Genomic DNA, 204,605 nt, shown 5'->3' on the forward strand with positions numbered 1-204,605 from the left:
CTAAACTTTAACACAAATATAGAAATATATACTCAAACTAAAACATATAACACAGCGAACCTAAATAAATCCAAAGTTTCCATCCTCAGTTTCTGTCTGCCCTAAAGCTAGTGGGGAATTTTCATTTATTTCTCCACTGCACATTTGTGAAGAGATAAACTCTGAGATGATTGCGAGAAGGTGCAAATTCACTCTCTGCCACATTGTTTTTTCAAAAAATCTCTACATATCTAGTGCACATATTCCAACTTTTAAAAACTTATATTTAGAAAGGATAAGGAGGACAGATTAAAATGCAGCCTATAATCTCAATTTAGCAAAATATCTAACAGTGCTTTACAATGGTACACACACAGAGAGGGAGACACACACGCATCTGTTTTAACTCCTCCAGGGGCTGGAATCAGCCTATCCGACAGCTGAGGCAGGGTCCCAGTAGGGGTACAAGCAATATAAATGGTGCTCCCAGCTCCCCATTAGTCTGTCTGAGAGGAAGATGTAGGGGGTGGACACACAGGGTGGGGTGAGGCTCAGGTGCTGAGCAGGCAGGTCTCCTCTCGTCTTATCTAAGTTGTTGTACCTTTTGGGCAAACTGCCTCCATCCATCTTAAGCCAAACTAAACCCGAGAGTTACCTGGAGGCTAACTATCCAGTTCTGTTTTAGCCTTTGGACAGGAAGCACAAGTGTATTATCAAGTGTATTATAATGTGGTTCACAATGGTTTGTGTATTCCTTTGAAATCAATTAGCTTAGTTTTGTAAGTTCTTGAAATACAATAGTCTTTGCGTTGGACTCCTCTCTCTGAGATTTCAGCTTCATTAGGGATCTTGGTGAATCAAGTGAACCAGGTCAAAGGAATATTTTTAGAAACTCAGAAATAGCATTGCAGTATTGAGCTTATTGAAACTCTTGAATAACTATCAAAAGATGGTACGTTTGCAGAGGTTTTTCAGACCAGCCTTTTTGTATGGTATTCAGTTTAGCTACTTTAACAATCCCCAGAGCCAATAGATCCCATCCCTGTTGTCACAATATGAGGTAGTCTGGATTTCTAACTGAGAAGTGGTTTTGTGTACATTAAGGCCAGAAGTGAGCTGGTTTATTTGCTTGTCCTGGTGGGAACAGGTGTGTAAATAACATCCCAATATCAAATACGGATAAGTCAAAGAGCTGAAGGACTGGAACACACATTGCCTTCCCCTTCTCCTCATCAGCACATTGCTCCCTCTCTCACTCATGTGCTGGGCCACTTGTTATAATTCTGGGTCTGTAGGCCGCATGTGTTGCAGCATAATTTTGCAAAGTGTCCTGCTTACATGCAGGCTGACAGCTGCCCACATCCACTGCTTCACTGAGCCGAATTACAAGCCAGCAGGCCTGGTTTGCCTGACATTATTGTTTCCTGTTAGGAAAATCAGCGCATTGCATGGTGGGAAGAGTACAGCAGAATGGACCCAAAGAAAAGGTAATTAGGAAATCATTTTAAAGCAAGTTGTCAGTCTTGCAGTGGGTTGCAAAAAGTTATTATACTGTAACCTTTAAGGTTTTAGTACATTGCCGTGTTAGAATGTATATCACTTTCCTAAAATAATGGCCTAAGTCTTTTGCCAAAAATGAAAAAAAAAAAAAAAAAATCCACCTCTTTCTTTTCAAAAGATATTAAAGGTAACAATTTGGGCAAAAACATTCTTAAGCCATTATTTTTAGAAAGGTGATATGTAATGGTGTATTTTTCTGGGATGTTTTGTTATAGACCATCATAAATAATACCTATGAATTGTGAGCTTATACTAGATCTAACATTTTTACATACATAAATCTGTAAAGTGTGCAATGTTGTTCAGTCCACAGAACAGAACACCTCTGTACACTTTGTAAAAATAATTTGTTCAATTCTTCCCACAAATCCTCAGTTGGATTTAGGTCTGGACTTTGACTAGTCCATTACTTGGTCCATTCTACAAATGATTTTGTGCTCATATTTAGCTTGACCCAACCTCCCATCACCTATCACCTTCTTCTCTACATCTAATGAAGAAAAGCATCCCAACAGCATGATGCTGCCACTATGCATAGTGTTTTGCATGAAAAAAAGTTCTGTTTTGGTCTCATCTCACCAGAAAACATTTTTTTTCCAAATGCTTACTATGATTTCCCAATCTTCAAAACATCTCCTAGAGCACTACCCAATTCATCATCCAAAAATGAAAAGCCAGTATACCATCAATGGTGTCTAGCTAAACTTATGGGTGAGCAAGTATGGCATTAGAGAAGCACCTATGAAACATCATTGCTTTGTAGGAGCTGCAGAGATCGACAATTCAGGATGGGAGAATCTGCCAATAGGACCATTATTAGTCATGCAGGGGAAACAGAAAATATTTGGAAACACTGTTCTGGTCAGATGTGACTAAAATTTAATTTACTGGTTTACAACTAACAGTTAATATTACCCTGAACACATCATTCCCATCATAAAAATAGTGGTGGTAGGATTATTATGTGGGAATGCTTTCCTTCAGCTGGGACAGAGGAAATGGTTAGTTGATGGGGAGACGGGTGATGCTGCTAAATCATGTAAATATCTTGGAATAAGCCTTGATAGAAGCTGCAAAACACTTTGCAGACAAGAGAGACTGGGGTGGAGGACAACAACCCTAAACATAAATCCAGAGCTAGAGGAATGAATAATGAAGTTTTTAAGATAACAAATTAACATTCATGACCTGCAGATCAGTAAAAGGATTGATTTTATCCAGAGGTTTGATGGTGGGCCATCCTTTATTTTCGTCAGGTTTGAAAACTGTAATTGAATTTTAGCATTTCATGTAGAAAAACTGGTGTGTTTGTGTTTGTAACTCCCTGAGGGGCAGTTTATTTAAATATGCACGTGTGCACGCCTGCGTGCGTGTGTGCGTGTGTGAGTGTGTCTTACCTTGTTAATGAAGCATTCCCTCCCTCTCTCCCTCCTCCTCTGTCCTCATACATCGGAGGCTGTGCGCTGCAGCGGCCGCAGAAAGCGCCGCGGATCCTGGTGTGTGCCGATCTCCGGAGGGTCCCGGATAATCCAGCTGGACCCTCAGTGGACTGGATCTCCCTGCTTACCCATACTAAGCAGAAGTGGGGCTTTCACATTCCGTGCGGGGATTTTTAATTCACTCAGCGCAGGTAAGCCGTTTTAGTACCATAAGTTTTCTTCACTCCGCAGACACTCACGTTTCCACCGAGGCTGCTCCTCTAGGGGTTTGCCGTCTGAGAGTCACCGCAGATGGGGTTCAAATGATAGAGAATTATGGTGGAACAAGTGTTAGCGTTCTGAGATAAAGTAAATAAGTCGGAGACTGTGCCCTGGTCCGCTCCTGTCTCTGCGCACATGGTCTCAGTTTAGGATGCGCAAGCAACCGAAGTTTTTGTGTAGTCACCTGCTCATATGGAGACTGAGTCTAATTGTTAGACTAAATATGACATACTTTCTGCTCTTATTCTACATCAGGCATGCCACATTTAAATGCTCTGAATGCATTAATTTGCGAGCGAACCTGTTTCCAGTGTGAATTGTTGCGTCCTTTCAGAGTTAATTGAAAGATTATCGGAAAACATTTGTGAACTGTAGTGATTCAGATAGAATATATATTAAAAGTATTTTGTACTGCAATGAGGTTGGATCCCCAGGCTCCCACCTTCCCCAAGTGCGTCTTTATGCGCTGTCAGTTCAGTCGCCAAGGAGAAGATCGGACACCCAAGCGAGTGTTGAAGGAAAACAAATAGAAGAGTCATTTTTGTCCTGTTTGTTTCTTTTGAAATCTTTATACTCTACTGGAACTTCTGGGAAATTAGTTTGTAAAGCAGATCAGATTTTCTGAATACACAAACTGATGGTTCTCTGCGCGTAATACTCAACCTTGTTTAAAGTTGACTCAAACCCCTTTATATCTCTAAATGTTTGAACTTACAAATGTTAAACGGTGGAAATGTTAATTGTTACAAGAAATATTAAGTAAATGTTTAAAATACGCAGTCTAGTCAAAGAATAAACAGACGCATCAGAGTAAAAGTCCTCAGTAGTACGCTCTCGCTTTTGTTTAACTTAAGTCTTAAATTATGTTCATAGCCGAACTACACTGATTTAAAATACATTTACCCAAAAAGTTTGGTGTAATAAAGCAAAAGTGTTGTCAATTTTAAACAAAACATCTAAATATTAATTCAACATAAATTAAATTCTAACAAACTATTTTTTTTCATTTTGTTATCTGGTTGGCATTCTGTGTTAAGAGAAACAAAAAGCTGAGAAAAACATAAAAAAAAACTGAAAGAAATGAACTATTGTCATCTTTATTGCCAAGGAGACTTGTAAATCTTTTCCCTGACAAGATGCGCTGTTCATTCGTATTGACTGGCTCAAGATTAAGGAGCTCAGCCAGGTGCCAAATTTCACTTTTGAAACCAACTAAAGTGGATTCAAGCTTACATTCTTGTTCCACCACAAAAACAGTCTCAATCAAAAGCCTGCTGGCAGTTCTTAGGTTTAGTAAATTATTACATACCTTCATACTAGAGCCCATAAACACTATCAGTCTTATCCTACTGTTCTCTGCTTGTTACCACAGTTGGCAACATGTTCATTTAAGGTTTAGGCGAGATTTGTTATCAAAATGAACAAGCTGATGTTTTGAAAATTGAACCATTATCAAATATTACATTTAAAAACTGATATGATTGATTGCATTTTAATTTGAATGGCTAATATTTCATGCTGTCCAAAATTCATTCATTCATTTTTACAGTGTATCAGTTGAGATTGGAAGCAGGTCGTGTATTTTCCCAGAAAATAAAGGACAGATCAATATAAAGGGATTTGCATCAGTGTGGATTCAGAAGTGGCTACATTGTAAATAAAAGAATAGACTCTACTTCATTAACATTTTTAGATGTTAACATACCGTTACTGTCAATCCTGATACGTCAATAATATTTTTCATGTAAGAAATTATCTTCATCCAAGATATTATCACTTTGTCTCTTCTAATAAAGTATCACAATCTGATACTTGTCATTTTTAACTATTGTTATGTTATAATAAAAAAAAGAGAACAATTGAACTATTAGAAATGCTTTAAATCATCTTGTGTGCAAGATTCAATACATGCGTGCTTAAACAGCTCCGCAGAGGAAGTTCTGCTTGAGTACAACTCTAAGTAGAATGTTAGTGCTCATGAGCAGTGTGTCCAAATGGGTAGCCCATACAAATGCAGCGCAGCGGTCTGCTGCAGCCTCTGGCGACTGGTGATAAGACTCAAGGGGTCTGACTTTCACTCTGAACCCTCCGAGTGTCGTAGCTATACTGCTCACGGGGAAAAGCTCGGTGACCATTTTGATTAAGGGATAATAAACCCATTTATAGAGGGCTTGCAGGTGATGCAACTTGGCGGAGAGAAGATAAAAGAAGAGGGTTGCTTCTAAGCCCTTATTTCTGGGTACCACAAAATATCATTACAAACTGCAGCAAAGAAAGAGCAACTTTTTTTTTTCTTCACAGAAAACTTGCAGTTTCTGCTTGGAGTAAAACATGAGCATGATGTGTTCTGACCAGTAATTAGATGATGAGTGGCAGAGTTATTATTAATGTATTAATATCATGTAATGTGTGACTCTGCTGTGAAGAGTTAACAGACAGTTTTAACCTCAACTGACTTTCATCATCAGAATGAAATCTACGAGACCACAGGGAGCAGTTCGGATCTCATAAAGTCTCAGCTTCCCATGACTCTAAAGCGAAACCATAATCAGCTTCCATTTGCCGAGAACAAGTGATATTCTCATTTTAGGTATCTGAATTATGTGACAGGTAACCTTTATGATCTGAAAATCGTCATCCATCAAAAGTCTGTGTGACAGTGATGTGAACCTGGTGCTGCACAGATGCTTCTAAATTAAGTACAAATGAATACAATGTGATTCAGAACTTCAACCACTGTTACTCTTAAAATAACTTTTAACATTTCCATCCATATTTGACACATTTATACTCTGACTTAAAGTTTGTTCTGTTTCTTGTTGAAGTTAAAGAAAACATTTCGTTTTGTCCCCAGTCACCACTAGTTCTTGAAATATTTTGTCTGATCTTTGAGAAATTCATGAATTTGTTGCTCTTGGCTTTGCAACAATAATTTACTATTTTTTGTAGCATCAAATGACGGTCATACTGTTTGGCTGTCATTAACAAATACACAAAAGCAATTTGTGTATTTGTTAAAAATTAAATAATGAATGGCATTAAAGAGTTTGGATACACAACATGAAACTTTCACAATTCTTTTCATAAAGTTAAGATGACCTTTTTTTGTTGCTTTTGCAAATAAAGTTATTTTTTTAAATAAACACCAGCTTTTAATCTGCAGCCATTGTACAATAAAAATAACAGAATCAAAATATTTTCTAATTATAAAATGGTTCTAATGTCAAAAATACATTCAAAAAATGCTTGTGCAGGTTTCAGTCAAACTATTTAGATTTTGAACAGAGCTGATCAGATTTGTTCCAGACTCATTAAAGAAATGTGATACAGCCCCTTTATTAAATGTCAACACTTCAAAGTATAACCCAAATTAACAGTTTTTATTGACTAAAACTTGTGGTATTACCACAGTGTTTACAAAGTATTTTAATCTTGTCATTTTGTCAGTATTTCCATTTTCCAGTTAGTACCAAACCGAGGTGAGAGCAACGACAGCTGTGAGCGCTGGCATGTTGCTACTGCAAGTGACTCTGTTGCAAATTGGTCACAGGTCCATACCTGCAATGCTCTGAAAGGTTTTCTGCTGCATTTTATCTGATTTATGGTGACTACGAGAAATGCGTTGTTGTAACTCCTAAAAGCTAGTTCAGGTTCTGTTCGTTTTATCTTTTCTGTCCACAGCTGTAAACTGTCACACAGAAGAGATCATGTTGAGCAGAAATTATTTTGTTCTCCAAATCAAACTGATGTTACAGCTGGGTGAGTTGGGTCCAATCAACTCAGTGTGTGGAACTAAAATATAGATGTTTTTTTTAAGAGGGTGTCATGAGAATTAACAGAGATTGTGTATTTATTTTTATTTTTGTCAGATTTGCAGGAAGTGCAGACTTGTTTGTTTGAGTCAAAAAGATTGAGCTACAACTTTTAAAATGTTCAAGCTGTTGCTGCACTTGCTCCATTGTTTAGTCAAGTGTATTTATGCAAATTAAATGATAGAGAAAAAAAACAGTTCTTACCTACAAATGATAAAAGCAGTATATTAGCTGTTGTTACTGTTTTTTTCCCTACTCCTTCTTTTAATTAGTATAAATGCTCAACAAGGAGTTGGAATCAGGAGTCTATTTTATTTATTTTTTGGGTCAAACACTGAAAAGTTTGCAAATCATTGTGCTAATGGACTACTAATGGGTATACATACATGGAGGAGGGTCAATGTAGTGTTAATGGGATCTCTGTTCCCCCTGAATATTCCCTAAGCCACACTTTATATCAATAAATAACTGATGTATGGCGACTTTTTGACAACTGCTAAGGAGCGGACCATCAGCTGTGCTGTATCAGTGCAACATTTAAAGGTGCATGTGACAAGCATGAGGGAGAAAGAGGGCGTGCATGTGTGAGTGTGCAGCTGCATTAGTATAACTCTGATATTAGGCTCTGTCATGTTTGGTAAATAGCCATTTATCACGCGAACCTCTCACTGCGATGGTACCCACAAGATCCAATCCATTAGCTATACATTAAATGTCCACCCAGCATGCGATCGTCTGTTGTGTGTGCATGTGTGTCTCATAATTTATTATCACACTTAAGGAGTTGTGACACAGAGATGGTGTTTGCAGCGGAGGGAAGTTGCATGGAGAGTCGGGATACTTCATATTTTGAATTGCAATCCAATTTCCTTCACATTATAGTGAACAGAGGGCAGGAGTCTGTGTGAGTGGCTCTGCTTTCCTGGACCCAGAATGATTCTCATGGGGTGTGTGCATCTGTGTAACAATGCAGAAGATTGATGGATGATAGGGTGGAGTGATAATGACTCTCCACAGACACGGTATCCTTGAATCTCACTGAGTTTTCTTTCCTATTCTTCTCACTTTGATATACTCAGTTTGTCCTGCTCTAGACTTTTCACCTGCAAGTCGGGAGCAGCATTAAAATGATGTAAAGAGCAAGAGGTCACCATAGTTCCACAGGCTATGTATAGAAGATTAACGAAGCCTGAGTGTAAGAAGGGAAGCCTTGTGTGTCTGAAATCTTAGGCAGAAAGGGAGATTCCTCTGTGGTAATGAGAAATGTGTCGCTTTTATTACCTAGTAAGCATTTTCTGATGTTTTATCATTGCTCTTAAAAGTCATTCTCTGTAAACTAAAATAATCATTTATTTGATTATGATAATCAGAAAAGGTCATTTTAGATACCAAAAAGCCATAAACATATTTTAAAGTCACATGTATATGATTCTAAACTGAAAGCTAAAGGTATTTGCAAAAGCAAAAACAGGAAAGCAAATCCTTGTTGGTAGTAAGAAAACGCTACATTTACACTTTGTGTAAAACATGGTAAAATTGGAGATCTATTTTCAAATTAAAAATGACAAGTGGAGTTTCTTTCATTTTATTTGCCTTTGATTTAATTCATATATATATATATATATATATATATATATATATATATATATATATATATATAGTAATGCACTTTAGTTAATGCAAGGCATTATAGACTTTATTTAGGTGCTAAATAAAGTCTGTTATGAGTTTATTATTGGAGTAAAAGTACATATCCTTATTTCCTGTATTTAGCTATTAAACCAATCATCCACTAATCTTACAGAGTTCATTATTATCCCTCATAGAATAAAAAATGTGGGTTCCACTTTTCCTTGGTTGTATTTTCCTTATCTTTGTACAACACTTAAAAAAGTCAACCAACAGCTTGTAAAACAAATCAGAGCTGAACCTGCATTCTCAGTGGCGATAACAGGGATCAATTTTTACAAACTGCTTTCAGCAAGTGGGTTTCCACACACTAAGACACACTCACACACACTTTCTTTAACACTTGATTAACATAATGCATCATCCAGCACTTTCCACTAACATCAGCCATCCCAAAAAGTCTGTCCCTAATGAAGATATTGAAAGCTATTTTTCCATTTTTTTTAATCCCCTGTTTCAAAATTTTAAACTCCTTAAGTCTTAATTAGCTTAGGTGCCAAAGAAAGAAAACATTTCCGACTGTTTGTTTGTGATTATTAATTTAATCTAATAGGTCATTCTTTGAACACTGTCTTCTGTGGGACAGAATCAATTCCTTTTGTTTTAGAATTTGGGTCTTGCACAAGTAAGCTTAATAATACATCAAAAGAGAGAAGAAAAGCTGAAAAGAGAAACGTATGAATTACATAAAGAACTTAAATTCTGCATTTACTGTTTGCAAATATTTGTGTAGTGTAGCTCATACCTAATAAATTTTACTCTTTTGCATTATTCCTGGCCTCTTTTACACACTGTATGAGCTCTTTAAATAAGAAATTTGAACTGATGAAGGCTGGGTTATGAGTAAGGGAAACATGTATTTGCAATTGCAAGAATTATCTACTACTTTTGTGTAAGTAGGAAAACGCGTTACCAGATTTGCAGAACTATATGCCCAAAGTCAGGATCTCTCTTTTTGCACAATTCTACACAAGAGATATTGCAGAGCAACCTGTGAATAATGTGATACAAATATTCTATTTTTAGTGTGTAAGTTTTGCAAATATATTTCATTTTGCAAACAATCTGCAAAGCTATGCTAATTGTTGGAAGTTCCTGACAATATTTTCGGTTTACTTGTAATTCTAAGCAATCCTAAGAAAAACTGTAAACTTTTTTACTTTGACTGAATCAGCATGAGAAATAAAATAAATCACTGATTTAAAACATCTTACAAGCAAATGTATTAGAAAATAATTGTTGTAGACTAATTTACACTGAGATTATTGAAATATGATGGCATAAAATTCAATTAAGACTTAGGATGGAGTAGTTAAGAGTAAACCAAAAATCATCTCCCTACCAAGGATATTCAGTGTCTTACAGTGAAAATCTGGTTTTGTTCATTTAGAGATTAAGTTAAAGGAGATGGTTGTTGGTTGGGCTGGTTTTCTAGAGGTGGCCCTAGAAAACGACACTGAATCAAAGAAAAGGTTTCTGCTGCGCCTTTTGCAAGATCTGGTCAACAGAAGAAAATTACAATGCTTGCTTTTTACTTAACTGACATAAATTTAAGCCATATAGGTCACAAAGTATTGAAAAATAATTAGTTCCTTAACTGAAGTATGATCAATAAACACATTAGAGATATTTTGAATTAAATCTTTATCTCCAATTGGCTAAAGGTAGAGCACAAATTCACACAAGAAAAACAACCATGCAGACACATGACTAACATTGATTAACTTAAATGAACAGTATGTATTTCCAAGACACATAGTGCCATTCCATAGCACAGCAAGGTAACCCTGCTATTTTTGGTTTTAAAAATGTTGCATACATATCAAATATGATTTAAAAGAAATTTGACTTGGGAATTTGACCCCTGAAATTAGGTCTCTGTCTCTTTAAGAAGCTTGTGCTCTTTGCGATTCTCCAACTTCAACACGTCATCGCAACATTTTTCCATTAATAGTTTAGCAGTACTCTTAGGAGTGTTTCACTGAGAAGTAGTCTATATGACCAGCTCAGCAGATACGCAGTTGAACCAGGTGTTTGCTTTCTGCTGCTGCCACTAGTCTAAAGGAGCTGAGCAAACTAAATGAAGGCGAATAAAAATGTCCATCCTTCATCCATTTAAACCAGGTCCTCGATGCATCCTGTTGTGAAAATGGCCTATTTTTTGTTTAATACCCCAAATAAGCAACTTTGCTGGTCTGATAAATGGTGGACAGGGTGAGAACATCTGTCTGTGCCTGTTGATGTGACAGAGGCAATAAAGTCTGGGTCCCCCTCCAGTAATATTAGTTTACATCAATTTGGACTGACACAAGTCAAGTTATGGTTATTGTAACACCTCTCCATGGTCCAGCTGATGCCCAGCTCTTTGCTCACCGTCTCCAGTGATATGCAGGCAATTTTAAGTCACCCGAGGGATACTCTCTGTCCCCTGAGGGATGACTAGCACTAATCAATTGAGCAGCTTGAGCTGACAAACAGAGGCAGACAAAGAAGGGAAAGAGGCGGCAAAACGGATGCTATTCTGTCATTCTCTGTTGTTGTGATGTTGGATTCAATTTCCTATTTCTCTTGTGAGTTACAGCCCTCCTCTGTCTCATTTCTATTTTTATTGACAGGTGACCTGAAATTGATTGCAAAGGAGGAGGACGGGAGAACAAATGGAAGGAGAGCAGAGAGAAAGTGGATAAGAAAGAGACCAGAAACAAGACCAGAAGGTTTCCTCCTGCAGCAGGGAAGTCTCTTTCAATACAGGGCTTTGACTTAAAAAGCAGACAGTTGGCATTACCAGAATAAAAAAGGTAGGCTTTAGACACATTTTAGTCATGAGGTCCTTATTCTAAAGACAGAAAAAGTTAATATTCCAACTTTTTTTTTCCCGAAAACTTTCAGTTACTACCAGATCTGTTATAATGGAGAAGACATACTCCCTAACTGCCCACTACGATGAGTTCCAGGAAATCAAATATGGCGGTCGCTACAGCAGTGACATCCTCAGCAATGGCATGACCCTTCACCTGGGGGGCAGCCTGGACCGCCATGTGGTCCGAGGAAGGGGCAACACCTGGTCAAACAGCCGAAACAAAGACCTGAGCGGCAACAGCAGTAGCGGGGGCCTTCCTCGCTGGAGCAGGAGGGAGAATTGTCTCCTGTCTGCATTGGTCTTTGCTGCAGGCATGTGTCTCATCCTGGGGAGCATGCTGGCTCTCAAATACATTTCACTTGATGACGCGGACTGCAGGCAGGACTGCCAACACAAACGCTCCCTTATGCGGGCAACTCGCTTCGTTCAGGCTAATATTGACATAACCATACAGCCTTGCCAGGACTTCTATTCCTTTGCTTGTGGAGGCTGGCTGAGGCGCCACGGTATCCCCGAAGACAAGCTCAGCTATGGCATCATCACAGCTATTGGAGAGCAAAATGAAGAGAAGCTACAGCAACTCCTTCTGGAGCCGGTTCAGAGACATGGGCCAGACTCCGCAGAGCGGAAGGTCAAGGAGTTTTATCGGTCCTGCATCAACATCAAGGACATTGACAAACTGGGGTCAAAACCCATGACAGAGGTGTTAGACAGCTGTGGAGGATGGGACCTGGACGGAGCACCTTCAGAGAAGGAGGACGCCCCCCAGAGGCCGGATTTTAATGAGCTGCTCTACAGGACGCAGGGGGTTTTTAGCACTGCTGTCTTCTTCTCCCTCACCGTCAATGTGGACGATAAAAACTCCTCCAGGAACGCTATCAGGGTGAGCTCAGAAAACTAATTAGGGCTTATAAATGGCTTATCTGTATTTGCGTGCTGTTGGCTTTTTATTGGCTCTTTAGCAACTTTAATGGCATAATCATCTACCTTAACAAGTTCTACTGTCTTGAGAAAGCTCTGTTTTAAATGCATAATATAATTTTTTGGTGAGGAAGGGAAAAGTTTGCAAGTTTTATGAATCTCAGGATGTGTTTTAGCAATCTTTGTTCAGTGTAAAATTATCCAGTTCAGTCAGCTTAATTAGATTTTGATCCAGGGGTTGTAGGTCAAGTCCAGATTTCTTTTATAAAAATTGTGAAATCACCAATTAGCTTAGTATCAACAGGTAATTCTGATACAAATGTTAACATGACATGAAATTGTGAGTTTAATTGTAAATTCCCACACCACACGTTCATCAGGTTGTATGTGTATAGAGAGCATGTCTGGATAATGTTAGTCTAGTGGAACAGCACTTTGAGCCAGTAAGACTAGAAATGTGTCATGTAAGGTCAGCATATTTACCAGTTATTAAATTAGTCAGTTAAAGAAGATAAATGTTTCAAACATAAAAAAAGGCTGGCGTAGCCATATCTGGGCTCATTGTCATAGCTTATGCTAATATTCGCCTTACTAAATCCTGCTGACAGCAGCTTGACACCACTTCAACTTTGACATACATCACTATGTAGAAAAACGATGTTTTATTAACATGAAACCTCATGCAATGAGACTTACACCTCTGGTGCTGTGTAATTTTGATCCAGTCACAGTCGCATTTTGAATATGTTATGATGAACAATTATTAAATCTCAGAGTTCATAGACAAATGGATTCCTTGGCCTGTGGGAAAACTCAAGGGTTCAATTAACCTGAAAATAACACAAATCACACCAAAATCCACAAATCATGTTTTCCACAATTAACTGCAAAGTCTTTATCTTGGTTGATGTGTGGAAATAAGAGTTGCTTAACTGTGTTAATTATTAATTAAGTGTTATGAATAATTCTGACATTAGGCATTCAGTGTGTTGAATGAAATGTTGATGTTACAGCAAAGCTTTTAATCATTGACTAGCTCTGAATGTGCACCTATGGTGTGCTTACAGAGAAACATAGAAGAGAACATACTTAAATTTACATCAAATTGAATTCTTAACTTTTTATTTTTCTGTGTTTTTGCAGATTGATCAAGAGGGACTCACTCTGCCAGAGAGAAGCCTCTACCTCGGTCAGGATGAGGACAGTGTGAAGGTGAACAAAATTCAGTGGTTTTGCTTCTGTTTTATGTTATCTCTTATCATCTTTTCACCTTATTTTAATCCCTTCATTTCACCTATTTTAGTCCCCTAGTCTCCTCAAATTACTTATTCACAGTGCCTTTCAAAAGTATTCATTTGAAACATGAACATTTTCACGTTTTGTCACTTCACATACACATACTTCAATGCATTTGCCTGCTTTTAAGTGACGGACTAACATAATTGCATAATTACAACATGGAAGAAAAAATTGTTTAAAAATCTGAAAAGCTTGACATACATATGTTTTATCCTCCTTTATTCTGATACATTTTTAGAAAATGAGACGCAACCGACACAAACATTTTTTCTGGTTTGTGTCACTTCACATCTAAGGGTGTTTTCACATCTTATAGTCCAGTTGACTTTGTTCGATTGGGAACCAAAATTGCAACATTTATTAAATTTTCAGCTGGCAAGGTTTGCTTTCACACTGCACTGTCAAATGAAGACATGAGTGCAACTTTCTTTTTTATGAAATGTAAATAAAACTGGAGTGGTATTAGATTTTAGCATTTGTAGGATTTGTCTTTTATTCTTGGTAAAAGACAACATGCCATTTCTCATGCCAGCACTACACTAGACACCTGCATTTGTTTTGGTTGTTTTTACCCAGAATTTCCTGCACTATAATCCGATTTGCTTGCCATTCACATTATGCATTTCAACTGTACCAGAGTTCCCTTCAACCAAACCAAGACCGAGGTTTCTAAGAGGACCAGAGTTTGCTTTTTTGGTCCACATCAGTTTTATTTTACTTTCACACTTCCCCAACCGAATCAGACTTTCTAGGCAAACAAACCAGAGTTTGATTTAAGCAGACTAAACAGGGCTGGAGTGAACTAATGACAGATAAAGCTTGGGATGTTCAAGAAAGACGTGCAGGGAGACTCTGTCCATTTCCTGACATCGCTGGAACAGGTTCAGGTTCAGGGACAGTGAGATGTTTGTTGACTTTAAGCTCATTGTAAAAATCCTAAATTGTTGTGATAGGCTCAGTGTTGGATAGCAGCTAATCTTCATTCAGAACCAATTTCTTATCACAGATGTCAGGAGCTTCTCAAAGGGAGTCATACAGCACTATAAATTGGTAAATGCTGGGCATCTCCAAGCAGGGAGTGAAAAAGAGTCAAATAAAAATAATCACACTGCGTTCAGCTTCTGTCTGCTTTATTCAAATCAACATGGAGGGCTCTTCCACTGCATCTGCCTTGTGCACAACTTGCATACTCACAAATCTCCCAGAACCCCCGGGGTTCATACCGAGTGAGTCGTATTTATGCTAGAGCCTGTCTGCTTTTTGTGAGTGTAGAATTTTCTCCCAGTCCTGTCCTTTCTTTGGCTGACAGAGATCTGTTGGCTTGCTTCAAGGAATCCTTAACTACTGTGGCTGCTTAAAACACAACAGCTCAGTTCATCTCTCTACATCTCGTCAAGTCCTGAATTCCTTCCTAACTCTCCTAACACCTGGTATCCTGCACACTCATTTCCTTCTGGTAAAAACCACTGCCTTAATTCAAAGCAACCACAAAGTGTTGAGTTGGGCAGCTGATTATAAATACATACATAAATACATAAGAGGCTTATTATATCTAGGAGAAGTTTTATAAATAAAAATAAACAGTGAGGAATTTTTTTCTTCACTTCAAAATTTAGCTGGTTTTAAACAACATTCTAAATAAATACCGAGAGGCTGGTCATCCCATTATAACAAATTGTGAAAAAGATGAGAGCTGTAGGAAAACTAAGAGTTCGTTCTCCACTCTCCTCTTAACCTCACCTGTAATATTTATTGTTGTTTTTGTAACTGGCCTTGATTGTTTTCCCTGCTGCCCCTCATTCAACCATTTTCCCCTAAATCCTCTCTGCCTTTTCTTGCCCCTCCATCTGGCCCAATTGACTCTCCCCTCATTCTTCTTCATCAACCCACCTGTTTTCTTCAGCCACCCACTGTGTTTTTGTTATCCCTTCCACTTTGCCACATGTCACCATCGCCACCAGTCATTACTGGTGCCGTCGCCGTGGCACCTCCTGTCCTTCAGCGCTGATGTCACTGTATTTCCCAGATCCTGGCAGCGTACAAAGCCCTGATGGAGCGCCTGCTGAGCATGCTGGGCGCTCACAATGCCACACAGAAGTCCAAGGAGATTATAGAGCTGGAGACCCAACTGGCCAATGTGAGCTGAAAGAGCACAGCCTTGTGCACATGTGCAATCATGCATGCTGATGCGTGTACATATGCATTGTTTAACCATGTGTTTCTTTCAACAGATCACTGTGTCAGAGTACGATGACCAAAGGAAAGACATCAGCACAATGTACAACCGAATCACCCTTAGGCAGCTGCAGCGCATCGCACCTAGCGTGAGTGTAGCACGCACAAACACACACACAGACAAGGCATTTATATAATATTTAGGTATACTGCAGGAAAAACGTATTTGTCTCCTGTTTTTCTTTTTTCCTTTTTTGTCATGAAACTTTTTCAGATCAACTTTGTTTTTAATCAGACACAGATAACGTGAGTAAATATGAAATGCAGTCCTCAAATGAGGATTTTATTCATTTTGAGAAAGAAACTACTCAAACCATCCATCCATCCATCCATCTTCTTCCGCTTATCCGAGGTCAGGTCGCGGGGGTAGCAGCTTCAGAAGGGAGGCCCAGACTTCCCTCTCCCCAGCCACTTCTTCTAGCTCCTCCGGGGGAATCCCGAGGCGTTCCCAGGCCAGCCGAGAGACATAGTCCCTCCAGCGTGTCCTGGGTCTTCCCCGGGGCCTCCTCCCGGTGGGACGTGCCCGGAACACCTCACCAGGGAGGCGTCCAGGAGGCATCCTGACCAGATGCCCAAGCCACCTCAACTGGCTCCTCTCGATGTGAAGGAGCAGCGGCTCTACTCTGAGTCCCTCCCGGATGACTGAGCTTCTCACCCTATCTCTAAGGGAGAGCCCAGCCACCCTACGGAGAAAACCCATTTCGGCCGCTTGTATCCGCGATCTCGTTCTTTCGGTCATGACCCAAAGCTCATGACCATAGATGAGGGTGGGAACGTAGATCGACCGGTAAATCGAGAGCTTCGCTTTTTGGCTCAGCTCTCTCTTCACCACGACGGACCGGTACAGCGCCCGCTTGACAGCAGACGCTGCGCCAATCCGCCTGTCGATCTCCCGCTCCCTTCTTCCCCCATTCGTGAACAAGATCCCGAGATACTTAAACTCCTCCACTTGGGGCAGGACACCCCCCCTGACCCGGAGAAGGCACTCTACCCTTTTCCGGCTCAAGACCATGGCCTCGGATTTGGAGGCACTGATCCCCATCCCGGACGCTTCACACTCGGCTGCGAACCGATCCAGCGAGAGCTGCAGATCACGATCTGATGAAGCCAAAAGGACCACATCGTCTGCGAAAAGCAGAGATGAGATCCCAAGGCCACCAAATCGGATCCCCTCAACACCTTGGCTGCACCTAGAAATTCTGTCCATGAAAGTGATGAACAGAATCGGTGACAAAGGGCAGCCCTGGCGGAGTCCAACTCTCACCGGAAACGAGCCCGACTTACTGCCGGCAATGCGGACCAGACTCTGACACCGGTCATACAGGGACCTGACAGCCCGTATCAAAGGGCCCGGTACCCCATACTCCCGGAGAACCCCCCACAGGGCTCCCCGAGGGACACGGTCGAACACCTTCTCCAAGTCCACAAAACACATGTAGACTGGTTGGGCGAACTCCCATGCACCCTCCAGGACCCTGCTGAGGGTGTAGAGCTGGTCCAGTGTTCCACGACCAGGACGAAAACCACACTGCTCTTCCTGAATCCGAGGTTCGACTATCCGACGGACCCTCCTCTCCAGGACCCCTGAATAGACCTTGCCAGGGAGGCTTAAGAGTGTGACCCCTCTATAATTGGAGCACACCCTCCGGTCCCCCTTTTTGAACAGGGGGACCACCACCCCAGTCTGCCAATCCAGGGGAACTGCCCCCGATGTCCATGCGATATTGCAGAGTCGCGTCAACCAACACAACCCTACAACATCCAGAGCCTTAAGGAACTCCGGGCGGATCTCATCCACCCCCGGGGCCTTGCCACCGAGGAGCTTTTTAACCACCTCGGCGACCTCGCCCCCAGAGATTGGAGAGCCCAACCCAGAGTCCCCAGGCTCCGCTTCCTCAGTGGAAGGCATGTTGGTGGGATTGAGGAGGTCTTCGAAGTACTCTGCCCACCGGCCCACAACGTCCCGAGTAGAGGTCAGCAGCACACCATCCCCACTATAAACAGTGTTGGTGCTGCACCGCTTCCCCCCCCTGAGACGCCGGATGGTGGACCAGAATCGCCTCGAAGCCGTGCGGAAGTCTTTCTCCATGGCCTCTCCAAACTCCTCCCACGCCCGAGTTTTTGCCTCAGCAACCGCCCGAGCCGCATGCCGCTTCGCCCGCCGGTACCCATCAGCTGCTTCCGGAGTCCCACAGGCCAAAAAGGCCCGATAGGACTCCTTCTTCAGCCTGACGGCATCCGACAACCTTGCGGCCACAGCTCCGATCGGCCGCCTCGACAATGGAGGCACGTATCAGTGTGCTGCAGACTTGCTACTGAGAAGACCAACCAAGCCTTATAGTTTAAGGCACAATAGCCCTATTGGGTTATCTTGGTCTGATATTTAAATTATATTGTATATCTGAATAAAAAATTAAACAAAAATGTTTTTTAGATGGGGAATCATTTTTCACAGCACTGTACATTCAGTTGTTTTTGATAAAAACTGGTTTAAAATTTGAGTTCCAGCAGAGCATTTTGTGTAGTGATGTTAGTGTGTATGGCTAAGAAACAGTGAACACACACAGAAAGAGAGAGGCCTAAGTGGCTCTCAAAAGCTGAGGTAGGGAAGCAGACTGAGATGCAGATTGAAAGAAAATGTTCAAGAAACAGAGAAAATGTGGACACATTGGGGGGTATTCACAAAAATGGAGAGAAGTAGGAGGAAAGGAACAGGAGGTAAAGGTTAGAAGGAAAACAACGGGAAAGGAAGGAGAAGGAGTCTCTTGAGGTGTTTCTCCTTGCTTGGAAAGGATGGATGAAAGTTGACTTGGAAGAAATGGAAACTCGGCAAAAGACACAGAGCTGATTTTAAGGAGATAAGCAAACAACAGCTGCAATAAAAACTTTGCAAAGGCTTAACACAAGTGTCAATAAAGGGGTGTGAGAGAGCGTGACTGTTGTGTAGCAGATTGGATGATGCTTCTTAAAAGCAATTTGTCGCAGCAATTTATTCGGAATGAATTACTAGTTCCTCGCTGCTACCTCATTAACTGGCCAGGTTGGTCTTCTCAGTAGCAAGTCTGCAGCACACTGATACGCTAACTCTTGTGGATTTATACAAACATATATTGTAAAACAAAGTTACATTAAGAGGAGTGTTGGGGGACACTTCAAAGGTGGCGAGTAATGGCTGTGAATGCTTTGAAAAAAGGGGGAAGAGTTCAGGGTTTTTTTCCCCCATCTTACAAAAGCTGACTGACAGCTCCAGGTAGCAAGTAGAACAAGAAGGGATAGTATTTTACGCTATTTTTAAAAAATTACATTGCTTTCTCTGGCATCTTGTAAAGAACAAAAATAATCTGTGAGAACACAATGATGCAAAAATATCCTGGAACTAGAAACTGGTCATGCCTGTTATTTAGTAGGAAATAACAGGATAGAAAAATGTTAAAACCAAAGCTCTAATCAGTGGAAAAATGCCTGGTTATCAGTAAAAAGGGCATTGTTACACACATAGTTGACATTTTTACCTCACTTTGGATGCACCATGTTGAGGTTTTCTGAAGCAGACCAGATTAGGAGCAGCTGTGGATAATCAGTCAGAATGTGGACGATTTCTGTTTTTTGGAAAGCTTTGTTTTAAAATACCAATTTTGTCTGATTCTGATTTATCAGCAACTTTCTTCTAACCACTTCAACCTCAGAAGCTGTGAGCTTTCAAAGCTGCCATGTGCCATTATTAATTATGCATATTAGGAGCAGGGTGGATGTAATGTTGCATATGTGGGAGAGCACTGGTTCCAAAATAGGGTTCAACCTTCTTAAAACAAAAGCACAACAATTAACTGTCATTAGTGTCTCAGATTAGCAATTACCAAAATGAGTAAGGATATTATGAAAACCCCAGACTCCATATGCATGTGAAGAACCAGAAACTGCTTTATTGTGTGCAAAATATTTGAAGTTTGGAAGTGCTGACATCACACAGACATAAAGTGTAAATATAGTTTAGAGGAAATAAAATGAACAGCCACCACTTAATGATCTGTTTGATAACAAAAACAATCATGTTATGTGTTTTATATGATTCTAAATAAATACAGGCAGTAAGGTCTTTACTGAAAGTTGCTTTTGAGAGGGAGTAAGACTTTTGTGTTTTCTTCCACAGCTTCACTGGAAGCGATTGTTGGACCGAATTTTCCACGACAACTTCTCTGAAGACGAAGAGATCGTGGTGCTTGCCACTGATTACATACAGAAAGTCTCTGACATAATCAAGAACACTTCAAAGAGGTGAGGAAAGTAAAAGCAGTCCTAAGTGTGGAGAAAGGGTGGGGGAGAGTACAATGATGGTGGGGAAGTGTATGGAAAATTGATTTCATTAGACTCATGCAATTTAGAGTCGGGTTGTTTTGTGTGTGGGCGTGTGTGTGTGTGTGTGTGTGTGCATGCATGCAGGAGTGCACGTGCGCGTGTGTGTGTGTGTGGGCTGCCTGTGGTTGAGGCCTGTCACTGGCATTTGGAGCACAACACCAGTCACCAGATGTATAGATTAGCTTTTTAGTGCTGCTGTGCATGTATTTGTGTATATATTCATGTTTGTGCGTGTTTGGAGAGAGTCACTGTTGAGTGAACTTCCAGTTCTACTGCAGCTGATTATTATTGATCTACACCCACACCCTCCACACCTCCTGCAGTCCCAGATAGAGGCACATGAACAGACCCCAGTGCATGTACACACTTTCACCTCCTTCTTCTTCTTGACAGACTTCAGGGGAGGCCTTAGAGGGCTGCTGCACGTCAGGGTGTGTGTTTCAGCCAGTGACAGCTCGCCAATAGTCACTCTGCTCCACACATATACACAATGGCTCTCAGCCCCCATGCATGGCTGACTGGTTGCATGACTGGCGGGTGCATTTCTTGCTTGTCATTTCTGTCTGAGGCAGGATGCATGTCCGTGTAACAACATAACCGCTTTAGACATTTTGGTAATTTCATGAATGGCCGGTTCATGACGCTACCGTCTCATTTAGTCCTGCCATTCCTTCACCTCCTCTCAATGATTCGACCATGCCTCCAAATGTTTTATCCTGAAACTTCTGATTGATTTTGTGCAAATCTGGGTCTGGATAACATATTGATTGCTTATACACAAGATATAAAATCAATTTACCAGAAACATTTCCACTTAATATCATGGTATGAAATTGCAAATTGACAAACGTCAGACTACGGTTGGAGATGACTGATGGCTTTTGTTGGTGGAAGCTAAACTAATCAGCTAATGCAGTAATAGATTACCTTATCAGAGTGATCAATGGAAAAAGTTCTTTGTTGACCTGTGTGTTCTTAGTGGTTTTCTAAGGATGAAGTACCCCAAACTGGTTCTTCGTTTCTTTTAGTCACGGATTGCTTGTTTGGTTTCTGTTCTTGCCCACTAATCGGTCGCATTTTTACACTCAACACTGCTTTCAAATTTAACATAAAATTTTGAAAAATCACCCAGCAAGTCAAGGTTGTGAAATGTCTTAGTGTCCTGTTCATCCTAATGTGATTGTTGCTTAAAAAAAAAGTTTATTTTGGAACCTTTTTTGTAATTAAAGACAAAGGATTGTAAGAGCAGTCTGAGTTTTAAAAATTAAAAAGGATAATAGGCTAACTGTACCAAATATTTGTGCTTTGTGAGTTAAGAATTGGACAATGAATAATGAAGTAAATAATATTAATTTTGAAGATTACTGACACCAAATGCAGAAATGGGCCTCTTACCTGACATGGGTTTTAAAAAGCAAGACTGTCCACTAAATCTTACTGCTGAGGTAGTGCAGACACAGGTCACTGGACATTTAGCGGTTCTTCACCTGCACAAGGAACCATAACTCAGATTTCTGCAGTGATCATTCATCTGCACTTTGATACCTGGAATGAGCAGATCTATTTCAAAAAGGTCATTGTGGTTATCATTGCGTTTTCAAATGTCAGCTGACTAATTTGCCTAATCTTTGCAGATAACAAAGACCAGCAGAGACCTTTTGTCTCTGAAAAGATTTCCAAACGCTTTTGTCACAAGCAGCTTGAGTCTTTTGCTCACGATCAACTTCATTCTTCTTCAACATATGAACTTGTAGGGATATTAATAAATGTAGATTGTAATTCACTGTTAATAAAATGTATTGTTAGGCCAGGTTGAGTTCAGGATGTTCACCAATACTTTTGCTTTGCTGTGTGTTTTGGTTCTCCTTATGCTCTTTGAAGAAAGAATCTGATTGGTTCTTGAATATGTAACCTCTGAGCTCATTTGATCTGGTCCCTCTCTGGCCTCGTTAACACTGAGCTAAAGCTTAGATCAGGTCTAACCCGTCCGAACCCAATCAGATCTGACTAATTAACTTTAATTATAGATTAATTAAAGCTCAAAGTAAACCAGACATATTATATTAATTAAAATTGTACTGCTTTTGTTTAGAGCATAACTTGAGTAAACAGTTTAACTTCTGGTGTTTTTATCTTTTGTTTCACACCTTCCAACTCCATCTTCTCACTTGATCTAACTTCAGGGTGAGTTAAGTGCAAATCATCTGGGATGTGTGATTGATAGGAGCGGAGCAGGGCGGAGCTGTATGCGCATTAATGTGCAATGCACAGCACTCGCTACAGTCTAATGAATGTCTGTATCGTACTTACTTCTAATCACCTACTTAGACTGAAGTAGATTTGCACAACTTTAAATGGTGCGTTTATGTTTGGTCTTCTCTTTGCTGGATGTATTGTAGTTTTTTTTAAAGTCACTACAGAAACCATCAAGCAAATAATTTTTACCCATCCCGGCCCAAATTTTGGGTAGAGTTCAAAAACTGTAACGTTTTTATTGTGATTCAGTCGCTTGTTTACACGTCTCCAGTGATCAGGGTCTCTGACATTGGCACTTTTTGCAACAAGGACTTTTGGGGAATGCTCCCCATGGAGGGATGAAGTTCTCTACAGGTGTGAAAGGCCATACAGGTAATGAAGATACTGTGAGGCAAAGCAGAATTGTCGCCAGATGCTAAAATAACAGCACCAGATAGTGGGCTGGCATGACATTGGATTTAAAGATTCTTAGTCTCATCTACAGTGATGTAGAGCCATGTAATTCTGGAACATCTCCCCAATCGACATCAGAAAATACCAGCAGTTTCCAGACAGCGTTCTTGTGTAAACAAAGCCTCTGTCTTCCAAATTCCCTTCTAGCTGGAGTTGTCTGTGAAACAGCAGTGCTACCACTGGAAAGCATTGCTGTCTGAGCCCTTTTTAGGAAACTGAATGCTTTCTTGGAAAGCAGAGGTTGTCCTCACCCCTGGGGCAGCTGGAGTAAAGCTGCATCAAAAGGTTCACCCTGGAGAGCAGGAGTGTCTCCATTTAAGTAAAAAATAACTGGGGAAAACAATTGTGGTTTTACAGTAAAAATAAAAGAATTTGGGCTAAAAGCTCCATTTGCTTTGCACAAATAATTTTGATGCAGGCAATACACAATAGTCTGCAATAATCAAAATAAAGACAAAGCCTTTTACTGTATAATAACAGCACTCTCATAAAAAGGCTGAGTAATTTCATCTGTGGATGACTGGAACATTGAATCCAAGTTTTGTGGAAGATGACTGTCCTAATGACATCATGTGGACTTGACATACTGTACATAGCTGCTCTTTTTCATCCTAATATGAGAATTTTTATTTTGTGAGGCATCTAGTTGCTTCTTTAAATGCATCCTGTATTTAAAGAAGTGAATTTAAAAAGCAGCAGAGTATTTTTCAGAAGCTTGTTTTTTAGTCTTGTTTTCAGATATTTGATTTTTTATTTTTGTTAAATATGGCTACACCAGCTTCTCCAGACACATTTTCATTAAAGCACAGGCGTTGCACGTAAAAGAAATAAAAAAATTCAGTTAAGGGAGAAACTTATTTCCAAATGTAATAAAGTTAGTCTGTTTGCACAGATTCTCCGTCAATCTTTCGTACATGCTGTTTGCTTTAATTATGACTGCTTTACTGCAGGCCAGGTGACAGCCTGGTCTGTTCACAGAACAAGATAATCTTAAATGGATCCCATCCACAGTATTCTGCAATTTGTAGAAAATTAACTAATATTTACGATTTTAAGACGTGATTGACACTGCATTCTGTCTCCCTGTTATTTGCACCAAGATACGTGCAAATACTGTCATGCATAGAGATGTTACATGGAAATGACTCATTAATATTGTATAGAGAAAGAGTAGCGAATGCTGCAAGTCAATGACTGGTTGCAGTCTACTGGGTTTCCTTAGAAACGTTTTAAGCTATTTTGAAGAATTAATTTAGCGTATTGTATTGTTTGATAACTAGAATCAATTTGAATGTATGACTGAATCAAATTTTTTTAATTTTTTTTGTAAAATGCTTTGAGAAAGCATTTGTTATGAATGGGTTTCATATAAATAAACTGAATTGATGAAGAAACATCACATTTTTTTCACGTTTTCACAAAAACCTTTTTTTTTTTCCTAGGGCAAATTTGTTGTTATCTTGTGATGTGATTTCAACTTAATTTTAGTTTTTTTCTTTATTTTGCTCTCCTTTTTGTCAATTATGTGCATGTTATCTTAAAATTTTGTTGGGTTTTTTTTGTTGTTGTTTTGCCCAGATATTAAAGGATAATCCACTTTGCTAAGTGCAGTACCATCCCTGCTTTCACATCCATTAGGCTTGTTTAACTCCTCTTGTAATGCTAGATCTGGTACCATGTTGTTCACCAATGCTGCCTCTCAGCTGTCCAACCATCCATCCCTCTTGATGGCTTTCGTAATGAGTTCTTCTCTCTATTTCAATCATCCCTCTCTACCTGTCATTTGTTTTCTCCAGGAGTGTCTATCTGACAGTATGCTTTTTCCATTTTATCACTCAGTCACCGTTTGGCAGAAATGGGTTCCGGTTTAGAGGTACAAACACTTCGTGCTCAAAAGATGCATTCATCACCTTGGAAAACTTGACTCTCCCCAACCTTACTTCCATAAAATGATCACTGGTAAACTGCAGTGTGTTTGGTAGTTTTTTCCTCTCTTTCTGTGTCTGTCTGGTTGGTAAAACTCTTGTGAAGCTTCAGTAAATTCCTGGTTGAGACTTGTTTTCTAGAGCAGAGGGCCAGTTTTGATTAAACTTGGCCATTTGGGAACATCAAGGTTTCTCATGCAGCTACAGTGGTGAAAGAAAGATTGGCTGAACCAGAACTCTGTCAGAGTACACATCGTTCAATAGCAGTAAGGTATGTAGCTCGCTTTGCCAAAACTTCTCATATCTATAAAATATAAGTTGGAGGTACAGGCAATTGTTAAAATATCAAAACCACATCAAATTAATATTTAAAAATTTCCAAACTTCAACACTCACCATTATCAAGTAGAAGTATTGTATAATAACACAGACATAGGCTATGCCTGCTTATGCTACCTTATATATTTCAATAAACCTGACCAAATCTCCAGTCATTTCTACTCTTTAAAAGTTTTGAATTTGAGAGTACAATTGAGTCAAATTAATTTCAGAATTTGTAAAAACATGCAATGAATATGTACTAAACCATGCTTGTTGTTTACTTTTACACTCATATTAGTTAATGTTGCTGTCCTGTAATGTTGCTTGCTGTTTTAAGTGCTGCTGTATTCCTCCATATCAGGGGTCTCAAACTCCAGTCCTTGAGGGCCACAGTCCTGCAACTTTTAGATGTGCCTCTGCTGCACCACACCTGAATAGAATAATTAGGTCATTAGCAAGGCTCTGGAGAACTGATCTACACAAGGAGGAGGTAATTAAGCCATTTCATTCCAGGGTTTTGTACCTGTGACACATCTAAAAACTGCAGGACTGCGGCCCTCGAGGACTGGAGTTTGAGACCCCTGTTCCATATCTTTTGTCAGTGTTACTATGATGTTGCACTTTTACTTTCCCAGTATTAATAATTTACTCTAGTAGGACCTTGCTCTCTTTCCGACTCCTCCTCAGTCCTCCTGACTCAAAGTTTTCTCCCCCTCTCTCTTATCCTCTTCAAACTTTTTATCCAATCATCTGATCCTCCCATTGTGCCCATCTGTTTTTCTTCTTTCCAAACCTCTCTCTGCATCTGCCACAACTCTGTCTGATAAAATCTCTTTCCTTTCAGTTCTTTTTCATTTCCCAAGCAAACTCTCCTTTCACTCTATCTAGAGTTCATCTCTGCCACGTCTTTCTTATGTGCAAATCTTCCTTTTCTCTCTCAGCTTCCTGTAACAATTAATATTTTCTTACACATCATTCTCTGTGAACTACAGACCTGCTTTTTTTTTACCTGGTTCTGATTCCTAAAAGATAAATTGTTGGAATTTTAGACAGACTGGGATCATAGAATTGATATCTCTTGTGTCTTATTTGTGTTATTTAGGACTTTAAGTAACGACTTAATTAAACTCAATGTCCTCATAACAAAAGTTCTGTTTTCATTTTGTCTGCTCTTTTTTCTTTTTATAAAATGTAAGAAAACTTTGTAAGAGATGCATCCACGGTTGCCTTCTTATTGCAACTATATGAGAAGTTTGTGCTTGAAAGTTTTGATTCCTTTAATCAATGTAGAGCAATGTTGAACATATGAAATTTCACAAAGATGGTTAGCATTGATCTTTTTTTAATTTAAGGACAAGTCTGACATTTTGCTGCTGAGGGGAACCAGTCATAAAATGCGGCTTGTGCAAGTCAAACAAAAATACTCTAGAATAGATACTTCACTCACCTCTTAAATTAAATATACAAAATACTTTTCAATCAGGAGTTCAAGTTAATTGTTGCACTACATTACTAAAATACATTCATTTTTCTACTATGACTAGAGATTCCAGAGTCGCCCACAGAACAGAGCCAATGTTTTATCAGATTGTTCCATTTATTTCTCCCATTTGTTTTACTGATCCTGGAAAAATACAACTCTTTGAGGAAGCTTTACGCAACAACTTGGTGCCAACACTAAACCTCAAATGTAGAGTCTTTCTTGCTCTTTCTTTAAAACATTTGTAACACTTCCCACTGAGCAGTACGGCATGGGTCGGTGTGGTCCAGTACGCTGCCATTGTGAAAGTGACCCATACAACCAATCCGTACCTCATCATTCCTGTGCCCCTTTCTGTTGTAGGACAATGGTACAGTACGATTAATGCAGCGCTACTTGGGTCACACAAAGTCTTTTGACTGGGGGACAGAAAAACTTCAGTGCTTGACTCCACAGCTCCAGGGTCATCAGTGCATCACGTCACACTCTGCTTTAACCTCACCGCCCCAGTGAGAGTCTAACTGGTGGTGGAAATGCTTTTTTGAGTATACAGACCATAAAATACTATACCGAACCGCACTGACCCATGCTGTACCGGTCGGTGGAAACGAGGCATCTCAGTATTGCATTTTCTCTCTAAGCTGTCCAGGTGAACAGCTGCACCTTTCCTCTTAACGGAGGATATTATGTATTTTCCAGGCACATAGTGCACAATGAAGGAACTATATTACCATCAGTTGTTGGAGCTCTCTGTTCTTGAGAGCTCAATGTGCAGTTTCACTAGGTGATCCCTAATTATTGCTGCCACTAGTCTGGAGGAGCCGAGTGTGGGAATCATGTGACAGGAGTGCTGTGTGGGGTGAAAGTTCAACTGGAGACTGAAGCTCCAAGGAGTAGCTTTGTGGAAACAGGCAGCTTTTTTCCACAAAGTGCTGCCAAGGATTTATGCACCCCTGAATGGTTGCTAGGGGAGATTAAAGGATTTCTCAAACATGCATGGAGGAATCAAAACAACACTTAAGCATGTTTTTTTAAAAATAACACTACAGCATGACGTAAAGCTTAAAAAAAATGGATTTTACATCATACCTGCCCTTTAAGATGAAAACGGGGTTATGATCCTTCTTCTGATAAGACAAGCTTGCTTTTTTTCCACCTTCCAAGATGAGGTGATTGTATTCTCATCATGACACAAATCACACCACTAGTTCGGTACTCAGCAATGACAAAGCCCACAGCTCCAGGGTCATCAGCATGTTCAGTAAATGACCAGACTGTATGAGCTTTAATGATCCTCTAGAGCGAGGGATCGCTCTCTATGATGCACAACCTGTCCGTTTTAAACACAGAACCCTTTCTGTCAAGTAGTGAATAAGGTGTAGAGGCATCCACCTGTATTTTCTGACTAAATTGTGTCATAAGCACCGGGGAAATCAAAGAACATGATCCCCACAGTGCTCCCTGAAGAAGGTGGATGATAGCATCTTGAAGAACTGCCCCATGGCAAAAAGCAAACTGCGGTGCGTCCTGAGAGCAGCCGACTTGCTTTCCAAGGTGCAGAATTTGAATTGGGCCAGGATTCTTCATGGCTCGGCCGTGACACACGCTTTACGCTGTGTCCTCATGGAACAATTGTCTCTCTTTGTCTCTGCCAGTGCCTGAGTTTGAGTTCTTGAAGTTAGCTGCTGTGAAGTTATCAGAATTAGGTCCCTTATGCTTGGATGTCGGATGTCTTTTGAGCTGTTTTTAATTGATTCAATCAGTCCCAGGATTCATTGATATTTTCAACAAACTCAGTGATATGACATCTTTCTACTACAGGTGAGAAAAGGCATTTTTGACAATAACCTCACAGAGATTCACTTCAGAAAATCCTAACCAACCAGCATTTTCTGGTCTGCAATTTGTGATGAACTAAAGCAGAAAATGACTAAAATAAGGGCAACACAACATCTCTGATTTTAGTTGTAGAAAACACCATAATTTTCTATTTGAAGCTCTTGGTTAAATGAAAATTATTTTAAATCTGAGTCTGTGGGGGAAATGAATAATTTTAAACTGTAAATCCCGATGGATGGGGTTACTAAAAAAGTATGTGACTATATTCTTAATCTGTTACTTGTTGCTTGTTCGCGTTTTGTTTCAGATCACTTCCTGTCTTTTTATCATCCTCTCCATAGTTACAACACAAATTCTTAATTTTTCTCCCCCACCCCATCATCCTCATACTTTCAGATTGATAAAATTCCCGTCATATAATTCTACTGACAATAACCGTCACCCCTTGATGTCTCCCCTTCATCCATCCATCACTTTTCTCCTCTTCTTTCTCCCTCTTGTGTGTGTGAATGTGTGTGCTGTTCCTCTCATGGCTGTGAATGCAGCCAATCCCATTAGTCAGATGAGCGGACCTCCAATGAGGGGGAAAGCGTAATGACAACACCAGCGTCTCCTCCACTTCCAGCTCCCTCCCTTGCCACTACCGTCTGTTCTCTCCGTCACTCATGAGGGGGTGTGTATGCGAGTGTGAGAATCCAGTGTGTGTGTGTCTGTCTGTTTGGGCCTTGCAATCCGAAGCCTAGCAGGGGTAGTCTGTTCGCTGTGTGTTTACTTAGGTGAGTTGGCGTGCACTGTGTGAGTGTTCATGACTAATCCAGAGATGTAAAACAGCAGCAATTGAGAGTTCACTCCCTGCTGGGCCCATCAAGTACTTTCTGAGAAAGCTTTTCCCCAAACAGTACATTTTATTTTGCTGTGGCTGTCAGCTGTCAAGGTTGGAATCCCAGCAGGGCCTCCTGAGCTGGAAACACATGCCGTTCAGCTACCGTAAGGTATTATGTATAAAAGTCTTACTAAAAGCCTTTGTCTGTCTGCGTAGAGTTTGGGTGGACAGCCTGGGAATTAGCATATATCTCTAATTACTCTAATTTAACATTCATAAAAATCAAACTCAGAGAGTTGCCCCCTAAGTGTCCATCTAAAATTAAAACGTAGCTGGAGTGAAGTTTGGAATAGAGGAGACCCTCCCTCCTCCATTACCTGCATGGTCATTACCTGCAGTAATGTGTTAATGTAGTGCAAAGGGACAGTGTCTTTTCATCTCCTTAACTAGCTCCATTAAAACCCATTCAGTTAATGAGCCTTCAGTCAGTCCTGTGGTAATTAAAGCCTATGCTGCTTAAACTGTGCAGCTCTCTGACAGACACTTTCATTCCGTTCTGTTGTGGCTCCTTATTCTCTGAACAAAATCTACTCTAATACAGTTTCTTCTTGTTTTAGTTTGTGCACCATGCAGGATTTCTAGAAGCAAAAGAAGATGCAAATGATAGAAAAATCTATCATTTTTCTAATAAATCTATCATTAGAAAAATGATAGAAATTTCTAATGTAAAAATGTAGGCCAATCAATAATTTCACAATTTTTTTATACATGTGAACTATTTTGAAAGAAATTATATTTACATATTAAAAAGCTCTAACAACCTTGCTGCATAAATGTGCAAACTCCTAAATTGTTGGTGTCCAAAGATTTTGCACTGTAGGCCATAATTTGAGAGCGTAGAGATTTGAGAGAGGATTCAGGGTCATTTTTTTCCCAATTAAGAGCAAAATAATTTTGTTGTTCTTTCTGTTTTACCTGCTCAACTATAAATAAAACATGAAATATTTAACAAAGCAAAATAAAAAAAATTACATCTAAAAACGAGTCTTAAATAATGGTGAACCCTTTAAAAACATTGTCTAATGTTTTCTCTTTATTTGGTCTAAAATATGTTTCGTCTATTGCCAGTGAGTCATGCAATCACCTAGTAGTGACTCAATGAGCTTATAAATTTTGACATGGTAAAAATAAATAGCTGAAGGTCAAATTTCACATCAGAATGAGGGAGAGGAAGATTTCGAACATGTCATGGTTTTTGGTAGCAGGCCAGATGTTTTGCTTACTTCAGAAACTGTTTATCTACTGGGATTTTCTAACATAACCACCTCTCATATTTACAGAGAATCACAATGTTGCTTGTGTGTCAGATTTAGAGGTGTACCATGAACACATAAATGCAAAGGTTCCACTTTGTACTTTTGTATGTACAAAAATAGTGACTAATTGTGTTAAAATCTTTGACATGCTAAAATCTATCTAATTAATTAATCAAAATGGATACTTTAAGGTCCCGAACCTAAACCAAATATGAATAATTTACACAGACCATGCTTACTCTGTTATTGTGCATGCATCTTGAATTGTACTTGAGTATTAAATAACATGCCACAGAATTATTCATATACACCTGCAACAATGATAGGCAACAGAAAGTTGCTAAATCTGTAGGCAAGCGTCTAAGAAGGAGCACAACAAATTTCAGATTTTTAAAAAGCTGTTTTCAACTCTGTGGCTTTAATGGGGTGTATAGGTTACAAAATGGTCTGGAAAGTTACATCATCCAGCAACAAAAACACTCTGTGTACTTTAACCAATCTTGACCTTGGAGGGAGAAACTGCATTAAGCTACAAAACAACTGAGTCTTTTATTCTAATAAAAGACTCAGTCTTTACCTCTTTTACCTCAGTAAAAGAGGTCTTTACCTCAGTTTTACCTCTTTATGATGAGCAACTGTACTCATTAGCCCAGTCTGCATTGCTAACTCAAACATCACCCCCATATTTATATTCTAGATATTAACATCTTGTGTCAGTCTTCCAACAGACTGCCAAGTTTTTCAGATTCTACACGCTTCATGGTAAATCCACAGGAGAGAAATATTCTGCATTAGTTACCCTCATGCTTCCTCTGAAGTTGTGTGTTGCTGCTGCAGAGCTCCAGTTGTCTGTAACAGTCCCACACAACTTCCACTGCTCTAAATGTCTGCAACCGGTACACGCTGTAAGTGACGCCTGCCTGGCATTTTCTCCCTTTTAACACCAAAATATCTCTCTCTAATAGCACATCATTTACTGTTTCCAAAACAGACTCTGTCCATAACAAGAACCTTTTAATTGTTTTGTAGAATCAATCAAATCCATCTACTCATGTTTGAAACATCTATTGACATGCAACATATAAAAGTTATCCATATATTTTATTGTTTTAGTGTGTAGAAGAACATAACTCAAAATATGCCCTGCATCAACAACACAATCATGGTGTTGGAATTTGTGAATTGGTCGATGGCCTCAACCCACATTCAATCTAAGACTGATGTCAGCATGGGGTCTGATAACAATATTGAATCTGACTGGCCACGCTCCACAAGAAGCAGGATACAAGTTGAATATGAGCCACACAGAATACTTTTCCTTGTTTATGTCACATTTGCAATAAGTATTTCTTCTTTTCAATTTGGCGAGCCATGCAGATGTCTAAAAAAGCGAACCTGAGAGCAGACTCTACTCCAGTAATTCTTGTTTTGCCACCTGCTGCATCATATGCCGCTATCTTACAACGATCCCAATGTGGCAGTCGCAAAGAACAGTAAACAGCCAAGAACACCCAACCACTGCTTTCCTGTTTTACAGTCTTGAATAACAAACATCTATAAATTAAATGGTTTTGTGGGGTTGGTTTTAATCATAATTACCTCATTGTAGAATGTCCCCAGACTGTCATCACTTTTCTTCAGAGATGCATCAAATAAAGCTGCTCAACCACCGCCCCCAGATACGCATCGGAGACATGTCTTAGTTTCACCATTATCATATAGATGACTTCCACATAAGTATGATAGCTTTACTTTACACACACACACTCCCAAACCTACACCTAAACCTAGCTGCAGTAAAAAGAGCAAGTCAAACCTGTAACTGCGCTAACAAATATATTGTTATCAGCACATTGTCCTCAGCTGTTACCAGAAGTCCAGTCATTTACTAAACCACCCACCTGTCTTCCTCCTCCCTCCTCTTTCTTTGCCCGTTAATTAAATTGTCCTCACAATTCTGCTGTTGGACCTCAGGGTGGTGTTGCCAAGGCACTTTTGACTTAACATCTGTCATGCATAAGCAATATTATTCATAAAAACAGCAACAACAAAAAACAGCAACAACAACAACATGCCTGAAGTTTAGCATGCAGCTTCACAGTAGGAGCAGGGGGCATTTGTCTCTGCAAGGCATATTGGATGCACGGACCCAGTGGGAGCACGAGGACACACCAGCGCTGCATCGTCTGGGGGGCAGAAGACGCAGCTTGAATACATACATGAATGATCCATTTTCTCTTCCTCTGCTTGACATTTTCCTCAGCCCTCTGCTGCCTCGCTCCTGTTAGTCAGTCTGGATCGGAGGGAGCTCTTAACTGCTGGATCCCGCTGATTTCTCACTGTTCAGCAGTGTTTCTCTGACTCTGCACATGAGAGAAGTAGTAGGAGGTGTGCTCAAGATACAGAATCCTGACTCAAAAACTCAGGAATTAAATAAATAATTAAATAATACACCTTGTTTTAATTCCCATATTTTCACAATTTATATGAAAAATAAGACAGGTATTGTAGTTGGATAATGCTGTGAATTTAGCTGCAGATTTGTCAGTTTGGGCTTAAAGCAAACTAAAAAAAAATGCATCCTCAGGCAACACTCTGAAGTTTTTCACATTTATAAGAGGATTTATCAAAATTATTTGCATTTAATCTGCCACCAAATAGGATTACTAAGGTAATGACATTGCATCAGTTGAATAAAGCTAACCTGTCTCACAACAGTCTAATTGCAACTCAAGGACTCTAGCTCTAGCTCTAATTGAACTCTAGCTTCAAGGAAAAAGTTAATGTGTAGTTTTTCTATATATGAAGCTTTAGGTTTGATTAACAGGAATGAAGTTAAATCCCTCAGCTCTTGATCTGTGATGGAGTGGTGGAGCAGCAGTACTGTGAAAGAGAGACGCATTCAGGATCTTCTGTAGGATAACATCGCTAAAATTAAAAATAAAATGAGTGATAGATGAATAACAAAGTCTGGATTTCAGAGGTCAGTTCAGAAAAATCATCACAACATTCCCTTGAAATATAAATTTTGGCTTTTGAAGATCCCATTTTCAATCGCTGTGCATATACACCTAAATAAAGTGACACGGACAATTCCAACTTGTCCGTGTTTGTAGAAATATACAAACTTTCTACATTTCAAAGTTTGTATATTTCATACTTTAAACTTATTTTAATTTTGTAACAACCATAAAGTATTTTTCCAGCCTCTAGCAATTTTTTTTTTTTTTTTGCAGGATTTTCCTTCATTTCACTCCTTCCATATTCCTATCATTGTCCAGCTTCCCTGTCGTGTCGAAGAAAATCATATCAACAGCATTATGCTGCCATCACCATTTTTCACAGTGGGCACGTGAGCTAAAAAGTCTGGTTTAGGAGGAATTTCGTCAACATACACGACTTGCTGCAACATTTAATTGGGACTTATGTCTTTCTTTCAACAATGCTTTTCTTCTTGCCACTCTTGCCTAATGTAATTTGTGAAGTGCACAACTAGATGGTGGTCTGACATGTCTTGCTAGGTTTGCTGTTTTGTTTTTATTTTTGAATGAACCAAGGCCTTCCAGATTTTCACAACTAGGGATACCAAACTCTGCTTTGAGCTTCTCCACAACTTCGTCCCTGACCTATCAGGTGTGTTTCTTGGTCTTCATGATGCTATTTACTCGATAATGTTCTCTAACAAAGTGCACTGAAGCTTTTTTTTAAATCATTTGTGCATTTACAATCAATAGAATAGAAGAGAAATGTAATTTATTGTCTCACAATTTCTGTGCAACAGTGGCAATTAAAGCAAATACTTAAATGCAAAATGAACATAAAATGTAAAAAAAAAAAACAGAATATAAAATAAAAATACTCTAGAGTACAGTCAAAATTACATCAATACTGTGTAGTTTTAGAAAAAATAGTGTACTTACTCCAGTCGAAAAGAACATGCAACTGAGTTGGTTAATTTAAAAATGTGCAAAACATGCATGTCTGTAAAATATAAATAACTGCAACAGCAGAGATGTGCAGAGATCAGCAGAAATGTTATTCATATTGAGTAAAGTTGTACACATACCAGCATGGATGTAAACACTTATTGAGTTTGTTGGGAGCAGCGATGCATCAAATAGAGCACAGCAGTGTCAAATAAAACAAACCTGGACTTTGAAGCATGATGTTGGCAAAATGTCCATTCAGCCATTTTCTTCTCCCAGATAATCTGGTTCAAGGGTTATAAGAGATGGAGATATTCCCAGAAGTCAATGGGTAAGAAATGATCGACATGTGTCGATCATGTCCACATGATGTATGTCATGGGAAGTGGAAGTAGTGTGTTAAAATAATGTACATGTTTTTGGGTATTATTATTTAATGTAAAATGGTTTATTTCGAAAAACTCTTGCCAGAAAATTGTTGTGGCAAAAGACAAATAATGTACCTATTTTCTTCTCTTCAGGGTTCTGCATAACTACATGCTGTGGCGCATTGTGGCCGCGCTAAGTGAGCACCTGTCCACCGCCTTCCGAAGCACCATCCACGAGTTTTCTCGAGAGATTGACGGCACCGAGCAGCAGCTGGAGCTGGGCCGGCTCTGCCTCACTCAAGCCAACAAGCACTTCGGCATGGCTCTGGGGGCGCTGTTTGTCAAGAAGCACTTCTCTTTAGAGAGCAAAGTCAAGGTTGGAATATATGCAGACACGCCTCTCCGTCTGATGGCTTTAATTTAATCCTTTATTTTTTTTTTAAATCACTTGTTTTCATGTGTCATAAAATATTCCACATTTAGGCTCACATTTCTGTCTAGAAATACTATACACTTACTGGCCGCTTTATTAGGTACAACGTGCTAGTAGGAGATTATTCCATTTCACCAGCTGATGGTGGTTATGGCGACCACTGGAGTGCAGTGAACTCACTGTCATTTTCAATGTAACAGTTTGAGATTTTTTGCCCTTTGGTGCATCATCCTGATGTAAGTAGTTATCAGAGGACTGTGGTCGATAAGGGATGAACATGATCAACATCACAACTAGTAGTTGTGAAGTGTAAACTCTGCTCAGTTGGTTCTAAAAGGCCCAAAGTATATTTGTCAATATTCCCTAATTCTAGGGAGTCTTACCATCAAAATGATAGAGGTCAAACCTTTTTGTCTTTTTTTTTGTGATCTTTAATGAATTGTAGCTTCAGCTTCTTATTTTCATCTGGAAAGTCTGCCCTGATCTCTGATCCCAACCAGACATTTCATCCATTGAATATATTTATCTCTTTTGGACCACTATTTGTAAACCAGAGAGAAGGTAGTGTGTTTAAATCCAAGTAGATCAATAGGTTCTGAATTACTCAGAGCATCTCCATGAACAACCATATCACATTCAAAATTACCAAAATCCTCTTTTTTCAATTCAGCTTTCAACTTTTTACACTTCTAGAACAAAGTGGGTTTTTTTTCTTAAAAACAATTATTTCATAACAAACAGTATCATCAAAAGACAGTACCGTAGACCAGCTGTTCTCAAACTTTTCCATGCCATGGGAAAATTTGGGCAACCAATGCAGCTTGACCACCCAAACTGCTCTGGCTTCTTGCCATGGACTCCTCTGCAAACTAATAATGTTATAAAGTATGAAAAGAAACATGGACTTTTAGAACGCTTTTCTCACTATAATCCGCTATTCAATAATTATTCTAACTTATATTTGCAGGATGATTGAAAAACAGATTTGATTTCATCTGACGTAAATGTAATTTCAAATTAATGGTTAAAAAAATTGTTGGATAATTTATTTATTTATTTATTTATTTATTTATTTATTTATTTTGCTTTGTTTTCCTCATCTTCCCTCCAACTTTTTGAGGCCTCACTAGCGTCTCCTGGTTACTCACTCTTTGAAAAACACCATAGATCATAAACCACTAAAGGCAGTATGAATAAAAATGGTAATAGTCCTTTGTCAGTTACACATATTAAAGTTTTGAACAATTATTGTTCTAGAACCACTAAAATATTCTTACTCTGCTGGCATCTTGCCTGGCTAATTTAAATTAATCTCTAAAAACACCTAAACCAACATATTAAAAGGACTTTGAAAGGTTCTAAGTTTGCTACAATCACTCTAACGTTGTCAGAAGGACCCAGTTCGTTTTCTGTGAAAAATGATATTTCCAAAATGCGGTAAATATCATTTTTCACAATTTAACAGTGAACAAAAACACAATCAGCTTTGACAGCAGAAAATAACAAAGACTTACAGAAACAAAGCTTTTGTCAAAACACATTCTAGCCTGCAGTTACGGCAGCTCACACTGTGAAGTCTGAATCCAAACATAAGCATATGCTCGCTTTCTGGTGAATAATAACTCTCTGTTTTACTTAGCAGTATTTTCCTGAATTCAAAATGTTATGTAATAAAATGTCCACTCTGACCAGACAAAGCTGAATGTATTTCTGCAATGGAAACATTCAAATGCATTTCAGCAGCCCACATCATACCTTCAATTAGATGTTTAAACTAAATCTCTTTTGGCTAATGTATCTTCATAGAATAACAGAAACATATTTTTGATTCAGCGAAACTGTTATGAACATCTATTTTCATTTTCCTTCTTTTGGAGGTCATCATTGTATTATCTTTATTTGAGTCTATAGAGATGATGTCCAGCAGAGTATTTTGTCATGGCTCAATGGCTCTGATGGCTGAACTGGGATGTTGAAATCCCACCAGCACTAATCTCAGGCATCTACCGTCTAGTTTTGTTTGCTGCTTTTTTTCACTTTGCTCTCTGCCTTGGTCAGTCCAAAACATTTGGCATTTACTGCTGTTTCACCTGAGTACTCCTCCATGATTTCCTTTGTCTGTTGTCTGTTCTAGGTCATGGAGATATGGATCCTAACGGGATTTCTAATCTCTGTAACTCCGTGTTCATTATTTAAACCCCACCTTGTGTTTCCTTCATCTCCTCCAATACAGCTACTCAAGTCATCACACATATAGTCTCATATACAGCATTTCTGTTCTTTAACCTTTTAAACTTCTGCCAAACTGAATTTTAAAGCATGAAGCATTTTGACTAAATAAGCCGTAGATGCTAATTAATTTTTCTGGATGGTATCTTAATTGAAAGTTAAATTCCTGAGCTCCTTACGTTCCAGTTAAGATTCTAATAAGATAACAAAACTAACTTTCAGAAGTGCTTCAAACTAATGAAGCCTTTTTGATCATGATCAAGCATTTAGCAGCGGCTGCTTAACATCTCAAAACAACAATGGTTTTGAAGCTTCGTGCGTGTAAATCTTGTACTGTGTGGACGGGATGGAAAGGTTTGAGTGAACGTGCTGCATTTTTGTCATTGGCCATGCCAGCAGTGATTGATTCTTTGTTTAGCTTGCCTGTTGTTGTCATGACCACACAGGTAGCACACCTCATTAAACATCACTCAGGTACCCTACCTTAGGCCAGTGACATTGTGTGCAGCTTTCACTCATTTACAGATGCTGCTTACCTCAGCATGAACAAGAATTAATGAGCCTTCAGGAGCTGCAGCTGAACAACAGAAGGCTACGCAAAGAATGACTGGCTTTCTTGCTAAGCTTGTTGTGGTGATTGGCACATGTAGAGACATGAGCATCTCGTAAAAGTGGCATTTTAAAAAACACACCTATAATATCTAAATAGGTAGCAAAAGTTAAACACAAAGCACTTCTTCAGGAGCAGAGATGCTAACAAAATGTTGTTTGTGCAGATGCTCTGATTTTCTGGCAAAATTCAGATCAGGCTTCATAAAGTTTTGACCTGCTGATACTGATGTTATCTAATTTCTCTTTAGGAGCTGTTAAGCAGATATGTTGAGCGGTCAATCATATTTAAAGCTCAAGCAATCTTACACTGTAGAACAAAGAAGTCAATTTACTCTTACATCAAATACAAAATCATTATATTTTTGGAATACAAATATTTTTTTATTGTTAACATGATTAGCACTATGAAAAATGCAGTCAGTGTGCATACTATGAAAGTAAATACAGCTCTGGAAAAAAAACTGGAGACTATTGCACTGACCCCCATTAAAAACCTCATGGTTTTTCCACCAAACATTGATTTCTGAACTCTTCCTGAGTTAAAACATTAGTGTTGTTATTTCTATATGAATATGATCATTTCTTATTCTCTGCAAATAAATACTCTATTTTTGCTTGGAATTTCAGAGACATGCATGTCAGTAGTTCTAAGAAGTACTGACATTCATGACATGAAAGAAAATTATTCTTTTATTCTAGTTCTTAGAATAAAGGAATAATGTTAATTTTACTCAACTATCCATCCATCCATCCATCCATTTTCGAACACCTTTGTCCCTTAGAGGGATTGGGAGGGATGCTGGTGCTGGTGCCTATCTCCAGCTGACGTTCCGGGCGAGAGGTGGAGTACACCCTGGACAGGTCACCAGTCTGTCGCAGGGCAACACAGAAACAGACAGGACAAACAACCATGCACACACACTCACACACTCACACTTAGGGAGAATTTAGAGAGACCAATTAACCTAACAGTCATGTTTTTGGACTGTGGGAGGTAGCCGGAGTGCCCGGAGAGAACACACGCACTAACAGGGAGAACATGCAAACTCCATGCAGAAAGACCCTGGGCTGGGAATCGAACCAAGGACCGTCTTGCTGCAAGGCAACAGCTCAACTGCGCCACTGTGCAGCCCTTTACTCAACTATATACTTATGATCATTTTAAGTGGTCTCTTAATTTTTTCCAGAGCTGTATGTGTCACCAGAAATTGAATAAGAAATGCCACTGAAATTTTAATGTTGTATATTTGTACTTATTCAAATACTGGTGACACATATTCCATAAAAATGCTTATTAATAAGCCCAAATATTCCAACCAACTTTCAGAAAGAAACAAAAGTATTATTTACCAAATCTAAAATCCACCATCAACTCTAAATGCTTTCTGAACCTTTTTACAAATTTGTTGTGAATAATTAACAATTTTTGGCTGGATAAGCAGAGTTCAGAGGGAGAGCATTGCTGAAAGGCTCAAACAGGGTGAATGGGCAAATGAGCTACTATTACAAACCTCCACTGTTACCCAGTTTGGACACTTATAACTTTGATGAAAGTACTTCCAGTTAAACAGGCTCTTGATATTATCTGCCCATTACAAGTAATCCTTTTACCACCTTTTGCAGGAATCCTCTATAACTGCTTCTCATAGTTTTACATCAGCGGGTCACTTATTCGGGCAGATCAAGATAATAGTTGGTTGAGTCCACTCACTCTCCAATAAGCCTCATCATTGAAGAAAATAAAAACAAAAAATAACCTGAAACACAGTTTAATTATAAATATATTAATACATCCCCAGGTGATTTAAAAAATCCGAAGAGTGTTTATGAGCAAATGTTGTTGATAAATTCAGATGAAAGTAGTGGCTGGGAGTGAAACTGGGAGGTCCAATTACCCAACATCTTTACGTGATGTTTGGTAATAAAACAAATAGCAGGAAAATTAGAGACTGTGAGCTTGTGTTAATCCAGTGCTAATCTGTGCCTTTTATAAATATGGAGCTCTATATTTTAATTTGGGAGTTTTAAACATGTCACAGAAAATTTGAACTGTGTTTGGTCTCCAGGAGCCCACCTTCAATTCTTGATGAAACTCTATTTTTCTCTTCCTCAGGAAACATGGTGTCTGATAGTTTTATTTTGTTTCGGACTCAGTGCTTCTGGTGCGTGTAATACAAACTAACTGGCCATAACCAAAACAAGCTTTTGCTTGACATTTTCCAATTGTCTCTCGCCCAAAACGTTCACTGATAGGCACCAGCACCCCTCCAGACCCCACTAGGGACAAGGGTGTACAGAAAATGGATGGATGGATGGATGAATTTTCCCATTGTATTATATTTACCGAAGTTTGGTTTGTTTTAGTCGACTCATTTCATAGCAACAAGTTTTCTGAAAGCAGTCCATCTGACAGAAGGTTCTGTAGCAAACAAAGCTCTGTATCAAATACATGTTTCAAGGGAAAGTGGTTGGCCGGTGGACTGTTGCACTGACTTTTTTTTTTCTGTAGAGAATGCATTATGCAGACAGGACCAAAAGGAAAATGCTTGGTATTTATCAATGTGATTGGGTCAGCCTGGTGTTAGTGGGCTAGTGATCTACTGGTTTTGTGGGTTGGTCAGACCATGTGCACTTTAATAGCATTTCAGCTCACCGGGAAAATGCTCTGTACGCCAGATGGCCAGTCTGCCATGAGTATAGTTGTCTTTAGTAGAACAGTAATGGGGGGAAGGAAACTGGACCAGGTATAAGGACTTCAATGCTTTTCAACTAGTGAAAGATGAGTTAATGAAGCAAACTTGTATCCACGAATGTTGATTTATATAACTTTCTTCAGCCTATATTTCAATCCTACCGATGTCCCTGCTTCCCACTCTCCTACAAAGGATTACTTTTGTAGTTTTGCAATTATAAACTTACTGCTACTAGATCTATTTTCCCTCCAGGTACAGAAGCTGGTGGAGGACATAAAACATGCCCTGGATCTTCGGCTGCAGGAACTGGACTGGATGGATGAGGCCACCAAGGAGGCTGCCAGAGCAAAGGTTTGAATCCTAAACTGAACCCTGAAATCACAAACACGACTTCCTGTGAGATCCGATTAGTACTTGAAAAGGTTTTAATAACTTCTTTGTGATTCTTTTCTTTTGAACGAGACTAACTGATTGCTTGGTAAGATAGAAATGTGATAGCATACATCAAGGGCTTGACATTGAGAAGTGAGGATTGCCTAATCCGGATCTCTCTGTGGTGCTGATTTAGGGTCTGCACTGCAAGATATCCTTCTAATACTTTTACAATCTAAAGTTATAATCCTTTTACAGGGGCATGCTGAATATAAAAAGCTTCTCTGTAATCCTATTAGACTGGGTTTGCTTGATTAGTTGATGCGCACAAGAGAGCGGGTCAGAAACCAGGCACATATGTGTGGTATTCAGTTGCTGTAAAGCGGATGTGGAATTTTGTTCGACCGATTTGTTTCTTTCTTTTTTCCATCATACCTCACTAATTTCATCTCCTCTTCTCGCAGCTGAAGCACATGATGGTGATGACGGGATACCCAGACTTCTTGCTCAAAGATGAACTCATTGATCAGGAATATGGGGTGAGTCATGGACCTCCTATTTCACTTTGGCCCCGTGCAGTCATCCAGTACCCACACATCATCCCCTCCAGTCATTCTTCCCAGCATCCAGCTCTTTCTCTTGAGCACTGGAAGGATTTATCTTCAGGTGGAAACATCATGCATCACCGTGATTGAACTCAGTTAGAGAAAAATCCACCATCATTTACAGAATGGTGATGGGACTATTTATAATAAAGAAGCAGTTACAAGGGTTGTTGATTTAGGTCCAAATAAAACTCTTGTCAAACAATATGTTTATAAAAGACGGCTGACAAATAACTCAAAAGAAATAAAGGATTTTCATTAAAATTCTGCATCAAAGTGGTAAACATGAAAACCAGAATTAACAATGTCCTTAGGAGAGGCAAACTCAGAGTGGTTGGACACAACAGCTACTTAAATATTTACACAACTGGATATTTTCAGATTTTTCACATTGCATTTTAAGGTTTGTAGTTGTGAAAATCTGGACATTGGCCCCCAGACATAACAATTTGAAATGGGAAGACAATCTAGCTTTCCACTCAAAATATTAGCTAGAAACAACACTAGTGACCAATTACAGCACAGGGTACACTCACACCGCATAAGTAGTATTAATTGTTGCTGTGAAAGTGTAGTTTCAAGACAACAAATGTTGATTTGAATGTGTAGATGTAAATCAAGTACATAGAGATTGCAGAACTTTTCTGAAAGCTAATTATGCTGTAGGAATTGGTCCTGATGATGGAGTATAATAGCTAAAAGCATGGAAGCTTGTGGGAACATTAGCTACAGAACAATTGCATAAAATCTCATCTGGAAGACAAACTAAGCATTTGTTTTAGTTTACTTATTTTCATATTTTACCTTTAACTGATTATGAATAACTGCAACCTGCAGTGTCACGTCCAGCTAACTCAGTTCAAGATGCTTTGATTTTCTAATTAATATCATGAATCTAGCTTTACCAATAAACACTGTACCACGTCTTCTTGAGAATTAGCTCTACTAGCGACACATCAACACAAAATCACTGCATAATATGGAAGTTAAAGTTTCCATCTTTAGCTAGAAGATATTATTAGGGGAGAGAAAGTTAAGTTTATTCTGTTACTTTTCTGAGTAGTTTCCTCTCCAAAAATCCCACAGCATGTTTTTAGTAAGTTTATGCAAATATAGTTCCCTATAGTTTCCTATCATAGCCCTTCAATCCGACATCTACATTTCAATTTCTGAGTTGGTGTGCACTGCCTACAACATCTGCAAAAAAAAAATCTGCTTCACCTTATCAGTCCTCTGCAATTTAAGTAGGTAAACCAAGCTTGGAGAGATGCCTGTCCAGGGTGAAGAGGCAGATTCACAGTGAGATAGTGTCTAGCCTTACTGTTTTTTCCTTTTTTTAAAACCTTCCTGCTGTGAGTTGTAACAAGTATTTGTATTAGAATCAGTAAAGGAATCCAACTGCTATATTAAACAGTGTTTTACTAAATTTCCAATCAAAAAAAGGCAGGGGTGGGGTAGAGTTTGACATCATATATTACGATTATCAGGGCTACCATTACTAGAAATTTGTAATAGAAATTCTTTTTAGGTCAGTAACTACTTGTGAATAGTTTCTGATGAAGCAACGTTATTAGTGTCTTATATCACAATTATTTGTTTTATTTACCTAGCAAATACGTGAAAACACTGTTTCAGGGGTCAATGAAGTTGGCCAAAGTGATTTTTTAAAATGTTTTTTGTAGCCTTGCTGATATTTGCTCTCTGTAATGTTCCCTCTCATTCTGAATAAACTACAGACAACTTGACAAAAAACAAGTTTTCATTATGTTGTCTACATGTGTGTGCTTCTTCTGACTTCACCTTACAATAGCACCCTTTACTGCTACTTTAAATGTTTACATTGTGTCACTCGGTAACAGCATCGACACTGAAAGAGTGTTGTCAGCTGGATCTGGAAGGGCTTGTACATGGTGCATTCAAAGACAGGAAAAAGATCATATTTTTATGTTTCCTACCGGATATTCACTGGTTAGAGCCGATGAAGTTAAAAATGGAAAGATTCTGGTTTATAGGTCGAGCTCAAAGTAATGTTTAGAGCAGGAGTCTGCAAACTTTACAATCCAAAGAGCCATCTTTGTCTTTAGTTCAGTTAAATGAAATTTGTTTAGCGCTGCAAATGTTACGGGATGTTTTTAAGAGAGAAATTATAAATATTATGAAAATCTACTGCAGGAAATGTGTTGCCATTCTTAAAAAAATTATAATTTATTTAAATGTTTGGGGTTTATAATAATTAACAGCATAAATTCTTTGCAAAACAGAGGATGAATATGTTTTCTTCTGTGGGATATTATTTTTTGGAAAACTATATTAAAAACACAGTTTCTAACCTAATGCAAAAACATTTAAATAGATCTAAGATGTCGTTCTTTTAGTGTCATTCTCTTGAAATTGCTACATTCTGCATTTTTTTTAATTTTTCTATATAAACTCATTCTTTATTATTTTCACCCATGTTATTACCTTGTAAAAGGTCCAAAGAACCACTTGTAGCTTCAGACCTGCTCGTTGCAGACCCCTGTTCTAGAATATCCAACATGATATGAATCACATTTCTGAAATTTCTTTGTTTTTAACCCTTTATTCACACTCAAATCTACACTGTTCCCTTGCTTTGCAGTTTGATGTGAACAAGAAGACGTACTTCAAGAATATCCTCAACAGCATTAAGTTCAACATCAAACTGTCTGTCAGGAAAATACATGAAGAAGTGGACAAGACAGCGTGAGTGTCACCTTTTAGTTCTGTAATTCCCAACATTATCCTGCATGTTTCAGATGCATCCCTTTCCCTGCTACGTGACTCTCATGTGTCTAACATGCCTAACATATGTTCCCAGAAATCTCTCTATTGCCACGTTTGCTGATGTACCTCTAAATTAAACAAACAGATCCTAAATCAGCATAAACAGCTGCAGAAAATCCATTTGACATACTTATCTGTAGCAGCCAGGCAGCAGAAGAGTGCTGTGGGACATACGGTTCATTTTTCTAAAATACAGCCCTGCTCGGCTTGGATTGAGTGCATTTCTGTTATGACAACACATTACTGGCGCATTAGTATTCCAGCATGCTTGACACAACAGTATCGTTAGCCCACACTCACATACGCCCTCTTTATCACCAAAAAGTGGACGTTCTATCACTCACTAGGTTTTGTCGGTGTTAAATAAAGACAGAAACCGTCTGTCTTGTCGCTCCACCGTCTCTCCTCAGTCCATGCAGAGCCATCACTCCTTTAGCTGGAACAAGGGCATCTTAGACTGTCGGAGTAAGTCATTTGGGGGATCTATGCCAATCGATTTTACTGGCTTTAAGTGGATTACCATAAAGGAACCATCCATGTTTTTGTATGCACAGAGGCACTTCAGCTGTGGAATGTTACAGAGTGGCTATCTCAACAGGGGGTTTGGAGGGATAAAGGCAGCGGTGTTTGTGATTCTGTTCAGTGTGTTTGGAGTGGATAGAGTGTGAGGGGATCTTGTCTCTAAAACCTTTTTTTGTCCAATTCCTTTCCTCAGGTGGCTTCTCCCCCCGCAGGCTCTTAATGCCTACTACCTCCCTAACAAGAATCAAATGGGTTAGTGCATAACTTTTCATCGGTCACAGCCATACAAGTGGCGGATTCTGCCACAAACAAGCGCACACACAAGGGAACCCTTCCTGTGTTTAGTCACAGACAATTACTCCATGTTGCTGTCTGTTTACAGCAAGTCAAAGACAATAACTTCTGGAGGAACAAAACAAAAAACATGTAAATCTCGCCATACCATAATCCCCCTCATTCCTCCCTTTCTACAGCAGTAGGATGTTTAATGCACCCCTGAAGGAAAAACAAGCAGTATCACCTTCCTGAGCTTTAACAAATCTAGTCTAGCGCTATCACCCCTTCCTTCGCTCTTCATCGTCTCCCAGGATCGCCCGCCGTCTGTGTCTGCCTGAAGGATTCAATCTCTTCCAGAAAAATCAATGGCCTGCTCACAGATTGATGCTGGGGGACAGAAGGAGTTTGACAAACGCAGTCATCAGAGCCACTGGAATATTTTTTCTTAGCAGATAAGCTCTTACTCCTCTCAAGTTATCCACATTTTTTCATTTTCCTTCCTTGTGTTCATTGTTTTTTCAAGTGTAGTCAAGTTTGATTTTAAGACCAAGGATTTCTGCTTTCTCAAAAGTTGTTGCTGTATCAGATTTCTGTCTCTCAATGTGAACCTTTGCAGGGCGTTTCTGAAAAAACAACTTCCAGTTGTAGTACCAGAGTGGTTTTGATAGCTCTACTATAAGCTGCTGTAGCATCTTTTCTTATCTTCCCATGTATTCTGGCAGATTAAAACCTAAAAATGAAACAAATTTTGTGAAACACCAAGTTTTCACCTTTGAAGTAGTTAGGTTGTTTTTAATGTACTCCTAGTTGGAATAGTGTGTGTATGTCTGGATCAGTGGTGTGGAGTGCATTTTGTTCAACTGAGTCAGAAAGGCATATTTTACTTTTCCATGACTTAACTTTGCTGTTTTTCATTTTTCAAAAATGTGCATACTAAGCTGACCTTCTAAAAGTAAAATTCCAATGATTAATAAAAGTTACAACGTAGTCAGATAATTACTCACTGAAATAAAATGAATGTAGCACCAACAGTCACGTTCACTTTTCAAAGGTATCAATAGGCATCCAAATGTGAAAAAATCTTTGGATTTCCATTATATTACATGAAATATGAAATGTAAATATTGTGTGTGAGGACGGCGGCACACGTGTAAATGTAAGGCGGCTGTGCAATAGTATGACAATGTATTAGAATTGTAAGCAAAACACATAGGCTTAAAGGCAACACAGAACTGCATTCCATTAAATATAAACTTTCTTTAATCCAAAACATATTCATGGATGGATGGATTTCTTTATATATTTTTGCTTTTTGAGAACATTAAAATAAACATCTCTTGTTAATTTTTGTATTCTTACCACCTCATTCATGTTCTGACCTGAGCAAATTATTCCCCGTCTTCTTTTCATTAATGACTGAGTGGTTATATTCGGGTAGGATTTTGGCCTAATAAATTTCTAAACACTTGTAACTCTCTCATGTCACCTTTTTTAATCTGTCTCACAGTTTTTCCTGCTGGCATCCTGCAGCCCACCCTCTACAATCCTGAGTTTCCACAGTGAGTATCCCCGCTGCCTCTCCACAGAGAGTCCACAGTCGCTCCACAGCTACAGCAACGGTCGTTAAAGACCACATTAGTCTGGAAACCCTCTGCTTCTCCTGATGTCCCAGCACACCTGATTAAACCAATTTAACTACCCACCAAGAGCTCAATTACTGAACAAGCCACTGCTAATGGAACAGGTGTCATTGAAAGGTCGTCTCCCTAAATTTAAGTCCGTCGAGTAATTTGATGGTGCATGAAAGAAGATCACTTCCCTGTCTGTCGTTGCCTGATCTAACTCTCTCACTTGAGTATCGGATGAGATTTTTCTAATAAAGTACTAAGGAATTACAGTAACAGAAATATTGGCTACAAAAATTTGTAATATTCAGTTGCTGTCATATCATCATTATAAGCAAATAGCATAGAATAGAATAAAATTATCTTCTATTTGTCACTCAGAGAGAAAATTCAGGTGTGCTAGCAGCAAAGTGAGGCAGATTAAAGAACATATATACATTTAAAATGAAGAAATCCTATAAAGACTTTACAGTAAGATCACATATACAGTGTATGAAAGACTGTACAGAATAAAATAGTTGATGCAGAATCTAAGAAATGTGCAGAAGCACTAAGATGATCACCGATGCTAAAATAAATGAGAAACTAGAACGCCAGAATTAAAGTCCGTAGTGATTCTACTTTTACTGCACCATAAACTGAGTGTGCTGATCAAGAAAGAAAACCCTGCTTCAAATATAATACCTTTAAAGTTGCATTAGGTAACTTTTATTAAAGAAAATCATGTTTTTTTAAATTAATTAATTAATACCGTCACTATGTCATGACAATATAATATAAGACATAATATCTGTGAAAATATCGGGCCCCTCTGCCTTCTCCATGTGATCCTACTGCCATCTCCAGAAATACACCGCTCCCGGTCAGAAACAGCCAATCAGAGTCAGGAGGAGGATCTTAGCACTGTCAATCATTGTCTTCATTATTGGCCATGCTAATTAGCCCCATTAACGGCAGGCTCCGCTGAGAGAAAGGAGCAGTAGTGCAGCAGAGAGCAAGGGGCAGGTGTGAGCAGTGCATACTCAAGGATGATTGATGTGAGGTTTCACAATGTAGTGACAGTTTTAACAAATATGTAAAACAAAAACAAAGAAAAAAACATAGTTTCCTAAAGTTAATTACTTTAATTTTGACTGAAATTTACCCACATAAACGTTTTATGGACAGATGAGTTAAAGACTCAGTTGTTGACCTCAATGACAAGAACATATGACTAGTCTAGATAATTCTTTCAAACAAAAATATAATTTTTCAACTCTCACATACTGTGAGACTACACTACACTATATCACCTGTAGTTTTATAACTCTCCTGAACAACAGAATACTCACAAGCATAAAACAATTAGACCTAGTGGCTGGCGCATTCAGCTTTTTCTTATATTTTTATGTCTTCATTAGAGGTTATCACCACTGCTTTTGCTAGTGGTAGCTATGCATGCGAATCGATTTTAATTAATGGCTGTAAAAACATACACACCCCACACACACAGACACATGTCACCATAAAGTTATTACTGCAGTAGCCTCAACCTCCCATATAGACTCTCACACACACACACACCTCTGCACTGATGTTGAGTATAATGAAGCTTCAAACAGCCTGTTAGTTTAGCAAGGAAGTCGGTCCAGTGTGAGGGAGCTTATCGACTAGCTGTCAGAAAGTCATTTTCAGATGTAGCCATGTGAATAGCCTTAAGTCTACCCTCTCATCGCTCTCTGGATCTGCATGTACAACACACACACCTCTCCCGCTCACCACAGGGTTCAGGGAGAGGGAGGAGCAACGTGAGGCTTTTTGGGGAGGACATAGGAAACTTTTGGGAACTTACATGATTTGTGCCATTTATTTTTTCTTAATCAACAACTAGGGAAATTAAGATTTATGTTCCAAGTCCCTCTATGGATTTGTGCATTGCTTGTGAAACATATATTTGATCCTTTCTAATTAATACAAGCATAAAAAGGTGGCATTGCTTTGATTTGTATTCAATACAAATCCAAAACACATGGATTCAAGCAAGGTCTCATTTGCTCAGTTTTTTAATCCTGCTTGGCTAAGCAGAATTTCCAATGAGGACAAAGGGACACAAGTAAAGAAAGCCAAGTAACTGACAGCAATGAGACACCGTAAATCGGTCAAATTGCTTTTTTTGCCAGATGCTATAAAGAGGTCAAGTGTATAGCATTAAATTTGAAAAATCTGTAGGATATTAATTGTGGGTTGTTGGGGAAATGCCTCTTAGAGGGCAACTTTATGAAAAAGTATACGGACAAAGTGTGGCTATTAGTAAATATTGATAAATGTCTTACGACATTATTTACCACCAGTCAGCTACATTAGTCTTAATTTGTCAGTCTGTCACAATATGACACTTAAAGTGCTAACTACCAAGGTTATAACATCACAGGGTTTTGAACTAGCAAATTTTACAAAATACAAACCACTTCTTTTCAAAAACATTGGATTTTATTAAAGTAACAATTGAAATCATTGAAACACTTTATCTCTAAGTGCCGGTCTATTTACTAGATTTATAATTTGAAATATAATAAATATAATAATGTCTATGTATGATGGTGTGATACAAGGACAACAAAACATTAAAAGATTTCCCAAATTGCTGTCATCACCAGGTGGTCACTCCGTTCTTGAAACAAGATGGCTGCTGCTGCTGTGGCATAGGAACGTTTAAATAAGACCAGGTCAAACTGAACTCATATTGTCTGATTCAAAATGTAAAAAGTTCTAATCTAACTCTCTGTAAAGTTCATCAACAGTTACCAACGTGAGCACAGCAGCTCATAATTTTGACTTTCCATTTTTTTAAAAAACGATTATTTCTTCCTCTTTGTTGTTCAGGTATGTGTAGACGTCGATTAAGTTTGAATTTCAGTAATTTTCCATTTTCCCATTCTGCTTACAGATCTCTGAACTATGGCGGAATAGGAGCTATCATTGGCCATGAGCTGACACACGGTTATGATGACTGGGGTAAGAATGAAAACCTCTCTGTCCGTGTTTTATTACATAAACAAATGTTATTTTTTGCCATTTTTTACTTTGCCTCTTCACTGTGCTTCTTTATTATTTACTTATAACTTTTGATCCCAGTCAAAAACTACCATGATGCTCATTTGATATCTGCTATCCACCTAGCAATCAATTGGATAACATAAGCTTCTTGAGATGGTGCATTTTGTGCTTATTTGTGAGATAAAGGGGTTTAATCTACAAACAAAGTAAGGGGAACTTACAGTATAATCTGTTCTCCAAAATCTGGAGCGACAGCATGTGTGGCTGTTCTTTGACTGTGAAGAAAAGTTATAATTATGCTGACTTCATGCTAATATTCAACATCCACCCTGCACTTTTGCCCTTCATCTTAGTGATGCAATGGTTCATGTCCCTAGGGGGCCAGTACGATCGCTACGGCAACCTCAAACAGTGGTGGACTCAGGAGTCCTACAGAAAGTTCCAGAAAAAGGCTGAATGCATTGTCAAGCTCTACGATAACTTCACTGTATATAACCAGAAGGTGGGCTTTAATCCTTACAACACAAGTAACACTGACTGAAAACGCATTTATTTTTATTTTATAATACAGTTGATATTTTTACATACCTCTCATTGAAATATAGTGATTCTATTTGTTGAAATAACTTCTAAGCTCTTAATTTTTGTCCTGTTTAATGGAGGCAGGTGATTGAAACTTACGATACGACTTGGGACAATTGATCTGAGTGTCCCGGTTCTGCCTGTTCTGCTTTCACTTCATTCATTTGTAAGAGATAAAGAGTTAATAGCATTCTAGTGGACAAACGGCTTGGTAGTGGCAAAATCTTATTCTGCGGCTTCAGTATTTTTAGGTGCTTTTCAATATTTTGGGTAATAAAGACGTCCATTTCAGAAGTTTTAAGTGTTTTATCAGCAACAAAATTATGTACACAGTCAAATTACAGTGTTGATGCTTCTCCCTGACTGACGTTGATATAATCTTTTTTTTTATTATACTAGTTTCATGAAAAATAATTAGAGATTCTCAATGGAGTACAGATCTGGAAACTTTTCCAGTAGAGGTGGGCAGATCGATTCAAAATATTCATAATATTGATACCGAGTCTATATCAGTATCCAATCAGTACTGCCATAAGATGGATACTGTAGTTTCAGATCCCCTCTTTAAATTTTACTTTATTTTTGTATTGTATTTTCTCAACTCTAAAGTAAAAATAATTTTGCTTCAATTTGCTCTCATGACAATTTTTTGTACTTTTTTTAATTAGAAAACAAAGCACAGTTAGTTTTGTCTTTCTATTGGTTTTCTTTATTGTGTTAATGTTATTGAAGTATTGTTTTAGACACCAATAGTCTTTATCTGAATTCTGTCCTAGGTTTTACCAAAATATTTAAAAGGAAAAACTACAGTTTGTTTGAACATATATCATATTTGAATAACAAGTATCGGTAACGGTATGGGCAATGCTGGCTCTGAGTTCGCTTGGTTTCAGATCGGCATCAAAATATACAGTACCATAACCTCAATTTTCCAGGCAACTGGTCCCAAATATCAGTTTTATTTGAGCTTCTTAGTGATCACTTTTTTCTTGTGACACCATGTTCTGTCATGGAAAATATTCAGACATCACTACATTATATTGATTCTCAGGATTTGAGTCAGTCTGCAGGTTCCCATGGACAATTTTTTACTAATTACATTTTTTAATTAACTGAATTCAGTTGTATTTCATTACAGTTTAACTAAACTGAATCAGACTGATCTGACCTACTTCACATTGAATTGTATTCAACATAATGAAGAGTTTTGGTCAGAGGACTCAATGCCGGTTGCATGACAGCCTCACTTCTGTCAGTCTGCCCTCTTACTTGATAAAGTACTATACAAATGCAGATAATTTCCCACTATAAAATACATAAGTATTCAAAAATGCCATTTAGAAAGGATTTGTCCACTTTAGTACGTCTCACAGGGTTTCAGTCCGTTCTTGATGTTTTTATTGGACACGACATGGTTTATGATGCCTTGTAAACAAGATGTCTATCTGAAGGCCTTCATTTCCATTTCTATTCAGACTATGCTGAGCAAGCTCTGCACTGGTGGGAACACACTGTCGTAGTGGGGTCGTCTGGAAGAAATGGTTCTGAACTTTTTTTTGTTGTTGCTCCACTTTTTGATCATCTTGAAAAAGTTGTATCCCATGTTAAATTCTTAGCACCATTTTCTTTATATGCAAGATCTTTTTTGTGAAGTGGTGAAGGCTTAACATTTTTCTCTAAAGGTTACTATTGTAAGCAACTATCATTATCATCAGCTGCTCATTCCTACTTAGGAATGTCTCCAGCTGTCAACATGTGAGAGAAAGTGTAGCCCATGAGCAGATCTGCGACGTGAACCCATGATCTTGCTGCTAGGCAACAGTGCTGCCCCATTCCTACCTGAAGATGCTGATGATGCTTTAAGGATATCTGTTCTTTTTATAGCAATCTATCAGTGATTAGTTTGATAAACTGAATTCAGCTGGACTGTCTTACAGCTACATTTCTGCTTTTGATTAAATTCAAGTTTATCGTTAGCTCACTATTTTTCACCTGGGTAATGTGGGGTTTTTGTTGTAAAATGAATGTTTTTAAATAAATCTCTGACTTAGAATAATTTGAAATGCAAACATCTTATAAATCTAAGCATCTAAAACACTATTAAGCATTTTAGCCACGACTGCATGAAGTTAAAGCTAGGAAATAAAACAGGAAGTGGTTCCAAGAAATCACAATATTTGTCCAAGAACTAATATGATGACACATAACAAAAGAGCAATGTCCAATTTATGGCATCGTTTTAAAATTACAAAATCAAAACAAAAATAACTGCTAGCTGTTTCATCCTGCTTCCAGATGTAGCTACATGAACTTGACTCCATTGTACACAACATGAAGGTTTGACATGCAGAGTCAAAGTGACCTTTGACGTGAGTCATGCAAAATTTCAAGCCCCAGTGGAGCATTTACCGGTGTTTTGTACCATAGATCTCCTGGCCGGAGTGAACTTGATATTACAGCCCTTTAAAAAGCATTTTACTCTTTATTAATCTTTCGTCCTTCCTGTGTGTGCAGGTGAATGGCCGCCTGACTTTAGGAGAGAACATAGCTGACATGGGAGGACTAAAATTGTCGTACTATGTAAGTAAAAAAACTTTGCATTTATAATTCAATTTTTCCCCCGTAGCTTTCTGAACACTTCTTAAATCCTGTATTTGGTTTGAATTATTCTTTATAAACCACCCTAGTTTGTTTTATTAAATGAGTAAAAGCTGAACTGCACTAAACTCAAGATAAAAGATCTGATTTATTTCAATTTCATTCCTTCAATATTTGAGTTTCCTTAGAAAGACAAATGTGGATCTTGTATAATTCTATATCAAGTCTAGAATATCAAGTCTCCACTGAACTGAGGAGTATTTAATACTGGTAAATACAAAAGTTAATCTCCCTACAGTTACATAATTCACCTATAGTGCCGTGCAAAAATATTCATACCTCTTTTTCCATTAATATCATAAACTCTTATGCCGCTCTTTGGGATTTTATGTGGCAGATAAACACAGAGTGGCACACAGCGACGGGCGGTGTGTACAAAGGGCAGAGACTTAATCAACGCAAGCTTGTGACCCGCGCTTACTGGGAATTCCTCGTGAAGGAAGTACAGATTTTTCTGAAGAATAGGGTGCATTTTTATTCATTCTTAATTACTTTTACACCTCTAAATAAAATCCAGCAACACCAATTGTCTGCAGAAGTTACCTAATTACTAAATCAATTCCACTTTTGAAAGATTTATTCTCAGCTTAAATGCTGTAAATAGAGAAAATGCACCTCCAACTTTAAAAAATTGTGGTAAATGATCACAAGTAGTGTTTTGTCAAAACTACTTTATTTATGTTTGCTTAACTTGACAACTTAATAATTAGAATAAATTAAGTTGGATAAGCTAAATGTGATTCCTTGTGACTAATTAATGGGCCTGACAGGTTTGTTAGAGTACATTGGTGAATAAACGGCATTATGAAGATTTTTGAACACAATAAACAGGTCAGGAAAAAGGTTGCAGAGAAGGAAGAGTGGTAAGAAAAAAGCAATAGTTAGGAAAAAAATGGCCATAACAAACCTTCTTTGCGGTTTTCTAAAAGCTGTGTGGATGAGACAGCAAACGGGATACAAATACATCTCACACTTTTCTATTCACAATTCTGCACTACTTTGTACAGGTTCATCATATAAAATCCCAATAAAATAAAGTAGTATGTATTTTGTAGCATGCTTGAATATTTTCTGTTTTCTTACTTTCCTTTGAAAAGTGAGGAACATTCTAACATCTAACCTGAAGGTTATTTGTTTTTCTATTTCCTGTCAATCATTATCCCTTCACTTCTCCTTGCAGGCATATCAAAAATGGGTGAGGGATAATGGTCCAGAGAGGCCCCTCCCTAAGCTAAAATACACCCACGAACAGCTGCTCTTCATAGCCTTTGCACAGGTGAGGAAGTTTGTCTGCGGCTCTGTTTTTCTTTACATTTACATATCAAATCATATCAGGTGCCACTCTCAGCTGGAGCTGGAAGGTAGAGGACAGGTTGTAGGTGTCACATACCAGCATTAGCTGATAGATACATTAAGTATTAGAGGGATTAAATCAGCAGAGCCTTGATGACAGCATGGTGTCTCCGAGCGCTAGACCACCCCTGATCCTTTTAAGTATTAGAAGTCATCATTGAAATTCAATGGTTTCATTGAAATTCATAGCTTAATGTAACCGGGGCGGAATCTGAAAACACTTAAGAATGCAACGTGGTGTGTTTAGGCTCATTTTTTAAAACTCCTGCCCTGGGGGAAGTGTTATGAAAATCAGGAATATGTGCTTACATTCATTTGAAATGTCATATGCAAGTGTGAATAAAACGCTTGAGGCGATGCAATCACCTCGAACAAAATGAATCCGACCCTCCAACCTGCACAGCAGGCTGACACACGTGTCTTTTAAACATAAGACTTATTAGGTGTAACTGTAAAACCCAGAATAAGTTAAGAGAAATGTGATCATTACAGCATGAGGACTTTAAAAGTATTAATCACAAACAAATAGCAGGGTTTTATTCCATTTAATTTGTCGTCACCTAAGAAACAGAGTCAGACCACACAGTTACTCAGTGTTCCACCACATCAACAATAGAAAAACGTGAACCAGAAAAAGCTGTATTAGATATTATTTTTCTGTCAACATTTCTGGTTGCTGTACACAGAGGAAGATTAGAAAGTATTAGAAAAAGAAAAGAAACTTTTAAACTAATTATTTTTTCTGTCACAGTACCATGATCCTACTCTGAAATTTCTAAACATGAAAGCTTTACCTTTATAGCTAACCCTTGAGTACTTATTTGTTTTTAATAAAGTGGCACAATTATTGGTATCCCTAAAATCCTTTTTAATATATATTTAAATATTAGATGAGCATTGTTTTCAAATTATCACTATTTTATGTTGATCAGAATTCTGAGATCGAAGTAGGATTTACTGTTTCCTAACTTCTTGTTTCTCTGGGGTATAATTATGACATGACACAAAGACCAATTTCTCTCAGCTACTGGCTGCTTCGCTGAACGATGACACTTATTTATCTTGCCACCATTCACAACATGTAATAAAGGTATAAAGTTGGCAAAACTCTAACAGGTGAGTTTAGATGAGATTAAAGTTTAGTTTATAAGCATCAAACACCTCAGGTGGACGAGGCATGCATATTCTTTCAAGAAACAATGCTATTTTTGTTGATCCAACTCTATAAATAACTAGAGAGTATTTCAAAAACACATTTACAGTTTCGCCTCAAATTGTGTTTTTTGGGGGCAGGGGGTTGACATGTAAAAGAACCCTAAAGATGCACTTTATAGTTGATCACAATTTGTTGACTTTGGCTTGTCTTCCAGCTTCAAGTACTGACCATAGATTCTCAGAGGGGTTAGGATCTCAGGCCTTTCTTGGCTATGGTTCTGGAGTTTGTTTCTCATCATGGTGCTTCATTTTGCTGGAAGATGTTCAAGATAATCACCTAATTGTTTCTGGATCGTTTCTGGTCTGCCCTGCTGGGCGTCTTTATCCCACTCTTCATTCAGCATTGTGTCAGGCTACCTCACAACCATAGTGGCTCTGCTGTTCTTGTTGTTCCTGCAGAGTTTCAATCTTTAATTGATGTCTTTCTTAGTTGTCCTAAGCTGAGAAATCAATGTTCAGTGTGTTAATATACAACTAGCCACTCTGTGACTGCCTTAACATTTGAATGAACACTTCTCTCGTCAACTTTTTACTTGTGTGCTGTCTCGCTTCGTTGCACATTTGCTCAGCAAAACTGATGTTTAAAAGGCATAAGAATTTATCACGAATGCAGAAAAGCTGATTAAAACACCATAAAAAGTGGTTAACTAAAAGCACAGCAGAAAATATCAAGAAAAGCATAAAATGACCAGAAATACAGCTGCAGAAGCTCTGGTATTTTTTCTAATTTATTGTGATACAGGGATGCTTATAAGGTCAATGCAATAAAATTAACTGGAATTATATGCTGTATTCTTTTTATAGCTTTTCCATTTCAATTCTGTTCCAGCCTGTAGCTCTTGATATGTATATTTATTTTACATGATCACAAATAAAAAGAAACAAAGCTCGCACAATACAACCGACACAAAAGCTGTTGAAAGAGTGATGACATGGTGTTTGGAGCACTGACCTTTGACACCAAGGCATCACACTATGGCCACACAAGGCTAAAGAAAAATCTCTGGGGCGTTTTTATTTTTTTTTTTCTTTTAATTGCAAGATTCCAGTTTTTTTAATATTCTGAGCAAAAGGTCTACACCTTAGAGTTCTCAGTCCATCCTTTTTCTGAATTGCCAGTAAGTCGCCACATATTTTTTTTGAGAAGGTCTTTTTTAAAAATTAAGAAAACAGCTTGTTCTCTGTTGACAGCCAGTATGGTTGTTAAAGTTACTATTTAGAAAAAATCATTCTTAAGTCAGACTGTGATTTAAAAGTCTCTCATCCTTTACTATGTTTTCTAGCTCCAAAATGATATAAACCTTTCAAGCCACTGTTGTGTTTATTTTGTTTTGGGTTGTTTTCTGTCAGAACTGGTGTATGAAGAGAAGATCTCAGTCCATCTATCTGCAGCTGCTCACTGACAAGCATGCACCAGAGCACTGCAGGTGACATTTTTATTTAATTTTGGTTTTGAAAAATAATTCTACTACAAAACATTCATGAACAATGTGATGTTTTACACATTCCACATCACTTTTAACTTTATTTTATTCCTGTTTGCTTCCCCTGCAGGGTGCTTGGCAGCGTTTCCCAGTTTGATGAGTTTGCCCGTGTTTTCAACTGTCCCAAGGGTTCTCCGATGAACCCTGTGGAAAAGTGCTCTGTTTGGTGACCCAGTGACCCTCAATTTTCAAGATCCACACAAAACTCACCGTTTCTTCAGACACATCACATATTCCCGTAGTTCATCAGGGAGGAAACAGTGTTCAGACCACTGCCTATGGGTCCACATCATCATCACCGTCAGTGACTGAGTACCACTGGTCAAACCAAGCATGAGTCATGTGACTGTAGCTTGTGTACAAATATCATGTGATTATAAATATTTTTCTATGTTTACATTTATTTTGAAATCATCTATTTTTCTATTTAGCAAATATCTCATACATTATGTTTAGGATTCATAGAGTTTTGTTTCAGGTTAGGCATTATGTTTTCTTGTTTGTTTTTTGTATGAAAAAGGCTTATTTCATATGTAATGAAAAAACAGTCAACTTAGAGTAAATATGGATTTGTAGCATCTTAGTGCCAGCCAAACATTCAGGAAGTATCCATCTGCAGATGCCACTCTCAGGCTCACTACCATTTCCAGTTCATAAATTGTTTGCTCTCATGCCAGGAAATTAAACCTCATAGTAACCTTGCTGTGGCTAAATTCCTATTTTTATTATCCTCCAGAGAAAACACGTTTGCGGTACATACACTTTGAAAAGATGCGTATGCGTTTTGTTCGTTTTTTTCTCACTGTATGGTATTAAAGCTAACTGAACTTTTTCTGTTTTAAATCAGTTGGGATTAACAAACCTAAATCCAGATGATGTCATCTGAGTTAAATGGAGGCATACGTATAAACATACTGTTCAGGAAGGAGACAGGTTCTGTGTCCAAAAGATGAGCGTAGTTTGGTGTAAAATATTTTTAAAAACCAGAAAAAAAGCAAACCTTGTAAAGATGCTGACTGAAGCTTGTAGGAGAGTCATTATCTGCTGTGAAATGAGTCCTGTACCAGCATGAGGAGAAAGGCCCTTTAGAGAGGAAGAATCCTCTCCAGAAGCAACTCAAAAAAAAAGATTACAGTTTGCAAATGCATAGAGGGACAAAGATCTTAGTGTTTGGAGACATGTCCTGTGACCAGTGAAACCATCCCAACTGTGTACCACAGAGGTGGCAGCATCATGTTGTGTGTATTATGAGACAAAGGCACTTCACACAATAGATGGCATTTTGTAGAAAGAACATCATGAGTAAAAATCAAAGCAACATCTCAAAACCTCAGTCTGAAAGTTAAAATTTGGTAGCAAGTGAGTCTTTCAAATTTACACTATACTATACTGACAATTAGTTACAAAGTAAGTTAAGAACATTAAAGTTAAAGTTTTGAAGTGGCTAGTAGAAATCCCTGATTTCAGTGGATTTGCAGACAGAGTTAAAAAAAAAAGTGTGTGGGTAAATAATAAGTAATAATAATATAATATAGTATAATTGGCTAAAATTCCCACAGTCCAAAAACATGACTGTTAGGTCAATTGGTCTCTCTAAAATTCTCCCTAGGTGTGAGTGTGTGTGTGTCTGCATGGTTGTTTGTCCTGTCTGTCTCTGCGTTGCCCTGCGACAGACTGGCCACCTGTCCAGGGTGTACCCCGCCTCTCCATTAGCTGGAGATAGGCACCAGCACCCCTCCTCACCCAACTAGGGACAAGGGCGTACAGAAAATGTATGGATGGATGGATGGATAAAATTCCACCAACCTATTTTGAGTCTCATGGAAAGAAACCCTAAAACAGTTTTAAGGCAATTCCACCAGATACTAAACAAATTCATGCTAACCTCTTATTTTAAAGTTTTTATAAAAAGTATTATAGTATTTAGCAAATAGAAATAATAATAATTCTGGTAACCGTAACTGATCTAAACAGAAAAGGGTTAGTCTAATTTAATAACGGTAAGAAAAAAAAGATGTTCTTTTTCACATTTGTATGTGAATGTGTTTTTAATCATGAACTAAAGAACTTTAATCGGATTTATCCTTTCCAACACAACAACAGAAAATGACATAATGCGGATTGTAAGGCCCTGGAGTCGGGAACCTACAGTTATTAGAAAACATTGGTGTTTTCTCGCTCCGGGATTGGAATTTAATATGTGTTGCAGCGCTGCCCTCTTGTGGCCACGGAGAGCAATGGTCAGGGTTCAGCTCGTCTCGACTGTTGTAATTAATGTTTGCCTGCATTGGTCTTTCGTTACTGTGGGTGTTTGTAAGATTTTTTTTTTTTTTTTTTGAAAAAACAAACAAAAACCTGTTGACTCATGCTGAGTACTTTTCTCAGGATTTGTAGCAACACGCAGCACCAAAGAGAGAAATCGTCTCTTCAGTCCATGCTGCCAAAACAGAAGAATTATTGGAGGTCACATGTTACATGTAACTCATCACAAAACCCAACTCCCTGTACAATAAAGTCCAACTGTAATTATAAAGAATCATACATTTGTAAACAGTGTTACTTTTCTATGAAGAATTTGTTAATTTCAAAACAGAAGAATGATTAGATTCTTTGTACAGTGAAGAAGTATATCAGATGTAATGGTTGTTGAAGTGAGTGCATGTTTCCATCCAGAGCAGCATTAAATCCTGATCGATTAACATGGAGGATCACACATGTGCTTCAGTGTACAGCTGCTAACAAACATGTGGCTGCTCTCTTTTCCTCTCTGTTGGTCGCTGTTTAATGTTCTAATAAAAAAAACAAACGCTCACTCACCGTGTCCAGGTGGTTAAATAACTGCATTTTCATCCAGGTTCTCAAGCTCTGAGTGATGTGAAATAAAACACTTGGCTTAACATTGTCAGGCATTGAAAGTTCACCTCTCTCACTCTGCCTCTGGGTTGTTTACGACATGCAAAACCTGCCAGAAATCAATACAACACAATCTGTACACGCTAGGACTGTATGTTTTATACAACATACAGAGTCTTGCATAAGTTGTTACACCATAAACCTTTTTTATATTTTGCAACATTACAAAAACAAATTGCAATGTATTTGAGCTGGAGTGACTCTTTATTATTTTAACCCATGTTGCTAAGAATAATTGTGAAAAGTCCAAAAATCTAGCTAATATTTTAAACATAGATAACATAATAAATGCAAGTTTGAGCAGTTTTATTCATTGAACAAATACAAACATTTTTTGGATTTATTTTTCTTGTCATTAGGTTGGAGTCTTTTTAATATCATTTCTTCAAAAATAACGTCCCATAAAAGAAAATTTATTCATCCTCTTCTCGCAAAGGTTTTATGCTTTGCCTTGTTATAAAACTCAAAAAAATTAAATAAAGTGTTTGTTCTTTAAGAATGACAACATATTTCATGCTCTTCTGGATTAAAAATTACTCTGTTTCAGCAAAGTTATCGAGAGTATTCAATAAAGACAATAAAATAGCAGTAACTTCATAAACATGTTCTCACTGTCGCTGTGTAACATCCCTCCTTTAAACACAGGCTTCCCACTGGCAGCACAGAAGCAGTATTTAAAACAAATGCATTCATCGATAGATTTTCAAATTTGCCATTCTGTAACATTTAGGTGTGTGAGCACAAAGATAACACGGCACAATTTGCAATTGCATTACCTAATTTTAAACATTTAGTTATTTTTTACTTGTCACACATTGCTATATAAATTTGCATGTTTGTTTATTCACCATGTATTGTAAACAAAGCAAAAGTTGGTAGAAAAAAGTTTTGTCTTCCAGCCTCCACTGATCTGTGTGCTGCATCAGAAAGAAGCAGCTCAGTCAGCACTATGGATTTTTAATAGATTGTGTGGAGGCATGAATATTTACACTGATGTGTAAATCACTCAGCAAATGATTCCCTACAAATAAGAGACCCTGTATGGAAGATTATGTTTGCAGAACAGTGTTTGGTGGCATAATTTCAATCTAAAATCACTGTCATTTTCTTAACCAGGATAAAACACCTGCGTTGTTTCTATGCTTGTGTTAAAATAGAAATATGACTGGTTTCTGTTTATGCTCCAACTAAAAACTTTTACCTTTGGGAATATGCATCTCAGATCTTCTGGAAAATAGTCGAGAAATTGAGATTTAGGAAGCTGGTAGATCTAGAAAAGAATTGCTGTTTTTTTTCTCATTTTGATTGTAAAATTTCTCACATATCCTTAAAAAAAGTGTGCAGAATTAGAAATAATCTGATGCTCCCAGAAGCAGGAAAAATATGCCATCCTTTTGAAGTGGCATTTCATACAAAGAGGGAACCTGATGACTTTAACCGGGACTATTGCTACCTTGTCATTTTTCTTCAGTACTGAACACCAATCTAAAATCCTCCTCTTGTTTATCATTTTGTAATTCATAGGTTGGAGCCCATAACCAAATAAATGCAGATGTAGCAGCTCCCCAGCACTTGAATTACTCAGCCAGTCTCGACGGGTGAATTTAGCGTTTTATTTTTTTCTTTGATGAAGATCCACCATGATTATCACAGTCACCACAGTTACCTCAGTCACCGTGAAAACTAAAACATATACAAATATTAGAATACAAAACATAAACTTGCAATACAAACAACAAAACAAAACGTACCTCGCTGCTTTCACTGGGGAACACTAAGTGTTGATTTCTTTGTACCAAACATCTTGACAGTTCAAATCATTCATTGGTACAATGATTCTACCAGCTTTTATAGGGCCTGCCCTCATTAGCTACGGCAGCCTGTGAGGTACATACAAAAAAAACCCCAAAACATTACAAAGTTTTGGGGGGGTACCAAATATCATTAAACAAAACAAAATATAAACCACCAACAATGCTAATCAAAACAGACAAACATCCATAAACAATCTGCAACATTCTTAATTTAGAAAATTCACTTTGAATAATTTACTTTAAATAGTCTACAAATTTAAATTATTTAGGCAATTTATTTTAAAAAGCTCACTGTCCATTACAGCAGATATAAAGTATGCTTTGTTGTTGCGTTCTTGTATGAATTTCTCCACATCACTATAACCACCAATGAACTGATGGTGACCTTTGAGACCAGCTCTTCTTTCATAATCAGCTCCATTTGATTGCATTGTACTGTAAGGAGATGGATTGACATGAGAAGAATTTGGAACTGAATATCATTATAATTATAAATTCAGAAACATTTATGACAACTTATGGAATAGTGCTCTCTAATCAAGCTGAACTGAACTGAATTGTGGATTATTATGCACCGTTATAACTCAATAACACATTTTAGGACAGACGATATCTGGACTTGAGAATGTCTTCTCAGCAGCTGGTTTTGCAGCAAAGTCAGATGACATTAATTGTTTTCTAAATCACAGGAATTTAATTTTATACAAGAAAGAAATAAAAAAAATAAAAAATTAACTACAACCCATCTTATCTGAGAAACCTGCTGCTTTGAAATGTAAATTCAGTCTTCTTTCACACTATTTCATGAGGTTTTATTTTGATCAAAAAAGAAAAGCCAAAAGGAATGTGCAACAGCTAACCCAAACTCTTTCAACTCAGCTCACAAAACCTAAGACCGAGATAAAAAGAAAGAAATAGTAGAGCTAAAAAGAAAGCTCTACTTTCTTTTTAGATGTATTTTTACTTTGGACAAAAACAAAACTGATCACAGAAACAGTTTCAGTTTTGCTTCAAGAATTTTAAGAGGTGCTGTTCTAATAAGCAGCCATAATTTCCTTATAATTGATTTCCAAGAATTGGTTCTTTTGAAGTTATTATTGGTCATAAAGGGCTTCTGCTAGAAACTCTGTGCTTGTGTTTCTTTCGTGAGACCTGATTTTTGAAACACTGATATTGTATATAAACAGAAGAAAAGAAAAGAAAAAAATACATATAAGTAAAATAAAATATGCTGGGGGTGGGGGGATTTTATGCATACTGTGACAAGAAAATCATCTAGAGAGAATTACAAGATTTTTTTTTTTAATTAACGGAAGCAGCAACTGTATTTGACTTTTTTGGTATTTGAAACGTTAATATGTGAGTAAATATACAGCAGTCAATACAAATCACCACTAAAGTGCCTTCAGCGCCTCCCGGTGGTGAATCGGAGTGCGTGCAGCCTGACGGAGCAGATGATTTCACTTTCTGTTTCGGAGAAACGTGATTGAACTTTGCGTTGACGTTTCAAGACAATTTATCCCACTCTGAACAACATCTGTCGATGGAAAACACAGAACCAACCCGAACCTGTGAAACATGGTAAGAACTGACACAGAACTGCTTTGAACGATGAGTGATTTAAGTTTTGTTTTATTAGCAACATAAATAGCCTGAATAATAATATGGATCTTTGAGGTACAGATGGTAAAGACGCTTTCATTTTAGAACCAATTGTTTACATTTTTATCTCAGCCCAACATGAAGTTAAATGTTTGTTAAAAGCTCTTTAAGGTGTTTGACTTAAAGGAGCGCAGGTGCAAAAAGAAAGGTTTCACTTCAGTGTGGCCTAAGTTTGAAATTACATATTTGGAGTCGCTGGGTAACTTTTCTGTAGCTCAGTGAAAACAGCTGGTCAGAATAAACAATAAGTTTACTTTCAAGTTTTAAATGATTTCTGCCCCTCTGATCAGAGGGAGTCATGTTGTTATAACATTGTTAAAAGGAATAATTTCTGAATCCACTTTTAGGCTTACACGATATAACCCTGTGGAGTTTTCGATCCTTGATTAGCGAACTTCCTGGTTCAAAGACTCAATCTTTACCAGGTCAGAAAAGTATTTAAAGTTACCCTGAAGTATTTTTCTCGTGAACTTGTGTTTTTTTAAAAAAAAAAATTAGCCACAAGGAGGTGGCAGAGGCCAACTTCCCTCTGCATGAGAGCCACTGCAAACGATTTTTGAGTGTCTGTCCTGACTGTGATGAAGCTGTCCCCAAAGACCAGCTGAGCCAGCACTTTGAGGAGCAGCACACCAAGGTGAACATCCGTGTATAAACTACACCACTTTGTTTTTTTCCAACATTTTCCCTGCATAATGAACCTTATGTAGTTATTTCCTATCAAACCATTTCTCTTCGTCTGAAGGTGAATTGCTCCAAGTGCAACAAGAAGATTGAACGGTGTCACCTCGAGGATCATGAGGTGAGTTTCTTTGAACTAATAAGAAGGTTCAGAACAATGTTGTGTGGAGGAACATCTCAAATCTCAACCTTGATGTCTTTCTATGTCTGTTTCTTTTGTTCAAATACATTCAGTCTTGCTGCTTTGGACTGAAACATTTATAAGAAGTTAAGATTAAGGAAGTTTAGGGCCGCTTATGATGTATATATTAACTAGAGCATACGCTCATGCCTTTAAATCTTCTGACATTACTAAAAAAAACTTTCTAGTAGCCTGGAAAACCTGGAAATCAAATTTTGTAATGTATTTGCAATAGTGGCATAGAGACATCAGCTTCCCTATTGTTTAAACTCCTGACATTCAAAGGAAAGTGTGAATTTATCCTGACAGAAAAAACACTATTTGGTTTCATAATATATTTTTTGTGAATGTGAAATTACAAATAAAATCATCCATTATAGTGAATTTTGTGTACTTTCATTATGTCATTTCATAAAATATTGTCTTTTAAAAAGTCAATTACTTTGGTCATTTAGTTTGTACTGATATGTTACATATCTGATATGAGCATGAACTACAGTAGTTTACATTCCATACCCTACTTTCATATTTCCACACTCAATTTTATCTATAATCTAATTCTGCTCAATGTATTAAAAATTTGTATAAGTCCTGTGATAGGTATTTTGTTTACCTAAATACAAAGAAAGAACCACAGTATGAGTTATGAGTTTTCAACCAAGCTTCTGCAGAAGGAGAAAACATAGCAAACCACTTCTTCAAGGTGTTTACCATGCGTTCTGACTCCCTGCAGCAAAGCCTGTGTTTTTTATTAAGCAGGAGAAAGAAGGGAGTCAAGAGTGAAATGTGGGAGAGTGATAAATCAAAGAATGGCTATTCTGAAACAAGGAAGAACACATAAACTAACACACAGGCCCTTTAAGGAGTATCCCTAGATTAGAAAGCAGCTGCAGCTTCAAGGTTTAGGGAAAAAGCAAAGTTTGTCTTTCACATGGTTTAACAGATTCTTCCTCCCTGGGGTGTGAATACTAAACCTTTAAATGAAAAACAAACTGGTAACTACTTATGTAAGAATGATAACAAAACATAATTATTCTAACATCCTGTCTCATTAGATTTACAGTGTCCTCCAAAACGCCAGTGTTTTTTATTAAAGAGTCCAAATCAAAGTAGTGTACCGTTGTGAATCAGAAAGGAAATTATGCATGTTTATAACATTTGTAAAAACATTTTTTTAAATTAAAATCTGAAAATTGGGTTCACCTGTGTGTAATTTGATACAGTTTAAGCCATATGTTTTGTGACATTTATAAATGAGATAAAAAATATATGATATCGCTACAAAAGCAAAATCTATAATAAAAAAAAAAAAGTTGTATCTTTGGGATCTCTAATTCTGCATGAACCTTTTGGTTCACCCTGACTTTAGTTGACTGAAAACCGATGGACCTTTCTTCAAAGCCCACTTAATGACTAGAATTTAACAATTTAAGTAAAACTCTCTTTATGCTTTTCAGTATAAGCCAAGTATACTTCACTATGCCATTCCTAAATACAGATTATAAACACTAAATTTCAAGTACACCACCTTTAATTTAGTAGTGCAATATCAGTGCATGCATTCTTACAGTCAGAAAGGACTGCTTGGATATTATCAAGGGTTAGCTTTGTCTGTATGGCTTTTTCTCATTATGATCTCACTGGATGCAGGTCTTAGCCACCAGTATCAGAAAGTTCATGCAGACTGTTGGGGTTTATTTGATAAGGCAATTTCCTGTCAGATCATAATACAGAGTAAACGTATCGATCTGTGCGACAGAACAAATGGATCTTTCCAACTCTGCTCTGCTCTGCTTCCAGGCGGAGGAGTGTCCAGAGCGTCTGCAGAAGTGTACGTTCTGTGAACTGGAGGTGCCGTGGAAGCAGCTGGAGGGGCACACTGTGGTCTGTGGGAGTCGCACGGAGCTTTGCAAGGACTGCGGTCGCTACGTCAAACTGAGTGACCAGTCAGAGCACAGTTCAACCTGTTCAGCTGCCGAAGGAGAGGACTCGACTCAAACTCTCAGCAGTGCACTAGATAAAAGTACTGAAATGGACTAATTCAGCCCTGAAGTCACTTAATGTCCAGAATATATTTCCCTCCTGTATAACCTGAGCTTTTCTTTGTCTCAGCGGAGAACAGAGTGAACTGTAGAAACTGTGGGAGATCATTTCTGGAAAAAGAGATAGACCATCATAAGGTATGTTAAACATGTTCCATTACATTTCCTTTTGAAATTGTGAATTGGACCAAACTGTGTCCAATTCACAGTTTGATCCAATATGAATTATGCAGTTCATAATCCATATTTTGTCATAGTATTGCCATAAACCTCAATATGGCAATACTATCAAGGTAATGTGTAATTGTGAAGTGGAAGGAAAAGGATGCAATATTTAACTTTATTTATAATGGGTAAATATCTGAAAAGTGTGGCATGTATCTGTATTAAGCCCCTCTGAGGCAGTGATTTGTAGAACCACACTTTGCTCCAACTGCAGCTGCAAGTCTTTTGGGTTATGTCTCCACCAGCTTAGCCCAGCTTCAATATCCCTTGTCACCAGAGCATGCTACTGCCACTACCATGTTTCACACATCTAAATAATTCTTATCTGACCAGATTTTTTTCCATTGAGGCTAATTTACCTTTGGGCAGGTATTAAACAGACCTTTTATTAATCCCACACTGTAAAAATAATCAATAAAATTTATGGTAAAATTTTAAAATATCAACAGTTACATACTATAAAATTCAAAGCATCATATTACCGTAGAAAATACATGGAATTAATGTAACTCAGTAAACATAAATTTCACTTAATTTATGCAGTCATGAAATTCAGAAGACACAGAAATTTATTGTGGACTGATATAAGACTTTAGTCTTAAATGTTGTGTTTTGTCATCTGCTGATCCTGAACTGCATCACCACAGTAATATTAGAATTTATAGCTTCAGGAATTCACTTTGACACGTACCTGTGTCTGTCTTCCTTTCTCACATGCAGCTGGAGTGTTATCAAGAATCACAGCTGTTCTATGAAGAGGTTGACACCAAAGAAGAAAAGTGGGAGGATAAAGATGACTTATTCAAGCAGCAGAGTCAAGACCAGCTGAGAAGTGCTTATAAAGCCACTTCCCAGTCACATGCAGGGAGACGGGGTTTGTGGGTCAATGATGACCAGGACCAGATCAGCACCTGCCCACATTGTCATCTGGCTCTGCCGGTCCCAACACTGAAATGGCATGAGGTAAAATTCCTGAATCACACAGGTTTTTTATTTTTTGCTAAATATTTCCTTTGATAACAATGTTTTTTCTTCTTTTTCATGTTATAGGCAAAATGCAGAGTCCATGTTGTCTTGAAAGACAGAGAGTGCTAAGGACAGAGAAAAGTCCTTTGAATGGGTCTCCTGAGAGTAATGATCAACACAAAAGCCATCAGCTGCCATCTTAGAATGTGTTTACATTTTTTTGTTTTGTCATTTTTAATTTTAGCTAAATCATCTCTTAAAAGTGGGGTATTTTGTATTTTTAAGTCCTGTTTAAGTGCTGTTGTGTCCAAATTTTGAATAGTACGTCTGTACTGGGATGACGGGTGTGAAATTCACAGTGTTCTGCTGCGTCAGTACTGGTGACTTCATTGCCTTGTTTTAGTTATTAGTAATGAATAGAATTTTATAATGCTATTTATTCCCCAATCAAATCCCCCTAGTGACTAAATAGTAATTAGTTGAATTATTCACAAAGAAGGCAACGCTATCAGCTTTAGCATCTCCAAAATGCCTTTCATCAGCTAAGTTTTATCTTCATCACTGCAGACAGAGCTCCGCATGGCATAGCATGAGATCAAGTAATGTTATCTTGTCATTGCCACAACATTCGAGTAATACTTGTGTCAGTTTTGTGGCACGCTTAAGATGTATATATTAACTAGAGCATACGCTCATGCCTTTAAATCTTCTGACCTTACTAAAAAAAACTTTCTAGTAGCCTGGAAAACCTGGAAATCAAATTTTGTAATGTATTTGCAATAGTGTCATAGAGACATCAGCTTCCCTCTTGTTTAAACTCCTGACATTCAAAGGAAAGTGTGAATTCATCCTGACAGAAAAAACACTTTTGGTTTCATAATATATTTTTTATGAATGTGAAATTACAAATAAAATCACCCAATAAAGTGAATTTTGTGTACTTTCATTATGTCATTTCATAAAATATTGTCTTTTAAAAAGTCAACAATTACTTTGGTCATTTAGTTTGTACTAATATGTTTGGAGCATGAACTACACTAGTTTACATTCCATACCCTACTTTCATATTTCCAAACTCAATTTTATCTATAATCTAATTCTGCTCAATGTATTAAAAATTTGTATAAGTCCTGTCTCATTAGATTTACAGTGTCCTCCAAAACGCCAGTGTTTTTTATTAAAGAGTCCAAATCAAAGTAGTGTACCGTTGTGAAACGGAAAGGAAAGTATGCATGTTTATAACATTTGTAAAAACATTTTTTAAAATTAAAATCTAAAAATTGGGTCCACCTGTGTGTAATTTGACACAGTTTAAGCCATATGTTTTGTGACATTTATAAATCTACTTCACAGGCTTTGAACACCTCACATTGCTTTGTTCAATCCGTCATCTGAAAATAGAAAGAGTATGGCACAACCAAGATATGGTCATCCAAATGAACTAAGTCATTCACAAAGAGGATTAATCTGAGAAAGCAGCCACGAGACCCATGGTAATTGGAGGAGATGCAAAGATACCACAGCTCAGGTATCTGTTGCCATAACACCTTTTAGTTGTCCTGGCAACTGAAAGTCCATAAAAATGAGTTAGAATGTCAAACCATGCATCACCTTCCTTCCTCTTCACAACAATCTCCTACTTTGTGCTGGTGTCTCACACAAAAGTCTCAATAAGCTACAGAGAAGTTGAAGTTCAAGAGGTATAATTATTTTTATGTGTGCTGACATAAAAGCAGCACACAGTACGTACGTACGTAAAGCAGCAGTACGTGATTTTAAACAAGGAAAGTTTTAGTCACAGAGTAAAGAAAATTGGTATGTTATATAACTGTATTTATTTTCTGACATATGGTACATGCCTGTATGTATCAGTAACGTATACACATGAAGCTTTGCTGCTGATTGGTCAGACGTGGCAAATGACGATGGGCTCCCTAAGCTGCATGCAGACGACCTCATCAATGTAGAGAGAGTTGGTTTTGATGTCAATGTTTTCCTGCAGCTCCAGCTGGCAGCGAGCCAGCGCCCTCTGCTCCTCCTCAGACTGAGCCAATTCCTCACGCAGTCTGACAGAACAAAATAAAAAACAAAGAGCCATGTCATGACGGGCTTTGAAGTGCAATTTTTATGAACAGGAATTCTGAAAACATCTATGAAAGTAGAAAAGGGACAGTGGGTCTCCAGTAATATTCCAGTAAATGTGCTCGGTATTTCTTTGAATCCTGTAGTACTCACTTTAAAGCTCTAGAAATGTTAGCCATTCAGACATTACTTAGCAATATTTAGCGGATGGTAGAAACTGGGTCGAACCGGAGATTTGACATGATTTTCAGATATAAAACATGAGTCCAAGACTATCCTAAACTTTCTAACTGAGGATTTTGCCAAATAACCAAGAGGCTGGAGGATAAGCTTTATCTTTACAGTTACTATTTCTGGAGCCAAGAATAATATTACTTAAGTTTTTTCTTCATTCAACTATAGAAAAATTCTTGCAGACAAGCAGCTTTTAATTTACCATAGTAAAATGTACCGTTTTAAAACTTAATTTGGAAGATAAAAGAACTGGATATCACCAGCATAGCAATAATAGGAAATATCCTTAAAAGATGACAATATCGGGTCAAGAAGAAAAAGGTAAAGCAGACACAACAATGGTCCCAAAACAGAACTGAACGCCAAATCGAACAGCACAGGAAAGGGATCTGTAAATACATTGATCTATGACAAAAGTGTGAGCATAGACATTTTAAAGATGATCTGTTATACTTCCTTGAAGTGGTTAGGGTAGATCAATACATGTTCATTACATGTTTTGCACAGAATCTTTCTTAGATAATGATATTTCAGTCTGGTCACTTCTGCCTATTTTGAGTTTCTTCCAGAATGAGCTGTTTTAGGGAATCTTCTTACTTTAAATTCAAATAAGCTGTTGCTGGCCACACACCCAACTCAATGTTTACACTCTCTTGTGAAAATGTCTGTAATCAAATACACAATTATGCAACGGTACAAATTTGAAAAGCAGAAGTAGAGCCTTCTGCACATCCAAGCATAAAAGGAATGCAGCAAGTGGCTTCTGGATAGCAGGTCAACAACAAAACACATTTCTTTTCTAGTAGTCATTATAGGGCGTATGCAGCAGTAAAACCAGCTGACCAAACATGCTGGCACTTGGGTTGCTAGGTAATGGGCTGGGTTCTGGGCTAGTTGAACGGCAATGCCTGCTGATTTGTGATGCTACGTTCGAAAGATTTTTGAAATGGCTCACTTTCCAGACACCAAAAAATATTAACTTATTGGTGAAAAATGGCAATAAGTGTTTTTTTAAACACTTGGGTTGTTTTCAGAAGCAAATGGAAGCACACTAACAACATCAATCAACATGTATCATATTGTAGGACTCACTTGGTGATGTGAAGGTTGAGCTGCTCAACCTCGGCGAGGAGCTGGACCTGGGGTGCGTCGAGACACTGCTCTTTGCCAGGCCTCTCTTTGCGCAGAAGGAGCCGGGCCTGGGCCAAACTCAGGAACTGTTCACTCTCTGCGACAGCTGCTAGCAGATCCTCTCTGATCCTCTGAATGTTGCTGATCTCACATATGACCTAGAGAGAAGCACCCATAATTTTAACCATAAATCCCTGCTGTCTCAAAAATACCAAATTAGACAATAAATCTAAAGCAAGATGCAAAGACAGTATCAGACCAAGTAAATGTGCTGTGTATTTCTTTGAATACACAGTACATTTACTTACTATAAGTTACTATTACTTCTTGATTTCGTTTCATTGTTGATATGTTTTTATTGATTTTGTTGATACTTCTCTTTTGTCTCTGGTGGTAAACAACAATCCATAACTGTCCTACAGCTCTGCTAACTGTTGGGCAGTTATGGATTATTCTAAAACAAAACAAAAGTATGCATTTCCTTTGTCTGATTACAGACAAAGAACGGAAATGTTTCTGCCCCCTCCATGCTCTTGAGTCCACACCTTATCCATTTACTGTCTTTACAGCTGCATATGTTTGGTGGTATGTCTCCGCCAGATTTGCGCACCTAAAGACTAAAGGTTTTGGATGAGGAGTAGTTTTCAAGTGAAGCCATATATTCTAGTTTAGGTTTTGGCATGGACTTTGACTGAGCCATTCTAACATCCCCCTAACCAGATCACCTTGCGGCACATATTTGCTTTGATCCCTTTCAACAGTGGCCTTCAATTTGATAAATTTGGGGATTGCACAACTAATAGTTGTCCTATTAGATGCTATACATCCACAGAGTGCATCTATGCAGCTGCTCCAGAGTTACCACGGTTCTCTTGGCTGCTATTCTGACTAATACGCCTTGTCAGTTTTGGTGAAGAGCAACGTCTCTGTAGATTACTCACCTCTCCCCATACTCTCCTTCTGATCTTGGAATATTGTTTGTGACTAAACTTTTCTGTTCTAACTTCTCCACAACTTTCTCTCTCTGACCTGTATGTTGTGTACCTTAAATGTCATGAAGCTGTTTTATTACTAACTTCTGAAGTAGACATCAGATTGTATTTAGAAAATAGTGATACACTATTTTGAGTTGATTAACCACACAACTTTACTAGAAAATACATGAAATACTTTAAGTTATTCTCTTCTTAAAATATACATATTAAAACACAGTAACAGTGGCTTTCCTCAGGGGACAAACGAGGAACATAAATCTCTCTTTACTATAACATCTGAAGAAATTTCTCTTTGCATCTCCCTTAAATAAACCGCACATTGAGCCCTACCTTGGGAAGCTTATCTTCCAGTTGGGTCTTGGCAGCCTTGAGCAGCTGAATGTTGAGCTGCAAGGCTTCATTAGTAGACCTGAACTGCTTCTGCATGTCGTCAGCCGATTGCGCCAGCAGAGACTCCACCAGAGCACGCAGAGACAAAGAGTTATTCTTCTGCTGCTCTGCCCTGGCTATGTTGAGGTCTGAGATGTTCTCCCACTGCTTTGGGCTAACTGTTGCGCTGGAAGAGGAAAAGAAAACCATAAAAACAGCTTGGACTGAAAATACTTCACGATCTTCACCTAAAATCTTGACCAGTTTTGAAGACTTATAAGTCAAGTCTATAAACACAAATGTATTAAGCAATTCTCAAAAGACTTTGAAAGATGATGATATAAAGTAGTACCTTTTAAGTCTACCTAACAATTCTTCAAATCGATCAGACTGTGAGGTCTTTTCCTGTAAACAGACCCCCAGTAAAGTGACCCCCAGATTTTATGTCAGATTTAGTTCTGGAGTCTTATCTAAAAAAAAAATTATTCCACAGTAAAATACTATCTCCACCATGTTTCCCTGCAGGTGTGGTGCTCATTTAGTGTCCACACACAGCTCTTGCAACCGTTGTCAAAAAGGTCGAGTTTTCTTTTATTAGACCATAACATATTCTTCCTTAATGTTGTGGGATATTTTAGCCAGATATATTTTTTGCAACTCTACTCCTTAGCCAAGACATTTGGAGAACACAGGAGATTGTTGAACCTCCCTGACCACTATATAACTTGCCTTTACAATAAGTTCGGCAAAATGTTCAGTTTTTGTAAAGTCTTTATACCATTCTATTTAAAATATGTTAAACGTTTTGTACCCTTCTCCTATCTGACACCTCCGAACAATTAGTTTCTTTTCATCTCTTGTCAATCTGGAAAACTTCAGCTGCTTGTTTGATTTGATCCAATTGTGCTGCAGCAGTGAAGCATCTATAAGTCTCAGCTCTCAAAGACACCCCTGGTGTAAATAAACTTAATAGGTGTGCACTATTATACAACTGGGTTATTGCTTTTTTTTGCTTTTACACTTTTTATATTTCCTGCACAAACACACACATCCTACCCCTAGCGGATGTATTTTTCCGTTGAATTTTACAGAACAAATGTCAGATTAAATGTGGAATAGATGGTTTTGTTGTTCATTGTCTAATTCTTTACATCACAATGTTATTTTAGAAAGAGTGTGCACAGTTTTGAGACATCACAGTTCCTGCAGTTTGCATGTTCTCCCCATTGATAATCTCTGGCTCTCTCCAGATACTCCAGCTTCCTCCCACAATAGAACAACGAAATGGCTACATTTTTATTAGCTTAACCTGTCTCCTTGTGTGCTGTTCTGTTGCATTTTGATCAAATGTCCAGTCCTGTCCAAACCCTCACAGCTCACCACCACAACAGGCAGGTATAAGAATTTAAGTGTACAATCATGGATGGATAAATGCTTGTAACATTTTGTCTGCAAATTCCGATTTTTACCTCAAGCCTGTTAGGGGCTTACTATTTTGTGTAATAGGTGCATTTAAAGTAATCAATAAAGAGGGCTTCAAATAACAGGCTTTAGAGTAGCTATACTATAATATTTCTTGTTTTCTGGGAACAACAAGAAGCTGATGGTTTACCTTGACAGCATAGTGATGTTTTTCTTGGAGAGTTGCATATTAGGGATTGTCTGCATGGTCATCAAAGCACAAGAGTTGTCAATGTTTTGAGCTTGAAATTTCTCCTTCAGATCCTGTTCTAAATAGAACTTAGCAGACCTGTTCAGACTGGAGTAATAAAAGAAAATCAGAGTCATTTCATGTTCTTGTTTATGAAATGTATACTCACTCAGTAGTATCATTATATAGATCAACACAATACACAGATATTAGTCAGAGTTCTCACCGTATCTGCTCAGCAATCTGCTCTAGCACAATCTGAAGTAGACCTGTCACTTCCTGAAACATTGAACATTCTTTCAGCAGCTCGGCATCCACCGCATCATGCACCCTGTCAGAAGGGGCCCGTTTCCTTCTGCAAGCCATATAACAGAACATTTTCACTCAGCTGGGAGTTTAAGCTTAAAGTTACTGAAATTTCAGGACAGCTGCCTGATGCTTAAGACAGAAAAGAGAAAGGTAGGCCGTTTGCTTCTGATTTGGTGGTTTCACCTCGCCTCCAGACAGAGAAGAGTGACTTTCATTGCGTCTTGGTTCATCGCCAGGGCCTTCACCACTCTGCTCTGTAAGGCTTCAAGGGCATCAATCTCTGGAATAAGCTCTTCGAGCTTCAGCTCCACTTCCTTCTTTAAAAACTGAATGTCTCTGACCCGCTGATCTGAACATCAGGGAGAGAAAAGAAAACGTTCACAGCTTAATTACAAGCAAGCAATTTCCTTTAACTCTAAACACAACCCCATCCTTCCCTACTTACCAAGGCGCTTACTGTCACCATCTTGCATGCGGATACATGCGCTCTCAGACTCCGATATGAGCCTCTTGCACTCTGCTCGAAAGAGCTCAGAGCGGTTCAGGACAACCTCAGCATTGAGGAGATCAGGTCCATCAAATTTCGGAATACTCACGTCTAGGACAGACATGGTTCTGAAGAGAGATAGATGGAAAGGAGGATGTCAAAGGAGCGGATAGCAGAAAATCCAACTATTAATGGTTAAATATAAATAATTTACCTCTTTTATATCTGGGTTTTTAGATGTCTGGGAAAATTAAAAAATTCGTTGGTCTTTACCTGGTCTTAAAATTATTTTAAGAAATTTTTAAGTACACAAAAACACAATGAATTTCACTATGCCATTATTTATTAAACAAAACATAAATATTATGTCAGTACACTTAGAAAAGGACTAAGCAGGTAGTGCTTTCAGGGCTGAAACAATTAATCAGATTAATCATGATGAATCCATTATTGAAATAACCTTCAACTAACTTAGTATTCCATTAATTTGAGCGTGCAGACTGAGAAAAGGCTGTTTGCTGAAAGAACAATACGCAAAAAATATTTAAATTTTTCATTTAAGATTAAAAAAGCCTTTGTAAATTTGTTCTTCTCAGAATTCCTCAAGTGGCACAATTTTAGCTTCTGCATGTTCAGATTATATTAAAAGATGTCCTTTTAAGCACCTTTAATCAGTTAATACAAACAATAGACAACAAATGATTCTTATCCTGTATTGACAAAGGCAAAAGGGGAATTTAATTATGTATTTCTATCTTTTAATGTATACTGGATAAAGAGGCTTGAATTAAAAATCTGCAGAATGTGATCATTCTTTTATCCAATTAACAGTCAGAATATTTGACTTATTAATCAGTTAATAAAATAATCACTTGTTGCAGCCCAAATTACTTTTTAGGAATGGCTAGGAATGAGACTTACTAAGCTATGTTCTTTGGACAAATGTGGTCTAAAGTGAAAATGATAGGTCATAATGTCCTGACCCAACCTAACCCAGCACATAGGCACAAATACTTCATACAAACTGTTCAGCAGTTTGAATCAATGTCTGCAGACACCGTTTGAGGTTAAAGGTGACGTAGTCTGCCAGACAGCTAAAGCCTGGCTGGAATTTCGCTATAAAACCACTGAAGCAGTCCTGCACAAACTGTGGGGAAACAACAATACGAGAGACAGAGAGTAAAAGTTACAGAATGAAATGCACAGTTTAAAACCTTATCCTGACTGCGGGGATTATGTTGTGTGTTTTCGAAAGGACTAAATAAAATATTATTTCCGAATACTTAAAACCATAAAATCCATTGAACTTTCTTTTTACGCCGGAGTTTTTGTTCTTACACAATTAAAAAAACCGTTGATATTAGCAACAGGTCACCCAAACCTGAACCTGTTAGCTAACCAGTGCGTTTCAATAAGAAAGTAACATTTTTATCTCGACATTAATATAAGTTTATGAATAAATAAGTTGCTGTGTGAAACGCACCTTCTTTCGCGCAGCTGAAACAAACAAAATGTAGCGGATATCCCGCCGACCGCAGGCACAAATTAACAAAACAAACGGTTACTATGGCAACCGGTCGGACAATCTTAAAGCGAGATTCCTCCGCGGAGAGGCGTTTCCTTACCAGCTGCACTTCAACGCAGCATTTGACAGCCGCGTTTTAACTCCATGGTGCGTTCAGGTCAAGTCGTACACTAGCATATCAACATTGAGATAACTCTAAAACGATTAAATCTTTAATTTTTCTCGTCAAAAGGTCATTAAGCTGTTTTACTACAAGTTTCACATAACATTATTTTTTAAGTTCGGTTCTGTTAAATGATCGAAATCTGAGGTGCTGCTGTCCATGGCACTGGACAGTCCGTTTCTTTGATTGGGAAAAAAAATATTCAAAGCTGCAGCAGAATCACAATGAAACCATGTGTGATGTAATAGCTGTTAATCTAACAGTTGAAAGCAAAGTCATTCAATTTTAGAACATTGTAAAAACCAGGTAGTATAGAACTTACTGTTCATTCAGATGAATATTAATGAAATGTATTATCTATTTTTTATCAATTGATCACTGTTTAATTGGTTTATATTATAGACGATTCCTTAAGTTTTTTTCTGAATACATCAGTTCTCTGACATTTACCAAGCCATGTCTCCAGATCATTTCCATCCTGAATGCTGTTATTTACCGTCTGTGTTAGTAGAATATAAGTTTTTGTAAAGTATTTAAAGTGTAAACTCTTGAATGGTTGTTAACATTCCTAGATCATCTAAAAATTTTGCAAAAATTACAGTAAGTTAGTTCAAAACTGATTTAAAATGCCAGTTACCAGTACACGCTGTACATTTTCCAGCATAAATACCAACAAATGAATAAAACCAAGACTAAGTATGGAATTATATAAGTTTTATTTTTGAAAAGTTTTTTTTTGTTTTTTTTTTACAGAACATTCGCAAAGAAGCAGCTGACAAAATAAGTCAACAGCAAAAAAAGTTCCAGAGAGCCGAGATGTGGCTCTAAGTTTAACAGAAAGATCAAACTGAGATCTGAAAAAATAAGCAGTAAAGTTGTCAAAAGATTAAACATAAGGAACTGGTGATGAAGAGGTCAAAGTTACGGCAAGCAGCATACAGTTCAGTTTAGACAATAGCTTTAAAGGCACTTGATGAATTTGCCACAAAACATATACTGAATAATAATAATAATGACAAATTTTAAATACATATATAAATGTTTAACAACATTAAAAGGGCAAAAATGTTCATTAAGTTTACAGTGATGCCACAATCTACATTAAAAGGGAATGATTTCATTATTTTCTTTAAAACTCCTGTGGGCTGAAGTTGCAAAGCTGACTTGTAGTCATTGGAAACGGATCCAACTAATAAAACAGCAGTTCAGTTCTCAGTGTACAACTGGAGAGCTTTAAAATCCAAACTGTCAAATTGTCATTTGTCTTTGTACAGCAGCTTGTCTCTACAACAATATCCATAATCACAAATAATTTAAAATCACAATCACATCTAGCTTTTACACAACAGCAGTGATTTTTTTCATGACAGTACACAGATAGAGAAGCATTCCAGAACAAAAACTTCTCATTTTTCTAAACGTTTCACACTTTTTGCACACTTTATAATTTAACAAAATAATCTCTTTTTTTAAGGTTATTTTCAATGAGAGAAGATGCTGTAAAATGAGGAATCAGTGCTTTGCACAAGCACAGACTGGCTCTCAGAAAAAGCATATACATAGTTACCTAAAATGTGAAAAGTGTTTACATAAAGAATGGTGTCATTAAGATGGCATGGAAAGAGAACAGTTTGCTTCCCAATTCCCTTTTCCAAGCGGACAGTTTACTGGAGGGTTGCTGTCTTCTAACAGAGCTATATTTTAAGCAGAAAAAGTGCCATGGTTCCTTCATCCCTGAGCTGGTCTTAAGGAAATTCTCCAATATCCTTCGTCTTTACATCTATAAGCTATTGGACATTAGCCAGGTAATACTACAGCAGTTGCTCTGTCTACCAGAAGACCACTCATTCCAGAAAAATGTACCAGCCACAGAGGTGTTGGGGTCAGTCGGGGTGAGATTCCTAATTTGAACTCTGAGCTGGAGGTCAAGAAACTGGATCAGTTACAGTCAGATCAGTTGTTCCACATTTGGGAGCGATTTGCTTCAAAACTCTTCACTTCTTGCTATTCTGTCCAGTTCATTGATCCTCTCAGGAAACAAGCCTTCTGCCACAGCTACCTTGGACTCTTGGACCTAAAAATACAAAGATTTTTTAAATAAGAAAGTACATTGAGTTTTAGGCAATTTCTCGTAAAAATGGTGAAAATCTGAGTAATAAAATGTTCCTTTATGGAGGGTTTTTGTAGATTTCACCAACCCAAATTTAAGACTATTATGAATGAAATTTAAGAGCTGTCTCCCAACAGAAATGTACAAAAGGAAATACTATATTTTATATAATAGTGCCATGCGTTTTTTCCACAGAATGCATGTTGTATTGTACTGGTTGGCAACAGAAGTGAACCAGAGGCACAGACAAAAGTCATGCAGCCAACTGGCGATAATTTACACTTACCAATGAAGATGAAGAAAAGCCAGCGAGCTGGGAAGGGTTTATTAGCAACTTAATCAGTGGTATCCTCAATAGCCTCAAGTCAGAACACTGAAGATATCTCAACTTTTGACTAACAGAAAAGTTCCATGAAAATAATTAACTACATAAAATATAGGAGATTAAACAGACTAGTGAGTATATAAGATCAACTTACGCATTTTCTAATGAATTTAAGACATTTTAAGGTCTTAATTTTAGATACATGACTTTAAGACTTTTTGAGGATGTGTGGATACCCTGTATGAGTGCTAAGCAGACAGTAATCCAGTAGAAATATTAATAACTAACATATTGAAGAATTATGCCCCCAAATCAAAACACTCCATAAGCAAAATCATATCATCATTCCTAGTTTAATGCACACTTTTTTTCATATTAATGCATGCTTTTGTTGATCACTCACCTTAAATGGTTCACTAATTCCAACGATACACTGCAGGTTGCTGCTATAGTAGCACAGGACACACTCTCCCCCCCTAACCGGGATTTCCTCTTTACTCATGAACACCTAAAAACAACAAAAGAGTAAAACGCCTCTGCAAACATTTATACTCAGACTCAGCAACACTCCAGGCTCCTTTAGCTGCTACCTGCATCACTTTGTCGTTAAAGGCCACTTCATCGTCTTTGACCCACGTGTAGGTGATGTAGTCTGACACGCTGCTGAATCCAACCTGAAATCCAGACATGGAGTGAGTGAGGTAGAAACAGAAACCTTAATGAGCTGCTGCTGGATGGATAACCTTGTAGAGTCCGATCCAGTCCCAAGTACTGGATTGGAAGGGCTGCAGAGGGTTGTAGAGAACAATGGAGTCAATGTCCGCACTCCAGTCGCCTTCTGCATGTAGACTCACCAGAGGAGTCTGGTGCATCTTTGTCAGCTTTAAGGACAGAGATACCAACTTTAATGGGTGTTTAACTGTTAAATACAATCATTATAAAGTCTCTAACACTGCAGGATGATACAAACAAAGTGTATTTATTCATACGTCTAATCTATTGTCAAGATGACAAAGACAAAGTCCATCTTCATTTTCATCTCGTCTTAAAATGACTCAAAAGTCGTCGTTTGAAAAATTCTGACTTAATAACTGCGAAGTCTGAATCTGGGGAACCTTACAGTTAATTTTTCCAACTCAGAAGTCAGAATTTCTTAGGTTCTGAATACAAATGGACAGCAGCTCATCTGCAGGTTAAATCTCATATTTTCAATAGCAATTCTTAGCATTGCTATGAATGCAATAAGAGGTTTCAGTTTACGTATGTAGCCCTCACTTTGGTTCCAAAAACAAAGGCCTTGAGCTCAAACTGTACTAATGCAGAATGAAGGAACAAAGCAAGAGAACTGCGCTCTGATTCATCACATTTCTTCCCACTGGATGGAGTTTCTCACCTCCAGGGTGAAGATGCTGATCACAGGTTTGTGGTCACTGATGCTGTACTCCATTTTGCTGGTGTACAAGTCCTGCCGGACCTTCAGAGGATACTCCTCTTCCTCTTTCAGTTGATTCCTCTCCTTTACATCATTTTCATCTTGCTCGTCACTGGATTGGGATTTGGGTCGGACCCGCCACAGAATCCGGTCGGTCCAGGCAGGTTTTCGTTTCTTACCGCTAGACAGGTGATCACAGACAAAATAAGGATGGAAAATGTCAGTTTGGCAAATAAAACGAAGTGTTTGACAGAGAAATACCTTGCAAAGGTATTTATACCTGTTGAACTTGTTTACATTTGATGAAATAACAACCACAAACTTTATGCTTTCGTAAAGATTTTAGGTGATCAGCCAGCACATGGTGGTGCAACATTATAGAGGGGAAAGAATAAAACTTTGTCTATATTGACATTTTGCTCCATCAAATATTTGAATATTTTACTTCTGTTAAGGCTGCAGATGTTTAAAACATGTAAAACATATTTATTTCCCATCTTTTAGCATGGTTTGTGTAGCCAACTGGTTGTTTCTACTGTTAGATATAAAAGCAAAGTATTCAAGCCTGAATGATGCAGAGAGCAGCGTCAATGTTTTTATCCACTTAAGGATCAGACTTGTAAGGGTTCAGAACCCTAATGGTCTAATCTTACAATCACTCCTGTTAAAATTATGAAACTCATACAGTCACTGGTCAAGAATTGGCGCAACCTCTATTTCTGTCCACACGTTAGATAATAAGCCAGCCATATTAGAAAACATGTTCCTTTTTACATAAACAATCCTGAAAAGTAGCAGTATGGTGGTAAACAGTGAGGGTTAACAGAAGTTAATGCAGGTAACAGATACCAATGATGCTTCACAATCGTATTTCTTTTTCATATAGCATTTAATATATAATCCTCACAAAAAGTTAGGAAAATTTGGCTTTGGGGTGAAATATGTAGAATATGGATCTGTGCTGCAACCTGCTGATGATGACCTAAACTCAGTGAATTCAATTCAAGAACATCCGGTTTGAAGCCTTGCAAACTGAATAACCTTGGTCTCATGATTTCAAAAAGGGTACCAAGAAATTCATTGATTGAATCATGGATCAAACACCTGTTGTGAATTTTGTTGTTAGCTCTTTGTTAAAGAACAAGAAGTTGAGCAAAATGTACCGAAACATTATGCAGTTGGACGTGTGCAAAAGTTTAGAGAAGGTCACATTAAGTTAATTTATAAAGGTCAAAATGATTTGTAAGGGAATTTCATCCTAAAGTAAAATATCTCTAACTCTTCATGAGTAGTGTAATTTCACTACTCATGTATATGTGACATACTTTTATGATTTAAATATATTACATAATCTAATGACAGCTCTTTTTGTGTCATAGTGCTTCAAAAGCCCAAAGGGTCCTTTCCCTAACATCAGAAATTAAGTGGAAGAAAAATATCTTAGACTTTGTGTGCAAAGACACTCTGAGTTTAAAACTCATTACCATCTCTGCTTGTTTCAGTCATCTGCTTCTATCTCTTAGCAGCACAACTAAGGTTTCAATATGACGCTTACAATGTCACTTTTAATAGAAGGTAAAAGTGGTACATATGCACATTAAAGCATGGTTAGGTGAATTAGGTACAGCTAAATACAGAGTCTAGCTAAAGTATTCATATCTCTCAAACTTTTTTGAAAGCTGCAGTATGCAACTTTTATAAAAATATATTTTTTATATATTTCTTAAAACTTTCACTATGTCCTGATGGCATACCAAGAAATAGAATATCTGTGAGAAAAATTGAGCTCCTATACGTCCTCCCAGTGCTGCTATTGCTGGCCTCAGAAATACAATGCTCAGTCAGAAACAACCAATCAGAGCCAGGAAGAAGGTCTTAGCGCTGTGCTAAATGTGATCATGGTGGAGAAAACAACTTCCTGTTACAGGAAAACTGTTTATCCTCCATCATCAGTGTCCATGCTAACTAGCCTGAGTATTCAGGCTCTGGTGTAGGAAAGGAGTGTAGCCCAGCAGACAGCTACAGCGCTGAGATCCTCCTCCTGGCTCTAATTGGTTGTTTCTGACAGAGAGTTGTATTTCTGCAGATTGTAGTAGGACCATAGAGCGGGAGCAGAGGAGCCCAATTTTTCAGATTATCTGTTTTGCACTGTCAGGACATAGTAACAGTTTTAACCAACATGTAAAAATAAACATTTTTCATAAAAGTTAAAAATCAGATTTTGTCATGTTACAGCAACAAACTTCAATGTAAATTTGAACCCAAAATTATTCATAGCCCTGGCAGATTTAGCTCTTAAGAGCATGTTGGAAAAACAATAAAACTGCGTGAAAAGAGTATAGATATTTAATCAAATCAAAATAATTTACCTGGTTTTATTTACAGTTTATTAAAAATGTCATGTCAATAATAACCTATAGCCTTATAAATAATATATGGCAAGATATTTATTGGCAATATAACAATGAAGTCCTTCTTATAATTCCTGATCAGGAGTCTGAATGGGTCACTCCAAAACTATTACCATTGCTTCCAGTCAGAAGAAACATGTTGGTAAAATTAAATGACAACTAAAACTAAATCTGCAACGGATATGAATAATTTTGGTCTTATCTGTATCTGCAGCGAAAATTGTGTTTATAACATGGCGAAATGTGGAAGAGTTCAGGAGTATGAGTGACTTTAGAAGGTCCTGTATTGTAGGGAAATGTGCATATGATTAGACTTTAGGAACGCTTACTTAAAGCCAAACCATGTTGTGTAGAATCTGTAAAGTTAAAAAGAGGTGAAGATAAAATAAACACAAATTGGAAATAAAATTATGATTTTAATCATCATGATGATTTCAATCTGAGTACCTGCTGTCATAGGTATCTGAGTTCAAATCAAATTTGTATGTGGGCTGAAAGTCCAGTGGTCCTTCTTCAAACTCCTGCAGCAGCTGCTCCTTTTTCTTCAGCATGATCAGCTGAAAACACAACACGTTTTTCACACAACCTCATCATAGTCAGCTAAGTACTGATGGATTCTCCCCTGGATTCTCTCACAAATACCAGCTGAAAGACCATGAAAGAGTCCAACCTGGTCATGACTCCACAGCAGGTTGTAGGTTTGGTTGTTGATACACGAGCGGACAAAGTGCATGCCATGGTCCTGGATCCTGAAGTTGAGATCTCCGAACCAGAATACTAGCCTAATCAGAACGACAGCAGAAATTAATAAAACATGCTACCTATGCTGTTTGAGCCACGTGCGTTTTCTGACCTGTGGTCAAATATTCTTGGAGCTTTCTTGCAATCGAAGGTTTGTGTGTCCATGATGTGCTCAAACTCATCCACCCTTTCATTTGCATACTTCATATGAGCAGCCAGGTGACAGTTGAGGAAGCAGAGCATGTGTCCATAAAAAGACAGACGAACCGACACACCGCCTTTGTTACCCTGACAGACAAACAGGAAGAGCGAGAAATAAAATAGTCAAACATGCAGGAGTAAGAGTAAAAACACATGAAGCACTGAAACGTACAAAAATTTCCTTCTGCATTTTTGGTTCGCTTCATGAATCAAACAGAATAATAAGGATAAAGTGTGGCTTTAGGAACTATTGTACTAAAAATATAAATGTGGAACTTCAAGTTTCTGAGTGCACATTTGAAAATGTGCTCCTCCCATTTTTCACATTACAGTTTTTATAACAACAAATAGCGACACATTACTGTTTTCAAACACTCCTAGTGAGAACATAGCTGGATTCAGAAACAGCTTAGGCCCTCTTTTCACCCGATTACAAAGTCCTAATAAGAGTAAAAGTACAAACGTGTGTTTGTGTGTGCGGGTGGGCGTGTGTGTGGGGTAGGGGTGTGTGAGAGCGGGGGTGGGCATGTGTGTGTATGTGCTTCAATTCAAAACTCAATTTGAATTAAATTTAAATTTTCTATGTGTGTATTTACTGCTCACCCAGTAACCAAATATGCCGGTGCGGGTGTAGGTGGCCTGGATGTCTCTGATGAAGGGGACGTGCTCCAGTTTGGAGAAGAAGAGCAGCAGCAGACCCTGCATTCTTATTGATGACAGCTGAAACATGTCGTTTCACAACATATGCAACCCTTAGTTTGAAAGTATTCATTGTTTAGTAAGACAAATAATAAGAGATAGTAAGCAGTATAGTAAGAATACCATGCTGCGCAGTAGTATTCTTACTAAGCAGAATATGTCCATTGCATGGCTGTGTATAAAGAAAATGTACCTTGACGTAATTCAATGGAGCTAGTGCGGAAATAAACAGCTGACTCCATGGGTCGTCAAATATCATGTCCGACACAAACCTCACTGGTCCTGAGTACACTTCCTGCAACCTGCGCACATACAGGTATGACTATCAATCTGCCATATAAATACACACAAAATTGTTGGCACTCCTCTAGTAATGATGGAAAAATCTACAATGGCCACAGAAATAACTTGAAAGCAATAAGAGTAATAACATAAAAATGTACTGAAAATAGCCTATGAAAATCTGACATTGCATCTGAATTGTCTTTCAACAGAATAATTTAAAAAACAAACGGGCCTGGACAAAAATGCTGGTAACTGTAACTTTATTGTAGCTCAATCTTTTGAGGCAATCGCTGAAAAAAAACATTTCTGTAACTCTTAATGAGACGACAGTGTATGACTTTCATTGCTTCATTTTCACTACTTTGGTCAGTTTCAAGTTATTTCAGTGACCATTGTGGGGCTTTTTATTCATTAACATAGGCCTACCAACAGTTTTGCCATTTGTACATATATGAAAAAGAAAACTTCAGCCGTACCCTATGACATAGAGGTCAGGAGTCTTTGGTGAGTTCAAATGGAGAAGTGAGGCCACATCATCAGGAGGATCAGCCGTCGCCACGTTCCACGTCACCATGTGAAGTCTGGAAGATGGGAAAAAAAGATTAATCATTCTGCTATGACTTATTCTGAAAACTATTTTTGTCAGTGCTTCTCTTTAACCACCAACCAAAGAAAAGCTCATCAAGCTTGAGCGTGAAAGCTGTTACAACGGCAGCAGTCAGATACCGCCGCAAGAAGCAAATCAGGCTGCTACAGTTTGTTCAGACTCAACTCAGAGCACGGACTGTCCTGATCTTAACCAGAAAGACGAAAGGAAATAGTTAAACTGGAAAGCTACAATTAGAAGAAAAGTGAAGGAAGTTATTAAGGAGAAATAAAGAAGTTTGTTGAGAACACAGGGGGTATAGATATAAAAAAATAACAAACAGAGCAAAATTATTTCTCTAAAAAACTGATCTCTGGGTTCAGCTCCTTATTGTTCCACCTGAAGTTGTCCTTTTTTGGCTTGTTAGCTCTCTTGGCACAGGAGAGGAAGGCACTATCCAGGGTCTTGATCATTTTCTGGTGCAGCTCGGTTTTGGGGTCCAGGTCATCCACACAGGTCATCAGCTGGTTTAGCCGATGGCGCAGAGCCAGTTTGCTCGCCGTTGACTGTGTGGCATCAGAAGAGAGGGTGTCACTGCGGACGCGCCCCATGGTTCCCAGCAGACCGCTGATTTCGTCCATTCTGGCTCGAGATGCAAAGTCCAGTAAGAACTCCCTGAATCCCCCACTGAGAAGGTTCTAAAGTTATCTGAAGCACTCGGTGAAAAATATTAAAAACGAGTTGATTAAAGAGTGAATCAGGGGAGCCAAGAGCGCTTTTGGTGTAGAATCAAACCACTAAAAGGGAAGCGGAGAAAGCCCAGGCTGGGTAGCTGGACAGGGAGATTAGGGAATTGGCTCATTTGTCTACAAGTCGTCTTTGTGCTCTGAACTCTACCTCTAATCTCACTGAAAAATGTCCCAACAATAGGCCTATTAAAATAATTGAGAAACCACATTGCAAATGAGAACAGAACTGCTCCTGCCTCAGCTGGACTGCAGCACGCTGGCCGGTTGTTTCACTCCAAATCCGCATTAGGTGTATGTTGTTGAGCAACCTAATCCGCCCATCAGAATGCAGCAGAGTGGTAAATAGTGCTCTGGGTTTAGTGTTACAGCACATTCAATCCTACATGACTCTCGCAATCGGGCTTTTTAAAGAGATCCCTGCAGTACCAGGCACAGCACAAAGAGCAGATTCACTATTTACACCGAAACCTTTGATTGAGAGAAGAAGGAGAACAACTTCATGTTGACACTTGATGAAGATACTTTTTAACTTGGTGCTACAATGTAAAGTAGGATGTCATGATGAAGAGTTTTACCCTCACTTCACCTATAATTATGATATCTACTGTATATCACAACAGAAATAACAAGACCATGAAATGAGCTTCACCAGTAGAACGGCAGCATTAAAAAGAGTCAGCTGAGTTGGTTCAGACATCTGATCAGGATTCCTCTGACAATCCAGACTCATCCCAAAGGAAGAAGATCCTATGGGAGGTCCAGAACTCAGTGCAGGGAAAACATTTTTGTGACCTTCTGTGGAGCCCCTTATGCTGATGAGTATGTGGCTATAAGTGATTTCTGTCCAATCACAACACTGTAAACAGGGTGATCCTTGGTGAACATCCCAAATTAAGCAAAGAACAACGGATGAATGAGTAGATGGATCCATGGAGACCCTTCTTGCAACTTCCAGGTCTTAAGAGATCTAATGCTGACAGCTTACTACTAAATATAGCAGCAAATACATGCCTATAAGTAATGCTATGGCTAAAAATTCTTAATTTTGTGCAACTTTTTAAATAAATTATTATTTTTGTGTGAGCCTACATGCTTCGATCCTGGTGTTACACCTGAATTTTCCCACCGTGGGACAATAAAGGATATTTCTATTCTAAAAGTGCAGATCATAGGAAGTATTTCAATTTTGTTTAAAAGATTCTAAAACATCACAGAAGTGCTGCAAGCAATATAAAAGCAATGAACAACAAAAAAGAAAAGCAAGATTAACTTTCTGTTACTGAGGATGTGCACCAAGCATCATCTCATTTCACCCAACACTGTTTACCAGGTAACACTTATTACCTGGTTTCTAACTTGTGCCAGATCCACCTTCATTATTACAGAGCAGGACATCAATATGACTTTATTTACTTGTTTATTAACCGAAAGAAGATCCTACCTGAATCTTTCACTTTCCTTCTGCAGTGGCTGATGATCCTCTGGTTGCTCCTCGTTCTCCATCCTCTCCACACCTAGCAGCACCAGATGTAACAGTTCAACTCCAGATTCGTGTCATTGTAAACAGCTAATCAGCCAATATCAGACCTAATATATTTTATTATTTTTTTCTTTGCTTCTTTTTTCTTTGCTTATTTATTACAAACCGTTGGTCCCAAATACTCTGGTGATGTGCTATTGTAACACAACGCTAGCTGCATTGCGCAGCAAGCTAAAGAGGGTCCTGTTTTAAATTAAGTACAAAATACCCGAAGCAACAAGATGCACTAAAAGTTATATTATCACGTACAACCTGAAAGGCTTTGGTCATATTTATTTTGGCTTTAAAATCAACTTACGAGAAGGAGTGTACCAGTCAGAAGCCGCAGAAGTGCAGTGTTGTTGTTGTTCCCGCCCCTTACCGAAAAGCAGGTAGTTTACTTTCAAAATAAAAGACTTACTCTAAGAGCTGCTTCCTCTATACGTCAGCGTGTTGGTCATATTATGAGTGGCAAGGTTGTTTAGCTATCTCTGAACAGACGTGTGTAGCGTCTGGGTTTTATAAATAAAGAGGTAACTAACATCCGGATTTAATTATTTCCATTTATAGGTTTATTTAGTTCTTATAACATTAATGATGGTGAGACAAAAAATTACTTAAACTAAATCAAAATATGAAAAAAAAACAGCATTTCCTGTTTATATTCTAAATACTTTGGAATATCCGTCCCAGTAGGGTTATTTTCTCAGATTTAAAGTGCATTTTGAAAATAACCTTTAGGCAGATAAACAAGCTTTTCATTTAGCCCGCATTGCAGAATTAAACTTTTTTTTTTATTGGTCTATATTGCAATATTCTAATAGTAAATGTCGTGTTGCTTAAGCTCAAATCAGAAAGTTATTTAAAACATAAAGTGTAGTTATATATATGTCCGGTTCCAATAAGAAGGAGCATGAGAAATTTGATAAATACCAAGTTTTCAAGGAGGAAATAGAAGTCGGAGAGTCAAGTTCTCAGTGATCTTCGACTTTGAGCTGCAACCCAAACTGAGGGAGTGGTTACAGGAACAACCTCTATCTCTAGCCAGAAGAGGGCAGTCCTACGAACATGTAAGATAATGATAAGATTCAGATGCTCAACAGATGTATTTTCTGTATGTTCAAAGTTGCAATACTGAAGCAACTCATCTATTATGTAGAATATAGAAGCAACAGCTTATCAACTGCTGAGAGAAATTAATAAGCCTCAACCTCCCTCTCTAGCTCTGCCCCTGCCAACACCACCAAAAGTTGTCACCAGGCAGAGCAACCAAATCTTACCAGTTTGCCCCACCATGCATGCGCCAACAATATACCCTACTATTACCATCGTTCCAGTTAACTGGAATCTGTTAACTGGAACAAGTATGAGTTCAGACATCATGAATACTGGCAAATCACACAACTATTAAGTGAAACAGGTCTAAGAGCATTTTTATCATTTTCTGAGTGGAGAAAAGGTTAAAGAGATAAAATATATATATGTGGGTCTAGAAACAAATTTATAACAAAGCTCTGCAGACTGTCACTGCCATAGTTTGCTTCAGCTTTGCTATTGAAGGCAGCCTCTATCTTGGTTTAGGGTAACAAAAATAAGGTTGGCAAATGGCTTCAGAACCAATGCCACAAATCTGCAAAAAGTTGTGCGTCTACCATATTGTGTACAAATGTCAGCAGATCAGCTGCCTTTTGTGATTTATATCAACTCAAATGTGTATAGTTTTGTTCTCCAGTGTGCTTTTGAAAAAAAAAAAAGAAACAACTTTTTTGTGCAATCATGCAATGGAGATCTACATTTTATTATCCAACTGTGCTTTTATTGTCAATGTACATTTGCAGCTGCAAAAAAATTATGTTGTATCCTTAAGTGTTCCATTGTGGAAATTGTGCAAAAGCCTGTTTTTACATTCATAGAAAAAATAAGCTAAATCAAAGTCATCTTTATTTTGACCATTACAGTAACTATGCTTCAATGTTGAATCAACTTTTTTTCATGCAAGCAGGGAATGATTGTCTGCTCCTCTTAATGTGCTTCTTCCAGAACTCAATGTCAAACTACATGTTGCCAATGAAAAATGTCTTTAATACAATGCACAAATCCCATAAAACTCTAGAATATTTGCAATTGACATGTGACAAGACTCATAATGACAAAATATTTTTAAAATCTTTAACCATTTCAGCTCCTTGGAGACATAACACTCAAACCCTAATCTTAATTATTAAGTATCTAGTGCTGGTAGCTCATGAAAGTCAGACCATCACATAAAAGGGTCATCATTATTAAACACCCTTATGTGTATAAAAAAACATCTATCCTCAAGTTTTTATTGTCTCAGTCAACCATGGCATGATTGAAGGCACAAAAAGTGGAGCAAATGATAATTTGGACAAAATTAGGAAATATCAGTGCCATAGAAAACATCACAGGAAGAATATTCCTGATTCCTCTAGTTACTTACAGTACAAAAAAAGCAACACTTACAAATATTGACAGAAAAGTTTTCCTTACTGTGGAAAGTAAACAATAAATCAGAGAAATAATACAAAATCAAGAGGATTAACAAATCCTTTATGCCCAGAGAACCCACACCAGTATATTTTAAAAGTTGTTAGGAATAGGCATACCCAAGAACATTTCATCCAAAAAGCAGACCTTTTAACTTGCATCTTAAATAAAAAACTAAACTAAAAGCAGCCGTAGTCAAATTTAATAGTACATAAATATGCACGAGTGCTTTGCAATAATGAGCTCTTATTAAGAGCAAATCTTTATTAAGATGTAAGGGGGAGGTATTCTTGATTATGCCTAGGAAGTCACTGTAGTTCCAGTCAGCCTGGTGAGTGCAGAGCAAGCTTGCTGGACAAGGTCAGCTCCTCCAGTATCACATGGGTCTGGGTAGAAACACAGCAGACACAATAAGACTAATTCTGTTTAGAGAAACATTAATTTAATAATGAAATGATTTCTGACTTACGGCTTTGACATCACTCATCAGAGGCACCCATTCCTTTGACCTCCTCATTTTCCCTCATCTATTGACAGCGAAACATGGTAGTGAGAAGTGTGCACAGTTACAACTTACTTTTCTTATTTATACATGTTGAAGACTTTTTATTTCTAGTGTTAAAAATGTAATCACTGTAGAACAAATGATTCCCACTGAGTAAATGCTGTAGAATCATAGGAACATAAGAACTATGTTGTGTTTTAATCACATTATTACTAATTTGCTACAATAAAGGAAAAGTTCAATATTCTTTGTCATAGACTTCAATATGTGAAAATTATCTAATGTCCAGATTCATTACAGAAAGCAATATTTCAAGCCTTTATTTCTAGTTATTTTAATGATTACAACTTACAGATCATGAAACCTCAAAACTTAGTATCTTGGGAAATTATAATAAAGTATAAGATCAATATAAAAAAGGATGTTTTAGGCACAAATGTGGATAGCATGTCAATGCACTCAATACTTGGTTGGGGCCCCTTCTGCATGAATTACTGCATCTATACAGCTTGGCATGAAGGCAATCAGCCTGTGGAACTTTATGGATTGAATGGATTTTGCTCGACTATTCTCTCAAGGTGACACCTGCTTACAGGTGAAAACAGTTAAAAGTATAAAATACAGCTAATCTCTCCTTCACACCAACTTCAGATCCCTGATGTTGATACAGCCTTTCTATCCATTGAATTTACTGTGGATATGCTCAGATCCAGTAATCTGAACAACCAGCTTCTTCAGCCATCACATTTTGGAGCTTACCCTCCTTGCGGACATTTGTCAAATACATGATTGTGTGACCATTACATAACCTTTATACATTAAAACTGTTTTTCTTTAATTGGGGTAAAATCTAATATTCTTTTTTTTTTTTGCCATAATCAAAATGACAATAAATGAAGACTTAAAATATTTAATTTCACATGTATTGGATTTAAATGAGTTTCACTTTCCTGAAATTGGGTGAAAATTATGAAGTCATGCTAATAAGTCAAGTTAGTATCTTAAGTTTTGAGCTGTACCTGTATGGAGGAGGAAGTGGAGATTGCAGTTTGATACTCATCACTAGATGTCACCATAACCTCAAAATTAGACTTAAAAAAGGCATATCTCAAGGTGGACTGATTTTGTTTGATCCATTCAATACATGCAGTCAAGGGTGCAGTCAAATTTAGACAGATTAAATCTGCCACATGATACTTTAATTTACTCTTACAGCACACAGTCCAAAGAAGCTGCTTTTAAAATATTTGTATCAGGTCATTTCCTTTGTATGAAGGGATGTACTAAGTCTTGTCTACATTAACTGGAACTAGAGCTGCATCGACATTTCCATGTCGAAATAGAACAAATGGCAACATTTGTTCGGGCTGATATCTGAACAAATTTTACTACATTTCATTCACCTGATCTAGTTCCTTCTTCGTCTCCTCCTCCATACGCCGTATGTCGTCCATCGACAGCTCAATCCATTTGTCAATCCAGCAAAACAGCTGCCTGTGGAAGTGGGTAAACAAACGCTTTTCCACCTGGACACAGTGGGATAAGTGGGAAAAGACAGAAATTGAAATGGAGGGAAACAGAAGTCAACAAACTTTACAGCAAAAGCCCATTTCTACAACAAATCAAAATATAACAATTATAAAATTTCTTTTACTTTTTGAATGAAGCTCTCCATCTTGTTTTGTAGTCCCAGCCACTTGAATTCAACAGTGACTAACTTGTAGGCACACATGTGAGGACAGTCTTTGTTGTTGGCAAGCTCATTCTGCAGATTTAGACAAAAAGCAAAAATTAACAAGTTAAATAAAAAACCTTTAAGGCATTTTAATTATAAAATAATATCCTGTACCTGCCACCCAGTTTTCAGAGGGCCTCTTCCTGTCTTCTCTGATTTAAAGATGGCAGGATCTTCTTCCTTTTTGTAGTCCTGTAAAAATCAAGGAAGCATGTAAAATAGCATTGAAACAAGGGAATAAGTAATAACTCCTTTACTGAATGATAAGCAAATACATTCAAATTTCCTGGGTTCCACCATTTGTATTATTTATATATTTGCATAAATCCAAGTAGATTGAAAAACATGCATAAAATCTAGATATACAGTATGTATTTTCAGCAGAAATTTCATTTTTCATTATTCTTTTCTTCTTATCGCTAACAAATCTGTTGGAGATATGACACACAAACTAAATGGTGCCATCTTTGTCCCTTTATTATTATAGGCCATTATCTACCAATCAAAATGCTTTTTCCCCCCTTTTTTCTTTCTTTTAACAAAGCCATTATAATTTAATTTCTGACCTTATAACTTCCATGTTTTGGAATTTGTTCAAAAATTCATGTTTTATTTCTTAGCAATGTGAAAATATTTTTATGGTAAATTTACAGAGCTAAAAGTGGAGTCTACGGGGTTAAAACTGCAGAAAATATGACTGAAGATCTCTTATGTACACTTTAGAAATAGCTTCATAAAAACAAAATATATTTTGATCCATCATATTTCTATGACAACCCATTTTTATGTATAAAGTACACTGATAGACCAAGTACTATGCATAAGCAATAAAAAATAATCCTAATCAATATTGCTACCTATTTTTGACACGCCAAGGATCAAATAACACCAACACAAAAAACTGTAGATTAAACACTGTAATTAAAAGAAAACAAAAAACACACAGATAGACTGACATTTAAGAATTTTAAGTGAATAAAAATTCAGAAAATGTATGAACATTTGCTAAATATGATGAGGACTGAGAAGGGATAAAAAAACATTTGAAAGCAACAATCTGAAGCAAGTTATTCGTGCAGCATTCTGTAAAAAGGTAAAGTACTAAAAACGGCCTCTGAAGTTATATTTAGAAGCATTCATCACAGAAGAATCGGAGCTGAAAACTGGGCTTGTTAAAGTTTCTAAAATGTTTTCTTACCTTTTCACTGATGCAGCTGTTATCTGCAATGTCAATTTTAACAACTTCCACTGCATCCCATTTCTCCACTTTATGTACCTGCAGAGTAGTAAAGAAAGAAATTTAATGGTTTTATTGAACAGAGAGGACACAAATAAGTGGCAGTATTAAAACAGAAACAGCCAATTAAAAAGAAGATAAGCTCTATGAACTCTAGTTCTTGCATTGATAGTCTCTGACAAACTTGTCAAATGGGGAAGCAATCTAAAGAGAAGTAGTTTAGATCCAGGGGTTTCTGGACAACTGGGAAGGTTTTCTGTTTTGCTTGTGTCGTCTTCAACCGACTTAGGTGGCGCGTAGTTTTGGAAATGTGGACATCCAGCTGAAGGTCACACTGATTTTCACTTTGAAAATTACTGCTAAATTTCTTCTAAAACAATCTTCATATGTACGCTAAATGTATGAGCAAAGAGCCATCAGAGTGGAATGAAAAATCTGTAGATGTGCCAATTTTTTATCCAATTAATTGTCAGAATAATCAATTACAGAAATAATTGAAGACCTAATAATGACATACACTGGGGCGTGGCAGTGGCGTTGGGGTAAAGCATGACCCACGTATGGAGGCCTTAGTCCTCAATGCACCTTCATGGGTTCAAGTCTTGATCCAATGACCTTTGCCAAATGTTTTCCCCCTCTCTCATAGCCCACCTTCCTGTCTGACAACTGCTAAATAAAGACTACCAGAGTCAACAAAACCCTAAAAATAAAATGGTAGTCATTTCACACAATATTCCTTTTTGTAATTCAGCTCTTTATAAACTAATTAATATAACAAGCTGATAGCTATTCAGGATCTTTTCTTGGGTAAACATGCTGCTTAGCAGACATGCAGGTAAAATGCAGCACCGCACATGGAGATCTTCATGGCATGTTTATTCACAACGTCTTATTTGTTCATTTTAATGTGTTGATTTATTACCTGGTGGCCAATAAAAACGCAAAAAGCAACTTATGTGTAGCAGGATTGTTTGTGTTTCAATCATTCAATGAAAAGTGAAGTTTGGAAACAACTGATCTGTCTGTACATCAGAAACCTCAAGCATCCTGTGTGGTTTTTAGCACCCTCATTCATAACTGCAGTGGAGCTGCTGGGTTACATGCGCAGTTTTCGTGTTATCACATTAGGACATAAACACAAAGCTTTATTGTGTTGTATTAATAAGTCCCAGAACTACATACAACATGGGTATACAATGACTTCAGTTATAAATGAAGGATAACATTCATAATCTGAAGAGTACAATATCTGCGGGTTCTTAGAATGTTAAACAACCACTATTTATTGATATTTTAACAGTTCATTTGGATTTTTCAATATATCCAGACACAACCAGCCATTTAAGAACATTCAGACTTTTAAGAACATTCAGGCCCAAAATGAAAATTTGTTTTACACCCCTGCCTTAGCACTTCCGAATAAAAAGTTTAGCCAGTACTTTCTTGGGTTTGTATCAAAGATTGTGGTACACTTTTTCTGTTCATTAAGTTGACTGACAAGATCATAAAAGTCCCGTCATAACCCATTTTAAATAGTCACATTAATTTTTAAAATGATAATGACTGTGGCCTAAATCCACAGTCTCACACATTCCTCCTGGTCTGCCTGGACTTGAACTGTGAGCCCACTTGTGTGTAATTTAGTCTCTAGCTGCAGAAACTATTGGCATAAAGGTTTTGGGCTTCTGACCAACAGATTTCCCCTCTACACATTCAGGCTTTTTGATTACATGTTCTCTGCAAGTTAAAACTAAATCTAATAGCAGTGGTGGACATTGTGACTTACATTCACTTGCTCGCCCATATCAGGCTTGTGCCACGTCTCAATCTTGATCATGAATTTTTCTTTCATATAGACGTTCTGTAGTTGCAGGACAGAATGGTCAGTGAACAGGGAATATTAGTGTGTTCAACTTAAGTATGATTCACAAATACTTACTGTAAGGACTGTTTCAGAAGAAGAGGTGGATGGCGATGGAAGAAGAATTATAAAAAGAAATTTAAAAAGATGTAATTATAATCTGCAGATTTCAACACAGTCATACTTTTTTGCACTGAGGTTTATCTAAATCTCAGGGAAACAGGTTTTCAACTGAGAAGGAGTTGATCACCCATGTGCAGGGTACAGTGTGTCACATGTTGCTGTATGTGTGCTCTGCATTGTGACTTACTTGTACGGCAGTAGGGATATGCATTCCAGGCCTTCTCGTGGACCTCAAGAGAACCTTTTGGAGCGATCATGCGGACAAACGACGGCACTTTGCTACAGAGACAAACATGAAAAGTGAATGTTTTTTCTTGAAAAATGTTCCTCTGTTGTCATACACTTTATGCTGTATAAATTGAACAAACCCCACTCTATATGTAACATTTATACAGACTTACTAGTAGAGATTAATTTAAGGTTTTGCAAAGTTCAACCATAATTAGCAACAATAATGGTAACTTTGACATGAAGGAAAGTCAGAGTAAGAGGACTGTGACATGCATGAAGGGTTTGGTTAACCAAAGGTCACCTACCTTTGCAGGTGGTAGACCTTATGGGTGTATTGCCCCTTCTCTCCATTCTCCTCGTATGGCTCGTTCTTAAGAACCTCCACACCTTCTCCCCCTCCTGTCTCATTTTTGCTGGCTTCTGCTACTGCATACAGCTGCCCCACTTGGTACTGAAAAGAACCAAGAAATTTATTGAAATATTTTTTAATTTTCTTTATTGGAATAACACAAAAGGTCAAAGAAATAATTTCTATTTAATATTTTCACATTACAACCACAAATGTCGATGTGCTCCAGGATTTCCCCCAGTGAATTATAAGCCTGGCGGGTCACCAGTGAGGACACAAGTAAAGCCCTACTAAGCATCGTTTAGTTATTTAAGTTTTTTTTTTTTTTTATGTTTGCATTTTTTAAAGACCTTATAGTTGATGTTCAGGTATTAATCTTCCAATCTTTCAAGAACACATAATTATCAAGTGATACATTCAAATTTCCTGTCAACTTTAAACATTTTTAACTCAAAAACACGATGAGCCGGTGGAAGAATGGCTGCCCCAGCGCCCAACCACCAGGCTTAGCAAGCTTTTTGGGGGGGAAGCCTTGTATTCTATTTTGATTTCCTGTGATAGAAAAAACAAACAGTAATGCATAATTGTTGAGTAAGAAATAAAAATCTAAAAAATGTAGAATACATTATTCCAATACGCCCTCTGTTTCCAACCGCCTTTCAATGTAATTACAGCTGCAAGTAACAGGGTTCTTCACCACTAGGGATCCACCAATATAAAAATAAATTTGGGCCAAACAAATGGCCGATAACCAATATTTACTGATATATTCTATATATTTCCTTACACTTTCAAAACTGTGTAAACTCAACCACACCACTTACATCGCTTTTCTGCTTCAGTTAAACACTCCTACAATCCTGCACTGCCTCACCATCACTGTTACATGATCGAACAAATACCACACGGTCCCTCCAGGAACACGTAAACAAACAGCAATATAATGGAAATTAAAATCAGTTGTCAATATCAGCCAATACCGATATAAAACTGGATGGATCGTGCCTGTAAACAGAAATATTCAAGTTTTACAAACAGATTTTTAAGTGGATTTAGGTCTGGACTTTGACTGGGCCCTTCTAAACTTTCCTAGCTACTCTGGCTGTATGCTTAGAGTTGTCATCCTGCTGAAAGTTGAACCTAACTCCAGTATTTAGCTCCACCAACTCTGATGCTGAAGAAAGGTATCCCCACACCATAATGCTGCCAGCACTGTTTCACATTGGAGATTATGTGTTCATGCCACAGTATTCTGCAACACATGTGCAACACGTTTGCTGTGTCACTACTTGGCTTGTGTCAAACTGCCAAGAAGATGACTTCTTTTAGTAATTTCCTTTTTGTTTGTGTAGTGCATGCCTAACAGTTGTCCTTCAACACCTGAGCTGTGGCTCCACAAGAGCCACACTCTACTACTTAGCTGCTTATTTATGCCTTCTTTGCTGAGGGGTCAGTTGAGATAGACGGCCAAGTCTAGGTAGGTTTGTAGATGTGCCACGCTTTATTTTCAGGCAACAGATTAAACAGAGCTCGGTTGTTGAAATAACTATAACTAAATAAGTACGGTAATCCAATAACCGTTAACAGGAGTAAACAGCCTAAAAAAAGGTCATTTGTTGAAAGAACACTGTCATAGAAAACTATACAAAAAATATGTTTTGCATTAAAGAATTTAAAAAAAAACAAAAAAAAACTTTGAAAATATTTTCTACCCAGAAACCCTCAAGTGGAAGTTTTAGCTTAACCCATTTCAAATTCTGTAAAAATAAATAAATAAATAAAATAAGTTTAAGGGCTGAATTTTTCCACATGTTGATGCTAGAAGTATTTTTTTAGCTGCAGATGCAGATAAAAAATAATAATAATAATCAGAAAAAAACCTTCATAATAGGGTTAGAGTAAAGGAATTCTCTTTTTGCATTTTAGGAAATAAAATGTTTATTTTGTCATTTTAAAAAGCTTTTAAAAGATTTTTTATTGTATAAAAAATCTTATATGGCTAAATAAAAAATCTGAATGTCCAAATTTTTTTTACCTGATGAATCACACTAATCAATAGCTTAATCCATTACTAAAATAATCATTAGCTGCAGCCCATGTTGTTTGTTCACTAAAAAAATCCTCTGAGACCTTCACATAACATCTGGATTTATACTGAAATTAAAATTACACACAAGCTTGTTTTGATTGTGGAAGGTGAAGTTCTGCCCTGGCCTCAAGTCTTTCTCGGTCTCCGATAGATTTTCCTCCTAAAATCTTTGACCAGTTGGAATGATTTGCTTAGGGGGATTTGCAAGATTATCCCTTTCATAACACACTCAAATAACATTTTCTTCATGAACAGAGTCGCCAAAACATCTCAGCACTGAGGCACTAATTATCCCCACATGCTAAACAGCCAAGGCTACAAAGTTAGAGTTTAACTAGGATGATAAATTTGCCAACTAAAGTCAAGGATCTTTCTAAGCTGTTGCTTTGAATGTTTCGGAGTGTGCCAACATGACTCAGATGTAGTCAGAGATTTACATCTGTTTAAGTTTCAGAGAAGAACATGTGATGACTATGTAAAGCACTTCTAGAAGAAGACAACACAAATAATACAGGTTGAAAATATTTTAAAAATGTCACTCAAAGTGCTCTGAATGGCAGGAGAGCTATGAAAGAGTAACTTATAAAGAGCAGCACTGACCAATCATAAACAGTTTTCCAGCCACTACCAATTTAATGCTTTTTCAGAGGAAAAGCAGCCGGGTGAGCTTCTTTCTAACTTGGCTTTCTTCTTCTTCCTCCCAGGTCAGGCAGAACTGCTGTGGCACTGGAAACAGTGACTTGCACCTTGGGTGTAGTCGGCTTTATCACACACTGACAAAACAAAAAGGCTTGTCGACTGTTTTATGCAACGCTGAGACGCCTGGTCCACCATGGCAGCTGCTGTGTCATCATGAGGCGTGCTTACTAGTGGGCTACAGTTGAAAAGGAAATGCCACAGCTGGTGCTTCAAACAGCCCGGCCACACACATAAAAAGCCATAATCTTGTATTTGGATTCAGACAAACCCTCTGCTACTCAGAAGCAAGGCGTTGCTACGGCCCGACAACTTGTTTTGGAAGCACTGGATGTTCAGTTTCTCCTTTGTGACGAGGAATGTTACCTGCCACGTAGAACCAGTCTGACTTACCAACGACAAAAGCAGGCAGCTTCCAGAAGGAAACAAACGGTCATCAGCAAGTAGCAACCAGAAAACAACAACCGCTACAGCTTCAGGCACATAACTGCGTCTAACAGGCTGGTCAAAGAAAAAGACAGCCTGCTACAGACTGACAGGGACAAGGTGTGTATTTTAAAGTTGAACAAGAGCCATAATGACCACGGTAAAAGGACTGAGTCATACAAATAAACCTCAGAATAACTTTAATATCAATCTGACCAAAACTTCAAGCTCCTTTATGAGTCAGACCTGAATAAACATTCTGCCATTCAGAATTTGTGTCATTTATTTTTTGATGCAATAATAAAATTAGTCAGGCCTTTCCGTTTTAACCTCTTTTTCATTGGATTCATCACAGATTCAAGGTAATTCATTTAGGAAATGTGCATTTTGGATCTCAAGTCAGGATTTGTTGTTATTTGATCCAGATTTCAGACATCCAGCCATCATCTCTATCTAATCTGGGATCTGTTCACAGCCACTTGACCCAGATTCTCTGGGGGAATCCAAAGCCAACAGAGAAACGGATTCCCTACAGCGTGTCCTGGTTTCTCTCCCTCGCTATGGAGTAGGGAGGCAAACAATTAACCAGCTTGCAATTGTTCATTAGATTAAAATTAGTTCCAATCGATTAACTAATAATGCCAGGGCGATCCCAGATCAGCCAAATAATAATAATAATAATAACATGTGTAGGATGTAAAATGCAAATTATACTGTTCTGTTTTCAAATATAAACATTTGATATGTTCATTCAGCCGAGCTGCATGATGGGGTGGCATCAACTTCTCAAACGAAAATTACTGATGTGCTACAAAAACGAAAATATGATACTAATGTTTTATGTAAACATTCAAACAGAAACAGCTGATTCCTTTCTCTGACTTGTGATCCAGAATGTCCATATTTTGACAACAAACTGGACACACAAGTAGCATTTTTAGACTCTGGTTTCTTGCAATTATCTAAACTACCGTATTTTCCGGACTATAGAGTGAACCTCGCTATAAGCCGCAACCACAAAGTTTTTTTTGAAAGAAAACTGGAAACGTAGTACGGGTTATAAGCCGCTTGTATCTCCGCCGCTCTTGGTTTTTCACAAGGACGCAGCCCTACGTCTAAAAACACCGAACCATGGATTCGTTCATGCCGAACTTACGTGCAGCGGCTATCGATCTGTACTGCATCATATGAACTTCTTTGTGTGGTTTCCATGATGAGGGGGTATGAGTTTGAAAACATTTCTCCGTCGTGCCTGCTGCTAGCATGTGCTTGTTCTAAATGAAAATTAGCGCTATCTTCTTTGATTTTCAATTTTGTCTTCCAATGATTCACTTCCTGCTAAAAAGCCCCCTGGCGGTTGAAGAAAAAAACCACAGAAAAGCCTCACTGGACTATAAGCCGCATGGATCAAAGCGTGGGAAAAACGTAGCGACTTATAGTCCGAAAAATACGGTACAATAAATCCTGACCCTTTTCATTCAGTAATTCAGCTGATTATTTCAATTTATCTCGTTTAAAACCTGATAATCTGATAGATTCAACTGACTCAAAATTGAGAGTATTTTAAATAGAAGGTTAGTCAGTAATTCTGAAAGAATAATATATAATTTTGATATAAATTCCTGGCCATAAAAACACAATCATGCAAGCCAAGGCCAGAATTGAGCTCTATGTTTCTCTGACTGTAGACACAGTTGATGCGTCACCATGCATTATTAATTTGTAACTCCCCAGATGAAAACTTCATGAAACTTGATCTAAAGGAAGGGTTCCACTTTTTTACCTGTTTAGCGCTAGATGAGAAGCCTAGCTCTTGTGTCAGAGTGATACATTCATCTGACCCAAGCATAGTGTAATAGGAACCAGGTCAGCCACTAGCATGGCTGATCCAACTTTGGGAAGTAAACTCTTTACCTCCACTCTGCCAAAATATAAAATAAGTAACAGCCATCCATGTGGGTTAGATGATTTTGAATGTTGAAACTGCAAATCCACGATAAGCATTAGGATTGCACATAGCATCCCTAAATTATATCCAATGTAGTCCAAATCAAGATGGCGTAAACATCCCTATTGCTCAACTAACAGGTGAACCAACTTTCCACACTGAGGGGAGGAAAAGCCAGTCTCACAACAAACTGGTTACATGCTTGAGTGAAATGCTGGCTTCTGCTCTGTGTGACACACTAGAAAAAAAAAAAGACTTCTGTGTTTTAAACGACATTTGGATTAAAATGCACAATGAATGAAAAAGGGAGGGACTCATCTAACAGCGCAGGGAGAGGTGAAGAAACAGAACCTGCTCACCTGAATATTCAGGAAAAACCACCATTACGGTAAATTAATCCCAACCAAACACACTCCTGGGTAACACTTAATCTTCAAGAGCAGCGACCAATATTCTCCAACATGAATTATCTTGGACAGACAGTAGGGTCAGATTCACAAACTGAAATAAGTCAGTCACTGGCATTCACTGCTCTATCCCACTGTGGTGTGAAGCCATCTTTGCTCATAAATAATCACCATCTACTTAGGCAGGAAAACTAAAAAACATATTTTCAAAATCAGAATGAGCAAAAATTCCTACATCTTAGAAAAGCTGCCGATAAAAAATTAGGCACAAAATTCTGATAGCTGTATTGCTGACTGTACAACAAGAAAGTGACAAAAACAAAACATTCTGCAGATAAGACAGTGGGAATCCAACACATATCTAAATATAAAACATGTACAGTCTGTTGAAGTCAATAATCTTGTATTTTTATTGATATGATTGAAAGTGAAGTAAATAAATGAGTACCTCCTCGACTGAGATGGGCAGGACAATCTGGCTGTAAGAGAGAGGGAGAGGAAAAACAAACATAACTCATTAGAGTGCACACATCAGCGGGAAGTGATGAAAACACACTAGTTATAGATTTACTGCTGAGACATCACATCTGTACAAAGAGAAATTATAAAGCTTTTCCTCTTTTCAAACAGTGATTACATAATCCTGTGGGGTTTAGAGGAACAGTACAACTTGCAAATGCTAATATTTACCCAGGATAATTAAAAGTTCCCAAGAAGGTACAGTAAAGGCAAAGCCTGGAAAAGTCACTTTCAGCCGAGTTTATTGTAAAACTACTAACTACCAGTACTATATATACTTCTTTTTCTGGAAAGAAAAAAAACACACATTTGAGTAGTATTAAACATTCCTGGATAGTATCTTTGATCCACAGCGAAAGGATGACCTTCATGGTCCACTCAGAGATGAGGAAACAGCTGTATTTATGGGCCATGGCTTTTACTTTAACACACAACTTATCTAACTTCCATTACACGTGCGCTGAAATATACAGTAGGAGATAAGGTTCGTCAGGCACAGGCGAGTAAGGTCAATAACAGGTGAAACCAAGGCCTCACCCCATGGATCACACAGTTATGAAGAAAAGATACAAACATATGTTTATTTTTCCTATTTGCACACTGTACAATCAGAACGTCAATGAAAAAAGTGCACTTATACAATACACACGGTACACTGGGAAGTAGCAAAGCATGTGATCTTCTTCTGGAGTCTCCACTATCACAGGAACTAAAAGAGCAGGAAGAGGAAATTATAAAGCTGCAATCAAGACGTGTCCCATAAAGCGAACAAACAAGTCTGGAGTTTTTAGTGGAAACTTTGCCTTTGAGTGTCTGTCTGCGTTCTTTGTCCTCCTATACAATAGTGAATTAATGACTCACTGTTGTCAGTCTAGCAGAGCTTGAATATTTCATAAGACAGATCAGAGTGGAAGAGGAGCTTTTAAGGCATCAACCTGTTGCCTACTGGGCTAAAAATAAGATCAGCTGATCGGATTCAAAAGAAGAAAAGAAACAGTTCAAATGGTTTCATGTTCTTCTAGCACTAGTATGACCTAAAGGCACATCCAGCTTTATTAGGGATTGTAATTAACATGGCTGAGCCTGTTAATGTACTTTGTACCGTGGTCAGATGACAGTCAGAGATGGATGTCGTCCCAGCAGTGATGTGCATATGACAAGAAGTGATAAACTATAGGAGCCCATAAGCCCAAACACTTGTCTTGTAAGAAAAGTTTTAAAAGAAATGCAGCAACAACGTCCTCTTGAAAACTTACGGCATGTTTCATTTAATGCAATCCTAGATCTTGTTAAATAATACTTATTTTTAGCGTGGGATAATAGTTTCAGGAAAGGAAATGGAGCGGGGAATGCCTCACTGCTCCGTTAGCCTCCGTCTTCCTGTTCATTAAACCGCTGTGAAGTCCAATTTCAACACTTAACTCCATTATATCGCTGTTTCAGGCGCAATTGAGTAAACCTGCTTAAGCCGAAGTTTCATATACTCACGTAGGCGTTCAACCGCACTTATTTCTAAATACTCTTCTTTGCACATTTGCTAAATCAAAGAAATTGAGAAAAACAGGAAGAAATCTAAATGAAGTCCTGCGTTTAACAACTCCGGGATTATATTCTAAAATATGTGAAAAGACGCCGCTTTTTGAGGGAAAAAAAAGCAAGTAAAAGGGAGTCATACAGCATGAAACATTCATTTTAAGTTTTTAATGTCTAGTTAACAATTTACTAACAGTTCATTAGATTTTATTTTAGTTCAAACTTTTCAAGTCGTCGAAGTGAAATAGAAATAAAGCGTACTTACAACTCTTTAATCAGCATGGTGGCTGTGCGTCCGTCCAAACGTCCGTGTCTGAGTGTGGAATGAGCCGAACCGAGCTGTTCATTCACTGCTTTGAAAGGGTTTTTCTTCCTGTTAGATGCCGTGTGTGTAGAAGGGGCGCGGCCGAGGAGGAGTCCCCACCTTGTTTCAGGTAACTAGCAGTTGCGTTCAGGTTCTGTCGGGAAATAATCAACCAGCTTTACCAGTTTTTCTCGAGCCACACGTTTCGCTACTGGTTTAAATACAAACCAAATGTATGCACCGCTCAAATAAAATGTAGTTTCATAGTGCATGTTACTATAAAACTGCTCTATATTTTTATATCCACCCCTGAAATTATGTGAAATTGACGAACCAGAGCCCATTGATATGCCCAGTGTGCAGTGGCGGTGTTTCCGATATGGGCGACATGGGCAGCTTCCCAAGGCGACTTTTTGTCCAGAGCGGCCTGAGCTCTCGGAATACTCCCTCCTCCTCTCTACACACATACACGCACACACCCCACGCCCACGCACGTACACGCACACACACTCACACACACACAAGCCAACACACAGACACGCCTCCTAAACCTCAGACGCAAAAGTTCAAACCTCTCTTGCCTCAATTTAGTCTAAACAGAAGCAATACATCCATGTTCATAGCCACCAGGAAAATGTTTCAAATGTAGTCCTTAAATAAAATAGACAAAAAAAATAATGAAAATTCAACTGTGTTTAATAGAGTTATTGCATGTGTTATTATTGACCCTTATGAGTTCTATCTGAATCTTGTCTTAGTTTATTGGAATTACAGTAGCCATGTTCTGTCTATAAAACATTTTATTTAAATACATAAATAAGGTAAAACGAGCTGAGTAACATTCATTTAGTCATAAAATATATTTGATAAAGTTCTGTTTGGTAAAATTGGGTCTCAGAGGTTTATTAGAGAACAAACAGCATCATGGAGACCAAGGTACACATCAGAGAGGTCAGGGAGAAAGCATTGAAGTTTAGATTTTAAAATAATATGTTACATATAGTACAAGTAAAAATCATGAAAATAAGAGGTCAGTCTTGTGTTGTTTTAAATGTTGAAATTTATAGCTAAACTATTTTCCTTTATTGGAAAGCATTGTAGATGTTCAGAAGCAACTTCTTGTCAAACTCTAACATATTCTGTGCCATTTAGCACAGAAAATACGCATACCCAACCTGACATGAAACCAGCAACAGTGTTAATCCAAAAAAAAGCCCACATTTTCTATTTCTATTTTCTATTATTTTTTTCTGGTCTGGGGACTAAAACGCTTCATCACTTCATCACTCAGCCTGAAGGTCTGTTGAAGTCATCCAGAAATCATTCATACTGACTATGTGCTTAACTGGGTGACTTGCATTTCTTATTATGTTTAAAATGAGTTTCACTCAGATTGAGTGATACTCTGAACACGATGAGCACAGGATATGGTCATCGTGTTCAGACCATATTCTAGACATGTACTTCTATGTGCTTCTGGAAACACACAACCTCATGTTCTCCACTGAGCTGCCTCATGCCTTTATCACCACGTCTTTGTCTTCTATGGGAGATACAACAATAATAAGATAAATTATGTTTTTCACCTCCTCACAGTTGTTGCTATTACCAAATGTACATTTTCTTGAACTGGAAAACAAGAGTAGATATAAATATCACAAATGGGAAAAACAGCTCATAAAACAGATTTAAATGGAAAATTGTTTACATACGTGCTTTGTGGATTCTTTATGGTCAGCATAGTTTTAAATGAACAAATCCAACATTCATTCATTCCTTTCTACACAAGAGAACTAATGAATTAACTACAAAGTTGTAAGACATAGTTATGTTCACTTTTTAAAGTAATAAATCACAATGTGAATCTCAACTATTCATGTTTTTTATTATACTTCTTTTTAAAAAATTATTCAGGCCATTTTATTATTGTACTTAATCATGCATTTATTTTCCTTGGTATTGTTATTTTCTTTTTATTGTTTTGGTTTTGTAGTTTCACTCATTTGTCCATTCACACCATCAGCATGTCACATTGGATTATGTTCGTTTTTAATTGTTATGTTTTCCAAGAGTGTTGTAAATCTTTCAGAAGGACAACTATGTGTATGAATGCTTATGCAAAACGTTATATTTCTTAGTAGTTCTGTCCTTTTTTATTTTTTGTTTTCTACCAAATCGCTTCAAGTTTTCTTCATCAAAAGTGTGTGCTCTACAATCTTCCAATTTTGCTAGCTCTTTCTCAAAATTTTAGACAAACATCCTGGATTGCAGAACTCCTGGAAGGACTTTATGTTTTCTGTTGTTTCAATCAACAGTTCTCTTGCCAGATGTTCCTACGCATTAAGGTTTGCAAGCAATCACTTCTACTAAGAAAATCATTTGCAGACTAAGACTGGAGCCAGCATTTGTTTCATTAATGCAAATTACAAGCAATTCATTTTTTAACACTAGATAGTTCAAGTATTTTTTCTCTGGTTGATCTGGAAAAAAGGTTGTAGTTTTAGTTGTGTCAGTCACTTAACTTTGTACAAATAGTTGAACAAATAGTTTTAAAAAGTATTTTAATAAAAAAAGAATTTGGGTCAATTTCTTATTTTTTTTTTTTGCAGCCCAGCTGTACAAACATAACAATGCTGTCTAAATTTTACCTTTAACATGGAAGTCTGACACCTAGTGATTTAGAAAAGTATTGTCTCTCCTTTTCTAAATCACTAGAAAAGGATTTAGAAAAACACTCAAACGCTCCGGTTTTTTGTGCCATTAAAAACAGGAGACAAATATACAAATGATTGTTTATTTAATTTCATATATTCAAACTTTGTTTTTCTTTCAGTTGAAAGAACATATTTTGAAAAGTCACTGACAATAGTTATACTGTGGAAAAGACAAAAAAAAAAGTCATACAAGGTAAAATATCATGGAAATGCACAATCCTGTAAAATCAGAATGGGAAAAAAAGTAAAGACAGTAAGACACTATAGGAAAAAAAATACAAAATGTCAAGTGGAGAAAAAAAGGTATATGTTTTTTTCCTCTTATATCCCCACTTTTACGCATCACACATACATAACTGTTAAAAGCTAACACCCAAAATTCATTATCAGAAAACAAAACAATCCACTGAAATGAACAAGAATACACAAAATCGCTTTAGGGCTCAGGGTTCGGTGGGGACGAGGTGAGTAATCTAAAGAAGTCAGTGACTCCATTTCCATTTTCTCATCGCTTGTTCAGTACAGGCTCAAGTCTCACATTGGTAGCAATGTTAGATGACTTTCCTGTAAGTACTGCTGATATATTGCCAGGAACTCGGAAACAGAACACTTTAACCCAAATTCCTGCCTCTGAGCTTCTTTTTCATAACAACCCCAAATTATTTAAGGAAGGAGAGGAAGTGTTATCAAAATTAGATCTGAGTGAAGGACAAAATGGGTATTTCAATTTAAAATGTCTGATTTTAAAAAAATAATGGGCAATTCTTTTAGTAAAATAAGAGTACATTCTGTCTAAAAGGAATGGATTGTGAACTGAGAGACAAGACTCTGCTGCACCTTCTGTGTGAATAAAGGCCAAATGTGAAGCAACGCCTCTTTTTGTTCTGATTATAAAAAAAACCCAAAAACATCTTTTAGCTTCCACAGCATGAACAAATCTACATCCAAAAGCCCTGGGTCTACATTCTTTCCACTGTGCACCACCATTAAGGAGTCGTGTGTTAGAAATAACAACAACAAGCTGTGCAGGTATATGCAAATAAGGTCCATTTTAGACATTTTAAAGTGCATTATGTGCTTTTTTTTTATCCTCACTGAAAGTCTGTCACTGGGAGTACGTGAAGGCAGCAGAGTGTCATCTCTCAGTTCAGGCACCTGTAAACAATTTAGGTTGTGTTTTCAGACGGGGGCAGCTGAAAGTGATTATCAGACAATTTTACAGATGGAAGGACAGAGAGTCTTCCTGCCTGTTTTCACCTTATGACAAGCTTCACTGCGTGGCATTTACAGTCAGCAGACTGAATAATATCCAGCACTCCATGCTTCTGTTTTATTTCTCTCTCTAAAAGACAAAGAGTCTTGCTTGTCTGTGTTTGAGCTTATTACATTCAGCTTTTTTTCCTCTGAGAACAATGAATCATTATGGTTTTCTCCTTTAGGAAGAGGCCTGTTGCCATTACAAAGGTTTTAAAACAGTAAAAGTAATTCACAATGTTTATTTAAGTACTTGTAATGAGAAGACACTCACTAAAGAAGTACCACCCATTGCTCTTATTAAGGTAACGCTGTTTTAAATCTAGTTGGAGAGCTACGAGTGTGCAGAAGCAGACTGCAGGCTAGCTACCAGAGCTGATAGCTGAACTAACCAGCTATCAGCTCTTATACTTGTCTTTTAAGAGTAGAAAGATAAAACAATATTATAATATCCTAACATAAAAACTAAATGTTGTGGTTGTGTATTCAACATAATAATAATTTTGGCCATGTAATACAGTTTTGTGCTAAATATTTTTGCAAATACTGTGAAATTGTGTTAGGTTACCACACTATGAGAATCTCATACCAGCCCATGCCTAGTTAACATCAAGCAAATTTCTGTTCCCAGGTTTATGACAAGGAGTCAAGCTTCCCTGAGCTGCTGATGCTGTACATCAGGTTTTACGTTGTGAAATCACCATGAAATGCATACGAAACAGAAAGCAAACGCTACATGAAACCACAGCTACACTAACTCTTTGGAAATCAACCTGTGAAGGAAAAAAATGGATATTTGATTTGTTTGTTTGCAGTATGACCATCTCAGCTGCACTGTGAAACACAAACACATTTCTGGTATTCTAACTAGCACCGTCCACAGTGTAAGAATAGACTTAGTGAAATGAACACGTATATTTGGATGAATGTCCAGCGCCCACCACTGAACTGAAATGCTTATTGCTGAGATGAACAAATACTACAGTATAATTTCATTGTGTATGGACACTACTCCAATGTTTAAAAAATGTGCTATCTGTCTGCTCTAAACATTCCTTCATATTACTGGATCATGATTGAACGTCACACAGAGACCCTTATCTAAACTAACACAAGAGCTGACAGGTTTGTCAAACACAAGCTGTGTGTAGATCTGTTTTCCTGCTCAGGAGGCTGAGTAAAACATAAACAAAGGATCAACACTGTCACTGGGATCATGCACCAACAATATAACACAGACACAGGGGCTGCTGTGTTTCCTCAGTGACTTATCAGTGTGTTGTGTGCTGATCTCAAAGCTGTTGCATTTTGGGTTTCTGCTGAGTCCAACAGGAGGAAGTGGAGATGACAGCGCAGAGAACGCTGCTCAAATTTCTTTGTGTGTGTGTGTAGGCGTGTGCGTGTTACTCAAAAAAAGCTGAGTAAGTGAGCAGGAATGCACTGCCCCCTGCTGGTTAAATTCAGATCCACACTGTTGATAGCAGTCAGCTGCCATTTTCTGTGCTTTTGAATACAGAATGGCAGGAGTGAGAAGAAGAAGGAAGAGGACTGATTAAGGGAGAAGTGAACTGTCTTTTCTCTCCCTTTTTAGTCAGTTTTGGATCATGATTGGAGGAACTGTCATCTCCCCGCAGTGTTTGAGTTTGTGTTGGCTTTATCACAGAGCATCACAGAAAGTGAAACTAGTCATCACAGTGTTCACGCGTGCAGAATCACCAGTTCAATATATGTGTCCGTGTACAGGTTCGCCACACGTTCATCCTCCTCTCTGTGCCTTATTTATTTATAAAAAACAAAAATGTCTTCATCCTTTCTACACGGTGGCCTCTGGCGCGCTGCCATTGTTCATCTTCACGTAGACCTTGGGGTCGTCGTTCTGCTCATCTCGTAGGCGCTGGAGGTGGCGGCTGTGGCACAGGAGGTAGAAGGGCAGGCAGAATCCCAGCATACTCAGCACTAGCAGGCCCACGTTCACCTGAGCATCAGATAGACAGAATGATAAACAGTGATGCAGAACAGGGAACTATACTCTGTCATGCTGGTGTCTCAATGTGTGTCTTACCCATAGAGGGTCTCCCTCCAGGGGTCCCAACATGGCCATGAAGAGAGGCTGCTGCAGCAGAGCGAACAGAGCGCTGATCAGGGACTGCATGCCTGTCAGGCTGCCAAACTGAGAGGATGGGTACCTGCAGAGGACAAACAGAATGTGAGCATATTTGGACTGAAATGATGATTTGAGTTGGTCTATCTCATAAAATTTCAGAAATATAAAAACGTTTTTGAGGAATGAATGCTTTTTCTATCCCTTTATAGCCCCTTTTTTGCTGCAATCGTCTTTTAAACATGCCCCACACTTACACAGCAGCATACAGGCCTCCAACAGCAGAGTGGATGAAGCCTCTCACTATTGTGTGCAGGACGAAGGACAGAATCTGTAAAGAAAAGAGAAAATAGACATGCTGTCCTTTAGCAATAATTTTACAGCACAGCAGGTCTATATTTAGCACCAGCTGGCTTTCATCTTTGATAAAGGCCATTCAGAACCAAATGGATAAATAAGAAGCAATATTAATTTTGTCCAGTAGGTGTCAGTAAAATACCAAGAAATATATTTTGCTTCAGTGTTGTGCAACTAGGGTTGAGAGAACTGCCTGTATCTGCAGTGTTACCCCTGGGTGGAACAACAGAGGCACATGTTTGGAAATGTGAATCCCCAAATATCTATAACACTGCAGAGCAGTAACACACGCACACCCACCCCCACATACACACACACACAGTTTCACACCTGAAGCGGGAGGTTTGGTATGATGCATGTGGCCCCGAAGCCAACCAGCAGCAGGTTGGTGAAGATGAAGGCTCTAGTTGCATTGACGATCTTCTGAATCTTTTTGGTTGGGCGCCGGGGCTGGCCGGGCTCACTGATTAGATGAAAAAAAAACAAACAACAAAAAAAATCAGAAAATTAAATAAAATATGTTTTAGGGCAGAAACATTTAATCCGATTAATGGTTTATTGAAATAATCCACTAATTTAGTAATCGATTAATTGTTAACTTGGCAGACCTTGCTGAAAGAACAACATATCCAGAGCAGTAATTAATCCACAACTATACAAAATATATACATTTTGAATTAAAAACTTTTCAGTTTGTTAATGTGTTCTACCCAAAACTGCTCAAATCATAGGTCTAGCTTCACCTGGTTTGTAGAAAAAAATCTGTACACTTCCTACTAGGCACCTTTTCTAATCAACTATTAATTGGTTCAATCAAAAACTAGTCAAAATATCAGCCCAATTTTTTTTAGCTCCAGGTGCATCCTTTATTACAAGTGATCAAGCATACACTGAAGTAATTCTATTTTAATGCATTTCAGCTAATAAAATGTTTATTGTATTATTTTAAAAAAGGAATTGAATTATTTGTTTATTTGTATTTTTATGCATTTCTAATATTGTAAAAAATAAGCTTTAGTGGTTAGATGAAAAATTGCAAGTCTGTGGGAATTTTTTATCTGATTAATTGTCAGACTAATTGGTAGAACAATTAAGTACTAATATAACTGTTAGTTGCAGCCCTGCTATGTTTTATCCTGTTTTCCAGCTGTTGTTTCTGAAACTCTAAGAGCTTGCACTCTCACCTTTTGACAGTCTTGTCATTCTCATCCTCACAGTCTTTGAGCTTCCAGTCCATGACGTAGCCAATCACAGGAGAGGTGACCAAACACAGGAGCTGGAGCACGCCGAAGATGGAGGTGTAGACACTCACTGAGGAACACACAGCAAAAACACATTTACTTATTATTCTTTCAGGCCAGACCCGGAGCACAACAGAAAAATGATCCATGATGGACAGCAAAGACAGCTGAGGAGGACAGACAGTGGAGGAGGGGCTGAATGGAGGTGATTAACCAGGCCTCAGAGCTCTTATCCACTTGCATCCTCTCCACTGTAACAGCAGCAGGAAGCAGGCATGACAGGGATGTTCAGAGTTTAAAGATAAAAGACACACAAAGCAGCTTCTGCATTTTTATGTGCAGCTTATGGGTGGTTACACTCACCTGTGCCCAGGTCTCCGTCTGTAAGGGACTCCAGGATGGTGTTCATGGCTCCCATGTAGAAGATGAGTCTTAGCTGTGTAACGCACATAGTGATGAGGCTCAGCAAGAAGATGGGACTGAAGATGCTCCTCATGAAAGACTGGGCTGCAGAGGAAATGAGGCGAGATTTAATAAAATGCTTTAGATAAGTGATCAAAAAGATATGAAACATAACAAAAAGTGTGATGTTTGACTGGTTGTGGCGAGTGCAGGTGCTCACGGCAAGTATTTATTTGGAGATATTTTAGAATTTGCCCTCAGTGTACCCAATGCAACTCTGCTCTCTATAAATTACTCAGTGATTCAGTTATGCAACAACCCCCCCCCCCGGGCAAATCTTATAACAACCAAACTTGATTTTATCTTATTCAGCAGCAGGATACCACTTCTGTACTCATAATCTCTCACATTGTCTTCTCATCACATCAACAGAAACACGTTGATAATGGACATTAACTGAGCATTATGTGAGGACTGAGGTCAGAATGTGGCTCCCCTTAGAAGAACTGATAATGATTCTAACAAGTGGTTAGGCTTGTAGAGATTTGTCTAGTATCGCCCAGTGACACATTTTAATTATGACATTATGCAGGTAAACAACTTTGTTTATAATCTAATATTAGGCTATGATAATAGGTTTTTTTTTTAACATTCATATTTTCTTTATTTTGGTTCCCACTGAATGAATCAGATTGCAGCTTCTACAACATTTAAGATTTTGCTGGCATGTTTTAAAAATGCATACATAGCCTATTGTAAATTTGAACAAACTACAAGTGTACACTCATCAACATATGCTTGATGAGTGGTGATAGTATGGCGCTGTGTCTAATATTTCAGCAGCAGAAGATCATAATGTACCTTGCAGACGAGTACGAGCATGCCTGACTTTTGGTTCGATGCACTAATTTGATGATATAAGACTGGTCCAGTCGCTTATTTTCAAATGCATCTGTCTTGAAAAGGTTTTCTATTCTCTTTGAGTTTTACACATTTTGTCACTTTACAATCTCAGACTTCAATACATTTTAAGATTATCGGGATAATTTTAGCATATTTGGTGGACAACTGTCAGCTGGTACAGGTGGATTTCAAAATTTCCACAACTAAAAATCTGAAAAGTGTGGTGGTGAGTTCAGACACTTTAAATTAATACATATTACAACCACTTTTTATTCTTTTTTGGTTTACGTCAATATATTTTGCATGCAGGTCAAAATGTTTATCCTGGGTTTCATTTGACCAGAGTCAATTATTTAGTAGTAAACTGAACTTTTTATGGTGTCCTTATTGTAACTCTTCCAATAAGGCCAGCTTGGTAGATCAACTTTATTTATACCATTAGGTATATTCAATTACTTGGTAAACAGTAATAGTTTTCCAAAGGTCAGGTTGTCCTGTCATCAGACTCTTCCATCTGACCTGTTGCTCTATTACAGAGTTACCACCAGCATCTTGGCTGCTTTCCTTACATTCCCAGCGGCCTACTGGTTAAGAGGGACAGCTCTACATGGATTAAACAATGCTCTGTGAGATGTTCAAAGATTTATGTCTCGTTTCCTCCTCTTTGTTTCGGCCTACTGTATAAAATCTCAGTAAAATACATTGAAGTTTCCTATTTTAATGTAACAAAATGAAAGTTCAAAGATTGTGAATAATTTTGAAGTAGAAATTGTCATCTAAATATTTCTGTTGCCTTCAGGTGCTGTGGTGACACTTCTTACCTGAATTAGGAACAGGAGGATCCAAAGAAAAGCAGACAGTGGGTAAAGTTGATCATTAATGAAGCTTGTGAATATAAATGGAAAATGGACACTTCTGTCCATCTGGTGAAGTACAACAACATCCAATTAGTCCACAGATGGACCAGGTGGGTTTATTGCCTTGATCAACAGATACCCATGTCGGGCTAATCACTGGAAATGTTTGGTCATGGCCACAAGAAATTGGGATGTTTTCCAAGCCCTTTTAGCCATGAATTATTAGAATCTGATCACAGTCCATTAACCACGGCATAGGGCAAAGAATGAGCAACCTAGGACAAATTTGTTGCAGGTTTCCATTGCAGCTGTGCTTTTAGAAACACAAAAAAAGAGTTTGTTTGTTTCTGAATATCAATCAGCAACAGAAAAAATAGGTCCTGTCTTATTTCCAGAGAGGGAGGTTTACATACCAAACTAGTACACGCTGGTCTCTAACAGAGAGTTTGTTATTACATCCACATCATTTATGACTGTTACAAACATATTATGAGCCATTTTTAGATAAAAGCCAGAAACTGATTAATAACTAGCTAAGTCAGAAGAAGGTCATGCTTCTTCTCCACATTATTTCCATTAAGAGAATCAATCATTTCAAGAAACTCTTGAAGACCAATTTCTCATTGGCTTTCAAATGCAACCAGATTTTGTTCTTAGAACTTCCTTCTGGTATTACTGTCTTTTATTCCTTTCTTGTCTATCCTTTGTTCCTATATTGTTCCTTGTAAAACGTTTTGGAGCTTATAAAGTGCTACATAAACAAAATTGACATTGACTGTACCGTTCCAGACAGCTGCTCTCAATAGGGTATGCAGACATAAATATGAAGTGCACACATGTTTGAACCAGTTAACCCCAAACAATGCCTCTTGGAGCTCCCTGCCAGAGCGCCACACCTGCTGAGCAACTTTCCTAGAAATTAGTCGGAACTGGTTCTACGGTCTATTTGGTATCAAAAGGATCAAGAGGGAACCCACCAGCCTACCGCTGGGAGAACCTGACCCTGAGGAAGAATTTAGAGGCCCAGGAGAGGCCTGGAGCCACAGGGTTGACAGAGGTGACAGGGGTCGATGTAGTGTGGAAGTGGTGCAAAGGATTCTTCTGTAACTGCTGCATAGGCCAAATCTCTCTGTTTATTATGTAGGGCTTTTATAACTAAAAATGTGAAGACCGTACAGGTGTTTTTACACATTCTTTACATAAAAAGAATGCGTAAAATGGTTGTTAGCTTGGCTAACCCATTATTGTCCCATTATTTTTCTTTTATGTATCAGTTTAATCTACAGTTTCAATCACTAAAAGACTGGGTGCTAAGGTGTGTTCAGCATCTAGCTGCTAATCAGGCACGAGCTAAGATTCTCACAGTAAAAAAAAAAAATTAAATAATATTGTACAACATTATCTAATTGATTTATTAAAAAGAGAAAAGGAACAATTATTCCAACTGATATTAACTATTTTGGCTATTAGCTCCAGCTATAACAGCAGTTCAAGTTAAAATTTTTATTGCTTTCATTGAGCAAAAACTTGTAAAAAGAAAAACCAAAAACCACTAAAATTAGTTGTGTTTATTTTGGCTCTTTAAAGAGTGACACTATACAACATGTAAACTAGTTAATCAGTTCTCAGTTAGGGTAGCTAGCTTGCAGCCAACTGGCTAACAAGCTTGCTAACTGTGGTTTATAAGCAGTGTTACCTTATTAAGGCTAATGAGTGGCGCTATTTTAGTCTGTTCTTCTGGACCTGAAATATTACAAACAACTGAATTCATCCTTTTTTATCAAGGGAAAAATGTAACAGCTTTCTTTCAGCCGGCTGACTGACAGTGTGCAACATAAATGCCTTAGGCGAAGCTTCACTCTAGCTGGAGAAAGTTTGATGTTCTTTCAGTCGTTATGCCATGTGCATGTATATCTGTATATGGTTACATGCCTAATTATTTGGTTGCCACTAGCTTGTTCGTGTTAAAGAAGTTAAAATTAGCTTAAAGTGATATTTCATTCTAAGAACCTCAAAGTCATGAATCATTTCCTTCATGGCTTATCCAGCAATCTGATACCCAAGATGCTCACATGCACATGTTTAGCTGACCCAAAATAATTGTAGATGATGCTATTCGGTACCAAATCATTTAGGCACATGTTATCAATTTTATTTTGGGAGTCTGGCTCCCTCTCAAATGAGCATGCTGTTAATATCAGCTTGTTCAGATCAGATGGGAATAAAGTCAAAAAAGAGAAGCTGAGACAGAAATCCCCTTTCATGGCATGGCTTTGATTTTACCACACATTCAGAAATTGGTTACCTCTTACTTTTTACTACCAACTTCAGTCCGATCTGCACCATTGCAGAATTTCAAAGTGAGATGTTCCTTCTGTGACTTACACTCTCCGCTGCCCTTGCAGTTCACCTCCAGGTCTACGGTGGACAGGCACAGTTTGTTGGCGTCCTGCGCTGACAGATCTGTGGACGGCTGCTGCGGCTGCTTTATTGCATTGCCCACACTGAGTCGGCGGCCCACCGTGGTCACCTGCCGGTAAAACTGCTTCCCAGTGATCTTGTGGTCAAAGCCCAGCCAGCTGAATTTGATCTTTACCCTAAAGGGACACATGAATGGGTAAGAGACACACAAGGTTTTTTGTGAGCCCATATATCTTGCAAACATGCAACATGACAGCTGAAAAAATATAAAAGTAAGAAGAAAATCTGAGCGAGCAGAGAAAAGAGAGAAAACACCCTTAAAAAACCGTATGAAAGAGAGCAAATCCCTCCAATCTTCTGGCTTTAGGTTCTTTTCTCTTTAGGGCTCAGTGGGTTCTGCTGCTTTACAAGAGGATTTACCATATTGAAGCAAACTGGCATATCTATGCAATCTGCTATGTGTGTATTTGAGGGCTAAAGTATCAATGTCTTGTTTTGTAACGACCACAAACTACTGTGTATTTTAATGGGACTTTAAAAAACAAGTCAACACAAGGAGGGGAATAACAAAAATAATTTGGATTTTTTGTAATTAGTTCTGAGCAAATCTGACTAGAGCTGCAGTGATTAATTGTGATTAATTGATTATTGAAATAATTGACGAATAATTTAGTAACTGAAAGAACAACATCCTCAGAGCAGCAATTATTCAAAAACTGTACAAAAAATTTCATATTTTAAGAAAAAAATTGTATTTTACAGAAAGTATTTACAGAGTGAGCATGTCTTTTGGTCTTACGTAAAGTCCATGTCCTCTGGACCTGGGAAAGGCTCAAGAGGCCAGTTGATGAAGCAGTTGAGGAAGACGAGGCCAGCGCAGCCGGCCCAAACCACCAGGATATAGATGAAGGGGGCACCTAGATCATAAATCACCTGGAAGCAGCAAGACAGAAGCCAAACAAAAACATCATAATGAAAAATCAATAACCCATCTTTTGCTGTCTTTTAGGAAAGAAATGATGGCTGAACAAACTAGAGCAAATCAAGAATGGCGTGAAGTTTGAGGATTTACCTTGATGCCAGGAAACGTGACGGCAGAGGAAGCATAGGATCCAATCATCAGGGCGATGAAGGTTGACCTCAGGTCTCCAAACATGTTGGGAAGCTAAAAAAAAAAAGTACCTATTTGTGTTGGACATATTTCTCTCCTAGTCAGATTTGCAGGGTTAAAAGTAATCTGACAGGTTCTTGGTGCATCACTTCTATTATTAATTTAATGCTAAACTGGAAGTTAACAAGCATAAATAAGATTACCCTACCCATCTTACCCTATCTCTCCCTTTATGGTTTTCAAATTAGACCTATTTGGTTCTGTACTGCTGCAGAGAATATGGAAAGTTTTTAATTTGCTTTGAATTGTGGTGCCTATGGTGATTCTTGGGATCTCACTTTATGCTCCAGTTAGTCCAAAGGATGACATCTGTCTGGGCTGAGCAGGTTCAGGAAGCTGGTTACTCTAGACATACTGTATGTGGTGTCTTAGAGAAGGATAGAAAAACTATACGTGACCCACAATACTGCCTTTAACAATCAGCCTCATCTGTTTCACTGCTGCTGAGTTCTGTAGCTTCTAGAAACCACTCTAAATAATTCAAATATCACAAAAGTACAACAACAAAGAATGTTTAGGCTGACATACATCACAGAGATAATTAACCACTCAGACATGTATTCACTCCTCTGTGCTTTTGACTTCCTGAAGAGAACTGCTTACTGTTTCATCTGGTTGAGAACATGGTGTCCTCTTTTTGAGCTGTGCATGACTTATTGCAACCCCAACTTTTTTTCTTCACTCCACTGCTGCAAACACCAGAACACAGATGGTATGATATTCAGCCAGTTCAATTTACTACTGAACAGCTTTATCAGAAATCTGTGGGATTCAACATCGTCTGCCAACATGTGTGTATTTTACCACATTCTTTTCCAGTCAGTGACCTTTTGTTGGGTGACAAAGATTGGTGTAGAGCCTCCAGAGCTGTTCGAAGCACAAGCTAAAATCTGATTTTAGATAAGGAAATCCAATAGATATAATTTTGTGTATCAGCTTGAAAGCTTTACTCCTGCAGAGAAAAACTTTCAGCTCACATTCAGTACACTGTAGCAATCATTCTGCTTCAACTTTTTCACTATTTGGTCTCAGTACAATCACACAAATCAATATAACGTTTCATGACAATTTCTTGTGATTTAACACAACAAAATTGGGCTCAATTGTGAAATAGAAGGAAAGTTATACAAATTGTAGCTGATAGTAAAAATATGAAAAGTTTGACGTGTATCTGTATTCGGAGTGATTTATTTAGAAGTGCCTTAAATAATCACCAGCTTCATTAAGACTTAAAGAAAATAGCAGACAGAAAGGGCGAAGTCTTTTCCAGTCAGTAAAAGACTGACTGGTTGCAACTCAGGATACAGTAAACATGTGGAAGAGGATTCTCCGGTGAGATGAGACAGAAAAGACTAAAAAACATAAATGAAAATGCACAAAATAGCATTGTTTGCTCTTTGGTATTAAAAAAATCAACAACTATCTAGTTTCCTCCAGAACATTTTTGCGTTTTATGTTGATGCTGGAACCATTTTCTTATGGAATCACATAACCTACGTTCTGACCCAAAGCTGCTTTTTTTTTGTCAAAATGCGATCTATGTACCATTTTTTTTTATTACTTTTTTAAAAATAGAACATTTTATCAGCTCTAGTGGTGTTTTTTTGATAGTTGTCAGACAGGAAAGCGAGTTGTGAGAAATGGGGACATGCAGCAAAGGTCATTGGACTGGGGCGGCCATGTTGAGGACTAAGGATTCGCATATCCTTTACCCTTGCACCACCAACATGCCTGAAAATATGTACTTTTAGGAATATTTTTACTACACTATACTATTTAATTTTACTCAAGTAAAATTTCTGGATACTCTGGCAACTGCGACTAACTTCGCTGAACGAACAACGAGTTTGTTTTAACCATAAATTCACCAAGCAATGACACCCACCAGCAGTTTTTGTTTCACAGGCTTTACATTGAACAAAATTGAGTTGTAAAAATGTTTCTTTCTTGTTTATTTTGTAATCATGTTATTTATATGAATTATTTTCATTTTGATTTTTAAAATACCCAAATTTCCACATGATTTTATATTTTGGTCCAACTGATGTAAGTTTTAAATAATAAAAGATTGATGCTTTCATCAGTTACTCAGTACTTGTGTAACTTCTTGGATCAATCAATCAATCAATCAAATTTTATTTGTATAGCACATTTCAGCAGCAAGACATTTCAAAGTGCTTTACATCATTACAAACACAGAAACACAATGCAATATAGAATCAATAATCAAAACAAAGCATTAAGTCAAGTTCCATCCATAAATTTGTAATTGATTACATTTCAAATACAATTCTAAACAGGTGGGTTTTTAGTTGAGATTTAAAAGAAGTCAGTGTTTCAGCTGTTTTACAGTTTTCTGGAAGTTTGTTCCAAATTTGTGGTGCATAGATGCTGAAAGCTGCTTCTCCTTGTTTGGTTCTGGTTCTGGGGATGCAGAGCAGACCAGAACCGGAAGACCTGAGAGGTCTGGAAGGTTCATACAACAACAGCAGATCTTTAATGTATTGTGGTGCTGAGCCGTTCAGTGATTTATAAACTAACAACAGTATTTTAAAGTCTATTCTTTGAGCTACAGGGAGCCAGTGGAGGGACTTTAAAACTGGTGTTATGTGCTCTATCTTCCTGGTTTTAGTGAGAACGCGAGCAGCAGCATTCTGGATCAGCTGCAGCTGTTTGATTGATTTGTTGGACAGACCTGTGAAGACGCTGTTGCAATAATCAATACGACTGAAGATGAATGGCTACTTTTTACTTTTACTTGAGTAAAAATAGGTAAAATAATGCTACTCTTGGTTACAATGTTTACATACTCTACCCTACTATACACACAGCGAAGCACAGGCCTGTTTTTATGTCACTCCGAGATTTTCCAGCATTTTCCAAAAACATGTGACAATCCGGTCTGGGCTGCTGCTCACGAAAGATGCAGCCTGGATTTATGGATTCGGTCGCGATGTGAAGTGTGAGTGAGCATGTAGCTGGGAGGAGCAGCTGCTTGGCCTGATGAGATGAAGATTAAAGTGTTTTTCTAGCTGGAGGAAAATAAACCAGATCAGGCACGCAGTCAGTGGTCTGTAACTGTTATACATGAAGGAACAAAAAACAGCTGTGGGTTCAGACCACAACGCACACAGCTGTAACTTTAACAGGAACAGTCCCAGAACAGAAGAAGCGAGTACTGAGATGAGATATGACTGATTCTGAACACGCTTCATGAGCTGACTAACATTACTGTCATTTCCTAAAACGAAAGTAAGAATTTTTTTTTTTTAATGTGCTTACATTTAGACTCCAGGCTGTTATTCAATTGTACAATTTTTCAATAAATTTAATGACTCGATCTGCTCCTTTTCCAGGTTGAAAAGGTTACGTGACAATTCTGTGAATTTTAAACGGATTAGGTGAATGAGGTTGAATTTATTGCAGATTATTTTTCATCCACAAAGGGTCAAAATTGTATACACAAACTCCAATATGAGATTATACCCCCACTAAAGTCTCTTGAGGCATCAACAAGCTTCTGGCGTCATTCTAGCTCAATATTTGATCACTTTTCCTGGCAATAAATAAGTACTTAACAGGGCTGAGCAGGAGCTTTAATGTTATCCTCTTTTATCCAATCCAAAATCTGTTTTGATGTGTGTTTGTTCATTTTTCTGTTGAAACGCAAAGTTTTATCCAAGTTTAAACCATCTCAAACGGTCACTTTTAAATGAATGGAAATTAATTAGAAAGTACAAAAAAAACAACCAAGTAACCTTCAAGGCCTAAGCAAACACCAAAGTCAGAATATGTGAAACAATATGATAGAAATTCATCTTTAAGGACTAAGATGAATCCAAAATTAAGCTTAGTAAAAATTTTCAGCAAAGTGTATTTGGTAGTAAACTCTGATAAAATAAGACAAGGAGATCGTTGGTCTCTTTGACAAAAAAATTAAAAGCCCCAAATTAATGTAATATGTCACATAAGTGGATATAAATTGATCAGAACTGTAGATTACAACAGGGAAAGTGTAGATTCACTTGGGAAAAAGCTGAAGGATTTAATAACTCCCAAATTTAGAAAAACCATAAAAATAAGAAAAATAGTGACTATTAAAATTTATGAAGAGTCTTGAAATGTCTTCAATACTTATATTTAATTTCCCTTTGGGATTAATAAAGTATTTTAATTTTGAATTGAATACACTGCATGTTATTGTTGACAGTAGGCATCACCCAAGCTTTAGCTTTTATTTTATTTTATATCCATGTTACTGAATATTACAGCTTTGATAGAACAAGAATGCAACACTAGCAGGGTACAGTAAAGTTTAATGTTTCAGTTTATAGCTGTTTTAGGATGTTATCACAGTCGAAGACATGCGGCAACTCTTTGCACTGAAGGTTAAAATTACTAGATGATCTAGAATCAGGGCAATCTTTGTTTTGAGTATAACATACAGTCTGAGTTAAGATCATTAATTTTGAATCGTCATCATCTGTCCCCAAGGCTATCTTAGTCTCAAGGTGTTTTTCATGTTGTGAATTCCAACTAGATTTCCCAGAAGAGAACAGGGGCTTGTGTTGGTGACTTTTAATCATCAAAGGAATGTGTTTTCTATGTTTCTCAGCCTTCAAAGTACGTCACGTGACTCCTGATCAGTCTTTTAAAGTGTTTGTTTTGGAGATTTTGTCCCTTCTTTTACCTCAGCTCTTCTTTTCTGATTTGTCACTTCGAGACTTTACTAAAAAATATGAACACCTCTATTAGTTTTATAACCTATGCTACAACACAAATAATAGGTTTGGGATGTTCTTCTGCACAGATACATCAGGGATGGTCTTTGCTATTGCTTCTTGACAGAGTAGTTTCTTTGTTAGCTTTCCAATAAGTAGATCCAATGCAGGGAATCTACTATTTTGCTTAACCAAGCTTCTTAAATTCATTTTAAATGTCTTGGTTTTTTCAATGCTTTGTCAAAATTGCAGTGCTTCTCAGTCTCCACTTTGTGTTTCGGCTTTTATAAAGGCTTATCAACATCCTATAGATTTTATTATTCATCTGCCTTACAGGCAAACGACCTCCGACCAACGTATTTGCTTTTTCCTTGTCAACTGATGAGTCATTAAGGCTCTTCTCTGTACATACTGCACATACAGGAGTTTTAAAACTTTAGCACCAGCTCTGTGTTTTGTCAGCCATCATTGTTCAGTTGAGTTGCTGCAGGCAAAGGGAGCAGCTTAAATATCTGTGTTTGCAGAAATGTCATGCAAAATTGTATGCTAACTTGGGTTGCTTAAAACAGAACGAAATATTTTCGTTCTGTTTATATTGGCTTTTTAAACAACTCTACACTTTAATCAAACTGTGGTTTGTTTGTCAAAAAAGTCCGGTTTGTTTGGAAAGGTGTGAATGTGCCATCGAACTCTGACGTGGACCAAAAAAACGAACTCTGTTCTACCTAAAAGCTTAGGTCTCAGTTGAAGCGAACTCTAGCACAGTTTGAATGAATATATGAATGGTAACCAGACTGGAGAACGCTCCAAAAGCATGAAGGGTACTATATAGCGCAGGGCACTCTGGGTAAATACAACCAAAACATACATGAGTGTCTAGTGCTAGCGTGAAAAATGGCTTATGGTTTTTGCCAAAGAAAAAAAAAGAAATCCTACTGCAAATCTGATGCCACTCCGGTTTTGATAACATTTCGTCTTCTTTAGAGGTTGTTTGTGTTGTTTCCTTCAGTGGTTCTCAGTGCAGCTCCAACTCAGGTGAGGAGGTTAACAGGCTTTTAAAAGGGTTTGGTAGTTTGATTCAACGGTGTAGTGGGAAAACGAACTGCACCAGCTGAAAATGTAGCAAATGTTGCCATTTTGGTCTCCAGTCAAACTGACTCTACCTAACTAACAGGTCTTAAAACACCCTGAAAGCAGCTGTCAGTAATGTTTACCTGCTTCAGTCCTGGTGAGCTTGCATTTAAATGTGTGTGCACCATCCATCATTATTATTGAGGGTATTTCAACAATTCCTCATGCAGAAGTGACACTTTCCTAGTCTAACCCTTGTCTCAAACTGGGAACATGTTCTGCAAACAAGGTTTCCTGTGCGTATTGGAAGTGGTGTTAGATAAGACTGTGTGCTGAGTGTTGAAAACTAAAGTGGATAAAACAGATTGCATTATGACTATTTCCTTACATAGACCAAGGAAAAGAAGGGGAAACATGCTGAGCCACTTAAACTTACTGAGTAAAAAGAGGAAACTGGAAACGGCTGTGTGAAAGAAAAAAATCAGTAACGAAAGGAGGAAGAAGGGTTTTTTGTTGTTGCTGCATCGAGTGGAAACTTCAGCTGCCAGAACCAGCTCTGACCGGTCCTGTCCTGACGCATTAAGCGGGACTCCTTCCATCATAAAGAGCAGCCAAGTGGACTGGAAGATTAGCAAACACCAGCTGACGAACAGCAGACAGCATGCCTCCATTGACCTGACGTCAGCTTCTTGTCCATCTTAAAACACATTCCTCTCACTGCAAGGATTCCTCATGAGATTACATCCGTCATAACTCTTTGGTTCCTCTATCCAACCCTTACATCCTTAATATAACGACTAACTTCTTTCAGTTCCTTCTACTTTGAAGCTCATTCATAAATACTTTGAATGTCTTAGAACCATATCAGCTTCTGCTTCATCAAGAAGGGTGTGAGGAAGATGATCACTCGTGTGACCATTTCACACGGTCCATACATATGAAATATGGTTGGTGCTGGGTAACAGACAGAGCCTCACGTGTTGCTGTGGGTGTGGATGCACTGCACAGATTCAGATGTACTGAATGTGTACCATTACCAGCATAGAGGGGCTTCTATTTAAGAGTTTTTTAAATGACAAATAGAAGGGCTTCATGCTGTGTTTTCCACAAATAGAATAGGATGTCATTCCATCCAAATACAATCCATGTTTTCCTTAGAGGCTAAATGTGGTCAAAGAGAGGGGAGGATAAGGAAGTGAGGACATGATTGGGAAAATAACAGACAGGCTAGAAAATAATCCAAGAAAGAAGGACTACATTTCTGCAAAGTTTGACTAACTCTAACTAGTGATGATGCTGGATTCGGAGATCCATTCACATAAATGACAGAAAAGGTTGTTAAAGCTCTCACTGTTGGCTATGTTTAATAGAAACAAATAAAAACAGCAACTAATTAAAAACGTTTTGCAGGACCAATGAGAAGCTGTAAACCACAGCCTTTACAGACACACCTGCACACACAGCAGCATGCACAAACTGTTGCATGTCCATGACATGCTTTTAATAGCTGCATGTGGGTCCCGCCTCGACAAGACGGAGGAGGCTAAAAGCAGGAGAAGAGGAAAACAAATCTAAGATTGGGAGGGGGGGGGGAGGCAGAACAAGACAGATTGAGAAACAGGGGTGTGTGTGTGTGTGTGTGTGTTAATTCAAGTCCCAGCATAACAGCAGAATTGGGTGGAGAAATTCTCTTGTTGCAGCTTCCTGTTTGGATCTTCCTCGCCAGTATGTCTCTGAGTGCGTGTGTGTGTGTGTGTGTTTGTCATTCTGTTGTGACAAACAGAATGTCCATTCTGCCACAGTTCAAGGAAAGCACTATCATGCAGGAGCAATGTACCACAAACCCAAACACAGATTTTAGGTTAAGTGTAACTCTCATATTGTTGTGTGCTATTAAGGTCAATGTGCATCTGGCAAAAATACAATAATCCATGTTCCTTTTGCGAATGAAATAGTAATGTAGAGTTTTCTGGCTTCAAACCGCAGCAGTGAAAAATAGATCACTGAAGCTGCCTCCATCCTTACATGGTATCTCCTATGATGCAGCACAATCTGAGTGATGATATCATCCCAGCCACCATATCTGCTGATCGGTAACCTGCTCTACTATGCACACATCTGCTCTTCCCTTTCTAAACAATTCTGCACCACAATCCCTCATCTATCGTCTCATCTGATCCTCCTGTCTAAAGTATCTGTCTCTCCATCTCCCCTATTCCTTGAAAGTGGACTAATGCACTCTCCTGTTCCACTTCCTCTCCTGTTCAGCTTCTTCTTTTAATGTCTGCTCCTTATTCCTAATAATGTCTTCTCACCTTCGATCCAATTAGTAGTCTACTTTTATTTATTATTATCTATAATGAACCTATATTTCCTTTAAAGCTATATATAAACAAAATTTCACTCAGATGCCCTAGGAAATCGGCTCAACCGGTCGGAAACTAAAAAATACCAACAATTTGCAATCACTAAATACAGCATATTCAAGCGTTAACAGATTGCCATGACAACACTTTTCAGTGTGGAAGTTGTTAATAAGAGAGAAGAAAGACTTAACAAGAAAATTACACTTTCTAAAGTGTTTTAAGACATGTCTGCAATTTACTCAATCTGCAAGAGTAAAAATTTTAATAAGATAACTCTAACTCTAATCTTTTTTTTTGATTTGATTTACACCGAGAACGCTCTATCACAACAGCATGACATCACCAGAGCTCCCAATATATTTGATTAATTTACATCAAAGGAATTGTAGAAAAAAAACAATGTCTCTTTAAAAATTTTTTTCTAAATTTAAGTCCTTAAATGGAAATCAGAAACAGACACAGGATTAGCAGGTTAAAGCTTCAGAAAAAATTTTAAGAAATTTCTAGTCAGCTGTACCCCCAATCAGACAATATTTAGAAAGTAGGTCTTATATTCTGTACTGTTTCCACGGACTGGTTTTATTGAGTAAACATTAATGGTTCTACAACTTTGAGATCTTTTACCTTTGAATTTACAAATTGCATGAATATGTTTAAAGAAAGGAACTGTGGAAGAACCGTTTGAGTTTTACAACAAACATCCTTATTTATGATTGGTTCATGAAATGTTCACTGCCATGTCCTAAAACAAGATGGACGGCTGTTAACCCCAAATTTTAGCCGTTTTACTCTGGAGAGTCACAATATTTCCCCTTGAGAACAGAATCTGGAGCTCTGCTGTGAATGTATAGATTGTTACACATTCTAACAAAATCATTGTTTTTAGGACAGAGGAATAACCAGTGTTGTATAGTAACGAAGTAAAAATACTTCACTACTTTACTTAAGTATATTTTGGAGTACTTCATACTTTCCTGGAGTATGAAAATTTTTGATGACTTTCACTTTTACTTCACTATATTTCCGAACTTAATTGCGTACTTTTACTCCGATACATTTTCAATGTGTGGTTTAGTTACTCGTTACAAAAAAGCGCGAGAGAGAAACAAAGTGTTTTGACCCCACCTACTGATTAGCAAGTAGCAAGCAGGCTACCGAACAAAGTCGGTAGCCTACTTGCCTGGGCTTGTTCATCACCACCAATAGGATACACCTGTTTCGCTTCTCCCATTAAACACAAAGCAAGTCTCGCAATCAGTAGCGGTCACATGGAGGAGGAGACGGAGACCACAACGACTGCAACTACGTCGGACACGGCTCCAGTTGAACCACCAGCTGGTGATGAGAGCCCATGGCCTTATTTAAACACAATATACTCTTTCGTGGGTGTTAAAGATTTGTCGTACCGCATGCAGTTTATGTTATTCCTGCCTGAAGATGTGGAAATTCTATCTTACAAAAACTCCCCGTCCAACTTGAAGAAACACATCGAGGTAACGTCTTATGAAATGGTTATAATCCTCCTGTTTCAGTAACTATAGCTTGGTCACTAGGCACTACTGTATTGTGAAACGTTGACCATAAATGAACTTTGTTTGGCATTATTTCAGTTCCACATGTAGTGTATTTAGCTTAGGCCTAATGTTGACTGTAGCAGGCTACCTATAACGTCTTATGAAATGGTTATAATCCTCCTGTTTCAGTAACTATAGCTTGGTCACTAGGCACTACTGTATTGTGAAACGTTGACCATAAATGAACTTTGTTTGGCATTATTTCAGTTCCACATGTAGTGTATTTAGCTTAGGCCTAATGTTGACTGTAGCAGGCTACCTAGACTCCTCTGTTCAAGGGGGGCAGAAGCCATAGCGATAGCAATTTAGACTAAATTTAACGAATATAGGAAAGGCATGCAAGTTCAAAACCAGGTTTACAGATGCCAATAAGCTGCATTTCCCTCCCAATTCTTTTTTTCTTTTGCATAATGACCAGTTGTGTGCACCACCTACTGACTGTAGCATTGACTGATTCACTGATTTGTGAAGTAATCGTAACAGCTCTTTTTCTTCATGTTGGCCGCATTTTCTGTACTATTTATTTTTCTCATTTTCAGCACTGACCTTACTTGAAGGGAAAACTTGAGGCTTACAAAAACTTTGTATTTTCTGTCCTGGAGGGTATACTAAGAAGCTGGTTCAGTTGTAAAGCAGGTTAAGTTAACCTTGTGCTATAGGTAAAGCACCTAATTTTCTTAACTAAATGATACCTGCAGGTATATCTATTAGCAGGTTTAATTTTGCCTGCACTTGGTTGGGTACATTATTTTAAGTGTATTTGACAAGTTTACCAAAATATAAAAAATGTCATTCAAACTGCATTTGCTTTGTTTTACTTTTTACTTGTACTTTTCATTACATTACTTGAGTACATCCATTTTTACAGTAATTTCCATACTTAAGTACAAGAAGTTTCAGATACTTTAAGACTTTAACTCAAGTAACATTTCAGTCAGTGACTTCGACTTTTACCAATGTCATATTTTGGAGAGGTACTTGTACTTTTACTTGACTCTGAGATTTCTGTACTTTATACAACACTGGGAATAACAAATAAGTAAAACCTTTTTGCCTCTCTAATTAGTTCTCCTCTGCATTTGCACTTGTAAGTGTAGCTAAAACAGGAAAATATAACTCGTTCTTACCGTCAGAGAGGTAAAGGTCATACACATGCCTCCAAAGCCGTTCAACGCCAGAGCAAAGAAGATCAGGATGGAAAGACCTGACAGTAAAACAGGACAGATAAGCCAAGTCCGGCTTGACTGAATAAAATGTAGATGTTCGGGATCATGGAGGACCAAACAGAACACAACAAGATACGTACCGTTAGGATCGCTGGCACCATAAGCAATTAGGAGGCAGGACAAGGAGAAGCAGGCACTGGGAACACAAAGTTTTAGTTATGCATAAGAAGAAGAAGAAGACATTTTTAATGAAGAGGGAGCTTCTTCTCCATCCTCACCTTCCTAGAAGTCTTAGCTTACGTGGGCCATACTTGTCCATGACAATGCCCAGAGGCAGAGTAATGGCTGACAGCAGGAAGGAGCCCACAGTGAAGGCCAGATTCAGCATCTCATCCTGGTCTTTGCAGATAGGCCAGTTAGTCACAGACTGGGATGAGTTAGAGATGTTGAAGTTGGAGCCGTTTTCTACAAGAAAGGAACAAGAGAAAAACTTTTTTCTTTACATTTTCTTTACTTTTTTCTTTAAAAAATATACATATTTTTTATTCTTACATTTACATCTCAACTGCTTCTAAAACAACCCAAGCACACACACACACGCACACACACTCCAAGCAGTTTGCTGAAAATCAGTTACTGTTTTTTGGTGTCTGGAAAATGAGCCTTTCCAAAATCCTAAATCACAATTGACCACTGCACCATTACTTAGCAACCCCAAATAGCCCAGCATAGCCTCAACTAGCAACTCAAGCAAAGTCCAGCTAACTACCTAGCAGCCCCAGGAAACACCAGCTTGTCACCTAGCAACCCAAGCAGAGCTCCAATACCTTTGATCAGGTAGTTTTACCGCTACACGCGCTATACAATGGCTGCTGAAAAACTGTATACTGTTGACTTACTATCCAGAAACCACTTCCAGGATCCTTGTTGGTTGTGCAGGAAGATCTATTTATGATTTTCAAATATGTAAGGTTGTATAATTGCTCATCTGTTTGCAGCCATTTTCACGTGTGAATATAAATGTTGAGTTTGGGGACCTGGCTAGCAGTAGCTTATTTAGAGTTTAAGTGACAAGATGGCCTAGAACAGTTCATTTTGAAAAAAGTTCAAAATAGGCAGAGCTGAGCAGACTTAGGTCTCCTCTAAGAATAGCTGTGTGCAAAGAATGTAATGAACTTGTTTTGTGACCTATTCTAACATGTTCAAGGAAGCATAATAGGTCACCTTTAAAATACTTGTTGCATTACTGTTCATTTTAACCCTTAAATACCAAACTGTAGTATTACCTGGTGCTGATATACTCTCAGGACATGTTGGTAATATCTTGGCTTTCAGACATTTCATTGGTGTACATTTAAAGTATTGCTTACTGGGGACCAAACTTCTGTTACCTCACTGCCAATGTCCCTTGCAGCCGACTAGCTGATTGAAAAACCAATGAATTAAAGGTTGAGTAAACAATCCAGAGGGGGGAAAAACTCAATCCTGGGTAAACAGCCCCCAGAAATAGTCATCATCTGAACTTTGGCGTGGTGGAGGGAACTTTCTGTCTCACTCCTTCAGCTGAATCACTGGTAAACACAGTCCACCGAGTTCATTTGGAGTCTATTTCTGTCCTGATGCTCTATCGGTGTGTCAAAATCTGTTGGTATAAACAGATAGATGGTGTGCTGGGAACACAGCCGACAGGGGAACAGCTCATCCCCCACCTTGACTTGCTTGCTATAAAAATGTCAGAGAGCCTCATGGAGAATCTGCATATCACAGCCCCTCCAAATTCAGGGAAACAATTTTCTAGAGACAATTTTATTTCAGTTAAGAGCTTAGCTGTCAAGAACGACTAAGCTCTTAACTTTATCTATGAAGAACAGATCTGAAACTGAGTTTTCTCTCTGTGCTCGGGCTAAGAACGTAACGTTGGTTTCTCTCTTCGCTGAGTCAGCTCACAGTGAAACAGGACAAGGAAGGAGATGTTGACGCCAGCAGCCTTCTGGAAAAGGGAGTTGTGGGTGGGTTCAGAGCAACAGGAAGCTCCGATGTCAGATGAAATACTACCTGAAGTAGAAAACTTGTTTTTGTTTATAAAAGTTTAAGTAGGCGAAAGGCTAACTGGACCTAATGAATATCTGATTGCTGAAGTGTTTGAATGCGGATGCATAAATTCACAGAGGGATGTGAGAATGGTGGATTTTGGCAGGCTGATTTTTAGTTCCCACAGCCAAAGCAGAACCGAGGTGATCAGTCATCAGAACTCAGCAAAATGGCTGATATAAATGTGAGGATGTAGCATCCATCAATACTCAGTCAAATTTGGCCACTTGTCTTGTGGTCAGATAGGATTGACAGCACCTGTAAATATATTATGTAAAATTTTGCAACAAATTCTCAATTGGATTTAGGTCTGAAACAGATGTGAAGGGGTATGAATACTTTTTCTTTTTAAATCAGAGTCGCAGACTGCCTTTATAAGGTAGAACAGATTTTGCTGAGTCAAATGATAAAACATTTCATACTTTAAATAGCGTCTTAGCATTAACAAAGTTTAATTAAGTGTTTCCACTTGATACTTCCAAAACTTAGGTGAGGGGAGTTTAAAATGGAAACTTTTCAGCATGAGCTGGATGACTTGTTCTCCCAGCAAATCTGGTATCTGAAGTGTTTTTTGAGCATTAAGTGCTGACTGTGTGGCTAAAGACAGCCAGCAGCATCTGTCCCTCGGCGGCTCCGCCTGCTGACTAATCAAATGATCGCAGCAAACCTGAGTCAATAGGGAAAGAACCTTGCACACACACACACACACACACACACACGCCAACACATGTGCGCACACCCACAAAGACCAGGCAGAATTGATCCTTCTCAGTGAAAGGTCTCTCTGTGTTTACTGCACACCTGCTAAACTTTAGCGAACTCTCGTGTTAACACCATGAAGAAAAACCAGTGAGTCTGTCTTTTCAAATGACCTTTTCTTTCACAGCTTGGTCATGTGCAAACAAGATCTCCTCCAACACATTTGGATTAATCATTAGAAAATTGTGCCAGTAAAAAGCCGTGAGATACCGCTCACAGTAAAAGTTAAAACAATGCCGTGGCAGAGACGCAGTCAGAGGGGAGATGTCCAAGAGATAAACTTAACAATGGTTGTTTTAATAAACAACAGAGGGAGGAAAACCTTCCAGAAACAGGCTTCTGTTCGGACAAACAGTGCAGGATATATAGGATATAGTCATTATTATGCACATTTAAAATGACCTATTAGATAGTTATCTGAAAACCTACATAGAAACAGACATTTTTACCATTCAAATGTCCCGTGTTTGTCCTTTGTTAAAGACTTTCTTCTTTTAGTCAGAAACAAGCTTTTCATATGACTGATGATGAATATTTGAGCAATGAGGGACACTGAGATGACACAGAGCTTGCTTCATGAGTCAAGTTAGAAACATAAAGTGTTATGCATTTCATGTCTGTCTAACCTTTGACACAGATAAGCGAGACACCAGCAGAACAACCACAAAATGAAACCGCAAGGCCACATAATAGAAAGACACACTGAGAGGTACAAGAAAACAAACCATAAATAAATACAACCCACGATGTGTACAGGTTGTTTTCTGCTCATTCTGTGACTGAATCTTACATCCTTTTAATCCTTTCACTCCAAGACAAATCTGAGAACTGTCTTGCAGTCGTATGACTTGAAAATTTAGGTCAGTGGTAAATGTCTTGGGGCTTTAGTTGGCAGCTGACTACATCAACAGAAATCCCAGACTAGACTTCCGCTTGTGTCAGTCAGACTTCCCCCAAAAAAAGTGATTATAAGGCTTAAATGTTGCAGAGTGATGGTTTTGAGGCTAGGTTTTAGATAGTCTGACAAAACAATGTTCTAGGGAAGTATTTGGCAAACCAAAAAGCTGCAGATCTGCTGCATAATTATGTATGCTTATACATACATTCACAGAGGTTTTTATGAGTTAGTAAGAAGCCAGTAGCACCATATCAGAAGCCATAGCAAACATATATGCTATGACATTTCTTGTTATGATCTTCAGACATGGGAGTGATGTGAACTTTTGTGGGTTGAGTCACTGTAATCTGTCAATCATAGGATTATTCAGGTGCTACTTTTCTACCTTCCACAGCAACGAGATGTACTGCAGTGCAAATTTTAACTTGTACACCAACAATAACGAGTGACTAATTGGTTTTTACAGGTCTCAATATAAACTTTGACATAAGTGTTACTTGCTCACCACAGTTTAACATTGTAAATTTTAACTTTTATTCAACAGGTTTCATTTACATATAATTTAAGGAACCAAATGAGTAAAGTTGTATTAAAGGAGTTAAAGAAGTATTTCAAGGTCTGTTCTTTGAGCTACAGGGAGCCAGTAAGGACTTGTATACAACTCATTATATGTTAGATTAATAGAATATGGTCCTCGACAAAGGTCTGTGTAATGAAGTTGGTGTAAAACTACAGCATTACTTCCAAAAAATAGGCCTTTGTTCACAGAATGTAAAAGTACTTATCTGAATGTTCTCCTTTAGTGCAAAACAAGAGCTATTTTGTCCCAGTAAATAGTTTGAATCACATTTCAAACATTTAGGACTCTGCTCTCATCAAATATTATGCTAGTAATTGAAAAAATAACAACTCTGACAAAAGATCAGATAATGCACGCAGACAGGTGAGAAAAAAATAAATTATTTCACACAAATAGCAGATTGCATTTCTATCTTTCTCCCTTTGCAAAACTGTGAAAAATGCACAAAAATACAATAGGAGGGTGAAAGAAATCTGCTAAGCCAGAGATCATGTTGTTGATGGAGATAGACCAGCTTTTATTTTATATCCTGTTGCACTTGCACAAAAACACCAAGACAAAACCCCTTTAAAGCCTAATAATGCCCCCCTGAGTGCAGCAGCTCACCACACATCCTTTGATCATGGTGAGCAAGGGACAGAAAGAAATGATAATGAAATTAGTTTTGTTTTGTTTGACCATTCAGAGCTCCATATTAAGCTTATTTACAGGCAGTTCATTACAATTCAACATGTTAAATAAATAAGAGTGCTCATACGTTTGCTGATAAATCTGATTTCATCACACCTCAGGATACTTGCTGGTAAAATTACATAAAAATAGGTGTGGTTTGCCCCAAAACCTGCAGAAATTCATCAAGCTAGCACAACACAGAGGGTGTTGCAACAGGCCTGTTTGGATGGTTTTCTCATTGTTGCTTTGTGCATACCCTGAAGCTCCATAAAAATAACTTGCAAACTCTAAGTTAAATCCAGACAGTGTTTTTTGGGAAGATAGAAGATGAAAACAGGCTGGCAGCAATTAAAATACATAAAAAGCCCTGCCTGTAGATTTCTAATGCATCACAAACAGCCAAAATCGATGTCATTTATTAGTCTGATTACTTCAGAATACTGCATTAGACATAACAAAGAAAGGCAGACATTTGCACCGATCTAACCCACTGGTCATAAATGATAACTCAGGTAAAGACAGACACACCTGGAGCTTTGCACAGGTAGGAATAGAAGCCCTCAGACTTCAGCATGATGAGCAGGGATGACCAGCCGAGCAGCACAGCAGAGAAGAGCAGGTTTTCAATGACCGCCGTGACGGCCATCCACCAGCGGCGTCTGAAAGCTGTAGAGAGGGTTGGAGCCATTTCTGCTAGCCTGGAGGCACACTGACCGGACCTGATCTAAGGGAGGCTGCAGGTGCCTTAAAGACAAGAAAAGGAATAGACAGAGAAGAAGATGAGTCAGAATCACATTAAAATATGTCAAAATGTCGACAAGAGAAGCTCTGATCTCCCTTTTCTTATTAAAACCAGGTGAATTCATGTTTTTTTAGGTTGTCAGTTTATGCTACAGTAATTCCCATTCTTAATGTTTTTCTCCCCTGCCCTTAAAAGACAACTATGGAGTGGAAAGATATAATTTGGCTTCATTTGTAACAAACCTAAGTGACCAGCTGAGTAACTGGAATCAAGAGACTTAATTTATTTATTATTTGGAATTTGAAGCAAGTTTCTTGAAGCAATAGCATTAATTTCAAACTTTGCAAATTCATATCCACATTTTGCCCCTATCTGCCTTCATTTTGTATTTAATTCACTCTCATATCAACGCATTTATGTTTGGAGTTCAATATTTTTCTGAATTAAAGAAATAAGTAGTCACAAAAATATGCAAATTGTATATATAATTGAATGTAATTTTAGATTTTTCCCAAAAACTGAATTGGGGTGTTATAATTGACAGATTGACACCCTGATTAAGCCAGAATAACTCAAACCAACTTCCTTTCTGCAGAAATTATCCATTGAAGTTTTAAAACATTCTTCTTACATGAAGTACGCAATTTTCTAATAATGAAATTAACAAATTTAACTTCATTTCTTAATGGAAAACTGTTTTGGATCAGAATGAGGAATAAGTCAAGATTTTTAGGATGACCTCTTTCAAAAGATTTATGGAACAAATACTTGGATTATTTTCACTAAATAATATATCGCATGTTTTAAAACTGCCTGAACAACAACAACAGCCTTCAGGTGACTTTTTATGCAACTACCAAGTTCAACTCTTTGTTCCCAGCACTGTAATGATGGTGGAGAACAACAAACAACTGAAGCCTCAAACCCCACCTTTAAATATTTATTACTACGCCCACATATATTCTGATTGGCTGCAAAGTTTAAGGTCTCTTCGCTTATTGGCTGCTCAGGACATGGCTTCAAGTTACTACACGTGAGGCTGTTGCTGCATTCTTGACTGATAGGAAAAGATTGCATCGAGATGTTTTCCTGACAAAAAAAAGGCTGCTACAGTTAGCTCCTACGCTTCAAACACTCATGTACAGAATTAGCTTTCTCATTTCATATCAGTGAAGCCGTACTCGGTTAAAGAGCGGCTCTCGAGGTCAGCTAGATTAAAAAGGTGAAAAAATCATGAAAAAATCACCCCACTTTAAAGGTCAACGCATTTTATTTCAATATTATATCCGCGAAGCGTGAAACTTGTATGTGCAGTTAAAGAAAATAGAAAACGACTGAGTGGAGGGGATTTTTTTTTCTTTAAGAGAAAACGTGTTGTTTACTGGAAACTGCATTGAACGTGAATGCAGCGCGAGCTGAAGCCAGTTCGAACCGGTACGGCGCGAGACTGCTCTGTAGTTGTGCACGAGCGCTGCTGTAGAGATGCTGGCAGCCGCAGCAGTCAGTGTGTAGGTGTAAAGTGAGCAGTAGTTTAACTGCATTAACAGGTAAGGCTCATGATTAAAAACAAAAATAGTGCAGTTTGCAACAAAGCATTTTGTTAGCAGAAAATTAGTACACCCTTTGTGTGCGCGCGTTTCTGCATAAACGTAACTTTTCGTCTCCCACATGTGAACAATAAGCAACATATAAAATAACAAAGGCGCCATTTTACTCTCATTTGGCATACCCTTTATCGCTGTGAGAACAATTAAAGAATATAGAGCTGGAGGAAACGCTGCCTTGAAACTGGTCTAAACTGGACTGAAATCATCTGCACAATAACCCCCCTTCCTCTCCTCCATCACACCCATCCATCGCTTCCTCTGTGAAGTTAACTACGACGAAAACATAGCGCTTCCGCCGAGGAGTTTTAAGGTCAGAAACACACATTTATTATTTCCTAATGTGAATACAAATATATGGTGTTGAACTTCGACGCCAAATTGTATGACTCTTAAAAAGAATCAGATGCATTTTAATTTGCGTGTTATTGTTCGTGGAATTATTCATTTGATTTCGATGCTTTTATTGTGAAAGCATTTATTAGCTTTTTCTGGATTTCTTTGTGTCTTGACAGAGCAATTAAAGCGCTCAGCTGTTCAGAGATAACAACAGCAGCGAGCAAAACATCCTCCTCCTGGAACAAAGACAGTTCATCACGGGCAGCAAAACACAACCAATTTAAATTATACATAGTTACATACTAAATTTTAAAATACACGATACGCCCTTTCTTCTGCATTTAACAAATAACTTTAATGCAACACTGAAAAATGTCTGACTTCCAGAGTCACAGATATCTGTCAGCCTATATAACTAAAAATGGCGACAGTGAGATAATTTTACTGCAATATATTTTTTTCTTATACGTTAACGACCAAAAAGCGGAAGCTGTCTTTGCCGACAAATAGTAACAGTCCTGAAGTTCATACAGTGTTTTCGGACTGTTGCGCCGTCATTTAATGTCACCATGAAGCAGAGATGAAGAGGAAGCGACTCAGAGGTGACCTGAAAGCCACAAAATGCCTCTAATTTCATTACACTGTGCTTTCTCAAAGCCAGCCGCATTAGGAGACATCCTGTACTCTTCTGCCGGGGCTGTGTGTGTGTGTGTGTGTGTGTGTGTGTGTGTGTGTGTGTGTGTGTGTGTGTGTGTGTGTGTGTGGAGCATATTCGGTAAATGCGGACAGCCTCACCTGAGCGCGGGGATGCTCGGGTTGGGACAAGCGGGACAGCTCCTTCAGCTCTGTCTCCGCGGCTCCAGGCGTCCCTCGCTGACAAACAGACTAAGCAGGGATGAACAGTCACCTGCGGGGATGTCTGCTCGCTTTTCTTCTCTCACTTGGTTTCTGTAAATTTGGTTCTTCTTTCATTGCTGCTGTTTTTATATCAGCTGCAGCGGCACCGCACAAACAACCGAGCCTTCGTATTGGTCCGTGGCTAAGCTGAGAGACCACCCTCAACCAACCATATTACATAGGTGCGGTGTTTCCCAATGTTTTTGTTTCGCATGGAGAAACGGTTTTTTTTTTGTTTGTTTGTTTTGAGAATGACTGGATGCAGGGATAATTATCCGAACCAAAACAACTTTTAAATCAAAGCAAAAAATGATACCCTATATTTTAAAAAAATATTTACCAAATCTGAAAACTTCAACAAAGATGGCTGATTATTAAACACACCAAGATAAACAAAGTTCTTCTATTTCACAAAAGTGACTTCTTTAATCTATGGATTCTGCAGCTAACTTTACATCTACTTTGCTTATTTTTATTTTCATACTTTAAGCATTCAATATGGTTTGTATAATCTTTGTTTATTCCGACACTTGTAAACACTTCCATGTGCTGCTGCTGCTGCTAATACTCCCTTAGTCGTGTGAGTTGACACCCTGTTTACATCGCTCCTTCATACCAAAAGTGTAGTTCCTAGAAATCAGGGTTCACATGTTCCGACTGGAAGAGGAGAGGGGGTGAAGACTTTGGGACAGGAAGGGCGACATCTAGTGGCTACTTATTAATAAACAGGACATTCAATACTGGAACACCTTGCAAAAATATCATCACCCTTGATGTATTTTTACAATCAAGAACTGCAGCGTATTTTAGAAGGATTGCGTGGGAGAACGCCAACTACCACATACTTGCAAAGTGGAAAAAATAGTGGCTTTCAATGTTATCTTTTTTATATTTAGAATCTAAAAAAATGTCAGTCATTTGTAGGACCACAATTTTTTGCAACCACAACCACGGCTGGAGTTTTTTTTGGGTGTGTTTCTATTAGTTTTACACATAACGAAAGAGAGGGAAACAAATGGATGCCACATTTTTCAGAATTTTATTTCTAAAGCAAATCAAATTTTACTTCCATGCCATCATTTTGTACCTATAGATTGATCTGTCAGATAAAATCCCAATCAGTCTTCTGAAAGTCGTAGAATGAACATGACAAAATCAGAAACAGTTAATTTGGTGTGAATGATTTTGCTGGCAGTGTAAAACAACCTTATAATCTGAATTCTGTTTATTTGTATATATTTTGTTATGCATTGTAAAACAAACTAAAATCTCTTTAATTATAAGATTTTACCTTTTTGGACATCATGAAAAATTAACGAATCTTTTTGATGACCAGATGGAAGTCAGTCCTTTGGCAAAAGGATTGACTTTTACAGAAGCAGCGAATAATAACAATGTTCACTCTTAACTGAACTGTGAGAACAATCTGATTTAATCAAAATTTATATAATTTTATATAGGTGTAAAAAATTTAAAAACCCTAAATCATCACTCCTCCATCACCATGCTTTAAAGCAAGTATAAAGTTCGGTGTGTTTCATGTTGTGATTTATGGCAAAATATTTCAGTTAATAAAGGATTGTCCGTCCTTCAGACATTGTTCCACAAGTTTTCTGATTTTTTCAGATGAACCTTTCCAAACTAAAGTTACGTTTACAGAAGTGCAAGACAACACCTGTCAGGACGACAGCACAAAATTTGCACCATACAGTTTGCAAACTGGGCACCACTTAAGTGCCCAATTTGCACTTAAGTGGTGCCCAATTATATAAGATTTATTGTCAATAAGCACTGTTACAACAGTTTGTCCAGAATCAAAACAAAGATTCTGGATAAAGTCAGTGTAGCAATGTTTTTGAAAGAGATGGAAGGAGTTTTGTAGTTGCCTTTCTCGTGATGAAATGATTTGGCGCCCCCTTGTGCTGAGTACATGCCCACTGTTTTCTGTTGACAAGGGCAGCAGGGAACCTGACTGACCTTTCAGCCCATCCAGCCTATAGGACAGGGGTCTGCAGCCTCTACAAACCAAGAAGCAGATTTTGCTCCAGTCCAGTTAAATAAAAGTCATTAAGAGCATCGAAATGTTATGACCCTTTTGTGAAAAGACAACTTTTTACTTCTACAACTTTTAACTTTTTCAAAATGTTATATGTTTATTACAAGAAAATTGTGGTCTTTTTAAATGGCTTAAATGTTTTTCGGTTTCGGGGGTTTTAAAACACAGAAAAACATAAAATCTTGTAAAGATAACTGGCACATTTTCTTCTAAAATAACTTGATAATGAGAAAAAAATATTACTGCAAATTCAAAGCAAGATTAATATGGGAAATACTAAAAGAAAACCTGGTCAGATCTGCATTAGTTATATCTAGATTTTAAAAATATATATATTTATTCTGCACTTTTTAGCCAATACATTAAGAGTCATTGTGGAAAGCCCAAAGAACCATATAATTAGATTTTGAACTGCATTGGTGTCTCAGTCTTAGAAACTAAACTATTGTCATTAAACAATTTCACTAAGCTCCCAATTTTTAAAAACTCAAATGGCTAAGTAAGTAAAAATCCCCAAACAAACACTCGCAAGCTAGTATTATTTTTAAAAATGTATTTATTCAAATTATAAGTATTATTTAGTGTGTTGGCATAGTTATACATTGGTTGTACATTAAAATGAGCCTGAAAGCAGGAGTGTATCTGTAAATCAACAAAAATTGGACTTGGTTTGAATAAAGCTTGTACAAAAGAGCAAACCACAGACGGTCAAAGAGGGATTTCTATCAGCCTGACTAAAAGAAGGCACATGCACACAAAGTTTCCATTAAACACCATTAAAAGCTTTTTTCCCCTCCCTCATCAAACCTCTCTCTACTTGAACAGCTCAGTTATAACAGACATCACAAACTGTACATCTACAAACCTCTCCCCACAGAGAAACAAACAGGGCATTCATTACAGACACAATTTAGCATATTAATCATACAACACTGAATCACAAGAAATCAACCAGATCTTTGGCTAATAAGTGCAGCGGCACAGTCTAATATCATAGAACCATGATGCAGATCAAGAGTTCTTTCATGGAGTGAATTTTGGATAAAATGTAAAATATTTATATATATAGGCTATGTATATACTCTGAGATTTGTGAAGTTTTTCACCACCAGTCTTTGGTCTAAAAGAGGTGAGAGCTGGAGTTAGGCAGCGTTGGTTGTTGCAGAACTGGTCCTCTGGGTGCCTGGGATTAAAAACTAGACAAATCCTCTACCAAAAACTCCAAGCTATGAATTTTTAGTGTTAAAGGCATCAGTATTTCTTCTCATTTCTTTTCTCTCTAGAGCAGCTGGGCTCCAACAGACTGCTGTGTCATAAAAACGGTTCTAGTTAATATTTGTGTAAGTGATGAGCTTGATGCTAACAGAGACATTTATGCTAGGGTAGAGAAGCTACCTCTAGTATGTAGCTTCTTTATGACAGAGTGGCTTTATCAAATCTTCACCCAAAATGTGAAACTAATCCCTTAAAAAGAAAACATTTTTACAACATATTTATATCTTTCATTTGTCATACTGGTGTTTTTGGTGTTTGTTTGTGAGAAGTTTAGCTAAAAAGTTAGAGTCCCTAAAGTTACAAAATATAGCCTGGAGCCAGAAATGAGCCTGTTTCTGGAAATACAGATACACAAGAAGAAAATGTGTCGAAATTAATTATCGCTATTGTTTGTACACGTTGCTCAGACTCCAGCCAGATGTTTCCATTAGACCAGTTCAGGCACTGGGGATAAGGAGGACAGCGAGACTGAAGCTGCAATTTAACTTTCAGTCAAATAATAACTTTGTGAGAACAAATCTCTTCTCTGATGAGTGCAAGAGTTTTCAGAGTTGTTAAAACAACTGATGAACTGTTATGAAGAAATTAACCAATGACAATAAAAACCAGGCTGCAAGGTAAAACATGGCTGTGCTTCATCGTGTTTTTTTCTCACCGTTCTCTTATCCACATCTCACTTACTTCGGTCATCTTCATGCAGCTCTTTCAGCAAACTACAGCAGCTGTTTCTGTGTTCTAGGCCTACTGATGAATTTCTTTTCCTCACCACTTTGCCCTTCCTCACCCGCTCTCCATGCTTCCAGCCTTGATCTGTGCACCTTCATAACAACATGTCATCTTGCCCAGAAAAGCAGAAATTAAGCAAATTAGAATTAGAAAGCAAATAATAAAAACAGCAACAGGTTACTCTGATCTTCTCCAGAAACTGTTCTCCTTGGTCTGTCGCTCACTGTATTCTCGCTCCTGAATAAAGCACAATAAGCAGGCAAGGTGCAAGAAAAATGCACCAGAAATATTTGTTATTCCTTGGCCTTATACATATACATATATATATATATAAAATCAGAATATTCAAACAGCAAAAGTATTAATCTCAAAAATATTATATATAAACATAAATATATCAATTAGTTTAGCTAGATTTTTATCTGTTTTTTGGTTTAAAATTTTAATTGTATGCACAAGCCCGCAAATGTAGAGACAAGTGGCGTCTGATTGGCTAAGGCAGGGCGAGGTCTGCGTTCGTGTGATTGGAGGATGAGGAGCTTAGGGGGTTCCTGCTACGTCCGGTCAGGGGGGCCATCATCTGGAGTTCAGTCTCGGAGCCGTCTGGGGAACAAAAACGAAGTCAAAGCTCAGCAGGATGTGAATACAGATTCTGCAGCAACTAAGAGTCGGATGCAGCTGGGAAAAACTCAGAGTACTTTTCTTGAAACATCAGACTGTCATACTTCTATAATGGGATGTAAACTGAAAAGAAAATTCCTCTCTCACCACAGACAAGTGTCCGTTCTTTGCCTTTTCCACGTGTAGTTCTGACCCGGGCGTGAAGTCTATAATCCCTTCTTTCCCATTACCTGCTGTAAACTTTATACTGCAGGAGCCAAACAGATGATAAACGGAGTTACAACAGGAAACAGAGGGGGCAAATTTACAATTTATTTTCTCTACTGCTATACAGGAAACATTCACAAACACACGATGTGGTCACAAGTGAAACTCCAGGAAAATAAACACGTGATCAAACTTGCGACATATTCATAGATCGTCTTTGGTATTAATAGAAACTTATTCTGGATGTGGGAAAATCTGAGAAAAACTGGAAGAATTTAAATCCTCCTACAACCACTAGAGGGAGTTATTTTAATTTCTCATCAGAGGAAAACATTCAGAAGGCTTGCTGTAGGAACTCACAAACATTTCACAAGAAGTAAACCATTGTTAAGTCAAGGTATAAAAGCTAAATTATACTTTACTGGACAATTCTCACATAAGTTAAACACAGAAAAACAACAACAAAAAAACCCCCAATTTAACTGGTAATATTGTTAACATTTTTGCAATGACGTGGATTTTTGCATCATCAATCTGAGGAACTCCAAGATTGACAAAGGCCATTTTTTGATTTTCTTATGGAAATTAAACTATCAATTCATAGCTGATCAATGCTTGTTGTGAACACACATTTAAAGTTAGTTCTGCTGTGTCTGTTCTGACTCTCACCTGCCCTGGTTGATGTTGATGCTGTTGATTTTGTCGGCACAGATGGCGATCTTCGTCAGGGTCTCGATCACATGGTCGCTCTGCAAAACCACGTCCCCCTGGGTGTAAACAGGCACACACACATTTAGCATTTTCACACAAATGAAATGAGAAACGTTCTCAGGAAGCTTTTGTGACTCGTCTTTGGTCTCACCTTTTGTTTGTTGTCCTCACTGGGCACATGCAGAACAAACAAGCCATCACTGAGAGAGCTGACTGAGATGCCTGAGACACAACAATAATGACAATAAATCAGATCCTAGTTCAGTTTGATCATTTTCCATCTATTCCCTCTGATTTATTTCTCTTTAGAGGCATTTCTCACCTTTCAGGGTTCCGTAATCGATGCGCTGTTTGAGTTTGCCCTCCTCGACGATGATGGCACTGTTGGAAGTGAGGAGTAGCTGCCGGGACCGAGACTTGTAGCCCTTCCTGTCATACTTGGTGACCGGCACTGCGTACTGAGATCACAGCAGAGACACGTCAGCATAAAAGCAGAACGCTTCAGCAGTATGAAAAAAAATATAAAGGCTACACTAACCTTCATCTTCTCACTGCCCAGAGCTTGTATTGCTTTGGGGTTGATATCCTCTCCATCTGAGCAGCAACAGAAAAAGCGGAATTAGATTAAATACTGGATAAAAATTGGCATCGTCTGAACGTTGAAGTCTTACTGAGTCTTGTGCCAACAAATAGCTTGGGAACACTCTGTGGGTAGTTGTCCTTCTTGTCCTTGAAGAGCTCGCTTGCAATCATTTTCTGCTCCATCTAATTATATACAAACCAGAGATGAATAATGAAGCAAATTCAAAGAGCAGCAATTACAAAGTATAGATTCTAAAGCGAAGGTTTTGACTGGTGACATTTCTCACCTGGTGTTTCCACTCAGAGCTGATCTTCTTGCAGTAACTCCACACCATGTTCTGCATGCACATCTTGCGCAGAAGCTCTGACGCCTTAAGAAACAGTCAAGGTTTTCACAACATTGCATACAAGTGCCGTGTAAAAGAATTCACCTCCCATAATCGTTCACATTTTGTCACATTACATACACAGACTCCACTGTATTTTATTAAGAATTTATGTCATAGACTTAACACAAAGTAGTGCACACTATAACTTGGCTGGTTCTTGGAATAATGTTTTTCTTACAATGTTCTTTTTAGTTGGCCATGTTTTGGTAGGTTAGTAGCTATAACATCACAAAAGTGAAACAGTTCAAAGGGTATAAAGATTTATGCAAGGCACTGTATCTGATTTATAAGAGACAGTAAGTTTTCTTTTACTAAGTTTATTGGTTAGTGCTTTCTCTTTATTTAAGATGTAAAGAAATGATTAAGTCAAGCGTGCTATCTATATTAAATTAAGAATGTCTGTAGTTAAACAAATCCAGATTCCCACCTCAGTCAGAGCAGCCGGAGGTGCGGGCCAGCTTTTGTCGAGGACGTTCTTGGGAAGGTTCCTGTGCAGATTCATGAGGAAGGAATAACGCACGTAGTCCAGGAAATACTCGTTCTCTGGACAGCGTTCTTTGTGTCGGTAGATGAAGCCTTTGATAAACCTGAAGAAAATGAGGAAATCACGCTATAATCAGTCTAAGTAAGAAGATGGCTTTAAAATAAGTATTTGTCTTCCTTACACCTTTTCTTATATCCTGACATACTGCTGTATAGTCTCATACCTGCGTATAGTGTTGGCTGCCTGTCGCCGACGCTGGGCCTTCCTCCTCGCCAGGACGCCCCGCCACCAAGCCTGGATCGCAATGGCTGGTTGGGACAGAAAAATAAATTCATTGGACCAATGACATTTAACTGTTGTTTAATGTGAAATGCTAGATGCACATAAGACATGCAGAAATGGTGGCTTCCTGACCTGAGGTCCTTAGTTTTTGGAATTTGGTCTTCTGGCAATAGCCTTTCCATCCCGCCTGTAGCTTGGTCGCTGTAAGGCAGGAAAGAGATTTAAAGAAATAAATTAAGACTGAAAAAGTTGATCAATCTTGACAGAATATTCTGACTCTTACCAAGGCCATGTTTTCTGGTCTCCAGCGCATCCTCGGTGGCAAACAAAGTCTTTGGGAAGCGGATGAAGATTTTGGATCTGATGTGTTTAGAAATTAAATGTTACTTTTTACTCTACATGAATAACCAGATCACTTTGTAACAACACACACACACACAAAGTTCAGGTGCTAACAGTAACCTCTTTCACAGATTTCTGTGCAGCTCACCTTCCCAGTTTGTACTCCTCAGGCTTGTATCCCATGTGTTTGACAAGTGTGGACACACCATCAGACAGCTTTCCATTCCAGTTAGGCCATGTCTCTGGGCACAGGGACTTGTACCTAAACACAAAGAAGCAAAACACACAAACACCAGCATGGTTGTTCAGATATGAAGCTTAAAGGTTGAAGAGGACACAACGATGGTAAAGGTTTGCTTTTTAAAAAAATCTCGTTGGCTGCAGGTTCTTTAAAGCTGACCTATTATGCTTCCTTGAACAGGTTATGATATACAAAATGTTTATTTAATTTTTTGCACAAAATTATTCTTGGATATTGAGATATTAGTTTGGTCAGTTCTGCCTATTTTGATCTGCTTTCAGAATGAGCTGTTTAAGGGCCTCTTGTGGGACAGGATGGGCTCAGCTGGGGTTGCTAGGTAACAATACAGTACAAAGGTTTTTTGAAAGGGCTTATTTTTCAGATACCAAAAAATAAATAAACTTACTCCCAAAAACAGTAAAAAAAAAATTCTTTTTTTTTTGTTGAAACACTTGGGATTTTTTTAGAAGCAGTTGAGATCCAAATACAAGTATAAAAACATTCAAATGTGAATTTTTGCATAACATGCTTCCTTTAAATTATTCTTTCAGGAATAAGTCTGACAGTAGTGAACTGTCAGAGTAACTGAGAAGCAAACTAGCCATCAAGGAATAGATGCTAATAGATTGAGCATCCATCACTTTATCTGAGGGAGAAAGTGAGAGCTGCATGCAGAAATGTTTTCCTGGTGTGTCTTCATTAAAAAGAAAAAAAAAAAAAAAGAGTGGCTGATCACCTCTGTAGGAAGATCTCATAGCGCCGCCTGTAAGCGAATCCAGCCCTCCTCACCCTCAGGTTCTCCATCAGTCCCAGATACTTGACCTGGTGACGGATCAGCACCTCGTCAAACCGACCTGCAACAGAGGAGAGAGAGGCAGAAATGAATCAGCCAGCTGGTCAACATGAAGCAGGGAGAGGAGTACGTAGATGGCAAGCAGCAGCAGTAGGAGTAACAGAGGACAGAGGGACAGTGTGGAAACAACAAAGGGCCAAGTGTGGAGAAAAACAAAGGCAGCCACACAAAACTTCATACTGTCTCTCCTGATGCAGCAGAAATCGGACTGTTTGGGTTGGTACTGGTAAGATCTGCATCATCACAAGGACCAGATCTGCTTCAGTGGCGTTTACAAAAACGTCTTAAAACTCTCACACGTTTTAAAGAATGATTTCAGCGCTACTGATGTCATTTGACTTCACTAATCCGAATATTAAATAAAAAATTCAATTTCTACAATTTTGGAAAAACATAGCTGAATGAAAAAAGATGAATTGTATAGATGCACTAAAAGTTGTTTGATGACCGGCTAAAAGTAGATCTTTTTGTGTGATCTGTGAATGCATAATATCTACGCAATACATCATGCCACATTTTCACAATAAAACAAGGAGTCACAAGCCGCTATAATGGATTACCTTGTACTTTTACATGATAAATGTTTTTCTGCTGAGATCATGGACTGTGCTGCTGCAGCAGTTGTTGTTTACCACGTCAAGGGTCTGAAACCTGAAACCTCTTTTGACCTTTCACAGTGTCTCTTAGACACATGGATAAAAGTAATGAAGAATATGCTAATATTTCTAAATATAATTATAATTCAGGATGTAAGAGAGTGAGAGAGAGGAAAACTTTCAATGAAATTACCATGGCATGTAGGCAAAATCAAGAGCAGAAAACTATCGTTTTAGAACATGCTGAATTTGGAAATGTTGGCAGTCTTCTGGAAATTTTACTTAAGCTCAGCATCTTCATTCGCTACAAATTACACACAAAGGCTTGTATTTTCGTAACTAGTCATTTTTTTAGTTAATGTTAAATTTAAAAATATAATATCTAATCACTTTATAATTGTTTTAAGAGTAAAAAACAGTTTTACAGTTTCTGACCTGTAGCACATTATCATATTGTCATCTCTGCAGCTGCTGTAACCAATTAATTACTATTTATATAATTTCATAAAAAGAAAATCAGAATTGGCGAGACGAGCAGAGTCAGAAAACTGGTCACAAATTTCTGATCGATGCATCTCTGAATAAACGTCTAACTAGATGTTAAGACAATAATGCAAAGCTTTATTTTTTTTAAATTTCTACATCCAAAAAATATAATTCTACTTTCACTTTCAGTGCCACATCTTTATTTTAAAACCAACTAAAGAGCAAAAAGGCAACATAAATGCAGTAATTCACTACATTATACATCAGTAAATAATAAAAAGACGAAAGGATTAACACCCTACTTGCTTGTTTGGAGTCATTGGGCTTGATGCAGCGGACGTACGACGGCTCCTTGGACATAAGGATATCCATGAGTTTCGCCAGACTGGCTTTGAACTGGGTGGCTGCCTGAAGGGGCAGACACAGACAAATAAAAAAGATTCAAGAATGTTAGGAAGGGATGGACGGGAAGGCGACTGGCAACAGAGAAGAGCTGGAAACGACAAAGGGGCGAGCAGCAGCTTAGGTCGCGCTGAGGAGGACGATGTTAGCACAGCGATGGTCGATGCGACTGGACACTGGGTTCACTGTGGAGGACTGGGATGCTAACTTACCAGTTTGTGACAGTGTCATGCATCATTATGTGTGTGTGTGTGTGCACCCCTGCGTGTGTGTGTGCGTGCTGGGCATTCCTCAGTGCGAAGGCAGCTGAGGAGAATCCCCATCAAACAGCCCACTTAGCATCGGAGAGGGAAACACACGGCTGTTTATTGTGCTGTGGGAAACTATGCTGAGAAGCATTCAACCAAAACCAAATCATTCACTCAAAACCAGCAGAGAAACCTCATGAGAGCACAAACACAGATGCAGGGTAGAGGATAGCTCACCGTGTCAGGACGTTTCTTGTCACTCAGCTCGTCTCGGTCAAAACACTGCGTCAGAATCTTGTTCTCAGACATGCACATAACCTGCAGATACAAACACATTGACTCACCTCAAGCTGTAAAAACAAACAGGAAAATGCATTGTTCTTTATTCAGTCAGTTTCTAACCTCTTTTAAATTCCTGAAGAGAAGATCGTTGTTTTTGTCCAAAAATCCTAAAGAAAAAAAGAAAGTTTCATTCATCTAATCACAAAACAACTCGTACCAGCTTCTCTCCCTACTTCCTACACTACAGTAGAAGGTCACATATGTTGATGGATAAAAACTGAACTCATCTTCTAAAGTCTCTAATAATTACAGGATGCTTTGTGCAGGAGAAACTGGTATACTTCCTAAAATAAATGGCATCATGACGAAATACAATTTTGCAAAAATATTGAAGCAACATCTCAACACATCAATCGAGAAGTTAAAGCTCACATTCAAATGGGTCTTTCAAGTGGACAATGACCCTAAACATACAGTCAAAGTGTTTACAAAGAGGCAACAATTTACAGAGACCATCACAAAGTCATAATCTCAGTTAGAAAAATAAACATCAGTTCTGTCAGCAGGAATGAGCCAAGATCCCAGCAATGTTTTACCCAACTTGTATAGCTCAGAGGCAGCGCTACCAAATAATAAAAAATTGTATGTTTCAACTATTTAAACAGAAAAAAGCAATAAATGATTGACTGTACAATTACCTGATGTATTATTCTGGAATTTGGCAGAAGGAAATAATTTCAGTCATCTGTTTCAGTTTATCCTTCATAATTTGGGATAATATGAATTGCTATTATTAGGGCAGTACTATGCATTTTCCAGGCATCTGGTGCCATTTTGAAGCATAATCTTGTAATGTGTATGTTACCATATTTGTATGACAACTTCATCATTTCTGAGTTTTATCACACATAACTTAGAAGAAATTTGACTTCCCAACTAGACACCCTGAAATTGGCCTTTGTCTCTTTAAGAAACTCCCCATATAAGTTTTGATGAAAATGTAAATACAGTATGTTTATCAAAGCAGGAATCCATTTATTTTGATAAAACAATCCATTCAGAAAGCACACACACCGTTAACATTATAGTTGACCTCCCCAGCATAGTGCAGCAGCCTGAATTCCTCTCGGCCCATCACCTTCCTGGTCTTTCCGTCCGCCAGCTTGTGACTGAAGGGACACACACACACACACACACACACAGAGTGAGGATAATCAGCCACATTAATGACACTTCTTAAGTCACCTTGAAGTGACCTAGCAGCTCATGTTTTCTAATCTGAGACCAAACTTGGGTTGAATGAGTGTCAGACTGACGTGACGAAGTGCGGGTGTCCCCCCAATGTGTCCTCCAGCTTCTCCAAGAAGGTGAAGTCACTGGCATCTCCAGGTCTCAGACACTCCTCATCCTGTAATGAGAGGACAGGGTTAAGATCTCAGAGGAGAAAAACTAAATTTACATTTCTGTTTACTGGATGTTCAGCTCTGCTATTATTATTAACAATAATATATTTGTGTATACTGTATTATCAGGCTGAAACACTAATTTATACCTGACAGACACAAAGCTGAAACGTTTCTGACATTCTGAATGTTGAGAGAGTGATGAGCTTATGAAACATGAAACTTTTAATTGAAAGCTAAAGTATGGTGAAAGCTAAATCATTTATAATAATAATATATATATATTTTACATTTAGATCTTTAATGTGTAAGAAGAGTTCAGCTTATCTGAGTGTTTTGGGGATTTCTTTTCAATTGAAATACATTTTTTTGAGTTGGGTAAATCAAGTTAAAGGAAAATTAATTTAAAAAAAAAAAACACATTTTGCATTCATAAAACATCTTAATCAAAATTATAATTTAAATGAGTCACAACTGTAATGGAAATATAAAACTACAACTTTCTACCTGCTAAAAGGAGCTTCAAAGAGTGAACTTCAAATCTTAAATTTCCCAATGTACTTAAAAAAAATCTCAATTGTGCTTAACATAAAATGACTAAATAATGCAAAATGATCAGATATCATTTTGACTTGTGCTACATTACATACTTATTTATTGAAGAGATTTTATGTTGGCAAATAATGACAGAGAACTAAGTTCTTGATGTTGCTATAGCCAATTTCCACCATGTAAAACATACTGTGGAGCATCATATAGTCCTCAGAGGTCAGGAGTACGAAGCCTTTTTCATTTGTTGAGATAAAAGCTTCAAACTTGCAGTGTTTGAATTAGTGAAAAGGCAAAGTTTAAATTATGTGTTTGGCCTCACCAGGATGGAGATGATGCCTTTGAACTTCTCCTCCACCAGGTCACAGATGATCTTGTTGTTGAAATACTGGACCGGCTCCCACTGCAAACACACAAATCATTATGTGAGAGCAGCAAAAATTAACTGATTGTTGGAAAGGTCATGGGGGACAAAAAGCGAACACTGATATAAAACTGGAGCTCCTCTAAAGAGGAACAGCTGGTAGCAGCTTTTCATAGTTCACAGTTTTAAAGATTCAGAGAATGCCAGGAATCCTGGCACACAGACACACCCTGCACCTACATATATGTGAACACACACACACAGAGACACACACACACACATTCAGAAATGTTCCACAGGCACCATTAGCTCATGTTAGCTTCGAGAGTCGCATCTTTTCCACAGAGACACCAGAGGGAGCAACCCACGTTTGTCATGACGCATCATAATGGGCTCTTTGAGAGGCAAAGCCAAGATTCTCCCACAACTTGTTTGCTCTTGACACATTTACATTAGACTGAAACCAAGAGGTCTTTGTTCTGACCGGGCAAAACAACACTTTACAAAGGCAGAAACAGGGAAAGACAGAAGAGGAGAGAAAGAAAAAGGAGAAACATCACTGGGATCGGCTTTCATTACAAGACTGTTCTGATATGAAATCTCCTCAGGAGGTTTTACCTGAGAATGAATTACCAAACAGTCCAGCATGTGGGAATTCAATTATTCATGGGGCAGATTCTTTCTAAAAATATATGCACTCAATACTGATGGATCCCATTAGGAGAACGCTGCAAAGTTCAAACCCAGACTGAGAAAATTTAACAGTGATGATAGAAGGTGATCAGCTTTTTCCTACTGGAAATATTACACAGGTCAAGGTAGTGAGTCACATTTTCACATTATTCTGTGGAGATTGGGTGAACAGTGGGTGTGAGTGTATGGGCAGAGAAGCTACTGACTGTGATGCCTTCAGCTTCGTACTCCTCCTGCTCTGACTTCAGGGTGAGCTCGATGAAGAGCTGCTGCAGCTTCTCGTTGCAGTAGTTGATGCAAAACTGCTCAAAGCTGCCGAACAGAGAAAATCAGGAGAATCAGATGATCTGATTGAGCAAAATGTAAAATGAATGTCAATATGTCGGACAGTTCTGCAGGTTAATTTTTAAAAATGTTTAAGGACCAGAGACACTCGCTGCACGAAGAAAATCAACCAGGACTAAAAAAGTTTTCCACATTTTGTCACATTATAACCACAAACAATACCAAGGAACTAGGGCTGAAAATAATCATGAATATTGAAATAATTGTCAACAAGAGTATAAAGACTCAGAAAAAGGCCAATTTCTCAAAGAACGACATATTAAGAGCAGTAATTAAGCCCAAACTATACAAACTAGATATACAGTTTGCATTTAAAATAAAAAACATTCTTTGTTTGTAAATCTATTCTACCTGAAACTCCTCAAGTGGTGTAGTTTTAGCTTCACCTGGTTCAATTTCTGTAAAAAAAAAATCTTAGGACCTTTTTTATATTCAATTATTCATCATTTAATTTTTATAAATTGCCCCTACACTGTATTGACATTAAGCTAAGCAGAAAGGGCTGAGCTTTTCACATGTTGGTGTTAAATTTTCTTTAGCTGCAGATGCATTCTTTGCTCCAAATGCAACAAAATGTTAAATTTTGTAATTAAAAAGAAACTGAATTATTTCTTTATTTGTAGTTTTATGCATTTATAACATTGTATAAAATAAGCTTAAGTGATTAAATTAAAAATCTGCAAAATGAGCCACATTTTTTATCTTATTAATTAATTAATTGTCAAAATTGACAGAAAGGTGAGTGGGGCTAAATGTAGAAATATCCTGAAATAAAACCTGTTAGAAACTGCTCAGGTTTCAACAGGACAAAAGCCTTAAATATACATAGTAGTGGCAGCATTACTCTCTTTCAAATGTAAAATTGTGCACAAATTTGTGTTTGTCCATCACAGCAAATCTCAACAATATAGATTTTATCTTGTGGTTATAAAGTGATGGATATATTAACACTTTTCCAAGGAATCAAATTTGTAACAGTGGAGTGAAAAAGTGTTTGCCCTCTTTCTGATTTCCTCTCTTTCATGTTTTTCACACTGAAGTGTTTAAGAGCCTCAAACCAATTAAAACATTAATCAAAGGGAAAAAAAGAAACCAGGAAAAAATTATTTTACTGTACATTTTAGAGAAGCTTTTAGTAGATACATCTGAAAGTGTTAATTTAAAACGTAATGCTAAAACAAAGAAAACATGGAACTATCTTTACCTGTTGTGCTGGAAAACCTCAAAGCCATAGATGTCCAACAGACCGATAACGGATGAGTTCTTATGAGTTTCATCCTGTTGGAGAGGCAGAGAAAAAAAATCATATTTTGTACCAAAACCCCTGAGAACATCCATGTAACTAATATTGTATTATTATCAATGAGATTCATGCATAGTAGGGAAGTAGCTGGTTATTTACATGTATTTGAGTAACATTTTGGAAAAAATAAAAACTTTAGGAATATTTTTACTATGTTGAACTTCCTACTTTTACTTTAGTAATTTTATCATGAAGTATCGCTACTCTTAATTGAGTAAAAATTCTGGCTTACTCTACCCAAAAGTAGAGCAGCTTCACTGAATGAAGATTGTTTTTAAAAAGATTCACCTCGTAATTTAAAAGTTTCATATGTTTTATATTATACTTTGCATGATTTTATTTTGTAATTACATAAGTACATGAATTATTTTCATTCCCAAGATTTCTACATAACTTGAAATCTTGGTCCACCTCATGATGTAACTTTTAAATATTAAATGACTGATGTTTTGATCAGTACTTGAGAAACCTTTTTACAAAATACTTTTTCACTCTCTTACTTGAGTAATATCTAGGACAGGTACATCTTTAAGTAGTGCTGCTTTTCCTTATCCATAGTTCTGGGGCTCTCACCCACCTCTGGATTTAAGTAGCCTGGCTATAAATGATAATCAAAAAGCAGCCCTTTATCTATAGAATATATTTAAGTTGTGGCCACAAGGTGGCGCCATCTAGCTACAGAATAAAGATGATCCTTGCAGCACTGTTTGGTCAGTGAGTTTATACCGTGTATGTCAGCGAGGTGTTGATTTTGTTGACCAGCCAGGTGAAGGTGCGTCCGTACACCGCCTTGGACAGAGCATCCCGAGCCGACGACGCCTGCTCCAGGTTCAGAGGGCTCACGAGCTGCATACACACACACACACACACACACACACACACGCACGCACCCACGCACGCCCACCCCCGCACGCACACGACCCCACAGGCACACACACAGGGTGACAGTAACTCAAAGCTGAGCTGGGACACTTACACATGTAACAATATTATTATTTCTAACCACAGCAGACATTACACAGACAGGAAAGCTTTGTATACAAGTGCTTATCACACAGTGACAGTGTGTATCCAAACCTACCTCCTCTCCCTTGGCAATTATCTTCTTATGTGTGAGTGCCTCTGTCAGCACCGTACCATTCACCCCCAACAACTGGAAAAGCACAACAACATTAACACACACACACACCACTAGTAAAACCAGTGACAAATCCACCTCTTCCAGAAAACAGACAGGCGTCACACCAGTCTGCAGCCAGAGAGGTTTCTCTGCTGCCTGCTTATTATGTCTGTGGTTGGTGGGGCCAGCAAAAGCAGAGGACATGAACTGAGGGACAGAGATGATCTGTTTTATTGTCTGTTGATTCAGATTTGGAGTCGAGAGATAAAGAGAGGAAATAATTTGTCAGCACCGGTCGAGGCGCAAACAATGAAACATAATAGATAAAATGAGTATGTGACAGAAAATACATAAAGTTATCATGTATTTTTAGCACATAGTCCCATTTTGTAGCAAAATCAAGTACCTATGCAACCTTCAGTTGTTATAAGAATGCTGTATATATAAAGCATAACTTAAAAGACATTTGACTCCTATAAATTGTCCTCTGTCTCTTTAAGAAGCTGCTACTATTCCGACACTCCACCTTCAGCACGTCATCACAACATGTGTGTATGTGTCATAATCTGCATGCCTTCCTATTGTGCCTACTTTCTTTTCATTTCCTCATAAGAATTTTTTATACACTTATTAAAATCTTATTGTTTGATCTGGAGTGTTCATGAACCGGCTCGGCGTAGTCTTACCCTGGCCAGGTACTTGATCTGCATATCCGACGTAATGTGAGCGTAGCCTTCTTCCTCACTGTATTGCACATTGCCGAGGTGAAGCACACTGGCGATTATGTTCAGCAGCTCCTGCACAGAATAAAAAAGCATTAAGGATGATGCAGTGAAAAAGATGAGCTGCAGAAGGACACGGAGGGAACAAAGGTGAGAGGATAAGAGACGGCGGCGCGGTAAGATCAGAGCCATTTTTACAAGTGGCTCAACTGATAAGCCCCACTTTGATTAAAAACTGGACAAAGATCGGAGAGTCCTGGGAATGTAGCAACCTGCACACACTCACACCTGCTGCTCTCTCTGAGAGTGGGAGCTCCAAAGGAGCTTTAGGAGTAAGCCCATACTCACAAACGTGTAAGAAGACTCCCAAGCCCAGCGAAAGTGACTTATGACTACATAACAACAGCTACACGCCGTTCTGTCATCCATATAGAGGCAAAAATGGCCTTAGAAGCACTGAGAGCTCCACCTAAGTTAATATAATGGTTAAAAGTTATTATAGGTTAATATTGTTTTCTGTATTTCTTACAATATATTTATTCAAAACATTCTTATGGACTAAAAATGGCAAAACCTCTATTAAACCATAAAATGAAATTCTACAATCTCTGGTGACCAAATATAAAAACTGTGACATATATAAGTCAAATTTAATTAATTCATTTTAAGAAAATGTTTCTAATTTCTGCATTCAGGTGATTTAAAGTATTTTGAATTCTATGAGATTTAGAAAAGTCCAAATAAAAGAGTCATTAACCACCTGATAAACTGTCTATATCTTAGTTAGGCTTCTATCTTTGTCATTCTGTGCAACTTTTTGTCATTTCTGTTAATTTGTTTAGTTCCGCATTCATTTGCCTAAAACCGTCTCAGGCCTGGCATCATTAGGTTGAATCGTGCCTAAGCTGTTAAGTTCTCCGATTTGTTTAAAACGGATCGGCTTTTCATCACACAGTACGACCCGCAGCCCTGGTGGCGAGTCAGGAGTTAAGATAGTGAACTTTTATCAGTAGCGTTTCTCTGCATGTGTGATTTATTTGCAAAGTGGACTCAGAGTTGGATGGGTCTCCTCCACTCAGATTAATATCTGAATGCTGTAGGATGGACTCCGATGTAAGACTGACTGCAGTACTTATGAAGCGAGAGAGGTTCACAGCAGAACTCTGTAATCGCACAGGACAGAGCGCAGCGGCAGAACTGCTTTCATTTCGCCATAAAACCTTGCTAGACGTTGCTAGATTTGTAACTTTTTAAATAGAAAGTTGCTATAGGGTCTGAGAAGTTGCTAAACATTGTGACACACCGGATAAGTAATGACACAACACAACAAAATTTTGTGACTGAAAATAAAAATAACTAGGTCATCAGCATAAACAGCAACTTTAAGTTCAAACCTCCTAAGTTTCTGTTGTTCTGATATCAATTAAGCAGCAGTTAAAGAAAAAGACGATTCAGACTTTTTCACAGGAACACCAACTCTACCCACAGTCGAAACACAAATAAATGAGGAAGAGGCGAAATAAAGGGTAACTGGAATGTCTTTCAGTTCCTGGGTTTCTTTCTATGAGACAAGATATGATTTGGTCCTTAACACAAATTAATGCAAGGTAAATACAACCTCAAAAACTACAACACATAACATAAAATGCACAAATATGTAATCATTAAGCATTTCAGTTGAGCTTCTGTTATCATGTCATAAATTATGGCTGACCTGAGGTTGCATATCCTTAAATTTAATACCCATTAAGAACCAGATTGTAGTTTGTGCTCTGATGCATAAAAGCGAAGGCTAAAAAGTCTCTGACTTTATTCTCACCATAATTACATTGTTTGTTTCTTACCTCCACTTCATCGTCATTGAAGCCAATGACAGTCAGGGCTTTTCTCACCACCTTCCAGTCGCTGCGGTCGTTGATGGAGCTCACTTTGGGACAGTTGCCCTGTGGGACGCATCGGACAAGTTAACCTCAAATTTGGAAGCCAAATGAAGCAGAGTTCATACTTTTTCAACCATGAAACAAACATGTAAGGCAGAAATTCACAGAGCAGGTGACGCGCAAACAGCTGTTTACAGCTAAACACCTTTGTGTATGCAATATAAACGCCTACTTAGACAAACACATGTGGAAGGTGCTTTGGTTTGGAAGGTGATGGAGTTTGTGTGAAAAGGAGTGTTCAGCAAGTCCCTTAGGAAAGATTTGTCCTCTGAGGAAAGCCCTTACGCTGCTCTGAGCATTGCTCGCTCTGAGCCTATTAACTTGGCCGTCCACTGGGACACAGAGGCAGGCGTTCAGGACAGACCAAAAGCTTCAGGCAGGTTGGACCAAACAGGGCCACTGAAGTACATTTTGCTCTAATAGCTAAAGCTGTTTCACAAGAATGGCACAACCTTCAAATAGTGTCATTACCCCTTTAACTTTTTCACTTTTTGTCAGGTTATAACCACAAACTTGCATCTGTTTCATTGGGATTTAATGTGACAAAGTATTGCATAATTGTAAAATAGTATTTGCTAGTCTGTATGACCCAGTACTAAGTAGAACCATTTTTGTCTGCAAGTTGAGTCAAGTTTATTTTTACAGCTCGTTTCAGCAACAAGGCAGTTCCAAGTGCTTTACACCATAAAAACATGAACTTTAACCAATTATGAAATAAGTAATAAACATTGCATTTTCTCAAATCATCAGGAATAATCAATACATTGATCAACATTCTACTAATTATGAATCAAAGACAACTTTAAATGGATGGGTTTTTAGCCTTGATTTAAAGGAACTCTGTGTTTTGGCTGTTTAACAGTTTTCTAGAAGTATTTTCCAGATTAGTGGAGCATAAAACCTGAATGCTGCTTCTCCATGTTTGGTTCCGGTTCTGGGGATACAGAGCAAACCAGAACCAGAAGACCTGAGAGGTCTGGAAGGTTGCTACAACAACAAGCCTTTCAGTAATTTATAATCTCACAAACATTTTTTAAAATCTATTTTCTCTGAGCCATTGTAAAGACTTTAGTGTTTTGGAAAACATCTCAACCCACATTGTGCTTCTTAGCTAAGAATTATTGCCCATTTTTATTTGCTCAGTCTCAATTAGACTTATGTTTGGACTTTGACTAGGCTCTCCTAACCAGGGTTTGTGTTCTACTAGCATGTAACCTCAGTTTTAAGTCTTTTGAAGCCTCCAGCTGGTTTTGTTTTGTTTGTTTTTGCCTCCATCCATCTATCCATTAATTCCCTGTTAAAGAAAACCATCAAGCTGCCACCATATTGTTTCAAAGTGGAAACAGTGAGTGGAGGAACATCAATGCGTTTGTCCCACCCTCACCTTAACCAGGTACTGATACTGCTGGGTGTTCCTCTCCAGGCCAAGCCGTCGCAGCAGGTCTTCTTCGCCTCCTTCTATCATCTGATAGAAAATGTGGAAGTTTCTCTCCCCGTGGTTCTGGTGGACCACCCGGGACTTCTCCAGTAGGTAGTTGATGATGTGGCCGCCGACCGGAGCCCCCTGTCGACGGGACAGAGGCCAGGGACGGCGGTGGGAAGAAGACGAGGAGAAGGAGGATTGGGTAAGGCTGGGGTACTGAGGTGTAATAAAACATGCAGGTTCCAGAGGGATTTTGTCGTCCATTAAATATATAGTGCACTCATAAAAAGGGGGAGGTGTGGATTATAACTTCTTAATCCTCGACACATTTTCAATTTCTTTATAAATTTCATTGGATTTTGGAGACTTTTGTCTGCTTGTTACTCACCTTAAAGTCAAACTGAACATCCATGTACTTGCCAAAGCGGCTGGAGTTGTCGTTACGCAACGTCTTGGCATTCCCAAAGGCCTGGAAGGGAGAAAGACATAGCAGATAAGGAAAAGAGAAAGAGGAAAGGAGTGATAAGTGATGGATTGTGGAATAGAGAGAACAAGATAGTGCAGATGAAGGAAGGTGATAAAGATAGGAGAAAAATAAAGAAAAAAGGTGAGAGCGCAAAAGGAATGAAGGAAATTGACAGAACTTGTTAAGAAACCTACTAGTAAAGATAATTTTTTTAGTGCTTTGTTCTATAAAAATACAATCAAATACAGGTACCTCCAGCACTGGGTTGGACTGCAGCAGACGGTCTTTGATGGTCTGCACTTGTTCGCTGGCTGGACAGGTGACGGCGTAGTACTGCAGGATCTTTTTGGACGCTTCCGTCTTCCCAGCGCCGCTCTCCCCTGAGATCAGAATGCACTGGTCCTTCCGCTCCGTCCTCATGGAGCGGTACGCATTGTCTGACACCGCATAGCTGCAGGAGGGGAGGAAGGCAAGAGTAGCAGAAGATTTGATGTCTTATGAGAAGAGGAAGATATATTTGAGTCCTTAGTTTGCTTTAATCAAACTCTAGCTCATTTGCCTAGAAAGCTTGATTTGTTTGAAGATGTGTGAATGTGCAATTGAGCTCTGATGCAGACCAAAGAAGTAAACTCAGGTCCACCTAAAAACCTAAGTCTCAGTTTGGTAGGCTTGAACTCTGGTGCAGATTAACGACTTGGATTATAGCACAGGGTATTCTGGGTAAACACAACAAAAACTAACAAGAGAGTCTAATCCTAGCAGGAGAAATGATGCATGGTCTTTTACCAAAGACAAAAGATTAATTTGAAAGTGGCTAAAATCTGATGCCACTCCACTTTTGTTTGCATTTTGTGAAGAACAAAGTTGCGCTCAGTGTCTTCATCAGATATTTTTGTGTCATTTCCTTCAGTGATTCTTGGTGCGGCGCCACTGCAGATGAGGAGGTGAACAGGTATTCAAAAGGTTTGGATCCTTTAAGATAATGCTGTGTGAAAGCGAACCGCACCAGCTGAAAATTTAACAAATGCTGCAATTTTGGTCCCCAACTGAACCGAGTCTACCCGGCTATCAAGTGTGAGATACCTTTAGTTTATCCTAAGACAGCAACAAATCAAATATAAGCTTGTTTTATAATGACTGTTTCTTCACACTTCACTTCTTTTTCAGGGATGAAATCAAGCAATTGGAAATTCACAAAACTCTGCACGTCTCTCCTTATCTAAGATCAGTTAGTAGGAGAGAAACCCAAACATTATCATTTTGGAGGATCCCAGCCAATCACAGGTCAGATTAGTCTCAGTAATCCATTAATTGAAAAGGAATGCATATCAATTCAGTACCGAAGTGAAACAATTCTGTTAAAAGACTTAGAAAAACAAGAAAAATCCAGAATAAGAGCAATACATCCCTTTACTGGATGACAATGTGTTAAAGAAAATATTGACTTTGGAAAATTCATGCTTGGAATGTGTCATATGCTAGCCTGTCACCGTCTGAGTATAAGCATGAATCATAAAGACCAGAGCAAAACCCAGCTTGTTCCAGTTACACCATCGCTCATCAGCTCCGGATCGCTATCTTCCTGGTTTTGTTATTTCAGCATGTTTTGACACATTTCTGACAGAGGACTAATCGGTGAAAGATAAAAAGCAGCAGCTTGAACGTTGTTGCACTTGCACTTGGTGCCGTTCGTGTTTGACACAGGAGTCTGAGCGGGGGTCAAGTTCGGGTCAGAGGAATTCCCTCTGCAGGGAGGAAACCTCTCGCCTGGTACCAACGCATGCTTACTTTTCTTCCAGGCTCCCCCCCATCCTCCACCCTTCTAACCTCTGCTCTTCGCTGAAGCACATCTCTCTTTCCACTCAGAGGGAGAGAAAACATTTAGCCACACGCTCGAGCGCAGACAACGTGAAATAACAGGCTTGTGAAATGTTTCAGTGCAGCTGCTCTAGACTCTTTATAATGTGCTGGATTGTTTCACTGCAGGTCTTTGAGTTTTGGAAGGATTTAAAGGGAATTCCCTGACCCTTCCTGTGGCAGCATTTCAAATGCTCAGACCGCAGCCATGACGAATAGAGAAAAGGACACTCAGACTTGTGAACGTGACGTAGCTGACCAACTATGAGAAAAGCGGACAAAGCAAATATTTCAATACATTTTACTGCTGTGACAGTATTTAGCACAGCTATGTCATTCTAGAAAAAAAAGCAAGGAACACATTATTGCTCTCTGCTGGATTTGATGGATTAAATAGTCTGACTTTACACATTAGTAAAGGAAAAAAGTAGGATTCATAAAAATCTGTTTCAGATTATTCACTGTAAGCCTCCTTCACATTCTGAGGAACCTGCTGACTCCTCTATGCTGCAGGTTATTTTCTTTTAATAATCAATTATTCTGATGACTAAGTAGATAAAAAAGATTGTCACATTCTGCAGATTTTTCACTTAAGCCTTTTTCAAACATTTGAAATACATGAAAAGATACAAATTCCCTTTTCAAATAAGAAAATAAAACATTCACATGTGAAAAACCTTAACATTAATACAGTGTAGGGATGATATACTGAGCATTATTTTGAGTTAATTGATGGAATAATTGGACAGTATAATGTGATTTATAGGAGATTTTCTTTTTACAGAATTTGAACCAGGTGAAAGATAGAATATATTCACAGACAAATATGGATTAATCTTATATATATTTTTGTTTAGTTTTGACTCAATTAATGTTCCGAGTATGTTGCTCTTTCAGCAAATGGCCTTTTTTGAGTCTGTATGCTCCATTTAATGATTACTGGATTACTAAATCAATTGGCGATTATTTCAATAATCGATTTAATCTCGATGAGTCGTTTCAACCTTTCAAGACATTCTGTACAGAGATACATCTCTGACAAGAAGATTTGTCCTTTAATGGAGCGACAGCTGCAAACGGAGAGATTTGTGCACTTACATGTGTGGAGAAACCTCATAGAAGTTGACGCCACGGTATCGCTCCATGTGGTTCTTGGTGTAGATCTCCAGGTCTTTATACGGGTTCACCGATACCAGCACAGAACCGATGTAAGTCTGAGGAAAAGAGAACGAAGTGGTCACATTGTCATAAAATAAAAATGGTTTTATAAGAACATGTTTGAAAATAGTCAGTACATTTCTTACTTGTGTAAATTATAGCTCTAGCAATTAATTTAGCTAAAGAAAGACTGTAAACTATATTAAATTTTAACAAAATTTAAGAAAAACTCAGAATCCCCCTTTTTTGATTTTTAAAATAAAAAGGCGTAAACACATTTGACAAGGGTTTAATTATAAAATTGAATCTCAAGAGGTCTAAATGCCCCAGCCACAAAAGATAAATGATTCATAACAATAATGTTTTCAAGATCCTAATAAGTTTCGGAAATCTTAAATTGCTTAAAAAATGTTTTTTTTTTCCAATAGGTCCATACAAAACCAATTTACAATTAAAACCATATATTTTTGAATTTCAGATTCATTTAAACGTCCCACAGCAGCTTAAGAATCGGTAGCTGGTTGTGTTGTACAACAAAATTATGTAGACCGACTTTCACACCCCAACTCAAGTACAAACGTTTTTACTTTAAAATACAGGTCTCAAAACTAAGTCTCACTTTCATAGTGAGAGTTTAGTCGTTTTTCATCTGAAAATTGTGATGCTAACAGATAGCTGCTTCACAAGAAACGTTGAAAAATAATGGTGGTGTTTCGCCATTGCTGTAACGAAAAAATTAAAATAAAAAATACGTTTTTTACTTCCAGGTAAAAAACTTTTTGTGTCTTATTAGAAAAAACACGGCACTAAACTTCAATAATCCCATTAAAATCAGGAAAGTTTTGCCTAATATGTGCCCCTAATCCTCATCATTGACTCACATAGATCAGGTTCTCCTTGAAGCGTTTTCGCAGGTTCTCTATGAATGCCGCCTCGCTGGTGTAGTTCTCCAGCAGGACGAAATCCTGCACTCCCACCCGGTCTCTGGCTGTCAGGGCCGACTCCATCATAGCCCGGACCCCGTCACTCGCCACCACCTGAAACAAGAGGATCACCATGTTTGTTAGTGTAACACTATAATAGTGTAAATAATTACAATCTACAAAATTATAATAACAAAAACAAAACCTAGAAGTTATGACCCTTGTTTTTGATAGTTGAACACATTTAGTGCATTTAAAAAACCCACATCAGACGGCCAAAGTGCTTCACAGTTACATCCACAATCGTAAAACACTAAATGGAGGAAAAACAGTAACAAAAAGTAAGTAAAACACAAAATTAAGATTTAAATTACTATCAAACATAAGAGATGAGTTTTTATCTGCAATTTAAATTATATTAGAGTCTGAGTGGGATAGACAGGCAGAGGTAAGATATTTCACAGCAGCATGTTTAAAACTTTAAAAGTGAGGAGCAAAATTTCTGTCTTTGTGCTAGAAAGAAGTTAATTCAGGCTGCTACAGTGGGAAGCTACTCCTGATCATTGCACTCCTTTGACCAAAAATGCAAAGGTACAAAATGGTGAAGCCACAAATCTTTGATCAGTGCATTTAAAGAGGTAAAGAGGTAGAGATATTGCCTGGTTCACTTTTCCAACAATAACAACAAATCTACACCAGTTCAAATGCATAAACAGCACTTGGTAAACTACAAGTGTGTGGATGTAAATGAAAGAAGCACTGAAGTCTTTTCACCCTCTAAAAACACAAAAATAAATACATTTTCTGTTTTCGCTGAAGAAAGGCTTGTAAATAAACTTCTCACTTCTAAAAAAGCGAGATCGAACCGAGCCCAGATGTGGATGGGGAAGTGTTGTCGCCCCAACCCAAGTGAAAAAAAAGACCCATTCTGGTTTCACTTGTTTAAAAAACACCAGACAAATTTAGCATCAGAAGTGCAAAGTCAAAGCGCAGCACTCACATGTCTCAGCTCATCGAGGCGTTTGCCCAGGAAGCCGTTTTCTAAAATAGTGGATTGAGTTTTCCGCATAAGACTGGCAAAGTTACCGACATCCATTGTTGAGATGCAGTCAGAAGTACAGAGTGCAAACTAAAATAAGTTGGAGGAGGAAGGAGCCAGTCTGAGGACAGGACAGGGGCACAAGACACACAGAGTAGCACAGCAGGTGTTGTTGTTGTGTTAGGCAGTGCAGAAGACGTCTCCCCCAGGAGACTACAGTGAAGACTTGGATTGAGAAAGAGTTGAGAAGGCTTGAGGGAGGACAGAACATATTAATTAGAGCAGAGGGAAAAACAGGAGAGGGAGAAAAGGGAAGGTGAGGCTGGCGGAGGCCGGGTTGTGTCTCCAGTCCAGCTCCATCACTGCTTAAACCAGGGGTCTCAAACTCCAGTCCTCGAGGGCCACAGACCTACAGTTTTTAGATGTGCCACAGGTACAAAACACTAGAATGAAAAGGCTTAATTACCTCCTCCTTGTGTAGATCAGTTCTCCGAGCCTTGCTAATGACCTAATTATTCTATTCAGGTGTGGTGCAGCAGAGGCACATCTAAAAGTTGCAGGACTGCGGCCCTCGAGGACTGGAGTTTGAAACCCCTGGCTTAAACCCTCCTAGAAACTCCTCACTACAGCCATATTGAGGCCCATTAAAATCTCCGCACACACAAACACACACACACACACACACAGACACGCTCTGCATCTTGTTCAAGTTTCACCCAAGTATGCAGAACCACATTTGATCTCAGCCCAAGTGTTCGGTCGGACTTCCCCAGCCTGAGTCAGTCCATGTCCCTGAACGCATCGCCCGGCATCAGGAAAACAAACCTGACACAAACAGCAGCTTCCTGAGCCTAATAACATTAGCTAACACTCCCTGCTCCATTTGTGCTCTTTAATTAACTGAACCAGCCTGTAATTTATCTTTACAGCCTCTCAAAGAGGTGAGTGGCTGGGAGGGAGGGAGGCTGCTGGAGTCTCTCTCTCCTGATGCTCATTCACTGTTGTCTCTTTCAGGTCAAAATCAAAGCTGTAGAGCCGCCAAAGGTTTAAAAAGCGGCATAAATTCAGGGTAAATCCTTCTGATTCAATCCCCAGCCATTTTCAGTACCAGTACCAGAAGTTTAAAAGATGTAAAAAGGATCAGATAATTCAGGCTGCTAAAATAAGAGACAGACCTCAGCTAGAGCTGCTCATTTCACTTTTTGGTCATTTCATATCCAACTTTTTTTGGATCAAAATGGTATCAGATACCCAACCAGCAATGACAGTTTCAATACCATTATATCTGAGATATATTACAAAATAAAACGTATTCCTTTAGAATAGAACAAAGAATAAAGTTCTTTTGTCAACCTTTTAACACCAACTTAGACAGATTTCTGCAAAGATGAGGCTAAATTTATACAATTTGGCTTCTTTATATAAATAACATTTCACCAATTGGCTTTTATGATGAACTGAATCTGACTGCAATGAACTGTGTGACTGTTTTGACCAGGAAGGATTTGGATTGCTTATTGAACAATTATTCATTTCCTGAGCAATGAATCAAATCTAAAGACAAAGTTTGGTTTATTTCAGATCACCTCTGTTAGCATCAGGTCATAGCAAACATGGATTTTGGTTTTTATATCTCTTATTTTGTTTTTGGGTGTGAAGCATCCTAGTACTGTGGGGATATACAGCGGATTCTCTCTCCTTCTAAGCCTTTAGAAACAAACACTTGATATAACTCATCCTCTCAAGATATTTTCTGATTAAACACGTTTAGCGCAAATCCTGCCTGAATGATTTATTTCTATAATGTATAAATGATCCTTTGCTTTCTTAACACCCATGTTATCAATGCTACATGTAAAAACAAAGTAAAGCAATGAATCAGAAGTCTAGAAAGTTGGGAGAACACCTCTGGAGATAATAATTGTGTGTTGATATGTAACTTCATCCCACACAGCCGTGTGTCTCCCACCTCTCAGCTCTGTTTGGACAATATGAGCTCTGGTGACCTATTGTTTCACACAGAAAACAGCAGCTGTGAGCGTGTGTCGCTACAGCTGAGTGTTTTAATATCCTGGTACTCAGTCACCACTTTGACTTCATTTTATTTGCTCTTCTCACGAAGCTTCTATGTTCAGATATTTTACCAGTTTAGATCTTTGAATTCAAATGCGTTGCTGCTGCGGAAACGCGACTTCCTCCTCAGAGGATTGTTCATGGGAAAGTCTAAAGTAGCAGGAGGTTCAGCCCAAATGTGAATAAAGAACCAAGCAGATTTTACTGTAAAATAGAAGAAAATTTACATGACTTTGCATATTTTATGAAGAGACAGCATAATTAGAGTGGCCAGGACATTTACTCTTCTTTAATACTTCCTCATCTGTGTCACACTCATGCTCCATTACTTCACTGTTTCCCAATTCTTCTTTCACTGGCTGGCTTTCCTGAAGGTACTGTGGACCTCCACCCGCTTTCAGGAACTCAAGACGTATGTGCCTGCCTGGTTGCCACTAGTCGTCATGTTTTCCAAATCCTGTCCAGCAAACAGAGCCGCTGGGCGCCAGGATGGAGGGAGGAGACCTGAGAAGGTCCCACACTTCTGAGATGACTGATCGCTCCAGTCACTATCGCTCAGACTAGGGCTGAAACGATTAATCAGATTCATTGTCAGCTGATTTAGTAATCGCTAATTATTAACTGGATTATACAGAAAAAAGCAGAGCAGTAATTAAACCAAAGCTGTACAAAAATATATACATTTTGCATTTAAGTTAAACAGAAAAATTGTTGTTTGTCAATATGTCCTACCCAAAAAGTAATAAAATGTTTATTTTCTCATTCTTCTTATGAAAAAGGAATTAAATTGTTTGTGTCTTTTAATGCATTTCTAATATTGTATAAAAAAGGATTAAATGAAAAATGCGTAATGAAGCAATTAATAAAATAATCAATAAATCAATCATTAAATAATCATTAATTGCAGCCCTAGTTCAGATTGAAATATCTCTACATCATCAGATCTAATGTTATTTCTGCTAATCTTTAATTCATCTTTAATCAACATAAAGTACCTCAACACCAACTGTCTCCAGATTTATACTACATGTTCATGTGTGTTATACTTAGACCTTATTTAAATGTCTTTTTCTGTAAAGTAGATAAAATCATCCACTTCTAAAAGGAGCAATTACCAGATTTATGTGCAGTAAAGTTACTGTAAATGGGTAATCTAGTATTATAGTCTTGCAGCTTTATAAATTTGGAAGAGTCAGAAGAAAAGAATTAAACCATTATGATCAGAGTTAAGTAGAAGAATCCAGATTCAGCTATTTAAATTCATAAAGCGTCCCCAGCTGCACACTTGAAACAAACTGCATTTGTTTCCCTGCCTGTCTGGAAGACCACAAATGTTAAAAGGACTGAGTTTATTTAGCACTTTTCTAGTCAAACTACCACTTAAAGCGCTTTACGCTACAGCCGCATTCACACACAGTTCAGTAGGAAACCTGAGATTGAGAGCTTTGCCCAGGAGCACAGAGACAGAAGACACAAAGCATTTAACACACAACCTTCCAGCTGCAAGAATCTACCCACTGGTTCAGATGGTCACTATTAAAGTTTATTACTGGGGAGTCAATGCACAAAATGCAAAAAAATAGAAAGAAATAAAAAAGAAATATCTTACAAAAGCATTCTTTTCTAATTTTATTAGCTTACAGCTGTAAACATCAATATATTTTATTGGAGTTTGTTCTGAAAGACCAACACAAAGACATGCATAAGTATAAACAGGAAAGAAAACAATCCATAGTTAAAAAAAGAAAAGCATTTAAAAAATCTGAAAAATGTGGTGAGCAACTGTGTTCAGCCCCCTTTACTCTGATTCTCCCAAATAGAATCCTGTCCAATGTCTTCAGAAACATCTGGTTAGTAAACAGAAGTTGAAGAGGAATTTAAAGCAAAGCCAGGTTATTAAGAAAAATCTCAAACTTTAAGCAGAGGAGAGGGAAATGGGAGAGCCTAATAATAAGGTCACATTGTGTTTTTTTTAAGTTATTCTTTATTTGCTTATTCTTTGTTCTTCCATATACTATTATTCTTTGTCTCCCTCTCTTTTCCACTTCTTCCCCAAAATATCTGTTGATTAATTAAAAAACATAAAATATTATTCAAAGTAGAAAATAACTGCTATGATTAAAAGAAAAAAGTATATCCTAATTAACAAATTAATCAATTTCAATTTTGTTGTGGCACCAATTGATTATGTTCTGTGTTTCACTCTTGTTTTGAATGTATTAATTTTAATGTACACCTCCTTGTTTGTTTGCTTGTTTTGTTTTCTGTTTTGGTCATATTATTTTTATTGCCCTTACTCGTTCTATTATATGTTTAATTGTTTTGTAGATAAATACCCTTTCTTGCTTTTTGTCAGTTTTTAATGTTTATTGTATACAGACTAATTGGGGAATAAAAAACAACTCAAGGATCAATCTACGATTGAAAAATCCAACGAGTTCAGCACAACTTAACCAGAAAAACATGTAATTATGATACGATGGAATAATACTCAAAAAAGTCCATTTGACATATTATTAATTTAAAACCCCCAAAATATGAAAAGGTTTAGGAGTTGGCAATACTTCTACAGGACTCTGTGTATCTGTACTCGTTGGCTCGATACTTTAGCATAAATTTATGCCATGTTCAGTAAAGCTTTGTATTAACCAATCAGACCCCAAGGCATGTCAGCCACCTAGAGTACAATGTGTAATCACATAAAATATAGATAACGTATGCAAAAATGTCTTGTTCTTTCTTGTTCACATGATTTGCAAAAAAAAAAAGTGTGTAGATTTGCACAGGTCTGACTAATTTAACTGGTCTCTCAGCGTTTTGCCCCTTTTCCACATTTTTCATCTTTGAATCAGATTTCTGGTGCTGATTTCTCCCCTCCTCTGGTTCTGTGCTGGCTGGTTGAAACAAAAGGGAGCAGACTGTAGAAATAAAGACTTCAATTTAATTCAGTCTTAATTTGTAAGTGACTGAGGTTTTAAGTGAAAGCTGGAGTAAAGCTAAACACACTGTGACCCCAGAAGCTATGCATGAGCTGCTGGTTTTGTTAGGATCACAAGCCAACCACAACATTTTATAAACAAGGAAGTGGTTAAAAAAAACACAACAGAGATCTTTTGCAGAGCTTCCAATCAGTCAAGGTTTCCCCAAGCTTGTGTGAATGTGGAGTAAAACATATCCCACAAGTCTGTGCATGTAAAGCTTCTCAGTGCTCGAAGCATTCTCCCACTGCTCACCTGTACAAGACGCAAGCCGTATTACCATTATTTTTTAGTATTACCATAGAGATACTCCTCCAGCAAGTTTAGATCTCTCCACAGAGCATAACAATGCTCCGCAAAGCAGTCAAACAGGTGGAGCGAGCAAAACTTAACCACCCATCTAAGGGCATGTGGGCTAAACAAGCTGGCAGCTGCTAAAATCCTCCTAATTTTCTTCCACAAAAATCTATTTTAAACAATTCATATTGTTTATTTACTCTATTCTCCACTAGCAAGGATCCAGTTCATAAAAACAGGCAACACATGATATTGGTTTTCACAAGGAGGAGACAAGCTTTGAGATTTAATTTTGGACAATCGAAGAATTCTGCATGTCTACATAAAAACTGCCAAGTCATGTCCTGCACACCAAATCTGTGCCAATGCATCAAAATCAAAAGAAGAAAAACAACAAATATCATTAAAAAATTTTTTATAACTGTGATATGTTATCAGGCTGAACTCGAGAGGTCAAATCTTACTTCTTTGGAATTATTTCAAACTATTCTTAAGAAGTAACATCTATTATCCAGTGTCAATGCTCTTAGGATGTTTTCACCCCTGATAGTTTGGTAGATTCAGTTCGATTGGGAACATTTGTTACATTTTCAGCTGATGTGCTTCACTTTCATACTGAACTGTCAACCAAACCAAACACTTTGAAAAATATGTTTCACCCTCTCGCCTGTGGGGGCGCTGCATCAGGAACCATTGAAGGAAACAACATGAAGAAGAAGACACCAAGCGCAACTTCTTTCTTCATAAAAGGTAAATAAAAATTGAGTGACACCAGTTTTTTTTAAAGATTTCTCTATTTTTTACCAAAGACCACAAATTATTTCTTCCACCAATATTGGACTCGCACATTTGTTTTGGTTCTCTTTACCCACAATGCTCTGGGCTAACGTCGGCTTCCTGTTTTTTGAGCCGTTTCCAATCTGCTTGGCTTCGACCCACACCAAAGTTCAGAAACGGTATCGACACCAAATTATACTGGTCATACTCAACCAGTCTAAAAAAAGTTTTGATTTTGAATTAAAACTTACCATTAAAGGATTAGCAATGTTAGCCAGCACACAGTTAGCTAGTCACAATATTCTCAATTTTTTTTAAAATCACATCTTTCTACTCAAAATGTCACACAATCCATTCAAAAAGGGTGGAGACCATTAAAACACCATTAGAAATGGTGTTTCTAATCAAATGAAGTTAGCTGAATCTGTCAAAACAACCAGGCAACTCAAGAACTACTTCCTTTCTTATTTGAAAATAAAACTTTCCAACATGGAACCACTTACCTCAACAAACTAAGCCACATTTTGACAAAAATTAAATAGTGCCTCAAAAGAGAAGGTACTTTAATGAAAAACATTAAAATCAAGAGATCTCCTGCCACACCCCTGCAAAACACCACCGTCTACTTTCATTAAAAAGAATCAGTTCCTGTCCTAGAAAACTGAGAGGTAGCGGGTACTGTTAACCTACAAGTTAGCATTTATGCATTAGTGAAGAACAATTTGTCATTCAAACAATCTGCAAGAATCCACCAACTTACCTGGCACCAACGAAACTCCATGGAGAGAGGCTGCTTTGTGGCATTCATATCATTAATCTTTACCCTCAGCCTGATTACATTCCCTTACAGAGCAAAGAAAACCTTTTCACAACTCAAGTTTGCTACAGTCTGCAAAGTGACAACCGAGGAAAGCCTGAAGAGAATGAGGCAAGCCCAGTATAAACTACTTTCTGAGCTGAAGTCAAATGCCTCGCAGGCAACAATGACAAGTGTGTCAAGAATTTCTTGGAGTAATATGCAACTCTGGCATGTGTCAGCTACCTGTCGTACACGTACATACCCTGCTGAGGCTCAGTGAAGACTTCTGATGTGGATGAAATCCTTATGGATGTCCCAAAGCATGAAAAAAGTCCTGACCCGCTATGTCCAAAGTAATAAGCAACAAGAATCTACTTCACATTAACACACTGACTCTTTGGTTCAGTGAATGTGCAAGAATGCAGCACGGCTACGCAACACCACTGTGTGACTGCCTCGCCCTGGGGCACTGCAAATACACACACATGCAGACACACTCAAAGGTGAGGGCACTCCCTTGCAGATATCATGAAGGTCCAACATCACTGTGACAAATACAAAGCAAGATGTGCAAAGATGCTAAGAGGAGACAAAGTAAAAAATAAAAAAAAAGCAGAGCAGGTGAGCATCAAGTTATTAAATCTCACCTGTGTCCTTCAAGTCCAAAAATGTACCATCAAGGTTGTTTCACAATCTGAAGCAGAATGTGGGAATCTTACTTCACAAGTCAGACGAAAGTAACTCCCCTCCTAAAGATTAGTTCTTACAAGTTACCTCTAATTGCAAACTAACAAGTCCAAACTTGACCGTCTCTTTTGAGATCAATCACCCATTAAAAGCCTCCTAATTGACCACATCCACAACAACATTTTTCTCTCTTTCTTACCAAAGGTCTGTATTTCATGGCTCCTGCCCAGCTCTCCTGCGATCTAAACTTGTTCTCTTTCCCACTGTTCCTACAGCCCGGCTGTCAGGAATGTGGCCTCCAGCACTGCGTCACGACCACTATTTAACCGAGAGTTTGTTTTTAGAAGCTCTCCCCTTCGTCCTGAGAGCCAGCTGCCATGGCTTCTCCTCTTACTACTGTTCACAGGCTCCGAGCGCACACCTCACTCTGCCTCCTCTTACGCCCACCACGTTCACCCAGTCTTCCTCTCCCTCTCTTTGGAGGAAACAGTCCCTGTGTTTTTGTGACACAGAAACCCCCCCTCCTTTCTTTTTTTCTTTCTGTAAGTATTTTCCCTTTTGCCCCCTCAATCCAGTGGACAACTAGACTCTAAGGGAAAAAGATCGAAAGCATGCTCCTCATCTTCTTATCGTGTGCACAAATACACATCTGGCCCTAACCACCACTGGAGAGAAGAAAGAATGAGAGGGAAAAACTGCATGCTGATGCCACTGTGGTGAGGAGTGTGTGTGTGTTTTTGTGCACGCATCCAAACTGAACCGTGTTTGCCTTCTTCAGTTCCTCGCCTCCACTTAGATTTTCTACTGGTGTTTGCTTATAACCGTTGCTTACTGTATTTAGCAAACATCCCATATACACACATGCAAAGTTGGCATTGTTCAATCAGTATCGACACAAGGAGGGTAATTTGTCCAGACCAGTGCAACATGCGCACATACACACCCGTCCGCTGCAGATCAAAGGTCTCTGTGGTCTAATGCATCTGCTTGTTAACACTAATAACATCTGGCATCTCACAGGCAAGGGGCGTGAGTGACTGTGAACCAAGGAGAGATTTTACTACTTACTGGACTATGTTGGTACAACTTTAGTCATCATTTCAATACAATAATTTGATAATCTTACAAGCCACTTGAAGCAGTTAGTGGTTTTCTCTGTATTCTCAGAGAACCGGACAACGTTTTGAGACTTAAAAGTAGCATTGGACGTATTTGATATGTTGTAAAGAAAATATAGGGTCATGCTATAAAAAAAAAAAAAAAAACAGCAATCTTTTAGCTAATGCCAGTGAGCTGGAAATTAAGTGCTCTGAAACAACATTTTAAGAAATAAGTGGAAAAGCCAACCTTGGATTCTGGTCAATACTTTTGAAAACGATTATGTCATATTCCCACCTGACTCGAAAACCTGCCAGAATGTTTTATGGAGGTGGGAACTAGAGCCTCCTAGTGAAATTTCAGAAAAGTGGGTTCAGCCGAACACATAGCCTGAAAAAGTATTCACTCTTGACTTGAAAGTACTTGATATGTTACAGAAAGTGGGAAAAATGTGTCATACATTTCTTATATCAACTTTATTACCAGGCAGATTGCACCCATTTTACAATAGTTTACACTAAATACCCCAAATCCCAAGATCTCTCACAAAATAGAAACAAGCTTCAGAAGAATCTGACACACAGTGAAGTACTTTTAAAAGTCAAAACAGGCCTTTGAGATGTAAGGATTGCTCACACTCATATTGTAATGACGACACAGTTGTGATATATTTTGCAATCCGAATAGGTATTAACATGCATCCTGGCGGATACAGACAAGTGCATTAGGCATGACACACTGCAGAAACCTCGTGCAGTATCCCTGCCAAATACAAATAAATTAAGACATAAAACATGCATTCTTCTCTTCATTTAAATTGACATGGTTTATACTAAAGTCCACTCACGTTTTGCAGATGAGTGAATAAATGAATTTTTCCCTGAAGAAAGCTAGCCATGGCTTCTTGCTTTGATGGAACAATAACCTGCATAAAATTGTTGTTTTAAATGGCAGAGTAACAAGATATTGCAGTGGGAGAGCTCTCCATACTCAAATGATAATTCTTGTCCTGGGAAGAGCTGCCTAATTGCTTTCTGAGCAAATCCATTTAAGCTACTCTGAGTCATGGGTAACAAGGTGTGTACAATTGTGTTGATGTTGCACAATAAACTGTCTCTGTCCAGGGAAAACCTTTGCAAGAATAAACAACTACAAAAACTGTGTTTTTGGTTTCTTTGATCCAACAGGATTTGGCTTGCTTTACTTTACTCTCTGAGGTAAACATCTCCTGAACAAGCTTTGTGACAGAACCAATCAGCAGCAACCTCAGATCAGGAGAACCAATTAAAGCGGGACAGTCTAATCAAAGCAGCAACAGGCAACATGTTCAAAGAGAGGAGCGCCAGCAGGAAAAGCCAAGTTTTATAGACCTCATTAAGATGCCTCGCTTCTTTCTTGTTGGTCCGACAGAATAAGCCTCTAATCCAAACAATTAGCACCTGCTTCCTTTGAATGTTATCTCAACATCTCACCACATGCATTTTTCAGTAGGAAGAAGCAGAAAGCAATGTGGAGAAGAAAACAGAATTTGTAGAGAGGTTTCTGTCTCTCTCAAAGCATTTCATTTTACCTCAGTCAGCTCTAGCGAGGCAAAGTCTTCCTCAAGGTTATCCTGTTCTTACTTTTAATTAATTTACCTGAAGGTGCTCAGTCCCAAGGGCAAAGACCGAGTCTCCTCAGGAGGAACATAGGCCCTATTCAACACCGGTAAACTGAGCAAGAGACTCTAGCACTTATTTGCCATCACAACTCTTGACAGCACCTCACCATTATGTAATTTTTAAAAGTGGAATAATTATGTAATGGTGATCGACAAACAGTCATGTGGAAAAAATTCACATTTTGCACATTTTTGTGCTTCCAGTTGGGTCTCTACTTGTTATAAAAACAACCCAAACACTTACAAAAAAAAAGACTATCAGCTGTTTTTTGGTGTCTGGAAAATTAACTATTTCAAAACAAGCTAATAGTTAAACCACATTAAACAGGTACAGTGCTGTTAACAGAGATGGGCAGAGTACCGAAAGATTTTTCTCCAGAAAGAGTACCATTACAAGCCATTCAGGAAATTACTCAAGAGCAAAAAAGTATTTGGTATTGAGTAGCTCAACAAAACATCTATCATTTTTAAATATTTAAAAATTGCATCATCAGATGAACCAAAACATTTTGGTATTTTAAGGACCAAAATTAAAATAATCTATTGAAATAACAATTACAAAGTAAAGTCAGACAAAAGAAAAAAATCCCCAATAAATTTATTTCAATAAAACTTATAGTTCTACATTCAGTAAAGTTACTCAGAGTATAGCAACTAGAAATGTTACTAAAGTAAGAATATCAATACTTCATAATAAAATTCAATCAAGTAAAAAGTACAGCACATAATAAAAATAATCCTAAAAGTTCATTTTATCCAAAACGTTACCGCAGGTAAATGTAATTGACTAAATGTAACTATTTACTACCCAACTCTGGCCGTTGCCTAGCAACCCCAGCGAAGTCCATTTCTGTTACCTAGCAACCCAAGTGGCACTCCAGGACGTTTGATCAGCTTGTTTTACCACTGTATGTACAGTACAATGGCTGTTGGAAAGGACAAGCATTTTTCTGCTGACTTATCATTCAGAAACGACTTGCTGCATTGTTGTTGGTTGTGCTGGAGGCTCCACTTCTGCTTTTCAAAGATATACCGTTGTATAATTGTGAATCTGTTTGCAGCCATTTTCACGTGCAAGTGTAAAAGTTGAGTAAAAGCAGCTCATGCTGAAATAAGATTTAAAAAAATAGACAGAAATCATTAACTCAAAATAATTTTGTGGAAAAAATGTAAGAAACATGTTTTGTGTAGCCCATAGGCTTATCTTAACCTGTTCAAGGAAGCATAGTAGGTCACCTTTAACTCTTGTCAAACAGAACAAAAGAGGCAAAGAAGGACAATGTTACACAGTCTAACCTCTAGCACGCCCTCTACTGGCCACCTCATGCCTTTTCTCATCTGCAGACATTAAAGCAGCTAAAATATCTGAAACAATAACCTGTGTGCTCAGCGGTAGAAAGAGACAACAAACCCTTCATGTGGGTTATGTTGCACTCATTCTTTGCCAGTTTTATTCAACGTGCCCTTCCTCTTCCATTACCAGTACATTCAAAGCCTCTGCTGCAGGAATTTGAGTAATGCTTTCCAGACGCTCTCACTCTCTCCCTTTATGTGAGTCTCACTCTCACCACAGTGTGAGAACACCGTGGTCAGACGGAGGGAAGCAAGCACTAATACAACACCAGATAGTGGCTAACACTTGTTACACAATCAACAGATCCTGCGAGTTTCAGTCGTTCATCCCTGCCAGCCACTTCTGGCTGAGGACTGAAAAGGTGTGTTTCACGCTGAGGCAGCATATTTCAGCTGCGCTGTAAGAGAGGAGGGGCTACATCTGACCACCACTATCTCACTCAGCTCTCAGACTTTAACCCATTAATACTGTCTGCTGTTATACCTCAGCAGATCCTGGCACTGGACTGAACATCCGGCAACACACCTCCAATACGGGGATTGTATTTGCTTAGTATCTAATATGTGCATTTTATAACTAGACATTTATAAATGATGGGGCATACAACCACTGAGAGGCTATAAATCCATGGAAACAACACAAACACTGGTTTATACCTGCCTTTTGTTCCAGGGTGGAGCATTCAACCACAGCCCTGATAACCTAGTGCTGCAGCAGGTCCATCCACTTTACAAACAAAACTTTGGTCCCTCTGGTGTTAATCATTACAGGATTTACTTTGGTCCTGGTGTGCATTTAAGTATGCCTTCTAAGTGAAGCCCTACTCTGATTTGTAGTTAAATGCAGACACGTAACTTTAGGGAGAAAACAGTGTTTTTATTTGCGTAAAAAAAGTTTTCAGGTCAACGCGTGTGATCTCAGTTCCGTGGGAAATGAGAAACGAGAGCCTGACTTTCCCCTCAAGCTCCAAGCCTCCTCTCTCCCCATGACTTAAATTCTTCTTTCCTGTTGCACTTCCTGTTCAAAGTTTGCTCAGAGTCGTCTTGGATATAAATAGCAACTTTCCGTTCTCCCCGCACTGAGGGCCCAACAAAAAACTACGACTTGTAAAATGTGCCGTGTAATATGATACACATCACTCTGTCATATTTAGCAGCTGCTAATGCTGCACTGCAACGTCACTAAGCTATAAGATTTATCTGATTCAAGGTGTCCTCTTAGCAGCCAGTATGCTGTGAATATATTTCCAAACTAAAATGACTTTATAACATCTCATCTTCAACTTATTCAATGCATAGAGTTGAGTCTTTACACACGTTGTTTACAATTACATAAAACCAAGCTGAAATGTATTTAGGGCTGCTGTAAATTATTATTTTACAGAGCAATTTAAAAAGGTCCAGTTCTACTAAAAGAAATGCATCAAACTGAGAAAATGCATTTTATTGCTTAATGCAATGTGATTCAAACATCACTTTCAGTCTTAAGTTTGAAGTATGAAAAACTTTTTTGCAAAGTGTAAACACAGATGAGAAATAGATCATTTCAAATAAAGTTTTAAAGGTTAAAAATAAAACGTCAACAAGGCAATGGTAAATACAGCTTTTAATATTTTATTTCCCTTTCAGTCTCAAGTTCATAGTATGGAAAACCATAAGAAAGTAGATATTTCTAATCTACTTTGTTTTTCTTCCTCGTGTTATTACTCTTCTTGATCAGCAAGTACATGCAATGTTAGCTGAAATGTATAACAGCCCAGATTCTATACTAACAATCACAGATAAAAGTAAGGTTTTGCAAAGTCTGTCAGGTTTTCATTATAAAATATATTAAAAAATTAAAAAATCTTCCTTCCCGTCACAATGATGCACTATTTTGCGATGGTTTATTACATATTCTATTAAGGTTTGTGGTTCTAACATCACAAAATTTGATAAATATTCAAGTGGAGCTTCTGCAAAGGGTTGTATTTACCAGAAATAACATGCTATTACCAAGTCATGAGCTTATTTTTTATGCTCATTAGTCTGTGGTGCTGCTAATGTGTTTTATTTGTCTTTCTCATTTCCTCAGGTGAATTTATGTAGGATCAACAACAAGCTGTCAGTAAGATGAGCTCATATCCCGAGTTGCATCACCGATCTGAGCACACCCTTGACTCCAAGGTTGCACAGCTCATTTTTAGCCGATGCTGTAAAGGTTTCATCCTCCACAGAAAGAACGCTGATAGATACTCAGCTGAAACGTCAGTAATATGACTCCCTCACTGCTGATGAACAACACTAAATCACAATCATCTTTGGCGCCGTGGATATTAGCCTGGAACTCAAACATCATGGTGGAGGAGTAAAGCAAATATGTTCATGTCTGCTTGTCTAGAGCTAAATCGAGATGGACAAATTAAAGATTGATCTCTTAAGTAATGATTCAAAAATTTCTTCTATCCCTCTTCTTAACAGCCAGACAAAATAATCTGTAAGATATTAAACTCATGACCTAGTGGGCACAGTTCCAACATATTTGTCTTTCATCTAGAAACAACATATCCAATACTGACACAAGTTATGTCAAAGAAACACATCTATACAGGGAGGAATTTGGCCGGCTGCAACGTGATAAAAGATTGTCGAGGGATCGGGTCAGAGCGCCCCTGACATTTCAATCTCAGTCTAAATCTCAATGAAAGATACAGCAAAGGAAGGAAAACGAGAAATACTGTCGTCATCAAAATTTAACAGGAAATGTTTGGCAATTTCTGGCCTTCTCTTTCACCCATTATGTCTGTATCTGCTGATGCAGAAATACTCCACGGTTTTCACAAACGTTGCTCTTGTACAGTAAATATTTCACAACAAAACACTTTGAACAACAGCACTTGAAAAAACTCAAAACCTCTCAACATTTTCTCTGTTTACTATGCTACAACTAAAGGCTAAATACCAAAGGTTACATACTGGAGAACCCCACAACTTTTACATTTTCATCTGCAAAAACATTTAAATCCACATTTAGAGAACACGTTTGGCCCTTCTTTGTTGCTCAATACTTTTCTCAATGAAGGGTGTGACAATGGCCTAAAGGAGGATCAAACATGATCATAGCATCAACAAATCACAGAATGAGGAAACAATGTTTACTCTTGAAGCGTTAAATACATAAATATATCCTACATATCTGGACAGAAGGGAGAAAGAGATCCTGAATTGACACAGGAGGCAACGAATCACAGAGAGTAAAACACTGGAAATGCAGGGCAGCTGTGATGTCAGAACAAAAGTATGTGAGCCATGTGGGCGGCAAGCGACAGATGGAGAGAGCCGGAGAGAGAAGTGTAGAAGAACAGGAAGAAGCAAGAGGCTGGTTACACATGGTGAAAGTGTGACCGTAAAATAAAAAGACTTGAGTCAGTGAATGAGTGTGTTTGTATTCTCTGAGATGACTAGTGGGTCTGACAGGCTGAAGAGATCCAGGCCTATATTGACACAAGGGGGTTCCCAGGAGGCCAATTCGCTCAAACTGGACTGCCACCCACTTGGGCTGCCTCTCTTCAAGGCCCTGATGATCTGGATTCAGTGAGAAACCACAGTGGGTGTGTTGGTGTGCACCAGACCGTAGCAAAGTGAGATTCTGGCACAGCAACACTTAAGTGACAGGAAAAGAGAGCAGCTGGCTTAAAAATAAGTAAATGAAGGAAACTGAGCTGCTGGTTTTTTTTTTTTTCTCTTTTCAGTTCACACACCAAATATGGAGACGCTCTGTGTCCTTCGCAAATAAACACACCCACTTTTCCACTGTGGCAGCACTTTGGTCATGAAGGCATTTCCTAAAGTTTCCCATGTCTATCATTGAGGAGGAATCCATAAGCTGAAGCACAGGGACGTGTTAGCAGAGGATCTGAGTAGAGAGCATTAGCATACAATCAGAAATACCGTTTTTAGCACCTTTGGAGTCCAGACAGGCGCTACACAAGGTTAAAGAGTTTGAAGCTCTGATACAAGCCTGTGCATGCATGTAAGAATGAGGCAAAGCAAGAGTTAGCATCAGTCATGAGCCACATGCTAGTGGGATTTAATCAGAGTCAGCACCTGCAGGATTGCTGGAAAACATGGAGAAATTATATCAGAAATAATCAGATTGCGGTAAATATGATCCTAAATATCCACCATAATATCACTCTGAAGCCGGACAGGCTAATCTAATCAGTGAATGTGGACCTCTTGAGGTGCTACATAATTAGCAGGCTGGTAGCTCAGTATCAGTCCCAGTCAATCATTAGTTCTTACACTTCATGTTCAAGATTTAAAGTCCACATTCTCTAGCATAAACGGCCACCAAATGATGAACAATGCTACCAGTCAACAGTCAAGATCTTAATGTGGACCAACTTATCAGTTATCAAACTTTGTCACTTTTTAAAATGTTTTTATTAAGACTTAAGGACCAGAACCAAACAATAAGAAGCAACATTCAGTTTTTATGCTCCTCTAATCTGAAAAAAACCCTCCAGAAACTAACATTTTTAGATTTTGATTTGAATCAAGGTTAAAAACAATTTGTTTAGCGTCGTCTTTGACTAATAATAACTTGAACATCATAAACTGTAGTCTACCTGTCACTGTTTTTCCTCATTTTGGCAATGAAATGTTTTTATTTTTGCTTGTTTTCTTTTAATTGCCTTGTTGCTGAAAATGTAATATAAAAAAAACTGCTTTGTCGTCTCCTTCATAGTTTGTCATAAATACAACAAGAATTGAATTTCACTCAACAATATCTCACTTCTTTGCCAGTTTTCATAGCTAAGCTGCAGCCCCTCTATAGTAACTGAATACCTTTAAGACTTTGAAATTATGTAAAAACTACATTTTTAATACATTATTCTAATTTTACAATGCCAGTTTTTAAAGAGCTTTATTTTTACTTTAATTTCCAACACAATTTTATCAGAAGACGTAAAAAGGAATCTGTTTTTTTTTATAGTTTGAGATTTTTATCTGAAGTCCTTGTTCTGTATTGGATTTCTATGGCATATTGAAATATGATTTCAAAAACAGATTTAGCATTTAGAGTAGCTTTTCTAAACAGCCTGTTAATTAAATCATATCTACACTGAGGAGCAGAACGAGGAATTCATAACAGGCAGATAAACTATTTCAGCTGCAGGTAAAGACTTGTTGGACATTTTCTTAACTCTCCAACTCTCATTCCACCATTTTTAAAAAAATAAAGTTTACATCCGTTCAGCTACTCTGCAGATATTCCTACATCCAAATCTCATAGTGCTCTTCTTCTGCTGCATGTAGAAATGCCTCATTGCCCTCCTGGTTGTATTAATACCCATTACGATTTAGTTGTGCTGATGATTAGAGTCATGCTGACAAATTTATCACAACAGAGCCTAATAAATTAACACTATGAATATATCATGTTGTATTCATAAATTGGGTTTTCACTCATACAGAGACGCTGTTCGGCTGGTTCCTGTGTCAGTTTGGGATACGTTGGCTGTAGATAAAGTTTAGGCTAAAATGAATCAGGAAATGTACGATCAGATTTGACTAACTTCATGAAAATTGGACATGTCAACATGTTTCCCAAGCCACTGTTTCAGTATAGCATTGTACAGACAGAGCTGCTAGGTTTCCAAACAGTGAATGTCCTGTTTACTCGGACCACTTCCTTCAAGCTAATTAGGGACAAAACAAAACCAGATGATGATGACTAAACATCATAAAAGCTGGTGTATTCTCTACTCTCACACTGGGAATCCCTCTACTATTTCTCTCTTTCCTTTTTCTTCAAATGTAAATTAGATCAGCACTTCTGATCCAACCAGGAAACGGGTGAAGCACACCCTCTGTTGGAGCTGTGCTTCAAATCTGTAAATAGTCCTGTACTTTCTTTTTATCTGGTTAAAAAAAGGTTTCATGATAAAAATACACACAAAAATTAACAGGAGAGGCTACAGAAACACACAGTGAAATGTGAATGGTGAACTATTAGAACAAACAGCTGCCACTAATTAAGTTAAGATTGGAAAAATAAATGCATTTATGAAATATCTGGTGACCAGAAGAGGTTGAATTTAAGATGATCTTGATTGACCGGCCTAAAGCCCAAAGACCCAATCTTTTATCACCAGTAAACATTAAACAGGTCTCTGAAAATGTAGGAACTGAACTCTTCAAAGGACCCAGTTTTTTTTATAAAAGTAATTGAAATATTTGTTTTTTTGTGTTCAATATATCTAATATTGCATAAAACATCTTAAGTGATTAAGTGAGTAATCTTCAGAATGTACCAGTTTTTTAGCTAATTAATCACCAGAATAATCAATTACTAAGATAATCGTTAGCTGCAGCCTTACTTACATGCTGAGCTTTTTATGCATTAATTCTTATAAACTAATATTTACATTTCACAAAAATTATATTTTAAAAAAGTCTGTGCAAATGACAAAATCCTAACAACACAACCACTGTAATCTTTTCATCTTTGTACCATCATATTTTAATAAATTAACATTTAAAATTTTCCGCTTTATCCACCATCGTTACAAGAACAAAAATCTCGCATTTGGTCCGTGAGCTGTGGCGGATACACCAGACCCATTCTTCAAATCAGGGGAAAAGACGAATGCATTTGTGGGTACAATTATAGAAATCCTTGAAATTGGGCAGCTTTGGTTGCACTGCTGTAATTCAATCGGTCTTCGAAGGTTCCAATCCCTGAATTTGGACAAACCCTAGAGCAGTGCATGAAAAGGTCATGCTAACAACAATCTTCAGAGTGGAAGAAGTCTTTAAGTTAATGCTGTATTTTCTACAGCTTCTCGAGGCATGTTTGAGGTTTATTTGGGCTGCAAGAGAGCAAGGAGGAGTAAGACCTGAAGCAGATAAGAGGAAGGTTGAACAAAGTGCAGCACACTTGCTCTGTTAATTCTTCTATGGTTTCCTTTTCCATCTTTGAACAGGCTGAATTGGATCTAAATCTGTAAGGAATATACATGAAGATGAATGTTTCAGTTATGCAAGATGCTAAAGAAACCCTAAAATGTCAGCAGTGGTAGTTTAATGTTTTGGTGAAAAATATAAGAACCTCAGTTTTGATTATCTTTATTAGCAAGAAGGCTGGATAAAAAAAAAGAAAAACTGCTCATAAATGCCCCTATGTTACAGTTCTTCAAGAGAAATTGGAATCTGTTGAAATGTGCATCAATCAGTCGCAGTTTTACAAAACCCAGCAATTGGAAATCAGCCACAACACTCTGATTGTTGCATCTCTAATTTGAAAGTGTGCCATTTAGGAATACAGCTCCTCTGAGGCCATCGGTTTCTAATTAAAATGCAGTTGCACTCAATGTAAAACTGACAGGAGTGGATATTTATGAGTGAACAGCTTAAATGGAGAAACTTAACACAGACCTCCTCCCTGCATTAGCGAATGACTCAGCAATTTGATCATGCAGGCTTTGTTGCAATATCTCAATCTGAAGCCTCAACACACACAGTTTCACAAAAACACACTTCATTCTGAGATATACATCACACCGATTTCTAAATGCAGCATTTAACCTTCCGCTTTTACTTTTTGTTTGCACTCTGCAACACGTAGCTAACATAAAAATAATCAGAACAAACACACACACAGGATTGCTGTTCAGGATGCAGCAGGTCATTTGGTTAGAGTCACCCAGCGGTGACCAGACCGCTACTCAGTCTTTGACACAGACAAACACCTTGATAACAATAAGACTGGCAGACGTGGGTTACATAAAAATAAACATGGAAGGAGCAACATGGTGGGGAGGGGATGTGCTCAGATCCAAGACAGCTTCTGCAACACAAATCATGCAAATAATTATTTATTATAAGCCAGCATAAGAATTTATGTGAAAGTGGAATGGAGAAATTGATGGGAAATGTTTTAGGAGGTTCAGTTCCCAGCTGTGACGTCAGATCACATTATAGAGCCTCATTTAAAATGATGCTGACTGATCATTAAAAGCTTGTTTAATTCAGAATACTAATTCAAAAAGTGAAGGCGGTGTGACGATTACATGTAAATGATCTGACGAACGGTGGCATTTACTTTCAACATTCAGAGTTAAAGTGGAGTTCTCTGCACTGCCACACCCACAATGGCTAAGTCCCACTGGGCAGAGATCTAAACAAACAGCTGCTCCATCTCTCCTGAAAAGCAGGATTCTAAAATTCTCTGTCTCACACACACAAACACACGCCAACACACACACACACCCTCACACGCCCACCACCCCAAACCCAAACCACCAGGGAAACGCTGAACAGAACCACCGGTCCATGTTGGACACCAAGCAAAGACATCCGAGTTTGGGGACTTAATTTATCACAATATTTTGTGATAATATTATGATAGCAATAAAAGTGATAATTAACTATTTATTACTTTTTGAATGACACAACAATCACAGCCTCACACAAACAAACACTGTTCCCATTTGAAATCTGCTTTTTTAGGACACCACAGAACAGCAGTACCGTTCTGTGGGGTTGACAATCACTTACCAGCTGTGGAGAAACACACCTAAAATTTGACATTCTTTAACATTTACATTTAACTATCTATATATTTATGGTAGATTTAGAGTTTGTAAAAGTCAAAGCCTATATAGATGTAGACAGTACATCCTTGTTTCATACAAGGAAGAAAGGAAGGCTAATTTGTCAATGTGGGCTTCACTGGTAAAGAGAAAAATCAAACAAACACAAAAATATGTTTCCAATACACCTATCAGACTGAGCTTATGGAGAAATACTATGCACTAACGCTCATTGTTTTTAGGTCAAATAGAGATGGAAGAGCATAAAAAGAAAAACTTTAAAGCCCGCAGCAGCCTGGGCCCTGAGTCACTCCAATGGACTCCAGATGAAGGTGAAAACGATTAGATGGGAATTCTGCACATCGACCTTCTGTGCCATGTTAGGTTAATAGCTTTAGGGGGAATAAATGTTACAATGTGTGCAAAACTTCCACGTTCTTCAGCAAACAGCATGATGAGGCAAAGAATGAATGATTAGATGCTCCACACTCAGAAGTTTGCTTCAGCGCTTCCATTTCTTTAAATGGGACTCGTCTTTGCTTTCAAGACCACAAAAATGTTTCCCTTCAAACTACGGTAAGAACTTTAATTTTCATTATTAATTATTTAGATTCTAATGCCTTAACATTTTTAACGCAATCAAATGATGTTTTTCTTTCTCTTGCACGTAAAGTTTCCAGCCAGAACTTTTGAATATGAGCGTTTCTGGTACGGCTGTAAAGCAAAACGATGCATGACAAAGATGCTTCTCTTAGTCCAATGGGGGTTAAAATGATTTGATGGACGCTGGAAAAAAGAAGCTATTTAACCCTAAAATGGCATTGAAATGCTAAACATGTTGCAGCAGCGTAGACATACCCAACGCTAATGTTAGCATCTACAGTCCACATTTCTAAAGTAGTATTTTTTCTAAATAGTTACATCAGGTGTTCCTGAAACACTTGAAAGCTGAATGGATATAATGGCACTTTGCACCAATCTTGAGGTTGAATTACCTAAATAACACATTAAAAATCATAAATATCTTTATTGTCGATTTATTCAACGATTTAGCAGCAAAACTGCTTTGTTAATTGAAAATGTTGCTCATTTTGTCGCTAGTTTTTGATTAAAATGTGAATAAATTACAGATTCTGCAGTTAACTATATCAAAAATATTAATCGAGTTCCACCAAAACGTCCAACACTTTGTGGCATTCTACTTGTGTGTCCAGCAGCTCCGATTCTGCTGCCATGTGGTTCTTTTATTTACTCAGTCCACCTCATTCTTTGCAGGCCCAGGGCCACACCTGCCTCAACTTTTGTTTATTTTATCCATGTTTCTAGGAAAGTCTTGGTTAAAGGTTAACAAAGAGGCTCTGAATGAGCCAAAACCATAACCAAGGACGGTGCATTGTCTCCCACAGCAAAGCAATGGAAAACACACCCACTAAAATGCACTACACTCTACTGTAGGATTATCACCTTAAGCTGATCCACACTGCTGAATTTGCCAATATTTGTTGCTGTGAGCTAAACATGAATTGTTTTAAGCTACTCAATAATGTCCATGTGATGATGATGCTCATTGATTTCCTGCTTTAGTCAAATAATTAGCCTGAGTCACCACCAAGCAAATCAGTATGGAACAAGATACAACCATTTCAGCAGTTCATATAGAGTCATAGATGGGCAGCTGGTGGATTTTACTTTTAGAAATCAAAAATTTCCAAGCATTTTGCCTCCTGTGACTCAAAACTCTTACTTTATCTTTTTAAATAACCGGAATATGGTTGGCTTTGTTGGTGATCAATGAACAACCATCAGCAGGTTAAAAAGGGGTTCATCTTTGAGACTTTATGTCAGAAGTGTTTTTTGAAAGAGGCTATTAAACTTTCAGGAAGAAATGTTTGAAGCCTATCCTGTGTCAAATGACATGCATTGTATATAATTTATGTTTGTAACTCCGCTACTTATGATTTTCCACTTATAGCTCATTAAAACCTGACATTTAAAATTAGAACAATTAAAAAAAAAAATTTAACAACAGAAATGAGGAATTAATGTAAAGTATAATTAATATCTGCTCAAATGTTACGGTACATTTAATCTGACAAATGAGACTCATAAAGATGTACATTCTGATTTATTGAATATGATTGTATCTTATTCTGAGGCTCCAAATGTGTTCCACTCTACAAATAATTAGCATTATCTCCAGCTAATTTTGAGTCACTCAGATCTCTAAAAATAAAGATATCAAGGAGACTAACCAGATGCCTAAAATAAGCAAACACAAATGTAACGTAACCTAATATAAAGCCAAACTACTTTTTACAATAGAGTTCATTATGAGACACGTTTTAAGTGGTAAAAAAAAAAAAAAAAAAACATGAATTAACTCGGCTGACTTTATGGTGCTTTAAAGGCCTTTTCCAAGGACTGAATAAAGTTTACTTTCTCGTTATTTCTCAACTTGAACATAAACCATACCCATGTTTGTTTAAACTGTATATGAGGGAGTTCAATTCTGCAAAATTCAAATGATCCTATGAGCTCCAAAGGCATTCATCAATGCAATACAAGCAAACAAGGACACGCCATACAAAGCTTTGTTTCCACAAGGTCTCAGATTTGCCTTTGGTGTCATATCACAGTAATTACCAGGTAACCAGGTGTGTCTCAGTACAGAGTATATAGATTTGGATTTGAGGTCACGGCAGGAATGAAATGCTATAAAATCAGCTAAGCTGAAAAACAGAGTCAAGAAAAATAATCTGCAGATGAAAACAAATCTGCCAGGTCTTAAATGCTGCTCTGATTTAGGAACAAGTCCAACAATAGAAAGGTGAGAATATTAAAAGGCGACCTATTATGTTTCATTGAACAGGTTAGGACAGATCTATATGCTATCCAAAACATGTTGATTATACTTTTGGCACAAAATTATTCTTAGATAATGAGATTTCAGTCCTGCCTGTTTTTAACTCCTTTCAGAATGAGCTGTTTTCATGCATCTTCCCACTTTAAATGCAAATAAGCTGCTGCTGGCCACACCCCACGTTTACACTCATAAATAAAAATGACTGCAAATAGATGTGCAATTGTACAATTGTATATCTTTGAAAAGCAGAAGTAGCGCCTCCTGCACAATCAAGAAAAATGAAGAAGAATGTCAATAACTTGTTTTTTCCAGCAGCCATTATACTGCGCATACAGCAGTAAAATCAGCTGACCAAAGGTGCAGGAGCTCCACTTGGGTAGCTAGCTGATGGGCTGAGGTTGCTGGGTAACGACGATTGTGACTTAACATTCAGGAGGTTTTTGAAATGGATTGTTTTCCAGACACTAAAAAATCTTCAACTTCTTGCTATAAATACAGCTGGGTAGGGATATGGTTGTTTTTAGAAACAGGTGAGACCCAAATAGAAGTACAAATCATCCAAAATGTAAATCTTTTATAATAGGTCTCCTTTAAGTTCCTAAAAAGCTAGGTTCTGGTTCTGACTGACATGATTTATGTGAATAAACAAACTGCTTTTATTTCTGAGACCACCTATGCTCTCTATGCATGAGAAGCAGCACCCCAATACAATGACGCACTTCAAGATGTATTTAAATAAACATCTTTTATTGTGCATGGATTAATGTTGGAAGCTATGCTGACTGCACAGTCACACTCTCATGACCTAGTAAAATAAGTACAAGGTTAAAAAAAAAATTGGAGGATTTTAACCAAACACATCCTTCAAACAATCTCAGATCTCTTCTCTGCCAGGCCTGGCAGCAAGTACACGCAAAGCACAAGACCAGATGAAACGGGATTACCAGTTATCTTGTTTGAAAGGGGTTAATCTGGGTGTAGGTGAAGGTGTGAGTACAACCGAGCAGGATTATGAAGTGGCTTGGTCAGCAGTGGTGCATGTGAACATGAATGAGCAGTTCTGTCCTCGGATGACGCACAGCAGTGCATAATGTGAAGCAGGTTATCGAGGTTCAGGAAGTCTGTCCCTCGAGAAGACTTTAAACACTGCTCATGATGCTGTGGTCAGTCAGAAACCCAAAGACTGATTTTATGACACACAAAGTGAGCTGAGTTGGCTGAATCTCTTGGCTCAGTTTAAAGATGTTTCTTTAAAACCAAGACAAACAGGGGGGGAAATGGAAAACTCCATTATTTTTGGAGTTTTCTGAGTCGTTCAAGGACCTCCCACCTCTTCCAGCTCATGTCCAAAAATGGCAGTGAATCTGACGTGGGTTTTGACTCACACCCAGGGTGTTTTCCAGTCCCTAAGCAGTCCAGACTATAAAAGCAAAGAGGAAAGGGACAAGAACCTCTCAACATTTGTTCCCAGGAGTTGGGTGCTCACACTGTACTACGTCGGCTGCTTTTTGCCACAGCAGCATAGAACACTCTTTACAACCTACTCGTCATTTCTCAGGTAACAGAGATGCTTAGCTACTTCAGACACACCCCTCTAATTGCTGCCATTCTACTGAAACGCTCAGCAGAAGTTCCCACACACTGCATCTGCAAAACACAGACCTTCAGCAATACTGAAAACAGTCCAACAGTTATTGTACCTTCATCTTTTTAACCAAAATAAAAAAATTCATTTGACTCATATAATCTTAAATTTTAACACAGTACCTTGCAAAAGCAAATGATTACATCAATATGTCTGCTAATGTTGAAAAAGCTGCTCTGAGTTTTCAGTAAAGAGATGAAACTATTATAATAAACCCAGAATGCCTTTCTCTGTCTCCAACTGTCTCTGCCAAGGTTCAAGTCGATTGACATTTCCCTCCAACATATTCCCATTTCAAAGTCTGACTCAGTTTCTGAGCAGCAGCCGTCATGTAAACTGTCTCCCACACATACCATCAGCATCGCTTACTCAGCTATGTTTTATCCACTTAATGGAATTGCAGTCTAACCTGATCTGATACGTCTCATGTTACATTCTCTAGATTTGTCTCACAGGAAGCATCAAATCAGTCCGCAGACATCAGATCGTCACTGTGAAAAAGAAATCTATTTGTCCCTTTGATACAGCTTTACCGACAAAGAAACTGAACATGCGCCATGTTTAGAAAAGGTAGCATTTCTAGAACATTTTGATGAGAATGCAAAACAGAAGGGAGATTTTAAGATTTTTACAAAATGTAACACTCTCCCAGGTTTGGCCAACATGCTCTAACCCTCCATATATCAATAAATCAATCAAAAGATTGACTTTCAGCTCCAATAGCTTTAGGTTCCCATCTATCTTACTTCTGGATCAGATTAACCCCTGAATGCATCTTGGTTCTTGAGTTGTAACTAAACGCACACATGACAGATTGTAGATGAGGCATACAGTCATGGGGAAAAAAAAACAACTGCCAACATACTGTAGCTCCAGGAACAACTAATTACATCTTTGCTTACGACCTACAAGAGAAAGTGACAGCCATGTTTTGAGAATCAAATGTAACTAGTTAACTTATTATCAGTATGTGTAGCCACATCTCTAAAACCCAGGGTTTATAAACAGTGCCAAGATGGATACCAGAAATGATACACGAGATGATGACCAGCACATTCACCCCAAGGTTGGACTGTGCAGAGAGCAGCAGCTGCAAATTGCCTAAAGTTCCTTCTCAGACACTACAAACCCGTGTTGCCATGTTCATGTAAAAGTTTGATGACAAACTTTGCTTTTTCAGCAAAGTGTTTGCTGAAAAAGAACCACACAACCTGCTTTGGACAGATAAAAACTACATGTTTGAAGAAAACCAGTCCTGTTTAATCCGCTTTAGTTGAACTCTAGTTGTGAATGTGCAATCGAACTCTGATGTGAACCAAAAAAAGTGAATTCTGGTCCACCTACAAACCTAGGTCTCAGTTCAGTTGAAGTGAACTCCGGCGAGGTTCAAATGCATATGTGGATGCAAGTGGACCGGAGCCCACTCCAAAAGCAGGAACCAGATTACAGCACAGGGCATTCTGGCGCAACCAAAACAAACGTGCATGTCTAGAGTTACAGAGAGAAAAGTTATTTTACCAACTACAAAAGAAAAATTGTGCAACCACTAAAATTTGACACTACTCCATTTACGTTTACATTTTGAAAAGAATTAAGTTGGGCTCACTGTCTTCTTCGGGTTTTTCAAAGAGTGTGAAACCAAACCGCACTAGCTGAAAATGCAACAAATGTTGCAGTTTTGGTCCCCAATCAAATTGCATCTACCAACCTTTTGGGTGTGAAAACCCCTGAAAAATAAAACAATCTAGATTTGCAATGGACCAGTCATATTCTAGACCTCAATACGAGTAAACTTTAATCTTCCAAACCGGTTCACATTTTAGGTCACTGAAGTGGAAATAACCCACCCTGACTGTTTCCTAAAGCACAGCACAGGTAGTAAATGTGCCTATGCGAGTCTGTTTTTCCTGTTGCAGAGGTGATGATGCTGATGTTTCTAACGGCCAATCGGTTTGGGTGTGTCCTGTGGGAAACTATCAGGATCCATCTGACGAGTAGCTGACACCATGTTACCATGGAAAAACCTTCAACCTGTCAACGGAAAGTCGCACTTCCCGCAAAACAAAGCACACATTCCCTTTGAAGCACTTTCTTTGTACTTATAGTTCACAACTGGATTTAGTTTTTTGTACCTAATTTCCTAAGATGGTTTGTGATAAAACAAATCTGCCGTGAAATGTCCTTCTGTGGAAAAATGGAAGACTAGAGTTTAATCAGATAAACAGTCCAAAGCAAGCCAGGACCAGTCTACTCACATTTTTACCCAACCCTTCGAATACCCTTTAAGTGTTTCCACATTCTCATTTGGAAAATGAAAGGTACTTGTATGGACATTTGTTCTCGTCTATCTACAGTACTGTAGTATTTACCCCTTTACAGACTACTTCTGTTTTTCCTCTTGTTGTCCAACAACAAATTAATTTAAATACCACATGTTTTAAAATGGTCATTTTTATTCATAAGGGAAGTGAAATCTATCCAAACCAATCTGGCACTGTGTGAAAAAAAATTACTCTCTAAACCTATTAACTGGTTGTTCCACCATTGTGATGAGTTTGTGCTAACTGTCAATGAGTGTTTTATTTCTAGCATGAAGAAAACCCACCACCATCTCAATCACATTTAAGTCCATACTTTGACTAGGCCACAACAAAAAAAATCTTTGGATTTTTTTTCCCCTTGCATTCACAGTTGGATTTGCAGGTATGCAAATTTTTTCAGTTTTTTTGTCTGACCTCCTTAAGGATTTTACTCCAAAATCCTGTAGTAACTTTGGGAGGCTGGCTACTTCTTTGAAGGTTCACCATTGTTCCATGTTTTTTTTTTCTTCCATTTGAAGATACAGTAATTGTCGTTACTATGGTTCGCTGAAGTCGCAATAGATGTCTCTTTAGCTCTGGGCATCATCTGTTTATTGGGTTGTTTATAATTCTACAGACTCAGCAATAATCATGCCTGGGTTTGGCTGGTAAAACTGAATCAAACCAATTTCACTAATGATTTAACACATGGTGCCAGATTAATTTGGATATATTTTTTGTCTTAGCGATGTACGACTACATTAATTATATTAATCCCCTAAAATAAACCCATAGCTACCTCACTGATCTTTGTTGTTTTAGTGATTATGGATTCATAAACAAAATTGAATTTGCTGTTCTGGCTTTAACCTCTAAAGGTGACATCTAACCAAACCATTCAGAGGATATGAACACAGTAGCCTGTGTTTCATGGAAAATCAAAGACATTAATCACAGTGCAGCATGTCCCACTGGAGGTCTGTTTTGGAAAAACATATTGACAGCAGGACATTGATGTTTTTTCTCTGCTGCTTAGTTGTGTTCAGGCAGAACATTGTGCCTTAGGAGGCTTTTAAAGAACCAAAGTTCCTAACCCTCGTGCCCTGTTTCAAAGCCAATTATTTCTAATAACAAGCTGTCATTAGCTATCTATTCAATCTGGCCAATTTTTAGGAAACTTCAGGCACTTCTGATTGGATATTTGACCATTGTACTCAATAGAAAATTAGTTGGTTTTCTGCTGCAGACCTAGCTTAGAAGTACACAAACTTTTGATCAGGTCTAGACAACCTGGATACCAGAACTGGAGGACTGGAGTTGAAGACCCCTGTTTTGAAGAAAGGTTTTATGAGCATGCAAGACTAAGATTGATCCTGCTTGCAACAATGTTAACAGTAGTAAAACCAAAATGTTCAAACTTAAGATCACCAACTGACTGCCTTGGCTGCAAACTATTAGGAATGGTGATGGTAGCATTATGCTGTGAGGCACGAAATGGACACATGACGTCCAAATTCTTCAGCTTTACCACAACAGAGTCCTGGAAAGTCTTTCCAAAGCCCCAGATATTAAGCATACTGAAAGTTTATGAATTATGCTCAAAAGTTAGGTACACTGCAAGAAGCCAGTGAGTCACAGCAATTCTCCACTTTCCAAAAGGTATAATGATCAAATAACCAGGCAGTGTCATGGCAGGATCTTGGTGATGCCTTAATAACTCAGCAGATCTAGCTATCTTACTAGATTAAATCTGCTTCATGGCAGGATCTTGATGATGCCTTGACACCTCAGCAGATCTAGCTATCTTACTAGATTAAATCTTCTAGCCTTTGAGAACTTTCTGGCAGGAACTGGTTTCACCAAAAGGCAGGTGTTCTGCAAACCTTTCCATGTTTACAGAGCAAACATACATTAACAGGTGGACTGTTGACTTCAAACTGCAAAGACAGGTGTCCAGTAAATAGGAGTCCAAACAACTGGTGAGATTCTTGCAACACAAAACCCTTTCATATATATGTGAATACCTCATACAACTATAGGTTCTCTAAAAGCTCAAGAGGTCAGGTAAGGCAGTTTGTATTACCTGTTTATTCATGCCGTCTCAGAAGCGTCGAAGAAGGATTTTCAAAGCAAAGTTAAGAGCAAATATCCCCATGTATCAGTACAATAGTAGATCTAATAGTATAAAAATGTCTTCTCCCATCAAGTAACCTCTCAGCCTCCTGGTGCTGAGGTGTGGGATACTGTTTAGTTAAGAGTCTTAGTTGGTGTCTGGGTGGAGTCTATAAAAAGACAACCACAACCTGAAGGTTGTGAGCCACAAGTCCAATTAGCACCTCTAGAGTCTGTCAGTCAGCCAATGGGGAGCTCAGCTGTGTGACACTTAAAATGGGATTACACCAAATCTATTCCCATCATTAATATTATTTGTATTCTTATGATTGCTTCTTAAGTTTTTAGAAAAATCTTGACAGCGTTTGTCACATGGCGTCCATTCAACCCACGCACTGAAACATGCTACAGTGACACAAACTACTCAGCAGAATCAGTCCACATGTCCCGCAGAGCTGTAACAAATTCTTCTGTTTTGTCGTTCAAAGTAGGCAAAATAAGGTTAATAACAGCCTAATTTAGAACAGGGTGAAAATGATGACGCTTGAGGCTAAAAATAAGAGTAATTGTGGAAAATGTAAACATACCTGAGGTCAAAAACAGTGTGAGTTCCTCCGTTCAAAAGGAGACGCGACAGACCTGTGTTTACGTTCAGTCCCCGCGTTGTGTGAGACCGTCAACCCGGTCAGCTCCTTCTCTGTCAGTCTGCTGTGGCCCAGTCCTGCCGGGTTCTTCCCGACCCTCCCACTACCACTCCCAGCGGTTTACCCACAGTGGACTCTGCTACAGCTGCGGTTTCTCTCACAGCGCCGCACAGCGCACCGTATCCAGCCGTTCACCCGCAGGAAACCCGGTCACTCCCATAACCAGGACTCGAGTGAAGTAGAACAGCGTTAACGGAGCCAGCTGTCTGTCAGTGTGCAGCTTCTGCCGAGATTCGGTTCCCCTGGATCCGCTGTGGGAGTGGTATGGCAATTTCCCCTTTCCTTTTCTGTCACTGAAGGACAGCTACACCCAGAACTACCAGGAAGTTCACCAAAAACCCTTCCCACTCCTGCTGCTCGAGCCGAGGCGTCTAATGGCAGCAGAACCGAACCAGGTTTTATATCTCAACGTGAGCGCTGGTCGTCTTCATTAATAAGAGTCTGATGGGAATAAAATGTCCATCCATTCATTAACTTTATCGTTCGTTTTTAATTCTGCGCGTTTGCCCACCAAACCATAAACCCCAGTCATAGAAAAGTTATATTGGTAATTTTTCGCTTTAATTAAACTATTTTTCTTTCTGAATGACTTTAAACTTAAGCAGACAGATAAAAACATATTAACAAAGTAGTTGTAATGTCGATTCAACTCATGTCCAGGTTATGCAGATGTTTCGTGAGAAATGTCGAAACGGCTTTCAGAAGTAGCGCCTAGTATAAAAGGAGCTCTGGCGCCATCTGCCGGTAGAAAAGATGCTGTTACTGTGGTGGGAGTGGATATTACGTCTCTTCCAGTCATTTGGCTCAGTGGGGCCACTGTGAGTCAAGCGTATTCATAATTATAATCCAGAGAAGGGTTCCGATCAGCCTCGTTCGTCAGATTAAAAGTACTTTGTGAAAATAGAGTTTAAGCAGGTACTAAATATTATTTTTGATAAACCTAAATTTCTGTTTTGAAAATATTTTTATTGCTCTAATCTCGCTTTTGCTTAATTATCTGAAAGCGAAAAATCGTCAAAAATGAATAGTGTGTCTTATTTGATAAGTTTTTTACATCGTGATTTGAGTTACTGAAATAAACTTTTCAATAAATTTTTAATAAATAATTTAGTGATCAATTACTCATTAACTCTAGTACAAAGACTCATAAAAGTAGTTTTGCTGAAAGAACAATGTACTCGGACCAACAATCAAAGCAAAAACTGTACATAGAATATATACATTTTACATTTAAGATAAAAAAAAAATAAACCCTGTCTGTTCTGCCTAGCACTCCTCAAGTAGCATAGTTTTAGCTTCCCCTGATTCAAATTCTTTAAAATGTCATAAATATTGTTGTCTTTAGATGTGCAAGCTGGTGGAGATATATCTAAAAAAAACTTGCAGGTGATGTTTCAGGGACTGACTCAGTGGAGCTGAATTCAGAGGCACACCACACTTTTTAGAATTATTAGTGGAAAAAAATACTTATGTAATATAATCAATTAATCATTAATCATCATTAAGTCCAGATTTTTTTTTTTTATGTTTTTTTATTTTTCTAATGTAATATTATAATTTTAAATGGAATGTTTTCAGTTGCTGTAATTGCAAAATCATCATAATTAATAGAAATAAAGGTTTCAAATATTCATCTCCATATAATGTTTTATTAAGTGATAAAGTTTCTGAATGAAAGTGACTTTTCAATAATCTAATTTATTGAAGGGGCCTGTATTCACAATTTTCTGGTAATTGATCACAAAAATAAAATATACAGAATATTGTAATTGTAAAATGATACAAGGAATGAACACTTTAGCCAGGAACTTATGGTAAAGATGAATATTTCTGCATTTTGGACTTTCATAACAGAGCATTATGGGTCACACAGATAGCAAGGTTAAGAGCAGACTGTGTCTTTGTGATATTACTGTGGTTATGCAATGTGCACTCTGCTCATGTGGCGATGACCTCAGCCAGCTGGACAGATGGGAGCACATGAGATAGACTGTAATATGGCTGCGCTGCCAGAGGGGGGAGTGATCGATCCAGAACAGAACCAGAATCAGTCAACATACAGTAACACATGGACGGTGTCCTGTACACAAGGTCATGTTGGACTGTCTGACTCTAACAGAGGGAAAGGTTGTCAGCCTTTTCCCTCTACTCCCCACTTCTGCGTGTATCATATACCGACGGTTTTCTGGTTTTGCTGTCTCATCATCCAACTCTGTGGGTATGATGCAGAGAATTTAAGAAACAGGAACTATGTCTTCACATCATAATGCCTTCAATGGGTTTTACAAGATGGCTAAAAATGCTAGGTTACACTTGACGCAGGGCCCCAATTTTCTTCATTATTATAGTTTTTTTTTAATGAATGCATGTTTTGCTGACATTGCATTTTATAAAATACCCATATCAGGTGAGTTGTAATAATATTTTGGGATTTTTATTAATGTAAACAACACTCAAAGATTTGAAATGTATGAAATTACAGTAATTGTTTGGAGAAAAATACAAAGATTCTGGTCAAGATATGTATTATTTTCAGTTGGTATCATCAGCTCATACCCAATTATGTAAAGAACTACCTATTAACTTATTGTAATTTGTATTAGCAAAGGCATTTTTCTTTAATGGATACGGCACCAAATTGGTTTCCAGGGGCCCACATCCTTGTAAATGCGGCCCTGCACATGGCACAGGTATAATCGCCACAGATCCTAATGACTCGGAGTGATCCAGCCCTGAAGAAATGTCGGAAGGAGAACAAATGAAGTTCAGGAATGTGTTTGTCGTTTCCTCTCTTCCAGGCTCCAGTACATTCCACACCCCCCCAGTCATCACCGAGCCGGGCACAGCCGGTTGCACTTAATCCTCTGACTGAAACTCTAAATCTTACATGAATCCAGGATTTAACTTTACCACACGGTGCCTTGGACCTCTGAAGGTCTGCTTTTTAGAGAGCTCACTCCCTTCATTCCTCAGATGCTCAGCTCATACAGAGGGCAACACATGTTGAACGGACTGAGTGGTACATCTTCTGTTTCCTGCAGGGCAACTCCACAAAGGCAGAAGCTAAAGGTTGAGACCAGAGGATCTCAATCAGACGTCAACGTTAACCCCTTAAAGAAACCAGCAGAATCCTAGCAAAGATTCATTAACCTGTTTATAAACCTTCAGAGATATGAGCAATTCAAGCAAAGTTTTACAAAAACAACATAATGTAGATTCTTAGCAAGCAGCCATTGCAAAAGTTCAGAGTCGACCTTTAATAATGAGCAGGTTTTTTTTCTTATTTGTTGCTAAATGAAGTCATAGAGTGAAAAGGACTTGTGGGCCAAACATTAAGGGAGAAAAAGGAGTAAAGTAATAATGACTAAAGTCAAATTGTTAGTTGGGAAGGGATGTGTAAGTTATTGTTGATCCAAAACATTAAATAAGGATTTAATAAAGTTTGCCTTATTATGAAAAATAGAAAATGACTTTTCTTGTCAATTCTGAGCAATAAAAAACATTATTAGGTCACGTTTGTTGTAAAGTATTTGATAAATTCATTAAAAGCAGATCTGGGTGCACCAAAGCATGCTGGGTAGATGTGGTCCTCATAAAAGATTACAAAAAGCCTGTGTACTGAATACTTTCTGCTGTAGCAAACATTTTCTATTGTAAGACTTTCATTTGTCTGTTCTGTGCAGTGGGTTAGGGTGGCCAAACTTGTGTCATTCTTAAATTGTAGTCAAGGGCCACACAAAATCACTCAATGAGCTACTTTAGGCCTTTGGCCACAATATAGCAAATATTTTCAAATGAAGACTGACCTACATTGTAATTTATTGCTGAGAATAGACAAAATATTTTCTCTGTATTTTTCAATCAAGCCCAAAATAAAAAATAAAAAAAAAACGGATGCTTTTCATTTAACAGGGAAAAAACATTTAAAGTTTTTTGAAGTTTACAGAAAAATTTGAATATTTGTTTCATTAAAGTAATTCAAACTTGGTATATTGTTGAATAGGTACAAAAATACATTTTGGTGATTTTAGTCTTTAAAAATTATATATATTTTTTTTACCTTTGAGTGCTTTTGAGCTGGTCGTTTTTACCCACATGACAAAAAGTGAGGACACCCCTGGTCTAAACCCATCTGACCTTTGAGCTTACCTTGCAGCTGTGGCAGTAGTTTTCTCCATTCTTCCCCGGAGGAAGGATTATTTCCCCCGTTGGGATCAGCTGGATCCTCAGCTCCATCATTGTTCCCGTCTCCCCCTTATTCCTGTGCTCTCTTTTGAGTTGATTTAATCTTAAGCTGAGCCCAGAGAAAAGCCTGACAGAGTGAAAATGCTTCTTTCCACTGGTGTGAAGGAAAATCCTTCTGAATGCAACCCCAAGCAATGCCTGAAAAGAAAACAAGTAAATGTCAGAGATCTCCTTTGTGACATGCCCAAGGCAATTTTTCCATGGAGAAACATGAAAAGAGGGATTGTAGATGTCAGTGCAGAGCGTAGCGGCCGGGGTGTTACCTGTTGCAGGGCGCTGAACCTCAGTGAGGGCTGCTTCCCCTCGCTGCAGCCAGAGGATGTTGCCTCGCTGGCTGAGGGATCATGGGGAGGATATGGAGCTCAGCCGGACTGGAGATGGGTGTCACATGCAGAGGATGTGTGTCTTTTGTCTTACAAATGAGTGGAAATGATGATTGTGCCTGGATATACAAGCTTCACAAGATGTGTAGAAAGATATATTTATTGAAAAAGAACCAATATTAGTAGCTGTGTTGTTCTTCTAAAGGCGAAGAATACTGTAATTACTTCATGCGTTCAGCATGTGAAGTCACGTTTTCACAACATGACAGCTGGAGACGGTTTCAGCCCAGATTCAATCTTCATAATTATTTGCATTGAATAATTAAACAATAAGCCAATATTTAATGTCAGTTATTCTATGAACTATTGACAACATATCGGCTAAATTAACAAAGACAAAATTGCAGGGCTTTCAGACCTCAAATAATGAAAAGAAAACAAGTTCATGTTCATTTAGAAACAACAATACTAAAGTTCAGAAATCAATATTTGGTGGAATAACCATGAGGTTTTCAATGGGGTTCATTGCACTGGGCTCTTATTTTTTTCCAGAACTGTATGTATATACATTTAAGATAAAAAGATGCTCTACCCAGAGCTCCTGTAGTGGTATAGTTTTAGTTTCACGTAGTTAAAATTCTGTTTTTTTTTTTTAACTAAGACCAATTAAATACCTTTTTATCCTAATAACAATTGAATGGTTGTTATTCAACTGTTCAACCTATTTTTTCTAGGTTAATAGAAAAAAATAGTTAACATATCGCCCTACAATGTATTGATGCTAAATTGAGCAGCAAAGTCTGAATTTTGCACATTTTGATGTTAGAATTATTTATTAGCTGCTGATGCATTCTTTGCTTCAAACGATAAAGCGTACACTGAGGATGTGCTGTTGCATTTTCGGTAATAGAATATATATGTTCTTATTTTTTAAATTATTTGAATTATTTGTGTATTTATATTTTTTTACGTAATATTGTATAAAAAAGGTTTAAGTGGTTAAATGAAAACTCAGCAGAATGTAACCATTTTTATCCAATTAACTAATCAGTGGTCTAATAGCAGCAAAGCAAAACAGTTTTAAAAAATTATTTGACTGCACCTTGGTCCCAACAAGATCAGTTTGATACCAAAAAAGGTCCCGAGAAGTGAACATAAACAAGACTACAAACACACACACATACCCACACCCCACATACACACACGCCTACGCACACACACACACACACGCCCAGACCCACCCACACACACACAGTTGGTCTGAGCAGGAGTTTCCTTATGGAAACAGCATCCTGCTTCAGACACTTTCTGTGTCCACCCTGAAGATTTAGTGTGTGTGACATATGTGGCGTGTGTATCACCAAACTCTCTCCTCAAAGACCTAAACAAGCGAGAGCACTCGCTTTCTAAAAACAAATAAGGACTTGCGCTGTCAGAGCAACACTTCCTGTCCCTACAGACTATAGACAAACCGCGATATTTACACAAAGCACACACACATATTCCATCTGACAATAGCATCTATTAACAGTGAGGTTGGTTTCCAGGGTTAAAATGTAACTCAGAAGCTCCTGTGTGTGAACAGAAACTATAAACAGCTCCATACTCACAGACAAACATTCGTCATTCAGAGGATCTTCCTGACACTTCCGATAACTCTGTGTTCCTGCTCACGCTACATCCAGTTTATCCTGCTATTCATAACATTGTTTTCTGAATTAGATTTAATCCTGGATGAACTCGCTGTTCTTGTTTTTGAAAAAGTTTCTGTTAAATGTACCCCAACAAGGGCTTTACAGATGTTATTTGACAGATATTATGTGATGAGTGGTTCAGTTGGCATTCTGCACACTGTTGCTGAGAGAGGGGAAGGGACAGACACAGACATCCTACGACCTCTGACCCTGGCTGGAGGCATTCTCGGCAGCCTGGCATCAACAGGAAATCTGCAGCCTTCACACACTCCTGTGAACGCACACACACACAGGCACAGTCCTTGGAGATCTCACGTCTGCTCTCAGCGCCGTTTTCACACAATGTGAAGGGAATGAAAGTGAAAAGACACAATACAGCCTGCTTGGTAACTAAACTGAAGGTACTGAAGGATGTTCATGTAGAAAATCCTCCATTCATGAGTATAAAGAGCTACAAATGAACCCGAACCTGCACTAAGGTTTTCTCCTCTTTATATTATTATTATTATGGGAAGAAAGTGTTATTCTTTTCATTTGTTAACAACAGAATTGACATACACCTAAGAATGTTGATTACTTATGTGGATTCTGACATAGATTGACACAGAATTAGAATTCTGAGAAAAATGTCAGAATTCTGAGAATAAAGACAGAATTCTGGGGGGAGGGGGAATCTGAATTCTGAGAAAAAATGTCAGAATTCTAAAAAGAAAAGTCAGAATTTTGAAATAGGGTCAAAATTCTGAAAATAAATAAATGAAATCAGAAAAAAAAGGCAGAATTCCGACGTAAGGGCAGAATGCTGACGGAGAAAATATTAAATTCAGAATTCTAAAAAAAATAAATAAAATCGGATTCCGAAAAATTCTGACCTCACAGAAAACTAGAATGCGTTCCCTTTGTTTCTGCTGGCCCTAATCCTCTTCCGTAGAAGGCAGAGTTGTTTTTAAGGGAATAATCCTGGGAGAGGGAAAAAAACATAATTTGTCGACGCTATGTGATTTAAGCCCACCTCTGGGCTCTGCAGAGCAGTTTGAAGGGTGTGTGCAGGTCGAGGAGTGCTTCATTTTACAGCCTCATCCTGCCGTATATATCAGTGGCTGCAACCAGATCCCGCTCAGAACCCACCGGCCTCGGGGTGAGTAAATCTCACAAGTGCTGCCTGAAAATAGCCCTGGCTATTAATAACTGCTGTCTCCACTGCAGGGGAGGAAGTTACTAATACTTCATTGACGTTTGTTCCCTTGGTCCCACTTTGCGAGCAGGAATCTCGCTCCCAACAACAGAACACTGAGGCAGTTTCCAATTTCCACAGGAAGCTGCAGGACGGTGATCTGGCTGCAGATGGAGCGGCGAGCGCCGCCGGCTCCTCGAATGAAACACGCCCTGTGGAGAACGGCTAATGAGTGGAATGTTGCGCCGTGTTTTGTTCACTCGCAGCGCCTCCCAGCACCGTCTCCTGTGGAAACCTGGAAACCATTGCAGGATGACTGATGCATTGTCTGATTAGATGGAACCTGCTGCCCTCTTGAGGTTTCACATTAGAGCAGGACGAGCCAACCTGAACGCAACACAGCAGATTTACAGATGTGCGTCTGCGCCAGATCAATACATGACAGGACAATTTTAGTATTAAACTTGTTAAATAAAGAACAGATTTTGTACTACTGCAAAATAACTTATTGCTTGTTTCTACTCAATATCAGATCTGTCTGGTATTTTCGCCATATTCATATATTTATCTCATAGCATTTTATTGCTTTATTGATATTATTACATACTTTTCATTTAACCCACCGTACACACAGTTTGAGTGAGTAGATAAAAATCAGGCAAATGAAATCTCTGTAAACTGCAACAAACTGATGTCTGCAGGCATCAATCAAGGAATGGAATAAAATTAATCTTTTAAATTGTAAAAGGTAAGTGTCCCTCATTCCAAGAGATTTTAATGTATTTAATCGAAATGGTGTGCGTCTAAATGTACCAACTGAACTTCCAGAAGATTAACACCCTTTTTATCCTGATTTTAAAATTATCCATTTAAAATAGAAATAATCTCGGGAAATGTGACAAAATGCTTTCTAAAATAATTTTTAGATATTATGTATTTCATTAGGCTGCTGCAAAACAAAAATTTAGCTGTTAAAGAACACCTACTACAGCTAAAAAATGAAGCTATTGTGTTTTTCTTTCCATTTTAAAATTATATTGTACTTTTGTCTGTCTATGGAAGCCCTGAAAAGGTTAAAAAAAACAACCTTTTTTTCCCGTTTTACAAAGATTCCAATTGCATTTTTCACAATTTGTTTTCAATGTTTTCTCATATATTTATAAGTTTACATTGTGTACTTACACACAATGTATAACCAATACATTCTTGGAAGCCAGACCAGCTGTTGAAGGTCTGTGGTTTTCCTTCAGTGCCTCTAGTGGTAGAAAGAGGTATTACATGAAAAAAACAAAAAAATAAGCATGTCAAAAAATAATAATAGCTCTCATTTGCCTTTAACAGTAGTTTCTGTTTTTAGAAAAGAGAGAAAAACAAAAAGGAAAACTAGGCTATAGTCAGACAGACAGACTTAACAAAAACCACACTTGATCAGACATTTTGTATGTCAATGGATTATTTTGGGAAAGGTAAGTTTTCCTCACATTTCAGAAAAAAAAAAAGTTCCATGGAGAAATCAACAAAAAAAAAACTTGCAATAATTTAATCTAGATTTTTTTTCTGATATCTTCTGAAGTTGCCAGGAGAAGAACATTTTTTAAGACTTAGAAAATTGTTCTTTTAAAAAAAGTTAATAAAATTGTTTGTACTTCTCAGGGCTCCTGCATTTGTCACATAAAAACACAATCAGATATATCAAAGTTATTATTTGTAACATGACAAAATGTGAAAATGTGGGGTACAAATACTTTTGGAAGGTGTTGTAATATTCAATAACAGCAAACAGATTTTACTGATCACTGTAACACATTCTGAGATGCATCCTGTTAGTTGTCTGGTTTCACTTTGCAAAAGGTAAAAAAAGATCGAGATGTAAAGATTGTATCTTGAATACAGGACGAAGTAAAAATATTCTTGATACAAAACTGGTATTGTCATCATGTAAAAACTCCACCAGTCAAACCATTAAAGTGATTCATCACAGTCTCTACTGTGGAGCTGGTTTGACATGCAGAGGGCACCAGAGGAGCTGCTGTACGTCTGACTAGCAGCGCCGCATGATCCATATCAGCTCTGTCCTCCAGAGGAACACACTATTTCCCTCATACTTCACTCATATTACAGCAAACCCTCAAGATGGACATAAAATGTTCTGACGGGTGAGTTCAGGAGTGAAGCAGACCTAATCATTTTCAGATACAAACACACCATTGTTGCACTTTAAGTTTAACTGAATAAAAAAACTTCCTCAAAGAAACATCAATAAAACAGAGACTTTGAATATAATAAAAAATTATTGAAGTGCAGCTTTAAATAATAGTCATTCTATCTGACTACATTTTATTTCTGTATGCTAAATTCTGAACAACTAAGTTCAAACATTAGTTTCCGGAAGTTATCATGACTTTATTGAAATCTGTCTGGAAGGATTTGACTCATTAACCAAAGTTGGTGCCAGCGGGAATGTCTAAAGATGACGTATAACCTTTCAAACCTTTGAAGCCTTTAAAAAAACATTACAATTATGGAAAAAACAAACACCAACTTAAAGGAAAAGGTGAGCTTATGTAACTGATGTTATTAAAAATCTGAAATGAAAATGAAAAAGTTCATTCCTTAAAGAGCATTAAAGTATTTGAACATTTTCTGTGGCGATATGCCTTTTATATCAAATCTTGTTCAAGATGCTAACTTACCATAAACTGTCAGAAGACCTGACAAGTCATGTGGCTGCACATGAAGCCCACATCATGAGGCTTCCATCACCGTGCTTTGCAGTAGGAATGAGGTACAGGGGCCGATGTGGTACTAAGTTGTCCAATTTAGATTACCTTCAAGTTGAAGAACATCCCTTATTTTAATTGCAAGAAAATGTTTTCCCCTATAATTCTTCTGAACAAGCTGTAATTGTTCAGTCTCTTTTTTTAGTTTATCCATTTCTAGTTCTCTAATGACATTAACTTTGTTGTCCACCATGTTAGCTAAGACCAATAAGGTCTGAAATGCCACTCTTTTAATTGTCTGAGCTGGAAACGTCATGGGTTGTCCAAACAAAATCTGACATAGATTGACACAGCTAATTTTTGCTGCACCTTTTAAAAAGGTGTTGCGGTCAAAGTGACTTTTTATAATCTATGTGAGATTTATACAAAACATTTAGAATAGCAAAATGAACATAAATAGATTGATTGAAAAAAACATGGCTCAAATGTAATTAACAGCCCCATTAGAAAGGTAAAAGTCAAAGGTTACAGCTGGATGGATCCAGGAAGCCCTTGTGGCATTAGCGCTGGCTCAGACATCTGGTCAATTATTTACAGTCGTTAAATAATTTTTAGCTACAGTGCAGGAATAATATTTAAGAGTAGCTTGAGATCACATTAACAACTGAATTATTAAAGTTTTGCACAAACTACAGTTGAAATAGCACTTTTTGTTATTCGCCGTAATCATAGAGAGAAGGGGGAGACACGCAGGTCTAGAGTTCAACTCCAGAAAAGCTGCTTCAGGAAAAAAAAAATAGCCTGGCTGTACCGGTACGTCATGTTGCACCTCTAACAGTAAATACTTAATAATGCAAAGAACTGCTGAGAACTAATGACAACATAAAACCATCTCTTCAGCAGCAAATGCAACCTTTGCAATGCTCGATGCTCCGACAGTTGCTGTCTGAAAGGCTCCTCT

At 38.0% G+C, this 204,605-nt stretch overlaps 7 protein-coding genes and 1 long non-coding RNA gene across 17 annotated transcripts; 3 read left to right on the forward strand and 5 right to left on the reverse strand.

Annotated features, from left to right (window-relative positions):
- Positions 1-838: 838 nt before the first annotated feature.
- Positions 839-59,065, forward strand: ecel1 (endothelin converting enzyme-like 1). 2 transcript variants are annotated; one of them, XM_027999675.1, is made up of 20 exons: positions 839-1,466; positions 2,995-3,169; positions 11,356-11,537; positions 11,628-12,483; positions 13,665-13,733; positions 15,847-15,957; positions 16,052-16,144; positions 20,206-20,330; positions 35,272-35,494; positions 41,338-41,436; positions 41,922-41,996; positions 44,683-44,786; positions 45,583-45,641; positions 47,173-47,224; positions 50,217-50,284; positions 50,704-50,828; positions 53,423-53,488; positions 54,747-54,842; positions 57,485-57,561; positions 57,689-59,065. In XM_027999675.1, exons 4-20 carry the CDS (start codon positions 11,650-11,652, stop codon positions 57,786-57,788), a joined length of 2,376 nt encoding a protein of 791 aa, XP_027855476.1. In that variant the 5' UTR covers positions 839-1,466; positions 2,995-3,169; positions 11,356-11,537; positions 11,628-11,649; the 3' UTR covers positions 57,789-59,065. The 2 variants fall into 2 exon arrangements, with proteins under 2 accessions (XP_027855476.1, XP_027855477.1); XM_027999676.1 differs by lacking the exon at positions 839-1,466 and having other exon boundaries at positions 1,492-3,169; positions 11,356-11,538; positions 11,630-12,483.
- A 4,719-nt stretch (positions 59,066-63,784) lies between these two features.
- Positions 63,785-69,738, forward strand: xaf1 (XIAP associated factor 1). The gene is made up of 7 exons (XM_027999728.1): positions 63,785-63,926; positions 64,506-64,641; positions 64,750-64,806; positions 66,667-66,889; positions 66,979-67,046; positions 67,854-68,096; positions 68,184-69,738. The coding sequence occupies exons 1-7, from the start codon at positions 63,889-63,891 to the stop codon at positions 68,226-68,228; spliced, it is 810 nt and encodes a 269-aa protein (XP_027855529.1). The 5' UTR covers positions 63,785-63,888; the 3' UTR covers positions 68,229-69,738.
- Positions 69,739-69,914: 176 nt separating this feature from the next.
- On the reverse strand, positions 69,915-76,992 carry tekt1 (tektin 1). 3 transcript variants are annotated; one of them, XM_027999726.1, is made up of 9 exons: positions 76,841-76,977; positions 75,572-75,598; positions 75,316-75,485; positions 75,054-75,219; positions 74,788-74,916; positions 74,523-74,669; positions 72,872-73,097; positions 71,508-71,704; positions 70,006-70,165 (listed from the first exon to the last, which is right to left on the reverse strand). In XM_027999726.1, the coding sequence occupies exons 3-9, from the start codon at positions 75,479-75,481 to the stop codon at positions 70,006-70,008; spliced, it is 1,191 nt and encodes a 396-aa protein (XP_027855527.1). In that variant the 5' UTR covers positions 75,482-75,485; positions 75,572-75,598; positions 76,841-76,977. The 3 variants fall into 3 exon arrangements, with proteins under 3 accessions (XP_027855528.1, XP_027855527.1, XP_027855526.1); XM_027999725.1 differs by lacking the exon at positions 75,572-75,598 and having other exon boundaries at positions 76,841-76,992; XM_027999727.1 differs by lacking the exons at positions 75,572-75,598; positions 76,841-76,977 and having other exon boundaries at positions 69,915-70,165; positions 75,316-75,481.
- Positions 76,993-77,784: 792 nt separating this feature from the next.
- inpp5ka (inositol polyphosphate-5-phosphatase Ka) lies at positions 77,785-89,764 on the reverse strand. Of its 3 annotated transcripts, XM_028045478.1 has the most exons (15): positions 89,037-89,764; positions 88,423-88,480; positions 88,026-88,098; positions 85,726-85,830; positions 85,158-85,266; positions 84,869-84,985; positions 84,177-84,352; positions 83,994-84,105; positions 83,771-83,880; positions 83,653-83,679; positions 80,874-81,093; positions 80,224-80,361; positions 80,071-80,154; positions 79,884-79,988; positions 77,785-79,119 (listed from the first exon to the last, which is right to left on the reverse strand). In XM_028045478.1, the coding sequence occupies exons 3-15, from the start codon at positions 88,085-88,087 to the stop codon at positions 79,030-79,032; spliced, it is 1,455 nt and encodes a 484-aa protein (XP_027901279.1). In that variant the 5' UTR covers positions 88,088-88,098; positions 88,423-88,480; positions 89,037-89,764; the 3' UTR covers positions 77,785-79,029. The 3 variants fall into 3 exon arrangements, with proteins under 3 accessions (XP_027901279.1, XP_027901281.1, XP_027901282.1); XM_028045480.1 differs by lacking the exon at positions 88,423-88,480; XM_028045481.1 differs by lacking the exon at positions 83,653-83,679.
- Positions 89,765-90,007: 243 nt separating this feature from the next.
- On the reverse strand, positions 90,008-104,691 carry LOC114161865 (phosphatidylinositol transfer protein alpha isoform-like). Its single transcript, XM_028045482.1, has 12 exons — positions 104,536-104,691; positions 102,667-102,697; positions 96,609-96,754; positions 96,260-96,351; positions 96,028-96,035; positions 95,875-95,949; positions 94,050-94,127; positions 92,966-93,043; positions 92,771-92,881; positions 92,520-92,642; positions 91,081-91,138; positions 90,008-90,997 (listed from the first exon to the last, which is right to left on the reverse strand). The coding sequence occupies exons 1-11, from the start codon at positions 104,550-104,552 to the stop codon at positions 91,091-91,093; spliced, it is 807 nt and encodes a 268-aa protein (XP_027901283.1). The 5' UTR covers positions 104,553-104,691; the 3' UTR covers positions 90,008-90,997; positions 91,081-91,090.
- A 2,663-nt stretch (positions 104,692-107,354) lies between these two features.
- LOC114161608 (large neutral amino acids transporter small subunit 4-like) lies at positions 107,355-137,591 on the reverse strand. The gene is made up of 14 exons (XM_028044981.1): positions 137,374-137,591; positions 134,422-134,637; positions 129,172-129,358; positions 129,034-129,089; positions 128,855-128,931; positions 117,897-117,989; positions 117,624-117,757; positions 116,789-117,000; positions 112,605-112,748; positions 112,185-112,311; positions 111,331-111,463; positions 110,901-110,974; positions 110,605-110,728; positions 107,355-110,517 (listed from the first exon to the last, which is right to left on the reverse strand). The coding sequence occupies exons 2-14, from the start codon at positions 134,579-134,581 to the stop codon at positions 110,356-110,358; spliced, it is 1,683 nt and encodes a 560-aa protein (XP_027900782.1). The 5' UTR covers positions 134,582-134,637; positions 137,374-137,591; the 3' UTR covers positions 107,355-110,355.
- Positions 137,592-140,069: 2,478 nt separating this feature from the next.
- Positions 140,070-198,090, reverse strand: LOC114161679 (unconventional myosin-Ic). Of its 5 annotated transcripts, XM_028045157.1 has the most exons (33): positions 197,997-198,090; positions 197,638-197,871; positions 162,483-162,638; positions 161,542-161,657; positions 158,839-159,037; positions 158,509-158,589; positions 158,082-158,261; positions 156,602-156,700; positions 154,722-154,832; positions 153,997-154,068; positions 153,642-153,761; positions 152,817-152,890; positions 151,474-151,579; positions 150,533-150,613; positions 149,575-149,666; positions 149,333-149,427; positions 148,379-148,425; positions 148,214-148,294; positions 147,629-147,734; positions 146,128-146,245; positions 145,299-145,412; positions 145,092-145,168; positions 144,941-145,009; positions 144,750-144,834; positions 144,470-144,629; positions 143,941-144,024; positions 143,743-143,836; positions 143,610-143,665; positions 143,394-143,529; positions 143,223-143,293; positions 143,030-143,127; positions 142,301-142,400; positions 140,070-142,135 (listed from the first exon to the last, which is right to left on the reverse strand). In XM_028045157.1, the coding sequence occupies exons 2-33, from the start codon at positions 197,725-197,727 to the stop codon at positions 142,109-142,111; spliced, it is 3,195 nt and encodes a 1,064-aa protein (XP_027900958.1). In that variant the 5' UTR covers positions 197,728-197,871; positions 197,997-198,090; the 3' UTR covers positions 140,070-142,108. The 5 variants fall into 5 exon arrangements, with proteins under 5 accessions (XP_027900958.1, XP_027900961.1, XP_027900960.1 ...); XM_028045160.1 differs by lacking the exons at positions 197,638-197,871; positions 197,997-198,090 and adding an exon at positions 193,372-193,781; XM_028045159.1 differs by lacking the exons at positions 197,638-197,871; positions 197,997-198,090 and adding an exon at positions 171,374-171,585.
- A 2,568-nt stretch (positions 198,091-200,658) lies between these two features.
- On the forward strand, positions 200,659-201,671 carry LOC114161441 (uncharacterized). The gene is made up of 2 exons (XR_003599025.1): positions 200,659-200,888; positions 201,016-201,671. It is a non-coding gene; the product is annotated as an uncharacterized LOC114161441 (long non-coding RNA).
- The last annotated feature ends 2,934 nt before the right edge of the window (positions 201,672-204,605 follow it).

The sequence above is a fragment of the Xiphophorus couchianus genome, chromosome 18 (genome assembly GCF_001444195.1).
Source record: "Xiphophorus couchianus chromosome 18, X_couchianus-1.0, whole genome shotgun sequence".
Lineage (NCBI taxonomy): Eukaryota > Metazoa > Chordata > Actinopteri > Cyprinodontiformes > Poeciliidae > Xiphophorus > Xiphophorus couchianus.

Bases quoted from the DNA above. Each gene is read 5' to 3' on its own strand.
- ecel1 (XM_027999675.1), top strand. From the start codon at position 11,650: ATGGAGAAGACATACTCCCTAACTGCCCACTACGATGAGTTCCAGGAA. The intron at 12,484-13,664 runs GTGAGCTCAGAA...GTGTTTTTGCAG, and splicing joins CCTCCAGGAACGCTATCAGG to ATTGATCAAGAGGGACTCAC. The intron at 47,225-50,216 runs GTGAGTATCCCC...TTCTGCTTACAG, and splicing joins TACAATCCTGAGTTTCCACA to ATCTCTGAACTATGGCGGAA.
- xaf1 (XM_027999728.1), top strand. From the start codon at position 63,889: ATGGAAAACACAGAACCAACCCGAACCTGTGAAACATG. The intron at 63,927-64,505 runs GTAAGAACTGAC...AAAAAAAATTAG, and splicing joins ACCCGAACCTGTGAAACATG to CCACAAGGAGGTGGCAGAGG. The intron at 64,807-66,666 runs GTGAGTTTCTTT...CTCTGCTTCCAG, and splicing joins GTCACCTCGAGGATCATGAG to GCGGAGGAGTGTCCAGAGCG.
- tekt1 (XM_027999727.1), bottom strand. From the start codon at position 75,481: ATGTCTGTCCTAGACGTGAGTATTCCGAAATTTGATGGACCTGATCTC. The intron at 74,670-74,787 runs GTGAGAACTCTG...TTATTACTCCAG, and splicing joins CAGATTGCTGAGCAGATACG to TCTGAACAGGTCTGCTAAGT. The intron at 70,166-71,507 runs GTGAGTCCTACA...TTGTTCTGTCAG, and splicing joins CTCAACCTTCACATCACCAA to ACTGCGTGAGGAATTGGCTC.
- inpp5ka (XM_028045480.1), bottom strand. From the start codon at position 88,087: ATGGAGAACGAGGAGCAACCAGAGGATCATCAGCCACTGCAGAAGGAA. The intron at 83,680-83,770 runs GTACTCAGATTG...TTAACTTTACAG, and splicing joins TCAGATACCTATGACAGCAG to ATTCTACACAACATGGTTTG. The intron at 81,094-83,652 runs GTAAGCGTTCCT...TCACCTGTCTAG, and splicing joins ACAACATGGTTTGGCTTTAA to CGGTAAGAAACGAAAACCTG.
- LOC114161865 (XM_028045482.1), bottom strand. The intron at 96,352-96,608 runs GTAGGTGACCTT...TTGTCTCTGTAG, and splicing joins AAGGTCTACCACCTGCAAAG to CAAAGTGCCGTCGTTTGTCC. The intron at 94,128-95,874 runs GTAAGTCACAAT...ACTACTCTGCAG, and splicing joins ATATGGGCGAGCAAGTGAAT to GTACATAAAGTGGAGAAATG.
- LOC114161608 (XM_028044981.1), bottom strand. From the start codon at position 134,581: ATGGCTCCAACCCTCTCTACAGCTTTCAGACGCCGCTGGTGGATGGCC. The intron at 117,001-117,623 runs GTAAGACCAAAA...GTGTCCCTTTAG, and splicing joins CCAGAGGACATGGACTTTAC to GGTAAAGATCAAATTCAGCT. The intron at 110,729-110,900 runs GTAAGTGTGGGG...TGTCCTCTGCAG, and splicing joins GGAGGCCTGTATGCTGCTGT to GTACCCATCCTCTCAGTTTG.
- LOC114161679 (XM_028045157.1), bottom strand. From the start codon at position 197,727: ATGATGGAGCTGAGGATCCAGCTGATCCCAACGGGGGAAATAATCCTT. The intron at 151,580-152,816 runs GTAAAGATAGTT...TCTGTTCGGCAG, and splicing joins GAGGTTTTCCAGCACAACAG to CTTTGAGCAGTTTTGCATCA. The intron at 143,837-143,940 runs GTGAGAAATGTC...GTATATAATTAG, and splicing joins GCTCTGAGTGGAAACACCAG to ATGGAGCAGAAAATGATTGC.